Below are 276,824 nucleotides of genomic sequence, written 5' to 3'. Positions count from 1 at the left end.
CCAGTATGTCGAGTTGGCACGGGAAACATTTGGAATGGGCTCCAGTTGTTGCTGATCCGAGCCAGACGGAAGAGGGAGGAAAAGCCGCCAGGGAGCCCAAGGTTTTGGGTAAATAGACAGATAAAAGTTAAGGGTCAGGAAAAAAAAAAATTAAGGGTCAGGGAAGAATGGAACAACTTGTATCTCAGGCATTTCCCCCCTAAAATACTATCTTCATTTTTAAAAATTAATGTGAAATAACATAAAAGTGATTCTTTAGAATTTTATCTTTTTTTAAAAAGAGCTCTTTCACATCATTTTCTTAACCTGGCAGGGAGTCAAAATATGAAGAGAAGATTCAAACTCGGTCCCTTTAAGCGGGTGCTACCATGATGGCTTCGCGCAGGCATGACCAAAAGTAAGGGCGACACCGGATTCCAAGGAGCCAGGGTGGGAAGAAGGCTCCAAGGCTCACAGGCTGAAAAGCTTGGTTTCGGCAAGTCTCGGAGGGGTTGCAGGTGGCAGGAGAGACGTGAAATTTGAGGGACCCTCAGAGTACGGGGCACGGTTGCTGGGTCAGCAGCACTTTGAAATGCTTGTTTTTTTAAATTTGTTTTAAATGTAGTATATACACATTACTCAGTCTTTTCTTCATAAATTTTTATTGATTTCAGAGAGGAAGGGAGAGGGAGAGATAGAAGCATCAGTGATGAGAGAGAATCATCGATCGGCTGCCTCCCGCACACCCCACACTGGGGACTGAGCCCGCGACCCGGGCATGTGCCCCTGACCAGTAACTGAACCTGGGACCCTCCAGTCCGCAGGCTGACGCTCTGTCTACTGAGCCCAACCAGCCAGGACATTGAAATGTTTTGTGATGGTGATTCGGTGTCGAGAGTATTTGTCGTCTGGGAGAACCGAGCAGGTCGGCTGCCCCATGGGATCGAACTTCTTTTTTTTTTTTTTAATTAAATCTTTATTGTTCAGATTATTACATTTGTTCCTCTTTTTTCCCCCCATAACTCCCCTCCTCCCAGTTCCCGCCCCACCCTCCGCCCTCACTCCCCACCCACTGTCCTCATCCATAGGTGCACGATTTTTGTCCAGTCTCTTTCCGCATCTCCCACACCCCTTTCCCCCCCAAGAATAGTCAGTCCATTCCCTTTCTATGTCCCTGATTCTATTATGATCACCAGATTATTTATTCACTTGATTCTTAGATTCACTAGTTGATAGATGCATATTTGTTGTTCATAATTTGTATCTTTACCTTTTTCTTCCTCTTCCTCTTCTTAAAGGATACCTTTCAGCATTTCATATAATACTGGTTTGGTGGTGATGAACTCCTTTAGCTTTTCCTTATCTGTGAAGCTCTTTATCTGACCTTCCGTTCTGAATGATAGCTTTGCTGGATAAAGTAATCTTGGTTGTAGGTTCTTGGTATTCATCACTTTGAATATTTCTTGCCATTCCCTTCTGGCCTGCAAAGTTTCTGTTGAGAAATCAGCTGACAGTCATATGGGTACTCCCTTGTAGGTAACTGTGTTTCTTTCTCTTGCTGCTTTTAAGATTCTCTCTTTGTCTTTTGCTCTTGGCATTTTAATTATGATGTGTCTTGGTGTGGTCCTCTTTGGATTCCTTTTGTTTGGGGTTCTCTGCGCTTCCTGGGCCTGTAAGTCTATTTCTTTCACCAGGTGGGGGAAGTTTTCTGTCATTATTTCTTCAAATAGGTTTTCAATATCTTGCTCTCTCTCATCTTCTGGCACCCCTATAATTCTGATATTGGTACGCTTGAAGCTGTCCCAGAGGCTCCTTACACTATCTTCGTATTTTCGGATTCTTTTTTCATTTTGCTTTTCCAGTTGGGTGTTTTTTGCTTCTTCGCGTTTCAAATCTTTGACTTGATTCTTGCGCTTCTCTGGTCTGCTGTTGGGTGTCTGTATAGTATTCTTTATTTCAGTCAGTGTATGCTTAATTTCTAGTTGGTTCTTTATCACAACATCGAGGGTCTCATTAGATTTCTTGAGGATCTCACTACATTTATCGGCGGTCTCACCAGTCTTTTCGAGGGCCTTACTAAGTTTATCGGCAGCTTCTAGACAGTTCTTGAGCGACCTTAAAAGTGTGGTTTTGAGCTCTATATCTTCCATTTCTGACATTTGCATCCTGTTTCTTTGTCTCCGCATTTTTATATCTTTTCTTGGTGCACCCCCTAGTGGTCTTTGTGCACAGTCTTGTAGTTAAGCCTTGATTGTTGTCGGTAATACCAGGGGTGATTTGACCTCCAGGCTAACTGGCTATGAGAGTCAGCTGTGTCTGCAGTGGGAGAGCTTCTGTGCTGGATCTCTAGGGCGGTGCTAATCTAGCCTTTGCCTGAGGCTATCCGGCAAATGGCTCTGGGCAGGGCTTGGGCGGGGCGGGTCCCCGGGGATCTACAGGGCGGGCGGAGCAAGCAGTTATGGCGGCTCTCAGTTCCGTCCCTAGGGGCTCTGCCTCACAGAGTCCCAGCAACCACTGCAAACCTCGGAGAGAAAGCTGCCTTCGAGTTCCGACCGAAGCCACACAGTCCGGCTTCTCCCGTTTGAGTCTGGGTCCCCAGAGACTCGCCTGGATCTGGAGCTCAGAGTCTGAAACTCCCTCCCAATTGAAAACAACAATCGCGCCCTCCGCCTCCAGCCCGCTCCGCGCGCACTCTGCACCTGAGTATTTCACTTCAGCACTGCGCCTCCTCTGAGTCTGGGTATGATATTCTCTTTCCTCCTAGTTGTAGAATTTCCACTCAGCCAGCCTTCCTGTGGTTCTGGATGATGTCCGTTCTGTCCTTTAGTTATATCTCTGAAGTTGTTGTTCAAGGCAGCAATCTCCGCGTTAACCTATGCCGCCATCTTGGTTTCTCGGGATCGAACTTCTTCAGGGCAGAGGCCCGGTCTCCCTGTCCACTGAGGCAACCCCGGAGAAACACGATCTTGCTGAAGCAGGAGGTTCCAGTGCCGTCGACAGTTCAATCGAAGGGCCTCACGCATTTCGAATTTTATCTTTTTCGAAAAAATGAAACTTTTGTTTTAGTGGAGGTTGATATCTGATCGGAGCAATCAAACTACACCACCACCTGGTGGCAGCATACTGAAGTCACAGGTTTGTTTTATTTTGTTTGAGATGAACAAAACGCTGCAAGATCAATGTTTAGACATGACCAGAGATACCAAAGCCGTTCCCCCTTCCTCCTCCTCCCGCCTTTGCTGAAACTCCGCTTGCATAGTTGAAGGTTCCCAGTTCCCAGCTTTTGGTCTGAGCCCCACCCGCTGGTTTCCCAGCAGGAAGTTAACCTGCTGCTGCTCATCCCCTGCCCTTCGCCAGCCCTGGAGAGCATCAGGGTCTGGTCCATGTGGCCCTCCAGCTCTACGTCGGGGCTAGCGCCTCCCCCTCCCGGCTCTCAGCCCAGCCCTCCAGGGGATGTGAGAACTGGTGAGTACTGATGTGGCTCAATCCTGGTCGGCCATCACGGGTTGTGGGCACCTGGACTTCTCTAAGGCCTATCAGAGCTTTAGTTTTCCCATCTAAAGAGTGGGATGGAGTCTGGATTCAGCAAGAGATTTCTTGTTCTTTTTACTACATGCCTTTCCACATGAGCTGGGGTGGGTGGAAACAGGACGTGATGGGGAGGAGTGGGATGGAGAGGAGCGTGGAGGCCAAATGCCCTCCATTGCACTTCCTTCTTGGGGCCCCTGCCTGGAGCTCCCGCCCAGTCCCTGGTCCCCATCACAGTCTCGCCAATCCCCTCTTCCAGACCCCCCCAGACTCAGTCCCCAACGCCTCCCCCCCAGACTCGGTCCCCAACGCCTCCCCCCCAGACTCGGTCCCCAACGCCTCCCCCCCCAGACTCGGTCCCCAACGCCTCGCACCCAGACTCGGTCCCCAACGCCTTGCACCATTTTATAATCCACGTGGCGCTGAAGGATAATGACTGAACAAAGGTCCTTGCCCTTCCTTGAAGCCCAGAGACGGCAATGCTTTTTTTTTGGGGGGGTGGGGGGTGTTAATATATTTTATTGATTTTTTTACAGAGAGGAAGGGAGAGGAATAGAGAGTTAGAAACATCGATCAGCTGCTTCCTCCACACCTCCTACTGGGGATGTGCCTGCAACCAAGGTACATGCCCTTGACCGGAATCGAACCTGGGACCCTTCAGTCCGCAGGCCGATGCTCTATCCACTGAGCCAAACCAGTCAGGACAATGCTTTTGCTCTCAGGTGGCTCACAAATGTAGCATTCCAGGCACTTGGGAAGCGGAGAACTTTCTGAGCAGGACTTCCCCCACCTTGGCGACGAGCAGAGCCTGTCCTTAAGCTTAGGGAGCCAGCCTCCCGGCCGCTGCCGCCACTGCCTGATCTTGTGCAGCCCTGGACGAGTCATTTATGCTACCTTGACCCTTGAGTCCCCCATTTGTAAGGGGGCGCGCTCCGATCTAGTCCAGCTCCAGCAACGTGACTGTTGGGGTTGCTGAAGGGGGGAGAAGAATGGGTGTGTCCTCCCGCCCCTGCCTTCTTGGGGAGCCCCAGGACGCTGCTTGGAGGAGGAGGCACCACTTCCCCTGGGGAGGTGGATCCCAGGGGGACACTGTGATGCTCCCCCATACTCGCTGTGGGCAGCCAGAGCTAAGTGCTATATTAATTATTACCAACTCCCTCTGGGAAGCAAATTCAAAGTGAGGTCACCATGGTAACCCAGACGTTGCAATGTGACCAAATTTTTAAAGTGCTCAACATGTTCCAAGCAAATTACCTCTCAGTGGAAGAGAGAAGAATGGAGCCTCCATCCCTCTCCTCAGTGGCCTCTGGAAGAAAAGCCAGGAGCTCCCACCTTTCTACAAGAGAGGGCGAGGCGGGGGCAGGGCGGAGAGGCCAGGGCGGAGCTGGAAATGACAATCGAGGCCCTGGCCAGAGAGCCATAGACCTGGATTCTAGTCTCAACTTCAGCACCATCTTATCTGCAGCCCCCGGCTGGGGCTTTGCCTTCTCGGGCCTCCAGGAGAGGCCCCCCCTCCCCGCGCCCCCCCCCCCGCCCCCGCAGTATTTCTTCAAAGACCAAAGGACCACATATTGGGGGGGGGAGGGGTTGGGGAGGACCAGGGGGGTTGCTAATCAGGCTTCCAAGACAGAGAGACCTGGATTCAAATCCTACCTTTGCCACCCAGCAGCTGTGTGGCTTTGGACCGGTGACTTCAGCCCTCTGAGCTTTGGCTCTGTTACCTATAAGACGGGGGTGGTTGTGAAGTTGAAATAAGATCCATGGGAAGGAAGCACAGTGCCCTGCACACAGTAGGCAATACTGTCATGGTTCCTGCCACTCACTCCGTGTCCCACGTGCCCGGCCCTGAGTTGAGCAAGGCACACATGATCTCACCACATCCCTCCCACGAGACAGCCGCTATGGTTAACCATATGGTTAACTACTAGAGGCCCCGTACGTGAAATTCATGCAAGGGGCTTGGCCCTCGCAGCTGCCGTGGCTGCCTCGGCCCTCGCAGCCCCGGCTTTGTCCAGAAGGCCGTTTGGCCGTCCGATTAATTAGAATATTACGCTCTTATTACTATCGATTGTACAGATGTAGACACTAAGTCAGCGAGGTGAAGCAGCTCACTGAGGTGGGGCCTGGATTCCAACCCAGGCCTGTCGGCCTCCGGAACTAAAGCCTCTGACCCTTCCCTACTTGGCCTAAGGAGGAAATGAGACATGTCGAGTGCCCAGCACAGTGTGTGGCACATAGTAGGTGCTCATTAAATAGCTGCGCACCCATAGGCACATCCAGTTTTCATGTCATAGCCACTGTATTGCCCCTGACTCCCATCTTCTGGGGTTTGGTGACCAGGATCTGCTGGGTTCGAAACTCTCATGGCTTGGGCAGTGAGAAGGAATTAGAGGTAGAGACCCTGAGCAGGCCCCCTCTTTAGGCCACTGCCCAAGGGGGTGCCAGTGTCTATCTGATCATACGGGCCTGGCCTAATATTCTCACCTGTCCCTTGGGCCCTGGCTGACCTCACACTGATAGGACCCAGTTGGCCAGGAGCTGCCTCTGACCTCATCCCATCCTAGTTACTCTGGCCTTGGATGCCCCCACCTACCATTTATTGCTGCGTCAGCATCCCACTTAACCTGCCCAGCCTCCCAAGGCTTTCCAAGGACAGAATGAGGTCAGGCCTCCGGAGTGATGAATGGATTAATAACAGCTATTCCTTCCACCAGCCCATTAGCCCTGCACTGTCCCAGGCCCGTGTAGGGGCCAGAGTGAGCCTCATCAGTCAGGGGAGCACAGCTAAGAGCGGGTAGAGGCCAGCTCAGGGTCCTCCAGGAGCCCACAGCAGCTCAAAGTTGAAATCTTGGGATTTGGACACCCCAGTTTTAGCCCTTCTTCTCCTTGATGGTGGCATGTCCGTAAGCAAATCACTGCTCCTCTCCGAGCCTCAGTTTCTCCATCTGCAGTATGGAGTGGCTAATGCCCATTGCCTGTCTCCTGGGGTTGCTGTGGGGACCGACCAGGAGCAGTTGGGATCTCGCTGTGTAAATCTCCGTGCACATAGAAGAGGTGATTCTGGGTGTTGATAATCTTGCCTGAGTTGGGTTCCCCCAGAAGCGGACTGAGACGGGGTAAGAGAAGTTCCCTTGGGTGGTGATCCCAAGAAGCACTGGTGGGAAGTGGGGAAGTGGGCCAGGGAAGGAAGACTGTGCACTTCAGGACATGCTGATGGGCAGGCTGCAGCAGGAACGGGGCAGGGGGTGGGGCTCAGGAGACGGGTAGAATGGGCTCGGGTTTGTCCTCATCAAGAGGAGGTTAGGCTGAGCTATTTGTCCACCAGCACCCAGCCACCTGTGGTTGGGGACTGCTCCAGAAGACAGTGTCCCAGCACTTCCGGCTTGCCCCGGGAGGGGGCCGAGCGTGCCCCTGGGAGAGAAAGCCCTCGGAGTTGTAGGTAGTTGCATAGGAGACGCGTACATGTGCACAGGAATGGTGATGCTGAAGGGATGCGGGCAGGGCTCCACATACATGGCCGCATTCATCGCTGTCCTCACATCAACCTTAAGACAAGGGGACTAGGATGAGCCCCGTTTTGCAAAGGAGGAACCTGAAACTCAAAGGGGGGAGGCTCACTTGCCCAGGCCACACAAGGGGCGGGGCTAGCCCTAGCGCTGGCTGCAGAGTCTTCGGTCTTTTCACTGCCCCCAGGTCAGCAGGACCCATTGGCGTGTGGGGTGCAGCCAGCAGCTGGTAAATGTTTAACAATGGGAGGAAAAAGCCCCACCAGCTCTGGCTTACAGTGTTTGCCGGTTGCCATGGTATACATACTCCCACCATGGTCCGTTTCATGCTACCAAAGCGACATCTGTCCCTGAACACAGTTGGGAAAGGATGCTGGCTGACAGTGGGCTCTCGGAGCTGGTATGAGCTGCTGACAGTGGGCTCTTGGAGCTGGTATGAGCGGGCTCCTGCAACCCCTGGTTGGAACATTTTTGGTCTCATCTCCTACCCAGCACGGCCCTCAGCACCACTCAGCCTGAACTTCTCTCTAAGGTGCAAACATGTCACACCCAGGCCCACCCCAGGAGTTAGTCCACGCTCTGGAATGCCCTCCTCCTCCTCTCTCTGGGCCCAACTCTTACTCATCTCTTCGGAGCCTGCTCTGGTCCTACGTCCTCCAGGCTGTGTTAGTCAGGACCAATACCACTAGCTGCTGTAACAACCCCATAATCTCAAGAATGTAACCCAATCTAAGTCTGCTGCCCCCTAGAGCAGCGGTCCACTGCAAGTGGGGGTGGGTGTGTGTCAGGGGAGGGGTTCTCAACCCTGCAGCCACCGAAACCCGTATTCTATTTGTTTGTTTGTTTATTTTTAAATATATTTTTTATTTATTTTTTAACAGAGAGGAAGGGAGAGGGATAGAGAGTTAGAAATATTGATCAGCTGCCTCCTGCACACCTCCCACTGGGGATGTGCCCGCAACCCAGGTACATGCCCTTGACCGGAATCGAACCTGGGACCTTCCAGTCCACAGGCCGACGCTCTATCCACTGAGCCAAACCGGCCAGGGCCCCATATTCTTTTAACACTTCACATGTCCAAGTTCACCTCAAAAGGGGGAAACATCCTGGAGGACCCACAGGTTATGGCCAGGCCTGGAACGGGTGTCCATCGCTTCTACCAACGGTGTGGCCAGAACTGCCCTCCTGACTGCAAGGGGGCCAGGCAGGGGCTTTACCTGGAAATGCGGTTTCCCTCCGAGGAGAGAATGAAACCAGGACAACAAACCAGAGCCAGCTTCTGCTTCTGCTCCCACAACGTCCACAGCCTAACCAACTTCTTTCTTTTTCTAGATTCTTCCAGAACATACTGTCCAGAAACTGTTTTCTTTGGGGTTTAGCTCAGACTGCCCAGCATGGTTATTGGGTCGGCCTTTTCTGCCTTCATAACTCACAGAGATGGCGCTATGAAAGGTCCCGAGAAACTGGGTTGCCAATGCTTGCTTCAGGTATGAGTCGCCTGTGGTTTTTGGGGTTCCCGGGCCTGATAATGCAGGTGTAGGCAGGGCCGGCAAGCGGTATTTTTAATTAGCTATTAGGTCGTGCGGATGTACAGCTCACATTGGAACTGTTGGCCGTGGCGCAGTCGGCACCCCAGGTATTGGATTGGTGGGATCAGATTGGACCTGGGTTCAGCAACCTCAGTGCTTGAGTTCTGGCTAGGAAAGAATTCAGAGGCAAGACTCAAACGGTCAGAGGGCATTTGTTTGGAAAATCACAGAGCTAGAAGAAATGGGCTTAGGAAACAAGTTATGGAGCAAAGGAACTTAGAAGTGAGGGAGGTCAAGGTGACTGTGCTCAGGGTGAGGGGAAGGGAAAGGCGGGGGTGTTGGGGGGAGAGCATGCTGTCCTCTGTCCTAAGGGTTTTCAGGGTGGGAATTTTAAGGGCGGCCCCAGGGGAAGATCTCAATAGAATATTCAGCAGATTTCCAGGTGTGTCCTTTCCGGGTCAAGGTCTCCACGGACCGATTGGCCGGCACCAAACACAGCTGGTCCTGAGGTCAGCCCTGGCCTCGGTGTTACTTGTCTGTTTTGCTGCTTTTCTAGGCCTGGAGATGAAATGTAACCGAGGCCTAAATGTTATCGCTAGGAATGAAAGGTCAGGGGCTGTGGTCCAAACCACGTGATCAGCGACATGGTCGGGGAGGGAAGGTCACCTTGGGGATGACCCTACAGTTGTGTTGCTAGGCATCTGGGGCTTTTCACCATGGTGACCTTCTGTGCCTGACCCATCGTCCTTGCTCTGCTCATATCTGTCTGACTGACGTTCAGAGAACCACCAATCTGGTGCAAATGTTCCATTTCATGGTTGTGGACCCTGAGGCCTGGAGAGGGGGAGGAATTCACTCTAAGCCAGTGGTTCTCAACCTTCTGGCCCCTTAAATACAGTCCCTCATGTTGTGACCCCAACCATACAATTATTTTCATTGCTACTTCATAACTGTAATGTTGCTACTGTTATGAATCGTCATGTCAATATCTGATATGCAGGATGCTCTTAGGCGACCCCTGTGAAAGGGTCATTCGACGCCCAAAGGGGTCGCGACCCACAGGTTGAGAACCGCTGCCCTAAACCATAGTCTAAGTTGAAACTTGACCTGACACTTGAACCCAGGGCGCCTGGATTTTAGCCCCGGGCTCTGTCTACACACTGTGGTGTAGTTGCCCTTAGAAGACCTGACTGTGAACTCCAGCACAAGGCGCTGGTAGATGGTGAGTCTGCCTCTTCCAACTACTTGTTTTGGGATCTTAGGCAAGTCTCTTGACCTCTCTGAGCCTCAGTTTCCTCATCTGGAAAATGGGGATGTTAATAATCATAGGATCGTTAAAAGGATAAAAGATAAGAAAAGCGCTCAGGGCAGTATCTGGGAAGTGTGTGTGTGTGTGTGTGTGTCCCCTCTTCTCTACGCACAGGCCCTGTTGCACACACATAAAGGCTACAAACTTGGAAGGGTGATTTACAACCACCACCTAGAGCAGTGGTTCTCAACCTTGGCTGCACATTAGAATCACCTGGGAATCTTTTTAAAATCCTGATTTCTGGGCCTCATCCTCTGGAAATTGTTTCTTTGTTACTAATGTGTGGCCCCACCCCATAACAAAGAAGCAGAATTTCCGGAGGATGAGGCCCAGAAATCAGGATTTTAAAAAGATTCCCAGGTGATTCTAATGTGCAGCCAAGGTTGAGAACCACTGACCTAGAGGAATAGACAGGGAAGAAAAAAATTGTACAGAGAGCACAGGGCCTTTAATGCTACATAAAGAGGAAGAAAGAATTGCGTGTTTTTGGTCCAATGTGGCTGGAGTGCAGAGAACGAAGTGAGGAGCCCCTGCGGGAAATCCTCGTTAAATATTCACCGCTGGCTCTGATTTTCTGCCGAGGTGCGTGATTGCTCTCAAGGAGCACGGGAGGCATGTGGAAACCACCTCAAGGACGAGGCTATTCCAGGAGAGAGGCTCATCTGGGTCAAGCTTCAGCCATTGTGCAGCCAGGTTTTTTCATGACAATCAGCTCTCAAGATGCACATGCAAGTCCTTGAGAACTCAAGTCACACCGCTTGATCTTGCTTGTTATCCAATTTGGCGCTTAGCGGATTGTTTCAAAAATACCCCGAAGCTGTGTGTGCGCACATACAAGCCTGGGCTTTGCTTCCGTGCACAGAGGCTGCGTGGGCCCCTGCCCGTGGACGGTGCATCCGTCAGGGGAGGCTAGGCTCTGCCGCAGTAACAAATCTCCCCTGCATTTCAGTGGCTTAGAACCACGAAGGTTTCTTTCTTAGTCACTGTGCATGTCCACTGTGGCTCCGCTGGGGCTCTGCTTGTGGTGGGCACCCGGGCACACAGGGTGAAGGAGTGGCTGCCAACCCAGTTGTTGCTGTGCTCTGTGATGGAGGGCGAGTAAAAGAGGGCTCTGGAGGGTTTCACTAGGGGAATAAAGTGCTCTGCCCGGAAGGGATTAACATCGTTGCTTGAGTCCAAATGCAGACACTACCTCACTGAGGCAACTCCTTGGGCCCATCTCCTCCCCTGTCTGCGTAAAGGGGACTAGAACAGTTTCTATCCCTGGCCAGTACAGCTCAATGGTTAGAGCGTCAGCCCACACACTGAAGGGTCATGGGTTGGATTCCTGGTCAAGGGCACCTACCTGGGTTGCAGGTTCTCCCTGGCCTAGGTCAGGGCATGTGTGGGAGGCAACCAATCGATGTGTCTCTCTCACATTGATGTTTCTCTTTCTCTCCCTCCCTCCCTCCCTTCCTCCCTCTCGCCCTCCCTTTTACTCTCTCCAAAATCAATGGAAAAAATATCCTCTGATGAGGATTTAAAAAAAAAAAAGAAGAATGGGGAGGCTCTTGAGTTTTCTCTGATCCCCTCCTGCCAGACAGGTGATGAGCCGGGTGTGTGAGGATGTGGGGGGACAGAGGGCTGGTGGGACAGGGGAAGGCTGAAGTCGGGGGAGGTCCCGGCCGCTTGATACTTCCTGTGTTTATCATTGCTTTGTTCTTGGGGCCCAGTTGTCACCACATAGCTGCAGCACCAAACCCACTTGCTTCCCTTCACATGCGCCCACCCCCTCCCCACCTCCCCCGCCAATGGCTTCTCTCTGGGATCATGGCCCCCTCCCTCTCCCTCTGTGCCCACAGAACGGGGTTCCCTCATGTCAGGGATGAGGCTGCATCCTGAGATGAACCAGCCCCTCTGGGAGCCATCGCTGTAGCCAAACCCACAGGCTCACTGAGGATCACACCCATCCCCTCTTCCAAGGGCTCTGCCCCTATTGAGCACGTACTGTGGGCCAGCTCCTCTGCCGCTGGGGTTAAAGGGAGTCCCAGGCTGAGGCTGGGGGTCAGCTCAGGGCCCAGAGCCAAAGGCCCAGCTCCTCCCGCCTCAACGACAAGGGCAGCTCTTGCAGTGATCTCCCCAGGACAGTTTTCACCCCTGGAAGTAGTCCAGGGGGCGGGGGAGATGGGGCTCAGAGGGAGAACAGGATGCATTTTGGATGTGAAAGGGAATCTCCGGTGGGTGCTGCCCATCGTGAGCACCTTTCTGACCTCCGCTAACCTCCCTTTGAAAAGAGAAACTGGCCCTCAGATCCAGAGCCCGAAACTGAAGAAACTGCTTGATTAGCATCGTACTCATGCGATTGCTTAGCTGTTTATGGCAACCCCACAGTTTCCCATTCACACAGTTCCCTGGGAAAATAAATTACATAAGTAACAATGAGTTGGTTTTAAAAAACAACACCACCAAATAGCTGTCAGCACAGGCAGAAGTGAAAGTGGTTTCGAATGCCCTCGAAGTTTGAGAGAAACAAGGTCCAAGGTTTCGGGGCTGGGAGGTGGGGCAATTTAACCCTGGTTTTCTCCTTCCAGCTGAGAGGACCCTGGCCTGGAGGCAGCAGAGCTGACTCCCAGAGGCCCAAGAGTCCTTATCTCTAAACATCTCGGTGTCAGGCTCCTTCCTGTCTCCAGAGCAACTCTGGGGAGGTGGTGGTGACCCTGAAGGCTGGCTCCTGGGTGGAGGCCTCCTGGGTGTGAGCGCAGCAGCCTGGCCTGGGGCCACCGAGCGGCCTGTGGCTCAGGACCTGGGAACCATTGGCCTCCTCTCTTCCCACCCCTTCCCCATCGCTTTTCCTGTAAACCAGTGGTTCTCAACCTTCCTAGTGCCGCGACCCTTTAATACAGTTCCTCATGTTGTGGTGACCCCCCAACCATAAAATTATTTTCATTGCTACTTCATCATTGTAATTTTGCTACTGTATGAATCGTAATGTAAACCCTTGGGATCACAGGCCATCTGGTTACCTGACCTCCCCCCCCCCCCCCCCACACCCGCCCGTGGCCACAGTTCCAGGTAAGGCTGAGGTTCCCTGGCACCGAGGGCCTCCCGCCCTGCACCTCCTCTTCCAGGTTCAGCCTCTCCCAGCACCCCCAAGTGCTGGCTCCCCACTGCTGACAGAAGCTGCCTCAGTGAGTCTGTGGTGGTTTTCAGGCACCTTTCTTTTAAAACACCTTCATGGCCCAGCCTGCTGGGGTCCAACCCCAGCAGGTCCAGGGGTCCCCAAAGGTGTGGACGGAGTCGGCAAAGAAGGAATGACACGGAGACAGCGTTCAGTTGATCAGCAGCCTAGCCAGGATCTCTAGCCAAGTTCTGGTCAGGATCTCCACCAAAGTTCTGGTTGGGATCTCCAGCCAGGTTCTGTTGATCAGCATAGAGAGGTTCTCCTGCCAGGTTCTCCAGGTTCTCCAGCCAGTTTCAGTCACCAGGGGTTCTAGTCAGGTTCTCTTGCCATGTTCTATCTCTAGGTTCTGTGGCCAGTTTCTGTCCAGGATCTTTTGCCATGTTCTCTCGCTAGGTTCTGCCTCTAGGTTCTGTCTCGTTTCTGTCCAGGATCTTTTGCCATGTTCTCTCCAGCAAAGCTCTTCTGTCTCTAGGTTCTGTGTAGGTTCTGTGTCTAGGTTCTGTGTCCTGTTGTCTTGTTACATCTGTATTTATACCAGTTGATTCCAATCCTATCAATCTCTATTCCAAAGGTTAGGGCGTTTCTTATCTCCATTCCAGGGAGTAAAGATTATGTAGCTTAAGCATGATTGTTTGTAGTTAAAGTGATTAATTACCCGCCTGGCACTTAGTTAAGGGGTTTTATTCCCTCCCTAACTTCAGGGGAAAATCCCTACCTGGGGAAACAACCTTTCTCAGAGAGGTGACCTTGGTTAAAACACATAGTGCCAAGAAGGTGAGCAAACATATTAAGAACAGTATGCCATATATGCCAGGTCCCTTGAAACAGCAAGGATGGACCGGCTCCCGGCACCAGCCAGTGCGGCTCAGTGGTTGAGCGTCGACCTATGAACCAGGAGGTTGTTAATGTAAAAAACATTCAAACCTGGAAAGAATTTTTGTGAGTTTATTTTGAGCCAAACTGTTGACAATTGCCTGGAAGCAGAACCTGTAATGGGTTACATCTGTATTTATACATTTCAATCAAAGGAAAGGGACGTAGGTGGGTTACATGAAATCCATTGGTGATAGAGAGGTGGGAGAAAGCAAAGCAGGGGGGGAGGGACCCCTGGGATTGGATAAAAAGTAAAATGATAGACACATACTTAAGTGGGTGCAGGAACAATGAACACGATAACAACGAAGGAATTCCTGGTATCTGTCCTGGCGCCCAGGCACATTAGGTTGTGCCCCAATGGGTCCGGAAAAAGGGAAGTTACAAGTTACCCAGACATTTCAAGGGTGTGTTATTATAGATGCAAAAAGCCAGATGGGCTCCGTTAAGGTAAAGGTTGACCTTGTCAGTGAAGATACCGGCCCAAGATGTAACTGCCCACCATAGAGCAGTTAAAAAACAAACAAACAAACAAAAAAAGGAGACAAATGTACTACTCTTTGTAATATTTTAAGCAATAATAATAAAAAATAGTTAGAGGACTATTTCCCACCGGCTGAGGTAAATCTAGGAGGGTTGTCCCTTTTATGGCCTTTTCTTGTCTGCCGGTCGCAGGCCAAACCAGAGTCAATTCCCTCCTTAATGTCGGTCAGCAGCTTGGACTCGCCTCTAATCCTACATCTGTCTGCCCCGTGGACTGTGAATTCCTGGAGGGCAAAGACCGTGTCCTGAAGCCTCGGCCTCAGCTTTGTCTCTATCCCTGTTTCTCTTCATTGCGAGCGTGCTGTGCAAGTGTAACCCACGCATCCTGGGACCCCGGGGAGCTGGGGCTCCGCACCCGCGGGCAGAGCATTAAATAAGACACAGGCCATTAACCAAGAGAAGCTAAAAAGAATTCCAACTATGACTTGTGTCTTTCGAATACGCTTTAAAATCCTTTCCCCTCCTAGTCCCCGTTCCTTCTCCTCCTGCTTTCCTGCTTCAGGCCCCCTATGACACAAAACCTACAAACCAGTTTGTCCAAAACCCAGAGTCACCTGTCAGAGCAGAAGCAGGTGTTGCAAGTCAGCTGGTCGTCCTCCAAGACCCCGTCCTCCTCTTCCTCACGGGCACGAGGTGGCTCCGCTGGATGGCATTTCCCAGCCTCCTTGGCAGGCGTGGCCGCAGGACTGAGTCCCAGCCACGGGAACGTGAATGCAAGGGACGGAGCCTCCTCCAGGCCTCCGTCTGAAGCACTGTGCCCTCTTTTCCTCCCGGCTGGCTGAAATCAGGCACGGTTACAACCGCAAAGACGGCAAGCCTTAGGGCAGTGATGGCAAACCTGACACACGAACTTATTTTTTTTTTGGCTGATTTTTCTTTATTTAAATGGCATTTAAATATATAAAATAAATATCAAAAATATAAGTCTTTGTTTTACTATGGTTGCAAAGATCAAAAAATTTCTCTATGTGACACGGCACCAGAGTTAAGTTAGGGTTTTTCAAAATGCTGACACGCCGAGCTCAAAAGGTTCGCCATCGCTGCCTTAGGGGGTGGAAGGAACCTGGGTTTCTGAATGACTGCGTGGAGCAGCGATGCCCTCCACACCTGGGGCATTCTCCCCAGGACTGTTACGTGAGAGAGAAATACACTTCTGCGTTCTTTAAGCTGCTGTGTTTGGGAGTTTCTTTCCCTAGCAGATTAGCTGTACCCCCTAAGTCTCCGAGCAGGGGAGGGAGAGATGCTGACTGAGTGGTTGCCACCAGAATCCCCTTTAGGAGAAAGGGGGAGCAGAGCCTGGGACCACTCCCACGTGACGAGCTCTGTGCCATCCCATCCCACATTGCGGAAGGACTGAATGGCCGGGGGCGGTTGCCATTGCAGTGAAAGTTGACAGTTTCTTGTGCAACGAAAGGGGAAGGGGAAAGATTGAGGTCACAGGTCATCAGGGGTGCAGTGTCGACAGCGACTCAAACGCAGTAGAAGCCACCTTCATCTCGCCCAGCATCGTCTGCTAGGGGACCTGGGCCCCTGCAGCCCTTCCCGGGAGAACAAAGCAGCCCCCGTTGTTTCACCAGGGCCTCCCTAGAGCACAGTGGCTGGATTGACCAAGGCCACTCTGGCCGTTAGAGGCGGAAGGGGCCAAAAGAACCCCAAGAGAGGATTTGGTGCCAAAAAGGATTTGAAACTGGAAGCAGATGGGGAAGCCAGCTAGGGAACTTCCCGAGGTGGAAAGATTAACTCAAGAAGCTGCCGCGGAAGACAATGGATGGAAATGAGCGAAGGGATTCCAGGAAGGAGAGGAGCCTGTGGCCCCGGCACCTGGTGAACGCCTTGCAGCTTGCAGGGTGGCGGCCATTCGCCCTGACAGTGCTGGGGGCTGGCGGGAGGCAGGAGGACTGAAGCACGAGGTCTGAAAAGGACCAGATGATGGGGACAAGGCCCACTAACGTAATCTGCAGAACCCTGTGCAGAATGAATGAAACCTGGGCCCTTGTTCAACAAGCAGAGAAAATGTGTCATTAAAGGCACACAGGAAACTTTCTACTTCCTTCTGTAATCTCTCTCTCTCTCTCTCTCTCTCTCTCTCTCTCTCTCTCTCCTCCCTCCCTCCCTCCCTCTCTCCTTGTCACTGTGATTTTTATTTGCTATTTAATGTCATTCTGAGTAAAGAAAAATGTAAAATTTAAACGATTAACATGAGTTTTATCATTCATCTTTATATTATGCAATATCAGTTTTAAAGGCAAATATCAGAGCATTTAACTCGTATGTAGAATCACAGAAAATACGTAATCTGTATTTGATGGCTCTTCCCCCAGGGTGCCCAAGCTGCCAGAAGAGGCAAACAGGAAGATGAGCCCCCCCTCCAACCCCCCCCCCCCGACCTCCGGCCCCCAGCCACAGAATGAGGGAGCTAGCGCTCCTGGGGCACAGGGATACCCTCAGGATAAAGACTCATAGACACCCAGGGGCCCCACCCCACCGCTGGGACACTCCCACTCCCGGCAGCCCTGGCAGAGGGGCAACCCCCAAACGTTTTTAAACTGCCATTTCAGGATGACCTCCCTTCCCCTGTCCTGTGCCTGTGACCAGGGTCCCACCAAGCACCAAAGACAGCCACAGTGGGTGGGGCCTGGGGTACTAATGGGCCGGGAAACAGGTGGCAGGAGCCGGGAGGAGCTGAGGCCAAGTGCCTGGCACATGCTCCCTTGTCCCATTTGACTCACTTACAAAATGCACAAAGATAAAGTTACTAAGAATTTCAGAACAGTGATGGAGGAGCGTCAAATGCCAAGCATGGACTCTTCTGAGCACAGGGCCCTGTACACGGGCAGTACACTGGCAGCGCTCCCAGGAGCTGGGCCTGGGAGGAGGAGAGGTTCTAAGTCAGTGCTCAGAAGAGGCTTTGTTCATCAAAAGACGTTGATGTTTGAGCAAAGACTTGAAGAAGGAGAGCGGATGAACCACTCAGGTTTCAGAGGGAGGCGTGTTCCAGGCAGCAGGAACAGCAAGTGCAAAGGCTGCGAGTTGGGCACGTGCCTAGTGTGTCCCAGGGACGCAAGGAGGCCCATGTGGCTGAATCAGATGAAGGCTGCTTCTACTGCATTTGAGTTGCTAATGGCCCTTGGGGCGTGGGCTTATTTAATCACCAAATAATCCTACCAGGTAGGTTTGGTCTCTGCTGACTTTACAGGGAAGGAGACTAAAGCCTGAGCAGCAGTGTTTGGAGAAGGGGGACACCTTGCACCCATCCATGCTCTCCTCAGGCCCCACAAGATGAGTAGACAGCAGCACTTAGCTGAGCCAGGGGGTGGGCCCTCCAGACAGGGCGGCTTCAGGAACAGACACTGGATTCGATCCCGTGGAGGCACATCAAGCACCCGGTCCTGGGGAGGGGTGACGAGGCCTTGGCATGAATGGGTTACATATTCAGTGACTTGGGACAGGGCTCCTCAAGGTCAGGTTCTCAGGTCTCTACATCTCCTGGGGCACAGATTTCTGAGCCCCACCTGTGGATCCAGAAGCTCTGAGAGTGCTGCCTAGGATTTTGAATTTTTAGGAAGCATACCAAAGGAACCGCAGCTGTAGGGGCAGAGGGCAAGGCATGGGTGGCAGCTGGAAAGGGGGCCCCAAGGGAGACAAGCATTCACATCCCCTCAGGGGGGTCTGGGGTGGCTTCCGCTGGCCTGCCACCTATAGCAACGACTTCTTGTAGCGTGCGTGCGGTGTATCAGCTGGGTGTTGAAGGGGGGAGGATTTTGCAGGGTAGAGAACCGAGAGAGAAGGAGAGAGTATTCAAGCAGAGGGAACTGCATAGGCCAGTGATGGCAAACCTATGACACGTGTGTCAGAGGTGACACGCGAACTCATTTTTTTGGTTGATTTTTCCTTGTTAAATGGCATTTAAATATATACAATAAATATCAAAAATATAAGTCTTTGTTTTACTATGGTTGCAAATATCAAAAACTTTCTATATGTGACACGGCACCAGAGTTAAGTTAGGGTTTTTCAAAATGCTGACACGCCGAGCTCAAAAGGTTCGCCATCACTGGCCTAGGCAGAGATTTGGAGGCTGGGCATGCCTGACGGAGAGGAGGAAGGCAGGTGAGAGGAGGTTGTACACAAACTTCCTTTGCTCCCTACTATGACCGAGGGACACTGTGATTATTTCACTCGGCTGCAACTGCTGAGAGGACAGGAGTATTGCGAATTGGCCCCGATTGACTGCATGGGTAGCCCCGCTCCCCTTGCCTAAGCTCCCAGATGGATGGATCCGCTGGGCCCATTGGCCCAACTTCTCCTCTTCCTTCTAAGGAAGAGATAGATGAATGATTTCACAGGCTTTTATCCCAGAGAACAAAGGGGCTGGAGGGTTGGTGGGATGAGTGAGCTTCTGTGTGGGTCATGGCTGACCTTATGGCCCTTCCCTGGGTGGCCCTCAATGTGCTGGCTGGGTAGAGGGCCTGGGAGGAAACCTGTCTCTCGACTGGGGCCCCACACCTGCTCTGGCTGCTCTTCTGCTAAGAGCAGTCACACCCTGAGGGGCCTTGGAGGGTTGCTGGAGCTGGCTGGTTCGCAAGAACAGATTGTTAAATATTCAAGAACTTTGCAAGCTGGTTGGTAAACTTTTGGTAACTTGAAATTGGACCTGATAGATGTATTTACACCATGGAAATTCATGGAAAAAAAAATCAAGAACTTTTGTAAAATACAAGGAAAATGACTTACTAACAAGAAAAATTCCAAAAACATAAGCCTATGAGTAGAGAGCAGCACTGAGCTGAGTTCATCCCCTCTCCTTCAAGTCTTCGCTCAAACATCACCGTCTTTTGATTATGAGTCAAGACATAAAATTACTCCGTCAAGTTGCTCTGCAAGTTCTCAGCCCTTAAGTTCTATATTCATGCTGGTAGAGATGGGCTTGTCCAGGGATCTCTGTGGCGGGCAGAGAGTGAGGACAAATGCAGGCCCTCACGGTAAGAGCTAAGTGCTCTCAGACAAATCCTGTCTTGTACATGAGGAATCTGTTGCTCAGAGAAGGGAAGTGGCCGGCCCCAGATCACACAGCTGGTGGTGGCGGGGCTGGGATGCAAAGCTGTGGCGCCTGCCTTATTGCACTCAGCCCATCTGGCAGGTGCAGCCCAGTCCCCTAGCAGAGCCCTGTAGCCTGTCCTCCTCTTAACACAAGGTCAAGAGCCCTGAAGACAGGGACATGGAGCCAATGTAAGAGGGAAGCTTCCTTGCCCCGAGTTCCGCTGCAAGAGGGTGGCAGAGGCAGCCACTTCCAGGCCTCCCGATGCCAGTCTGTGCTGTGTCCCCATTTTGCCGGCCTCTGTGTCTGTGTGGTGACCTCCGGGCCAGAGAGCGCCAACGAGAGCAAGGGAAAGAGAGGCAGGGGACTCATCAGTTGCTTTGTTATTCTTAATGAGCTCAGCAGCTCCATGGCCGGAGACCTCCCTGTGGTTGCCCAGGCAGGAGAGGAGACAGCCGCTGGGCCTGCCCAGGATGGCAGTCTGGGCAGGTAGGGCCCCTCGGGAGCACCTCCCCCGGCCCTTTAGGTGCTGCTGCTTCTCCACTTGCAGAAGTCATCCAACTGCTGGGCACACTCTGAGAGCCACAGGACAGAACTGGCTCAAGTCCTCTGTGCCAGGCACTGGCCAGCTGCTCCAGGGAACACTGGGGTGAATGATGCTCTCAGCTGCTGCCAGAGGCAAACAGGTTCACCAAAAACCGTAAAAAAGGAATGATAACCAGAGTTACCACGTGGTGTGTCCGCTGAGCTCTTGCCACATGCCAGGCACTTATTTATTTATTTCCACATATTACCCCACAGAAGCCTCTGCAGCCCTTTAAAGCAGGCTAACCCCCATTGTACAAATAAGGAAACAGGCTCATTTAGCTAAAGTGGTGTGTGTGTGTGTGTGTGTGTGTGTGTGTGTGTGTGTGTGTGTAGGAGGGAAGTGAGGTGTGTGGGTAGCTGTGACTGGGGGTATTGGGGTGGAGGCCAACTAGATGTTCTGGGCAAAGGAAGGGAGGCTGGCAGAGTTGAGAAGGCAATCTGGCTGGATGTTTCTGGAAGAGGAAACAGCATGGGAAGAGCCTGAGGGGGGAAGGGTTCAGAGGCAACTGGTTGGGGCTGCTGGGTCAGTGGAACACAGCAGGCAGAAGAGGCCCTGGAGGTTGGGTGAAAGGGCAGAGCCAAGTCTAAGCAGGAAACCCCTTGGGCTCCTGACTCACCAGTAACCCAGGTTACCTCTGATTCCTTGGAAGAAGGCTGTCACAGACCTGGGTCCAAGTGGGGAGGAGGTGGCCCTACCCCACCAGCAGGGAGTGAGGGTGGGGCCCTCAGGGGTGAGGCTGGATTACCTACAGCTCAGCTGGGCCAGGCTGGTTCCAATCCCAAGAGAACTCCCTTCCCTGGGGGCCAACCAACAATTATGATAATAGCCACTCCATCTTCACTGTTTATCCAACACTTGCCATGCCAAAGGCTCAGGCCTGTGGAGTCACCTAGAAAAGGGATTTTATTTTATTATTATTTTTTAAAATATATTTTATTGATTTCAGAGAGGAAGGGAGAGGGAGAGAGAGATAGAAACATCAATGATGAGAGAAAAATCATTGATTGGCTGCCTCCTGCATGCCCCCCATTGGGGACTGAGCCCGCAACCTGGGCATGTGTCCCCGACCGGAATCAAAGTCCTCAGGCTGACTCTCTATCCACTGAGCCAAACCAGTCATGGCAAGAGATTTTTGTTTTATTAAAATATGCAACATATATAACACTTACTATATGCCAGGCATAATTCAAAAGATGTCTCAAACATTACTCTTTTAATCCTTACAAACACCTATGAGGTATAATCCCCATCTTATTTATTTATTATCCCCATTTTACAGGTGAGGAAACTAAGGCTTATAGACTTAAGTAACTTGCCTAAAGTCATCAAGTAGAGAAGTGGAGGAGATGGGATCCAAGGCTCCAGGAATCCATGCGTTTAACCACTGTGCTTTGCTAGTGGGAGCAAGAATACATACTGCTGTAAAATCTCCCACTTTACAGATGGAAAACCTGAGGCCTAGCCAGATGAAGGGACTGGTTGGCTCACAGGGAAGTAGGGAGGACAGATCACTTGAGTCAGAAAGCAGTGGCTCTGTCTTGGTTCCCACGGCAAGTTCAAGTGATAGCTGGAGAGAAGCTGAGAGCCTCCTAGCTTCCTGGCACCTTCTATCTCATTAGGGTCCCTTAAGGGCCCAGTGGGGGGGAGAAAAGCAATAAGATTACAATTGACACCATTTTCTTAAGGACAAAAGCCAGTTATGCCCATAGTTAGCTTCCCTTTCTCTTTAATTGTCCCCCCCCCCCCCATTACTAAAGGTAGATGATCATTGTACAAAACTTCACAAAGGTCAGATAAAAAAAAGAGAAGAAAGAAAAAAATATCATCTTAAAATTCCTTCCTGAATATATTTTCAAGATTACTTTGCTCCTTCTCTGTTTTTTTTAGACACATTTGAGCTGGGAGACCAGAGGCTTGGTTTCCTGTCCTGGCTTGCGGTGTGACCTTCAGCAAGCCCCTGCCCTTCTCTGGGCCACATCTCACCTGTGACATGAAAGTTTGGACATGGTGACCTCAGATGAGGCCCCTTGCAGCTCTGACCTTCTGTTACTGCTTCTGTTTCTGGAACTGGCAGAAGGAGCACAAGCAGGCTGCCCGTCTGCGGGGGATGCTTGGCTGACAGCTCCCAGCAAGTCACCTCCGGGAGGCTGTGATGGCCCTATAAACAGCCTTCACTGCAGGCACAGCGTTCCCAGGCCTGCCTGCCTCACTGGGCCCATATGGTGCCCCTGCCAGCCGGACACCACCAGCTGCCCTTCACCAGCCAGCCCTGAGTGATTGCTTTTCCAACAGGCTCCAGAATGTCCTCTCTACTGTCCCAGGACCCAACCGACTTGGGGTAAGGGAGATGGGGAGGGACTTAGCTCCATAGCCACAGTCCTTTGTGGGAGAAGACAGCCTGGTGTCGTGAAAAGCTGGGGAGAGAGGGAGAGAAGAAGAGAGGAGAGGAACATGGACTTTATTCCAACTCCATTTGGGCCTCTTGCTAGGCATTTGGGATTCAGAAATGAATCAGAAACACTTAACTGTCCTTGAAGGACACAAAGTCTAGTCGTGGTGAGAAGCGTAGAAATAGACAGCAGCAACACTTGCCAAGCCCAAAGCTCAGGCCTGTGGGGTCCCCTCGGAGAGGCCCAACCAATGGGTGACAGTCAGGGAAGGCTTGCTAGAGGAGGCAACTTTAGAGGTGAGTTCTCAAAGACAGGACGCAGCCTTTCCAACTCATGTTATTTAACCCTTACAGACAGCCCTGGGGAATGGCATTGCTTCCCCTTTTACAGACGAGGCTCAGAACAGTGAGCTCACAACCACCAAAAGAAGGAACATTTGGGTCCAAACCCCTGGCACTCTACTCTGGCCCCTCGACCTGGGTTTGAATTTGACCCCAGCCTCTGACTCAGAGACCCTTCGTGAGTGCTTCTCTCCTGGGCCTTGGGCTCTTCCCTGTAAAGTGGGTCTATTGCTGGCTGCCGTGTGGTTGGAATGGCCGAAAAAGCACTTGATTTATAAATGGAGAGAGGAAATGTCCGCAAGGCCTCCTATCCAGCTGGACATAGCACAGCCCAGTCTTTCCCCAGACACAGAAACAGGACTCCTGCCTTCGGGCCAGGCGCAATCCCAGAGGTTGGTTTGCCTTGCCGAGGCACCCCCATCTAGAAGCAGCCAGAATATATGTGCTCTGCTTTGGACTCCCTTTGGCAAAGCCTGATGGGATGGCACAGGACCCTAGAGAGAATTCTAAATCCTGGAGTTAGAACATCTGTGCTTGAGGAATTCTAGTAGCCAGACCCCCCCCCCCCCCCAAGTGCCTCCCAGCAGGCAAGGCAGGGCAGGGCAGGGTGTAGGCCAGTGATGGCGAACCTTTTGAGCTCGGCGTGTCAGCATTTTGAAAAACCCTAACTGAACTCTGGTGCCGTGTCACATATATAAATCTTTTGATATTTGCAACCATAGTAAAACACTTATATTTTTGATATTTATTTTATATATTTAAATGCCATTTAACAAAGAAAAATCAACCCCAAAAAATGAGTTTGCGTGTCACCTCTGACACGCGTGTCATAGGTTCTCCATCACTGGTGTAAGTCACGCAGCACCTGGCCCTGGCAGATATGAAGGGTCACTGGAGGTAGGACTTTACAGATAAAGATTAAGACCCAGAGAGGGAAAGGAGCCGAAACCGGTTTGGCTCAGTGGATAGAGCATCGGCCTGCGACTGAAAGGTCCCGGGTTCGATTCCGGTCAAGGGCATGTACCTGGGTTGCGGGCACATCCCCAGTGGGAGATGTGCAGGAGGCAGCTGATCGATGTTTCTAACTCTCTATCTCTCTCCTTTCCTCTCTGTGAAAAATCAATAAAATATATTTTTTTAAAAAGAGGGGAAGGACTTGCCTGAGGTCACCCAGCAAGTCAGAGCCAGAGCTAAGGCTTCTTCCCCTAAACCTCAGAGCATAACACCCAGGTCATACCATCTGGAGGCTACCTGAGGAGTGGGGGTGGCATGGGGCCACCCAGCGTGCCCAGGTGACACCAGGGAGCAGCCTGGGTGCTACTGAGCTGGTAAAGTGCAACCGGTCTTGCTAAGGCAAACTTTTATATTCCTGCCCCGTTCCCAGCAAAGTTCGACCACCTCCACCTCTCATTCTCAGGCTCCCACTGTCCTAGGCGTCTCCCTCCTCTTGAGCATGACCCTTCTCTCCAGCCCTCAGTCTCCAAGTACCCAAATGCTGCACCGTCTAGAAATCCTAGGCTCCCGCCTCCCGCGGCGGGGAAGGCGGCTCGCGAACCTCAGACGCCTTCGGGGTGAGTAATAAGGGGACTGGAGAGAGGAAGGAAAAGAGGGGGCCTTCTTGGGCTCCCTACCTTAAAGGCGCCCTTTGTCTGGACAGCCTAGGGGGGACCGAGGGCAAAAGCCATGCGGGGCGGGGCCTGGCTGCCGTGGGAGGGGCCGTGGGCGGGACGGTGGGCGGGTCCTGCCCGGCCCTCGCCCCGCCCCGTCGGACGTCGGTGCCGACTGGCGCTGGGAGGGGAGGAGCGGAGCCCACGCGCCGCCCGACCCCGGCGGAAAGTTTTCTCTGGCGGAGTTTGGTGCGGCGGCGGCCGGAGCGGCCATGGACGCGCTCAAGTCCGCCGGGAGGGCGCTGATCCGAAGCCCCAGCCTCGCCAAGCAGAGCTGGGGGGGCGGCGGCCGACACCGGAGTGAGTGTGTGCGCGTCCGCCGGGGCGGGCGGGGGTCAGGCCGGCGGAGCGGCCTCTCGCGGGCGCCCAGTGCGAGAGGCGGGGCCTGACCCGCGTCCTGCGGGTGAGGGACCCGCGGGGCTCTGGTTTGCCTCTCCTCCCGAGCCCGCTCCGTGCCGCCGGGCAGGGGGCACCGAAGTTGGGGAAAGAGGCCGGAGCGTCAGTGGGGCAGGTTGCAGGTCCGGAGCAGAGACCTGCGCGACCCCCGCCAGCTCTCCACCCCGCCGCCCTGGGCAGCCCGGGGAGGCGGGAGCGCAGCCTCGGGGTCCGGGGGTGACGGGCGGGGGGAGAGTGGGCGCCGCGGCGGGGGACACGCCCGCACCCCCTGGCCCGTGCGCCCCGGGCGCGGCGTTAGCGGCCGGCGGGAGCCCAGCTCGCCCCCTCCAGCTCTCCGACCCAGGAGGTCGTCTTCTGACTCCCGGGCGCCCAGCAACCGCCCCGGGTCCGAGCCTGGCTTCGCAGGCACCTCTTTGAAGTTGGGTCTCAGGAGGTACCACCCACCCGGCCATTTAAGACCCCCGCATCCCCCCTAGCCGAGTCCAGGCGTTGAGGCTGCGCCCTGGCTACTTTTGAAACCTGTTTTCGCTCGCACTTTCCCCCTCGGGCTTCCAGGGTCCCCGAGCACCCTGGCGACTCACAGACTCGCCGCCCCCTCTCCCCAGGGCGTCTGGGAGGGGCCTCCTCCGGCCTCCTCCTCTCCCCGTCTCGAGTTACTCTAGGGAACCGTCACCTGGCACCTTCCCCTGAGGCCTGAGAAACCCAACCTAAGTCCCTGCTTCTTCGCGAGGACAGACGGGGTGGCTTGCCGTCCTGGTGGATGGAGCCAAAGCCAGGACTCCCCCACGCTGCCAGCCCCTGGCCTCTCCCGCGGGAGGAAACCGGTGACAGTACAGTTACCCTCGCCCCCCTCCCTTTGCGTTCCGGGCTCAGCCAGGGGAGTCGAAGTTCCCGCAGCCCCGAGTGCCAGCGTGTCTGGGCCTAGAGGGTCCGCCTCGCTCCTCCTCTGCTGTGCCCGCTGTGGTCTCCCAAACAGAGACTGGCATTGGGAACCTGGGCTGGTGGGTGGGGGTGGGGGCAGAGACCCTAGGGCCAGGCATGCGCCATCTCCCACACTTATGACTCCCAACAGAGCCCCTTTAAATATTTGTGGGATTTGACCAGGACTTCTGAGAATAATGAACTGTTCTAGTGGGGAAACCCTGCTATTTTCTCTTGGGATAAGGGAAGGAGGGAGAGAGGAAGGGAGGGAGGGAGGGAGGGAGGGAGGGGGAGAGAGCTGGGAGAGCTGGGCAAGAGAAGGAAACATAGCAACCCCTCTGAATCTGGAGAACTGGAAATCTTGGTTGGTAGAAAAGAGTTTCTCCTGCCTGCTCTGATCCTGGACAAGCCACTTGTCCTTTATGAACCTCAGTTTCTTTGTCTGTAAAATGGGTATAAAAATTCTAACCTGGCAGGGGTGTTGAGAAAGTTACTGATAATCATGCTTCTTTCTGGCACCTAATTGGTGGTTTTTTTCTCCCCCATTCCCCTTCACTCACCTGTTATGTGTACATTCCACATGACTGTTACTGTGATGGAGCAAGTTTTGGGGTAGGGGAGTCTCAGAGCCTGTCTATAATTGCAGAAGAAAGGAGAGGAGAGCCCCTCTCTCCTATTGACCCCCAGTATGCCCAGAGTGCTGTTCTGGGGCTTTGTGGACCCCAGACTATCCACCCCATGGAGCTGTTGTAAGGATCCCTACCTGTCTCTCATTATAAAGTCTCAATTTCCTCATGTAAATTGTAAATAACAGTAGTAGTATCTAGATCATATTTTGGGGGGGGGGGAGAGAGTAAATGAAATGGTGTTTTGCCTGGCATAGAGAAAGAGTTCGATAAATAGTAACTACTGCTTTTGTCATTTTAAAAAATATATGTTTTTATTTCAGAGAGGAAGGGAGAGAGAGATAGAAACCTCAATAATGAGAGAGAACCATTGATTGGCTGCCTCCTGCATGCCCCCTACTGGGGATTGAGCCTGCAACCCACGCATGTGCTCTGACTGGGGATTGAACCCAGGACCTCCTGGCTCATAGGTTGACACCCAACCACTGAGCCACACCGGCCAGGCTGCTTTGTCATTAATGTTTTACACAGTATTTTTGTTTACTTTATTTCATTTGCTCCTGTGAGGTGACAGCAAGGATTCTCATCAGACTCATTTTAGAGATAAAGGAACAGGGGCTCGGGGAAGTGGAGTCACTGACTCTGACACAGCTTCTGAGAGGCAGTGCTCCAGATCCCCAGCCCAGATGTCAACATTGTGCCTCATGGACTCTGGCCCTGGGAGGAGCAGGAACAGGCCCATCCCAGGTTGGGCTGCAGCCCTGAGGACAATGGTGGCCACAAGATAGAGAGGGAAGCTGTGGCGTGTGTCTGGGGTGGGATGTGGGGACAGCCTGGCTTGGGGTAGTGTTCCAGCCAGACCTTGGTCTCAGACCTTGAGGGCTGGGTGGTTTTGAGGCCAAACTGAAAGGTAGGGCACTGATAGTGTCAGTGCAGGAAGTCAGGCCCCTCAGAGAAGGTCTCAGTGGATTTAGGGATACACTTGACACCTATCAGCTGTGACCTCCTCACCCCTCAAGGTCCTCAGCTGGGATTAGCATGATCATTGCTTTATTTGTGGAGAAACTGAAGCTCAGAGAAAGGAGGAACATTGCTTGCGATCACACTGCAAAGCCAGGACCCCAAGCTTTGCACTGAACCTCACGGCCCCCCGTCTCTCAGTTAGTCCTAACTTCGAAGGGGAGACTGTCCCTATCACACATGTGGCTTTCCCCCCCATCTCTTCAGGAACCATAACATTTTTATTTCGGTCCCTGGCCAGGGATTTTCCTTTCTTCCAGCTGTCAGAAGGGTGACGCACCCTGGTCCCTCAGTCCCCTTTCTTCCAGGAGGGTCCCTCTGACGCTGGGCTCCTTCGTGGGTTGTGCCAGCCTATCAGAGAGCTCAGGGAGAACAGCTAAGGAATAGGAGGCACAGGCTCAGTAAAGCTAGTTCATGGTGGAAGGCAGGGGGCAGAGGGTCTAGTTGTACTTATTTTTTAATCCTATGTAATATAAGGGTAATATGCAAATTGACCCTAGCAGAACAACTGGGAATGACTGGTCACTATGACATACACTGACCACCAGGGAACAGACGCTCAATGCAGGAGCTGCCCCCTGGTGGTCAGTGCCCTCCCACAGGGGGAGCTCTGCTCAGCCACAAGCCAGGCTGACGGCTGCCAGCACAGCGGTGGTGGTGGGAGCCTCTCCCACCTCCTCAGCAGCACTAAGAATGTTCGACTGCCGCTTAGGCCTGCTCCCTGCTGGCAAATGGACATCCCCCAAGGGCTCCCGGGCTGCCAGAGGGATGTCTGACTGCCAGCTTAGGCCTGATCCCCCCGGGTAGTGGGCCTAAGCGAGCAGGTGGACAGTCCCCTGAGGGGTCCCAGACTGCGAGAGGGCACAGGCCAGGCTGAGGGACCCCCCCCCCCAAAGTGCACAAAATTTTGTGCACCAGGCCTCTAGTAGTTACAGTAAAAGATATAAATAAACACTCAGACCATAAAACTTACTGAGCACTGACTGTGTGTCAGTCACTGATGGAGGCGTTGGGGAGTCTGGTGAACGAGTTGGTCTCCCTTCAGATAGTGTTTAGTGGCCGGTGGAGGAGGCAGGTTGACCAGGGTGCAAACGAGTAGTATGTTGTGGGTATTGGCGATGCTATGAAGAAAGAGAAAGTTGGGGTGAGGAAATGATGGGGACAGCTTCCTTACCTAGGGTGGTGTTTTCATTTGGATTCTTCTAGAAGCAGATGCTGAGACAAAGATTTGAGTATAAGCCCTGGCCAGGTAGCTCGGTTGGTTAAGCATCATTTTGATAAGCCAAGGTTGCAGGTTCGATCCCTGGTCAGGGCACATACAAGAATCAACCAATGAATGCATAAGTAAGTAAAACTACAAATTGATGTTACTTTTTCTTGCTCTTCCTCTCTCCTTTCCTCTCTCTCAAATCAATACATTTAAAAAAAGATGTAAGTACAAGCCATTTATTTGGGAAGAGGTCCCAGGAACTAGTGTTAGGAGAAGGGAAGGGAGTTCGAAAAGTGGACAGTGAATGATCTAATCCCCTTACCACGGTGGGCGGCTGGAGCGCCATCCTGCGGGGAGCTCTGAGAGGAGGTGTATTAGTAGAATGTGTTCTGCCTTTACTGTTTGAGGGGCTGTGCTGTCTGGTGGGTGCAGGGCTCCTGGGTATGGGAGCTCTAACGTCCCAATGCCCCAGTCTGCATCTCCAGCAGCCAAAGAGGGCCCCAGGCAGAGAGTGGCGTGTGCGGAAAATGGTACCCTTTACCAATGGAACCTTTGCGATAAAGGTAGGGCACTGATAGTGTCAGTGCAGGAAGTCAGGGAAGACCCCTCAGAGAAGGTCACTGTAATACATGTATGTATACAGGGAGAGAGGAGTCTGGGAACAGCATTCCAGCCAGAGGGAACAGCAAGCACAAGGAGCATTTAACTGGAGGCTGGGATTCTGCTTCTCACAGGTCTGGCGCCAGAGGGATATGTGGCTTGAATGGATCAGGTCATCTACTGCCCACTGAGGGGGAACCAGACAGTCCCTTCAGGCAGTCCTGCAAGGCAGCATGCCCGCCCCTCCTGGGTGAGCCTGAGTCTGACTCCTGCCTTGCATAGCAAAGGGTGCGGTGGGCTGCAGGTGTGGGTGAAGAGCCCGGCTGTGGGATTCAAGACCCAGCACTGTCAGATATGAACCATGGCCAGACTCCCCTGAGCTGCTTTACCTGTGAAACGGGAATCCTAGTATCTCCTTGACTCTCCTAATAAAATACTACAAATGACTGTATGCATTAAAGCTCTTTGCACTTGACCCTGGGAAATGACAGTAGCTCACACTTCAGTGGCCCTTGGTATGTACCAGGCATGGTTCTAAGCCCACCTCATGGGTGAACTCCTTTCATCCTTACAACAGCCCCATGGGTTGGATAGTGTTATTATCCCATCATGTGAGGAATCTGAGGATCAGGGAGTGGAGGGACTGGGAACCCCACAGCCCATATGCAGACCCCATGTTTTAACCTTGACAGTATCTTTTTCTCGAATAGTGTAAATAGGTACTTAGGAAATGATAGCTGCTGCTGCTGTTACCATTTTTAAATTTTCTCTTGAAAATATTAACAACTTAAAAAAAAATTCACTGGAGAGAGAGAGAGAGAGAGAGAGAGAGAGAGAGAGAGAGAGAGAGAAAAGCATCGATTTGTTGTTCCACTTGTTTACGCATTCCCTGGTTGATTCTTATATGTGTCCTGACCGGATATCGGACTCACAACCTTGGTGCATCAGAGTGACACTCTAACCAACTGAAACGGACAGTTTCCGAAATTTGCCCAGCACTCTTCACATCCTGAACTTCTTTCTGATGGTGCTCCTGAGGGACTGAACCCATTTTAAGAAGCCCATGGCCTAGAGAAGCAGCCACACTCCAGGTCACAGCAGAGCGTGAGTCTCCTTCTGAGAGTCACCCTGAGGATCCTGAGACCATCTCCCATCCAGCCAGAGGTTCCCTCCAGGCCATGGGTTTGGCTGCACCTCTGATATTTCTCAGACCAGCCAGGTCAGACCACCTGGCTCAGCAGGAGGGGCACAGGGGCACCCTACCCAGCTCTGCCCCCTGGGCAGGGGGCCTTAATGAGGAGAGAGCACATGTTTGCAGCCTCGAGTTAGACTGGGCATATGGTCTGTCCCCATCTCACTCTGAGAGCAGGTCATCTGTAAAATTGCAAAGTTAAAAAGCCTAGTCATTACCCACCACAGGGCCAAAAATAACCCGACCGGAACAAGGCTGTGGACTCAGGCCTGTATTTTGTCTGGGGCCCTCTGGGAGCTCTTGAAGTCCAGGCTCCTCCCGCCCATATGAGGCGGCTGGATGGTGAGCGTGGCAGTGAATCTCCCCTCTGTGTAGATGGAGAGCTCCCGAGGCTGGTTTCTTGAAGAGGGCGTGGGGCATGAGAGAACGTACACTCACCGAAGGAATGAGTCGTGCCCAGAACTGGAGAAGCGGAGGCTGGCTTCCCCGGGTGGGAAGGGGGGTCTCTGCTGTCCTGGGAGGGTGGGGGCGTGGGAGGTGGGCGAGGGAGAAGTAGGACAGGCAGAGCAGCAGCGCTGGGCAGGAATGCACCTTCTCCATACAGTTTCTGGGGGAGGCAGGCAAGAATGGAAGTCCTTCAACAGGAAGACACATGGTAGGCAGCTGCGTGACTGTGGGAGGGAGAAAAGGAAGTCCACACTCGAGAGGCAGGAGCAATCCAGTGACAGGAGGGAGGAGGCCCTGGAGGAGGCCCTGAAAGCTGGGACTGTTGTTTCTTTCACTTTAAATATATTTTATTGATTTTTTTACAGAGAGGAAGGGAGAGGGATAGAGAGTTAGAAACATCGATGAGAGAGAAACATCGATCAGCTGCCTCCTGCACAACCCCTACTGGGAATGTGCCCGCAACCAAGGTACATGCCCTTGACCGGAATCGAACCTGGGACCCTTGAGTCCGCAGGCCGACGCTCTATCCACTGAGCCAGACCGGTCAGGGCTCTTTCACTTTAGAGATAAGAAAACTGAGGCTCAAGGAAGGTAATTTGCTCTAAGTCTACTCAGTGTCAGAACTGGGATTCCAGGATTACGGCCTTGCTCTTAACCACTAGGCAATACTGCCTCAAAGAAGGCTTCCTGGAGGAGGCTGGATGTGAGGGGTTTCGAGCATTTATGGAGAGGGGACCACTTGGGCAGAGGCACAGGAGTGGGAACGTAAATGTCACACCATGAGGAAGAAGCTCTGCATGGTTAAAACGTGTGTGTGTGTGTATGTGTGTGTGGCGGGGTGCGTGTGTGTGTGTGTGTGTGTGTGGGTGGGTGAGTGAGTGGGTGTGTGTGTGGCGGGGTGGGTGTGTGGGGGTGTGTGTGGGTGTGTAGGGGGTCGGGGGGTGGAGAGAGAGACTGTGGGAGAGAAGATGGGGAGCCTTAGCTCCCCAGCAGTCACTGTAGGAATTGCCTGTAGTGGATTGGGAGCTGGGGGTCCCTCTCCTTGTATGACTTGGCACCAGTCCCATTCTTCTCTGGGCTTCAGTTTCATCACCTGTCAAGGGAGAGGTTGGGCAGAAGGTCTCGGAGGCTGATGAGTGGCAACCTGTCTACTAGGGCCCTCTTCCAGGAGGCCATGGGCCAGGGGAAGGGTCAGGCCAGGGAAGGAGGAATGCAGAAAAATGTCAAGCATTTCAGAGGTCAAGGAGGGCTGGGGAATGTTTTGACAGCAAAGAGGTTGTCTGTGACCTTGGCAAGCTTTGGCCCTTTGGAATGGAGGGAGCGGAAGTGGCTTTGGACACGGACCAGGAAGGGGCTGAGCTGGAGGAAATGGGAGAGTGGGAGACATGAAAATGGTGGTGGTGGTGGTGGGGGGGGGGTTGTTTGCCATAGGGCCGTGATGGATAATGGGATGAACAAGACCATCCCTGGTCAATTGGTTTGGCCTCCCTGGGGCCTTGTGCTGAGGAACAGTCCAAAGCCTGTAAATCAGAGGGAATAGAGAGCTACAGTTGATTAGCAATGTCTGCCAAGGACACCGGAGGCAAGCATGGCAGTGCGTACTTTGCCCTCCCGGCTTGGGTGGATTTCTGGAAATGGTCTAAGGAAGCTGGCCTTGGCCCTGTCTGTGGTGCACCCTGGAAACGGATTCCTGTCTGAGCCCTGCTCTGTCCAAGATTGTGTGTGAGGCTGAAGAGTAGTTCCCTCATCTATAAAATGGGTACAGCCATAATACATACCTCCTACGCTACAGCATCTGATAGAGGGTGATGAGGGATGGCCAGCGGGCCCCAGCTGGCAGGAGCATGGATGCTCGTTGTCCTGGTGATGGGCTTGGAAGGATCCCCGGAGGCCTGCCTTCTTCTGGCCTCCCTGCTCCCCAGCTAAGTGATCTGGTGCCTCTGGGCCTCAGCTCCTGCAGAGGAACCCTGGGGATGGTTAACTGGTCCGACCCTGAGCCTGCGCGGAGTCCTCTCTCAGGTGGGTGGGGCGAGGTGGGGGCCTCTTTCCAACTCTACTTCCTGGCCTTTTCCTGCCCAGGGAGCTAGGCTCATCCCTTGTTTCCAACCTTTCCGACCATGAGGGTCCGAGTTTTCAAAGGACCCTTCCCTGTGCCTGCTCTGGTCAGTGCTGCAGCCCGGGCATTACTCATCTCAGGAGAAGAATTCTCCAAGACCGTGCAGGTGGTGGGAAACAGAGCTGGGGTTCACCCCCGCCTGCCGGATTCAGGCGGCCGTCACATGATGTCATTTGAGCAGTTACCTCCCCCTTTCCCAAACCCTTACTCTCACCCTCGCCTTACTCTCCTTGGCCTGCTGTGTCTTTCCTGGTCCCCTTCCTCCTGGTCTCCATGGCCGTGCAGATGGAGGAAAGCAGAGCAGGCTGGCGCTGTGGAAACCACCCAGATTTGAACTCGAACTCCATCCCTTTAACTCCGTGTATGGGGTCTTTGTCCGATGACTGGCTTTCTGAACCTCAGTTTCCTCGTGTCTGAGTGGGGATCATATCCACCTTCCAGGGTTGCATTAAAGATTCATTGAGAAAATGGTATGGTTTTCCCTCAGCAAGTGTTAGCATTGAAGTTGAGTTTGGGCTTTGGGCTTGAAATTATGGGTTCGAATCTTGGCTATTACACTTGCTGGCTCTTTGGACTCAGTTATGTGATTTTGCCTCCCTGGGCCTCAGTGTCTTTGTAAATGGGTATGATAAAGTGATCTACCTTTTAGGTTCTCGTGAGGATTAATGAGAATATTTTATGTAAAGCTTGCTACCACAGTGCTTGGTACATACTGGAAAATGTTAATTTTGCTCTTTATTAACTATAAAAATAATGGTTCGGCTGTAGTGACTCAGTGGTTGAGCGTCGGCCTATGAACCAGGAGGTCACCATTCGATTCCCTGTCAGGGCACATGCCTGGGTTGCATTTGGGGTGTGCAGGGGCAGCTCATCAGTGATTCTCATCATTGATGTTTCTGTCTCTCCCTCTCCCTCCCTCTCTGAAATCAATAAAAATATTTTAAAAAAATAATGGTCGATGGCAGGACCCCACAGCCCCTTTCTGGGTCCGTGGGAAAGGGGCTGGGAGGGCTGTTGCCGTGGTGCCTGCCCAGCAGGTCTGAGCGCCTGTCCTCCTGCCAGAGCTGCCTGAGAACTGGACAGACACCCGGGAGACGCTGCTTGAGGGGATGCTCTTCAACCTCAAGTACCTGGGCATGACGCTGGTGGAGCAGCCCAAGGGCGAGGAGATGTCCGCGGCCGCCGTCAAGAGGATCGTGGCCACGGTGAGCCTCAGTGTGGGGAGCCAGGTTCAGCTTCTTCCCGGGGTGCAGCTTGTCCCGCACTTATTACCCCAATTGGATGTGTCTGGCCTGTCCCTGCCCTTGAGTCCCCTCGCATCTGCCTCGGGGACTCTGGTAAAGGGTAGCCATTGGGCTTGCGGGGTGAGGGTCAGTGTCCCCCTCTCTAGCAGTTGGGGCCATGTCCTCTCCCAGCCTCCCCTCCTCGAGCTCGGGTCCCCTGCCCAACAGTTGGTGACTTAGTGCTAGGAAGGGTGGGGGAGGTCACTGTCACCCAACCACTTGCTCTGTGTCCTGAGGGGCAGGTCAGCACACCAGAGACCAGATTTCCCTCGCCTGCTCCGAGTGAGCGAGGGCCCTATAACTCCACCTCCCTGTTGGTCTCGGACCCCTCAGCTCAGGCCCTAGCGGGGTCAGCAGGTAGAGCAGAGTCCCCAGAAGTCATCCTACTGGGCTGTGGTAGGCCACTCAGAGCTCAGAGTGTGAGGTCCTCCTAGCTGTGTGTTTGGGGCAAGTCCCTTAGCCTCGCTGGGTCCTTCTCCTCCTGGGCAAAAGCACTGCTGACTCGAGGACCAGTGCTCGGCAGACAGCGGCTGCTCAATGAGGAGCAGTTGTCCCTATTTTTATTAGAAGAAGGTGTTGGCGGAAATGTCTTCTAAATCATGTCTTCCAGTCACCTCAGCTGAGGCCTCACATGGGCCTGGAGTCTGGGGGCTGGAGCATCTAGATGTAGCCAGGAGGGTGGGTCCCAGGTGAGGCAGGCAGGCTCCTTTGACCCATGTCTGCCTCAAGGCCAAGGCCAGCGGGAAGAAGCTGCAGAAGGTGACGCTCAAGGTGTCACCACGGGGGATTATCCTGACCGACGGCATCACCAGCCAGCTCATTGAGAACGTGTCCATTTACAGGTAAGCTCAGCATCACCCACATTCACTAGCCAGTTGGGGCAGTGGGTAGAGTGCCCTGCCGGAAGCCAGCCAGGCTCTGCCACGCCCTGTCCGAGTGACCTTGTAGCCTCCGTTTCCTCATCTGTAAATTGGGGTGGAAACAGATCCTGCCTCACGGGGCTGTTATGAAGCACTGAGTGCACAGCACCTGGCTCACACTGGGCGCTTGGTTAAATGGCAGCTGCTGCTGTGATCACTAGTTGCAGCAGGCAGCTGAGGCCTGAGAGGACTGGGAACCGCCTCCCCAGCCCCCCGCCCTCTCCCAAGCATCCTGCTGAGTCAGGCTTGGAGCAGACAGCTGCAGAGTCATGGTCCTTTCCTTCCACTGTGAATGCAGCAGCTCTTCTCCGGACATCTGGCCAGGTGTCCAGGGAAGCCACTGAAATAACTGAGGTGCTATCTGAAGGCAGAGTCTGAGGGCAGAATGTAGATGGTATCAGTTGGGGGTGGGATGCCTTGTTCATGAGAAGCAGCCCAGCCCCAGGAGCCTCAGGCTCTCCCATCCTCTCTCAGCTGGCCAGTTGTAGGATTTCAGAGCTGGAAGGGGCAGCAGAGATTCATATCACAAATGGGGAATCTGAGGTCCAGAGAGGCCTCAGGTCGACCAAGGCCTCAGTGAGGTAGTGGCTAAGCTGGGACCAGGACACCAAGGCCGGACTTCTGTCCAGCAGGCCCTGGTCTGCCAGGCATCCCTCTGCCGTATTGCTTTGTTTCTAAGCAGGTGGCTTAGCGGTTGGAGCATGGGCCAGTACTGGGGTTGGGGTGGTTTTAGAGTTTCTGGCTGCTATTTTTCACCTTCCTGGTTTTATCTGCCTCCTAAAGGTTAAAACCAGGTGAGGCATCAAACCCAGGCCTTGCCCTCAAGGAGCTTCCAGTCTAGGAGGGATGGAGAGGAGGAAATAGGAGATAGAATATAAGTGTTTCCCACAAGGGCAAAGAAGGAGAGGCCTTTGTGGGGAAACCCGGGGGGGTGGGGGGGAAGGGCCTGGAACCGCCGGATGGAGAAGGGGACCTGGTACCCATCCCTCTGCCCATCTGGGCGTCTTAAGTGGTGCTAATCCCTATGTCAATGCCTGATTGAAGCTGGGGCCACACTGGGGAAGGACGTCTGCTGAACTGTCTCCATTCTGAGCTGCAGTTCCTGTGCTGGTTGCAGTTCCCAGCATGGAGGGTCAGACGAGGGAGGCAAGTGTCTAAGGCAGAGGGCCTCAAACTGTTTAAACAGGGGCCAGTTCACTGTCCCTCAGACATTCCACACATGTGCACTGCGGGCCCGGGACGAGCCGGCTGCTAAGCAGGACAGGCAGAGGCGGCAAAAACACCCGGCGGGCGGGATAAATGTTTCAGCGGGCCGCAGGTGGCCCGCGGGCCGTAGTTTGAGGACCCCTGGTCTAAGGTGAGGGAGCTCCTGGATCCTGGGGCTCCTGGGCTGGTCATCTCCACACCCTCACCCTCCTCCCAGCCCTTGTACTCCACCTTCTCCAGGAGAGTCTGCTGACAGTCTCGGTAGCCCTGGGAGGGACAGTCCTGGAACCCTTCTGGCCTCTGGTCAGGGGCATGGGGGGCAGGTAGGGGAGGAGGCCAGCCAAAGGGCCCCAGTGGGTGGGCAGTGTCCGCTTTCCCTTCCACCTGGTCAGCACAAGCCCTTGAGAGGTAGCATGGCCGTGGTTACGGCCTCTGAATCAGCGGGTGAGGTCAGGTCTCCGCTCTGCCACTAGCTGGTGGTCTGAGACTGCTAGCTTCAATGTTCTCATCTGAAAAGTGGGAATAATAATAAAGCCCTTCTCAGAGGGCAGCTCTGAGTTCAATGAGGTGATATCTGAACACTGCCTGGTGTACAGTAAGGGCTCAGCGATTACAATTTTGGGGTGTGGCTCAGTAGAGGGGGAAGCTGCCCTTTCTCCAGTCTTTCCACCAGTCCCTCCTCCGTCATGGATGGCCCAGGATGCCAGGCCCAGAGGCCGAGGCCGGCTCTCCGGAATCGTACACCAGTGGAGTGGGAGAGCAGGCTGTCTGGAACTCAGGGGAGTTGCAATATGGGTGGGTGTTCTGGATGTTGTCAGGCCCCCATGCAGGGCTCTGGTGACATTTCCCACTCGCCTTTCAGGATCTCCTACTGCACGGCAGACAAGATGCACGGCAAAGTGTTTGCCTACATCGCCCAGAGCCAGCACAATGAGAATCTCGAGTGTCACGCCTTCCTCTGCACCAAGCGGAAAATGGTCAGTGGGGAGAGCCGGGGCTTGGGCAGCTCTGCTCGCCTTGGCGGCCTGTCCTTGGCGGCCCTGTCTGGTGGGAAGGCAAAGCCAAGGTGACACATCACTTAAACTAGGAAATCCTGGGAACCCCAAGTGGGCGGTGAGCGCTGAGGGCGCCAAGACACCTGTCAGAGTGGGCTGTGAGCAGTGACAAGCCCGTGTCCCCAGGGAGCGCCCTGGCCCTGCCTCTCTGTAATGTGATTTGGATTTGAGGTTTTTGGGGGGTGTCCTGGTAATAGTCTGGTCTGGAGGTGCAGGGCCTTGTAGGGATTCGTCCTTGGAGATTGGTGATCAGCGGGGCCCAGAGCGAAAGGGAAAAGTGAGAGCCGAGGCGGACCGGCTTCCTGTGGCCAGAGCGGGGAGGGCCTGGCCATTTTCGGTATGCACCACGTGCTTGTCAGTGGCAGGCTCTAAAGGGTCTTCTCATTTAATACACCAGTGCTGTGAGGTGGGAGCAGTTACTGTCTTCATTGTTTTTATTTTTATTTTTAATGAGAAATCAGACTCATCGGTCAGCTGGCTTGCTGAAGATGACACAACTAGCCAGGCAGAGTGAGGGTTTAAACCCATGGTTTCTCCCTTCCTGCATGACTGTACGGAGCAGGGACTCCGGGCCCCATTTCCAGCCCCCCCTCCCCCTCGGGCCACACCTCGCTGGGGTCAGTGGGAATCTCCGAGGTCTCTGGGCATTTGTCTTGAGCTTTGGGGCAGGGAACCGGGAGTGAGTCAGCCTTTGGTGTTGGAAGCCCCTTCATTTCCAAGGCCCCCGAAGCCTGACCGTTTGCCCTGGAAAGAGGTTCCACGCGTTTATTGGTTTAGTATTGGCTTCTGTCAGCCTGCATGTGGAGCCAGAGCCCCAGTGCCCAGGCCTTGTGTTCCTGGGAGTCAAGGAGACTGGCGGAGTGGGAGAGCCGGCTCTCTGGAACTCAGGGGAGATGCCCCATGGGGTATCCCCTCCCCATCCTCAAGGACACATCGAGGACATCACAGTCCTGACATGGACCCCCAGACTTCCTGCTATACCCATGAGCCATGCTTTAGATATACGTCTCCTATTGTTGCTGTAAGAAATTACCACAAACTTAGTGTTTAAAGCAGCACAAATTTATTCTTGTCTGGTTCTGGAGGTCAGAAGTCTGAAATGGGTCAACAGGGCTGTTTTCCTTCTGAAGGTCCCAGGGGAGATACATTTTCTTGCCGTTTATAGTGTCAGAGACCTCCTGCCTTCCTTGGTTCATGACCCCCTTCTCCAGCCTTGGGGTCAGCAGTGTGGCACCTGCCAATCTCCCTCTCTGCTTCCCGCATCACATGACTATTTCTGACCTGCCCCTCCTGCCTCCCTCTCATATGGCCGCTTGTGATCGGGCCCACCGGGTACCCAGGAAATCCCTCATCTCAAAAATCCTCAATTTAATCACATCTGCAAAGTCCCTTTTGCCATGTGAGGTAAGGTTCTCAGGTTCCAGGGATTAGGATGTGGACCTCTTTGGGGTCACAGTTCCGCCTCCCACAGGTCTCTCGGAAGGAGCACGACAGGAGGAGACAGACGAGGGTCTGATGCTGGCCCATGTCCTTCCTGTGTGACCGTGGATAAGACCCTGCCCATCGGGCAGCCTGCCCATCGGCAGAGTCGGGATTGTCCTGAGAGGCCCCGTTTCTTTGGTGCACCGTTATTCTTCGCTGCCGGCTCGGTGTCGCTGGCCACTCACCCAGGGCCTCGTGATGCCCCTGCGGTGGCTTCTCCCATGACAGTGGACTCCTGGCTTTGTCTCTTACGAGGCCACAAAGGCTTAAAATACAGGCTCATTATGTCCGCATTGTTTGTCTCTTCCTCCCCAATGACCAGAGCAGGCGCTGGGCGGGCAGTTGGCCATGGCCATGGCAGGGGGGGCGGGGAAGGGGCGGCGGGTTCCCAAGATGCAGAGGCTTCCTCTGGGAAGGGGAGGCTGGGGCATAAAAGAAAGCCGATGCTGGCCCAGCGGCCAAGGGAGGCCTGGTCCGGTGCGCCGGGTCCAGAGGACTGTAGACGCCCCGATCAGACTCAGCCTGCCCCAGGCCCAGAGCCAGTTACTGAGGAAAACAGCCGGCCACGGCTTCATGCCGACAGCAGAGCCCGGTCGGGCAGGGGGAAGGACATGGGCACTGACGCCCGCTCTTCTTGGCAGGTTTTCACCTGTGTCCGGGATGACGGGATCACGGCTTGCCCTCCTTTTCTACCCTCTCCCACCTGGCCTCCCCCTGGAGGAGCTAGCCCAGCCCAAGGGGGTGCAAGGATGGTGTTCTTGTGGTCCCCAAGGCCTCAGCTGGGCCCCAGCCGGCCTGGTGCCTGGCCACGATGGAAATCCCAAGATTCTCAGGGCTTAGTGGACGTTTCTGAGGATTTGGCAGCAGGTGAAATGGGTGCCTCAGGTTTTGCAACCCACCTGCTGACAGGCACCCCCGCAGATGTTCGCTGCTGTCTGGCCCGGGCTGAGCCCTGTGTCGGTCTCTGGGGACCCAGGAAATCAGCCGTGGGGATATGAACAAGGTGGTGGGGGAGAAGGGGCCGGATTCAGTAACTGGGACCCAGGGTCTTGGTTCTAGCGTCAAGGTTAGTCAGTCTCACTGGAAGTCAGCAAGACTTCCCAGAGAAGGAGATGTTTTGAATTGGGCTTTGAGGGTTGAGTCATAGGTAGGAGTTTGCCAGGCCAAGAGAAAGGGGATGGGATGGCAAGAGGGTGAGCGCCCTCCGGCACAGGAATTAGCAGGTGCAAAGACACAGAGGTGCAAAACGCAGTGGAGTGGATGGCAGTTGAGGAGCCTGGGAGGGTGGCAAGGTCCCTCCTCCTGCAGGGGAGCCTTGAATTTGGATGTTGACATAGGCCTCACTCCTTTTGGCCCGGGGCCCACAGTCTCTGCATCCCCACCCTTTCCCGCCTGGGTGCCTGAGCGAGCCAGGTGCCTATGACCCACCGGAGTCGGCCAAGGGCTTCTTTTCTGGGTTGCCCACCCGTCCAGCTCAGCTCAGGCAGGACCCGGCCTCCCTTCCCCAGTGGCCCCTAGGATAAATTTCTCTACAAAGAAACGTTTCCATCTGCCTGACTGGGACTTCTCAGCGAGCACTTCAGCCTCCGGGCTCTGCTGGCCTTCGGTGCAGGTGTACTGGCCGTGAGCAAAGCGATACCCTTAATCCTGCTCCGGGCAGGGTGGGGCAGAGCTGTTCTCCCTCACATGGCCATTGGCATTTCTCAGGTGATCCTTTTGTGCGAAGGTTTAAGCTTCCGGGGCTGCCTTGGTCTGAGTACTGGGATCGCGGCTGGGATCCCTGGTCCTGGCCCAGCTCTGCAGCCCTAAGCTAGAGTTGGCCCCTTTGAGGAACTAACAGCCTGGTTACCGGGAACAAGATAGAGACACGGAAAAATGTGCAAGGTAGAACCTGGTCAGGGCAATCAGACAGGCCCACAGGCCAGACCCACTTAGAGGGATAGGTAGGCTTTTGTCCTGTGGAATCCAGGAAGACTCCCTCCCCTTCCCCCCTCTCCTCACCCCCTTACCTGAGGGCAGGCTGGAGCAATCCTTTCTTCTGGTGCTGCCCAAATTCCTGCAGCCGCCCCAGAGGGTAGGGCCCAACCCCTCCCGGTCCTGCCCAGCCTGGGCTTGCAGCCACCTGTCCACCTCCCAGTCTTGGGTTATATTTGGCTTAACTTGTAGCTCAGGACTTCAGGGAGAAAGGGCAGGAGTGTATTCAAATGAATAAGCAGATTAATGCAAAGACAGGCTTGTGCCCCCAGGTTTCCTGAAGGCAAAAATCATGGTGTTCCATCCCCCTGCCACATCGGATGACCAGCCTTGCTAGGGTGTATAGTGACTGACTCGGGCTTGTAATTAGTCCATATTTTTAGTTCATGAGCAATTCTCAATGGTAACTCAGTCTATTCAGTTTGATTCAGTTGTGACAGCTTAAATTGTAAACAGCTGTGAAGAGTTTCATACTTAATTACCATATTTAAGTTTTGCCATAAAGTCCCCGTACTTCCATCAAAAATGTAAATGATGGAGACATTCAAATGAGATTTTATACTTCGTGAAGTTTAATTGGCATGGATCAGTCAGCTTGTTTAGGGATTTTAAATTAAAAAAAAAAAAGAGTTTTAAAGGCAGTAGCCATGGATTCATTTCTCAATTAAATTGAGTTGTCTGGCGAGAGGAAGGGAGTGGGGCAGAGGCTGCTGGTTAAGCCGGAGCTTGTACACTTGAAAGGGTCTGGTGCTTCCTTCCCTGGGCCGGGCTTTCGGAAGGAAGCTAGCTGTCGCCTCCAGCCATAGCTGTGAGCTCTGGGCCTGCACTCCCACAAGCTGAGCTGATGAGCCCTGGTCTAGACTCAGAACAAGGGGTTGAGTGGGATGGGGTAGGAGGCCCTGGCTGGAGTGTGAGGCCTCAGGATGCCTGCCTCTCAGGAAAATGCAGTTCAGCCAGCATGTTGCCCCTCTGGGGGGCTCCGGGAACCAGGGGTGATTCTTGCCTTTGGGGAGCACCAGGTGGGGTGACACAGTCATGTGAGCTGGTGACAAGAGAGAGGGGTGATGTTTGAGTTGGGTTGGAAGAGTGGGTGGGAGTTCCCCAAGGGTGAAGGGCCAAGGTGTGGCCCCGCCTTACAGGAGGGTGATGGCACTGAATGGTTTTCATCCCTTGCCACGGTGCTCACTGACAACTTGCTTCTGTCAGGAAATGTGTAAGCTTCCCACTGCCTTTCTGGGGTTCAGTTAGAAGCCCTCTGACTCTGTGCAGTACTAACCAGTCCGACCTCTGCCCCCGTGGCTCATTCAGACAGTGGTCGGACCCTTTCCAGCTCTGGCTTTTCTGTTTCTTAATTCCAAGGGTTAAGTAACTGTGTGAAGTCCTTGAGCAATCAGGGAGGGCTTCTCAGAAGAAGCAAGCCTCACCATGAATTGAATTCAGGAAAGCCCAAAGGGAAGGGGGAAAGTGGAGGTGAACAGCCATTGCCAAGGTACGGGCTGGAATGAGGGTGGGAGCCGTGGCTGAGCTACAGGTGCTGAGGAGGGGGCCAGCTGCCTGGGGCGGGCGTGGCCTCTTTCGAACCCGGCTGCTTTGTGACCTGGGAGAGGCCGGGGCTCTGCCTCCATTCATCAGGCGTTCCAGAGCCTTGGGATGGAGCCAGGTGGGCCTGCCCAGGAACCCCCAGCCTCCAGTTCAGACTTGCTGTTACCCCCCTAATCCTGCACCCCCTCCCCTGAACTCACTTCCTGTTTTTCAGGCTCAGGCTGTCACCCTCACAGTAGCCCAGGCCTTCAAAGTTGCCTTTGAGTTTTGGCAGGTGTCCAAGGAAGGTGAGCCTCGTTCACAGACATTGTGTGTGGGCGGGGGTGAGGAGGGAGCCCGGCAGGGTCCTGTGGGCTGGGGAGGGGGTGGCGAAGGCCTGGACAGACTCCCACCTTCATCACCTCCCTGGTTGGCGACTTCAGACAGGCGCCTTGTGGGGATGAACTGAGACCTGCAGTTCCTTTCCTCCTGCTGGGGGGAGACCTGCCCCCTGAGGTTGGCCACAGCCCACGCCCTGCCCAGCAGTTGCTGGGGATGGAGTGCTGGGGCCGCAGGCACTAAAGCGCTGTGCCTTGGTCCCACAGAGAAGGAGAAGAGGGAGAAAGCCAGCCAAGAGGGCGGGGACGGCCTGGGCGGGGGCCGCAGCAGCAGCACCCCCTCGTTGAAGAACCGTGAGTCTTGGGCACGGGGAGGGGCTGGAATCAGCTGCAGGTCTCGGGGTCTGCCCTTCACCCAGAGGCCCTGCTCCCTCCTGGGTTGGAGCAAATGCTCGGTTTTTTATTGTGGTTTTGTTGTTAAATACATGATACATGGTCGTTATAAATAAACTAGAAAATGGGGATAAAGGGGGAAAGTTACTCATTATGGTGCATGTTCTCCCAGATGGGTCCCTGTGCAAAAATATGCACATATGTATACCTCTCTCTGTGTGTACTTTACATGCTGTCTGGGATCGCCTACTGAACTCAGCACCTGTTGTGACTATAAACCATTAGTCGGGGAGAGGATCTCACGTCGGGGGCAGCTGTCCAGCTGCTTTGGGAGGTGCCAAGGTGGGGCTCTGGGTGTTCTGGGTGACAGGCCTGGGAAAGGCCCTGGCCAAGGAGAGTTGGGGCCAGGACAGACCAGGAGGCTCCAGGAGGGACGAGGAGATGAGGCGGGGAGACAGGAGGCTCCTCTCGCACTGACGCATCTGCCCGGACCCTTCATAGTGGTTGCCACGGGGAACCTGCTGGACTTGGAAGAGATGGCCAAGGCCCCGCTGTCCACAGTCAGCGCTAATACCACTAACGTCGACGAGGCCCCGAGGCCTCCAGCCTTGAGTAACAGCAGTGTTGTCTGGGTGAGTGCTCGTGTGGCCTGCTGACCCTGCGGGGATCCGGTGAGCCACAGGCTTATCCCTGGAGGAGGCCCCCCGGGCAGTCCAGGGCCTGGCACCCATGACTTACAGGCATCTGGGAGGGCCACCCCCAGCCCAGCAGCACCCAGGCCCAGGGTAGGCGATGAACAATGTCCCCTTTGAACCCAGGGCTAGGTCCCCAGCAGGCTTGGCTCCCAGCACAGCTGTCCCCTCACAATGCCTGGCCTCTTGGCCTAAGCATCCCGACTGCAGGATGAGCCAAAGGCTCCCTTGTTCTCAGGGTGGCAGAGTTTGCTCCTGACCCGCCCCCCCCCCCCCCACCCAGCGTCTGAATGAGGAGTCTGGGACGTGGGCAGCCAGCAGCTGGCCCCTGACACGCTCTGCGAACTGGGGCAGGCCCCTGACCTCTGTGTGTCTCAGCTTTTTCATCTCTTCAGGGAGGAGGAGGACTTGCCTGCAGAATCTACCAGAGGAACCTCATTTTTTAAATTAAAATTTAAAAAGTCTTTTATTTGGAAATAATTTTAGAATTATAAAATGTTACAAAAACAGTACAAAGAATTCCTGTTCACCCTTCATCCAGATTCCCCAAACTTTAGCATCTTACGTGACCACATTACAGTTATCAGAACCATTAACGTCGGCACGACACTGTTACATAATCCGTGGTCCCCACAATGTCCTTTTCCGGTCCAGGCTCCATTGCAGAATCACACATTACTTGTCATATCTCTTTAGTTTAAGAAACTCTGGCACCTGACAGACATGAAAGACCGTCAAATCCCTCTGCCTGCCGGGGGCCACCCAGGTGCGCCGGGCAGGCGCTCTGAGCCCGCCCCCCTCCCCCTGTCGGCAGCCACCCTTGGCACCTGCCCACGCTCTGGGAGACTGTGGGGGGGGGGGGCGGGGGGGAGGCCTCGCCCATTGTTTTCCTGCCTCGGCACTTATCCCTTGAGCTTGGAATTTGGGCTGGGCTTTTGGAAGTGGATGAAAGCAAGGAAACCCTTCCCGCCCTCTTCCTCTCAGAATTCAAAAGTCTTAGCAGCCTTCGGCCTAACCCTCCCTTTTGATGGAAGGAAAAGCTGAGTGTCAAAGAGGAGTAGCCAGTTGCCTAAGGGGTCACTCGGGTAACGACAGAGCTGGGAATGAACCCACCCAGGTGTCCAGGTGCCCAGGGGCCCTTTCTCCTGTTCACATCCCAGGTGTGGGTCCCTGTGCTGAGATGCTGGTGGCGGGAGCCAGGCGGGAGGCCTGCCTAAGCCTGTTCCTCCAAGCGCCCCCAGACTCCTATGCTCATGTCTCGAGTCCCTGTAGCTCACCCAGGGCTGGGACAAGTCCCCCACCTCGGGTTCATATCTCCCACTTTGTTTTCCCCAAGGAGCTGGATGACGACCTGGATGAAGCATTTTCAAGGTAACATTAACTGGGCTCCTTATGCTGGGGAAGGAGGCCTGGCGTTTGTGGGAAGGTCTCTGGGGCCCTTGACCAACTCTGACCATCTCCAGAACAAAAATCTCAACTTGAATACTTCCAGGGGTGGGGAGCTCACTACCTGGGGTTGGCCATGTCGGCTAGAAAGCTCTTGCTGTTAAGTAAAAAACAATTCCTCGTGGCTGCTTTACCATAGTCTGAGCTGAACTAAGTCCACTGCTGTAGCTACAGCTGAGGCTGATTTCCTCTTCCTGCTCCTGGTGTCACCTTCAAAGATTGGCTTTTGATTTCAGAGAGGAGTGGAGAGGGAGAGAGAGAGAGAAACATCAGTGATGGGAGAGAGTCATTGACCAGCTGCCTCCTGCACACCCCACTCTGGGGATCGGGCCTGCAACCCAAGCATGTGCCCCCACCAAGAATTGAACCGTGACCTCCTGGTTCATAGGTTGATGCTCAACCACTGAGCCACCACGGCCGGGCCAAAAACTGGCTTTTTTTGCAGCCTCTGTTCCCTCCAGAGGCTTTCCATCTATGGAGAAGGGCAGGGAGCAGGTATTGCTCACTTAAGCCCATGGAGCATTACACAGAGGAGGAGTGTCGGGCACAGCACGGAGTTGTTTTCGTCTAGCCTGCAGGGGCAGTTCCCCATCTTCCCAGGGCCATCCCGTAGCCATGGCTACCTGTGCTTGGGAAGAGGCCCCTGAGAAGGCCGAGGGGAGGCCTGGGCAGCTCAGGGCTCCCAGTTAGGCCTCCCTTTCTCCCTGGGAGCAGCCCCCTACATCCCTCTCCCTCCTCCCCAGGTCCTTCCTGCCAGAGCCTGGTGGAAGCCCCTGGCCCTGGTGGTGGGGAGTGGCTGTGTGGCTTCTTCTTTTACTGTCTTCCCTGCTTCACTGGCTGACTACCTCCCCATCGTTTGAAGAAAACCTTCCATTTGCTTTTTCCAGATTACCCAAGAATCATGTTCCTTTTATTAAAAACTTCAAAAATCAGCAAAGCATTAAATTGGAAATGATACCATCCCATCATCCCACAGCTCAGACTTTTGGGCTTAATCCTATACATATACTTTTTTTTTTTTTTTTTTGCATTGATCAGCTCGACATATTTGCATTTGGGACCCTGATTTTCACTTGCCACTGACATATCAGGAGCATCTCTCCAGGTGTCAAAAATGCCTCGGGCACACATCTCATCAGCTGCCTCGCATTCTTGAGGACATGGCTGTAATTTACTTAACTCTCCCTTCTTGTCTTCTTTCTGAATTCCTTTTTGAACAGCACTGTGTTGAACATAGTTATAGCCAATAGTCTCAGGGTGGCACCCTCCCCCTCCCCCGCATGCCTCTCTCTGCCCTCACCAGTGCGGCCCTTTCCCTTTCTTGGGCATTTCCTGAGGGAGCAGTGGATGGTGTGTGTGCCCCGGCCTCTCTCTGTGGTGAGACTGCCACTGCCTGCCCCACAGTTTCCTGAGGCATTTGACCCTCAGAGACTCCCCCTTTCCTGACATCTGGGCCTTTCTCCTTTGGCCCCTGTGTCCTGGCATTTTCCCACTCGTGCCCTCTCACTTCTGACCCTGGTGCTGGCCGGGCTGGACTGGCTCCTCTGGCCCCCGCCAGCCCCTTGCCTGCACCTCGGCTCACACAGCTCTGCCTTCCAGGCTCGCCCAGTCTCGGACCAACCCTCAGGTCCTGGACACTGGCCTGACAGCACAGGACATCCATGACGCCCAGTGCCTCTCGCCGGTCGACTGGGACAAGCCTGACAGCGGCAGCCCTGAGCAGGAGGGCCTCTTCAGCTTCTGAGCGCCCAGGGCTGGTGGGGCGTGTGACCACAGCCACCTGCAGTTGGGGTGGGGCAGCCCCAGGCCCCCCGGCCCCCCAGCCCCCCTTTTCCGGTGGGCAGCTCTGTCAGCCTGCAGATCAAAGCTGCAGCCAGTCAAGCGAAGGGAAGGAGATGTGTTGTCTAACCCCACTCTCTAAGAACTGAAAGGGGCTTGAGTATTTATTCAGTGACTTCTGGTTCAGCTCGGAAGCTGGGTTTGTGGCAGGCACGAACACAGTGTTACAACCAGCTTCCTGCCTTCTCTTGAGCAAGCTCTGCTCTGCTGTGGGTGTCCGGACGGCGACCAAAGCATTTCTCGTCCCTTTTCTCTGAGGACCCAGATTTCCCCGGCAGCGGGGGCCCTGCCCCTCACTGAGGGCAGCAGAGCACTCGTTTCTGCCTTCTGAGCACAGGAGGGCACCGCAGCCTCCGCAGAGACTGTCCCTCCAGCTCATCCATCTGCTGCAGGGGCTCCAGCAGGCCCGGGGGTCCTCGGAGACAGAGGGGCAGCCCCTGACCAAAGACGACACAGCTGGCACTTTAAAGCACACACAGCAGGTGTGGCGCCCAGGGTGCCCGATGGTGCTGCCGTGCAGAGAGCTTTCTCGCTGCCCTTCCACGAGCAGAGACCCAGAGTCCTGAGGACGTCCGTCACTGCGCTGCCCACGGGCTCCCAGAGTCTGACCCGTGACTGCCCTCCGTCGGCGCCCCCACCCCACCCCTCTCCCCGGGACTGATGAGCTGTGCTCCCTCTTCCCTTTCGTCTGTGTGTCTGTGTGTGAGTGTCCCTGAGCCCCACCCCATACTTCCTGGATCTGACGAAGAATATTTTGTTGCCCTTTTATAGAGAGAAAGCCAAGGCCACCAGCATGGAAGGGGTAGAGCCTAGAGTAGAACCCAGGCCTGACGCCAAAGCTGCCTTCTCACCTGTGCCTCCCACAGTTCACACATTCTTTCTTCTAGCTTTGTTGTCCCCCCAGAAACCAAAAAACCCAGCTATTTTCTGACCAAAATGTGTTTCGTAACAAACCATCTGGTGCCTTGCCACACGGAACTGGCAGGAGCCTCCTCGCTTGCTGCCTCGTTGCTATTGATTTCCGTGAAAATGGAATTGTTTGAAGACTTCATTCGGACGGTTAAACAAAACCAAACTCTAAGCACCTGGACACTCTGACCCCGGGTCGGGACGCACCAGCAGCTGGCTATTTTCAGGGTGTTCCCTCCTCCTCCCCCTTCATCCACCTCCCCCACCCCCCCGCCCCGGGCTCCCCGCATCCTGACACCCAGCCAAGCTGTCAGCACCTTCTCCGTCCCGAGGTGCCTCCTGGGCCCGGCTTTGCTAACCTCAAGTGAGACACTGCTGGTAGTTGGAGCAGGTTTCACCAGCCCAGGAAAAACACACCATTTCTTAGAATCTCCTTATCTAAGTGCTTAAACCAAAATACAAAGACCAAAGTGCCTGGGTGAGGGGTGGGGTGGGATTTGCAGGGTCTTTATCAGGATAGAACAGCCTTTCCCTGCCCAGCTCCTATACCCCCGCTGCCCTTCCCGGACCTTGGTATCGGCCCCTGCATTTGCCACGAGGCAGTGAGGTTGGGCCTGACATGCCGTCCTGGGCACCAGGGTCCATCCAGGAGGCCTGAGAAGGGCCGGGCTGTAGTGGGGTGTGGCCTCCAGCGGTGGGTGTGCGCCCTGTGTGTGCACAGATAAGTCTTATTGTGCTTTTCTTTATGTTGCTGTCAATGAATTTCTAATGAGGAAAGGGATAAGTAATAAATGTTCTCTTTTTGAAATACAAAGAGCATGTGGATGGAGTGGCCTAGGGCCGCGTGGAGCAGTGCCTGCCCTCCAAGGGCTGGAGCAGCAGCGGCCACGGGCCCAGAGTGGGTGACAAGGTCTTTGGCCCCAGTAGGACCCCCTTTTCACCAGCAGGTGGGGATGTGATGAGGTCATCTCTGGACAGCTCAGCATGTCAGCCCCGAAGAGTCTGGGCTTCCTAACCAGGGTATGTGAACCCCCAGAATTTGCATACGATTGTGTGTTTCTATGTACATTTTTCTTGGGGAGGGTGTCCATCATTTCCATCACGTACTCAAGCGGGCCCCCCACATTTATTCGTCTGGCAGACTGTGCCGAACACAAACCAGCCTGGGGCTCAGCGCTGGGCTGGCAGTCCAGGCAGGTCCAGTGGACTCGGTGTGTGGCTTGGGTGTGACGGACTGGGGGCGGGGCGGGGCGGGGGAGGGCAGGGCTGGTGGAAAATGTGTTTCAGTGACTTGGGAGACCTCAGGTCTAGCTCTGGCTCTGCCACTTAGGGGTTTGAGCTTGGATCAGTGACCTCTTTCCTTTAGCCTCAGTTTCCCTATCTCCCTGGTTTTGTGGGACTCAGAGGTGACCATTATCATATTGGTGATGTGATTGGAGGGCTTAGCTAAAGGTTATCAGAGCAAAAGGCGATTTGGACCAAATGTGGTTAAGGATGTCAAAGTGAAATTGATAACTGACAGTTCCTCTTAACTGAGCTCCACTCTGTGCCCCGGGCTCTGCTAAGCTCCCGACTTTATCTCATCCCAGTAGCCTGCTGCGTCAGATGGGACTAGCCCTCGACTGCAAGCACCAAGGCCCTGCTGCCCGGGAAGAAGGCAGTCACATTTCCAGCACTTGGCAGAGCCCCAGCCCAGACTCAGAAATGTGTGACCCTTGACCCCCCAGGTCCTGGCCTCCTGGAGCCACATCTGCGGTGGTGGTGCCCTTGCCCTTCTGGCGAGCCACACGGTGCCCGCACGGGAAGGCCACCCTCTCTGGCTCCAGTGGGGTCTCCTCAGACTTTCTGCCTTTGTTCCTTTCAAACAGTGATTCTCCAAATGTGCTGAACCCAGAGGCAGAGCCCTCTGATGTCAGCCGTCCGGAAGACTCACTGTGAATTCTGAGTGGATCCTAGATAAACTTACAGTCTCTCCTTTCTTCTTCCCCCATAATCTGAAAAGACACCCAACAAGTTTGTCTTTCGGTTTAAATTTGGCCAATGTCTTTAGTCTCCCGAAGTCTCAAATTATGAATTGCGAGCACCCGCTGTCTGCTCTTTCATGCATAACGGAAAAGCCGGAAGAACAAAGTCGCCTTTCAGACTTGATGTGACCTTCAGCTTTGCTGGTGGACGTTGGGGGTCTTCTCTCCCAGGGGGAGATACCATCCCCATTAAATCTCTCCAAGGACTGCCCACAGACTCGGATAGGGAATCTGGGAAATCCTGTGCCCTCGGTGCTGGCTTGGGGTTGGAGCTGGTTTGGGGTCTGGTGTGCCCCCGGCCTTCCTCCCCTGGCCACCTGTTGCGTAGGGATCACAACAGGTGGCCTGTGTATTTATTAGGGAGTGAGCCTTTCCCGGTGCTTACTACATGCCACTCTGTTAGGTTCTTTATACCTCACGTCAGCGTCCTGGCAACCATGCTCCGAGGCGGATGGTCCTAGTCTCGGGTTGAAGATGGGATGACTGAACGTCAGGGAGGATCACAGCCCGTAAGGAGTGGACCTGGGATTCCAGCCCCAGTTCTCCTGACTCCAGAACTTATTTCCATGGCACCACCCACCCTGTGGAGTGAAGGGCAAATCCAAGTGGAGCTGCCCATGCCCTACCCTGCTCTGCCAGCACCCCAGCAATGGACAGCCTCTGCCACAGGACAGACAGGAGATGCTGACCAGTGGGTGTCTCCACGGGAGGTTGTTGTTAGGCCTAGGCCAGGCTAGGTACCGGGGGCAGGGGCTGTCCCATAGACTCAGGTCCTTCCTACCTCTCCCCAGGTGGCTGCCCTTTGGGGCTGCTGCTCTGGACTTGCCCAAGTCAGGACTCAGCAGAGTGCATCCCATCACATCAGGGCCCTGTCTTGCCCCAGTAGGCGCTGCCCAGCCTATGGGGTACAGGGTGGGAGGGGGCCCCTGAGTGAGTTTGGAGCCGACTCGGTGCGTTACTCGTGGTGAATGCCCCCTCAGAGGGGCCAGGAGGGAGGGGAGCACCACAGCACCTGCACACGTCGGCTGGTTTAAGCTGCTGCAGCGACTCTGCTAGTAGGCAGTCCTAGTCCATTTTAGAGGCAGTGAAACAAGCCCACGGAGCTAACGCAGGCCTGGGATGCCAAGCCTGTGTCCTCTGTCCTGGGGTGGCCCTGCCTCTTGGCAGGGCATGTGAAACGTTGGGACATCACAATGATCTTGCTTAGGAGCTTCTGAGGGTGCACAGAATAGCCTTAGCCAAGAGCCTAGTACCCAGATGCTGGATCAGGTTGGTGCCTTGCCTTCTAGCCTGGACAGGTGTAAGCCATGTCACACTATACCTGCCGAGCCCCTGCATGGGGTGGGGCTGCAGAGGTCTGGCTTGACTTCTTCAGAGTCCAGGGGTTGCGGGTCATGGTGCCCTGGACGTTCCTGGGCATGGGCTAGGTGTGCACCACTCCAGGGGGACATGGGGAGCCAGGGTTGAGGAAGCCAGGGGGATGTTCCGCTGGGCCTTGGGGGGCAGAAAGGTTGATGTCTGCCTTTGCTAGCCTGCGAGCTCCGAGAGGCCCGGGCCAGTGTCTGATTCACTCTGTGGCTCCAGTGTCCAGCATAGAGTGGCCGTCAGTGACTCAAGTCAACTTATCAGAAGGGGGACAACCAGCCTGGCTTCCTATGAGGGATTGCTGAGAGACGGGGCAGTCCTGGGTCAGCTGGCAGGACTGGAGCCTCTGCAGCCTGATGGACCACTTTGCAGGGTATCTGTTCCACAGGCAAACCCATCCCATGGCTCTCTGCCCTCGGCCCTCGCCTGGCACACCAGCTCAGCCCGGCTGGTGAAATGTGGTCCACTCCTCTGCCCCGACCAAAGCTCTTGGTTTTCAAAATGTCTGGAAAGCAGGATTTGAGAATGTGGGTGCTAGAAGAGCCCCTAGCGGTCCTCCAGCCCACCCTCTGTGTACAGTTGGGAACCGAGGCCCACAGAGGGCCAGGACTCCCCCAGGCCGCAGGGCAGTTATGCAGAGCCGAGATCTGAGCTCTGCTTTTCCACAGACCTCACGCCCAGTCCGTTCCCCGTGCGCTTGAGGTCTGCGGGCTGTGGGGAAGTGGAAGTGATTATGATGAGAGGAGGCTGGAGAAAGGGCCTTGGTGGATTCTCAAGCACATAATGAGCGTCAACTCATCACCGTCTCTTCATTCTCCCTCCTCCAGGGCCCCGGTCTCTCCTGCAGCTCGAGCTGCTGGCGCAGACGCCTGGGAGAGAACAGGGAGTGTGATGATGAGCACGGCCTCTAGAACCAGACTGGCTCTGCCATTTACTAGCCATGTAAGTGCGTCACTAGCAAATGGCTTCATAGCCTGGGTCAGTTTACTCGGGTAAAATAGGATGATAACAGCACTCTCCAATCTGGGGTGTTGTGAGGAGTGAGTGAGTTAATGAATGAGGTAGAGGCTGCAGGGTGCTGAGGACGCGGTCCACTGTGCCTGGCACTTTGCAGTTATTGTGGCTGCCAGGGCAGCTCCGGGTGAGCAGGACGGGGGTGGGCGTGGGGGAGCGAGTGGGGAAGACCAGAGGAAGCCCACCCAAGGTGCCACAGTTGGGGAGGAAGCTGTCCCACCAGCCTCCAACCTGATGCCACCCAGGTATACACGCTGGGCCCGCCCCACCGTCAGATTTGGCCCTCAGGGACCACTTTAGAAACTCCCTTGACCAGTCAGGATTCAGTGAAGAAAACCACCCCATGCCCTGCTGTTTCAAGTAGGAAATAAAGCTCAAGAGACTCTGCTCTCAGCGCTGCTGAAGGGCTAGGGATGTGAGGGAGGCTCTGCGAGGGTCAGGGAGCCAGAAGAGGTTGGCGTTGGAATTGCTGCCAGAGGTCTGGCGCCTGCTGCCACCCCCCCCCCCCACCTCATTGGCAGAAGCTGATTGGAAGCCGCTGGCGAGTGGAGGCGGGATCGTGGTTTGCAGGCGTCCAGCCCGAGACACGGGGGCACGTAGAAGGGAAGGGAGGCGGTGCTGAGACACTGCCCCACCCCGGGCACCCCGCCTGCCCGGCCACTCCTGGTGGGCAGGGGGCGAGAAGCCGGTGGTTGGTCCAGAGCAGACCTCGCTGCCAGAGGTGCTGTGTGAGCATCACACATTTTCTCTGTGGTCCTCACAGCAGCCACGTGCGAGCTGAGGCTCAGAGGTTAAGTGACCTGATAAAGAAGTGGCAGGCCCAGGTCTGTACCCAGATCTGTCTGCACAGGAGCTGGGGCCTGCCCGGCTGCTCTCTGAGCCCGGCAGGGGGTCCGCACCCACTGATTGAGCGCCCACCGTATGCCAGGCTGGTTTAGGTGCTTGGAACATGGCAGCAAACGAAATGACAAAACTCTCACCCTCATGGAGTTGCCATGCCACTGGGTGGGGGAGACAGCACCCCAACCATGTACACGTCGTCTCATGGTGCTCAGTACTGTGAAGGAGAAAGGCAGGGGTGGCCGTGCTGCTCTATGTACGTGGTCAGGGCCACCTGAGCAGAGACTGAAGGAGGTGGGGAGGCGGACACGTGCTGTTGGAGGAAGAGCACTCAGGACAGAGGAAGTGGCAAAGTGCAAAGCCCCTGAGGCGGGCGGGAGAGTGGGACCTGCACAGAACAGACTGGCAAGGAGCGCAGTGTGGCTGCAGAGGAGGCCTGGGAGATGGGGGCCGAGAGCAGGGCCATGGCCAGGGCCTGCGACTTGCTTCTGAGTGGCGAGGAGCCTCTGTGCAGAGGAAGTCGAGATTGCAGGGGCTGCACGGGGAGGGTTGGTGCAGAGACCTCAGGGGACGATAGCAATGGTCCGGGGTCAGGCCCAAGAGAAAGGGGCCCGAGGCTTGACAAGGGGCAGATGGAGGCTTGAAGAGGAAATGGCATAAGGGTCCTTATAAAAGGGAGGAGGAAAACGGCGTGTGCCTGGCCCAGGCCTGGGTGTGGGGCTGTTCCCAAGCCTGTGTGTCTGTGGGTCTGCGCCCGGGTTTTGTGTGCCGTTGTGTGATGTGGGGAGCTGGCCTGTCTGAGTCGCTGCCCGCCGTGAGGGTGTGGTGCAGCGAGTGTCCCCTGGCATGTTGTGTCATTTCTCGGGTTGTGTGGAGCAAATGTGTGTTGGCTCAGTGGGTCTGAGTGATCTGCAGGTGTGCATCCCTGTACGTGAGCATGTGGACCTATGAGTCGGACTGAGCAGGCTTGTGTATTTTTCTGTGTGTGTGTGTGTGTGTGTTATATCAGCCCGTCTGTAGTGGGCAGCAATGGGGAATACCTTTCAGTTTGGCTCATCATTGTCTGGGCCCCCTGCTCGCTTGACATTCCACAGAGCTCAGCTCTAGTTTTTACAGCGAATCAAAACTGATGGCTCCTGGGACCCGGTGGGTTAATGGGTAAATTCTTGGAGACTCGGGTTGAGGGCCGGCCCTTGGAGGTCTCTGACAGCTGAAGTAGGGAGAACTCCCAGCCCCTAGTCCCCACAATGCAGTGCTTTAAACCCCAAAACCCCCATCCCTCCCAGCCGACCACGCTGGGCCAGGGTCCTCACCACCCGATCAGGAAGACCGTCTGATGTCTGGGCCCTGCCAGCCCTAAGTGAGTCAGGTTTCTAAACCTGGGCGCCTTCAGGAAAAGCCAGGATTTCAGCACTGGAACGAGCACAGAGTGAGGAGTCAGAGGATGGGCTCAAAGCCCACCTCTGTCACTTACGACTTCGTAACCTTGGTCAAACAAACGACTGCTCAGTTTCCTCTCTGTAGAGGAGGGACCCCCTCAAGGTGTTATTCGGAAGATTAAATGAGCACTTAGCATGTACCAGGCACCGTGCTAAGGGCACAGTGAATGAATCACCTTATTTAATCTTCACAAAGTGAAGCGGGTACTGTCCCCATTCTACAGAAGAGGAAACTGAGGCCCTGGGAGGTGAGATGACTTGCCCAGAGTCACTCAGCTGGGAGTGGGCAGAGCCTGCGTTTGGGCTGGACAGTCTGATGGCAAAAGCAGCAGCGTGAGGCAGTGAGTAGGAAGGAGAGTGCTGACTTCTGGTAGACGTTCGGCCAATGGTGGTTATTGTTATTGATCCCACATGGCTATTCAGGATCAAACTCCTGACCCTCAAAAGATAGCTCTGGACTCTCTTTTCCCCTTTTAAATTTAAAGAGGGTGGAAGAAAAGCACCAGACTTGGGAGACCAAAGTTCAGACCCCGTCTCTATGTCTCATTCACTGCGTGACCTGTACTGCTCACTGCCCCTCCCCCAGCCTGTTTTCCCCTTCTGTAAAATGAAGACACTCATTTCCCACCTGCCACCAAGGATCAGGTGTGTACAAAGGAGTTTGCTGCCCTGCATGAGCTGACTTGTGTCCTCCCCAGAAAGATACACGAGTCCCAACACGTGGTGCCTCAGAATGTGACCTTTTTGCGAAATAGGGTCATTCCAGAGAAGGTCAAGGCAAAACAAGGTCTTAGGGTGGGCCCTATGCACTACGACTGAGGTCCTTAGAAAAGGGGAAGTTTGCACACAGGGACAGGCAGGCACGGAGGGACACAGGGAGAACGCCCCCTGTAGGTTGGAGTTATGCTGCCCCAGCTGACGCACGTGCGGCAGGGGCAGTCAGAGCCTGGAAGAGCTGAGGCAAGGTGCCCCCCTGCAGGTGGCGGAGGGGGCGCGGCCTGCTGACACTGGGATTTGGGTCTCTGGCCTCCGGAACTGTGAGAGAATACATTTCCGTTGTAAGCCACCCAGTTAATGGTGCTTTGTTAGGGCAGCTGCAGGAAACGAATACACCTGTGACATAACATCCACAACGCCCATCAGTATTTCTGGGGATACAACCCCCCCACATTGACCCCGTGAAGAGACCGAGGCCCCGCGAGGTGCAGTCAGCAGCCCCATCACACATCAAGGGGGCGTCGTGCCAGGACTCCAACCCAGGTCACCGCAACCCAAAGTCAGTCTGCTCTGACCCAGAGCAGGGCCCGAGGCTGGGTGAACCCAGGACTGCCCAGGAACCAGGGCCCAGATCTTCAGCTTTGCTCTTGGCCCTGGCCCCTCCCTGTCCTCTGGCGGTTGCCTTGTCCTGCGTGTTTCCAGGCTGCTGGCTCACTGAGAGGGTTAGCTGGACACGCAAGCACACAGCACACAAGGGCCCAGTGGGAAACAAAGGCAGGTGGGACAGAGGCAGACACCGCAGTTGGAGCAAGCCTCGTCACAGAAACCAACCAAGCCGGAATAACAAAATATTTTTAGACTGAAAGCGGGAGGCGTGTGAAACTAGGGAGGGTCTGCAGCAGCAAGGTGTACTAATGCATAGAAACGGAAAGTTCAGGCCATTGCTGGGCAAGAACAATTGAGGGACTCAATCAGGTGGCAACACAGGTAGATACAGAGCAGGCTTGTAGCACGTATACACCCCTAGACCGACTAGCTTCCTGGGCAGCCCATTCCTGGGCTCCCCTCCCCGTGTGGGGAGTCTGAATCTGCTTGTAAAAAATTTTCCACACTTTTTTTTTTTAAAATATATTTTATTGATTTTTTACAGAGAGGAAGGGAGAGAGACAGAGAGTCAGAAACATCGATGGGAGAGAAACATCGATCAGCCGCCTCCTGCACATCTCCCACCGGGGATGTGCCCGCAACCCAGGCACATGCCCCTGACCGGAATCGAACCTGGGACCCCTCAGTCCGCAGGCCGACGCTCCACCCACTGAGCCAAACCGGCCTCGGCATCCACACTTTTTCATAAATCTTCTGGTCTGAGGAGCTCATTCTTGGGCGTTGGGAGACACGACCCCGGGGGAAAATAGACCTCGGCTCACCGTTCCGGTTATCATCATGGCTGGGGTTACTGGAACCCATAGAGTATCTCTGGCCTCATGGCATTTGTAGGGGAGGGGGGTAGGGGTGGCTTATCGGTCTCAGAGCCAGAGATTTGGGTTCAAGTTCTGACTCCATCACTGTCTGGTTATGTGACTTGAATGAGTCCCCATCCCTCTCTCTGAGCCTTAGTTTCCTTGTCTGTGAAGTGGGACCATGACTGGAGCTCTGCCCTCCCTGCAGGTGGCTGTGAGAGTCCAGCAAGGGCAGAAGCTCAGGGGGGGCTGTAAGTGGGGACAGCTCCAGGCAGGGCTGAGGCCTGGGGCCAACAGGGCACCGTGTCCCCAACACTGGCTGATTGTTCTGATCTAACCAAGAGCAGAAGGCAGGTGGGTCAGGTTTGGGAAAATTCTAGAAGATCTAACTTCCCTCTCTAGCTCCCTTGACCGTGGCCATCTCTCAGCCCCAGGGTTATCATGGGGACAGGGAGATGGATTAGGATAATCACGATCATAATTTATCAAGTCTGTGCCTTGGTTTCGTTGTAAGGTAATTTTCACAACAGCTCTGCATAGTAGGTGACGCTGATCCCATTTTATAATTGAGGACACAGGCTCAGAGAGATGAAGTGACTTGCCTCAGGTCACACAGCCAGGCCAGGGCAAGGCCAGGTTTTGAGGCCCGGCCTAACTCAACACTCCAGCCTTCTCCCTCTCTCATAGCTGCTCCCCCGCACCATGTCAAACCTGACATGTGGTGGGAACCAAGGTGGGGCCCAGGGAGGGGAGGGGACTTGTCTAAGGTCACACAGAAGGGCAGGGGCCAGACCTCAGGGTAGAGGCAATCACACAATTAGCAAACCCCAATTTCAGGTCTGGAGCTTTCCCTGCCCTCCTGGTGTGGAGGAAGCCGTGGTGCCATCAGGCAGCACCACAGGGCTGGCCGGAGGCACAGGCATTGTGGTCCAGGCTGGTGGTTGGTCTCTAAGAGCAGAAGGACTCCTGCTTAAAGCACGGAGCCGCGGGGGCGGGGGGTGGGGGGTGGGGGGGGCCTCGGTCAGGGGAGGCCTGTGCTGGGCCGGGGAGCCCGCCAGCGGCTCTGGCCCAGGGGACTGCCCTCTGAGCGTGGCCTTCAGCCCAGCCCTGCTGAGTCACCCCTGGGGAAGCCGAGGCCCTGTGCATCCTCACTTCCACTTCCCGAGAAACATCAGGAGACAATGTCTCGAATGCTGCTTTATTGCAATAAGTTTGTCGATTCAGCTCATTACATTTAATTAGAATTATTTAATTAGAATCTTAATAAAAGAGTAAAGCGGGAGGCGGCTGAGGCGCGGAGGTAAGGAAATCCGTGCTGAGCGTGTGAAGTGGACCCAGCTGTAGAGGCGGGTGGTGGAGGGGCTGCCACGACATTTGCCTGGAAGTTTGGGGAAAGGGGTCTGCAGGTGCCAGGATCGCCAGGGCCCAGGGCTGGACTCTTACCCCCCCCCCCCATTCTTTACCAGGTGGCCCCTATGTGCCTGCCGGGCCCTGGGCTGAGGACATTGGGCATGTGGAGGTGAATGGGATCTATTTCCTGCCCCCAAGGGAAACAGACAAGAAGCCGATAGTTATAACACCTAGTGCCAGAGGCTGTGATGGAGGAGGCAGAGGGCAGGGTGCCAGACACAGCCCAGCTAACCTGGCCTGGGGTGAGCAAGGCCTTCGAGGACAGAGGTGCCTGCAGTGACGCCTCAGCATGGAGTTGGAGTTAGATGAGGAGGAAAGGGCTCCGTGGGTTTGGAGGGAAGGCGATGAGTCGAGGTGCCTGTGGGGCAGGGTGGAGTGAGGTACAGTGCAAGGACCTGGAGCCTGGTGGCGGGTTCCCTGTCCCAGCACCACCAGCGTGGGCTCTGGTGGGTCATGCCAACTCTCTGAGCCTCATCTTCCTCCTGTGTGAGTGGGGGCAGCAATGGACCCCCTCATGGGGCTGTTGTGTGTTTAGATGAGCTGACACAGTCAAGCACTTGAAACAGCGGCTGGTATGTGGTCAGTGCGATGTGCATTAGCTATTAGGACTATTGCTCTATCCCCCAAGTGGAGATGTCCAGTGGGTGGTCAGTTACACAAGCCTGGGCGGGGACTAGTTCTGGTAGTGGTCAGTGAGACCACAGTGTGAGTGGGCACCCAAGAGAGTATGGGGGGCACAGCACCTCTATTCCTCTTTCCTCATTCTCTGAAAGACTCGTTTTGTTCAGAGATCTGCCTCCCACAGAGTCCTTGCTCTTCAGGGCAGCTGGCCACACAGCCCGGCCCCAGTGGGATTCAGCCAGTCAGTTTAGGGCATCCCTGCCCCCACCCAGTGCAGGGTCCCCTGAGGCTGGAGAGTGACCTGGTTCCTCAGTCAGGGGAGAGCTTCTCCTCCACGCCCCCCCCCCAAACCTCCCTCTTTATTCTCGACGCCCTCTCCCCACTGCGTGCATTCACAGTGAAGCAGGTGCCCCATCACCTCCCCTTAGGGAACCAGACTTAGCGTGAAGCCCATGGTGTGTGGGTGGTATACCATCGCTCCAATTACAAAACAAAAACAGCACTGGTTTGTAGCATTTACTGATTTCCACGCTGTAAACATCCCCTCCATGGCCAATTTCAAGCTGCCGACACGCACATCACTGCACTTGGAGACCGGATGCACACCATCGGCTCTGGCAAGCCAGCGTGAGCGGCTCCAGCACCCCTGGATGAGGCCAGCCCGGAGGATGCCGGACGAGTGAGAAGAGCACCAGCCCCCTGACAGCAGTGGGAGCTGCGGGGAGCCGGGCCACGCCAGGAGCCGCCTGCCCTGGACCTCCCCTCTCGCGGAGTTTTCTGCTGCTGGCAGCCGAATGCGTCCCACCTGCTGCAGGCATGCAGAGCGACAGGAGAAGAGGGCCCAGACCAGCCTTGACGAGCTGTCAGCTGTCATGCCGCGAGCAGAGGGAGAGGCGGCTGTGAGCCCACTGCCATGGTGATCTGGCGATGCGACGATCAGACTTCGCGTTTGGTTTTCCACAAACTTAATCCTGCTGCGGTGACAGATAAGAGAATTTTCAGCCCAGCTATAGAAAGTTCCTCAGCTCCAGTCTATGCCTTCAGCCAAGAAGATAGTGATTGAAGCTTGTTATTCTTTCCCTTGTAATTGTCCAGTGTCACAGAAGCAGCCGCCCCACCTTTGAAATCTTCCTGCCATTCGTGTGTTCAGTGGCAGTGGCAACTCAGGCCTCAGAGCGTTGCCTTCAATGGCACTTTTCCCAGATGGCCACAGGCCATCGTGTAATTAATTAATTTAATGTAATTAGAGGTTTCCCCCCTACATACTGCAGGCTGCTGGAATCTCATCCTTAGGTACGAGCTGGATTCTCACACCCTTCAGCCCTCACTAGGCCGGATCGCTGCTTCCCCCGTTTCTTTCTGGGCGTCTTGTCCGAAACCCACCTGCTCAGCTCAGTTTCCAAACCAATCAGGTTTCCTGGTGGAAAACAATGGAAACGGATGCTCAGTGATTTAAGCAGAACAGGAATTTATTGGCAGGACACCAAGGAGCTTGCAGAATCGATTAGAGAACAGGATCAGGGAAGGGGCAGACGTGGAAGGGGGCTGGCATGAGGTCCCTCTAACGAGAAAGGGGGGGAGTGCTGATCAGGAAAAAAATCAAAACAGCAATGTTCTCCTTGGCGAGGCACCATGCTAACATTTACCTGCATTGTCTCAATTTCCTCTCTGCAATGATCTTTTCTCAAATCCATTTTACAGCTGGGGAAACAAGATCTGAGTTTCATCAGGAACAACCCCAGGTTTGTGAGGTCCTGGGAGGGCCAGGCTGGGTACCACGGATGCTGGACAGCTCCGAGCAGGTGTTTGGAGAGGTTGCCTCTCAGTCTAGGCCAGCCTTGGCCTTTGGGCCTCGCAGAGGCGGGAAGAGCCTGCCCAATCAGCACTTACTAATTCTAGACACCACCGCTGTCCCCCTGCTTGGGACAGGTCCCGGACCAGGAGGGCACCATCCCGGGGACTGGCAGCCACAGCTGAGCCAGAGAGCTTCTCACCAAAAGCAACCGGTGTAACAGGACTGAGCTTTCTGTGAGGCCTCAGCATCCGTCCGTCTGTCCTGACCCTGGCTGTAGCCCACAGCCTCAGGTGGGGCCCTCCTGTGGAAACAGAGATGCCGGGTTCCGAGAAACAGAGGTGTGAGCCCTCCTCCCACATCTGGAGAGAGGAGAGGGCATATGAAAAAGAGAGAGAAACCCACCAAAGCCCAAGCATTGGCATGGGGGCCTCCTACTGGACCAGGTCTCCCCGGTCAGACTGGGAGTTCCTGAATCGGAGGGGGGCCCCCTCCTTAGCACGGAGGCTCCTTCGAGTAGAGTGACATCTCTTCCGATGGGTCCAGAGGTCCTGTGTGCGAGGCTGTGCTCCCCACCTCACACTGGGGCTGCTAAAGGCGTCTCTTCCCTCATATCGGGGCACCTAAGGGCAGGCGGAGCGTCCTAGGTCAGTGCGGCAGGCGCCACGCAGGGGGAGGCGTGGGACTAGCAGAGCTGACGGAACCTGATGACACTGAAGGGGAAATCCAGATCCAGAGGGGGCAGGGACCTGCTGAGTTCATCCCTGACCAGGACAGTCTCCCAGGACCCCCACCTCCCAGCCAGGAGGAATTGGGGTGACAGGGCGAGGTGTGGCCTTAGGAATGCAGCTCCCAGAGCCAGGCCGGAGGAGGCAGCCCTGCGGGGACCCCACTGCCAACCTGCCCTTTGCAAGAGCCTTTGTTGTTTGTCCTGGATGTCTGAATCCTTGGCCAGGCTTCCAGGCGATTGCCTCATCCTGCTAGGCCGACAGATGTGCACAGCTGGCAGAGGGGCTCTCTGTGGAATCCAGCCCAGCCCAACATGGGCCTGGGCCGTAGGAGGTTGACACCTCAGTTCTAGTCCTGGCCTCCCCTCTTACCTGTTTGTGCGGTTCTGGGCAGGGCCATGGCTTCCCTGGGCCTCAATTTCCTTTTCCCTCTAACGAGGAAGTTCTTCATTCTTTTGTCAGCCATTGATGTGTCCGTGATGTGTCCGGCTTTGTGCTGAGCACAGTGTGAGCCGGTCCCAGCAGCCAGCCTTCAACAAGTTGACGCTCCATGCGGAGCCGACATCTGTAGCCAGTTTGCTGAGCCCTCTGAGTGCAGGGGTCTTAACAGGGAACAGTTTCATTTTGCGGATTCACATCCCTGAGCCCCAGCCCATGTCTTAACCTTGACTCGGGCTCCAGGCTGAGACCGATCCTTGCCTTGGCTCCACTCTAAGCCCTGATCATAGTCCCAGACTGAGTCCTCGCCTTGTTCTAAAACTGAGCCCCTTTTTCTAGACTATTCTTTGACCCTGGTTCCAGGTGGGTCCTTACTACAGATTAAGCTCTAAACCTACCCGCCAACTAAATCTTGACTCTGGTCAGAAACTCAGTCATGGTCCGGCTCTAATTCAGTGCAGACCTCCATCCTTGGCTGAACTGTGACTGTGGCCACAGGCTGACCGCTAATTTCCAAACAACCAACCAACCCTTGACCTGAAACCTAACCCAGCGGGAGCCCAGGGCCCGTCAAACGGCAGAATGTGTGCCAGAACCAGAAGGAATGCTAGTGCTTCATCGGGCAGAGCCGTGGGACCTGCAGGAAGCACGCAGGGGCACGGAGGGTGCGAGCGGCCATTTCAAAGAAGAGAGCACAGTGGCCAACGCCTGGTGTCCAGACCGTGAGGGGGCGTGGAAGGACCCCGGGTCAGAGTTCATAGCGGTGGTTCTCATCCAGGCTCCCTTATTTACTGAAACCTGGCTTTGGATGAGTCCATTGTCTTGTTGCGGTTGTTTCTTTATCTTAACATGCTTTCCTCCGGGGTTATGTGGCTCCTGAGAGTGACCTTTGCTCTGTTGCGTCTAGGTCTTATATACTGTTCCCCTTGGCTCGACCACTGTTCTTTCCTTGTCCACCCTGCATCCCCAACGCAAGACACGCCTTCCTCTAGGTGTAGAGCACCGGTTCTCAACCTGGGGGTCGAACGACCCTTTCACAGGGGTCGCCTAAGACCATCGGAAAACACATATATAATTACATATTGTCTTTGTGATTAATCACTATGCTTTAATTATGTTCAATTTGTAACAATGAGAATACATCCTGCATATCAGATATTTACATGACGATTCATAACAGTAGCAAAATTACAGTTATGAAGTAGCCACGAAAATAATTTTGTGGTTGGGGGTCACCACAACATGAGGAACTGTATGAAAGGGTCGCGGTGTTAGGAAGGTTGAGAACCACTGGTCTAGAGTCTAGGAAGCCTCCCTGTAGCTCCTCGGGTGGATATTGGGGCGTCACCCAGATCTCCCTTCAGTGGAAGTCTTGGTGCCCCAGGTCTGCAGGCAGCCTTCACCCTTCAGCTGTCACCCCTCAGGGCTGCCCACATCCAGTGACCAACCGGTGAGTGATGGCGGGGAGGAGAACCAAAGACGCAGCCTTCTCCAACCAATTCAGGACAACTCTGAAGGGCTCTCCTAGCTCCCCAGGGCCAGCTGTGGCCGTCATTGGACCTGTACAGGGCCTCCCCTCTCCCCACTCAGCTTCCTGCCCCTCCATTCCACAGGTGTCGATCTCAGAACACCCCTAAAACCACCTGCATGCTGACCTCCGTCTCAGATTCTGCCTCCAGAATACCCAGCCGTGACGACATCCCCAGTCCAAGTCATAGGTTACTCCCATGCGCTTGCTCATCTTTTTGTAACGTTCCTAATGGCTTGGGGTACTTCCTTGTTTCCTGCCGACTTCCACTAGATTTGTCATGCAAGGGGACGTGGACACACAGCACCAGCACGGGACACAGAAGGATGACGGGGGTGAGGGTGGGGTGGGGTGGAGGAGGACTTAGAAGCAGAGAAGCAGTGGAGTGTCTGCAGCCCCTGGACTCCCATCATCCTCATGGGCTCTCAGCCTGGCCAGCGTGTCCTCCCACGGCCGGTGCCCCAGCAGAGGCGCCCGCCTCAGCCAGCGGGCTGGCTGTGCCCCAGGCTCCAGCAGGAAGGACCCACCCACGCTGCCGGCCGAAGAGAGGAGACAAGCAATTTCTCTAAGTAACAAGAAATTTATCAAGGGATGTCTGGGCGTGGGCGACACCAGGGAGCGTGCTTACTGAGGCCCAGGGCCGCACCCCGAGGACTCGGGAAGGGCTTTGAAGCATTTCTGTGCACGGGAACGCTGACGTCCGCCAGAGCCGATGTCGGCCGGCTGTTCCCCACAGGCTGGCCTGGCCCAGCCCAGCCAGTTCTCTGCTAAGCTACCAAAGGCAAGCGGGGGAGGGGGGGTGCGCCTCCAGGGCCCTCCAGACTTGTCTTTCATCAAAAATAGATGCTTCATGAGGGTAGGAGCTGAGCCTGCCTTGTTCCCTGCTCAATAAATTATGTGTGCTATGGATAAATAAATGAAAAGATCAAAAGATAAGGGCTAAAAAATCAATTTACAAATCTGAAACATTATGCAAGGCGGGATAATTGGGGAGACATGCTTCTTCTAGAAGTTATTCCTTACCAAGGGCCAAAAAAAAAAAAAGCTATTAATAGACCCGATTAATAAACATCAGCCAAGGTAAATGTTAACAGGAAGCACCTCTGCAAACGTTGGCAGTCTCTTAGGCAGGGCTGGGGCAGGCGGGCAGGCGGGCAGGCGGGCGAGCCTCCTCCCTCCTGTTTGCACACAGCACATTCTCAATCATAGGGGAGCCCCCTTCCCAAACCCCAGAGCAGGGGCGGGCACAGCCCCGGCTTTCGGCTTTCCAGAAGCTCCCCCGGGGCCAGCCACCCCACCCCTCAGATGTTCCTTGTCCTGAGACCTTTCACCTGCAGGTCTGTCACTCTCAGAGTCTTCTGGGCTTGTCAACATTTGCTGTAGCTTCATCCTGTTTATTTGCTGGGCAGCGTTATGCCCCGCCCCCGGCCTTTTCACACAGGCGACCTCATCTTTGCTTAACATGATGCAGCTGTTCAACAGAGTGGGCTCCGGAGTCCGTCTGCCAGAGTTCAAATTCCAGGCCGCTCACTGCTTCCTGGCTGCGTGCTCTTGGGCAAATTGCTGAATCTCTCTGGGCCTCAGCTTCCTCGCCTGTAAAACGGAGATATAAAATAATAGGGAGATCAGAGAAGATACTTGTGCTAGGATCTGAAGAAAGAGGGGGAGAAGGGGAGAGGGAAAAGAGTCGTGGGGAGAGGGAACAGCACGTACAGAGGCCCTGTGGCAAGAGGAAGCAGAGAGATTACGAGGGACTGAGAGAGGGCCCAGGGCGGTGGAGCTACCGCAGCATGGCTTGCTCAGCGTCCTTCGTGTATTAGAGACACCAAGAAGCTAGACTTCTAAGTCAAAGTGTCCAGAGGTGATGTAGGTTCTATTAACCAGGTGCAACATGGACATAGCCTTGCAAGGCAAAGGTCCTGATATTCAGGCAAGCAGAGTCATGGGGACATTTTAAAAAATATTTAAATCCTCACCCAAGGACATGCTTAGAGAGAGGGAGAGAGGAAAAGAGAGAGAGAGACAGAAACATTGATGGGTTGCCTTCTGTATGTGCCCCTACTGGGAATCGAACCAGCAACCTTTTGGTGCACAGGACAACACTTAACCATCTGAGCCATACCAGCTGGGACAGGTTTGTTTGTTTGTTTACCAGCCCCTTTGCTGTCTAAAGAGATTCAGATAGAAAAGCCTGCTTCAGGAAGGTTCCGGAACCTTAGCATGACCACCTTAGTACATGTGAATTAAGTGCGTCGGACAAGAGGATCCCAGCAAAAATCTGTTCCACGCGATCCCCCGTTGTCCCATTGTTTCTGGGGAGCCCTGCAAGAATTTGTTTACCAAACATTTGCTCTTTCTCATCTACCTATGTGCTGCCTACCTCCCCCGCCTTAGTCTAAAATGACACATGTACCTCATTTTGCCGAAGGGTCTTGGGACTTTTCATGTTTATGTGAATTCCCCATGCGCATACTAATAATTTGATTTTCTGCTGTTCCTCTGCTGTACGTTGCGTACACTATTCAACCAGCCAGGAGAGCTAACAGGGGAAGAGGAAAGTTCCCCCAGCTCAACCCTTGACTCCTGGTGATAATTCAGGCAGATTCATGGTTTTCTGGTTCCTTTTGGTCAAAATAACTGTTTCATTTTGGTAATTAAAATTCACTTTCAGGAGCTAGGAAGTCCATTCTGACCCAATGAAATGTAAAATTTTGATTCACATCCAAGTTCAAAGTGCAAACAAATCCCTCCTCCAGTGAACACTTGCTAAGTGCCAGGCCGGTGCTGGGGCAGATGAGTTGCCGGGTAAACGACAGACAGCCGCATTAACTTGGAACTCCAGGTGAATGATTGCTAATCTGTTACTATATGTATGTCCCTAATATTGCATGGAGCATACTTAAGAGTACAAGGTATTGGTTGCGTGTCTGTAATTCAGATGTAGCTGGGCTTCCTGTATTTTTATTCCCTGATCCACAGTACTGGAATGCGCTGGCCCTCGCCCTGGGGGAGTATGAGCACTCCCTACCTCTGCCAAAGGCATTTGACTCTAGGTCAGTGGTTCTCAACCTTCCTAATGCCGCGACCCTTTCATACAGTTCCTCATGTGGTGACCCCCAACCATGAAATTATTTTCATTGCTACTTCATAACTGTCATTTTGCTACTGTTATGAATCATAATGTAAATATCTGATATGCAGGATGTATTTTCATTGTTACAAATTGAACATAATTAAAGCATAGCGATTAATCACAAAAACAATATGTAATTATATATGTGTTTTCCGATGGTCTTAGGCGACCCCTGTGAAAGGGTCCTTCGACCCCCAAAGGGGTCGCGACCCACAGGTTGAGAACCGCTGCTCTAGGCGCGCACACACAGGTCCGGGAACACCTTCCCCCTACGCGATCTATAGAGCTGACCATCAGCAGGTGACATTTGAGCCACGCTCCTTTGTCCACCCGACGCCCGCGTGGTCTCCTTTTCTGGCTTTGATCTCTGGACGCTTTTGCTTCTTTCCAAATGGCTGGGAAAGCTCATGCCTCTGAGAGGGTTGAAGCCGCATCAGCCAGCACTGGAGGTGACAGGTGATTAGGAGGCGGAGTTTCTGAGAACAAGATTCAGTGGTGATTTCCTGGAAGGGGGTGCAACCTCGAGGATCCTGGGCCCAGCTACAGGCTGAGCAGGATGCCCCCACACTCCTCTGAGCAAGGGCTGAAGAGAAAGCATCAGGCACAGGGCCTGCAGAGGCTGTTGTCTGCCTGGTGGAGGAGGAGGAGGCACAGAGAGAGCGGGGGCTGGGGAGGCTACAGAGTGTGGATTTGGGGCAGTTGGAGCAAACGCCTGTGTGGGGCCGCCCACCAGACCTCCCGGTCTCAGCCATGCAGACTGGCCTTCCTGCTGGGTCCTACAGCCTCCCTCCCGCAGCTCCTGCTCTGTTTCTGAGTCTGCCTCCCCCTGCCCCGCGCCCCCCCCCCCACACACACACACCTGGGGCCCCAGGAGGAATTGCCTCTTTCACACCTGTCCTCAGGCCCAGGCCCCACCCTGGCTTTCTACCCAGAGGTGGTAACTGAGTACAGGGGAAGGCAGGAAGAGCAGGGACCCACTCCTGTTTTCAGCTCCCCCTCACCTGGACCTATAGATCATCGCTGAGCCTTTGGGGTGAGGGGTGGGGTTCTAAAGGATAAATCCGGTTACTTCTAGCTTTCCCCATTGGTGATACAGGGTTCAACTAAACTTCAGGATTCTCGGTTCCCCTAAGTTACAACCCACTGACTTGCATCTCTGCCTTTCCAGTCTTGTTAGTTACTGGCTCGCCCGTGCTAATTGCCCTTGTGGCTTTATGCCGTCAGAAAAACCTCTTTCGCCTCACGTTGGTGGAGCACCAGGAGAGAGCAGAGCTTGGTGTGTGCGCTCGCTGTCTTCTTTAGCCAGGACTTATAGGCAGCCTCATTTAATCTCCACAGCAATACCAAGGGGCCAGCATTATTATTCTCATTTCCCAAACGAGCAAACTGAGCTTAGGGAGGATGTCCATTGAGCTAATCAGTGGCAGGCCTGGCGCCGCCCGGGCCTCCGTCTTTCACACGTTCCCCCTCGCACAGCTCTCCCCGCGAAGCTCAGAGAAGCTGTGCCCTCCCCTCCTCCACAGAAGCTGGTGTCCATGCGGTCAAACCCCACAAGGCCAGGAGGACGCCTTGGGGTGATCGCGCCTTTCTCTCTGAATATGTCCTCTGACCTGCTTTCTGTGGAACCAAAGGCAGGTGGAGAGCAATAAACTACTGTCAAATGCAATGACCATCAGAAATGACCTTACCGTCCAGCAGGACTGGGCTGGGTGAATACAGTATGGTATATCCATTTTAAAAATACTTTGGGCTGTCAGAATGATGAAGTAGAAGAATATTTAGTTTCCTGGGGAAAAGCTCCTGACGTATTGGTAAATTAAAGATACACATTTCCCCAGGAGTAGGTGCAGTGTAATCCCGTTTTAACAATAACACACATACCTAATCACAAATTGATAAGAAAATAATTAATATTTACCTGCAGCCCGTAATCCTGTTGTATAGGTCCCAAGTCAACATCCCAAGTCAAAAGGAATTCCGTCTTCCCCAGGGTGTGAGATCAAGTTGTAATTAATGCCTTAGTCTCACCCTCCTCCCACCCCATCCTCCATCCCTCAGGACCCGGAAGCCTGCAGTTCAGACCTTTTGAAGAAAGTGTAGGATGTCTCTCCTTTCCCCCTCCCCCCAGTCAACCTGCTACTGGCATCTAGTGGGTAGTAGTCAAAGATGCTATTAAAGACCTTACAATGCACAGAACGGCTGCCCCCTCCTACCCCCCTACACACACACAACAAAGCATTGTCCAGCCCCAAATGTCAACAGCGCCAAGGGTGAGAAACCCTGGCTTAAGACCAAGGCTTTGAAGTCAGAGAGGCCTGGGTTTGCATCCTGGCCTTGCCACACATTGGCTGCTTGACCTTGGCCAACTTATCTGATCTCTCAGAGCCTCGATTTCTTCACCTGTCAAATGGGGTCGATAGTAAATACACTCCTCATAGAGATGACGTGAGAATTAAACGAGATAACTGGCTATAAAGAGCCTGAAGGAAATGTTACACTCATCCTCCCAGTGAGCAGGGACTGGGTTCGGCTTATTATTGGGATCTACCTCCCAAACCTGAGCCCTCTATGCTGGAATACTGTGGGTACTGAGAACATTTTAAATATCCATACTTTTCTCTTTATTTTCAGCCTAGACCTCTTAAAATCCCCCCCCCCCTTTTTTTAATTTGAGAGCGTGGATGTGAGCGAATTGGCTAGAGGGAGGGAAATGGCAGCTAGTTGTAATGCAGGAAGGAACCCCCACTGCAGACTAAATGAGGAGAAATGGATCTGAAGTCTAGCCACAGCCTGTTTTAGGGAACACGGGATTTCCTTTTCTAAAGATCCGTGGGCCAAAGATAAAGATCTATTTATTCAGGATGCCTCAGGACAATGTGTTTCAAAATGAGGGTCATTTCCATGACAGCCTCGCTGCCCAGTTCCATAGCCACTAGCCACACAGGGGCTTCCGGTGCACTTGGGACGCGGCTGGTCTGAATTAGGAGGCGCTGTAAATGTAAAGTGCACCCTAGACCAGTGATGGCGAACCTATGACACGCGTGTCAGAGGTGACACGCAAACTCATTTTTTTGGTTGATTTTCTTTGTTAAATGGCATTTAAATATATCAAATAAATATCAAAAATATAAGTCTTTGTTTTACTATGGTTGCAAATATTAAAAAATTTCTATATGTGACACGGCACCAGAGTTCAGTGAGGGTTTTTCAAAATGCTGACACGCCGAGCTCAAAAGGTTCGCCATCACTGACCTAGACCATGAAGATTGAGTATGCAAAAAAAAAAAAAGTAACCTATCTGATAACTGGCTTTTAAGTTGAAAACGTTTTTAAAGCCCCGTGGTCTCAGTGGCTCGACACAACGTGTATTAATTTCTCATGTAAGCTCCTCCATGCCACTGCAGATGTGCAGAAGGTTCTGCTCATCACAGTCACACAGGGGCCCTGGCTGCTGGCGCGGCTGCCATCTCAATCCCTGTCAGTCACCTTGCTAGACAGGAAGCTAGAGCTCTGGAGGGTATGGCACTGGCAACTGAATGCTCTGGACTAGAAATGATGTCATTTCTGCTGGCAGCTCATTGGCCAGAATGAGTCACTTGGCTCTCTACTCAACCACGAGGGGGTGGGGCCACCCTGTCATGTGCCCCAAAGGCAGAGTTCCAGAAGCATTTGGCAAACAGTACAAATGACTAGCTCGGTTTCTATCAGCTTTTTTGTTTTTTAAAAATACATATAATAGGATATTAGAGAAAAGTAGGATGGAATAAAATAGGAAATACATCAGGGGGCATCACAAAAACTGTTAAATCATGATTGAGTCTCAATAAATGTATGTGGAATGATGAAAATTATTTTTTAACAGGGATCATAGCCACAAGGAACATGTCTCCTTGGCATTAACGCCAACAAAGTTACCCTACCCACTGGTTATCTCATTTAGGGTATTATGGGCACCCTTTATGGATGAAGAAACTGGCTCAGGCAGGTGAGTGATGTACCCATGTCACCCAATCAAATGGCGAGCTGGGACTTGGGACAACAGGATAACTGAAACTCCCTCTTCAAGCTTCAACTTTCTTCTTTTTCATTAATCAACCTGGAATCTTAAACTTGTTGGTTTTCTGCTGCTTTTTTACAATATATATATCTATTTCACATACATATATATATGTTTATATATTTTATTGATTTCAAAGAGGAAGAGAGAGGGAGAGACAGATAGAAACATCAATGACGAGAGAGAATCATTGATCGGCTGCCTCCTGCATGCCCCCCACTGGGAATTGAGCCCTCAACCCAGGCATGCCTTGACCAGGAATCAAACCATGACCTCCTGGTTCATAGGTCAATGCTCAATCACTGAGTCATGGTGGCAAGGCTTCTGCTTTTTTGTTTTTTGAAATTAAAACTTATATTTTATTTATTTTAATAATTCTTTATTGTTGAAAGTATTACATATGTCCCTTTTCCCCCCTCATTGAAGCCCTCCAGCCTGTCCCCGTCCCAGGCCTTCACTACCCTATTGTTTTTGGCCATGGGCTTTGCATATATGCATTCAAGGTCTTTAGTTTATTACCTCCCACTCACACACGCCCCCCTCCCCCCCCCCCTTCCCTCCAAGATTCCACATGCTGTCCCTTGCTTCCATGCCTCTGGATCCATTCTGTTCATCTGTTTATTTGGTTACTTAGATTTCACATACAAGTGAGATTATGTGGTACTTGTCTTTCTCTGACTGACTGTCTCAAAGTGCTTCTTTTAATAATACTAACATTTGTCATATACTGAGTTTAGTAATAACATTATTGCTATTTTTATAGCCAAGGAAACGGAGGCTTAAACAGATGCAGTGACTTGCCCAGGGTTACACAGCCACCAAAAGGCAGGTCTGTGAGATTCAAGGCTCTGCCCACAATGCTCCTTTGAACCTCTGGCTTATGGATCTGGTTCTAGGAAATACTTGGATGGCATCAAGAATAAGGTTTGAGGGAATTTCCCACAATTGTTTGGCCCATGTGGTCTTCACCCAGCAACACCTGCCTGATTCCTTGGGCCCTTCTCACCAGGCTAATCCCCGGAGGGCAGACGCTCGGAGACCCTGCATAGAAGTTGGAGCTTCCATAGCCCATGGACATTAACAAACAGACCCTCCAACAACCCAAAACCTCTTGCTATTAGCAAGTAGAACCAGATGACTAAATTATGCCAGGGTTACATTTCGAAGATACAATTTTATTTCTTGCTTTAGGGGGAATTGATGTAAGCTCTTAGAAATGTACTTTTATGAGATTCAAACTTTATGTGCCCTTTAAAATGTACCAGCACCGTAAATAATAATAACTAACATTTAGTTCCTGCTATTTGCAGGCACTCTGCTAGAACATTAACATGGGTTATTTCATTCAGTCCTCGCCGTGTCAGCTAGGTCAGTCTGGCCCAGGACTGTGGGGGTGAGAAGAACCTTGACCCCTTAGTATGCTTGAGGTAGTGGCCGCAGCTGGGACTCTCAAGTCCTGAGACCCAGCAGCCTGCTCTGCCTCTACTGCAAGTTACTGATTTATACGCTCTGATCCTGAGATTCCACATCTGCAACAGTCTACCATTCAGCTGGATGATCTAGAGCAGTGGTTCTCAACCTTGGCTGCACATTAGAATCACCTGGGAATCTTTTTAAAATCCTGATTTCTGGGCCTCATCCTCCAGAAGTTCTGTTTCTTTGTTACTAATGTGGTGACCCCACCCAAGAGGTTCTGGGTTGGCAGGAGGTGCTCACTCTTACACCCCTGTCCTTGGTAGCTTCCTTGCCTGCTGCTGCCATTGTAGCCCCACCCAATAACAAAGAAACAGAATTTCCGGAGGATGTGGCCCAGAAATCAGGGTTTTAAAAAGATTCCCAGGTGATTCTAATGTGCAGCCAAGGTTGAGAACCACTGATCTAGAAACTTCTGGGGAGGAGGGGCTTACCCCCAAGTCGTGCTGAGCCTGTGCTTACCACACCAGGACTTCATAAACACCGCCATTATTGTTATCGAGACAGGGAGCATGTCCTCAGACATGAAAGATCAGTGTGTGCAGCCTGACAAATGTGAGTTCTCATAGGGACGATGGACAGAGGGCTTGAACTTGGAGCTTCCCTGGAAACTGAGTCACAAAGTTTTAGTTCAGATTGCGAGCTTGCTTGCCATTAAGAAATGAGGCAACACTGATTCTTCGATTAGATTGGTTCACATTTCCCCCAGTGCTCACTGCCTACAGACTCTGCGCGAAGACATTTACCTTTAGTCCCCATAACACCGTATGTGGTGGAAACTGTGACCATCCCCATTTCACAGATGGAAGGCTGGAGCTTCAAGAGGCGAGCAATTTGCCCAGGATCTCACTGCTGATAGGAGATTGAGTCAAGACTCAAAGCGGGGACGCTGGGGGTCCTCATTCTTATCACCTTGCGTACCCTCTTCCAGCACCCTGAGGACTTAGGTTTGGGGTGGGGTAGATCCAGAATAGTAAGTCAAACCCAGCCCCTGCTGACTTGGAGGATGAGTGTAACATTTGCTTCAGGCACTTTAATAGCCAGTTATCTCATTTAATTCTCACATCATCTTTATGAAGAGTGTGGTACTATTGACCCCATTTGACAGATGAAGAAATCGAGGCTCTGAGAGGTCAGATAAATTGGCCAAGGTCAAGTAGACGATTATGTGGCAAAGCCAGGCTGCAAACCCAGGCCTCTCTGACTTCAAAGCCTTGGCCTTAAGCCAGGGTTTCTCACCCTTGGCGCTGTTGACATCTGGGGCTGGACCATTCTTTGTTGTGGCGGGTGGGCTGTTCTGTGCGTTGTAAGATGCTATTAAGCATCTTTGACTGCTATCCACTAGATGCCAGTAGCACGCCTTCCCCAACTGTGACAACCAAAATCATCTCGAGACATGGCCAAATGTTCCCTGGGGGCTACATGGCTCCTGGTGGGGAACTCTGGCTCCTGGTTGACCCCAGCCTCTGATGCAAGACTGGGGACTCTGGCAAAGAAGAATTGAAAGGAAACTTTCATGATCTTTTAAGTGTCTGAGGGCAGGTGTTCTGGGCCCTGGAATCCTGAAATCAGCCTCAGTGCACAGAGAGGTATTGACTGCAGCCACTGGAGTGGGCCTAGCACAGCCGCGGGGCCTTTTATCTGGGGACTGACCTGGTGTGCTCTCACCCAGCAGGTTCTGTCATCAGTGTCTCTCCTGCTTGGTTTTGAATTTGTCTGGAGGCCATTAAGGAAGCTGCCTGATGATTATCTCTTGGCTAGACCTTGACTTCATTTCTAGTCTTTGATGCTAAATGGGACTAATGACCATTTGAGATTCAGATTCTGCACCGTCTAGCGCAGGAGTGGGCAAACTTTTTGACTCAAGGGCCACAATGGGTTCTTAAACTGGACCGGAGGGCCGGAACAAAAGCATGGATGGAGTGTTTGTGTGAACTAATATAAATTCAAAGTAAACATCATTACATAAAAGGGTACGGTCTTTTTTTTTTTTAGTTTTATTCATTTCAAATGGGCCGGATCCGCCCCGCGGGCCGTAGTTTGCCCACGGCTGGTCTAGCGCCTTCCTGGGCAGACAGGAAGCCCTGCCTGCTTCTGCTCCCATCTCAACAAATGCCACGGCCCCCAGGCGAGTTAGAGACCTGGGAATCACTGCAGATGTCTCCCTCTATCAACATCTAATATCAAGCCATTACCAAGTCCTATCAATTTTGGATTCTAAGTCTGATTTGGATCTTGTGGTCCTGTCCAGCCTCACTTCCCCCGTCCAAGACCTACCACAGACTTGCAATACCCTTGGAAGGGCACCCACTTCATTCACGCCTGCTTTCCATTCTGTTTCCCACTGTAGCTAGAGTAGCCTTTTTAAAAATGTTAATATGAATCCACCCACCCACCTACCCCTGCACACATTCCCATTCCTACTCCTGCCCGAAATCATCAGTGACATCTCCTGTCTTTCTCCATCATTCTCTCTACTGGCTTGTCTGTTCTCAACAGCACCATGTTCCTCCCACCTCAGGGCCTTTGCATATGCTGTCCTCTCCGTCTGAGTGTTCTGACTACCCCTCTTTGCTCATCCTTAGGGGAAGTCTTCCCTGACCACTGCTGGCCCAACCCGAGTCAGGGTCCAGATACATTGCTACATATGATTATAGAAGTATTTCTTTCTCCGTCCTTTCTCTTTTCTCAGCTTGCATACTTATTTGAGGGTTGCTTATTTATTTTAACTCCTCTTCCCCATGAAACTGTAAGCTCCACAATGGGAATAATGTGTCTATTTTTGCTCACCATTATATCCCTAATGCCTACTATATTACATGGAACATAGCAGGTCCTTTATACATACGTGTGGAATGACTGAATGAGCTCATACAATCCCACAAGCCTGTGATAATTTCTCCTGAGGCTAGTGACCTCTTTCTGCCATGCCCTTTGACAGCACCTGCTGTTGTGGCATTAAAAGATGCAGAGCAATAGACTCTGAAAGACAGAAGGGGGTCTGGAGCCTGACCACCTGGGTTCAGACTCCTCCCTCTGCCACTTCTCAACTGTGTGACATTAGACAAGTTCCATAATATCTCTGTGTTCTAGTTTCCTCTTCTGTAAAATGTTGGCAATAATAGTACCTGTCTATGGGTGGTTGTAAAGATCAAATAAGTGAGCTTCTATAACATGCTTTTATAAGGGCTTGACACACAGTGAATGCCCCATTAATCATACTTATTATCAATGCTAGAGGCCCGGTGCACGAATTTGTGCATGAGTGGGGCCCCTCGGCCTGGCCAGCGATCGGGGCTGATCAGATCCTGCCGGCCGCAGGGGAAGGACCGCAAGAGGTTGGATATGGGATCACATGGACCACCAGGGGGCAGCTCCTGTGTTGAGCATCTGCCCCCTGGTGGTCAGTGCACGTCATAGCTACTGGCCAGTTGTCCCTGTAGTAACAGTCGCTTAGGCTTTTATATATAGAGATAGATTACTAACAGAAAAAGAATAGGTTCTGGGACAAGTCTGGTTTTCTCTCATATTTACAAATTATTCCCTGTGTGACTCTGGACAGGTCATGCCATACCCCTGAGCCTCAGTTTCCCTGTCGGTCCTCCTTCAGAGAGGACCATTGCGAAGGTTGGATAGGATGAGAGTGAAGGACGTAGCCAGTGCCCAGTGCCTGGAATTCCCTCTCTAATGGGCTGAATTGGTCCTTGTGGCCTTTCAGACAAACATTCCCTGAAGATAGGCTTCATGCCTGCCATATTTAGGGCTGATGTGCCAAGCCCCTCTGTACCTGGCACATAATAAGTGTTCAATAAACAGTTCTCCACTAAACGAATGAGTGAACCAGCAATGACAGGGACCATGCCTTGCTCATCTTTGTGTCCTCTCAAGACTAATGTAATACCTAGCATCTAATTTCAATAAATGTTTGTGGCCAGGATAAATAGATTTTTGAAATAGCTTTCATTTCTGTGCCCGATCCCACTTGATTTTCTACATTAAACTGAGAAAGATACTTGTTAATTGACTCTCAATATGTCCAAGCCTTAGTATTCTTATCTGTAAAATGAGGCTATTAATAGTATCTACCTCATAAGATTGTCTTGAAAAGTAAATGAAGCAATATGTAATTGATACATAGAAAAGGTTAGTTCACTATTATTCTCTATCCTGAGCCTCAGTTTCCTCACCTGTGAAATGGGCATCCATTCATTCTTTCGTTCATTACTCAACAAACACAGTACCCATGTGCAAGACGTTGTAGTTAAGATCTAGGGCAGTTAGAGAGATGAACAAGCCATGGTCCCTGCTGTGCAGGCCTCAGAGTCTGCTATGGGACAGCATATCAATAGTAAAAAATCCAGTGAGAAAAGAGTGATGGTATGTGTAAGGTCTCTGGGGGCTAGAGGTTTGAGGGTGGGGGTGGGCAGTGGGATAGGGACCCCCAGAATTTCAGTGAGCTTGCTGGGGAGATTGTAAAGGTTATGGTATCACCAACTCAGTGTACTCACCAAATGACATTGGTTGGAAATGGAGTTGTCCCTGCTGGGCTCTGGTTTTTGTAGCCTGAGTCTGTGGAGGGCATGTCAGTCTTATTGCAGCCTCACTTTCTTTAAAAATTTTTTTTTTAAAAAAATACATATTTGTATTGGTTTCAGAGAGGAAGGGAGAGGGAGAGATAGACAGAAGCATCAATGATGAGAGAGAATCATTGAGTGGCTGCCTCCTGCATGCCTCCTACTGGGAATAAGCCCACAACCCAAGCATGTGCCCTGAATGGGAATCTAATTGTTATCTCCTGGTTCATAGTTGATGCTTAACCACTGAGCCACAACAGCCGGCCAGCAGCCCCATTTGATACCCTGGTTCGCCAGCATACCACAGACCTGTCCAGTGAGCATCGTTCAAACAGACATATCCTTCTGTGACTCAGCCTTGCCTTCCTCCCATTCTCCTGGGTCCTACCTTCTCAGGGGACTGAATAGTGATCCCTTTACTCTTTCATCATGGAATGTGGGGTACCTTCAAGGAAAGCTGGGTTCCTCCCTGGTTCTCCAGAGACAAGGCTGCCACTTCTGGAGGTCAGACCCAGTGAGGAGAGGCTTAGGCATGGGAATCAGGAGAGGCCAGGCCAGGTTTCCAACTGGATCACATCCTTGTCTCTGATGATTCCAGGGAACTGACTCCTGCCAATCAAACTCGGCAAAGACGGAAACATCTGAATTAGAATTTGTGGGGTTGGAAAAAACTGTTCAACCCCCTGGCCAAGTTATTTGTACCTGTTACCCAGACCAGCTTCTATTTCCAACTGAAAGAGATTCACATGGCAAGGGTATTTAAATATCAGGGGAGGGTCTGCTGTCAGTGGCCTGGCCAGAGGTACAAGGATGTCTGAGTCCCAAGAGCCCATCCATAGCAGGCCTCGGGGAAGAAGCAAGATTTAGGAGGTGAGAGTCTGCCTGGGCCAATTCTTCTGTCGGGAAAGGCCTCCCTGCAGTATTCTCTGTCTCGTCAACGCTGCATTTCATTTTAAATTGCAGCTGAAAGCAGATATTTTCCCTCTTGCCTATTACACCTCTTAATTTGTCTCTCCCTCTGCTGTTATTTGTCTCTATAAAGTGTTTTGCATGAAAGACCCACACAGCACAACATTGCTTTGCCCTGGGTTAGGCTTAACAGGAAGGAAAGACACAGAGAGACTTAAGTCCAAGGAGGAAGGAGTGACGGCCTTGAGGTGGAGACACACGTGTGGGCAGTGTGCACATGTGCTTGGACCTGTGTGTTGTGCACCTGTGGGTATGTGAATGCACGTGTCAATAGTTGTACTCATATGTCTATGTCTATGTCTATGTATGCTTTGGTATAATCACTTGGTGTCCACACCTAAATTGTTATGGTTGTGTGCAAATACACACACACACACGTGCGTGTAATCCATGCATAGGAACAAACCAATGCACATAAACACACACAGGCATCCAGGTACCCATGCACGCGTGTGCGGTCCTCTGTGCACACGACCAGGTAGGTCTCTTCCTTGCCCTTCTATGGCTGCGGTTAGCACCTCTCCCTGCCCCACCCTGGGGTCCTGGCCCGGCTTGGGGCTGAGGGAAAAGGCAGGCAGAGCAGTGGTCTGCAGGAGTCCAGTCGACACACGGCCTTCACCGGCCCCACAGCAGCCACAGCTCCCGGCGTGGCCACCCCTAGCTCACAGCCGGCCACAGCAGCACCACCGCAGCTTCTGCGGAAGCTCTGGGGTCCCCGGGCAGGCCCCCCGCACCCTGCCAACCGGGACTGACCCTGAGGGGCGAGAGAGGTCACCTAAGGCTGGCCGGAGCCCTCCCGACCAGCCAGACCTCCTGCCCCCAGGGACCAACCACCCAGTGGCGGGGCGCAGCGGGGCGGTCTCGGTCGCTTCCAGGCCAGCGGACGCTGGGCACTAACCAATGGGCGACCGGGGATCCCTCCGAGGCAGCCAATGACCTCGCTGCGCTCGCCCCCGCCCCCGCCTGCCCCGCGCCGCTGGACCGTTGGTGCCGCGGGATGTGGGGTGTGCACGGCGCCGGCCACGGGAGGGGCGTGGCGTGGCTTGGAGGCCGGTCCCGCTCCCGCCCTCGCCGAGGCCCCGCGCTCTCTGCCCCAGACTCGAGGCCGGCGGCCGGGCTGCGGCGCCGCGGCCGAGGTGGACCGTGGGCGCGCGCAGTGGGCGTGGCCGGAGGGCGTGGCCGGAGGGAGGCGGGGCCTGGGCGCCGTCTCTGTGACAGCCGGGCTGCGGCGGCGGAGGCGGCGGGCTGGCCGTGCGCTCGCGTGGGGCGCAGGCTCGGCAGCGGCGGCTCAGCCTGCGGCGCGGCGGCTCGTGTGGAGCGGCCGCGGCTGGCACGCCAGCTGCAGCGGGGGAGGCGCGCTCCGCGGAGCCGGCGGGGACCGGGAACAGGTGATCCCCGCGGGAACCCGGCGCCCTCCCGAGTTGGCGGGGCGAGAGCCCCCACTCCCGGGCGCCGCTGCGGCCGCCGGACGGCGCGGGGCTCTGGACCTGGGCCCGGGCAGCCCCCGCCCGGCGGGCTCCGAAGTGTCGCCCCCGCGCTCGGCGCCGTCCGCGGAGGGCAAAGTTGTGGCCGCGCGCCGAGAGCCGCGCCGCGCGCTGTCGCCACCTGGCTGGTCGGCGCTCGGGGCGCCGCTGACCCTCCGGCCTCGCCCCGGGTTCGTGCTCTCGGGAAACTGCTTCTGAGGCTGAAACTTCGGACCGAGGGGCTCGGCGTGGGGACCAGGCCTGCGGGCGCCTCTGCGTCGACAGCGGGCACCGCGGACGGCATGTGACGGCCCCGGCGGCGGCCGCAGCGCGGGAAGGCGCGGGCCCGTGGGCTCCGGTCGCGGCGCGGGGGGCTGCGCGGCGCGAGGGGGCGGCGGCGGGCGGCGGCCCTCGCGGGCCCGGGCCCTGGGCCGTGCTGCCCGGCTCGCCCGGGCCCCGCCGAGGCCGCGGCGCCCCCGCCCCGGCGCGGGAAGACTCGCTCCAAACTCCCCGAACTTCCTTCGGAGGCGGCCCCGGCCAGAGACACGCGGGGCCCCCGCCCGGCGGCGCCCCTCGACGACCGCCCCGGCCGCCAAGTGCCGGGACTCGGAGCCCCGGGGCCGGCGGGAGCGGACGGTCGCCAGCCCCGCGCCCGGCCACGATGCTCGGGAGGAAAGTGCCCGGCTTCGCCCCGGCCTCGCCGTGGGCGCTGCGGCTGCCGCAGAAGTTCCTGTTCCTGCTCTTCCTCTCGGGCCTCTTCACGCTGTGCTTCGGAGCCCTCTTCCTGCTGCCCCACTCCTCTCGCTTCAAGCGCTTCTTCCTGGCCCCCCGGGCCCGGCAGCCGGGCCTGGAGGCGGTGCCCGAAGTCCCGGGGCTCCCCCTGGCCGGAGCGCGGGAGTCACCCCCCAACCCGGCCCCCGCCGCGCCGGCCCCGGGGGAGGAGGACCCCAGCAGCCTCGCCAGCCCCCGGCGGAGGAAGGGGTGGCCGCGGCGGACCCAGCCCACCCGGCCGCGGGAGGAGGCCACGGTGCCCCGCGGCGGAGGCGGCAGCCGCGGGGAGGGCCCCCAGGAGGGGAGCCCCCCGTTCAGCTTTGACTTCCACGCGTTCCGGAGCCGCCTGCGCCACCCGGTCCTGGGGACCCGGACCCGCGGCAGCGAGGAGCCCCAGAGCCTGGTTCAAACCCAGCGGGAGAAAATCAAGGAGGTAAGGACTCTCCTCCCCCCAAAAAGAGAAGATCCTCCTGGGCTTCCATCCACTTCCCGGCCCGTCGTCACGCCCGGTCCCTGGTCGGCTCTGGACTCGCCTGGCGCCCCCTGCACCCTCCTCTCTCCTCCCAAACTGCCCGCCTTGGGTCCCCTCAGTGATCCCTACCCCTGACCAGTGGCAGCTGAACCTTTGGACCGCCCCCTCCCCGCCACCCCCCCCCCCCCTCCGGTCTTTCCAGCCCAGGCCCCAGCCCAGGTGGGCTCCTTCCTGCCTGTAGAGTTGCTGGTAGAGTTTTGTGCGGTATCCGGTCAGGTTCTTTCATGGACATCCTATCTTCCTGCAGGAGTCAAGGACCCTGTTCTTTCTCACTGGAAATCCCGACTTCCCCAAACGCCTGTAGGATCTGCTACCTGGAAACCCAGGGTTTGGGGGGGCATTTGGTGCCCTGCAAATCTTTTGCAATCCCGTCAGTAACCTACAAACCAGAGTGTGTTGTGCATTCTTGCTAACTGCTGCTGCTGTTGAGCCTTGGAACAGTTGCACATCATTGTACGTGATGCAGGAAGAAATGATCAGTAAGACCACGCTCCAGGATTGTTGGCTTAATGAAGCCGTTCTTGGACTTGTTCCCTTATAGGGACTGTACTAGGGGAGTGGTTGAGAGGGATCACTTTGATCGGAATCTTAGTCTTAGTTTAAGAAGCCACAAGCAAACGCAGCCTCACCAGGGCTTGAAGACCGTTGCCAAGCTGCCACTGGTACCTAAATAGTCTGCTCGGCCACTGTTAGAGCTGCCAGTGGGAGGTTTTTGCCCAGCAATGCATAGGGGGCTGCGGTGACACCCCAGGCCACCAGGGGGCCTTGGGCAAGCGGTGGGCCAGGGTCTTCTCCCTAGAAAGGAGACGATAACCGCCCCCCCCCCCCCGCCCCCGCTCTGCTGTGATTTCCAGGGGGAGCAGGCAGCGAGGCCAGGACCTGCGGTGCTGAGACCTCCTCAGCCAGTGGAGAGCCTGGTTGTCCCCCTCTCCTTGTCCAAACTATCCTCCCCAACGCCCACCTTTCCCCGGACTCCTTCCTCTGCTGCTACTCAGCTCTCCCGCTCTAAGCCCTGTTTGGAGACTGTCTTCATTAGTATTCGCAGGACATTTTGTGACATCAAGATAGAAAGCCACAAAGATGAGTCCTTGTTGTGTGTGTGTGTGTGTGCACTCTCAGCTTCCAAATTCTTGTTGAAATCTCCAAGGTGTATTAAAGGCTGGGACTTGCAGTAGTTAAGGAGGGGTTAAGAAACTTGTCCAATACTCACCTGGACCACACGCAGCCCCCTTTCTCAAAGCTGCCTCTGAGTTTCTGCCCTTTCAGACCTCCCCAAGAGGGCAGTAACCCCAGGGAAATGACATATAAGCTGCATGGATGCAGTTTTTCATGGGGTGTCCAGAGCTGCCAGAGATATTCAAAGGATTAATTATTAACTACTGTCCTCTTCAGAAGAGGTGCTTTCTGCATTTGTGTCTGGATGTGTGACCCATTTCTGAAAGCCCGGGGTTGGGAGTCATGGTGGCCTGGCTAGTGAGGACTTGGTTTTGCCCCTCTATACAAAGACAGCCTCCCTTTCGGGCAGAGGCTGTGGGCGTGGCTTGCAGCAGCAGCTGGGGGTGGGTGGGAGTTGGGAGGTGCAGGGGCTATGCTTCACAGGTGGGTGTAAAATAACATGATGGGTGGAGGTCCATGTTGGGTGCCACATGTCTGGATCTTTCTATGTGGCATCTCTGTGTGCCCCAGTAGTAGCTGGAGGCCTACTTGCATTTGCCTGAAGTTGATGTTCAGTGAGCCCTCTCTTACTATCTTGAAGACCTTAAGCTCCTCAGAATGGAGGGGCCTGGACTATAGACACTATTATGTTTGGAAGCCTATTGCCTCTTCAGACTTCCTGAGTTTGGACTCTCCCCGCGTCCCCACCCTTCCAAACAACCTGAATAATGTGGGGCTGAGTTTTTGGTTTAGCTCTTAACCCAGAGTGACCTTGTTCCCTGGTGTCCTGCCTGATGGGAATGCATATGACTATTGCTGGAGAATGTCTTTATTTCCTCCTCATTTAAATTTCTATCTGTGCCATGCCCAGGGGTGGATCATTTCAGAAAGGTGCCTGTTTTCATAAAAGGTACTGTAGATTTTCTCTCTGGCTAGTTTATTTCCAGACATGGATTGATTAGACCCCAGGAGCAGAGGGGGAGCTAGCATCAGATAAAAAGGGCTCTGTTCTTATGAGGTTTTTTTTTTTTTTAAGTGAAAGTAAACATCAAGAGAGTCAGAGAGGGTGATAAATGAGAGTAAATGAAGACTGGACACTGGGCTCTAGATCAACGAACTAGATGTTTATATTTATAAACTAGATGTTTATATTTATAAACATTCTGGTTTGAAAGATGGACATGGTTATAAGGTCTGTGCTGATAAGTTGGGTTGGAGCTGCATGCTCTGGTACATGCATCAGGAAACAATCTGTCACACAAACCAACTATTTCTCCTCACTTTGTGATTTTGGAACTTTAGAGGAGGCAATGTGCTGTAAAGGGGAGACCCAGAGAACATGGGGTTTGATAGTTTAGCTCAGCTGTCAGCTGTCTGACTCTGGGCAAGTCACTTCAGCTCCTTCCTGGACCTTATTTTTCCTTCTGTGAAATGGGGTGAGGGAGGGGACAATAGGCTGGCCACATACACTCTTGCTTCCGGACCTAGCCTCTAAGTAGACTGCCAGTCTTCTCTCTTAGCAGATGGGCTTTCCCCAGCTCATATTCAACATGTCTTAGTTCCATGAAGTCAGGGACAGAAGAGTGTTGCTGTTGATGGTGGTTTATGTTGTATCCCTAACACCTAGTCGAGAGTAGATATTTATAGATTTGATTAAGTTAATTATTCCTGTCACCCATAACTTGAGGTTAAAGGTGAGATTGAACAGTGACAGATCCTCAGCTTGGGATCATGAAGAGTAAAGGGTTGGCAAAAATGTAAAACGGCTTGCTAGCTGTCTTTCCTTTCAGATCTGATGATAATCTAGGAAATTATTGTTAAAATTAGTATAGAGACCTCAGCTATAGGTGGGTTTCTGATGAATTTAAGTTCAACAGACTCTTCTTCTCACTCATGACAAGAATTGGGGTTATATAGCTTGTCAGGGTTACATCCCAATGAAGGGATTCAAACTCTCTTGGCCCCTACTAATGAGGATTGGTTGCTGATCTGGGCAGCCTCAGTTGTCCCTTCCAGTGAAGGGGGCTTTTGTTAAAGGGAATTGAGCAGCCTGGGACAGTGAGTATTGGGGTGGGGCTGCCCTTAGCCCTATGAAGAATATGGGTTAAATGTCAGCCTCGTTCCCATCCCCTCTACCCTTACACACCACTGTTTGTGGCAGCCCCACTAAGAATCCAACCTGTGTTCCTGCCCTAGCCACTCTGTCACCCCAACCCAAGAGGAAAATCCCTGTTTATCACTGTGTCTCAGTTTTCATGGTAAAACGAACAGACTGGCATTTAGAGGGTTCTTATCTCTCCATCACTCCCACCTTTTTACTGTTTTGTTTATGGATCTGCCCAAGCACCTGGAGTAGGGTATGGTACCTAGTTGGCTCAGATACTTGAATGAGTGGCTACAGCAAAAATCTATAAACTAGCAGTTAAGGTTACTGGTGGCAGAGGCTGGCCCTTCTTCCTAAGGTTCTTGATTCTGAGACTCAGAGTAGGGGGCCACAGCCAGATTTGGGGGCTTCTAAAAGACTCAAGAGATCTTACAGAAGTGCAGTGATTTTCCAAGTCCAAGTTTAACTCGAAGGGAGTGGGGAGGGGGCAGCCATGAGTGAAATCTTTCATGCCTGGATAGCAGGCATCTGCGGGATGCCCGAGTCTCCCTGGAATGCCTGCAACTTGGCAGGGAGCGCCCGGGCTCTTGCCGTCCGTGCCTGCTGCGTTAAGCCTCCAGGATATTGCTGGTTATGATATGTGGCTATGTCTGAGTAAGTCATCTTGGCAAATGATCTTTGCTCCCCATTAATGGGCTGGTTCGTTAGTCATGTGTGGTTTCTCTGTATGTCTGATTTATCACCGCCAGTGTCAGGGACAGGTAGGAAAATTAAAAGGCTTTGTGTTCTTTGTAGCATGTGAATCTGAGCCTGTGAGATGTTAGGATAATTAATACTAGGAACGCCTCAGATTTAAATAGCTTTCCTTTGAAGAGCTCTGTTTAAAGTGCAGATCCATCGAGTGCTGGATGGATCCCTCCCCTGTCCTTCAGTTTCACTCTTGTCCTGCTCTATGATACATTTAATATAGATAGGAAGAGTGGCCTATAATAACTGGAAAGGTCCCTTGGGAGACCCTTGCATCCTAAGCTCATTCACATGCCTCATCCTTCCTCCTTAGAGCTGAGCACTGCAAGGAAAGCTTAGAACTCGTCCCCGGCAGGTGTACAACTTAACACCTGCAGGTTGGGTGGATCTCACTTTCATTTTGAGTTGCACCATCACTTGGGGGAATTAGGAGCAGACATTCCAGGAGCAATTGCTTCTTGGGCCTCAGATCCCTAACTTTCTTTAGTGTTTGGTTTAGAAACAAGTAATACAATGACTTTTAAAAGTCAGCTGCTTATTTCACATTGTAGTTAGCAGGGGGGTAAGAATATAGATCCCCCTGCAGTTTTCAGAGTGACTGATTTACATCCAAGCTCAAGAAATGCCTTTTCTCTAGCTTTCCCCGAAGACTGATCCATTACTCCACCAAAAATAAATATTGTGATAGATATCAGGCATACTTTGCTCAAAGGGACTTACATCTTTTCTCTTATTGAAAAATAAATAAATCAGGCATGCAGATTGGAAGGCCCTGTGTAGGGAAGCTGTTTGGTAATCTAGGTGGGCACCCAGCCTTGAGGTAGTGCCTCTGGCTGGGGGAAGGTGCCTGCCTCTGCATCCTAAGTAGAGTCTGTGTTAAGGGAGGAGGTGGGAGCTTTGGGAAATTCTCTCCCTACCTTGCTTTCATAGGTCAGGTCAGGAAAGCCTTAGCAAGGAAATGATGGACAGGATTCAGGAGAGTAGTTGCCTCAGGTGAATTCATGGGCATTTATTACATTTCTTTAAAAGAAGGGCCATGCACAGGGCTGGGATGAATGTCATAAACCAAGGATTATTATTCCAGTCCTGTACACCTGCAGTCCAAACAAACAAACAAACAAACAAACAAAAAACAAACCCACAAAAAACAGGCTCATCAAACAGTAAGCCCTGGCTCTTGAATTCCCATTACCCTGGGGCCAAGGCCTTATGCATAAGTGTTTGCAAAATTTGGGGAAATTTCAGCTTTCTTAGTTCTGTATTTTCATGGCAGGTGATGGTAGGAAACAAACTGGAGACTCCTCAAAGACTCAAAATTCACCCTCACTCAGCTCTGGGGACTAGTTAATAGGTGAGGCAGCATACTTGGTTCTCTCTCTCTCTCTCTCTCTCTCTCTCTCTAATCCTCAGCCAAGGATATTTTTCCATTAATTTTTAGAGAGAGAGAAGACAGAGAGAAATAATGATGTGAGAGAAACACATCAATTGGTTGCCTCTTGCAAGGGCCTTGACCAGGGCCCGGGCCGGGGAAGGAGCCTGCAACTGAGGTGCGCTCCCTTGACGGGAATCAAACCCGGGACCCTTCGGTCCACAGGCCAACACTCTGTCCACTGAGCCAAACCGGCTAGGGCTATCCTTGGTCCTTTTAAATGCAGAGGTCATTGTAAGCTACCCTTGCTTTTTGGTGTCTCCGTTCCTGGAGAACAGGAGCTGCAGAGATCACAGGGCCTTAATGTGCTGGCCCAGCTGAAGCTGTTTCTCCCCCGAGAAAGCTGTTTCTGAAGATTTGGGTTGAGAGCTCCGCAAACTCAGCAGCAGAACAGCTAGACTACAGGGGTCTGAGTATGTCTCTTAACTCGGACTTTTCATTAATTAAAGACCAGGCAGTTGTCCATCTGTGTTAGCCCAGCACTGTTAGTGGTCACTTTTACCAAGGAAACTTTGATATATGATTAGTGTCCTCCTTAATAGATAAGCAATATTTATGCTCTTATCTGGAATGTTCTGGGAGTCAGCTGCTCCACAGGTGAAACTTAGAGGCAAACAGTTTTCACTCCATAGCAACCATTTTTGCTGACTGAAGAATAGATTTTGCTCCTCTCCTCCCATCTCTGCCATGACGCGGTGGTCACATAAAATCCACTGTGCAATACAGCAGTGTTTGTGGGGCCTGATGCGGTGCATAGGTAAGACTGTTAGCCTCTCAGTGCCTGTCGCTTGTGTTCTCATCTTTTTTTTTTTACAACAATCCTGTGATACAGGTACCATCTATTTATTTCAGTATAATTTACATATAGCGAACTGCACAGGTCCTAAATAAACAGTTTGGTAAGTTTTAACAAATACAGAAAGCCATATAAACCACTCCCTGTCAAGATATGGAGCATTTCCACCACCTCAGAAGGTCCCCTCTGCTCCCTCCCAGTCAGTCCCCAACATCCACCCCCAACCACTGTTTTGATTTGTCACCAGAGATTAGTTTCACCTGTTCTAGAACTCCAGCTAAATGGAATAGCACAATACATATATGCCTTTTTGTACAAGGCTTCTCTCATGCATGTGATCAGTACTTCATTCCTCTTTACTGTGGAGATGTATCCTGTTGTATAAATATACCACAATTTGCTCATCTACTGACCTGTTGTTAGACTTCTTGGTTGTTTCCAGTGTTTGGCTATTATGAATAAGCTGCTACGAACATTGTATGTACAAGTCTTTGTGTAGGCATGTTTTCCTTTCTTTTGTGTAGTTATGTATTTTTAACTTTAAAAAAAAAACTGGGACACTTTCTCCAATTAGTTAGACCATTTTATACTCCCACCAACAATGTGTGTATGAGGGTTTTGTGTCTTCAGTAACACTAAGTATTGTCCACCTTTTTAAGTTTAGCTATTCTGTGTGTTGTGTACTGATATTTCATGGTGATTTAAATTTTTGTTTCCCTGTTAATTATTGATAGTGAACATCTTTTCATGTGTTTTATTTGCCATTTCCGTATCTTCCTTTTATGTGCCTATTAAAATATATTGCCCTTCTGTGTTGAAAAAAAAGCTCTGTTTATCATCTTATTGAATTCTAGAAATTCTTTACATATTCTAGATCCAAGTTCTTTGTCAGGTATATATGTATTTGCTCTCCTTCTATGGTTTATCTTTCCATTTTCTTAGTGGTGTCACTCAGAGAGCAGAAGTTTTAAATTTTAATGAAGTCCAGTGTATCAATATTTTTTATGGTGATTGTTTCTGTGTGTACTTAAAAAAATATCTTTGCCTACCCTAAGGTCATAAAGATTGTCTCTTTTTAATTCTACAAGCTTGATCATATTAGTTTTTACAGTTACGTCTCTCATCTACTTCAAATTAATTTTTCTGTATGGTGTGAGGTAGGAGTTGCAGTTCATTATTTTCCACTTAGATGGTCCAGTTGCTTAGTACTGTTTTCTTTTCCCCATTGAATTGCTTTGATGTCCTGTTAGATTAATTAACCATATATACATGTAGTACTGTTTCAGGACTCTTCTGTTCTATTGATTTATCTTAATGCCAATTCATACTATTTTCATGCTGGAGCTTTAGTAAGTGTTAAGAACTTAAGGTCATCTGATTCCTCCATCTTTGAACTTATTTTTCAAAATAGATTTGGCTATTACATAGGTCCTTTACATTTCTGCATATATTTGAGAACAAGCTCATCAGTTTCTGTGAAAATTCCTGTTAGGACTTTGGATTTTCCTCGAATTTATAAATCAACTTGGGGAGAATTGATATCTTAACAGTATTGGGTCCATGAATGTGGTATCTCTGTTAATTTAGATTTTCTTTAATTTCTCTGAACATGTGTTGTAGTTTTTAATGTAGACGGCTTGAATATCTTTTATTAGCCATATCTCTAAGTATTTTATATTTTTTATGCTGTTGTAAATGGTATTCTTTAAATTTTTATTTTTCAAGTGTTTGTTGTTAGTATGTAGAAATACAATAGATTGTTTTGTACATTGACTTTTCATCATGTGACCTTATTGAATTCATTTATTAATTTTTAAATATTTTTAGGATCTTTTATGCATATACTCATATTGTCTGTGAGTCAAGACAGTTTACCTTTTCCTTTCCAATGGCTATGCCTTTCATTTATTTTTCTTGCTTCATTGCACTGACTAGGCCAGGGGTCCTCAAACTACGGCCTGTGGGCCACATGCAAATACAAATATTGTATTTGTTCCCATTTTATTTTTTTACTTCAAAATAAGATATGTGCAGTGTGCATAGGAATTTGTTCATAGTTTTTTTTAAAACTATAGTCCAGCCCTCCAATGGTCTGAGGGACAGTGAACTGGCCCCCTGTTTAAAAAGTTTGAGGACCCCTGGACTAGGCCGTCCAGTTCAATGTTAAATAGATGTGTGAATTGACATCTTTGCCTTGTTCTTGATAGCAAGGGAAAAATGTCTTTCATCACTAAGTATGATGTTAGGTACAGGTTTTGATAGATGCCTTTTATCAGATTGAGGAAGCCCCCTTCTATTGCTAGTTTGCTATGAGTTTTTATCAGGAATAGGGTTGAATTTTTTCAAATGCTTTTTTCCCTGTATTTATGGAGATGATCATCATATAATTTTCTTCTTTAATTCTGTTATTATTGTGATTATAATGATTTTAACAGAATGTTAAGCCCAACATGCATTTGATTTTCTAGTATTTGATATTTTTGCTGGATATAGAATTTTAAGTTGACTTTTTTCTTTTTCTTTTTTTAACGTAAAAGACCCATTGATTTGTAACTTGCATTGTTTCTGATGAGAGGTTAGGATATATTTCCTTGTGTGTAATCTTTCCCCTTTTCTTTCAATGCTGTTAAGATTTTCTCTTTATCTTTATTCTTCAATAATTTGACTATGTTGTGCTTAAGTGTGAATATCATTGTTTATCCTGCTTGGGGTTTGTTGAGTTTCTTTGGGTAATATTTTTTTCATCAAGTTTGGAAACATTTTGCCCATATTTCTTTTTTTTTCTCATAAAGAAGAAATTGCATGATTTTAATGAATATATTCAATTTTCTCACCGTTACTAACAGAACAAACACAAAGTTTTTAGTATAACAATTATGTCCTTCCATCATTGATTGAGGTTTCTGTTTCATCTTTATTATATATATATCCTATATAATAAAAGCCTAATATGCTAAGTGTCTGGCTGTCGGGTTGGCCGTTCAACCAATTAAAGCATAATATGCTAATGATATGCTAAGGCCGCTCAACTGCTGTTATGACGTGGACTGACCACCAGGGGGCAGATGCTCCAACCAGTAGGTTAGCTTGCTGCTGGGATCCAGCCAATTGGGATTGAGCAAGACAGGCTGGACACACCCTGGAGCCCTCCCGTGGTCCCTCCCCGGCGGGCCAACCTCCCGTGTCCCTCCCTGGCCCCGATTGTGCACCGGTGGGGTCCCTTGGCCTGGCCTGCATGTCTTGTAATCTGGGACCCCTCGGGGGATGTTGGAGAGCCAGTTTTGGCCTGATTCCACAGGCCAGGCCAAGGGACCCCACTGGTGCACAAATTCGTGCACCGGGCCTCTAGAGTGTGTGTATGTGTGTGTGTATTTAATCTTTACTGTTGAGGTTATTACAGATGTCCCTCTTTTTTCCCCCCATTGCTCCGATTCTGGCCCCATCCCAGGCCTTCCCCACCCTATTGTCTGTGTCCATAGGTAATGTATATATTCATATAAGATCTTCGTTTAATCTCTTCCTGCCCCCCAACCTCCTTCCCTCTGAGAATCATCAATGTGTTCCATTTTCATGCCTCTGATTCTATTTTATTCACCAGTTTATTCTGTTCATTAGATTTCTTAGTCATTTATTTTGATTTTTAGATTCAATTGTTGATAGTATGTATTTGTCGCTGTTTTGTTGTTTATATTTTTGATCTTTTTATTCTTCATCCTCTTCTTACAGAATATCCTTCAACATTTCATATAATTCTGGTTTGGTGGTGATGAACTCCTTTACCTTTTTCTTGTCTGTGAAGCTCTTTATCTGACTTTCAATTCTAAATGATAGCTTTTCTGGGTAGACTAATCTTGGTTTTTGGTCCTTGCTATTCATCATTTTGACTATTTCTTGTCACTCCCTTTTGGCCTGCATAGTTTTTGTTGAGAAATCAGCTGACAGTCGTATGGACATTCCCTTGCTTTTCTCTTGCTGCCTTTAAGACTCTCTCTTTGTCTTTACCCCTTGGCATTTTAATTATTATTTGTCTTGGGGTGGTCCTCTTTGGGTTCCTCTTGTTTGGGACTCTCTGTGCTTCCTGGACTTGTACTAGTAAGTCTATTTCTTTCACCAGGTAGGGGAAGTTTTCTGTCATTATTTCTTCAAATAGGTTTTTAATATCTTACTCTCTCTTCTTCTGGCACCCCAATAATGTGAATTTTGGTATGCTTGAAGTTGTCTCAGAGGCTCCTTACATTATCTTCATATTTTTGGATTCTTATTTCTTTTGCTCTTCTGGTTGGGTTGTTTTTTGCTTCCTCATATTTCAAATAGTTGATTTGATTCTCAGAATTCTTTACTATTGAATCCCTGTATATTATTTTTTATTTCAGTCAGTGTATGCTTAATTTCTGACTGGTTCTTTTCCATTTTTTTTTGGAGGTTTTTAGAAGATTCTTTTTTTTTTAATATATTTTATTGATTTTTTACAGAGAGGAAGGGAGAGAGACAGAGAGCTAGAAACATCGATGAGAGAGAAACATCGATCAGCCGCCTCCTGCACATCTCCCACTGGGGATATGCCCACAACCCAGGTACATGCCCTTGACTGGAATCGAACCCAGGACCCTTCAGTCCGCAGGCCGACGCTCTATCCACTGAGCCAAACTGGTTTCGGCAGATTCTTGAATAACCTTATAACCATGGTTTTGAACTCTATATCCAGTAGTTTGCTTTCTTCCATTTCTGACATGTTTCTTTGTCTCTGCATTTTGGCTGCTTCCCTGTGTTTGTTTCTATGTATTGGGTAGAACTGCTATGTCTCCTTGAGTTGGTAGAGTGGCCTTGTGTAGTAGGTGTTCTGTAGGGCCCAGTGGCTCAACCTCCCCAGTCACCTGAGCTGGGAGCTCTAGGTGCATCCCTTTGTGGGCTGTGAGCACAGTTTTGTTGTAGTTGAGACTTGATTGCTATTGGTGTCACTGGGAGGAATTGACCTACAGGAATTTGCTGTGAGGACCAGCTGTGACTACAGTGGGAGAGCTGCTGTGTAGGAGACACCCCTATGGAGCAGAACTTGCCTCAGTGGGGCTTTGGTGCTCACTGAGTCTGCCCCTTGAATGTGTCTCTTATGGTTGTATAGAGTTGTAATCTGCTATGGTCTGACACTGACCACTGGGTACACTGGCTTTTGGGTCTCCAGGGAGGTCCAAAGTCAGCCACTGCCTGGGCCCACCCAGCAGGAGCTCCAGAGAGATCTGCAGATTCTTCCTCTTTGTATTGGGTTTGGAAGTGCCCAGGTGAGGCCCAGCTATGAAGCAAGGGAGGCTGGTGCTAGTGCCGGATCTTGGGCCTTTTATTGATAGGTCTGGGGCTCCCTGACCCAGCTGCAGCTTGTTTGCCAGATTTTAGCCTGAGCAAGAACAGGCCATTGATATGAAAAAGCTGCTGCACACAGGTTGGTTGGGGTTGTAAATTGGATGAGGCAGGGTCTTAGGGAATCATCAGGACAGAGCAAACAGAAATGGCTGCTAGTCAGCCCTGCGACCTGGGAGGTCCCAGCATAGGAACAATGATCCCTGAGAACACCTCAGTCTGGGAGAAAACTGCCCCAAGTTCCTTCCCTGTTGTCAGACAATCCAGTTCCTCCTTGTATGTGTCTGTGTCTTCCAAAGCCTCACCCTGGTGCTGGAAGTGGAACCTGGTAAGTTCTGTTTGTGGTGCCGGCCTTTTAAGAGGAACAGCTAGGTCTCCAGCAGCCTCTGTGTCACTGAGCCCCAAACAGCACTGGTTTTTACAGCTTGTAGTTATGGGAACTTCTCTTTCCAGCTCTAGGACCATGGGCTGGGGGTTTGGTGTGGGGCTGGGACCCTTTCTCCTCACAGGCAGCCTCTGTAGAGACGATCTTCCCCCTGATTGAAAAAGCGACACACGTGGGTGTCGGACCAGCCCGTTCTGTGCCTCTGCACCTCCTACTAGTCTCAGTGTGCTGTCTTCTTTACCTCTCTAGTTGTAAGACTTCCATTCAGCCAGCTTCCAGCAGCTCTGGATGATGGTTTCTGTATTTTGGTTGTAATTTTGATGTGGTTGTGGAAGGCAGTGAGTACAGGCATTACCTATGCAGCCATTTTGGTTCCTCTCCTGCCCATATTTCTTTAATACATTTTTTTTTTTACCCCAATCTAGCTCCTTTTCTTTTAGAACTCCAGTTACATATAAGTTAGATTTCTTAATATTTTCCTAGAGGTCACTGAGTCTCTATTCATTTTCTTTTTAGTCTTTCTTTCTCTCTGTGCTTTGGTGTAGATAATTTATATTAACCCACCTTCTAGTTTACTGAACTTTTCTTCTGTAGTGTCCAATCTGTTATTAAGCTCGCATCCAGTGAATTTTTTATTTCAAGTAATTTTTTTACTTCTAGAATTTTAATTTAGACCTTTTCTTTATTGTTTTTGTTTCTCCAATATTCCCTCTCTATTCACTCATTGTTTTCAAAAAGTCTTTGCTATTTCCAACATCTTTGTCATCATCGGGTCTGTCCCTATTGACCATTTATCTCCTGGTTATTGCTCACGTTTTCCTACATGTATCTACTCAGTTTTTAAATTTTATGACAAACATTGTGAATACTACTTTTTTTAGATTCTAAATTGTCTGCTTTTAAGCAGTTTTTCTTCCCCTTTATGCCAGGCTATCAGCTGTCAGTGCTTTTAGCTGACAGGATACCTGCCTTTTGCTGCTTTATTCCCTACTCTTCCGATTTTGCTATTTTCTAATCTGCAGTTAGCTAGGAAACCATTCAATCTAGCTTGTTAGCATTACGTAAAGTACAAATAAGCAGACTTGAGTAGGTCTCTGAGGACTCCTGAATCAAGTGCAGGAACTTTAATGTACATATTTTAGTGTAGTTTAGATATTTAAAGATTCGTATTCATTTTTGGTAATTGGTATTAGATGCATGAAATACACTTTTGTGTTGAAACCATGCCCTGAATACAGACAATAGTTCTCAAAAGGGCTCCTAATTTCTGGTTGATGTCAACTTAAGTTATGTGTGCATATTTTTGCTTTTCTGCTTTTAGATGTTGGAAGAAATATTTGTTGATATTTGTGATGTTCCAGCAGCCTCCATTAGTGTGACTTTCCTCTTAGGATTTTTTTAATGTGTCTAATATTTTTTCTGGCTCTTTGCCTTAAGTCTAATGACAGCATTTTAGAATTTGGTTTGTAAATCCTCACATTAAAAAAAAGTACTGTTTGAGTAGGCCAAATAGCCGCATTATTGATCAGAAGGAAGCTAAATGTACATGGCTAAAGGATTTCCAAGGTGCATCTGTGAGATTTGATCCCTTATTTCCCCTTGTTCAGGAAAGCTCGGAATGAAATACATGTAGTATATTTTTGAAAAGGCTACCTTTAATTGCTTTTGTCTCATTGGGGTATGTGGGAGTTGAGAAAAAGTTATGTCTCTTACTTAAGATCCTTCTCCCCATTTGCATTCCTAGAATGAGCCTCTCAGAGGTTAAACCTACATTTTACCAAGTAAATGCTGGTTTCCTGGGAAGACATTTTGGCATCTTTTTGTTTTTCTGTAGTTGTGTCCTTAACCTAAATTAGCAAGTCTTCCTCTTTTCCAACTCTTCCCGAAGACACTCTTCATGTCTTGTCCATGTCATACCTGACAGAGTTCAGGTGTAGTCTTGGTTTTTAATTATAAGAATCATGGGAAAAGAAGACTTTAGTGTCTTGCTTTCAGAACTGGATCTTTTAGAGAACAGCCTATCAAATACAAGCAAGTTTGCTACTTTAGATGATAAGTAGCAAAAAATAGACAGAAAAATAGAAGCTTGGTCAGTTTCAGATACAGGCTTTCCTGGGTGTATAATATTATGTAAGGGGTAGAGACTTCACACTGCTGTCTCTCAAAGGTGGTCTTGTGTAATAGCCTCCCTATTTTCATTCTAGAAAGTCTATGTCTAATTATCCATCTTTAAGTAGTGAAGAATGGCACCTGAGTGGCAAGAGTCCAGATGGGACTGAGGGAGACAAACAATGTTAGACATTTCCTGTGATTAGGCTGGATTAGATTGAAGCATAATAAGATTTTCTGTGCTCTGAGTAAAGTGCTCTTAAACTTGGCACCAGTGGGAGCAGAATTCCAGTTTGTCAGCCATGGAATTTGAAGTCTTCTTGCATGTTAGAAAAGGGGTTTCGGGCTCTTTGGCCTCTGTATCACCCATTGTCTTTTAAATCCCCAGGAGAATCTCTAGGGGGCCTGCTTTGGAAGGAGTGGGGCCTGGGTTGGCCTGATGCCCACCCCTGCATGACAAATCAGATCAGTAATTCCTCCTGTGTGTGGCATTCGTAATAGAGCCCTAGGTTCCCATTAAGAATTTAGCTGATCCCCACAACAGCCTCTGGCCTACAGGGCACGTACTATAATTCCACTTTATAGTGAACAGAACAAAGACCTTGAAAGGGAAGTGACCAGCTCCAGCCCCTGCCAGCTTAAATGGTGATGCACTGACTTAACCCTCTTCTCCTGACGCTTAGGTTGACATTCTTTCTGTTACATCATCTGAAAGCTAATGAGTGATAATTAGAGGAAGAGTTCACTTTGGGATGGAATAAAGCAGAAATTTTCGGAGTCTTGGTAGATATTCAAAAGAACTGGTCTCATTAATCTTTAGAACAGGGATTTCAATCTTCATTGCAATCTGGAACCCCCTAGGATAGTGGTTGGCAAACTGCAGCTTGGCAAATGGTGGCTCACGAGCCACATGCGGCTCTTTGGCCCCTTGAGTGTGGCTCTTCCACAAAATACCGACTTCTGCGCATGAGCCACGAAGTTTCAATTGCACTGTACGTGCGCGCCCGTACGTGGTATTTTGTGGAAGAGCCACACTCAAGGGGCCAAAGAGCCTCATGTGGCTCGTGAGCCGCGGTTTGCCGACCACGGCCCTAGGAGATCTTAGTAAGTACTGAGGCCCCAGTTCCTCCCCCCTCAGAGAGTCTGATTTAATTGGTCTGGGGTGAAGCCTAAGCATTAGAATTTTTAAAACCTTCCGAGGTGGTTCTGTCGTGCACCATTAGACTCATCTGTGTCAATGCTGTCTTCACCTGGGCTGTATCTCCTTTCTGGCTAGGTTTCCCTTTTACCCACTTATGGAAGAGGTTGGGCATTTTCTATATTTATTAAGACCTCAACCAGGATTGGGAAGAAAAAAATGAGCTGGAGAAAAGACTCCATTAAAATTGAGTTTTTTAAAGTTAAGAGCACATGCTGTTAACATGATCAACAAAAGCCATGAATTTATTAAAACTGTAAGAAAAAAAAGGGAAAACAACAACTAATTGAGCCCCAGTTTTACACTGAAAGCTATATGAGCTGAAGGAACAGCGAAGAAACCTCTGGCTTTAAGACATTTCATAGTGTAAGATTGTCGTGTGTCTGAATCATTCCCACCACATACAGATGTATGGAGGGAGAAAAACATTGGTTAGCTGCATAAATATTTGCCTGTTCCACCTAAATCTCTTTTGGGGAAGCAGGTGGGGCATAAACATCTGAAATGAAAATAGGTGCTTGCCCAGAAGTAGATTTCCCAAAAGGCCGTCACCCTCCCTCCTGTGGCTGCTGCCTCTGCTGCATTCAGGCTAACAGAGCAGCCTTTTCACATTGCTGCTTGGGCCTTAAAATCGAATAACAGCTGCTCAGGAAAAAGGAGATATTGAAGGAGTAGAAGAGCCAAACCCAGTCCCCGGTGTTCAGATTCACAGCAGCTGCAATCATATCATCTCCACCTTGCCAGGAGCCACATGTGACTTAACCTGAGAATTGCTGTCCTGGGTTGATCAGATCAAATCTATCCAGGCCACTTCCGGGGGAAGCTGCAGAAGGTGAGAATACACTGTATGTGAGCGTGAGTGTCCTCCCCGCAGTTTAGTGATGGTCCCCTTGAGAGCTGTTTCCATGTAAGAAACCTTTGAATTCTCAACCAGTGCCAAGTTGCAATCTTTCTTCAATCTGTCCCCACTACTTCTAGCAAATTCTTTGGCTGATGTGGACTATAGAACAAGTCCTTTTTATCCTAAACTTATTTCATTCCAGCTTACAGGGTGTGGGCATTTAGAACTAATGGAGAGTCAGACTTCAGAGAAGAAATTTCCTTCTGTCGTTCAATCTTATGTTCGAGTGAGCTCACTCGGAGGCGCTGGCTGCAGGAGCAGTGACGAGGATGGAGCCTGGCAGATGGCTGTGGCTGCGGCTTCCTGCAGGCCTGTGTGGGGAGATGATTGTTTGTATATTGGTTTTCATTTATGTGTTGGTCTTATTTTCATCTTCCTGAGGTACCCAGATGCTATGGTGATAGATTGGTTGGAAACGACTCATTTGTCAGGGTTCCATGGGGGACGTGGCTTTCCTTCCCGTGTGCAGTGGAGTCTAAAATGTTTAATTAGATGCTGAGGCATTTCTGCAAGGGTCCATTTCTGCCAGTTCTCCCAGGTGGGTGCCAGTCCTTAGGTTGGAGAGGGTTTGGGGTTTTTCTGAGCCAAACCTTCTCTCCCCTCATTTCTGTCTTGATATAATCCTCATCCACCTCCTTTTAGCTGCTGGGGTTTTGTTCTCTATCATTTTTGTTCTAGGAACTGCCTTCATGTGACTGCCAGAATTTGCAGAGCTGATGCATGTTGGAAATCTAGTTGTCAAACAGGTTCAAACCAGACTTTATGAAATAATGTAGTTGAACTGATATGTAGTGAGAGGAATATTAACAACCTGCTGCTTATCTGTCTCATCCCAGTTCAACTTTTCCAGAGAACTTACCTTGCTCTGACTGCGTGTCAGGCAGTGCCCTGGAGGCCGAGGATACAGAGATGGGGCTTTTGCCCTCAACGAGTGCAACATCGAGTCAGGGTGCGACAGACGCGTACGCAGTGTGCAACGTGTGCACAGTTGTGACACCATGAAGGTGCCAAAATAAAGGAGTGAACAAAGGGCTGGGGAGTCATGTCAACGTGATGTGAGCTTTGGGGAAAGGATGGCATTTCAGGCAAATGTGGAGAGTAGTGGGGCAGCGGGCTTGCAAAAAAAGCAAGGAGTTCCATGTGCTGGGTCTGGGGAGGTGTCAGAGGGTGGGTGTGGGAGGGGAACTTTGAAATGGCTAAGGTTTCCACCTGGGGTACATAGAGACATCAGGAATTGGGAACGGGGAGAAATCCAGGGAAGGGGACAAGAGTTGAATTCTAGACAAGATAAAAATGATGAGCTTGCAAAATCTAGGTGGTTGGAAATGTGGGTGTGGGGCTGATGGGGTGCTGGCACAGGAGATGCAGATTTAAAGTTGTCATATGGTGTGCCAGGGGTTGAGGCTTGAGCACAAAGCTATCCGAGGAAAACCTGGGCTGAAAGGCACAGGGTCACAGCCTTCAGGACAAGGGAGATTGGGTGGCAGAGGGACCAAGAGAGCCGGGCCCACTCTTCTTTTCCTTTCACCAGCTGGTCTGTCACACCTGGCTGCCCATGGAGCCCAGTGAGCAGTTCTCAGCCTCATGCAAGCTTGCACCCAGTGCTTCTCCTGGGTTGCCCTGAGGTTCCACTCCTCCCCAGATTCAGATTCTTTAGCTGCAGATTCTTTAGTTTCCCCGCCCTGCTGGCATCAGGGACAGAAGGTCTCTCTCCCCTTTGTTTCCTGATGGAATATCAGGGCTCACCATCAGACTTCTGCTAAGAAGAGCTGGGTGCTCTGAGCTGTTTGCTCTGACCGAGCGCCCAGGAGCAGCCTGAGGATGGTGTGTGACTTCTCCTGGCTGATGCTGAGTGAGCTCAGCCTTGTAGCTCGCTTTCTCCTTGCCCAGCAGACACGCAGAGCCACCCTCCAGCTCCTTTCAGGAAGTGGGATGTGTGCCTCTCCAGCCGGGCCACTCACTGCAGATTCACAAGCCAGCTCCTCCATCAGGGAAAGAGGGGTCACTGTGGTGGGAGAAGGCATAGTCATCTTCATTGCTGTTGAGGAAAGGAAGAAATTGTGGAATGGTGAGGATGCACGTTGTCTTTTCCTAATGACCACAGCTCAGGCAGTGGCCACATAGATACCACTACGTCCTTCTTGGGTTGTGGCCAGAATCCTCCACTCAAATGGGCAGATTCTTTTGAAACCAAGCCCCTGACCATCGAAGGAAGGGTCATTCGGCAGAGCCCCCCGCTGAAACTGCCATCTAAGGAGTGTCTAAGTGGCATTCTCACCCTGACCAACCTCCCGGATTCTTTCCTGCCCTCACCTGAGAAGCCACCTGCTTCCTGGCCCCATCCTGGAATCAGAAACAGACTCCTCAGCTGGGCTGTGTGTGTCTAGAAGAAATCCAGAAAGCTCTGGTGCCAAAGCAGTCCCATCTGTGGCAACCAGGTAGTCTTAGCTTTTTCTGTCTTGCCCAAACCATTCTGACTTCTCCTGTAGCGGTTTGAGCATCCTGAAGTCCGAATGTTTAAGCCTGCTCGCCCCCTGAGTAACTGGTGAAACGCTGAGTGCTGGCCAGTTCTGGTTTATTGTCAGAGAACTGAGAAGCATGTGGTGCTTTTCTTCCTTGTGGTCAATATGTGTCCAGCAACAGCCTGTGTGGGGTTTGCTAGCCTCCTTGAAGGGGTGCTGAGAGTTAAAATGAGTTCCTGTTCCTTCATCCATGCCCATCCTCACCCAGTCTTTTTGTTGGCAGAAGAACTTGCTGCAGTTCCCAGCTGTGTTGAGAAGTTTGACTTCCTGATGCTGTACACACTTGCTTCCCGCTCTGGGCCCGAACTTTATGTCCTCAGTACTCCTCTCCAGTTCTGGAGCTCTCGAGACTCCACAATCTCACAGGAGTTAAGGCTGCAGAGCCTGCTGTGTGACGCGGTAAACTTTTAAAAACAATATGTCATTCTAACCACTTAAAAGCATACAATTCAGTAGCAATAAGGATATTCATGATGGTGTGTGACCATCACCACTGTTTGCTTCCCAAACCTCCTCATCACTCCCAACAAAAACCCTATAACCATTGAGCACCACTCCATCCCGCCCCTCCAGCCCCTGGCAACCACTATTTTGCTTTCTAAAGTCTCTATGGATTTTTCTGTTCTGAATATTTTACATTTATAAATGGAATCATATACTATGTAGCCTTATAACACTTTCAGGCTTCATTTCATGGCGTAGCATGTGTCAGTTTCATTTCTTTTTATGCCTCAATAATGTTCCATTGTTTCTCCATTAACCTGTTGGTGGACATTTGGGATATTTCTACCTTTTGGCTATTATGAGTAGTGCTGCTATGAACATTCATATGTACTTTTTTGGGTGGATATATGTTTTCAGTTTTTTTGAGTACATACCTAGGAGTGAACTTGTTGGGCCACATGGTATTTCTGTGTTTAACTTATTGAGGAACTACCCAACTTCCACAATGGCTGCTCCAACTTCCATTCTCATCAGCAGCCTCAAGGGCAGTGGTGACCTTTGGAGCCAAGTGTGTCAGCCTCACTGGCATAAGCCAACATAGTTATCTGGGGTGAGCCTCAGTGCAGGGTAGCTGGGACCCGTGAGGAATGAGCAAGGAGGGAACACAGGGCCTGGGGAGCTCTGATGGAGCTCAGGACCCAGCCCTCAGGGGTGGTTGAACCTCTCCAGTTTGATGTGAAGTGTAGGGGCAGGTGACTAGTTTAAGGGCCATATGGTGAGCTTCGGAGGGCTGATCCAGGTGGTGCCTGTTGTGTGAGGTGTTAGACCCTGAGCCTGAGATGGTGGCAGAGTGGCCTCACCCTAGGGAAGACTGGTTACCAGCAGAAAGAGGAGGCAGGTCCAAGCCCTGGCCACAGAGGAGGCTGATGGGGGGCAGGGAGAAGGAGCGCTGTGATGCAGGGTGGGGGTACTTCCTTGGGCTCCAGTATGGAGGTGCCATGTCTTACCGCAGAGCACAGCCCCTCTCCTGAGGCTAAGACAACTGCCTCAAATCTGGGGTTAGGTTCTGAATTGGCATGTGATTGAAATCTAAGCATGTATGGTCAAAACTATCTTTGAAGATCTCTCATTGCCAGGATCCAGGCCTTTGGAGGTTCAACAGCCAAATTGTAGCTTTTTGTGTTTGCTTTTCAGGGGTAGTTTCTCTTCCTGGAGCAGAGGAAGCCAAGGTCTTGTTTGAGTGGGAAAAGGGTAATAGGGAGAATAAGGAGATCGAGTGGCAGAGAGGTAGAATTGATTGTGTGTGAGTTAAATGTATACATAATGTGACTCCCCCCTCCTCCTCTCTGCTGTACTGATGGCTTGGGACCTAGAGTAGGTGTGGGGCTGGGGAAGACCAGAAAGGCTGACATCGGAGGCTCTGGGGCTGTGGCACATGCTGCAGGGATGTCCTCTCACCCTGTATCATATCACTCATGGGGAGATGGAGTCGGGCCATCATAAACCCACAGCAGGGTTGAGGTGGGTCCCTTCACTGGAACCAGCCTCTGGGAGCCCAGCCTGCATCTGGCAGAGGCCTCCTCCGGGGCAGGTGAGCCAAGTCAGTGCCGCCTTGTAAGCAGTGTTACAGTTTAACAGCATTACAGTTTAATAGTGATGTGCCTACACTCACTGCCTCCTTGGAGCATCTGGTAATCAGGAAGCATATTCCCAGTTTACAGATTGTGGCTTAGAAAAAGAGTGGCTTTCACAGTTCCATGATGAGGAAGAGACAGAACTAGCATACACACCTGGGACTTCTGGCTCTAGATTCAGCGTTCTTTTTATTGTGTTCCACTTCCTGGGGAAGCTGTCTGATGGTGCTAATCTTTTTCTACATTCTCTTTGTTGGAACAGATCAGAGTCTTGGGGTCATGAGGTGCTAAGAACCTGGGGAAGGATCAGGGTCATGTCTGATTCTTACACAGGTGGCTTTTGCTCTACCTGGGCTCTGGTCAGATGTGAGATGGAGCTGCTTTCTCTGGCTCTGCCAAGGCTACTTTGCTCCCTTCTCCACCCCCAACCTTTCCCCCCATCTGTCTGTGTCCCTTTCTGGGCAGCAGCCTCCCAAAGAGACAGGTCTCATCTGAAGTTGGCTGATATTTTGGGGTCGAGCCTTGGTTCTGATGAGGCAGAGTTAGCATCTCCTGCGGCAGCCCCAGCTTTCAGCAAATGGTAAATGCTACTTGAGGGCAACATTCAATTATGAAAATCTATTTCTCTTGCCACATTCAAAAAGTCTCCTAATGTGCCTTTGTGCACACACAAATTTAGTGACACATCACTAAATGTGTATGTGGTTGCCATGGAAATGTCTCTCTTCTAACATGGCATTCCAAAAGCAAAGAGGAGGGAAGTTTTCTTTGTAAAGAGAAGCAGAGCAGAACTTGGCTAATTGTCATCGCACTAATCCCCAAACTGTCACTCTTCCCTGACTACCTGTCTCCTACTTCCTGTCAACGGTGGAAGCCGAATCAGCCTGCTACTGTGCTTCCTTAGGAATTTCACAAGCGTTGTTCCTAACTTTTATGCCAGGCACGTACCAGGAAGGACCCCAGGACTCTCGATCTGAGTTTTCACCTGACTTAGTGCACCTTCCTGGACTGCCTGGCACTTGCGTCTCATACACGCGCAAGTCTCAGAAGAACTCTTGGCACCAGGTCTTCTGAAGATGCTTCTGAAGATGCTCTGAGCCTCAGTTTTAGTCTTTGTGACAAATGCATGGTATGATGGTGTACACAGTGTGCTAATACTCAGGCACTTTTTGAATGTCAGAAATCCCAGACATGTTCCTGGTGGCGGTACGAATCTGCAGAGGGTGGGAAAGAGGGAGGACTTCAAAGGCCTCAGTCTGACTGAATGCCCTCTGTCTCTCTGGCCCACGCTTGCCCCGTTTTCAGCTCTGCCCTATTGACTGTCTTGACTGAGCCTCTCTTGGGCAAAGAAGTCCTTGCATTTCTGGATTTTACCAGCACCTTCTGGGAGATCCTTGGTCCATATTGGCTGATCCTATGCCTAGGTCATTTGGGCTGTTACCAGCTTCCCCAGTCTTGGAGCTAGGTAGCTGTTTTTTGTGGTTCTGAAGTTCAAGTTGATGAGTCGTTTTGCTACTATAGTTCACCAGTGGCAAGCTCTGAGGCAGAAACCTTAGCATCTTGCCCTGAATACCTGCCCTGGGAACCTGTCATTTCTATTCTCAGTGGCTCTGCATTTCTCTGCAGGCCCCTTTGGCCTGTGAGATGCCCCTGTCATTTCATAGTCAAGAGATGGTTTGGGGGCGGTCAGAGGCCAGTTCGTCTCTAGGTGCATGTTTCTGTCCCTGGAGTACAACACCTGGGTGGCTTCTAGGCTGGAGTGTCCCAGCACACTGGACTCCCTGCCTTCAAGGGGACTTTTGTGGTTCCTGGGGTTCTGAGAGCCTGCCTGCTGCTCTTCTCCAGCTGCCCTGCCTCTGATGGAAGCATCTGGTCCCTGACAATGTCACAGGGTAAACTCCAGAGGTTAAGTGTATTCCAGCCTTGTTGCTTTCAATGCTTTTAAAACTCTAGATGCTCCATCTTGTTCATGGCAATACTGGCTCCTAAAACGATCTTTGGCCACAGGCCATGCCGAGTTGCCAATGGTGTGGGACAGAGCTTCTGACTCTCAGAGCAGAGGGTATAAATGCTGGTGGACCCCGTCTACACAGATCTGCATCCCTGGTGGGGTCCTGTGCATCTCCACTTACCATGGGCATGAGGTGGGTCTTTTCTACCAGAAGCCAGATTGTTCTTCTTTTATAAATCAGGTCCTCAGCATTGTTTCTTATCCAATATTTATTTATTCTGCCCTAAAGGAATGAATAAGGAGGCATCTGGCTCATTGCGGGGCTGTGACCTTGTGGAACAAGTATAAGTGACACAAGAGCCAGAGAGCCGAGGGGATTCCAACTAGCAACTGTAGGAGTTTGGAGCCTTTTATTTCCAAATCAGTGCCCAGTGCTCACCATGCTGGGGCCTCTAGGAGACCCGTCAGCCTCTGCAAGCAACCACCGCTCCAGGCTACTTCCTGTAGTTGTTGCTTCTGAGGTTGTGCTGAGCTTATTTTCAGGTCTGTGTTGAGAGCTCATGACCTGCCCCGAGAGAGACTAAGTCCGACATTGCCTGCTTGACTGTGTTCTCTCAATGGCATAACCCAGGTCTCCCCTGCAGCCAGGAACAGGGGCTTTTAACAACAGGAAACTCTATTTGGGACAATATAGAAGTTATCTCTGACATAATCATGTTCTGATTTCTCTCTCTGCCATTTTAGACGCTGATAAATCTGCCACACTTGGATATATAAATAGCTGTTAGGAGAGCTGGCTGTCCCTTTTTGCTCTTGGCTTGTGCAAGTAAATGTCAATTTAGTTCTTATAGAAGAAAAATAGTGGAGATTTGGTTGTTTTTCTAATCCACAAACCCTGTAATTCTAACCTGGAAAATCTGGCTCTCCTATTTCAAATCAGTTTTAATGGCAAAGGCTAACAGAGGCTTTATTGTTCTTATCTGAGCTTATTTTTAAACTTTTTTCATTTGTTTGTTCAACAAATAAGAACCCCTCAAAGGAGAACTGGAGGAGACTGGCTTAAGAGAAAGAGAGTACATGACCAAGAAAGAGTTGGGTGAGGAGCTCGGTTCTGGAGAGATTCCCACCTGCTGTACACTCAGAACGGTGTTCACCAACTAGTGAACAAACTTTCTAGAAATCAATGAATGCCAAGAACCAGGGGCTGCCGGGCAGGCCACTGCTGAGGCCTGGAGTGCCAGTTGGAAACCCTCTCCCATTCTTTCTTGTGTCCCAGACGGGAAGTGCAGACTAGCTCTTGCTGGGGACTTCTGATGGTAACCGGGCCCACCTGGCCAGAAAGACAAACTGCCATGTTTGAGAGGAAGAGGGTTCTTGGTTCTTCACACCTGGCCCTGAGCTCGCTTAGCTCTTCAGCTGTACCTTAAGCCTCTCCCAGCTCACTGCCCTGTTCCTGGGGCTGGAGGGTTGCTTCAGGCTGCTCGTGGTCCTGTATGAGCTGGACAGATTCCTGCTCCCATTCTGCCTGTGTCATTGTGAGCAGCTTCCCAGCGGGTGGGAAAAGACAGCCATGCCCAGCTATGTGACAAGACTCCACAAAGCAGTGACCTGCCCTTCTGTGTCCATGGAGCTGTGACCCAAGGAACTCCATTTCTCCAAGTAAGTTGCTCTCTGCAGGGAGAGACTAATGTGTGCGCCTCTCTCTGGCTCCTGTCACCAAGCAGGTCACACAGAATTAACGTGCTCATCCTTTAACCACAAACTGATGCTCCTGGCCTGTTAGTGGGCATTCTAATCCCTGCCCTGGCGGAGGCCTGAGGTCAGCCGTCAGAAAGAAAGTCTCCCTGGGGAAAATGTGTGCTTTCTATCAGGCTTCTTTCAGGTGTTTCCTCAGACTCCTGGGTGTGGGATTTAGAAAAGCAATGAAGTGTGTTCTGTCTGAGGGGTGTTAGCAACACGGTCCCATATCAGTGTCACGGGGTCCTGAGTGGGAGGGAAGCCCCTGCAGCCTGCCAGCCACAGTGGCTTTAGACCAACCTGAGCAAGGATGGCTGAGTAGTTTAGGGACTCAGCGGGCCTGTCCTGCTTCCCAGCAATGGTACCCAAGCCAAGTGCTTCATTTTTCAATTTCCCCCTTCATAGTAGCTCCTGACTGCTAGGAGTCTGACCAGCTGACCACCAGGCCTCCAGGCCCTTCCCAAGGACAATGGTAGACACTCTACTCCTAGATTCCCAGATGAGGATCCTTTGCCCCAAGTGTCAGGGCTGGAAGGCTGTGTGGTCCCCGGCAGAGGCCTCCCTGACCAGAGGTCCAGGCAGCGCCCGTGACTCCTGCCACAGGAGGGCTGCCACCTTCCTGGCTGCTGTTGGGAAACAAATGGCTTCTCTAAGGGACACGGGGACTCCTGCGAGTACTATTTGCTGTCAAAGAAGAATACTCAGTGTGGTGAGATTGCGCTCTCCTGGGAAGTGAGACTCTGCTAATGTGTTCTCAACTTCTGTTCCAGCTGGCGCCAGCTGTTCCTGCCCCACCAGCTGGAAGGCCTCTAGCACCCACATGGGCACGGGGCTGAGCTGGTGGCAGCACTTGGCATGTGGATGTTTAGCAAAGATTGCTGCTGCCTCCAGTCATGCCATCTTTCCCCCCTACCTTAGTGGGTTTATTGAGCTGGGGCCAGAGCCCCACAAGGCACTGTCATGAGGTTGTCTCCTCCTACAGTAGAGCTTGGGTGCACAGACATGCAGGATGAACAGGGGCCTCAAACAAGTTACTTAACTGCTGCCTCAGTTTCCTTCTCTGCACAATAGGTGATAACCTTGGGGTTGGAGTATTCATAAATTACTTAGCATAGTTCCTAGCACATAGTAGGTATTTAATCATTACTAGCTTCTATTGTAACATCTCTGCTGAGACCCCTAAACATTTCCTAGCACTGCTGGTCATGGCCCATCTCTCCAAGGGTTCCTTATATGAAACCAGCCTTTTGTGTTGTGATGTGACTATGTGCCCCTAATTCAAATGCCTTCTAATCAGCTGTCCTGTCACCCCACCTTGGATGCTCTGCAGACTCCCTGATTTTTCTAAACCCTCTTGCATCCAGCAGGTGTCAGTATTCTGGGCTGAGGGGCCATGTTGGAGAGGGTATTGGTCTTAAGCTACTTTCCCCAGAATTAGGCTGCTCTTGCTGGCCTCAGCTTCCCTCAGCCTGACTTTTGCAGGAAGCTTGCTGAGTGGCCCAACTGTTTCCTAGGGGGCAAGGCATGTTTGGGAGGACAATACAGGGGACTGCACTCTCTGAAATCTACTGTCTTTTCAACTGGGGTAACTTTGCCCCCTCCCCCCCCGGCCCCTGGGGAAGGAGACATTGGCAATGTCCAGAGACATTTTTGGATGTCACAACTAGAAATGCTATTGGCATCTAGTGGGTAGAGGCCAAGGATGCTGCTAAACATTGACAATGCACAGGATAGTCCCCTACAATGAAGAATTATCCAGCCCAAAATGTCAATAGTGATGAGGTTTAGAAACCCTGATCTATTCCTGGTTGACAGGGAGACAAGTTTGGGAACTCTAAGAATTGTAGGAGCTACGCCACCCAGATAATCAGCCTGAGTCCTTCATTCATTCCTGCCCCCCCTGCCCAAAACCTAGAACTACTTATCTCTTACAGATGTGCTGTGCAACTGTAGACAAATTAATTAACCCCTCTGAGCCTTGTGTACAGTGATACTGGGGGTTGCCTTTCTAGATGAGGGTCTACCAAAGACTTCAAGTCTAGAGATTGTTGTCTTAGGAGACACTGTTATATGGATTCATGAGGCACCTGACTCCTTCCAGAGGGTAAGGCTTTGTAAAAGAAAAGCAGTTCTGACTTTATTTTTTCGGGGGGAGTGTTGAGTTGGATCCAGTCTCTAAGTTAAGGAAGTTATGACCCACAGTTTGGGTGGACCTCTCCACCCTGCCCCCAGCTCTCCCAGGTCCCAGGACCTAGCCATTGCCGAAGCAGTTTTTCTCTTCTGCAAATAATTGTCCTTTCTTCATGCTTAGTGGAGCTTCCACCATAATCCGTGTATGGCCGCATTGGGAAGACTGACTTTATGGCAGCTGCTATGGAACGTAATCTGCTCACATTTAGGTTGTAAATTTTCCGTGGTTCCACAGTGCTGTGGCCTTCACCGGAACACATGCTGTTCTCTGAAAATTGACGTGGCTTAGAACAAAGCAAGGCCTTATTGGTTTGAAATAAACATCTTGTGAGCTCGGCTATTTTAAAATAGAAACAAAACTTAGTGCCTATCTCTGATTGAGGGCTCCAACCTGCTTCATCCCCAAAGGTTGTGGATTAAGGAATTCATTTACTGTGTCACCTTGGGTCAGTCCTTTAGCATCTCCAGGTCTGAGTTTTATATGTAAAATATGGGGCCCAAACTAGTTCCATTCCTGCTGCAGCCTCTCGCTCAGCTCCTGGAGGTTATGGAACTTGGGGAGGGAATCTGTTACCTGTGACTGCTCTTTCAGAGCAAAAATCACCCCTCTAATAAGTGTGGGCAGTGCTCTCGCCTCATCTCCGTAATTACAGTTCTCAGGTGCTCTCAAGAAACCAATCATGCCTGGCTGGTGTGGCTCAGTGGTTGAGTGTCAACCTATGAACCAGGAAGTCACGGTTGGATTCACGGTTGGGTTCAGGGTACATGCCCTGGGTTGCGGGCTTGATCCCCAGTGGGGGACATACAAGAGGCAGCTGATTAATGATTCTCTCATCGTTGATGTTTCTATCTCTCTCTACCTCTTCCTTCCTCTCTGAAATCAATAAAAATATATTCAAAAAGAAAAAAGAAACCAATAACTAGTTTAGCTACACCGAATGGGCAACACTTATAGTTTAAATCTCTTATCTTGGCTTCAAAGGAGTGAGCCACGTTTGACAACTATAAATGGAAAACTGTCCTCTGGCCCTTGGGGACAGAAGATGATCGACTTGTGGGGCAGAGTGTAGCAGGTTAGAAGGCAGGCTCTTCCTCTTGCATCCTTCCTCCACTCCTGGTTTCTCTCCTCGGGTCTATTGTTGGCCTCGTATCAAGGGTACTGACTTCTAAGTCTGTTGGTTAAAATCGCTTCCTTTTACGAACTGTCTAGAAGAAGCCACTTTTCCCTCAGGGAATTGTGCCAGTGGTTAATAGGACAACGTCAGGAAGTTCACTCTTACCCTGAAACCTCAATTTTTCCTGTTGCAGTTTGACTTAAAGGAAAAAATCGCATCCCCGAGCCTGACAGTGTGAAATAGCTCCCCCGAGGCTGGGGTGGCCGGGGAGCCTGGGGCCTAGACTGGGGTCCTCAGGAGCTGCTTCCTCTTGGGGTGGGGTATCTGCAAATGGATTGTGTGCAAAGGACTGTCTACAAAGCTGATGTGAGTCTTAGGTTGGCTCATCATGTCCTTTTAAAGACATCTTTTCGTAATACGGCTTACAGGTACATTTGGCACCTTCTCCAGGGTTAGCGATTTGCTGGTTTTAGTAGTGATTTGCCAAAGTGTTAGCTGAAACACTTGCCTCAGTTTTATAGGGTCAGCTTCATATCTGGAACAAATAAGCATGAGTATTAAATTCCTTTTGGGTCTCTACCTTCTGCAGGCAGTTCTGTGTGTGTTTCTCTGCTGTCCAGCTGTGCTTATGCCTGCCTAGTTGTAGTGGTTCTTTGGTGGGTGCTGTTAGAAGTAGAAAATTAAAGGACAAGACATTTTTTTATCATGTCCACGCTGGCATCTTGCTCTCTGTTTAGGTTCCTTGGCCAGGGAGGAGCCAGAGATGAGACAGGGGTTGAGATAGACCAACTTGGGTTGTAATTAGGCAGAGGAAAGGTCTGAAATCTGGATGTAAAATGGATCCCAGGGCCTCAACCTTCTAAGCAAGAACCTGTCAGTGTCATGAAACTCTCTAGGAGTGAAGAACTTTCATTCTGAGAAAGCCACTCTCAATATTTGCCTTTTCCCAGAGATTGGAGAGAAGGAGGGACAAAGGTTATATGGATGGGGGTGAGGGTGTTTTTTTTGGGGGGGGGGGGCTTGAAATATAGGAACAAAGCCATGAAGCAAGGCCCCGAGGCTCTAACTTCCTTTTTCAGTCAGAGTTGCTCACCTTCTAGTGAATCATCCATACACACAGCAATTTATGGTCTTCATTATTCTTTAGCAAGAAATAATTTCCTACTCATCTGTCACTTTGAGACTAAGGGCCTTACACTTCCTGTGCTGAGACTATAGTAGCTCTTTGTACATCAATTCTATTTATGTCCCATTTGGGGGCTTGGGGATGCCCTTTGACAAACATACGAAAAAGAGATTTAATACAGCAAGAGCCATAGAAAAACGAGAAGGCAGAACCAGGGAACTCAGTGACCTAACGTTAGACCCTGTTACCCACAGAGCTTTGGCCTCGGTAAGTTATCACCGGCCCCCACTGTCTTCCTTTTATATGTTATTCTTACTAGAATAAAAACATCCATGTAGCTTGCACAGCAAATCACTGCCCTGTAGTAGAGTCAGGGTAATGAACTCTAGGCCATGGCCTGCCTCCAGTTTTCGAAAACTACCTTCCAATTCAGGAAAGAATCTGCTCACATCATTGACAAACAAAATAAATTCTGGTATGTTTTTGTTATTTCATTTTTGTCTTAGTTTTTTTTTAATCCTCACCCCAGGAGTGAGGATATTATTTTCAGTGATTTTTAGAGAGAGTGGAAGGGAGAGGGAAGGGGGTGAAAGAGAGAAGCATTGATGTGAGAGAGATAGACACATTAATCTGGGGGGCAAGAATCAAACCTGTGACCCTCCAGTGTGCAGGCCTACACTCTAACCACTGAGCAATGCCGGCCAGGGCCATTTTTGTCTTACTTTTTAAGATAAATGGAAATATCAACCAGTGCTCATGTGGGAACTACACCTTTGCCAGGACACCACTAGGTACAGCTTTGCTGCATGGCCCATCTGTGTTACCACTTCAGTGCCTTGACTGGCCTGCCCAATTCCCCTTTCACTCACTGACTCATTTATTTAACAAATAAGTATTGAGTGTATATTATGTGCCAGGCACCAGAGATGCAGCAGGGGACAAAATAGACAGTAAGCATAATCAATATGTCAACCTCATAGTTTGCATTTTCAACCTCTTCCCTCCTTCGAGGCACAGGTGCCCCCTCCCCTCTCTGTGTCTTGGTCATCCCCACCAAGGGCGAGCTCTGCCTCCACTGTGGTCACATCTGTCAGCTCTGGATTGATGGGGCTGAGCCTGGGCTCAGCTCGAGGACAGAGCCTGAGCAGAGTCCTGTGTGCATAGCTTGGAGCTTGAATGAAGGCCCAGGATTGAATATTAAAGTAGTTTTGTGGGAGAAAGCCAGTAAGAGGGAAGCAAAGTCACAGTTTCTTTAGAGTTTGTGAAAATGGAATGCACCCTCTCAATCTAATGATTTGTTAGCTTTTCTCTGTGCTATGAGCTTGGAGGACATCTAAACTGAGATCTTTGCACCTGAAAGGGCTTAAAAATATTTAATATAAGAAATATTACAGAGTAGCCTGCTGATTCACTCATCTATTTGTTCAGCAAATACAAATGCCTACCCGGAGCCAGGGGCTTGCAAGCTGTATGAGCTGCCAACCCAAATTATCCATGGTCTCTCCCTGTGAGGGATTTTCAGACTCGTGGGGGCAGTTTATAATCCAGATTGCTGGCCAGTGAGCAGAAGCCTTCCCTGTCTCTTTGGAATCAGGCCCCATGGGTAGTCTTTCTCTTCTTTCTCTGTTCTCCCCCTGCCTAGCATTAATCGCAGTGTGTACTTATATGTCTCTGTCCATGTTTGATGAATGTCTGTCTCTCTCACAAGAATGTTGGATCCAGAAGGGCAGGGACCCGTGTCTGTCTTGTTTACAGGGTACAAGTAGGCACTCACTTAGGAGAAACTTGTTGAATAAGCAAAAGGAGGGAGGAACAAGCATGGAGGAGGGAGATTGATGTGGGTGAGAGGCCCAAAGGGCACTGGAGGAAGAGGCTTGAGCTAGAAGAATGAGTCTTCATTCTTTGAGGTGGGCCAGGTGAAGCCAAACTCATGCACTTGTCAAAGTCCCACCCAAGCATCACCTTTGTTGCATAGCTTTGTCTTATCGCTTCTCTGTGGCTAGATCTCTGGGACAGAACACAGCAATTTGCATTAAAGCTTTATGTGATTCTTAACCTTTCTTGAGTCACAGATTCCTGTGTTAATCAGATAAAAGCTATAAACCCTCTTCCCCAGACTAATGCTCATGGTGTGCACATGTGTGCACAAAAAACACACAGTTTTCCTTTAATTTCAAAGGATTCATAGGCTCCCCTTCCAACCAAAAGCCCCAAATCAAGAACCCTGCTTTTAAAAATGATTCACCTTGACATAGGCATGTATCCTGTTCCTCTGTAGCCCCAGTCTCAAGCATGGTTCTGGCATACAGGCAGTACTTAATGTGGAATAGTGGGTGGATGAATAGAAGGATGGATGGGTAGATGATTACGTTAAGAAGTGCCCTGATTTGCTATGACTTGTTTAGAATTGAGCTAATAATTCCATTGAGGTCATCAGGGGGAGACTTCAGCTTTGAGCAGAGAATATAGCACTCTTTATACCACTGCTCTGTCCTTGTCCTAGGAGTGTGGTTCTGCCCACACCAGGGAGGCCCACCAATTCAATTTTCCAAAAAAAAAAACAAAAACTTAGGACATTGTGTCTGACATTGATAATGGGACAGAATATTTGAAATTCGGCCTGTCTTAGAAAATCAGAGAGAGTGTGAGTCTAAAGGAATATAACCTAGTCCTGAGGCCGATTGGCTTGTTCTTAAAGCTTCTTTAAACCCAGAAGGGGATGATCAGAGACTAGGCTGCACTCCCCATAGAGACCAGGTTAGTCCTCCAACTCTGGGTGGAGGGAACCAGCATGGCAGGCCATCTGTCCTCCAGATTCTTCTCCATGGTCCTGTGTTGAATAAGTGATCCCTAGAAGTACCTCTAAATGTTGCCCATCTTTTGCTCATTACTGTCCCACCCCCCAAAAGGCAGTGTAAATCCCTGGCTTTAAAAATGTTCAACTCTAGAAGCTTGAACATTTTTGGCTTCTATTTTAATCCCTATCTTTCACAGTAGGGCATTTGACAATGTTGATTTTTAGACATCAGAATAGTTGAAAACTATGGGGTAAAAAACCCCACAGTACTATCGCTTGCTTGTAAAACAGTTGTCAAGGGAATGGATTTTGCAAAAACACTTCCTCCCAGGAGAGCTCTCTTTCCATGTATCCCCACGTTGAACATTATTGGCCTGCGTGATATTGATAGGCAAAGGTACCGTTGGCAGGTAATTTGTCTAGCCAACATCTCATCATGAACTGAAGCCCTTGCTGGCACGTTCTCAGGTCAGCAGCTGATGGTAGACGAAGTTCAAGTTCAATTTATAGTGCATCTGAAATGTTCTTGGACTTACAGGAATGACGGAAGAGTTCTTGGCCTTGGCTATAGACTGGGGAATAGGATTCTGCAAATTCTATTAGCAGACCATGGAGGTGCCTGATAAATGGAGCTGATATTGCAAAACATTGGTCAATTAAAAGAAAAGATGAAGGCTCCTGGGGCAGGGGCTGTGACTCAAGGTGCTCACATAAGGAGATACTTATCTCATGATGAGCGTGCTGGAGCCCAGGCCCCAGTCAGTGGTACTTGAAGAAGTCGTCACCGTTAGACATGCCAATGTATATATGTGCTGCTCAGTTGTGGTCAGACCTTGCAAGTGAGGCTGGCGGGTTTAATTATCACTGGAAAGAGCTTAGTCAAGGAAGTACTGCCCCAGTTAGAGTTATGGCCACTGACGCTGACAGGTTAATACAGACCTCTCTAGTCCCATAGAAGTGCAAGGTCCATGTGTAGACAGGAGAGTTGCTGACAAAGAGGCAGGGAGATGGCTGTGTCTCCATTATTCCCATTTGTGTGGGGGTCTATTGTATTTGCAGTAATATTTAATTATAAAAGCTATTACCATGGGATGGACTATCAATGTTATTCGTTTTTGTCATGTTGCCTGGTAACATCCCTTGGTGCCCAAGACACACGTTTCTGTAGTTACAGGCTGAAGAAGTGAAACCTTTCTTAGCCATTTTACCATCACAATATTATAAAACGCTGTTTTGAGAGATAGTTGAGTCCTATCTGGGTGGGGGAAGAATGGACCTGATGACAGCCTGAGTCTTTAAAGATTTTTTTTAAGTTCCTGTTTTCTGGAGGCTGAATAGGAGAACCCCACTGCACCACTGGAGCTCCCCAAGGGCAGGGACCAAGGCTTAGTCTAACTTTTTAAAAAATTTTAGAGAGGGAGGGAGAGGGAGAGAGAAACATCTATGTGAGAGCAAAACATCAATTGGCTGCCTCCTGAGCTCACAACCTGGGAATCGAATCAGCAATATTTCAGTGCACAGTACAGTGCCCAACCAACTAAGCCACCTTGGCCAGGGCCTAAGACTTCTTTTGCACCAGAGTAGTTCTTTGTGATGCAACATTCCCCAGTAGCAAGACAGAAAAAAACAAAACACACAAAACAAAAACAAAAAACCCCCACTTCTAAACAGTTGACTGCATTCCGCTCTCCTCTTTTGGATAACATTCTGCCCGATTACAGACCGATCTCTACTGCGGGATCCATTCTGCACACCCTTACAGACTGCATGAGAAGGAAGAAGTTGTGAATCTTTAGGTTTTTGATGATTTCCAACCTCAGAAATGATCACCAATGGAGAAAATAGGAGATCAGATATTTCAAGTAGACTCTATTTGCACTCCTGTGAAGTCAGGTTATCTCCATCACCCTGCTGGTTCTGAAAATGCCCCATTAGTGGAAGAAATGGTGTCAGAGTTATCACCAGAAATACTCAAAATCATTCTCTTTAAAGGTCACACTGGTGGAATTTTCAGATAACACTTGGCATTGCTATTTTTCTTTTAAGTTGGAGGCAGCTGCTCTGGGCATAGGGAGAGGTCATCTGTTGGGTTTCAGATCTCTAAGGCTTAGCCCCCCAAACGTGGTTATCATGGTTATCGTTGAAAGATAATTACATTCTACATTTTCATGCTAAACTCTTGATATGGACTGATTGGCATATTTAAATCTCATCTCCTAGGCATTTTCTAATCATCATAGGCTTATTGGGGGGAAAAAACACCTAATCAAATAGCTATTTAGAGATGCTTTGCATTTAAAAATTTTGCTGGGTTTATCTGATTTTCCTCTGGTTCTTTCCCTGACCTCAAGAAAGTTTAAACTTCTAATGGTTAAATAGCCACAGTGAATCACTCAGGAAATCTTTTTGCATTTACATTCTCTGTCTCTTTTGCATCATTTCCATCCCTGACTCCCTTTCATCACCCTGAATGAAGCTTTCTCACTTAGTGACTTCCCAGCCATGAGGGGGCTATGGAATTCCAGCTAATGAGGCTCGGCCTTTTTTTTTTTCACTGTAAGTGGTACCCGCCAGGTCTGGAATCGGATCTGAGAGTGAACAGTGATTCACATCTTTTTCAGGTTCATAAATGGGACACCAAGTCCACAGTAAAAGTAAGAGGACTTCCTTCCTCTTGCCCAGAAAAATACAGACACAAAGAGCAGCTTCTCAGTGCTGCAGGTTGAGTCGAAGCAACCTCCTTAGAAAAGGCACCTGAGACTTGATGTTATTTTATTAACAGTAGCTGGAGAAGACCCCACCCTGCCAGCTGAACTGATATCATTTTATGCAATGTTTTTTCAGCATTGTGCTCAGAATTGAGAAAACAGGATGGTTTTCTTCCTTATACATGGCTGTCAGTGACAGAAATTTCACCAAGGCCTTTCTTTTGTCGGGAATGTCTGAAAGGGCCTGTCTTTGAGATTTATGAAAGAGCCCCAGTGAGCCACCACCACCCATAGTTGTACCTCAAAAGCAAGACAGGGAAGAGAAATTGTGCGAAAGCTCCATCACCTGTCATAGCCATCAGTCTGTCTGTCTGCCTTCTGTGAAAGGGTCTGTTTTGTCGGCTCTGCGGGAGCTGCCACCTTCCTGCCATAGGTTCACAGGCCCCAGCAGGAAGCTCAGATCTGGTGGCAGCTTCGTAAAAAGAAAATCCTGATTCCATTAGAAGCCACAGCAGCGGAGCTGGGGCTGGGAAATTCAGTTCTTTGGGAGTGGGATGTGTGCATTTGAGGGAGGTGGGAGGGGAAAGCAGAAAATCAAGCCAGGCCTGTCTGAGCTTTGATTCTGATCATTCAAACAATTCAAAAATCTGTGACACTTGAGCATCTGAGTTCTCTCTCTCTCTCTCTCTCTCTCTCTCTCTCTCTCTCTCTCTCTCCTCCCCCCCCCCCCCTAGTCTGTCACATTCATTCATCAAGATTAGAGCCTTTTTGGTTTTCTTAGTTAATTATTCTGTGGTATTCTATTTCAGGGTTTTGGAATCAAATTACTTGAAATTTTACTCTCTCCATTGTGATTAGGTGATCTTTCATAATAGAGCTGTAGAAATCCTTTCAAGATCATAGCACTTCAGCTCAGCACCATCAAGGAACGTGCCCCATGAAATTCAGTCTTATAGGAGTGAGAAATCTCCATCAGCCCGTGATTATGAATCCAGAATATCTCTGCACATCATCTATCTCCACAGACCTAGAAAAAATGAAAGGAAAACCTATGCTGAGCTGTCTGATCAATGCAAAATCAAGGCGCTTACAGGATGGCAGCTACTTGGCTTCCTAGGACCAATGAGCTCCAAGACCTGAGTCACTTTAACAGTTTTTGTAGGACTGAAGCGGGTCTGTTTACTGCTTTGAATTCTCTCTTCTGGTGTGAATGGGTAACCTTATCAGTGGATTTTGTAAGCCTTTCTAGCCAAAAACAAAACAAAACAAAAACCAAAATATGTACTTTGAAATCTCTGCTGATGGGCACCAAGGAGGAATGAAGAGAAAAGTCAAATGCGTTTCTCAGTTACATGTGAGAAACAGAAGGAGCTTTTATTTCAGATACTAATTAAGATCTCAGTGCAGATGTTCTCTTGGAGGCCTTCCTTGGTCACCTCCACCCACTGTCATCCCGTATCCGCTTCCCTTGCTTGATTTTTCTTCGTAGAGCTTGTCACCATTCAGTTACCCTGCTCATTTGTTTCTTTCTTATTGTCTGTCTCCCACAGGAGGGAACACCAGCAATGAAGGCAGGTACTCTGTCTGTCTTATTTACTGCTGTAGGTACCAGAACATGGGGTACCAGTGAATGCTCAATATATATTTTCTTTTTTAAAATATATTTTTATTGATTTCAGGGAGGAAGGAAGAGGGAGAGAGATAGAAACATCAATGATGAGAGAGATGCCTCCTGCATGCCCCACAGTGGGGATGAAGCCCGCAACCAAGGGCATATGGCCTGATCGGGAATCGAACCGTGACCTCCTGGTTCATAGGTCGACGCTCAACCACTGAACCATACCAGCTTGCTTTAATACATATTTTCTGAATGGATTTCAGATGAGAGGAGGTTGAGGAAAGAACAAAAAGAGGCAAAGGTTGGAACCAGACCTGGGTTTGAATCTAAACCTTCCACTTATTGGTTGTATGCCCTTGGAATAGTTTCAGAACCTCTCTTAACCTCAGTATCCTTATCTATAAAATGGGCATAATACCTGCTTTCCAGAGTAGCAATGGAGGATTAAATGAGATGTATGTGATGAACTCTGACACAGGCTGCTACATGGAAATGCTCTGTGGCTCATTCACCAAGCTTTGATTGACACAAGTTTACTGGACAGGAAATAGGGCCTTTTCCTGCCCATGAGTGTCCAGAAATGGAATCTCCAAGGATTCTGTACCCAGAGCTGGTTCCTCAGAGATAGTGATGCTGACTGGAAAACGAGGCTCCTGTCAGCCTGAAGCCTTTGTTCTCATCCTCAGCCAAGGGCTTCCCTGTGAACCCCAAAGGCCCAAAACAGGACACCCAGGCCGCTGACAGTCTAGATTCTAGACTCTAGAAAGTGATTATCAAGTCTGACCTTCCATATTTCAAATAGCATTGCCTCCCTGGGAAACCTGGCAACAGAAATTACTCCTCTCCATGGTCCACTCAAGGTCTCTCTACCTCTTACTTTGGTATTTTCCTTGTTTTCACTTAAACCTGTGTTTATTTGTTTTTTCTCCTTAATTCTTGATGTTTAGGCAAAAGAACTGATTCTGCCTCTTTCTCATTTCCAGAGGCTCCAGGCTCAGCTGGGGCAGCTTTAAAGCAGGTCATCCATTCCTTCTAGCAGACTGAGCCTCTGGGAACAGGGAATTTGGACATGTCTTGTTTTCCAAGAGATGCAGAACCTCAGGATGGGCCAGTTGGCCCAGGCACAAGGCAGCAGCCGGTTCTCGTTTTGAGTCTCGGAGTGCCATGTGCTGTCCATAGGTGCCGGGTTGATGTTTTGTTCGTGCATTCATTAGACAGTGAAGCAGCCTGGTGGGATGGAAAGGATACCACAGGCTTTTGAATATGCCAGACCCCAGCTTCAAACACTGGCCCATCCACTTGCCAGCTGCATAGCCCCACAAGTTGGGGAAAAGAGGCTTGGGAGGCAGTGTGCTGCCACAGTGAGAGTGCAGGTTCCCGACCCTCCTCCTGCATCCGTTGCCTGGCTCTGCCACCAATTGGTTCTGTGTCCTTTGCAGGTTATTTAACCCTCCAGGACTTGATTGCTTCATCCAGTAAAATAGGGGTAAGAATGGTAACCTGCCATGAGAAGTTTGGTGCAGGGCTTGGCTCAGTGCTTGGCGCACACTAACTGCTCAACAGATGTCCACTACTGGATAACAGGAAACACACGTAGCCATTATTATTACTATTTGACTTCCTCTGTTTGGCCAGGCTCTGTGCCAGGGGTTGGGTTGCAGAGACGAATAGGTCACAGAGCTCAAGGACACGGGAGGCAGACATGAAAGGAATTATCCTGCAGAAGGGTTAAGTATTATTGAGGGAATCTTCGAGTAGAATGGTACCATCTTCTCTGGGCTCCAAGGAGAACCACCAGGGAATGTAGACGATGCTGATTCCCATCTTCCAGAATATCGGGATTTCCTGTGCACAGAAAGGGCTGTGGTGGAATGAAAGGTGCATGGGAGCTGTGGTAATTTATTCATTCAGTTTTTCGTTGGCAAATGCAAGGGCCTCAGGTGATAGTGTCCTATTGCTACAGTAACTAGTCACACAGACTGTGACTTAAAACAACATACGTTTATTCTCTTATTGTTTTGAAGGTCAGAAGTCCAAAATGGGTCTCACTGGTTTAAAATCAAGGAGGACCTTCCACTTTGCAGTCAGGGAACCGATCTCAGTGCAGTGACAGAGCTCGAATTTGCTTGCGATCTTCTTCACCAGCTTCTTTTGTCCATTTGCGAACTCCATACCAAGATCCTAAAGATTCTCAGTAGGAAAGTGTCTCATCCGTTCTTGCTACCCCCTGTGGCCTCACAGTTGGAGCTGTTCCTTTGTTGAGCCTTTGGTAAATCCCTGTTGAGGCAAAGCCACTGGGCAGTGTGTTTCTGTCCCAGGCATCGCCATTTTCTCATGGTCCTCACAGCAGAAGGGGGCGGGGGCGGGGGAGAGAGGGGGTAGGGAGACTCCCCCTCTGTTGGGAATTTATTCAGCATATTTTCATGGAGGGCTTCTAAATGCTAGGCACTCTGCTAAGTGCTGGGGAACAATAGTGAGCAATGTAGTCTACATTCTGGTGGGGGAAATAGGTACTAATGAATCAATCACACAATTAATATAAAATTCTGACTTTAATATTCCCCCGTAATAGGGGCATTCAAACGACCTAGGAGGCCAGGCTTCACTAGGACATGGCAGCTAAGCCAAGATCTGAAAGATAAGTGCTATTTGCCAGGCCAAACGAGGAGTGATGGATGATTCAGGGAGTGGGGCTACGGTGTTAAGAGGCCCTGTAGCAGCAGGAGGAGTGGATTTTTGAGGAACTGAGAATGGAAGCTAGTGGGCTGGGGCAGAGATGGGGAGGACGAGCTGAGGCTGGAGGCATGAGTGCTGGGGCTCTGCAGCTCTTGGTGGGCTTTAATGAGTTTGCTCTTTATAACTGATGGAAGTGTGTGTGTGTGTGCTGGGGAGGGGGGTGGAGATATGAATAAATTTGCATTTCAAATAATCTCCCGGCTACTGTGTGGAGGAATGTGTAGGAGGCCAGAAAGGACTCCTCCAAACCAGTTACAGGCTGCTGCAGGAGTCCCATGGAGAAATGCCAGGGGCTTGGGTTAGAGTGCAGGGAGAAATGGATGGAAAGATACTTAGTAGGTAAATTATCTAGCAACCATCTTATGGCTGCCTTTTATTGAGCACTTATTATGTACCAGCTGCTGTGCTACACATTTCACATATGTTATCTTATTTATTCTCAGGGCTATTGTAAGGATTAACTATTCCTGTCCTCCTTTTAGAGATAAGGAAACTGAGTCTCAGAGAGGTTAGGTCACTCATTCAAGGCCACATAGCCAATAGGTGGCAGAGCCCTACAGCAGTGTCTAACTTTATTTTCTTATTAATCCTCACCAGAGGATATTTTTCCATTGATTGTATTTTATTTTATTTTATTTTATTTTATTTTTTTAGAGAGAGAGTGGAAGGGAGAGACAGAGAGAGAAACATCGATGTGAGAGAGGCACATCAATTGGTTGCCTCCCGTAAGCGCCCTGACAGGGCCAGGGACAGAGCCTGCAACTGAGGGACATGTCTTGGACCAGAATTGAACCTTCGACCCTTCGGTCTGAGGGCTGGTGCTCTAACCACTGAGGAACCAGCTAGGGCAGCAGTGTCTAACCTTGATGTGCATTTGGGTCACCTGGGGGTCTTGTTAAACTGCTGGCTCTCATTCTGCAGGTCTCAGGTGAGGCTCAGGATGCTGCATTTCTAACATGCTCCCTGGGTGTGCCCATCTGCTGGCCCCCAGACCACACTTTGAGTGGCAAAGGTCTGTCTGCCTCCAGGGCCCACGCTTGCAACCATGGTGCCTCAGAACAGCTAGAGATGGGGTAAGATTTCTGAGACTGATCAAATCTGAATCTCCATAGGCAGGATGTAGGAGACCTTTGTGGACCTCAGCGAGGTAGGGAGTCATATCACATTTTCATTTTCTCTATGTGCCTTTTTCTTCTTTCTTTTTAATATACTTTTATTGATTTCAGAGAGGAAAGGAGAGGGAGAGAGATAGAAACATCAATGATGAGAGAGAATCATCAATCAGTTGCCTCCTGCATGCCCCCCACTGGGGATCGAGCCCACAACGTGGGCATGTGCCCTGACCGGGAATTGAACCTGGGACTCTTCAGTCCACAGGCCGATGCTCTATCCACTGAGCCAAACCAGTTAGGACCCTATACATGCCTTTCAATAATTCATTGAAACCCTAAAGTGAGAGCGTTCTACTCCTCCCCACTCCCAGCATATAATCAAAGTCCATCTGCATCCAGCTTCTGAACTATATAGATCGGGGGTTATGTCTCATCAGCAGCCATGAATAAGATCATTTTGTGGAGCACCCATAGGTGGGGATGCATTGAGAAATCTAACAGATGATGTTCAGGTACCAAGCTGTCTGCTATTTCCCTGGGCTGTGCTAAAAGTGAAGGAAAAATATCAACTTGATATTCTGATCTCCCTATCTGTGTGGTCATTAGATCCCAGGATTATTAGAGACCAAATCCTTTCCCATTCTGCCCCTGCTAACAGGCCAGGTGTCTCTGCTGGGAGATGTAAATAAGTTGTGAGTACATCTTTAATGACTGGGGAAATCCATTTCCCTTCTTGGCAGCCTCTAGTTGTTGCAACTGTGGTTCTGGGCCAGACTTGATCCTGTCTGTGTGTTTGTTTTATTTTAAAAAGAGGAGCATAGCCCTATATCGTTTGGCTCAGTGGATAGAGCGTCGGCCTGTGGACTGAAGGGTCCCGGGTTCAGTTCCGGTCAAGGGCACATATGTTGGTTGTCGGAAGGCAACCAATCGATGAGAAATTCTCACATCGATGTTTCTCTCTGTCTCTCCCCCTCCCTTCCACTCTCTTTAAAAATCAATGGAAAGCCGGAACCGGTTTGGCTCAGTGGATAGAGCGTCGGCCTGCGGACTGAAAGGTCCCAGGTTCGATTCCGGTCAAGGGCATGTGCCTGGGTTGCGGGCACATCCCTAGTAGGAGATGTGCAGGAGGCAGCTGATCGATGTTTCTCTCTCATCGATGTTTCTAACTCTCTATCTCTCTCCCTTCCTCTCTGTAAAAAATCAATAAAATATATTTAAAAAAAAATCAATGGAAAAATATCCTCAGATGAGGATTAACAACAACAACAAAAGAGCAGGCACTAAAAGGAGGATATCTCACTGTTTCCATGCTCACCTCCTTCCTCCCCAGGTGCCTTCAGAGAACTTTCCAATGCAAACTTTCTATTAGTTTTCCCCTCTGGAGGTGGTCTGCCAATATCCCATCGCCTCCCTCCTCAAATGCAACCTTTCTCTCTTGGTTCCATTGTTCTGAGGCTCCCTGGCTGGGGTGGGCTTCCGTGCCTGGGCGACACACTGAATTCTAGTCACTTTTCTGCAGGAGAGAATCCTAGAGTTCCAAGACAGGTAGAAAGAGCATCTTAAATAAAATAATAATGTCTGCCTCACACTAGTAAACTATTTTTCACTTTAAGATTTCATGTCATTGTAATTTGTTCCGGTGGACAAGAAGAGCTTTCGTTTGAGAAAGAACTGACAAGATGTCTTAGGACTCAGCTCCGATTGCTCTGCCTGTCTCCCCAGCATTGGAGCTTTGTTTGCTGCCTTCGCAGGACTCAGTGAAGGGAAGGCTTTGCAGGCTATTGTTAGGTGTTCTGTGAATCCATAAATCACAGACTGATGGAAGGAAGGGGCTTCCAGAGACCATCTAGAGCTGCCTTCTGTCTCTAGCACATACATGTGCATACACAAATGATAACTGCCTGTTGTGTAGTTCTAGAACCCAGTGGGAGCAGAGGTATGATTTCTCTTGGTATTTAGTCTCATGTCTCTTGATTCTTACAGTCATATTCTTGATTCGGCCCCAAATTTCACGCCACAGCTCAGGCCGCCCTGGGCCCAGTCTGTTGCTTCACTGTCCTGGCCCATGGTTTGGAGACACCACCACTGTGCTAGTGACGTCTGTGTCCTGGCCGCGACCAGTCACTTCCCCTGTGTGGGTCTCACACAGTCCTTGTACTACAGTGTGGCTCTGGGGCTAGATGATGTCTCTGGCACTCTCGTTCTCTTTGACTCTGAGATTCTGGTTCTTGCTTCTACGTACGTTGTTTCCCTTGCTGATGGGCTTTCTCTCTCATCAAAACCCAGTTCCATCCCATCCACCCCATGGCCAGCCATCAAGCACTCCCTTCTGATTTAGGAGTAGCACCTTATCATTTATTCCTTATGTTTCTCACTTTAACAACCTTTAGTTTTCACAGCACAAACATTTCTAGATATTAACCATAGAAAACCTAGGTCAATAAGAAGAAGAAAAAAAAACTTCTGACAAACATAACCACTGTCAGCATTTTTGGTATATTTCCTTCCAGTCTTTTTTTTTTTTTTAATTTAATAAACTTATACATAGGCCAGTGAGTTTCATACTATATAGTTTAGTATCCTGCTTTTCCACTTAATATATAGTGAGCATTTTTACATCCCTAACATTTGGAAACATCATTTTTTAAATTGATCTGAGAGAGAGAGAGAGAGAGAGAGAGAGAGAGAGAGAGAGAGAGAGGGAGAGAGGAACATCAATCGGTTGCCTCCCATATGCACCTCAACCAAGGATCGAACCCACAACCTGGGAATGTGCCCTGACTGGAAATCAAACCCATTGCCTTTTGGTACATGGGACGACACTCCAACCAACTGAGCCACACTGGCCAGAACTGGAAACATAATTTTTAATATCTGTTTAATACTTTACATCTCATATTTTATTTAGCCATTGCATGGTTATTTCTGAATGAGAGCAATACCTATCCTGTCAAGCCCACTGAACTATCCAGATAAAAAAAAGATAAGCTTTTCTATGTGCCATCCTCTTCTTGTGCCCCTCGCAGTCCTACTTGGCCATCAGGACACTTGGGTACCCACAAAGCTCCCTTGAGATACAGGCTTACTCTTTTCTGAGCACCTCTGTTGCTCATAAGACCCCTCCCTCTGACCTGTTACTTATCCGGTGCCATGTATGGTTCACCTTGAGTCTCCCAGCCATATATTAAGCTCCAGAGCCAATTTTTTTGTGTGTTATTATATTTCATTCAGCAAATATTTAATGAACACCAGCCATATACCTGTGATGTCCCTGAGTGAGTTGCAGGGCTTGTGGCAATGAATAAGGGTAAGGGGACGGACCGAATAGTTGCAAGCATAAAAGCTTGGCTGCAGGTTGCCAAGGGACTGGGGATCAGGAATGTGGGGTAGGAGTAGGTCCTGACTTGGGCTTGGCTGGGGAGGAGGTCTTTCTGCAGAAGTGCCCTTTCAGCTGGGGTCCGGAGGAAGACAAGCAGTTGGCAGGGAAGTAGAGGGTGGGAGTCGGAAGAGCACTCCCCACATAGCTGCAGTCTAAACTGCGGCCAAGCACAGCCAGGACATCTGGTGAGTGCTGCTTTGGGTGCGGGAGAAAGAGAAATTAGGACTTCTTGGCTGGGGTCTTTCCTGTTCCCTGCTCATCCAGTGCCTGGGCTGAGCCACTCACGACTCAAAGTAGAAGACCCAAGGTTTGCGGGTCTGTGTGTACTCTGTGTGTGTGTGTGTGCGCGCGCACGCATGTGATTGAGAGAAACTCTGATGGCCTTCTGAATCCAGTCCCCAGTGGCATGGGATCACTGGTGCCATCATTCCCCTTCATTGACGTGGATGGCTATGAGAACGGCCCATGTTCCAAACATCTCGGCATCCCTGCAGTGACAGCTTCTTTGAGAATATGTAGATACCCGTGATTTTCTTAATTACTCCTGTACACCCACATCTCTCCCCCTCCCTTAAGCAGAGGGGATATTGAGGATAGGGTACTGTCTTTCCCCCTCCAGACCTCTGCTCCTTTTTCCTGCTGTCATTTATGTTTAACACCCTCCTGCTGCTCTTCCACCCACCACCGCCCTTCCCTCCCCTCACACTGACTTACTCAAGGGGCTCCGCATAAGAGAGACTGAGGGAGGAGACCAGACTTTCTCAAGCGCTCATACCCAGCAATTAGTTTCTGTATTGGCAATTCCAGATAAATAGAAAATAACAGAGGAATGGAACCAGGACCAAAGCCCATGCAAAGTGCTTGGCATGCACTATCATGACATTTACATGTGTGTCACGTGGGCCAGGCACGGGTTGGGGGAGGGGGGGTCAGGTCCGGTGGCCCAGGAGTTGAAAGAGCTAGATTCCAGCCCTGCTGGCTGTGCCGCCCTGAGCGTTTTCTGTTTGCGGGCCTCAGTTTCATCAACAGTGAAACGGAGAGGTACTAGGTTATTCTGCCATTTGATAGAGAGCGCAGGTCGTAGATGTGTCACGTCTGCCCTCCTGGTCTGTGCAGCAAGCACAGCAGAAGTTACTCTCCTGATGTGCCTAGAAGAGATGGAGCTGCAGAACATAGAGGATGCAGGTGGAAATGTCCAGAAGGAGGGGGCCGAGGCAGGAAGGGAGGCCAGAGATAGAAGGAAAACAAAAGAAAGCCTGGAAGTGAGGTGACAAAAAATAAACACATATGCTAGATCAGTGGTTCTCAAGTGTGGTCCATGGACCAGCAGTGTCACATGGGAATTTGTCAGGAAAACAAACTCTTGGGCCCACCCCAGGCTGCTGAACCAGAAACTCAGGAATGAGGCCCTTTTTACAAGCCCTCCAGGCGATTCTGGTGGGCGCTGAAGTTTGAGGACCTATAGGATGGATGGAAGGAGTGGTGGACAGAAGAGGCTAGGAGAACCAGATGGGTATGTTAAAGGCTGACCAACCAGTGTTTGTTGATCACTGGCATTTCATTTAAACCTTTCAGGATTGTGGTAAAGCAGGCCTGTTATTCCCAATTCAAAGATGAAGCAACTGAGGCTCAGAGATGTTTACTCACTGGCCAAAGTCAAAGAGATAGTGACAGAGATAGAATTCTTCCCACTATACCAAGCTGCTCCCCACCCATCTGTCCCTTAGCTCCCTGCCCTGGTTCCCTCCTCGGTCCCACAGTCACCCCAGAGCTCTGCTCTGCTCTCCTGCTCTGCAGCTGCCATGCAAAGGCAAAAAGGTGGCACCATAGAAGCAAATAAAGGAGACCCTGGGGAAGTGGGCTGGGCCCACTGTCACCTTGCATTCCTCCAGCTCAGTGCCAAATGCAGCCAGGGGGCCAAATTCCAGTGTAATGCTCCCAAGGAGCTGACATAGTTGCCTTCATGTAGTAACAACTCACACACTCGGTGACAAAGTTGACAGATACTCATTGCTGCCTACGTGTGCCAAGCCCTGTGCTGGGTGCTGTGGGGGAACCTGAGGCAAGGTCCATGTAGTTTCTGACTTCAAGGAGTTTATAGTTCAGAGCCAGAAAAACAACAAACAACAGTGACCAGCTGGGGTACCAGGGAGCCTGGGACAGCCAGGGTAGGTCCAGCCAAGTGTTGGAGGAGTTCGAAGAGACTCATGTAGGGACAGCACCAAGGCTTTGGGGACCATCTTAACACTTTGGAGCCAGAGGCATGAGTTCAATTCCCAGCACTGATTCACCGTGTAACGTTGGGCAAGTCGCTCATGTATGACCTGTCTCCTTTTCTGCAAAATGGATTTCGCTATCCTTCGCTAGGGGATTATTCTATTTGATTATAACAGGCATCATTCGGTGAGTTGTTTCCTTCCTTCAGAGGATCGCCTGAGGCCAGAGCAAAGCAGAGGCGCCTTCCTGGACGAGGCGGGCCTCTGCGTTGGCTCCGGCTGTCTTCCCTAGGAAATCTGTGCCCAGGCTCTGGACATGTGGGGTTGTCCAAGGACAATGGCCTCTGGGCAGCTGTAACTAAGAATAAAATTATAGCGAGAGGAAGTCATTTCCTCAATTTGGAAGATTATCTTTTGAATGTGATTTCAAACCCTGTTGCAAAGGGCGAAGCTGGGAGGCCAGTCGCACTCTTGGGAGTCGCCATGCTCACGCTGCCACCTTTTCTTACAGATGATGCAGTTCGCCTGGCAGAGCTACAAGCGTTACGCGATGGGGAAAAACGAGCTACAGCCGCTCACAAAGGACGGCTACCAGGGCCACATGTTCGGTGAGTGGCCGTCGGGGAGGCCCGCTGCCCCCCTGGTGGCTGAGCTGAAACTTATTGTTGTTGTTTTTTACCTCCTGAGCTGTGTCCCTATTTCTCCAAGTCTGGGTTCCTTCTGGACTGTTCAGGTTTCTGAGCCTTCTAGATCAGGGGCAACCCTAACTCTCCTCGCACACTTCTTTGTATGCCCTGATCACTTATTTCTTAGATCAAACAAACTTGGAACTGTAAGTGGGGACCGTGAGTGATGGAGACTCGTTTAACCCACCCTTCCAAGAATAGCTGTAAAACGACATTGGGTGTTTTCACAGAGAAACTGAACACATTTCCAATGAGATGGCCGCATACGCTGCCTTTAGGTCCAGGGGGGTGTCTCTCACTCTCTGACTCGGTGAAAGTGTGAGGGAGTAGCACAGGTACTGCTGTGTGTCGGTGACTTGTCTTTGGCCTGTGATCCTTCTAACCCAGCACCTCAAAAGCCTCCCTCAGCCAAAGAGACTGCAAGGTGCCTTATTGTGGGCAGGGCCTTGGGTTTCAAATTTAACACCCATCCAAGTTGCCAGCTCCCCTCTACGCAGGTCTCTTATGTGAAAAGATGCTGGAGGCAGCCTGACTCCCTTCTCCCCTGAGAGGCAAGAGCTAGCTGGGGCTGGAGTCGGAAAAATTCAGTACCTGTATTCCTCACCCCTTAGAGACATAGGCTCCTGAAATCGAGACTCAAAGAACCAAGTCAGATCACAAGTCCCAGGAAAATCTCAAAAGCAGGTTTACAAGGGGCAGCCCCCCAATGTATGGCCCTGGCAGAAGGACTTGTGTTGTGGGAAAAGGGACCTCCCTGCCTTCCTCCCAGCGATTCTCAACCTGTGGGTCGCGACCCCTTTGGCGGTTGAACGACCCTTTTACAGGGGTCGCCTAAGACCATCCTGCATATCAGATATTCACATTCCGATTCATAACAGTAGCAACATTACAGTTATGAAGTAGCAACAAAAATAATTTTATGGTTGGGTTACAACATGAGGAACTGTATTTAAAGGGCCAGAATGTTGAAAACCACTGCTTACCCATCCAGCTTCACAACTGTTTTGGCTGTTCAGACAATTCACTCCCCTTGTGAGGAGGGGGCGTGTATTTGAGTAGCTCCCCCACTCTCCAATTATTATAGGACTGTAGGGAATTGAGAATGTATCAAAAAAATGTAAAGCAGGCCAAAAAAATCTCTTTCTACCACATAGATGCAGCCTCTATTGACATCTTGGCTCGTATCCGTACAATCTTTTCTTCTGTGTGCTTTTCTCCCCTTCTATATACAATTTTATGTCCTTTTTGCTTTCTTGACTTAATGTTATATCATAAGTATTTCCCTAACTCATTTAAATTTTTTCATAAAGAATGCTTTTAGTGGTTGCAATTATTGCCGGGATGTGCCATAATTCATTTAACCATCCACTAATGTTGGACAAAGGTTGTTTCCAATTTTTCGCTCTTAAAAATAATGCAGCAATTATCATCTTTGTGCATAAAATGTTGTCTTAGGATAAATGCCTAGAGAAGACTCCTGAGTGAGAGGGGAGGATGACAGATTTTCTTTACTCTCAAATAGGCAATGTGTGGATTCCAGGTTAGGTGCACAGCTGCCTTGCCTGCCTAGAACACAGACTTTCCCCACAGCCCACATCCACACTGGGAAAGATGGCTGGTGTGGATCTCGGCTGTTGGAGCTTTGGCTTCTAGTTTAAGTCAGGGATGTGATCCAGGAGGCTTTTTCTCTCTTTTTTCCTAACTGTCTGCAGATAGTCAGGGAATTGGTGGAGGTTGGGGCAAGGCTGTTGATTTCTGACCCTGCACAGCATGGGTGTAGCTATTAATCAGACTGTCAACCGGAGTAGAGGGACGCCATGGGGAGCACTCTGGGAAGGATTAGGCGAAACCAAGTCCCATTTTGCAAAATTCCTCAAGGCCCCAGATGTAAACCTCAACCGTCCTGCCCCTTTCCAATCAGTGAGCATGGTGGGGAGTGGGAGCCTGGAATGGTGGAAAGACACTGGACCTGGAGTCAGAAGACCTGAGTACCAGTCCTCACTCTGCCTGAACTATCTGTGTGACTAAATTCAGGTCACAACCTCTCCGGGCCCCTGTTCGTTCCCTTCACACGGGGGCTGCTATGAAAGTGTGCCTGAACCTGCAAGTATTTGTAAGTGATTTACAATTTCCGTTGCAAGAAATGTGTTTGGCAGTTGCCCATGTGAGCCCATAGAGTAGTGGTTCTCAACCTTCTGGCCCTTTAAATACAGTTCCTCATGTTGTGACCCAATCATAAAATTATTTTCGTTGCTACTTCATAACTGTAATGTTGCTACTGTTATGAATCGTAATGGAAATATCTGATACGCAGGATGGTCTTAGGCGACCCCTGTGAAAGGGTCATTCGACCACCAAAGGGGTCGCGACCCACAGGTTGAGAACCACTGCCATAGAGCGTTCTGAGGTCCCATGGGTTATCTGTCTCTGAAGTGTGGCTTTGGCAGAGCCCTGGGTGCCCCAATACCCAGTGCCTACAGCAGTCCTGGCAGTGAGCAGAGCCTTCCTTCTGCAGTAGAAAACGAGCCACAGTGGGCCCGGCCCCTGGGAAAGGAGGGTGTGTAAGGGCCCAGGCACCAGCCGGGAGAGCTGGGCTTGATTTACTCACTTTTTCACTCAACAGATGCTTATTGGGTGCCTTGCCCGATGCTGGTTACTAGGGATATGGGGTAAATGGCACAGCAGAAACTCCACCAGTTCTGCCAAGACACACACTGGCAACCCCCCTGGGTCCCTGGGGTCCATCCAGGTGCTCTCAGAGCAAGGGGCAAGTAGAAGGTGATCACAGGTGAGCACGTGAGCAGTCCTTCACTGGCTTTACTAGTAGATTCTGTGCCTCAAACCAAACAGACCAGGGTTCAAATTCAGACTTCACAACTTCCTGGTGTGTGACCTTGGGCAAGCCATTTCTGTCTGAGCCTGAGTTTTTCTGTAAAGTAGAGCTGATAAAGACATCAACCCCCAGCCCAGGCCTGCCTGACATACAGCACCTGCTTAACCGGTAGGGTTATGATTGCTGTTACCACAAATAGGTCTTGTGATGCAGAGAAGAGGGCTTAGGGGCAATCTAGGAGCCTGGGGGAGGCAAGTTTGGGGTAGACCCATGTGGGGCTTTGAAGCCAGGTGATTCCCAAAGATTAAAGGAGGTGAACTGGCCTGAATTACACTGCTTGTCTTATCCCACTTCTTTTTCTGGACTCATGTGGGTGGCTGGGCAACATCATTCCTGGACCCTGGCTGTTGCCGTCATCAGTGACCTCCAGTAAACTGGGCCCTCTGGGGAGTAATCAGCTGGTAGCAGTGCCCACCCTGCCCCACCTGGCTGAGCCGATGTGCAGGGGACCCTGGGCTGCCCCTGGTGCTGTTTGGACACGGGCTCTTGCAGCCTCCTCTCCAGGCCTGCGGGGCCAGGAGGGCTGCATACGGGAAAGGATAATGAGTTCACACCAGTGCCTGGCTTTGCAGGATTTACAGGAGCTGCAGCGAAGACATCAGATGGCAGCCTGGTCTTCCTGTGTGGCATTGCACCAAATTGAATCCCCCTCCCAACCGATCATGTGCCCCTCCCTGAATATGTTCTTACTTTGTGACAAGACCACTAGGTAGGGTGTCTCTCAAGCCAGTTCTTGTGTCCTAAGCAATTCAGTGTCAAAACGGCTTCCTTTTTACCAGCCTCCTGCTGAGCAGGCCCTGTCAGGAAATGTTCCCAAGACTCCAGAGGCTGTGAGCAAAGAGGACACAGCATGCTGCTTACCTGGGCTCTGGCCCCTTTCCCTTTCCTCTGAGAGGTGGCCAGATGGGACAGTAAGTGTCCAGAGGGGGTGGAGAAGGTGGAAATAGCATGGACTGAGGACCCAGTGGGCCTGAGTGGAAGCTCTGAGTTGCCATTTAGCAGCTGAGTGGCCTCTGACTGCAGAGTGGGACAGAGGCCACTGCCTCCTGGGCTTGTGGTGACAATTAGAAGACGTGTGCAGGGCCCACTCCCATGCCAGGCACAGAGCTGGCACTTGATGGCAGTGCTCTTATTACCATTAAGTCACAGAGGGGAGCCTGCCACTTGCAGAATGGAATCCAGGAGTGGAGAGTAGAGGCACCAGCCATAAGCAGCAGAGGCCCACCTTCCTCGCCTATAGGAAGGGGCTGCTGCTAGGATGTGGGGGAATTTCAAATAAGCTAAGTGAAGAGCATGGACTATTGGGGCCAGGCAGCTTGGATTTGCATGCTGTTGTGCCACTTACTAGCTGTGTGATCTTGGGCAAGTTGTTTAACCTTTCTGGCCTTGGCATCCCAGCTATAAAGTGGGGACAACAGTACCTACTCACAAGGTTGTTTTAAGAACTAATTGAGTAAATACATGAGAAGTGCTCATATTTATGCCTGGCACATAGGCAGCAGCATTCTTCAAATGCAGCTGCTCTGAGGAGGATATAAGGCTCTTGGGACAGTGTGCTTCTCCTGCTTTGACCAAGGTGTGCCCAAGCCCTCTGGACCCAGGGACCACATGAGGACTCCAGGATTTTGCCAGCCTGATCCCTCTTTCCATTCCCCCAGCCCTTGAGTGTCCATGGCAGAGATTGTGTATGGGCAACCCACGGGTAGGCATTGTACCTCTCACCCCTTCATTTAAGCAGCTTACAATTGCATTTTTAACAGGAGAGAGGCAAAGGAAGATTAGGGTTCAAGGCCGTGAGATAAATCGGCCTCCTGCTAGCATTAGGGTTTCTGGGTGAGGAGTTAGTGACACCTCACACTGGGTGCCAGCTGCCAGCCTTGAAGCACTTAATGAGCATTCATGCTCCCAAGAAGCCAGAGCAATCTGTGAGAATTTCATCCTGCTTGGCAGTGGGGAAATCTTCCCAGGGCACAGAGTGCTAGGAGGTGGCCACTGAGAGGCCCTGCAAGGCAAGTCTGACTCCCTCATCTTAGAGCTGGGGTAATCAAGCTCAGAGAAGGGAAGGGTGGCACAGCATATTGATTCTAGGACTGGCACCACCCACTCTGAGATTGGTGAAATGTCCAAGGCCAGATTGTTGAAACATGGGCCTGTGGTCATGGCCAAGTCACCACCAGGAACTAGACATTCTCAAAACTTGAGCAGGAGCAAGCTGTGGGGAAGTGTATGACTTGGGGGCCACGATGCTACCGCTCCCTGTACTGGGCACATCAGGCATTGTCGCTACACTCTCTTGTATTCTCCTCACAGCCCTTACCTATCTTATCCTCATTCCACAGATGTGGAAACTGAGACGTGGTGACTTTTGGGACTTGCTTGGTCACACAGTTGTCAAGCAGGGGCTTGATCACAGGTCTGTTGGATTCCAAAACCCAATTCAGCCACCATGCTGCCTGCCCCCAGCGATCACATACAGTGGCCATGGAGAAGGGAACTGGGCGGAGGGATGGCCTCAGGGTGGGTGGTATTGCATCTTTACTCCTCTGCCCTCCTGGGAGCCGGGGAAGATGTGTACTCCATGGCCAGGTTCTGCAGCCACCCATCTGTAGGCGTCAGTATTTATTGGACATCTACTGAGTGTTCAGGGCTTGGAAAAAAAGATTCAGGTTTCCCTCCTTTCTCCCAGCACAGGAAAATATTTTAACCCTGTCCAATAACCTAAAAACACCTCATGGAAAGCCGAGAGGTGCATGGATTTGGGAACCAGACAAGCCTGAGTTTGAATTCTGGCTCTGCCACTTACTAGTAATGTGGCCTGGGCAAGTTTCTTAACCTCTCTGCACCTCAGTTTCTCCATCTGTACAGTGAGGATAATACCTATTTCACCTAACAATTGTGAGGATTAGATAACGCGGATATTTGTAAACACCTGCCCATTTACACTCACTAGCTGTAAGCTGCTGCCATTGTTATATGTATTATAAAATAATTGTGAGAATAATTATATTCCAAGGAAAGGATCATAAGAGGCTTTTGGTAAGTTTTGTACAATGAAAGAACTGCCTCTTGCGGCCTCTGCCTGCCCCACGTCTTGGGTTTGGCTGGGGAAGGCTGGGCCCTGCTTTGCTCTCTCTTCCTCTCATTCTCTTCGCTGCCTTGACCTCTTCCTCTGTCACAAAGTGCAGTTAGAATCTGACCCTGTAAGAGCAGCCATCCTGCCCGGTCAGCAGATGTGATCTCAGGCATCTTCTCTGTGGAGGACGGAGGTGCTTGCGTGGCCAAAAGCAACGCCCCCTCTCGAGCTGGCCCAGGATGACTGTGAGAGCCCCAAATTGGATTCTGCCTCTGCCCTGTGAATCCCTGATAGAACTGCCAACCAAATCCCTATTTCGAGGGATGATTTATGGCCCTGGGTGAGTTAAGAGGCAAAATGAACAGAGCATGATTTTCAGATCACGGGCTGGGAATGCTTGGCCTTGGCAGAGAGAAAAATCATCTTTGCCTTGTAAACGGAGCAAATATGATGTTGAAGAGGGAATAAATCCAGGCCCCAGGATGTCATTTTTACAATTGCTTTTTGGCGTGTGACTCAGTAGTGCCTTCTGCAAACTGTTCGCAGTCTGCCACACGTGCACGCCAGTCTCACTGGGTCTTTTTGTGGGTGGCAGTTTCCCTACCAGTGTGGCTGCCTGGGGAACTGCACACGTTGCCAGTTTGTGAAAACCACCTGCTTCCCCAATTTTTCTCAAATCTCCATGTTGTTTCCACGGATCTCTGACTTTGGTTCTAGGAGGCATCAGTTTTGACTTTGGATATACGCCCAGGTTCAAAGCCCCAGCATTTACCCGCTGAATGAAATTGGGCAAGTCACCCAGTTCTCTGAACCTCAGTTTACTCACCTGTGAAAAGGGCAGGGCGCAGAGTTAGGTAGCCCCAGAACACTTTCTAGCACACAGTAAATCCTCACAGAACATGAGTTTGTGTGTTTTTTCTCTCTGCACACACACACATATCCTTCCTAATTTCCTTCTCTTCTTCCCTTTTATTGGGTAACAGAGTACTTTGATGCATCTGGCTGAAAATACTGCAACCTCTTTTTATGAGTTTTGTTTCATGAGCTCTTTTTCTTTTCTGAAGAAGAAAAACAAAACACCAAGTGTCCAAAGTCCTTGGGAAATCACTGCCAGGCCGTGGCGCACATTCCTGACCCAGGCCTCGAGTTTGTTTGGAGAAAGAGCTGTCATCAGCCTTGGAAGTGGTGATGTTGCAATTCCTTGGATAGAATGGGTCAGTCTTAAGGGCAGCAGAAAAACCTTCCCGGGAGTCACATGTTTTTGGAGCCCTCGTTGCTCCATCTGGAGGCCAGAGAATGTCACATTGCAGAGCAAATGGATTAGAGGCACCTGGTCCCCAGCAGACGGGCCTTTAGCACAAGGAAGGGAATGGGATTAAAACATGAGTCCCCCATACGGGAAGGAGAGGCAGAACTGGCAGTCACAGGTCAAATGCTGTCACCCAGGATGGTCTCCCTGTGGCCTTGAATGACACATCCATGAATCTTCAGCCACTTTCTGAAGACCAGGAGGTCCCCATGGGAGCACACTGGGGATTATCAAAGCAAATCATTCACCTCCTAATTAGCCTGCTTATTTTCACACTCTGGTCCCGCTGACCACTCATGGCATGGTGCTCCACACCCTCCTGCCTCAAAGATTTTTTCCCCAAGCAGTTTCTAATTAAGATGCATCTTGGATGTTCTCTTTTACTTTTTGTTTAAAAGGCTTCCTACCAGCACAGAGCATAATTTATTTCTCTAGAAAATATAGTAGCAGGTTGTAAAAAGAGAACTCGAGGTTAGGAGTCTTGGGTCCCCATCCCAGCACTGGCGCCAGCAGCCTCCTGAACCGGCGTCTTCCTTGGGGACTCGAACAAAGAGGACCATACTCTTGGCCCTCCCTGTCCTCTATGTGATTCCTGGTTGGTTACTAGGTTGGTTTTTGTTGTTGGTTTTTCACCTCTGCTAGGCTACTTGGGCTGTGCTGGTTCTCCTGAACCTGAAATTTTAGTAGCAGGTCTTGTTCCTGTCGGGAAGGAGTGAGTCAGGGTATCTATTCCCAGAACAAGTTGCTGGGAATACATAAGATGATTCATATTGACACTGACATTCCCGGTGGCGACGTGTTCCCACCCACTTTCCATAGGCCTTTTCTCCCTTAGAAACAGGCTGAGCCCACAGCAGCCAGCCAGCCCCCTTTTCTTTGCATGGCGTTGAGGCAAGCATTTGCCAAATTTCCCAGCAAACTCAGTGACAAATAGGTATGTGAATTCCCAAAATCTCAGACTGGCAGTGCCAGTTGGATTCTTTGAAACCAGCTGGTCCAATTGTCTGATGATGGGATAAAAGGCACTGAGAGGGACAGGGACTCACAAAGGTCTGACAGCCAGGACTTGAACCCTGCTTTTTAACTTGAGCCTCTGTCTTTTTCTTTTCCTTTTAATTACTTTTAAAAATTGAGATGTAACTTATAACTTGCAAACAGTAAAATGCAGAAATCTTAAGTGCACAGCAGAATGAATTTTACATACAGATGCATCCCCGTAACCAACCCTGCAGACAAGAGCATTTCCGTCACCACAGAAGGTTCCCTCAGACCCTCCTAGTCAGTAGCCCCCAAGAGTCACCACTGCTCTGACTTCTATCACCTTAGATTTGTTTTATCTGCTTTAAAATTTCATATCATATTGTATATACTGTTTTATGGTTTACTTTTTTCACTCATAATTATATTCTAAACTGTAGTTCATTTTTCAAGTTTACCCATTCTAGTCTTTCTGGACAGTTTTGTTTCCAGTATTTGGTAATTATGAGTAAAGCTGCTATAAACACTTTTATTGTTGTTTAAAATTTAGTGACTGGTTATTTTCATTAGCCCTCAGCCATTACTAATATACTTTCTATTCTTACATAGCTTAGTCTATTCTGAACATCTATAATAATAATCTATACTAATAAAAGAGTAATATGCTAAATAGACCGGACGTCCTTCCTGACAAAGCCAGGGCTGGAGGGAAGCCAGCCTGGGTCCTGGGTGCCGGAGGGAAGCCAGTGCCGGCAGCCGGGGGAAGGAAGGCCTACTCTTGCACAAATTTTCGTACATCAGGCCTCTAGTTTCATATAAAAGGAATTATATCTGGCCTTTTGTGACTGCTTCTTTCACTTAGCATATGTTTCAAGGTTCATTCACATTGTAGCCAAGTATCAGTACTTCATTCCTCTTTATTGCCAAATAATATTCTACTGTATGGATATACCACATTTTATTTATCCATTCAGTAGTTTTGGACATTGGGATTATATCTACTTTTTTTTGGCTATTATATATAACTAGAGGCCAGATACACGAAAATCATGCAGGGCCTTGGCTCCGGCCCGCCCCCTCCCCCCCCCCTGCCCCCCCCCCCCCCCGCCGCCCACTGCCGCTGCAGCCTCTACCTGCCACCGCCGTGGCCAGGAGGGCCTCTACTGCCTCTGCCGCGGACCCTGCCTGCTGCGGCTTTGTCCGGAAGAAAGGATGTCTGGAAGGACATCTGGTCTAATTAGCATATTATGCTTTTATTATTATAGATGCTACTGTGAATATTCATGTACTAGGGGCCCGGTGCACGAAATTCGTGCACTGGGTGTGTGTGTGGGGGGGAGAGTGTCCCTCAGCCCAGCCTGCCCCCTCTCACACACTGGGAGCCCTCAGGCGTTGACCCCCATCACCCTCCGATCGCCTGATCGGCCCCTTGCCTAGGCCTGACGCCTCCGCCAGAGGTGTCAGGCTTGGACAGGGGACCCCCATCTCCCCCCGATCACTGGCTTTGGCCCCCGCCCAGGCCGGAGGCCTCTGGCCCAGGAATCATGCCTGGACAGGGGACCCCCATCTCCCCCCATCACTGGCTCCACCCCCCACCCAAGCCTGACGCCTCTGACCCAGGCTTCAGGCCTGGGCAAGGGGACCATCATATCCCCCCAATCCCCGGCTCCGCCCCCCACCCAGGCCTGATGCCTCGGCCAGAGGAGTTGACCCTCATCACCCTCCGATCACCAATCACCAGATCGGCCCCTTGACCAGGCCTGAGGCCTCCAGCAGAGGTGTCAGGCCTGGGCAGGGGACCCCCAGCTCCCCGCGGTTGCAGCCTCCGCCCCTGCCCAGGCCTAACACCTCTGGCCTAGGCGTCCGGCCCGGGCAGCGGGGACCTGCAGTGGCAGCGGGGGGCACCGGGATCATGGGCTTCGCTTTAGGCCCAGGCAAGGGACCCCTAGCTCCTAGGACTGCCAGCTTCGACCATGCCCAGCTCCCATCGCTGGCTCCACCCCTACTTCCTGCTATCACTGGCCAGGGCGGCAAAGGCGCCTGATTCTCCTCCGATCATGGCTGGGGGGCAGGGCAAAGGCGGCCCCAGGGTCGCCTTTGCCCTGCCCCCCAGCTCTTACCTCCCCCCTGGGTTTCAGATCACTGTCAGTGGCAGGGGGCTTCTTCCTGCTTTCCCTTTCGCCTCCCTGCATTGTGCCTACATATGCAAATTAGCCACCATCTTGTTGGCAGTTAACTGTCAATCTTAGTTGGCAGTTAATTTGCATATAGCCCTGATTAGCCAATGAAAACGGTATCACCGTACGCCAATTACCATTTTTCTCTTTTATTAGTGTAGATAAGTTTTTATGTGGACATAGGTTTTCTCTTGGGCATTTGCCTAGGAATAGAATTGCTGGGTCACTTGGTAACACCATGTATATCCTTCTGAGGAACTGCTAGACTGTTTTCCAAAGTGGCTGCACATGCTTTTGAGAGTTATAAACACTTTTTGCATATGTTTTGGCAGAAATAAGCAATCATTTATGTGGAGATTCACTCAGGATTTGAATTGCTGGGTCATACTGTATTATAATATGTTGAGCTTAAGTTGAATGCTGCCAGTTTTCCAAAGTGAATAAACCAATCGGTAGTCCCACTAGCTGTGATGAGTTTTAGTTGCTCCATTATCCTTGCCAATGTTTGCTGTTGTCAGCATGCTTAATATTAGCCTCCTGCTGAATGCTGCCTCCCTCCTAATCAAACCTCCACCTCACCCTGTGTTCAAAGCTCCAGCTTCCCGGGCCTGTGCTCCCTGGAGCTGAGCTGCCCTGCACTGCCTGCTCAGTCCTGGTCTGGAGAGGGTCCCTGTTTTTCCTGCCTTAACTAAGTGGTGAGTCTGGGCTCCCAGGCCACCTGCTTCAAGTGCTCCTTGAAGAAAGAATGGTTGGCAATGTCTTCCTTCACTATCCCCACTCCACACTGTCTTCCCAGTGAAATAGGGTGCCCTCTATTTCCCAGCCCACCCCAGCTGAGATACACAGGCCTAAGAGGGCATGAACTGGAATTTCTCTAGTTTGGTTACTGTGCCTAGACAGGGGAGAAAATGTAGACCTGGGAGTCAGAAGACTTGAGTTCTCCAAATCTTGTTCTACCTATGACACTGGGTGAGTGTCAGGTTTCCTTTCTGGGCCTCGATTTTCTCTCCTGTGGAATGGGGATGATGACACCTTCTCACAAGATTCTCACTGGGATCACATGAGAACATTTCTTTATCTGTCAAGGATTGTTCAGTGCCTACTGTGTGCCAGACACTGTTCTAGACACAGAGGAAGCAACAGGAATCAAGATGGACACCCACATGGGCCTCCCAGGCTAGTGGGGAAATGAAGGCATGGACTTACTTGTAACTTCAGTTAAGGCAGTGTGAATGCTGTGACATACAAACTTACTGCAAGGGCTCCTTAACTCATTCTGGGAGGGATCGGCTTCAAAAAGGTTGCCTGGTGAAGTGACGTCTACACTAGGGCCTGAAACATGAATGAAGAAGTATAAGAGGCCCTGGCTGGCTAGCTCAGTTGGTTAGAGCACCATCCCAATATGCCAGGGTTGCAGGTTCAGTCCCTGGTCAGGGAACATACAAGAATCAGCCAATGAATGCATAAGTAAGTGGAACAACAAATTGATGTTTCTTTCTCTTTAAAATTAATAAATAAAAATTATTTATAAAAAGATATAAACTTTTTTTTAAGAAGCACAAGAGAAGGGTGCACAGGCCTAGAGGGGTGATTGAGCAAAACCATGGCCCCTTGGGGTCTGAAAGATGTTTAGTGGGGCCGTGGTTGGTGTGGCTCAGTTGGTTGGGCATCATCCCATGCACTGAAAGGTTGCTGATTTGATTCCTGTTCAGGGCACATGGCCAGATTGGGGGCTCGATCCCTGGTAAGGCGTATGCTAATCAATGTTTCTTTCTCTCCCTCTAAATATCAATAAAATTTTTTTTTAAGTGAAGTTTTCTCTGACTCATTATTCACCTTGGGCTCCCTTAAAAAAAAATCTGTTTGGTGGGGTGCAGGGCGGGGGCAGCATGGTAAGAGGCCATCCGGGAGCACTGCTGGTATATAAACAGGGCCCCAGGAATGTAGCACCTCAGTACTTTCTCCCCACCCCAGGCCCCAAGAACCAGGAGACCTGGCTTCTCATTGCTTCTTGGCCCAGACAAGGCATGTCCCTCTCTGAGCGTCTCTCTCCACATACAGCGTGGGTGTCTGGCGTACGGTCTCTCATGTCACTTCTAGGTCCTAAACTAGGAGTGATTAGGCCACTTTTGGGTGTGTTTCTCCCTGGCTGGAGAGAGCCTGGTGCATCCGAGCGGGCAGCTAACTCGGTGATGGAGGCAGAGATGCCGCACTAGTCACGGTGGCACCACACAGGGTGAGGACCTAACTAGAACCACTTTTCTGGGGGGTGGGAGCCAGGACTTCATTCCCCTCACCCCTTGGGGCCTCTCTGGCAGGCAGTTCGGATCCCTGCTCCACAGAGGGCTGCTCTCCCAAGCATAAATGGTCGGATGAGAACCACACAGAGCTCATGGGAATTGTTGAAAATTTCTGAAGAGAGCCTGGAGGAGAACAAAGAGACCCGGAAGTGTGTTGTCAGCACAATTTGGGGCTAATACTCAAGTTTGTTTTTCTTTTCATCAAGACTGCAAGGCGGTTTGAACTCCAAGGCTCTTGCTTTTTTTATTTTCAATCACTGGATAAGGCACAATTGCATTTTCTCCCCCAATAACTTTGAATTCTGGAAATAGACCATGTGGGGATAATTGCTGTTGTCTAATCCCACCGATGGCCAAGCAAATGATTAGGACGGGGAGGAAGGGAGCCACCGTGGCGGAGGCCGTCAGCCTGCTTCTTATCAAGCCGGCAGGGCTCAGCTCCCCAAATAATACTGCTCCCGAAATAGAAATCGCCCAGAAATGCATCTGCATATTGTTTTGCAACAAGTAACTGATAGCATGTGGGGACGTGGAGCGTTTAAGTTATTTCTTAAATTTTAATTTAATTCCACTACTTTGCATTGAATACCTACTGTGTGCCAGATTCTGAGCTGGGTATGGAGCGGGAAAGAGGGTGCAAAAATGAACAAAACACGATGAGCTCATTAGAGAGGAGACAGATAACATCTGGCTGTGCTGCCAGACAGCGCGCGTGCCTAAGACACACGTGCAGGAGAGAATGTGTCTCTCGGGACAGTTGCTGAACAAGTTCCTGAGACTGTTTACCAAGTTTTCATAAAGTTCCCCACGTGTCATTGCAGGGGCAATCACAGAGATAGTGGCATTTGAGAGGCATCACATGGGAGAGGTTGGATTTTGACAAACATCAATGAAATGTTGTAGGTGCAGGAGCAGCACAGGCCGAGCCGAGGAGGTCAGGCTGGGTGGAGTGTTTTCTCTCAGAGAGAGAGGAGGGTGCTTGGGGAGAGACAGAGGCTGCAGACCTGGAGTGAAGGGACTGAGCCTGAGCATCTGGCACCCAGCTCGGCACTCCCCCGCTGCCCTGCTCCAGGCCAACATCTCCATTAGGCACAGTGCCCAGCGTTCACAAAAGTACTTTAATTTCTTTTAAAATCAGAAGAAAAATATGAATATAATAATGAACAGATAATAATGACTCCAGCCTGAATTATATCCAACATCATATCAACGCAATTGTAAAAGATCGTTTTTAGTATTTTTTATGGTGGTAGGGTCCATAGAAGTCAGAGGTCAGCCCTGCTCCTGCGTCATCGTCCTCCTCGCCAGGTGAGGGGCCTAGCAGCCTATGACTGCTCAGACGTGAGGGGCAGGACTCCCTTCCTTCTCCTTGTGGTGCTTAAAGCTGGCAGATAGAGCCACCAGCAGCTCAGGTGCTTGGTCTCCGTTAGTGGCCCATGGGAAGGGTGTGGCCGCAGGTGCCAGCTGCTAGGACAGGCACCGTTTAGTGAGTTTCTTTCATTCCTCACGGTACCCCTCTGAGGCAGGGGTTGTTATGACGAGGAAACTGCGAGTCTGAGAGGAGGAGTAACTTGTCCGAGCCTGCAGAGTGGCAGTTCAAACCAGGCTTATCTACATCCAGAGCCCACAGTCCGGGTTCCTACCTTGTGCATCACTGGTGTGGCTTCGGGCCCAGGTGTTTTGGCGGGACCCAGAGGTAACAGTGAATGGCAAAGCAGGGTCTTTGTGTGTATTGATTGAAAGGAGGTTGTGACGTTCTCTGCTGACCCTGCTCAGCCTTGGTCCATTGTCCCTCTCCCCTGCATTAGGCTGTAAAAACAAAGCCAGAGTTGTTACTTATCATCCCCAAACCAAGAAGGTAAAATCCCAAGCACCCCCGACAAGGCATGACCCTCTCTGAGGGGATGTCAGGGGACTGGACTGGGAAATGCCATCTCTCCTGTTCTTCCCACTGTGACATGGCTTCATCTGCAGGGCCAGAATTCCTGGGCCATGAATCACTCCCAGACCCAGACGTAAGTGCAAAAGCAGGTCCCTCGGCCAACAGCCAACGAGACCTACTGTCTAGGCTCTTCCAGGTTCCGAGGGTCAGGGCTGTGGCTCTGCCTCCTCCTTCAGGGTGCAAAGCTGGACAGCACCACAAAAATCATTTCTCCAGAAACATCCCAGAGTCTGCAGCTCAACTCACTGATAGGAGGAAGCAAAACCCCTGAGGGAGGATCCTGGTGATTTGAGGCAGTTATACCAACTGGTTAGGATCACAGGCTTTGGCACCAGGCTTCCTGGCCATCATTTCACCACTTTCTCACTGTGTGATCTTGGGCAATTAAATTAACCTCTCTGTGCTATCATTTTCTCCCATAGGGGAAAAAAAAGGAATAACAATACCTACCTCATAGAGTGGTTGTGAGAATCCAATTAGTTAGTACATGTAAAGGCTTAGAGTAGTTCCGAGTATTAGAGCTGCTAATACCGTCTCCATCATCTGTTAATACTATCAGAGCTGCCCAGAAGAGTTGTGTCCATCCCTGCTCTGCCAATGACTGCATGTGTGACCTTGGACATCACTCTTTCCCCACTCCTCCCTGGATGGTCTTGCTATCTATGAAATGAGTGGTTTGGACCAATTGTGGCTCTTAACCAGGGGAAAGCATCAGAATTACCTGCAGAGCTTTTACAAACACAGACTTCTGGGTTCCACCCCATAAATTCTGATTCAATGGATCTGGAGCTTGCCCAGGATCTGTATTAAAAACAGAATCTCCATCAGTGGTTCTGATGCACAACACATTAGGAACCACAGGACCCTCCTCGTCTAAAGTCCATTGCTCCTGAAGTGATCAGGTCTGGGTTGGGGGTCCCACTTTATCGGAGACAGCAGGCTCCCAGGTCAGCAGGAAGGCTGTGTGGCCTGGAGAGCATCTGTATGGTGTGAGTGGGTGGGGTGTGTCCAGGGGTTTTCACTCAGCAGATGTTTGATGAACAAGCATTTGCAGATGGCAGCAGAACAGTTGTGAAATGGGGGTGCTTACTGGCATTGGAACTTAGGGGCCAGCCCACCCGCAGGTAATCTTACCTAATAATAGACAAACATGGTAATTGACCATACCTTCCCTACGCCTCCCATTGACTAATCAGCGAGATATGCAAATTAACTGCCAACAAAGATGGCGGCCGGCAGCCACGGAGCTGGAGCAAGCAGGAGGCTTGCTTGCTCCAGTGATGAAGGAAGCCAGCCTGCCACCGGCTCTGAGCTCCACTCAAAAAGCAACAAAGTTTCAATTATAGAAGGTAAATAAACCCAGATACCTGCTTCCAGTCACCATTGCCACGGAGCTGGAGCGAATAAAAAAACAAAACAAAAAGAAAGGCTGGGAGCTTCAGTTGCCAGGGGGCTTGGTCAGTCTGAAAACAGCCATCAGCCCCTCACCCAGGCTGGCCAGGCACCCCAGTGGGGACCCCTGCCCTGAAGGGGGTTTGGGCAGCCTGAAAATAGCCATCAGCCCCTCACCCAGGCTGGCCAGGCACCCCAGCAGGATCCCCACCCTGATCCAGGACACCCTTCAGGGCAAACCAGTCGGCCCCCACCCATGCACCAGGCCTCTATTATATATAATAGCAGAACGACTGGGAATGACTGGTCACTATGACACACACTGACCACCAGGGGGCAGACATTCAATGCAGGAGCTTCCCCCTGGTGGTCAGTGCGCTCCCACAGGGGGAGCTCTGCTCAGCCACAAGCCAGGCTGACGGCTGCCAGTACAGCGGTGGTGGTGGGAGCCTCTCCTGCCTCCTCAGCAGCACTAAGGATATCCGACTGCAGCTTAGGCCTGCTCCCCGCTGGCAAGTGGACATCCCCCAAGGGCTCCCGGGCTACCAGAGTGATGTCTGACTGCCAGCTTAGGCCCGATCCCCCAGGGAGCAGGCCTAAGCCAGCAGGTGGACATCCTCCAAGGGGTCTCAGACTGCAAGAAGCCATAGGCCGGGCCGAGGGACACCTCCCCTCCCGAGTGCACAAATTTTTGTGCACCGGGCCTCTAGTGTAATATACTCTCCCTGTAACTTTGCACTGTTTCTGAAATGTGGCTGAGAAGGGCTGGTGGTGTGGATGTGTCAGCCCCACCTTCCTACATACCCAGAAAAAATATTTTGGATGCTTTTGATAAGAAAAGCTTCAAGGAGCTTTTTTATCATAAACTAGAGGCCCGGTGCATGAAATTCATGCACTGGGGGGGGGAGGGGGTGTCCCTTAGCCCAGCCTGCACCCTCTCCAATCTGGGACCCCTCGAGGAATGTCCAACTGCCAGTTTAGGCCTGATCCCACAGGGGAGGGCAGTTGGGGGCAACCAGGCCTGCAGGGGAGGGCATTTGGGGGCATAAACCGGCAGTTGGACATCCCTCTCACAATCCGGGACTGCTGGCTCCCAACCTCTCACCTGCCTGCCTGCTGATTGGCCCTAATGGCTTCTGCCTGACAGCCTGATCACCCCCTACCCACTCCCCTGCCAGCCTGATCATGCCTAACTGCTCCCCTGCCAGCCCGGTTGCCCCTAAATGCCCTCCCCTGCAGGCCTGGTCCCCACCAACTGCCCACCCTCCCCTGCAGGCCCAGTTGCCCCAACTGCCCTCCCCTGCCGTCTATCTTATGGCTGCCATCTTTGACCACATGGGGGCAGCCATCTTGTGTGAGGGTGTGATGGTCAATTTGCATATTACCTCTTTATTATATAGGATGGCCCATCTCCTTGGGACCTTCCTTCCCACCTTCCCCTGGCAGAGCTCATCCTGTTGCCCAGCCCACCTGCAGACCCCTGCCTGCCATTCTGACCTGGCTCCTTGCCACTTCAGCATATCTCTGCTCCCTTGTCTGACCAATAGGAGGGAAAGTAGGCAACTTTGGCCCCTTTGTCTCTCCTGAGGCTCAGTGGCAACAGCCTCTCCCTATCCCCTGTATCATCCTTCCTTCCTCCAGTCCTGTTCCTTTTGTGAGGTATGTTAAATTTGTGTTCCTCTCTTTGAAAAACAAGCTCTGTAGTAAAAACTGCTTCCTGAAGGCAAGCACCTCTTCTGACTGACCCTTACATCCCGTTCTGGCTCCGGCAGTCCAGATGCTGGAGGTGGGCAGGTGAATAAACCAAGCCACTGCTGCCCTGAGTCCAGGGGTGGGGAGCAGAGACAAGCAGGCCGCTGGGCACGAGCTTGCTGAAGAAGCTCAGTAGTGACTATAGCTTACCCATCTAACCACTGCAATTTGGCATCTGTCTGAGGTGCTGGGTAAGCATCTTGTCAACTTCAACACAGCTGACAAAGTTATGACACGGAGATGTTTAGACTTCTCTGTTTCCCCCGACCTCCAGCTGAGCCTGTTAAAATGTCTCTCTTTCCAGAGAGCTGATTTATGCCCCCAAATTCCTCATCTCAGCGGGAAAGGTCTCTTTTTGGAGTCAAATAGAAATTTGCTGTCATCCTGATCCTCCGATGTTGAATTCCCCGGCGCGGAGGGCATGGTTCATATCTGGGTTGTTGCTGACTTTCAAGGTTGATGTCCCATGGGACGGAGCGATGGTGAAGGACATGTAAGGGTGCTGGAGACACTTTCATTTTGAAGCCACTCTTCACAGAAACTAAACCTTGAAACGTGGATTTTCCCTCTTCTAAGGCTGCTGTTTGTCATGCCTCTTCTCAGTTGGAGAGTGATGAGTTTGAACAAATCCCTTTATTCGTGTTGGAATTATCTGAGTGTGAAAACCTTTTTCTACCCTTAAAATTACTTTATCTCTTTTTTTCTTTAAAAAAATATTAAATGTAATATATGACCATTGTGGAGAAATTAGAAATTACAAGTAAGAACTAGAAAAAAGCCTCTGAAACCCCACCAGCCAGAGGTGGCCCATCGTTTCATGTGTCTCTCTAGATACATCCTGTGAAAATGAATAGATATAAATATGTATTTTTGCATCAATAGAATTATATGATAATACTGTCTTGTTTTACTTATCAGTATTTTGTGATTACCTTTTCAAGCTGTTAAATTCTAAACACCTATATTGTCAGACTTAATGGCTGTGTGGTATTCTGTTGTATGGATGGATTATATATGTATGTGTGTATGTATATGTATATATATTCACATATATATGTACACATTTTATATATTTTCTCATTCCTATTACTGCAAATTTATATTATTTTTGATTTTTTTTTTACTGTTCTAACCAACGGTGAGATTAATTTCCTAATTCAGTTCACTAATCTTAATACTTATCCTAATGTTTTCTTAGGATAAATTTTTAGACCAGGACTAGCTAGCATGTCCAAGCATTTACCACATGCCACTCTGCTGAGTGCTTTAGATATATTATCTGTTAGAACTTACAAATGATTCTGTTCAGAAATGGCTGCATTTTACAGATGAAGCTACTGAGGGCCAGAGAGGTTATGTACCTTGGCCGGGTCACACAACCAGCAAATTGTAGAGTCAGGATTAGAACCCAAGCCCTTTAACCCAGAAGCTTCTGATACAGAAGGTTAGATCTGTTTCGCCGCCCACTGTGTGGTGTAAGGCTGCCTGTCCCCTACTCCCTCTCCAGCAGCTCTTTGCTCAGTGATTGCCTGGCCTGAGACCTGGTCTCTCAGAGTCCCCTCAGGCCCACAATTGCACAATGGGAGCACTTGTGCTGGGAGGATCTGAACATGCTCCTTGCAAACACTGGGCTCTCTGACTGCGGGATCCTTACAGGATACTCTGGGGAGAGTTGGGCATTCACAAGGCACCTGAACTCTCAGCAGGAAGTGCTGGGAAATGAAGGGTATGAGGGAGAGGCAGAATCTGGAACAAGGGCTGTGGGCTGTGCTTGTGAGATACTGCTAGACTGGGCAAATCCAAGGTCAGGGCCAGAAGGTAAGACCTGTTTTGCAGGGACTTACAGTGAACACTAGGACAGGCTTGTGGCCTGGAGGTGAGACCAGGACGCTCTTCTCATGACCCTCACTGGCCTGGCTCAGCAGCAGCAGCTCTGCCCTTCGGGGACAACAGAGGTCCCGCTGCCTTAGACCTTGGAGCTCTGCTGTGGAGCTGGGGCATGGGGTGTGACCAGCCCTGATACGTGGACATTACAAGGGAAAGCATCTCCGAGGGTTCCACTTGGCAGGGATGTAGGTCTTGGCCCAGCAGAGGAGCTGGATGGGGAGGGCTTGCCCTCCACTCGGCCCAGTTTTCTCTTCCTGATTTATCCATAGATTGAGCTTGATGATCCAGACTCATATTCATTCAGCTAATCACGCGAGTTATTTCTGCAATTTAGGTCTTCAAATAAGTGCACTTGGTTGCTGAATATGTGATCAACCACAGATTTCTCATTCTTTAAAACCCAAGGAGCGGAAATGCCAACATAGAAAGCCATCGCACAAAGGCAGAGATTTCTGAAGCACTAAAATCAGGCTGTTCAATGACCTGGCCTCTGGACCTCCCATCATGCTGCTTCTTGGCCCATCAGTGCTCCATGCAGAGGCAGGGGTGGGGAGGGTCGGGGGATAGGGTGGGAAGGGGTGGCTGTTAATCTGTAAACCGCCCCCCCGCCCGGGAAGTGGGGGGAATGACAATCAATAGATAATCTGCTCATATTCTCTTTACTTAACCAGAGTTGGGTGCCTCTGAAGTACTTTATCTTGAGAAAATGCATTTGAGAGCTTCCAAAGGATATAGGCCGACTGGGAAGGCTACTGCAGGCTTTGAAGTTGGAAAGGTCAGCATCTGTTCTCCCCGCCCAGACGCTGTTCTGCTATAACCTTGAACAATTTTACCTCTTCCTCCCTATGTCATCCTCACAGTCCTATCCAGCTGGGCCCCTGCTACAGCGAAGTAGTCACTAGACAAGACTTATCAGTTATTGATTCATTTGTCTATTCAATGAGCCATTGTTGAACTGCAGAGTTCCAAGTATTAGATTGGACACTGGAGATTTCAGAGAGAAATCAGACCTGGGCCCCCTTACATTGCTCGTAATCTCACGGGGAAGACAGCTGCAAACACCTAAGATTCAGGTGGTGGGAGCAGAAGGGAGCAGGTCTCCAGCCCCTGTCCCAGGGCAGGAGCTCAGCTTCTGTTTCCTGTCCATGGGGGCCTGGGATAGATCGCGTCTGAAGTCTCAAACTGGCTATGGAGAAGCTGTTTCTGTTCATGTCTCTGTGAAGTGTTCAGATGCTGCAAACTGGAGTGGAGCGTTGATAGAAAAGGTGTTCCAAGAACTGGTGACAGCTCCACTGCCTACCTCAGTGGGAATCTTCCCATTCCCCGGGCCAGTAACACCCACAGCCCCAAAGCAGGAAGGAGGTGAAGATCTCCTGCCAAAATAAGTATTTTGGGGCAAAATCCAAGAGCGTGGCCTGAGATAACAATTCGTACTGGAGCCATAATTCTGGGACCGCGCTTCTTCCTTCCAGACTGACAGTCTTTTATTTGACCTTAAAACTTATTGTTTTTAGCTTGGCAGGGGTGGCTCCATGTTGAGTGTTGACCTGTGAACCCAGAGGTCACGGTTCCATTCCCGGTCAGAGCACATGCCCAGATTGCGGGCTCAATCCCCAATGGGGGGCATGCAGGAGGCAGTCGATCAGATGATTCTCTCTCATCATTGATGTTTCTATCTCCCTCTCCCTTCCTCTCTGAAATTAATAAAAATATATTTTAAAAACATTGTTTTTAAAACAAACCTACTAGAATAACACAAGTGACTCATTTTTTTTCAAGGTGCTCCTTAAGAGGCTGGCTTACGAGTTCCCCGATGCCACCAGCCTCAAACAGCCCTACTCTCCCATCTGAGAGCTGCTTTCAGAAGTCAGCGCATGACCCACACGTTATTTTGTCCTACTGATTTCTTGTTACTCACGGACTGGGACCCCATTAACTCTGTTTCTAGAAAGTAGGTCTCTGCCTGCCATTGTGGAGATTCAAAACCTGGGTTTGAATTTTTTTGCTTTACCAATTGTTACTGTCATTACATTGGGCAAACCACTCAGCTTCCCTCATCTTGAAATGGGCACAATACCATCTAACCGGGGTGTGGTACCTAATGTGGTGCCGGGCGCACTAGAGTACTAACCCCTCTCTCCCTGTCTCTCTGTTCCCCACCCTGCCTTATTTACGAGAGGGCATGAGATGTTTAGTTGAAAGACCACTGGACTGAGCCAGGTAGGAAGACTATGTGATCCTAAGGAATTCACCTTCAGACCTCAGTTTCCTCATCTGTAAAAGGGGAGACTATTTTCTAACTCTGGAATGTTTCTAAATATGGAATGTTAGAAAACTACATATGTGATCTTAGAACCTGAGGTGGTGGTGAGTTCAATCCCAAGCCAGCACCAAAGGGCTGCTGCCTTGGAAAGTATTTGAGAAAGTCCCTGAAAAAATTACTCATTCAGTTCAAGCCAGGGCATAGGCACTTGCATCTTCCTGAGCCCAGGACCTGGGAATTCATAGGTCTGTCCAGATGAAACACAGCCAGTGTCCACTGCCATGCAGGAGTCCAGGACCTGCTGGACTGAGTAACCCCAGGGCACTAAGCAAGGGAGAGCTGGAGGGGGTGGAAGATCATCTTGCCCCCACCAAACAGCATCTGTCCTAGTTAGCTGGGGCTGCTATATATAAAAATACCACAGATTCAGTGGCTTAAAGAACAAACACTTATTTCTTACAATTCTAGAGGCTGGGAAGTCCAAGATCAAAGTACCAGCAGATTCATTGCCTGCTTGAGAGCTGGCTTCCTGGTCAGAAATAACCATCTTCTTGCTGTGTTCTCACATAGCAGAAGGGGTGAGAGAGTCCTCTCTTTAAAAGGGCCCTAATCCCATTTATGAGGTTTTCACCCTTATGACCTCTAAAAGGCCTCACCTCCTAATTCCATCACATTGGGAGTTAGGATTTCAACATATGAAAATTGATGGGACACAAAGATCCAGTCCATTGCAGCATCACCGTGTTCCAGGAGGGAACAGGTTTTCCTGCTTGAGAAATGAAAGGCAGGTATGGATGGCAATCCCTGTTGCTTTGGTTATTTCTAGGTTGGTGAGGCTTGGATTGTATGTGATATTTCCTCCTCTCAAAGAGAAGGACACTCACGATAATTTTTTACAAGTTGGGAAAAGGCTACTGTGGTTTAAGTTTCATGGCAGGACACACGGTTTTAATATGTGGGTACCCAATGGCTTTCTAGGAGCATGATTCTAGATCTAGAACCTCAGAGGTAGCAAGCTGGGAACTAGTGATGTACAGTTTGCTTCTTTACGACTGCTCAGCGACCTTCGAGCACCTGCTCCTGCCCTTTTGTTCAGAACTTGAGGGCTGATGACTTACAAAGATGAAAAAGGGGTTCTTGAAATAAGGTCAGCGTCCAGTATAGTTGAAAGAGCCCTGGGTGGGTGGTTCCCATACTTGGATTCTTGTCACTGGCAGATGTGGTTTTAGGGACTGTCTCTTCCCTGTATGGACCTCAGGGTACCCACCCGTTTGGAATGCTGAACTCAGTATATCCTGATGCTGTGGAACAAACCATCTCGAAATGTGACCGAAAACCATTTATTATTTCTCGTGAGTCTGTGGGTCTTGGCTGTGCTAACTCAAGTGTTTACAGTCAGCTGGTAGGTCACCTGGGGACCCATTGGTCTAGGACAACCTTGCTTGGATGACTAGATTTGCTACATGTAGACTTGGACTTCTTCTCACTGCAGAGACAGGTGGAAGCAGGCACAGCCTCTCAAGACCCAGGCTCAGAACTGCCACTGTCATTTCCTTCACATTTTGTTGGTCAAGCAAGTTAGGCGGCCAGCCTAGACCTAGGAGTAAGGAGTAGATTCCAGGTCTTGATAGGAGCTGCTGCTAAGTCACGTTGCCAAAGTCATGGATACAGGGATGGGTGGAGAAACAGAAATATTTTTTCAAACCATCACACTGAGATTCCTTCCTACTCTAAAATCGGATAGCTCATGGATCAGAGTGAGAGAAAGAAGTTGAAGTTCCATCGTCTCAGGCCAAGGCTAGATATGCCTTTCCTGGAACTGGGATAAACTGACCAGGTTCCCAGTCGCTGTTGGTGCTGAGTTCAGCTCCAAATGGACAGAACTAAAGAACAGGTTTTCTCTCAGTACCTCACTCTGCCTTTATTGAGCACCAGGTAACGAGCTAAGCCCTAAGGAGGCAGACTGGCCTCTGCTGGCAAGGCACCCTGACTCCTGCAGGGTCACAGACACAGAAGCATTGTATCGGCACACACAGGTGTTCATGGGGTCACGGAGAAGGCACTATCAGAGACAGCCCTATAGTTTGTCCTTCACTCTGAGGCAGATCCACAGGCCTCCTTTCAGAGGACTTACAAATTAGGAAGCCTTAGGGCCCAACAATTCCACTTAAACTCCCTGGCTCTGGAGTTAGCCCCATCCAAACCCTCCAGCCCTGGGAAGCCAGGAAATAGGAAAAGGCACAAGGTGTCCAGAACCAGCGTGGGAACTTGATTAGCCTCCTCCTGTGCCCCAACACTGTCTCTGTCTGCTGTTTGCGGCCGCAAACCCGGGCTACAAGTTGGTTACTCACGCACTTGCAAGCAACAGGAGCTTCAGAGGGCGTTAGAAACCGAGGTTCCTCAGCCCCTCCTCAAATAAGACACCCAGCTGGCATTTTCCCTTAAATATCACTCATTTTTAAAGGGAGAAAACTGTTGGAGGCATTGAAATAGATCACATTTTAAAACACAGAGAGTCCGTTCAAATTATTCTCTTAATAGAGTTTTTCAGAGTGAGGATGTGGCAAGGGCATATAACCGCTCGTTTGAGAAAATCTAAGGACTGCAATCCATTCGTCTGCAAATGTGTCTCTCTTAGGTACAAATTGCAGCAAGCAATCCATTCCCAGGGTAAATGGTCTTTAATTAAAGTCGGTCAGCTGTCCTTGGTGTTTGAGGGGAGGGGAAGGTTATTTGGAGCTGCCTTCCCTTCAAAAATGAAAAAGAATATATTTTTCAACTTATGTTTTTCCTTGATTTGAACATTAGGGAAAAGCTTGGTTTATGAATAAAACTATTCTGGCTGTCATTCATGAATAAAAACTTGGGTAGTAAGGCCTCAGGAAAACAGTAGAAGAATTTCCGTAGCCATCCTGGTAAAAATGCATCCTCCAGTATTGATTTTTGTGGCTGAAGTGCATTATGTGTTTTGCATGAGCTTTTGAAAGCTTAGATAAATGAGGTGGCTCAGAAAACAGATTTTAAAAATGGGAGGAAGTTATACCGATCCAAAAGAAGATAAATGTCCACTAATTCCCAGATTAACATTTTAGACTCCTGTATTTTTATAGGGGGATTTTTGCAATGCTGATAATGTGAGATTGGTTTACAATGTCACATACCAGTAGAATCAAGGAAGCCTTGTTTGAGTTCTGAGTCAGCTACACTCAAAAGGAAGTAGAGTTAATGCAACCTGGTGGTGCCCTGGCACCTGTGTTAGATGGCAACACTGCCCCCAAGATGACATATTTTAAGGGTGACATTAACCTCAAGGTCAGCTGTGTTAATGTGCACTCTCTGAGTTGCAAGAGGTGAAGACTCAAGCCCATTTGGTTTAAGCCCAAAATGAACTTACTAGATCGCTTATTTGAAACCACTAGGCACAGACTTAAGTCACAGCTCGATCCAGGCATCAAATGAAGTCACCACGACTCAGTTTCTGTCTCTGGCCCTACTCTCTCTGGGTTGGCTTCATCCTCAGATTGGTTCTTCCTTGATGATGTTACCGAATTAAAGGGGTTTGTTCACCTGCGTGCATCAAAGCCCAATCAAATGCAAACAGGAGTTTGCAGCCAAGAAAGTAAAGCTTCATTTAAAAAACAACAACAACAACAACAACAAAACCACCTTTTTTTTTATGTTTTATTGATTTTTTGACAGGAAGGGAGAGAGATAGTTAGAAACATCGATGAGAGAGAAACATCGATCAGCTGCCTCCTGCAACCCCCTACTGAGGATGCGCCCGCAACCAAGGTACATGCCCTTGACTGGAATCAAACCCAGGACCCTTCAGTCCGCAGGCCAACGCTCTATCCACTGAGCTAAAGCTTCATTTTTAAGGAAATGGCACCGTGTCTAGAGTCACAAGTGAGTTTGTGCTCAAAGACCTGGCTCCCTAAAGGCTTCCAGGGAATGGGTTATATGGGGGAAATCATTAATCATGGTGGCTAAGGGAGTTAGAGTCATGGCCAGGGTCATGGTCTCTACTGATTGTTCGGTACTAGGGTAGGGGGTAGTCCGTCACTGCCTCTGGTCCTGGTATCAGTCATGGCATCACTGTTTTCACAAGGGTGTGGTCAGTGGAGTCATCCCCATTTTCTGGAGCTGAAATACAAATGAGGCCTAGATGTTCTCTCTAGTTTGACTAAAACTCTGTCTCTATGGTCAACAGGCCCAAGGCTTTGTTCCTAGGATTATTTAATGCTGACCTCATTGTCCTGAGGGGTTCATGATTAAGGGAGTAGACATGCAAGGGAAAGGGAAGTGGGTGAGTCAGGGTGCTAGGTAAGGCCAGTTTTAATAAAAGGAAAGAACGGTGAAAAGTTCATATTATAGAAATGAAGTTTCTGTACAGTTACAATAACATGTTCCAGTTACTTTAGCTTCAATCTGTGTGTGGTATAAAATAGCTATTGTCACTTTCTTGATTATTTCCATTGAAATCCCAAGATTAGCTCTGACAAACTTTAATTAGGCCCATGGCTCTGTCTGTCTCTAACTAATTCTTATGTCCAGAGAGATGAAAGGTATGGATTGACTGCGGTCTAGTTTACCTGCACATTCCCATTGCTGAAGGTTTACAGTTCCACCCCAAGAAGGGCATGGACTAGGAGTGAGGGAGGAGAGAAGGTACCCCAGATGGCAATTTGGAGACCTGTTAACAAGAAGGATGGGTAGATGCTGGCCTTTAAAACCTCAGATTTCTGTGACATCAACCTTTCATTCTTCCTTCAACAAACACCTGAGGGCCCATAATAAGCCTTCCAGAGCTTGGTGCAAGGGTTATGGTGGGGAATGGGAGGTCCAGACTCTCCCCTCGGAGAGCAAGCACATAGTCTATCCTGTGTGTGTTTAGTCATCTCCGGCTGCCATAACAAAATACCATAGATTGGGTGGCTTAAACCACAGACATTTATTTCTCAAAGTTCTGGAAGCTGGAATTCCAAGAATAAGGTTCCAGCAAAGTGGGTTTCATCTGAGGCTTCTTCTCTTGGCTTGTAGGTGGCCACCCTCTCTCTATGTACTCATATCTCATATGACTTTGTGTACATGTGGGAGAGGGAGTGAGGGAAAGAGAGAAAGAGTAAGTGCTCTCTGGTATCTCTTCCCCTCCCCCTCCTCCTCCTCCTCTTTCTCCTCCTCCTCCTCACCCAAGGATATTTTTCCGTTGATTATTTTTAGAGAGAGTGCAAGAGATGGGGAGAGACAGAGAGAAACATTGATGTGAGGGACATCAATTGGTTGCTTCTTGCACACCCCGACTGGGGCCAGGGATCAAGCCTGCAACCAAGATATGTGCCCTTGACCGGAATCAAACCCAGGATCCCTCAGTCCGTGGGCTGATGCTCTATCCACTGATCCAAACCAGCCAGGGCTCATGTCTCTTGTTATAAGGACACTAACCCCATCAGAGGGTCCTACCCTTAGGATCTCATCTAAACCTTATTATTTCCCAAAGACCCTATCTTCCAATATCATCTTATTGGGGATTAGGGTTTCAACATATGAATTCTGGGGAGACACAAACATGAGTCCATGTCATCATGCTGGGGCTTGAGCCATGTTATGGTCTTCCAGGCAACTCAGTGTTTTTTCTGAGCACCTGCTGGGGCCAAGCCCTGGAAACAGAACCATGAGCAACACCAGGGCCCTGCCCTCAAGCAATACATAGTCAAATCTTTTTGTTTGTTTTTTGTTTTTTCAATAGATTTTTATTGATATTTTGCAGAGAGGAAGGGAGAGGGATAGAGAATTAGAAACATCAATGACAGAGAAACATCGACCATCTGCCTCCTGCACACCCCATGTTGGGGATGTGCCACAACCAAGGTACGTGCCCTAGACCGGAATCAAACCCAGGACCCCTCAGTCCACAGGCCGACACTCTATTCACTGAGCCAAACCAGTTAGGGCCATAGTCAAATCTTAATGGTGGTGTCCAAAAGTCTATGGCACTGGGGGATTTTCACTTCACCTCTCTTTGCCTTTGCTCATTTTATTGCTTGGTGTTGGATTATCCCAGAACTAACAGAAAAACCCAAAAAACAGTAGCTTAAACAACAACAACAAAATGTTTATTTTTCTCTGTCACAAGCCCGGTAGTTAATTTACGACTGGTAAGGTGACTCCACTCTCATCAGGGACTCAGGTTCCACCATTCAGTCTTAGTAGTGGCTTCTACCTTGTGGTCCAAGATGTCTGCTCTGGTTCCAGTCATCATGTCCACATTCCTTTTAAACATACTCTCCTGAGTATGTTTAAATTCTCTTATCAATTCTCCAGAGTTGGACACACCACTTCCAATTATATCTCATTGGCTGGAACTTGTGCACATGCCAGCACCTAGCTGCAAGGGAGGCAGGGAGATGTAGTCTTTATTCTCATGGCCCTGAGCTCAGCTAAAATTATGGCTTCTGTTTCTGTAGAAATCAAGGAAGAATGAATATTAGGGGGCATCTAGCAGACACAGCCATGCTTACACTGTTTGCTCTACTTGACAAGTCCATGCCCTTTCTTCTGTATGTCTCTCAAATTCACTTTGTGGACATTTTCAGTTCTGGAAAATTTTCTTGAATTATTGCTTTAATTACAGTATTTTCCGTGTATAAGACACCTCCATGTAGAAGGTGACCCCCACTTTTCCAACCCAAAATTAAGAAATCAATATTTTAAACATTTTGCTGATTTTCCTGTTAAGGCCTTCTTCTTTTTTGTCATCTTAAGGAGTTGTTCTTCCTGTTTTCTCCACTGTCTGATCATACACTCAGTGGGAGGAGGTCCAAATTGTCTCTCTGCAACTCTTTTTCCATGCTCTATTGCATAGCTGATTACATTCAGTTTGAATTTTGCAGAGTAAGACAATCGTTTACCAGTATTTAACTTTTTATTTTTTGACATCTTTATGAGCTCAGAACACTCCGGTCCCTGTTGCATCTGTGCACTCTCCACCTCCACCTCCAATTACAGCATCAGCTGACATCAGTAACAATAAGGCTCGTGACTGGAGGAAGCCAATGTTTGACAAGGTATGGGCAGCTACGCACTTGCGTGGCTCTCTCCTCGGCTAACTTGCGCGGCTCCCTCCTCGACTGATTTCTGTGTATGAGACACGCCTCGATTTTCAGTCTAACGATATTAGAAAAAAATAGTGTCTTATACATGGAAAAATATGGTAATTTTGTCCTCTATTTTCTCCATTCCTAGAATTTCTGCCGTTTGAATATTAGACCTCATGAGCTGGTCTTCTAATTTTCTTATCAATTCTCTTCTATTTTCTCCCTCTCCCTCTTCTTTCCTCCCTCCCTCCCTCTCTCTTTGGTTCTATTCTGGGAAATTTCCTCAAGTTTATCTTCCAACTCTTGTATTGAGTTTTTCATTTCTTCTGTCAGAGGGTGTATTAATTCTGAGAGTTCTGTTTTATTTTATGAGTGTTCTTTTTTGAGCATCCTGTTCTTATCTCATAGATGCAACATTTTACTTTGTGTCTCTGAGGTATTTTGTAGTTTTCATCTTCTTACAGAGCCTTCGTGTCCTCTAAATTTACTTTTCCTGTTTGTTTCTTCCTTGCATGTTAGTATTTCTAAAATGTTTGGGGATTCTTGGCTGTGTGCTCATGTTAAATGTGAGAAAGAAAAAAAAAGATGGCTGGAGCTTCAGGGTGGTAAGTGGGTTCTGTTGGCCAATGCCCCACTGTGGGATGACGGGACAGGGGCACTCTTGATAATAGGAGTTTGCGATCTAGGGCTGGTCAGGTTCTGCATAGACATTGTTTTCATTCTCCTGTCTAGAGAGTGGACTCCTGGCTGCAGCTTGCTGAGAGCCAGGTGATCAGAAGGGCTGAGGGACACAGTGGGGCAAGGATGGTGCCCTCTGCCTCTGCCATGTGTCCCACAATCCAGAGGACCTTTGTTTTACTCCCTCCAAAGATTTAACCCCTAGTTTTCTGCTGGGATGAAGGGGACATTTTCTTAGCTGGGTAGAGGCAGGGAGGAGATCTATGGGTTTTACTTCCTTTCGTGCTGACTTTCAACAAATCCTCCTGTTATTCCACTTCCAGAGATGCCTTGTGTTGCCACCCATCCCAGAGCCTCTGTGGTTTTCTGGTATAGACCCAAGAGCCTGTTTGCTTTCGGTGTCATGGCTCAGATTCCTTCTTGGCTTTGCTAAGTCAGTACCACATGTCTTTCTCCTTTCCAGCTGCCAAGACTTTGTTGCTATTGTGTTTCCCCTGTTGCCTTAAAAAAACAAACAAACACAAAACAAAACCTCATACTGATGTGTTAGCACTGTTTCTGTGGGGAAATAGACGTAATGCATTCCTTCAACCCACTCTCTTTAACCTCAATCTCTTGCTCTTCTAATTGCTTGGTTTCCTGAGCCTCATCATCATCTGTCAAATGGGGCAAATGATCCCTGTCTGACTACTTACCAAAAGCCTTTGTGAGGATCAGATGAATTTTTGCAAAAGGATGTTCTGTTCAAACGCCAAGATACTTTGCTGAGGGTACAGGGTACCTTCTAGAGGCTGTGGCTGGAGAATGGGCCGCCCTGGGCTGAGGGATACTATATCGTTTATCTGTTGTCACAGTGATACTGCAGTACAAACACCCACACACCTCACAGCATGCAACAGGAAGTGTTTACCTAGCATGGGAGTCTTCATGGCTCAGCTGCTCCAGGCTGGGTTGGCTAAGTGACTCTGCTGATCTTGAATGGGTTCACCCTCATGTCTGGGGGCAGCTGACTTGGGCCGTCCCCTGGTTGGACAACTGGGCAACACAGGTCTCCCCCATGTGTCTCTCCCTTTCAGGTGTCTGGTCCAGTCATATTCTCATGGTGATGGTAAGGGGCAAGAAAGCAAGTGGAAACACCCTGCTTAGAGTTGCGAAGGGTGTGGACACAGGGGTCTGAGGACGCTGGTGGCATTGATGCTGCCCCTCTGCCATGGTGCCCAGGCATGGCTCTGAAACAGAGCACTCCCCACCTTCGAGTTTCTTCTGTTAAACCCTGAATCCTTTGCCTAAACCAGTAACGTAGGGTCCTGCCACTCTGGTGTATACTGTTGGAAGAGTCACTCTTTACTTACCACTCAGAAGGAACCGCTCTCCATCTCTAACACGATCAGAAATGCTCTCTCTGGCGGAGAAATGCACTCTCCAGGCTCGGGCTGGGGCTTGGCAACTGATGTAATCTGCTTAATTATTTGATTCAATCACAAGTTGGCTTAATTATTTTCTTGCTTCTCACCTCTTTTGAATCCATTCTGGAAACTAATCATGTCTTTAACACCAGCCCAGAGAGAAGCGTTTCAATTGGGAAATGTAATTAGCCAAGGAAAATGAACGTGGGCGCTGCCCTTTGTCCAAGCACCATTAAAACCCAACTCTGGTCAATACCAGTGTAGTCTGGAGACAAAGGCTCAGTTTGTTCCTCTCCTGACTGGAGAGGGAGGCCCAGCAGGAAGTGGGGAGTTAGGCATCTTGGGATCTTAGCATGAGGCTCATTCATTCATTAATTCATTCATTCATAAGGCATTTCTAGGCCAGTTCTGGGCTGCTGCCGGAGATGCAAAGGTGAGATAGCCATGTCCCTTGCCCCCAAAGAGTTCTTCTCCTAGAGAGAAGGATCCACATGTAGTTGAGAGATACAGAGTGCTGGGAGCACAAAGGAAGGAGCCGCTGACTCTGCCTCTGGAGCCTTATCAAACTGAGTCTCAAGGGATGAGCTGGAGCTGCCCATGCAGAGAAGAGCAGATTGCATTCAGGTAGAGGGCACAGCATGTGCCAGGGCCTGGCGCTGCGAGGCCCCAGGAGCTGTTAGAGGCGGACTGGAGCAAGGCTGCCCGGGGCCTCTGAGGTCATCCGGAGGCCTCCAGACCAGGTGTGCAGTGTGTCCTTGGGCCATCCCATCACACTTTTCAGTTCCTCTCTCCCCTTCTTAGTCCACTAGACAGCAATCTGAGCCAGGTTCAGCAGGCCCCATAACAATCAATCATGGTCACTTATTCAGGACATCCTACATGCCATCCACTAAACTGAGCATTTTATTCTTGATCCTCATAACACTCTACAGCATAGCAAATTCTGTTATCTCCATTTCCAGATAACACAACTGAGGTTCAAAGAGGTTAAGCAACTTGTCCAAGGTTACACAGCAAGTATGCACTTTGACTTTTAAAGTGTTTATAACAGAAGTTTAAGATATTTGACATTTAAGGGAGGCTCTCAACAATCTGAAAGGTGGAGGATGGATTCAAGGCAATTTGAACAACAGATGTGCATTCTAGAGATGAAGAATAATAGGAAGGCAGGCGAAGGGAGGGCTTTCTGGGTAGACGGTCAGCCTGAGCAAAGGCTTGGTGGTATGCTTTGTGGAATTGAGTGTGACTGTAACCTGAAATGAAAGGTGAGTAATGAGCTGCCCAGGTGGGCAGGGGCTGAATCACAAAGTGCCTTTTACAGGGTAATTGGAGACCAGCTCCTTGGTCTTGGTGTCGGTGATAGGGGTACTGCAGACACGGGGCCTCTCTAACACTGCTTGGATTGTAGCTGCTGCTTCAGCCCCTCTCCTGCAAGTGTTCACTTTTCCTAAAGCCATGTGTCCCAGAGGAGTGGTCGTTGGTTTGCTTTGATCTCTGAGACTGAAGCCTGTCTAGAATGTAGTGGGGTGGAGCAGTTACGTGGCCAGGTGGCGCTTGCACCTGGGGAGAGGGCTGCCACCATGGCCAAGAAAGGTTGTTGAGCCACCATACCTGCACCCACTTGGTTCCTATTCACCTTCACCCCCAGCCATCCTTACAAAGAAAAATGCAGCCAAGGGAGACTATGAGCTAACATGTTGCCAGGCCCTGCCTCACTCTGAGACACACACCACTGTCTACCATATCCCACCCATCTGACCTGTGCACACTCATGGTTTTAATGGAGTTCTGACCTGCATGTGTGCAGTGTTATATCCTGCTTTTTCACTTAATAGGATCTGATAGTCTCTTTTCCTACCTTGGTTCCTGCTTACTTGCTGTGTAACCTTGGACAAGTTGCTTAACCTCTCTGAACCTCAGTTTTGTCTTCTGGAAATGGAGATAATAGAATGTGCTATGCTGTAGAGGCAGGGGTCCTCAAACTTTTTAAACAGGGGGCCAGTTCACTGTTCCCTCAGACCGTTGGAGGGCCGGACTATAGTTTAAAAAAAAAATAAGAACAAATTCCTATGCACACTGCACATATCTTATTTTGAAGTAAAAAAACAAAACGGGAACAAATACAATATTTGTATTTGCCTGTGGCCCACGGGCCGTAGTTTGAGGACCCCTGCTGTACAGTGTTATGAGAATTAAGAATAAAATGCTCAGTTTAGTGGATGGCATGTAGGATGTCCTAAACAAGTGACCATGATTGTTATGGGGCCTGCTGAACACAGCTCAGATTACTGCCTAGTGGACTCACTGGGTGACCTTGGGCACCAGTAATTTAATCTCTATGAGCCCAGTTTCCTCTTCAGTGAAATAGGGGTGATGGTACCCCTTGGGTTGGTATAAGAATCAAACATGTACATTATTGTGTGTGAAAAGACTGTGGCATTGGATGCTTTTTGTCGTTGTTGTTGCTTCATAGAGTCTAGTTCAGGGTGTTGATGGTTTCACTCCATCAGGTGATTTGAGAGCTCCTCAAAGCTCCCAGCTAGAGCTGGCAAAGGTCAGCCGCCCAGGGCAGTGGGAAAAGGTGAGGGAGCACAGAGGGAGGCCAGTGTCTGCACCTGCTCGCCCAAGAACAGGGCAGTGGGGCCAGGTATACAGAACGATGTGGCCTTGCCCCTGACTTCAGGCTTAAGAGGCTGGTATGGGGCATTCTCCATCCTCTGCCCTCAAGACACGGAAAAGGAAACCCCCAGCAAAAGGACATGTAATGACCAGGGTCCAGTTAAAGTTTCCCAGGGCCAGATCCAGCTCAGCACATCACACATTGCTCAGGCCTCGCTCCTGTCTTCCTTCCTACAGGGTCTCACACCATTCCGGGGCTGGGACTGCAGGACTCCTTAGGAGTGGGATGCAGGGTGTGCCTCGCCACCCATACAGGCTTCCATCCGGAGCCCCTGCTCCCCACCAGACTGACAGAACACTCAACCACACAAGGTTCTTAAATCTCCAAAGGCAGCAAGTGTGTGCCCTGAGCAACAAGCCTGGCAGGAGGGCACCAGAGCAGAGAATGTGGGGGCTGTGCAGAGACAAGACAAGGTTTTGATAACAGTGTCTACCTGACATGTCTGAAGAATCAGGCGTGCCTCTTCCTGGCAGGGCATGCAGTTTCCTGGTAATGAGTTGTGAGAGGCTGGAACAAGTTACCAGGGAGTCTGGGCTGACTCCACCAGGAGATGGAAGCCAGGCCCCACGGGGTATGGAAGGCATCTCTGCAGAGGGCAGAACTTCAGCCTGGAGTGAGGATCCCCAGGGGGGTCAGAATCTGCTGGGGGATCTCCACCCCTTGCTTCTCCCAGCCTGGGCTGCACTCCCCCTGCCTCAGCAGTGGCTGGCAAAGTCCCCCTCCTTCAAGTTCTCGGAGAGAACTAAGCCAATAACACTTCGATGAATGGCACCTCTGTAGTACTTCCCTGCTTGCAAAGCATCGCTCACATTTGTCGTTTGGGGCCTTCACAACAATATGCAGCAGAGAAGCTGAGGCTCAGAGAGGCAAAATAACATGCCGAAGGTCATTCCACTTAGTGGGTGTATTTATTTAAGGTAATGATAGCTGCTGTAACAGATAGCCCCAGAGGTCTCAGGAGATTGAGAAAACAGACATTTCTTTCTTGCTCATGTGAAGTCCAATTGGTGGGAGGAAGAGGGAGTCTTCTCCTCATGGCCACTCGGGGACCCAGGGTGATGGAGGCTCCATCTTCTTCAGATTATGACTCTCAAGGTTGTCTCAGCCTTCGAGGACCCCATAGCTGGTTCTAATGGGCCAGGCCTCCAAGTGGTGTGTGTAGCTCATGCCCACATTCCACTGACCAGAACTTGGTCATAGGGCCCCACTCAAATGCAAAGGGGGTGACGTGCAGTTCCTGCCTGGGCAGCAGTTTCCCCACAACGGCTGTGCCCTGAGGAAGGGGAGCAGGTGCTTTGTTGGCCATCATAAAGGGTATTTTCCTCAAACAGAGCTGGGGACCTTGGATCAGAGTTTGATGGGTGGCAATCACTTAAAAATCAATAAACCCCAACACGGACTGAGACCTGGAAGAAGACACAGGTGCCCCTGACCCTTTGAGGAGCCTGGATTGCACACCGTCCCAGCCTTCTCCACCTTCTCCACAGCCTTCTCATTGCCCCTAATTAGCTCCTGATCCACACAGCTGCTCACGGGCCTGGCACTGCTAACACACCCCCATGGCTCCCCGGTGCCCTCTCAGTAAGGCCCAAACTGCTTAGCCCGGCATCCACAGACCTTCACAGGACTCCAGCGTAGCTTGCAGCATTCCCCCTCATTCCCCTTCCCACATGCCCTGTGCTGCTCCTCCTCCCTGACCAAACCTCCCCACGGGGCCTTTGCTGGAATGTCCTCCTTCTAGCTCTACCCCTGCAGACTCCTCCTCATCCTTCCTGATCCAAATCAGAGGTCATCTATGGGGCCTCCTTCAGCTGTGTTAGCCGCTTAGCCAGCACTGAATGAGAACTTGGTATGTACCAGGCAGGGCCTGAAAGGCTTCATAAGAATTAACTCATTCTTAACCTCCCAAGCCTGTGAGAGGGGCATCCCATTTTATAGGTGAGTCTCTGAGATATAAGAACTTGTAAGGTCGCATAGCCAGTGAGTGACAAAGACAAATTCCAAACCCAGGTCTGTGTGCTCACAGCTGAGACTTAACCACTGGGCAAACTTCTGCCTTTTATCAGCACCAGCCACAATTCATCATAACTACTCGTTCACTGAATAGTTTGCTATGAATTTGCTGTTTTTCTGAGAAAGCAGCTGCAGACTCCTCGAGGGCAGAAGTCACACTGATCCATCCTGGACTCCTCCTCCCAACCGCCCCCACCACCGCCACACCAAGGCCTGGGTGTCGATTTTCTCTCAAATAAACCCCTCTCCTTCCTGAGAACCAGAACCAGAAATTCCTCAGATTATCATCTGTCATAATCCCCTCCCTGCTTGCCTGTCACGTTTTGAAAGTTAACCTGAGATGATTTGAAAATGATCTAAGAGGCATGGACCAGCCTTCCCTGAGCATGATTAAGTACGATGGCTTTTTAATGATTTGAGCAGTGCCTTCCTGGATTGACAGAAATGGATTACCATAAATTTCTGAACACTGCGCCGCCAAAATCAGATCTTTTTTCATTTTCTCAGTCATCCTCGCAAACCTTTGCTGAGAATGACAAATACTTGGACTTTAATTGTTTAGTCGCGTGAGGGCAGCGCCTCCTGAGTTCCGAGAACTGTTCTTGCTGGGAAAACCTTGAAAGGCTCCTGGGGCTCCATCTTCAGGAAATTGAACTGTGTTTTCTCTGAAGCAGAGAGAGCTGTCTCCTGGGCTGTGACACGTTTGCTGCATTTGTGAATTGCTTTGGCCCCGAGATCTAAAACAGAGGCAGTTCTCACCCAGCAAGCATGCTCAGGGCTGTCCCACCAGGGGTTGAGGACTGGGTGGGCATGACAAGTCGGGTAGGGCTCCTCCACCTCCTGCTCCTCCTTTCTGCCAGACTCTGTGCCTCATCCAAGCTGCCCACACCTTTAAGATATAAGCTCACAGCTCAGAGAGGTTAAGTAACTTGGTTGTGGTCACACAGCTGGCAATATGCAAAGCCAAGACTCAAACATTTTGACCAGAACCTCTTACTGCTGCCTCTAAAAGAAGTCAAATTAAATTGAATAAAAGGTGAATGACAGGCATCCCCAGAAGCCCATTTACATTTAAAGAAAAGAAAAAAACCTTTATTGTGCACCTTCTAGTGCCAGTCTCTCTAATAATATGCATTCTTTGACATTATCCCCATTTCACAGATGAGGATGCTAAGGTTCACATGGGTGAAATAGCTAACCAAAGGTTACACAGCTAGGAATAGCCAATGTAAGATTTTACACTATGTCTAAGGGCCGTTGCCCAGCCCACGGGTAGGAGGCACTGCCAGGCCCTGAGGAGATGGCCAGGGGGTCTTGTGGCTGTGGGCACCTCCCTGGGACCCTCACGAACCCTCTGAACCTGGCCAAGTTCTCAGATATTGCTCAGGAGCAGGATGTAACAGTAATGAAATTGCAGAGCCTCCCAGGCAGACAGCGGAGTTGAATTCTGGCTTCCCCATTCAGCAGCTTTGAGAAATTTACACAACCTCTCTAAGCCTCAGTTTCTCCATCTGTAAAACGGACACTAAGCACCCTCCGCACAGGGCTGTTGAACTTAAAAGAGGCTCTGCCTGTGGGGTGCTCAGCCGCACGGTATCTGCCTCCCCATGCTGGTGGCCATTGCTGAGGTCTGCCTGGGGCAGCTGCCGCACCCCATGGTTACTAGTACACACACTGTGTGCTCTCTAAGCCTCAAGATAGTTGTGCAAGGTGGAGGTGTTGTTGCTCCCATTGTACAGATGAGGAAACTGAGGTAGCTAGGAAGTAACCTGGCTCCAGGGCTCAGCCCTTTCTGCCGTCCCATACTTAGCAGCTCAGCCATCTCAGTGCCTGGAAGGACCCTCGGCTGGGGCTTCATTCTGTACCAGGTTCTCCCAGCACTGCCTCTGCCATCTCTTTGTTTCTTGGGTTGAATAGGGCCTCTTTGATTTCCTTTCCTTTCCCCTTTCCAATAATCATCATTCATCTTGTTATCAGAGCCACCCATCTGCGCCTCTTGGCTCTGACCCACAGGCTGAGTTTGCCATGATCAATGCATAACTCTGTGGGGCCGCAATGTATATCCAAGATGGCATTGTGGCCCTGGTGCCATCAGAGGACAGCTGGCATCTCCCCTGATGGGGCCGAGATGAGGCAACTGCCCCGTGTTGCCCTGTGCTGCCCTGTGCTCTGGGCGGATTCATCTCGTTCCCTAAGTGGTAAACAGCTGCTTTCGAGGGGTCTCGGTGACAAGCCCAGGTGCTCCCTGCTTCCCCCTTCCCTCCATAAGTGACTAGTGGGCACTCAGCAACCCAGATCAACAGCTCCCTGAGTGACCCCACACGGCGTCCTCTCTGGGCCGCTCTTCACACAGCCGCAGGAGGATCATTTCAAAACACCCCTCAGAACAAGCTTCTAGGCCAACCCCACAGCCCCAGGCCCTGTGTGGCCCGGCCCCGCCTCTCCGCCCACGGCATGCCCTCTTTCTCACTGCCCGGGACCTCTCTGCTCTCTGCTCCACAAACACAGCCAGACGTCCCCACCTGAGGCTGTTCTGTTTGCTGCGAGTTCTGCCTGACGCGCTCCCATCCCCTCTCCTCCTGTGCTTCCTTCAGGAGGCAATGCTGCCGCCCCACCCTCCTGCCCCCCTGCTGCTTGCTCACTGTCCTTTATCACACACATTACTTTGTAGCCAGATGTCATCTGTGTGGCGCCTGATTGGTGTCTCTCTCCCAGCAGCTCTCTGAGGGTGGAGACCAGGACTGCCGTGCCCCACTGTGCCCTAGCACCTAGCATCAGGCGCAACCTCGCCCCCCCGCCCCCGCAACCCCCCTTGATCCCCAGCACTCAGAAATGTTTGTGGTTAAATCTTGAGCAAGTGACTCAATTCCTTGAAGCCTCACTCTTCATCTGGGGGACAATAATGAGTTGTCATGAGGTTTAAAAAACAAGGTGCGTGTGACACGTAGCACAACACCTGGCACCAAGCAAGTGTCTGGTCACTGCTAACCGCGATGGTTTCGATCAGCCTGTGATGGACAGGGCTGGGGACTGGCATTAGGAGAGTTCCACATCCCACCAGCAAGCCTTTGTGGGCTGTCTGCCTGGGCCAGGATCTTGGGGTTGATCTCTGCCCCCAGCACCTCACGCCAGAAGGAGCAGCCTCTGGCAAGGGCACTGGCTCTCAGGGAGGCCTCCTTGTCTGGGTCTGAGGCAGTGGGAGGAGGCTGCCCAGCCCTTCAGTCAGCAGGTCGCAGTGCCGGCTTGGAGTGACCAGGCTTAGACTCAGCCTGCAGACACTCGCTGCCTGGGACAGACTTGAGAAACTGCAGGAATGACCCAGGTTACTCTATTGAAAGTTGGACAGCAGTTCTTTTAATAGAATTCAGAGGAAGAAGACCTCAGGTCCACTGGGAGAATCAGATGTCTGCATGGTCCTTGAAGAAGCAGCCTTTTCTCTAGGACTTAACATCGATGTGTAGCTTGGGACATGGCGGGGCCGTGTTGGGTTAGAGAAGGGCATTTGAAGCAGAGGGAACAGCTTCAGTAAAGGGCTGGATGGCTAGGAAGAGTGGCCACATAGAATCCGTTTTTTAGCTGCAGTATGAAAAGACTATTAAGAAATACGGCTAGAAGGGCATATTATATTAGCTGTTTCCAAAATAACTCGTGTAATAAATTACCTCACAGTGAGTGGCAGACAACAGTGAGCATTTATTTCTCATTTGTCCAGCAGTAGAGGCTGGGGTTTGGGTTATCTAGGCTCCACGCAGTGGAACCCAGGTCTGCTCCACCTGTCTCTCATTCTTTCTGGACCAGTGGCCACCTGAGACTGACCTTCTCATGACGAGGAGCAGGAGCACAGGAGGGGCATGCCCACTAATCCCATTGGCAAGTCTCGTGGCCAAGCCTAGGTCGGGCAGAGTTTAATACCCCACCAAAGGAGGCCAAAGCAAGTTACATGGGCAAGAGCGAGGCTGATGGGACAGGGATGTTTACCCCTCCCATGGAGGTGGGGAGTACTGAGCAAGCAATCCTCTGATTTACAGGTAGAAGCCAGAGCATGGAGTGACTGTAGGTCTGCCCTGAGGAGCTGCCAAGAGTAGCCATTGAGTCTTAGTGTCTCTTGGGGTGAGCAGCTAAGGGCTCCGACTCTGGCTCTTCTCCCCATTGAGGCAAGAAGAGTATTACAAATGCCAGTGCCTTCCTGACAGCCCATACTTCCTGCCTGCCTGGCACAAAGGCTGTGTCGTCCTTCCTGCTGAGCCAACGATTGATCTGCAAAGGGTCCTAGCTTCGCCAGCCCTGGTGGGGCTTCCTCGGCTGGAACTGAGCCTTATGATAACAGCCCCGTGCTTTGAGCACCTACTGTGTGTCTATCTTATATTGAGTGCCTGCTGAATGCTCTTTGTATACCTTTGTCTGAACTGGCCATACCGTTCTGAAAAGGAGACCTCATTGTCCCATTTTCTGAGGCCCGGAAGGGCCAAGTCAGTCGGAAAGGATCACTCAGCTGGGAAGGGAGGAGGCTGGGATTAGAAGCACGCCTGCAAGGTCGAGTGGTCCCCAGGTGGTATCTGGTTACAGCTCTGCCCTGAGCAGCTGAGCCTCTGTGAGACTTTGGAGAATCACTGCAGCATCCTGGGCTCCCGTTTCTCCTTCTGCCGTGTCTCCGCTGAGATGTTCTGAGATAAAAGCCGTGCAGCGCTTGATCCACAGCACTGTCAGAGGGAGTTTTTAAGTACAAGTTTCCAGGGCAGACAGCACCCTCAGCTCTTTTTTAACAACAAGCAAATAAAACATTAACATTTAAAAAACAGACCCTTATTTCCAACGGAGGCCTGTTCAGTAGACTGGTTCAATGAACCATGTCCAGCCTTTCGTCACAGTGAACCTCATCCAGCAGTCGACCCCAGCAAGCATTCTCCAGGCGGCCGTGGCAGCCGAGTGCGTCTGTTTGGGAAGGCTGGAGGAAGCCATTAGTTCCACCAGGGCCCTGATGTCTGCGACCGCCCATCTTGTCCCTCCAACAGTGTTTTCCATGGAAAGCTGACCACTGCTGCCCATGGCGTATTTTCTCCGAGGCCACGAGGCCCTGTAAACAGTATTTGGAGATCCCTAGGAAAGCAATGTAGGCGTTGCCACTAGCCGATCATTCATTCCACAGTCATTTGTTCCCATCTTCTCTGTGCCTGGCCTGGGGATGGATGCTGGGGATCTGGGGAGAGTCAGGTACCGTCCCTGCCCCGGGACTCACAGGCATGTCAGCACAGGGACAGGCAGCACTGTGACGGAGGCACCTGCAGCAGAGCAGGACGGGCTTGCAAAGGAGGGGTGGTTAGGTTTGCTCGGGGACTCAACATTCGAGCCAACGAGCCAACACCAGGCGATGAGTAGTTGTTTGTCTAGCTATCTCGTAAAAGGAAGGCCTGCAGGCATAAGGACCCATGTCAGCAGACAGTCCAGAGCTTTTGGGGAGCTTCTAGTGGTCTGATGTGGGTAGAGCATGGCACGCAGAGAGAGCAGTGGAGAGGCGAAGTCTGAGAGGTTGGCAAAGCCTAGGCTATAGGCATCCTGCTCGCTGTGCCCAGGACTTTGAACTTGGAGAACAGGGGCGTTGGCAACTTTTAAAAAGGGCAGTGACATGGTCAGATCTGATCATCTTTTATTAATCAGCCTCTAGTAAAAGCATTCTGTTGGGTTCCAGAAATAGTTCCTAAAAAAATATCATTAGTCCTTCCAGAGGCTCCAAGAAACAAACCTTTGCCTGGAAACAGCCTCTGAACACAACTTTGTGACCCAGCAAATAGCCATTATGGGAGGATTCAAGAAAAGTTCCTACTGGAGGGGAAAAAACACAAAAACCAGACCTGATAGAAATGGAGAGGTCCTGAACCCTACATGAATTTCATGCAGCCAGAAGACCTCCCCATATACTAGTAAGATGGTGTGGTTTTAAACAATGTACTTTGGGGTAGTGGGGCTATCACTTTAATTAATCTTCCTAGAAACCCACGTGGCAGAACATTCCAGTTGCTACTGCTGCATAACAAATTACTCACAATCTTAGTGGCTCAGAACACTTAGTTTGTTATGCTCACAGATTCAGTGAGTCAGGCACTCAGAAAGGACTCAACAGGGGCAGCTTATTTCTCTACCGCCATGTATGGGCCCTCGGCTGGAAGGGCTTAGAGCAGTGGTTCTCAACCTTGGCTGCACATTAGAATCATCTGGGAATCTTTTTAAAATCCTGATTCCTGGGCCTCGTCTTCCGGAAATTCTGTTACTAATGTTGTGGCCGCAGCCCATAACAAATAAACAGAATTTCCGGAGGATGAGGCCCAGAAATCAGGATTTTAAAAAGATTCCCAGGTGATTCTAATGTGCAGCCAGGGTTGAGAACCACTGGCTTAGAGGCTGGGGGTGACGGACAGCTGGAACCTTTGTCACGCACATGTCTGGAACTGCTGCTGGCTGTTGGCTCAGAGCTCAGACGGGCTGTCAGTCTAAAAACCACACACATTGCCTCTCCCTGTGTTCTCTTCTGTGGCTACCCTGGGCTTCCCCGCAGTGTGGTGGCTGTTTCCAAGAGAAAGTGGAAGCTACCAGTTTCTTAAGGTCTGGGCCTGGAAAGTAGCACGTGATCCTTCTTCTCAATTCTGTTGTTCCAGGCAGTCCCACAGGTCGCCCAGGTTCAGGGAGGGGAGCCCTGGGAGGAGTTACTCTTGTGGGATGGGATGTATTTCCCATCTTTGGAAGCAGAGAAAAACAGTTGTGTTGTTTCTTTACAGATTAAGAAGTCTCTGTGGATTATATCATCAAGTTAAATGCAACCATTAGTATATGGCTCTGGGGATACTGTGGTAATAGGCTACGCCTTGGGTGATATTTTTTCTTCTAAATGTTCTTCCTGGAGCTTATGTTGCCCAGCCTGACCCATTTATCTTTGCTAATATCAAATCAAATTTAGAAAACAACACCATTGTCAGTAATATGGCAGAACCAGGAGAGGACAAACCACAGTCTAGCAGGGCAGGGTGGTTCCTGACCAGGCGGCCCTCAGAGAGGAAACTACAGGAGCTGGGCCAGTCCCTGCAGAGCTGGCACACGACCAATAGCTTTGCACAGGGCAGTGGTACCGAGCAGACAGTGAAGCTGCCCTGGACATGGTCCCCGCAGATGTCCGCACAGTGGGCTCAGTCTGTTCAACAGACATGTTTACCTCTAATGCCTCTGGGGACCACGCACTGAGAGATGTGAGTGGGCCACTGCCCCCTTGAAGCCTCCCCCGGGGGGAGCGGACCCTATATTCCCAAATACTTATGGGGCCCCTGTGATGGGCTGGAAGGGTTCTGGGCGGCGGAGGACAGCAGTGAACAGAGCAGAGCTCTTCCCCCAGCAGCACGTGCTGTCAGCAAACACGAAAGCAGATCCATGTGTACCGTCCCTGGATAAAGGGGCTGAGGAGGAAGAAAGAGGGTAGGGGAGATCAAGGGGGTGCTCTTTCGAGCCAAGGCCTAGGGAGGGAGCAGGCTTCAGGGGGGTTTCAGGAACAGCGTGTGACTGGAGGAAGACAAAGCCACAGGAGGATTTTGAACAGAGGAGTCGCATGATATGACTTGCATTTTCAAAGGTGGTAGCAGGAGGAGGTGAGAAGTGGGTGGAGTCTGGAAATAGTGAAGATAGAGCCAGGATGTGGGGGTTGGAGCCACAGCTCTTGGGAGCAGGGGGTTGGCATTAACCGAGGTGGGAAGCCTGTGGAGCAGGTTGGGAGGGAGGAGCAGGACTTGCTTTCAGAGAAGTTGAATGTGAGATGCCTGTGGGGCTCCACATGGAAATGGCAGTGGGAGGGGAGTTGTTGGATAGGTGAGTCTGGGTTCAGGGACAAGGTCCTGGCAGGAAGTTTAAAGCTGAGTTCATCAGCATGTGGAGGGAATTTAAGCCGTGAATCACTAAGGAAATGAAGGAGGATAGAGAAGAGAAAAGGCCCAAACAGAGCCTTGGGCACCCCAGTCTAAAGGTCTAGAGATGAGGGAGAACCAGCAAAGACAGCTACAAAGAAGCAATCACAGGGTTCGAAGGAGGAGCAAGAGGAAGAGTGGTGCCCTGAAGGCCAAGATCCAGCAGAGAGCAAGCTGATGCCAGCGTCTGCCTTCCCACTTTCACTCTCAGATGTTTCTTGAGCTTGGAGATGACTCCAGTGCAGACTAGAACTCCTGCTATTAGGGAGGGGCAGGGACAAGTAAATCGACGATTCCTGTACAGTGTGATGAGAATGGGGGAGCACTTGTGGGTTAGACAGCTTGGGGGCATCCAGTGTGGCCCCAGAGGGCCCAGGGAACAGTTCTCATGGAGGAGAGTCAGAGAGGCTGAGACTCCGTGTGGATCATGGGGTGGAGATCACAATGGCTTCATGGGCCAAGGGTGAGCTCTAGATTTCCACAGGAGAAGGTGGAGTGGGCAGGCAATCCCTAGCAATCCCTAGACATTTGTATAAATGTCACAGAGAATGGTGGGCGGCCCATTTGGGTTGGGGACTCTGGCCTTTGGGGTTGCTTGGAGACACGGAGGGGAAGAGGTGCAAGAGAGGCCATGAGAACCTTTGACCTCAAAGAGACAAAGCCTCACAGTGCAGGGTGGGAGGAGGTTGGCTGGGGAGGATCAGGGAAGGTTGCCAGGAGGAGGCGGACTTTGAGGAATGTGTGTGTATTGAGTATGCCCAGATGCATGGAGAAGCTTTCTTGGCAGAGGAGACCATACATGCAAAGGTATGGAGGCAGACGCTTGCAATATGTATCCAGGAAGCAGAGCCTGATGGCAGATGAGTTTAGCCAGATCTTTTGGAGTCAGACCCAAAAGGTTTCATCTCCTTTTTGCATGGTTACTGGGAAGCCATTACAGGTACCTGAGCTGTGGAGGGACACAGTGGGATCTGGTTTTAGGAAGACAGGTCAGGCAACCATGTACAGGGTGAATTGGAAGAAAAGGGAGGGGCTCCCAGAGGTAGGAAGATACCCAGGCAGGTGCACACCCAGGTCAGGGGTGGTGATGACCTACCTCAGCAGTAGACACAGGTCGGTCCCATGTGACTCTTTTCCTCTAAGTTGGGCCAAGGGTTGGCAAATTGCAATCTCAAGACCAGACTGCCCTGCAGGGTGCGGACAGGCCAGAAATGCAGGAGTGCCACAGGCCACCGCAACCCCAGAGGACTTTGTGTAGGAGCGGCCCAGGGCCAGTTGGAGGGAAGGAGGACCACACTTCTATTTACTAGTTAAGCTCACATGGACCCAACATCTTGGGTACTTTCTGTCCACTGCCTCCACTTAACCCCCCCTGCAGCCTTAGGAGGCAGGTCCTGCTGTCATCCCATTTGCAGATGAGGCACATGAGGCTCAGAGAGGTACAAAGCTAGTAGTGATGGAGCCATTTTGAACCTACGTCTCCCTGGTTAGGCCAAGGTTTCAAGATGAGCTAAGGGACCACAGAAATAACCAAGGAGCTGATTTTTAAGTACTTGCTCTGTGCCAGGCACATACAGATGTCGTATCAGGTGTATATGATGCATTTATCCAGGCTCAGGAAGCTGCAGTGTATCCCCAGTACCCTAACCCAGTAGTCTAACTTCACTTACAGATGAGAACTTTGACACTTCGAACAGATGTGTTGCTGGCCTGAACTGAGATCTGAACCCAGAGCTATGTTCTTTTAAGACCTCACTCCCTCCTGCCCTGGCAGGGAGGGGATGAGGAGGGGGTCCTTTGTGAGCAGCAAGTGTTCAGAGCTGGAGCTGGGGGAGTGAGCCAACCTGGGCCCACCCCAGGCTTAGGCCCAGTCCAAGCTGGCTGCCTGACTTTTGTGCCCTGTTGGTTCTTTGCACATAAATCATGGGCCTCCTTACTGAGTGGACATGTGTCTTTCCCCCGCGGGAAGCTGTCCAGGCTGCCGCAGGTACAGATAGAGTTGAACTCAGGATAGGGCCTTCTTTCCTGCCCAGCCTGGCCGCTGAGTGACTCTGGCCTGGAATGAAAGGCTTTCCAATAAGTGCCTTGCTGGCCCACAGCCCAGCTGTGTGGTAGGTGGGTGTGAGGCTGAGAGATCTACCAAGAGAAGGATTCAGGAACCTGAGAGCAGGGGCAGAATCTTGCCAACAAATTTCTTAGCAAGCTGCCTTGCTGGTGCCTCTGGAGGGTTTGGGAATGAGAGCTGGTCACGAGGAGCCCTGGCTGCCTTCCTGGCTCAAGGGTCGGGGCCTTGGCTCAGGCTCAGGCTCAGCCCAGGGGAAGCAGGTCCCATGGGGTGAAAACACCAGGCAGCCCAGGGCAAGAATCAGAAATCAGATATCCTAGGCCACCTCTCCCTTGACCTTGAAGAATGCACAGCACACAGTGTGGGTTTCTCTCCAAGCCTCCCCTGCTCACAGCAGCCTCCTGCCCCTGCAAGGGTGGGGCAGGGTCAGCAGTCAGATCTGATACTGTTTTCACAGGGAGCTGAAAGGCATCCTTGTCATGAAAAGCACATCACACTTGAGGGGGGCTGGGGCTCCACTCCGCCCTTTGTCTAAAGTCTCGTCTTGGGCCATCCCAGCCCTGCTCTGTGGCCCTCATCTATGACGTGAAGGGGTTGGGCAGCAGGATCTCGAAAATCCCTTCAAGCCCTTAAAAAAATCAGTCTAAGGCTCTGTGGCCTGGGCGTGCCTCGGACTGTCCATGTGTGTCTCATCAGTGTCCCTGATCACCTCAGGAGGGCCGAGAGTTCCCAGGAACCATGTTTAGCCTTTGACACCTACAGGGGAAGCAACTGGGATAAACCAGGAAAGGCTCGACTTTGTTTGGCTTTGGGTATGTTTTCCTACAAAATCCTTCAGTATAGGAGGGGTTGACATTCTAGAAATTCAGCCCAAAGCCCTCCCAAGTGACCCCGGATTGGAAAGCCCCTCTCTACCCCTGCCCTCCCTTCCTTCTGCTCTTCCTTGCAAATCCTCCCTTCTTGAAGTGGATTCTTTAACCTCCAGCCTTATCTGTCTCCCAACTTCTCCCTGATCTCCCTCTGGACATTTTCCAGGCGATGCCCTTTACCACCTGCCTTGGGAGGTGGTTAAGTGTTTGAGTTTCAGAAGGATTCTCTGCCTGCAAAGTCAACACAAGTGAGTAGTTAGGGAAGCACTAACTAAGGAGATTAGATGCTAACTGAATGCAGAAGTGCCCACAAAGATGTCTGGAGATTCAAGTGGGGCTCAGCGCTGTCAGTGAGCTCTGGAGTTCCACTGGGAAGGCCGAGCCTGCTATTCTCAGTGCTTTGAGCCCCTTGCAAGGAGGACATTGAAGGAACAATTACTTCTCATAAGCTACCCTCTGGTCCCTAAAGGAAATTGCTGCCTTCTGCAATGACTATAGTAGTAAGGAGTTGATGGGAGGCAGCAGCCACCTCTTCCAGGAAGCCCTCCAGAAGACACCAGGTGCATCCCTTTTACCCTCCCTTCCTCCTTCACAGTCCTCTACTCTTCAGTCTCTGGTTGTGCCACATGGGGAGGTCTTCCTCATCAGTCTTCTCTCTAGTTTGTGGTGTGGGAAATTCATTTTTGCACAATTTTCTCAGCATTTATTCCCAGGACAAGATCGAAGTCCTGATAGCAAGGGCCAGGCCTCATAGCTCATGCGTGTGTACTCACTGCCCAGAGCAAGCATCACTATGAAAATCTTTGGTTTGTGCATTTGTGTGGTTTCTTTAGCCAAACTTTCTTTCCTTTTTTTTTTAATGGAAATAAATTTCTCATTATAAAAATAATTCATGATTGAAGAAATCAGAAAGCCTGTAATGCCAGCGCTGGGACTGACCACAGAATCATGTCCTGCCAGACAGTTCTGTGCAGACACATCCACATTTGACATACAATAAAAAAATTATACTGCACTTTTAATTTGCTTATACAATCTACTTTTTAAAAATGTTTTTATTAATTTTTTTAGAGAGAGAGAGAAGCATTGATGTGAGAGAGAAAAACACCAATTGGTTGCCTCCCTTACATGCCCCAACAAGGGACTGAACCCACAATCTACGCATGTGCCCTGACCTGAAATCGAACCTTTCGGTGTACGGGACAATGCTCCAACCAGCTGAGCCACACTAGCCAGGGCAAATACCTCTTTTATATTTGAGCCACAATTTATATAACTAATCCCATATTGTTGGACCTGGGATTTTCCCCCCATTATATATGACACTGCAATAAATACCTTCCTAAGTATATATTTATGAAGATCTTTATATTTTTTCTTAGATGGAATTGGAGAGCCAGAGGACTGGCATGTTTGTTAAAACTGTGTAAACCGCCAAAACCGGTTTGGCTCAGTGGATGGAGCGTCGGCCTGTGGACTGAAGGGTCCCAGGTTCGATCCCGGTCAAGGGCATGTACCTGGGTTGCGGGCATATCCCCAGTCGGAGATGTGCAGGAGGCAGCTGATCGATGTTTCTCTCTCATCGATGTTTCTGACTCTCTATCTCTCTCCCTTCCTCTCTGTGAAAAATCAATAAAATATATTTAAAAAAAAAACAACTGTGTAAACCAAATGTCAGTTCATCCTTACCCCCAGCGTCACAGAGTGGTGCCCGACTGGCACTGATGGTGGACTTGCTGGCTCCTATCAGTGGCCTCAGGTCTAGGAAGTGGCTCAGCCCATGAACTCGGTCTCCCCGCCTGCTGCCTGCCCTTTACTGCCCTGAGGAGGAGCAGCCCCTGGGGGACACTGGGTCCTGGGCTTGCCTTCCAAGGATGGTGGTACTGGGTTCTCCCTGGATTGTTCCTGAGCTGGCCTTGGCCTTGGAGACTGCCAGGCATTTAGAGGAGCCTGGGGAATGGTGGCTTGTGTGGCTGGATTGGAAGGGTAAGAATGACCCTGGGTCACGCCTTCGATCTTCTGTGCTGCAGGAGGCCTCAGCGGGGCAACGGTCATTGACTCCCTTGACACCCTCTACCTCATGGAGCTGAAGGAGGAGTTCCAGGAGGCCAAGACCTGGGTTGAAGAGAACTTCCACCTGAATGTGGTGAGTCAGAGCCCTTGGGGTGTTAGGGCCAGAAGCAGCTGGAGAGGTCATGGCTCCACCTTGTCATCTCTGAGACCCAGAGGTGTGGAGGCTCTGGCCCCAGGCTGCCAGCAGAGCAGTCCAGCTATGACCCTGCCTTCCCCTCCCTGGGGCTCCAGGCATGTTGCTCACACCCAGGAAGACCCTTCTAGGGCTGCATCTGTCACAACAGCAATAGGGGAAGTGACTGTGGAGAAGTGACCAATCTGCTCAGAGCGGCTCCTACCTGCCCCTCCCCCCCCTCCGCCCCCCACACCCTGCGGCCCTCCTGAGCTAGCTGAGAGGCCCATGACCTGGTCTGAACCCTCTTGGTTTCCAGCCTCGCAGGTATCCCTGGTCAGGGACCAGAACCTTGGGGAGGAGATGGTAATGTGTCTGGATGGCACAAAACCCTTAAATACCAGACTCCACCCCCACTGATCTCCCAGCCCAGACTAAAGTAACCAACCCATCCTGGAGGCCTCTGCTCAGCATGGGGAGAGGCTACTTAGATGGACTTGGGGAGCAAGAAATTACGGCAGTTAGGAGGGGGGATCCGTCAGGCTCCACGAGTGAGGGGTCCTGGGGGGAATGGGGACAGCCCCTGCAGCTTATGGCAGAAGTGAGGCCAGTATCAGCAGAGATACCAACGGAAGAGTCTGGGAGGGCAACGCTGCAGGGGTGCTTCCCTGGCTCAGCAGGTGCCTGGGGGAGGCCAGCCTCCCTGGGCCTTCGTTTCCCCACTTTAAGACGGAAATGACACAACAGCAACAGTAATGATGCCCGGCGTGCAGGCTTGCGAGCTTTAACTATCACGGAGGTTGTAAAAAGCATTTTATAGCCATAAAGTCCAACACAGATGTAAGTGGTGCCGTTATCATCATCACCATCATGATTATTTTGAGGCTTGTTATGACTTCCGATGGTCTGTGTGAGGTGAGGAGTTTAGAATCCCATTTCCTACTGCATCGAATGGAAGAAAGGCAGAGGTGGAGGAGGAAGGTGTCTTCATAGACCCACCTTGTTCTCCGCAGATGGTGGGTAGAGAGTGAGCATCAGGCAGCTGCCCGAAGAGCCAGATGGGGACATTCAGGCAGGCTGGGCAGGTGAGGGGGTTTCCCTGGGAGAAAGCAAGACATGGTCACTGCCCCTCTCTGAGCCTTGGCTTTCTCATCTGAAAAATGGGAGTGATGACATCACCGTGCATTGTGAGGCTAAAGGAGAGCATGGCTTTGCAAGTGCTCCGTCAAGGGGAAAGCTCTCCCAGATAAAGGGATGATCACTGTTCTTGTCAGTAATAAAAGGCCATGACATGGGAAGTGCACCAAGGAGAGCCCTGGGGGAGGGGAGGCAACAGCGGGCACCTTTCTGAAGCCACTCCTGGCACTGGGCGGCACCGTACCTGCACCACTCAGCCTCTCCCCTCTGCCCTGCTCAGGACGAAGGCACCGGGAAACGAAAGGCTGAACATCTTGTTCAAAGTCCCAAAGCCAAGGAAGTGGCTCAGGCAGATTTTCACCCAGATCTGGCCCTTGGCATGATGCCCAACACCCCTGATTTACAGACAACATTTCAGAGAGAAAATAACAATGATTCTGGAAGCTTGGGCGTGCCCCAAGAGCTCCAGCTCCAGCAGAGAAATTGCTGTTTACCTACAAGCATCTGCTTGGCGCACCTCCCTCTGTCTCAGCCCTGCCCCGTCTGCCCCAGAACCTCCTCTGAGACCCCTCCTCTTACCCTGCCACCTCAAGGAAGGGTCACACCATCTTCCTGCTAAGCCGAGGCTGCCTCCGGCGGGCGGGCTAGAGGAAGATTGCCTCCCCTCAGGCTAAGCTTCAGCCAGCAGCTCGCCATGTGGGTTCTTAAGCTCCTTGGAGAGCAGCCAGGCAGAACTTTGCTCTGATGGCCTCGGGCAAGGGCTGGGGAAGGAAGCCAAACCCGGTGTTTATTTGGGATGTTGTAAATGTGCAGTGGCCGCCCTGTAGGTGCCTTTGTTCTCAAAACCACCACCACTGCATCTGGAACCGGCCCAGGTGCAGCCAGATCAGCAGGGGGATGGGGCGCAGTGGAGTGTGACTGGTCTCAAGGGCCTGGCTGCCCCTGAGAGCCCAGCAGGCATCTCACAAGTGTCCCCACTGCCCTGCCCCTTCTTTCTGCCCTGCAGAGTGGAGAAGCATCTTTGTTTGAGGTCAACATCCGGTACATCGGAGGACTCCTCTCGGCCTTCTACCTGACAGGAGAGGATGTAAGTTGGTGCTTCCAGGCACCTGGACCATCCAGGCTGGAAAGGGCTTGGGAGAACATCCATCCCCTCCCCTCACTTCCCCTCTCAGGAAACAAGGATCCAAGAGGAGTTGCCCAGGGCTACCCATGCCCCCCACCTCCGTGATGCCACCTGCAACCTCTTCTGTCTGGTGCTTCTATTCTACCCCGATGGTAATAAATTCTCTAAGGACGATGACTAGGTCTGCTCACCATCCGTGCAGCTCCTTGCAGGGCGTGCAGCAATACCTGGGCTCAGTGTGGGCTTGCAGAGTACTGGGCTGGTTATTGCACGTGCTCATTCTCAGGCTTGATGAAGCCAAGACCATTGTTTCGCCATTTCTACCCAGGGGCCCCTAGGTCTTGCTCTATACTCCACAACCACCCCTTGCCTTTCTTTCAGGGCCAGGCACCAGCTCCAGGTCTCGGGGGCAGTAGGGGAGATGGAGCAGAGCCACGTGTTGTAAATACCAGGTGCACTGCGCTGCCTTCCAGAAGGCCGTGGGCACAGTCAGACGCCAGTACCTCCTCCCCACTCCACCCCTGCCTGTGGCCTGGGCACAGTCAGAAGCCATTACCTCCTCCCCACACCACCCCTGCCTGTGGCCTTCAGCAAGTCCCTTTTCCCTTCCCTGGGCCTCACCTCCTTCCCCACCACGGGGATGGTCCTAATCCCCCCCTTGAGTCAACAAGGCTTGTGAATGGGGCTGGTCCTTTGGGCTGGGCTCTTCCCTTTCCTCACACTTCCCCCTCTCTGTCCACTCAGACATGAGTAATTAAGCCTGTGGGGGGCCTTGGAGGTGAGGTCAGCCAAGTCCCACTTCACCTCTACAGATAGCTCTTGTCTGAGAGCCGGTTCCCCTTCACTTCATTTAAGGCACACGGGCTGAAGCCGAGAATTTAGAGGCGGCGGGCATGCGCTTTATCTCTCCAGTAGCTTTAGGCCTCTCTCCATCAAACATAATCTTCTCAGCGGAGATTACTGCTTGTACCAATTTGTCCCCAAATAATCGTAGATGGGAGCCCTGGGCTTGGAGCCACCCAAGGCCTGAATTTCATTTGAAAACCCCAGGACAGGAAATGACACATGGAGCAGAAAAAAGCATTCATGTTCTTCACGGGCCCTTGCCCACCTCTCGTCTAGGTTGTGGGAGGAGGAGGTGGGTGCAGGAAGGGGAGGCAGTGATTCAGGGGGCTCACAGGGGCTGGTGTGGGGGCCAGCGGCTCAGGATGGAGCTGGTGCTCCCCAGACCTGCTGTCCCTCCCTCCCTGCTCTGAGGTGTCTGGGATTCTGAGAACTTGTTCTGAGGCCTCGGCTCCCTGGAAGGGACTGTCAGCCTGTCTTTCCAGGATGCAGACCAGACAATGGGATGTGGCTAGGAGCACCTGTGACTTAGAAATAGTTTAAAAGGCCAAGGAGAGGCCACGTGGCTCCGAGTCCCTGAGCAGGCAGGCTCCTCCTCCAGCCGCGCCTTCCTAGTCCCCCCTGTCCCCAGCACCTCCACACGGCAGCGCTGGGCGTGTGCACCGTGTCCTCGTTCCTCAAACAGCCCGTGGAGTGATGTCTTCACCGACTCGCAGGTGCAGGATCTGAGACGTAGAAGTCACTCGCTCAGGTCACAGGGTCTGAGGCTATTTTGGGTCAACTTATGACCCTGTGACCTCTCTGCCATGGGCCCTCGTTCAGCCTGGCCCAGGGTCACCCTCCTCTCGGGCCTTAATGTCCCACACAGGAGTGCCTGTGGAGTGCGGTTTTCTTAAAACCCCCCACGAGTGTTTGTGGAATGGATGGCGAAAGAGACCTCACCCACCCCCTCCTGGGCTGAGGCCTTTCTTTGCTTGAGGGAACCTGTGGGAGAAGAGACCCCTGCTGGGTAGCCAGCCCTACAGACACTCCCACGGGAACCACAAGCACAGCCACAGCCACACCAGGTGGCACTGACATAGCGCTTTACAGTTTATATAGCACATTCACTGTAACACCCTCTTATTTGATGTCTAGAAGGACCCTGTGAGCTGGGGTAGCAATACTTATATCGGACAAATAGACCTCAAATAGACCTCAAAGTGAAGGCCATATAACAAGAGATAATGAAGGCCACTTCATAATACTAAAGGGATGGATACAAAAAGAGCATATAACTCTGGTAAACATATATGCACCCAATACAGGAGCATCCAAATACATAAAAAAAACTTCTGGACAATATCAAGGGAGAGAGCGACAGCAATACAATCATAGTAGGGGACTTTAATACCCTATTGACATCATTGGATAAATCTTCTAGACAAAAAAAATCAACAAGGAAACAACAATCCTAAAGGACTCACTAGATCAGATGGAACTGACATCTCCAGAACATTTCACCCCAAAGCTACAGAATGTACGTTCTTCTCAAGTGCACGTGGGACTTTTTCAAAGACAGACCACATGTTAGGACACAGGCTAAGTCTCTACAAATTCAAGAGGACTGAAATCATAGCAAGCATCTTCTCGGATCACAATGGCATGAAAGTAGAAATCAACTACAATAAAAAGTCAAAACAATAGAAGGACCCTGTGAAGCAGCCAGGGCCGTCACCATTCCATTGTGCAGACGAGGCTCAGAGACAGTGCATGGCTTACCCACGGTCACATGCCTGCTCAGTGACTCCCAGAACAGTGCCCGTTTCACTCTGCAGAATATAATTCGTGCTGGTTTCTTCCATCTCTGTCTGGAGCCTGCAGGCCACTGCCCGTTGCTTACATGGCTGCCTGAGGCCTTTCTGTGTTGGAAAGACAGCTTGGTGTCCTGGAAAAGAGTCACTTCATAGCTCCTCATCTTGGGCAGATTGCTTTGCTGAGACTCAGTTTAGTCCTTCTCCAAGTGGGTCAACACCTTGCCCACGGCTCTGCAAGGGATGAAGGCCCTGGAGATGAGACACCTGGCACACTGTGATGTTGTGACTTATAAGAAATAGGTATTTGGTCTTCATCCTGTTTCTGGCACAGAGTTCCTAAAACCATAGGCATTTCCTAAGCGGTGGCAATGATAAAAGTGCCTTTTGTTATGTTATTGAGGTGACTTTTGGCCCCAACTAGGATGGAGGCTGGTTGCCAGGAGTAACAGTCATGTGATCAGAAGGTTGGAGCTTTCAGGCCTTCAAGGGGGGGAGAGGGGCTAGGATGAAGCAGTGGCCAGTGGCCAGTGGTTCCCTCAGTCGTGCCTGTGTAATGAAGTCTCCGTGAACACCCGAAGCACTGGGTTCAGCAGGCTTCTGGCTGTGAGCAGGCGGGGAGCTGGGGAGAGTGGTACTCAGGGCACAGAGGCTCCGTGCCCTTCCCCATTTCTTGCCCTATGGACCTCTTCCGTCTGGCTGTTCCTGAGTTATATCCTTTTATAAGAAACTGGCACAGTAAGTAACATGTTTCTCTGAGTTCTGTGAGCCGCTCTAGAAAAATAATCGAACCCAAGGTGGGGTTCCTGGGTAACACCTGCTCTTCGTTGGCAGCTGAAGAATGGGGCGGGCGGTCTTGTAGGCCTGAACCCTTAACATATGGAACCTGATGCTCTCCCCATTGTGGACAGTGTCAGAGTTGAGTTGAATTCTTAGACATGGAGCCACTGTCTGGAGACTTGCTTGGTGGTGTGGGGGGACTTCCACACACACATGGGAATTGGGTTCTCAACCCCTTACACACCCACTCACTTCCAAGATGACAAGGAGGAAAGTGGCCCCACTCTCACACACACTCATTCAGCATCCTCCCGGGGAGTGGAGACCTGCACTGCCAGCCGCAGCAAGATCTTCCGAAGGAGAAGACAGGGTTTGCTGGCTGAGGGGAGCGTCTAAGAGGAGTGAGCGCGGAGTCCTGCGGGCAAAGGGCAGCAGACAGCAGCCTGGAGCCTCAGCCTTGGGCTCCGGCTCAGTGGGTCCCTGTGTGTCTCTGGCTCAGCCTCCTCAAGAGCCTCACACGAGAGCTCTTAGTTGTTGCTAAACCAGTGGGTTCTGCAGTGACAGAAGACTTTGAAACCTGGATTCTAGACAAGCTCCCAGAAATTCTGACATAGGTGTTCCCGTGCCCACTTCTAGGACCTACTGTCTGGCACTGACATTAGCATCTTCTCTTGCCCGGCAGTGCCAGGCCTCATGGAGGCTGGTTGCCAGGAGTAACAGTTCTTTCCTCCTGCTCCTTCCTCCTACTCTCCTCCTTCACCCCTCCCTCCCCCTTCCTAAGCAAGCACCACACCCACCACTCCGCTCTGAGGCCTCTCACCCAATTCCCACTGCAGTCCCTAAACAGCTGACTCAGCATTAGTGAATTGTGTGTGTTGGGGTTGGGGACCTCAAGATGACTTTGTTTTGCAATGACACGCAGGAGGTCAGCGAACTGGGTCACCCTCGAGCTGCAGAAGTAAAAGGAAACGTGTTGTCCCACTGGGAGCGGTTGCTTAGGGACTTGCATCTCATCTTTTAAAAGATACATGACGTTTAATGTGGGTTTGTTTTATGATAAAATGGCACAGAAAATAGGTAAGCCACAAGAAGGAAATAAATGTCCTCCGTGAGCCTACGCCTCCCAGGAGACACTTGCTAATATTCTGGTGCATTCCATCCTTTCCCCAAGTGTCCATATGAATATAATTTTTACCAAAGTTGAATGACACTATTTTGACATACTTTTCTCTTAATACATTATAAACCCCTTCTTTGCTATTAAATATTCTCCTATAGCATCACTTCAGTGGCTGCACAGTGTTCCCTTGCAGGGATGAGCTGTCATTTAACCACTCCTGTATTGTTTGCTATTTAGAGTATTTCCATCTTCTCCTCTAACAATGCTGGAATAAACAGCCATAAGGTTAAATCTTCACAACATCCTCGATTATTTATTTCCTTAGAATAAATTCCTGTGAGGGACACTGCTGAGTCAGGAGGTCACAGATGCTTTTGAATTAATCAGAAGAACAGTTTGACAGGTCAGACCCTGAGGACTGGGGCCTCCTCGAGGCTCCCCAGCTGTCATATGGGTGGTTCAGGATGAGCCGTTCTCCTTCTCCTTATTCCCGTCGATAAAGTGGAAGCAGGAGGCAGAATCCGAAGGGGAAAGGGAAAGGCCCTTCCCTGGTTTACAGGTAGAAATGTGTTGCGCAGGAGAAGGCCATGGTTCACCGAGAAGCACATAGATGCCAAGCGGTGGGACACAGCCTGGAACCGGGTGGGGCCTGGGCTCCCCATCCAGTGCTCTTTCTATTCTGTACACACGTTTCCCACGAGCTCAGCCTGTGACAGCTGGCCCCACAGTGTGGGCAGGCATAGACCCTTTGACCCAATGCCCTGATTGCTTCATCTTCCCAAGAGCCACCCAAATCACAGTTATGATCACTGAGCCTTCATCGTAGTCCTGACACCGTGAGTGCTTTGTAACTGTTACCTAATTTGTATTCCTCCCAATAACCCTCCGAGGAAGGCAATATTGTCGTTATTTTATGACCAATGAAACTGAGGCTCAGAGAGAGGTGCCTCACCTCGGACCACAGAGCCAGGCTCACACCCGGCCTGTCCCACCGCAGAGCCTGAGGCAGTGCCACCTCCGCTCTGGGGCTGGCAGCGTGGGCGGTTTATCCACCAGTGCACCCTCTTGCAGTGACTGCACCCCACCCAGCCCAGATTCACAGTGTCCTTTGACCCTTCCAGGTGTTCCGAATGAAGGCCATCAAGCTCGGAGAGAAACTCCTGCCGGCCTTCAACACCCCCACGGGAATCCCAAAAGGCGTCGTGAACTTCAAAAGGTAGGACACGTTTGGCTGTATCTTTATGGAAACTGAGGCACAGAGGGAGAGGGGACCAGACACGCCTCTGGAACCACAGCCAGTCAGCGGCAGAGTGAACCCTGGCCTTCACAAGGCTCTCCTGGGCAGGTGTTTGTCACCAAGCCTGGTTCGTGGGGTTTAGGACACCCAAGGCCTGATCTTCAGGGCTGGGGAGGGACAGCTGTTCCTGTGATTGTCCCACAACTCTGCCTTGACTCCGCCCTCCAGGTGCCCTCCCTCCCAGCCAGGGGCAGGGGCCAGGCAGGCACACCATCCCCTCCTGCCCTGAGAAGGTACCCAGCGCTGCCAGGGGGGCCTCAGGACCCTGGGCAGAGGGACTCCTGGTCTGCCGCCCCCACCCTCAGGGCTGGGTCCCAGGAGCCCAGAGTCAGAACATGGAGGGGCTCAGAGGAGTGGCAGACCCTCCGAGGAGGCAGGTATGTGACTGGCTGAGGTCACATGAGCCAGTGACTGACTGTCCCAAGACCCGAACTCAGGAGTTCATAATTTTTAATAATGGTATTGGGACTTCCCCTCTATAAAATAATAAATTCTCTTTGCAGAACATGTGGTTTATATAAAAAATGCTGGATAAGACTGAAAAAATCACATGTGGTCCCACTAATGAAAGAATCCACCAGTAGTGTTTCTTTCCTTAGCTCCGTCTTAAAACATTGATTTTTATTGGCCGCTTTCATCATTTCCCCTCCTGATCTGTTTGAGCTCGGCATGTCAGCATTTTGGAAAACCCTAACTTAACTCTGGTGCCGTGTCACATAGAGAAATTTTTTGATCTTTGCAACCACAATAAAACAAAGACTTATATTTTGGATATTTATTTTATATATTTAAATGCCATTTAACAAAGAAAAATCAACCCAAAAAATGAGTTCGCGTGTCACCTCTGACACACGTGTCCTAGGTTCGCCATCACTGAACTAGGATCTCTCTGGCCCGTCACTAAGTCAGAGCCAGAGCGACACAGCCAGAGCGGGGGAAGCCAGGGCTGCAGCTCCGTCCAGCTCACCTGTCCCCTCAGCGTTCCCCTCTCGTGGGCCAGGAGTGTATTTATATCCTCCCATTTTCCAGATGTGGCAACTGAGACCCAGAGAGGGAAAAGGACAGGTCAGTCAAGAAAACTAGTGGCCCAGCCAGCTTTAAGATACACTAGGAAGCGTGAATCTTGCTCCTGAACACCTCAGATGTGTCCTGTCTTACCTTCTCTCACTCTGTTGCTTCCCTGGATTGCCCGTCTCTCACAGCTTCTCTGGCCATCAAAACCCAGCTCAGATGGCACCTTATCATTAAGCCAGAAGCGTCTGTGCCTGTCCTGGCCTCCAGGCACTTTATCGCCATTCTCCTGGCCCTGGTCACACTTGTCTTCATGCCCCCCCCTAACCCCCCGCAGGAGCATCTCAAGGGCAGGATCCACGTCCAGTTCTTTGTGCCTTTGACAAATATTCCTGCTAGACAGTGTGTGGGGGGTAAGAGATGAATAACAACAGTGGTCCTACCATTTATTGAGCACTTACTATGTGCCTAGCATTGTGCTGGGAGTCTCCACACATTGCCTCGCCAAACTGACTGCTCACAGCAATCCTTTGAGGGTATTCATATTATCCCCATTATGAAAGCAGAGTCTCAGAGAGATGAAGTAACTTGCCCAAGTTCTCATAGCTAATAGATAATGGGGCTAAGATTTAAACTCATTTTGTTACGATTGATCAGAAAGCTCTGCTCTTGCGGCCTGCCAGCCCGCCTTCAGGCGGGAGCCCTGCTGCCCTGAGCTGCGTGGAGTGGACCCCTGGGAGACCTTGGAGACGCACCCAGAGAGCTCTCCGGAGCCTCGAGGCCCTCCTCGAGCCCCAGGCCGGGAGGAAGGCTATAGCATTTCCACCCACCAGACTTCCCCTCCCACCTCCCGCAGTGATTTACCTCAGGGCTCTCAACCCAGCAAGGGCTTCAGCCAGCTGCCTGGGCAGCAAGGAGCACACTGGGGGGAGCGGGGCCCTGGGCCCTGGTGAGAGGCCTGCGGCTCCCTCTGGGTCCTGGGGGGTCCTGCCCGCGGTCAGCCTGGGCCTTGCAGAGGAGGGAAGACTTGGCATCTTCTCTTACTGTCCTGTGGTCTGAAAGCTTCCTCAGGGTGTGACCTCACTTAGCTCTCACCAACATCTCTGAGGGCTGGGGAGGGGCCCTCAGGGCCAATGGAATCCCGTCTCGGGGCTAGGGTTGACTCCCCAGAACTAGACACTTGGATCTCTGCTCAGATTCCTTTCCACAAACACTAACCCTGAAGAAACGAGTCCAGCTGACGTGGAGCCGAGACACAAACACCCTTTCTTTCCAGCTCTCTCTCCATGCGCAGCTTCTGGGGCCTTGCTGTCTGGGGTCCCTAGGACCCTAGCTCAGGCACCCTCCCTCCTCTGTGCATGGCACTGCCAGCCCTACAAACCACAGCCCTGGCTATCTGCATTACCCAAGTCCCGCAGAGCCCGGACCTGATACACACAGAGCTGCCATTTCTGACGAGGAAAGCACACGTGTTTGGGGGCTGCTGCGTGCTGCAGGGTGGTGCACACATGTACGCACGCGCTGGTCTCCTGGCAGCACCCCTTTCATTTTCTGGGTCGGAGTCTGTTGCTAAAAGTGCGTCCCTGTTCCCCAGGGAGAACGTCAGGGATGTATGCGGCCCGAGTGGTGCTGACTCTGCTCTTTGGAGGGCGTCTGGGGAAGCTGGGCCGCATGCTACCCTGTTCTGGGCAGGGCTGGCAATGGGCCCCAGCAGGAGGGGGGACTGGCCCTGCCCCAAAACTGTCGGTCAGGGGGACCCAGAGGGGAGGTGGTCCCTAGTGAGCTTGGCTGCTCCTCCTCCCTAACGGGGAGGTGTGTCTTTGCAGCCTGGCCTGGGAGGTGGGGGCAAGAGTAACCAGGGCCTGTGACCTGCAGGGACGCCTGGGCTCTCTGGGAGAGCGGCAGAGGCCACTCTGAGGCCCTCTGCAGCTGACTCACTGGCTCTGACACACACATTACACTGCTGCCACCCATCCAGACACATAAGCTCGCCTTTGTCACACACACTCTCACATCCATAAATATGTGTGCACACGCACACACAAACATGCATTTTCATATGCATACGCACACTGAGGTGCACATCTTATATATACACTCGGGGCCCAGTGCACGTGTCCATGCACCTTGAAAGGAACTGTGGGCGAGAGGCTGTGGTGGGCACAGGGGCGGGTCTTGGTCCATCTTCTACCTCCCCGCCTGGCCCCTCCCGCCACAGCCCCCAGTCCCCTGTCTCCCAGCAGCCCTGGCCCCGCAGCCGCTGCTCCCACACGCTGATGGCTCCGGCCCTGCTCACACCCGCAGATGGTGAGGAGCAATGGGGAGCGCCCCTCAGGAGCAGGGGGAGGTGGAGAAGCCCTCCAGGGCTATCGGGGCCAGCAGCCACCGCTCGTTCCGCTGACGGCGCCGAGCTGTCTAGACGGCACTGGGCGCTGGCAGCAGGTGCGAGCGGTGGCTCCGACGCCAGCTGTGGGTGCGAGTGGGGCCAGAGCCAGCAGCAAGTGCAAGGCCTGGCGGGACCACGGCGTGCAGGAGCAAAGAATTTTCAGTAACCACCAGAGGTACACCCTGATGACAGCAACTGGTGCCCCGCCTTGGTCTGGCGCCTCTGCTCACCAGCCCACTGTAGCCGACTCCCGCCATGTTCCATGCGTGCTCCCTGGTGGTCAGTGCATGTCATAGTGACCGGTTGTTCGGTTGTTCTGCCATTCGGTCTATTTGCATATTAGGGTTTTATAGATATAGATATAGTATTGATTTCAGAGAGTAAGGGAGAGGGAGAGATAGAAACATTAATTATGAGAATCATTGATTGGCTGCCTCCTGCACTCCCTCTACTGGGGATGGAGCCAGCAACCGAGGCATGTGCCACGGGTCAGGGAATCGGACCATGACCTCCTGGTTTGTGACTTCCTGGTTCATAGATTGACATTCAACCCCTGAACCACACTGGCCAGGGATACACAGCTTAATAATTGCCACTGTTTATTGAGTTTTCACTGTGTGCCAGGCCCAATATGAGCTGTGACATAGATTCTCTTTTGTCAGTCTCACAACCACCACATGGATCCCATTTTACCAGTGAAGAAACCGAGGCTCAGAGAGGTGAGGTATCTTACTCAAGGTCACTCGGCAGCAAAGTGAAGTCAGAATCAGAATCCAGGTCTGGTTGCAAAGTTAATGAGTACACTATACACAGGAGTGCACACAGGCACACACATAGACACTCTGCCAGGCTGGGGAGGGGCATTGTGGAGCGGCCCCTCCCACCAGGGGGGAGAACACAGGCTGCCGGCCCCCTTGCAGGCCTCACAGGGCTGACCAGAGGACCTCCGGGCTCTGGATGCTGCTCAGAGAAGAGGCGTTTGGGGTTTGGATTTAGATTCAGCTCTGCCAGCTTTATCACTTCCTGTGTGGCCGTGGAGACGGTGTCTCCCCTCTTGGAGCCTGAGTATCTCCACCTACGAAATAAGGATTATGGTATCTACCCTCCCAAGTTGGAGGTGAAGTTAAAATAAGATACCACAGCTGCCTGGCACATATCAGGAACTTAATAACTCTAGCAAACAACACATAATTTACATGTGCATAATTACATAATGATAAAATGACAGTAATTACATGCATAATTTATACCTCACAACGACTCCATGAGGTGTGGGTGCTGTCATTTAACGGATGAGGAAACTGAGAGCTAGAGAAATTAACCGACCTGCCTGAGGTCAGCGGGGAGCCAGCATTTGGAGCCAGGCAGGAGAGGGAAGGCCCCTGCCCGCTGCCCGCTCTGCCCTGGCTGGCATGGCCTGCCTGCCAGCGGCTCCACTACAGAAAGCCCTCCAGGGAGGGTGAGCATTGGAGGGAGGAGGAGAGGAAGGCTCCTGTGGGGGGAATGAGAACAAAAGACGGCTGGTGGCTTTCTTTGTGCCTTGAATTTCTCTGCAAGGGCAGGAAGCACCGATTATTCAGGAAACCTGCCCCCTGAGATCACAAGCTGGAGAGAAGTTTCGCTTTTGAAGAGGGACAGAGTGGGGACAGCTGCCCCTTTCCTCTGGCCATCTGGGTGGGAGACCCCTTGGGAGTGCCCTGCGGTTCTCAGTGTGAATCCCACCTCCACCACCTACCACGGTGGCCTTCCCTCTCTGAGCCTCAGTTTCCTCTTTTGCATATTGGAGTTAATGATGCTTTCCCTGTGAGCTGTAAATGAAATAACGGTGCAGGCAGCTTGCCCCAGTGCCCGCTGTCTGTAGCAGCTCAATAAATGGAAGCTGTTTTATTTATTATCCAGGAACCAAGCGTCCCCTCTACGAACCCATCCCTCCCCACCTGCCCCCTGCCCCCAAGTCAGGGAACTGCCCCAGGAAATGGAGACAGGAAATGGAAACACAGAGGTGGTCTCCTCTATGTTTATTGAGGTCACCTGCCCAAGAGATCCTGAAACGAGTGTCCTCTCTTTCTAGAAGCTAGGAGACATGAGTTCCCTGACTTTCCTGGAAACCACATCCAGGCCAGAGAATGGAGTTTAGAAAGGAGAAGGGGAGCCCCAGCCCCACCCCAGGAAAATCTGCCACCTCAGGTGGCAAACTATGACCTCCCACACCCACACCTGCCTTCCTAGGCCTCACCCTGGGAAGCAGAGGGACAGACAGGGGCCATTCCTGGGAGCCTGAGCTATCACAGCAAGGAAGCAAAGGGCTTCCCCCAGCCTGCCTCACGCTAACTGCACACTGGAGCCCTTGCAAATGGGGAGCTCACTCCCCCCCACTCTGTCCCCAACCCGTCCTCCACCTCTACAATCTCTTGCAGAGGAAGGTTGACCCCTGCCCCTCCCCTGCCCAAGTTGTCCTTAATGTCTCATAGGAGAGGTCATCATGATGCATATGAGGAAACGGAGGCACAGGGAGAGGAAGAAGCTGGCCCAAGGCCACCCCCATTGTGCACCTTCCTCTTCTCTCTAAATCCCCCAAAAAGCCCCAGGATGGAGACTGTGAGGCATTGTCCTTGCCTACTTTGTCCGGTGCAAAAACAGGCACACAAGGAGGAATGGTTTACCCGAGGCCTCGGCTAACACACTTGAACCTGTGCCTCCGGGCTGTGAACCCCTGGGAGGTTTTAAGCGAAAGCGCCTGGAAAGGCAGGTCCTTGCTTATTATTATGTCACTAAAAGCACAGGGATTAGGTGGTTAGGACATCAGCCCAGCCTTGGGTCCCAGCTGCTTCACTTGCCGTGTGATCTCCTCGGGTGACCTTACAGTCCTGTGCCTTGTTTTCCTCATCTGTTAAAGGGGCAGGTGGCAGGGTTACCTGAGGCCCTGCCTCTGTACTCCTCCAGAGAGGAAGGGAGAGGGAGAGAGAGAGAGAGAAACATCCATGATGAGAGAGAATCATTGATCGGCTGCCTCCTGCACACCCCCTACTGAGGATCGAGCCCACACTCCAGGCATGTGCCCTTCCCCTGAATCGAACCCGGGACCCTTCGGTCCACAGGCCGATGCTCTCTCCACTGAGCCAAATCAGCTAGGGCTGCACTCTTCCTCCTTGAAAGCACCCAGTGTGTGCAGAGTTCTTTGACAGCCTTGTCTGGCGAGGTGGCAGCAGGCTAGTATGCCTCATTTACTGTATCTAAGGTGTTCTTGAGAGGTGTATGGCTCACCGGTGAGGAAATCTTTGCTCCAAGAGCCCTTGCTTCTCTTACTCCTAACCTCAGCTTCCCCAGGGTCTGGCTCCAGGCGTGTGGTTGCATCAGAGCTGCCTGCCCGTCAGGTGTGGGTTCCATGAAACTCCAAGAGGGGGCCAGTGTGGGTCCTTGGGCAGCATTGGCAGTGAGGGGAGAGAAAAAGGGCCTGCTTTCCATCTGCCCCTGTTCAGACCCTCCCTCCACACGCAACGCCACTGACTGTGAGCAATCGGGTTGCCTTCAGCCACAGGGTGGACATGGAGTGTCTGTGAGTCTTTATGGTCTGTGACAGCATTACTGATATCACCTATAATTTAGCAAAGCACGTATGCCATGTTTTGGCCACCAAGACAGCTTTGCTACGGTCCTGCTCAAGCCCAGTCTTAAAGGGACAAAGACTATTGCAAGTCAGACAGGCCTGGGTTCAAATGACCTTCAGCTTCATCTCAGCCTCAGTGTCCTCATCAGCAAAATGGGTTTATTACTAGCACAGACCCCCCGGGGGGAGTAACTGAGATTATGTGGCCAAAGCTCTTAGGACAGTGCCTGGCACAGAGTAGGTGTTCCCCGACTAAGCAGTGGAGTTACCCTCAGTAGAGGAGCCAGCCGGAGGCAGGGGGATGTGGGGTGGCGATGGCTACTTCTGTCTTTCCAGTGGCTCCAACAGGAGCTGGGGCTGGACCATGACCGGGAGCAGCAGCATCCTGGCAGAGTTTGGATCCCTGCACTTGGAGTTCTTACACCTCAGTGAGCTCTCCGGCAACCAGGTCTTCGCTGAAAAGGCAAGTCTTCTCCCTGCCCCCTCCCCAAACAGCCCCTCCGCCTTCTCCCCACAGAGAGCAGAAGGGTGGGCACTCAGCCCTGCACGGCCACAGGAAAGGCTCCCAGATGGGCAGGGTGGTGTATGGGGAACACAGAGCCCCCTAAGTTACGGTGGGAGACCTGACTGTACCCAATCCCAGGTGGCAGGGAAGACGAGCACGGGGAGTAGTCGGCACCCTACAGAGGGCAGGGAAGAGAAAGCTGCCGGCATGTGTCAGCTTCTGGCGACCACCCATACGCGGATCTGGGTCTGCAGAAAGCGCAGCGGCTGGAACCTAGGCACCAGCTTGAGTTGGCAGGAATGGGCCACTGGCTGCTAAAGCCGCCTTTCCAGAGACATTTAACTTTTTCCTGCGAGATCTGCCTGGCCTTTCCTTCCAAATGCCCGTCTAGCTCATGCCATCAGCAGGCTGGCACAGCTATTTCCACTTCCGGGACAGGCACATGGCCGCTCCTTCTCACTGGTACCAGGCTGGCTAAGGCCACGGGGAAGCTGAGAGATGGCATCCAGGCGGCCATCCATTCTGACAGCGGCCGGTCCTCTGGGAGGCCCTCCAGAAGGGGCAGTTTCTCCCAGCCTTGGCAGCCCCACTGTCTGGAAGTGTCACTGTGGGTCTAACCCTAAACCCTCAGATGACACTCGGGCTCCATGGCAGGGAGGTGAAGCCCTGCCCTCCAAGAAGAACCCTCAGGAGGGCCCCACTCCCAAAGCCTTCTTTCCCCCCAATGGTTAGTTAGCCAGGGGCTGGGAGCTCCTAGAGCCACTCTCTACCCAGTGGCTCCCAGTGGCCGGTTAGCCCGCCAGCCTCAGAGCATCACCCAGCAGGCCCTGGCCCTGGGATCTGCATTTTTAACAAGCGCTCATGTACTTTTTGTCACCGGGTTTAGGAGCACTGCTTATTCAGCGTGGGAATCCACCCTCCTTCTTGAGAAAACGCTTAAGAAGAGCAATTCAAATCTTTGATCATTTCCTCTGTATTGGGGCTCACTACCCCCCTTAAATAGCCCATCACGTCGTCAGACCTTGTATCGAGAGGACTCTGCCTCCCTGTGACACTGCACCTCAAAAGGTCATGCCGTTACTTTAATCCCACTTCCCAATGAATCTTACTGGCTGATCCTTTTTCCCACCTCCACGTCCTCCCTCCCCCCAGCCTCCCTGTTGCCATTGCTCTTGAGCCAGCTCCGCCAGGAAGATTGTGGCCGGCTCAGGATGGAGCAGGACCAGCAGCTCCCTCTAGTCCAGCCGTGGGCAAACTACGTCAAAAAGTTTGCCCACCCCTGCTCTAGTCCCTGGCTAGTCTGGAGGTGATTAGCCACTACTGCCTGAGCACCTACTGTATGCTGGGCACTTAGAGTGTCTCTAACCCTCCCAACAGCCCTAGGAGTCAGGTCTTCCTGTCATCCCCATTTTACAGGGAAGGAAGCTGAGACTCAGAGGTTAAGGCACTTGTCCTGGATCATCCATCTGGGAAGTGCTAAAGCCAGGATTCAAATCCAGGACTTCCTGTCTCTGAAGCCCACGCTCGTTCAAGAGCAGATTAATAGGACAGGCTTCAGGCTTTTCCTCCCGGGTCTGCACTCCGTTTCTCTGTCTCCCTCTACATTTACATTCTCCAGCTTTGTGCATCCCCCAGCCATGCCTCCCACAGAGGCGATTATTGGCAGTCAACAAATTGGCCCAAATTCTAGAAGCGCCCGCACCCTCTGGGGGAGCTCATTTAGCCTGCTCCACTGCTTACCACCAGGACAGCCGCGAATAAGTCAGGTACAAGCACATTCCTGTCCCCGTAATGGACTGCATTAGCATAAATGGATGTGAGATCGGATGTGGCAGAGCAATGCCGTCCCCTGAAAAGAAAGGGCTGACAGTCAAAGGCTGCTTTCCCTGCTCCTTGCCCTGTAGGTGAGTCTGTGAGCAGATACAGTACGGTCCCCGCGGACCTTTCTCCCGCAGGTCTGCACTGGGAGGGTTCGTGTATCCCTGAGGGATAAGGCCTTCCCACTTTTACAGCCCAAAGCCCCCTTGCCCTTGGTATGCCCAAAGGTTGCAAATCTAGCTTCCTCTTGCTCAGGTGGGGCAGCCTCCGCTACAGGTCGCTGCATGGTCCCCGCCTGGTCCGTGTTGGACCCAGGGGCTGCTCCGTTTGGTCAGAAATTTTCCTGGCCCTGCCACTTACCTAGTGGGTACCCATGGGCAACCACTGACTCTCTCTAAGATTCGGGCATCTAGTCTGTTAAACTGAGCTAGTGATACCACATAGGTTGTTCCAGTGATTGGAGATGATATATGTAACAGTATGGCTCAGAGGAACTGAGAAATGTTATTACAACCTGAGGTGCCGCCCCAACCGGTTTGGCTCAGTGGATAGAGCGTTGGCCTGCGGACTGAAGGGTCCCAGGTTCGATTCCGGTCAAGGGTATGTACCTTGGTTGCGGGCACATCCCCAGTAGGGTGTGTGCAAGAGGCAGCTGATCGATGTTTCTCTCTCATGGAAATTTCTAACTCTCTATCCCTCTCTGAGGTGCCTATGGTGTATTGAGCCCAGGCCTCCCCTCTGGAATGGTTCCTATGGTATCAGAAAAAAGAACATATTACCAGGCTAACCATATGAAATTGCCAATGTTTGACCATTTCTGACCTATTAAAAGACAGTTTTACCTGGTACTTAGAAAACAGCTACCATCCCTTATGTGAATCCTCCCTCCTATGAAGACCCTCCCCTCCAAAAGCAACATGCAATGAGGAAGGGGTGAGATGAGAGGGGTTTGGGGGTGGTCGGGGTAAGGAGCCTGGCAGACCCCAGGCAGAGTGGTCAGTGCAGACATGGTGAGCCAGGCCCCGCCTGCACAAGGGCACAGGTCAAGGCCATCCCCCCAGCTGTTGGCTTGACAGCTCCCCCTTCCTGCCTCCTTGGGGTCTGAACCAGCTGCCCGGTCCTTGGAGAGCTGGGAGGGGCTGGCTTCTTCGGAAAAGTGAAGGTGTGCCTGGTGTCCATCTCCCGGCAGGTCAGGCACATCCGCAAGTTCCTCAGGAAGATCGACAAGCCATTCGGCCTCTACCCCAACTTCATCAGTCCAGTGAGTGGGAACTGGATACAACGTGAGTACAGAGACACGCCCCCCCGTCCTTAGCGGGTTCCTGGCCAGCTTCCCGGCGAGGCCCCTGCAGGGCACAGACCAGAGTCACTCGCTCAGTGCTCCTGGATGCCCCGCCCGCTGGGTAGCTGGGGGAGCTTTCACTATGGTTGTCATTGCTGTGGTGACGCCCTGCGCGTCCCCCTCACGCCAGCTGTCTCCAGCCTCCATCAGGGCTACACCCTCCATCTCTGTGCCCGCTGACGCCTCCATCATCCCTCACCCTTCCGGGAGTGTTCCTCTCCTAGCCCCTTCGATTTTAGATTTTAAACTTAAGCAGAACCTACCGAATACAGCGATATAGAAACCACGAATCCGCTGCAGTGTCCTACACGTGCAGGAACAGGTCCCAGGCTTCCTGCTGTTCTCCGTGCAGAGGCTTCCTTCTCAGCCAGAGATGTCGGTCACGTGGTCACCTGTGGAGCCTCGTTCACAGCCCCCAGCTTCACCTGCTGAAACAAAATGGGTCTTGGGGGGACACTCAGGTGAGAGTGTTGAAGTCTCCAGGCCCCTGGCACTGCCCCTGCTGAGAAGCCCTGCTCCACCTTGCCCTCCTGACCAAGGCCCCGGTCGTGTCTTGTGGTCATCGCACAAACTGGTGGCAGCAGGTTCCATGGGCCCTGCTCAAGGGCCTCCCCAGATCCCACGCCTCACTGCCTCTTCCCAAACAAGGGCCCCTCTCCCTCTCCCACCCCCTCTAGCCCCAGCTGTTATGGCATCAGCCAGGGCTGGCGTCAAAGGAGACATGGGTCTGATTACTGCATGGCTGGGAGGGAGGGGGGGTTCAGTTTATCTCTTTGAGCCTTGGTTTCCTCTCCTGCAAAATGGGAGAAGAACTGGAGATGTGTTCTTTGTGTGCTGTGGAGGGGGTTGGAGTAATGGCCAAAAGCTGCAGGAAACAGATTTCAGTTCATCTGCTGGAGATGGGCCCATGAGTAACAGTATGCAGGCAGGGCCTGTCCTTCCAGCCCCAGCCTCCCTGATCGCAGGTCTCGAGGCCCAGGAAGTTGGACCCAGGACGTTTCCCTGGTGATGACCTCACTCCCAAGTGGCCTCCTGCGAAAACCACTTCTAGAAACGCACAGTATTTTTAACCAAACATGCTATCAAATCCAAAAGTGCAGGAGAAAACGAAGGGTTGAATTAAGATTATGGCCACAGGAAGAGACCGTTCAGTAACTGTTACTGCTTTTAATTGCAAGGCCTGACTGGACAGAGATAAACTGCCCGGCTGCTGGCCTCCGCTGCTCCGGGATGACGCGGCAAAGCCCACAAAAGGAGAGGGTGTGGCTTCCAGCTGGCAGCCACCTTGGCAAATTACTGGGGAGCCCCCACCGAGAAGCATAATTTTCTTTTCAGGCTGCGCCAGGGGTCACAGGGCTGGCCCAAGTCGGTCACGTGTGAAAATTTGTTTCATATTAATAAAATATGAATCCACAGCCTGCTAACGAGCAGAGGGGGTTACATCTGGCGCCTGCTTCCTCCTTCCCGGGCTCTGGCGCCTGGGGTCATCTCAGGTTTTCACCAGGGTGTTTTTTTTGTGATTGTGTATTTTTCCAGATGATAACATTCCCCACTTGCATAAGCTAAGTGTGTTCACATTCTTTTTTCTCCTTGAATCCTCTGTTTAGCCGATTTGCAACCGTAGAAATTGTAGCTTAGAGAGGCAAAGGAGGAACTGGGGTGCTCTTGGCAGCTCCCCACTCCTGCTTGAAGCTGAGCTTCAGGGAAACAGGAGAGACCAAGACCTCTGGCTGCTAGGATCTCAGCCGGAGAAGCCACCAGGCTCCTGCTGGCACCCATCACGGATGAGAGCTCAGAGAGCTGCCAGCCCTGGAGGGCTCGGCCTCCTTGTCCACTGCCTGAATCCCACTCTCTCCTCGGTGGGAAGGCAGTGGCAGGTCTAGATTCTTCCAAAAGGGAGCGTGAGCCCGGTGGCCTCCCCAGTGCGTGCTGTCTTCTGCCGGCAGGTTTCCCGGCTTGTTGGGTGCTGCTTCTTGCTGCCCAGATGATGAGATGTGATGTGATGAGAGGTTGACATGGTCAGGAAGCAGCAGAACCCACCTCTGCTCTAAGGCCTGTCTACACCAACTCGGGCTCCCCTTTGAAAAGCATTTTACTGGAGAAGACAGGACTGGCAGGGAAATGGCTTGCCTGGAGCAAAGAGCAGATCTGGCCTCTGATTCCCACCCAGACCTAGGCTTCTCCCAGTGCATCACCCAGCACCCAGACGACCACACGCACCTACCACGCGCACACACACGCGCGCGCGCTCACGCACACACATGCACACACACGGCAGCTAGAAAGCAGTGGGACCTCCAAGTGAGAACTGTCCACTTCAGTCAAGGTCCCCTGAGAGACTATACGCACCTCCCCCCGTGGGTGTCCGGTCTCCATCGCCTGTGGAGTCCTGGCGGCCTGGCTCCCCTCTCCTGTACCACCGGCCAGGTGAAGCCTGTTCCACAACACACACGTGATAAAATCCAAAACTCTTTGGCTTGGCATCTGAGGCCTTTCCAGCACAGCGCAAACCTACCTTCCTTTCATTCATTCAGGGCGGCTGCTGTGTGCAGTAAAGGTCCTGAACATAAAATGTGCATCCTACGCAGTCCCTCTCCACAAAGAGCCCACAGCCTCGTCCGGGAGGCAGACCCCAAACAGGTTCTGACAACATCAGGCACGCCCCCAGCAACGGGAGGGTAGCATCACTGGGTGCTCTTCCCGGGCCAGGCCGTGTGTGTGTGTGTGTGTGTGTGTGTGTGTGTGTGTGTGTGTGTCACTCTCCCGCATGGTCACCCTGCAGGGAGGGAGGGGCGGGGTCATGCGAGCACCAGGGAAAGCCTTTCTGAGGGGAGGAAGCCCAGCCATACAAGGTGAGAAATGGCATGGGAGGCTGGGGGCTGGAGGTTGGGGGGTGGAGAAACAGTGAGGAGAGGCAGGACCAGGAGGTGAGTGTGGAGATGGCAGTGCCCTGGCTGCCACCTGTGAGTCAGGGCGCCTCTGTGGGCTGTGAGCTTCAGCGGCTCGAGGCAGAGGCTGACTCAGTTCGCTTACAGCCTTCCCCCCCTCCCTGCTCCACACAGACCTCCTACTCCAAGAGGGACATGCCATCGACACCCCCCCCCCGCCACCCCCCCGCCCTTTGTGTGCCCTCCACCTGGGAATAGGGGTGAGGGGTGTGCTGTGCTGGTTCTCTCTTCCCTCTTCACTGGCAAAGCCCAGCCCACACCCACCCCCTTCCCCTCCGAGAGGCTTAGGCTTTACCTGGTTGGTTCCAATTTTTGCGAGTGTTTGTTCCGTTCCTGAACCTCGCTGGCCAGGATCTGTTTGTGGAGGGGCCGAGGGCTGGGGGGGCCTCCTCTCAGCCCCTCTCCCCGGCCCGGCTGCCCTCACCCTCTGGTCCTTCTCTGTGCACTGTCCTTTCTCTGTGCCTCTTTGGTTTTGTCCTCTGGTTGACTGTGTGAAGCTGCAGAGTGAGAGCTGCCAGCTTGGTGACCTCGGGTGAGCGGTTTAGGCTCGCTCTCCTTTTTCCCATCCGGTAAATGGGGTTGATAGTGCTCACCTTGCAAGGTTCTGGGGAAGATGTTATAAATAATACAACAAGCCCTGGCTGGTTTGGCTCAGTGGATAGAGCATCGGCCTGTGGACTGAGGGGTCCCAGGTTCGATTCCGGCCAAGGGCATGTATCTTGGTTGCGGGCACATCCCCAGTAGGATGTGTGTGGGAGGCAGCTGATCGATGTTTCTCTCTCATCGATGTTTCAACTCTCTATCCCTCTCCCTTCCTCTCTGTAAAAAATCAATAAAATATATTTTTAAAAAATAATAATAATACAACAAAACCCCTAGCCCACCATCGACCTGGTAGCTGTCGGTCTATTCTCTATTTCTTTCTCTTTTTACCGTTTCTGCAAAGGAGCTGAAAATATTCTTCCCAATCCACCCACCCTACCTTAATCCATCCCCCATCCCCTCTCTCTGCTTTAGTGAATCCTAACAGGGAAGTGACATTTGCTCTGCATTATGTCATTAAATGCCTTTATGTTTCCCGTTGTTACTTTTTAAAGCATGTGAGTGTTTTCTGTCCATGTCTTGCTTCTGTGGTTCCTTGGTCACCCCGTTTTTCTCCTAGGACAGCCCTGGGTGGAGATGCCTCCTCATTCAACCACAGCCTGGAGGTCCTGCTCCTTGGGGACTTCGGGCGATGCCACCAGGCAGAGAGGGGCGTCCTCAAATCCCATTTGTCCTCCCCCTGCTCCTTTGAACTCCATTCATCCCAATTTGCTAAATTTAAACTCAGTTTTTCCAGAAAGGCTCTGTACCCTGACCGCCTAAATCAAGCCTCTCCTTCCTCCTCTTCATGGCCTTTTAGGAACCTTCCCAGCATTAATTACCATGTTTGTCACCAGGTAATAAAAATCTCCACTCCCTGCCACCAGATTATCTTTTTAAAGAAATGCAGCTCATTTCCAGTTAATAACCAGAGGCCCTGCCGTCCTCGGCCTGCTACGGCGACATGATTTATAGCCCTGGCTGAGCCCCCACACCTGCGTGCAGGGCCACTGCGCTGGAGACGGCCTGGCTCCCCGCGTCGCAGCCGCTGTTCCGGGCTGGGGGGCTGCTGATGAAATGCTGCTCCGCCGCACGCTCTGCCCGCAGGCCAGAGCCCAGTGGGCAAGATGTGCGCTCCACCGGTCCTGCCGCGCCTCGGCGATGGAGATAATGCTCTGTCTGCTTTCCCCTCACAGACCACGTCTCGGTTGGAGGACTCGGGGACAGTTTTTATGAATATTTGATCAAATCCTGGTTGATGTCAGCCAAGACAGACACGGAGGCTAAAGACATGTACTACGAAGCCTTGACGGTAAGACAGCACCTCACGGTCCTTCCCCCCCCCTCCCCCCCCCCCCCCCCCCCGTGCCCACACAGGCCCGAGTGCCAGGGCCTTGTCTGTCCCTCCCCCACAGTGCGCTGGCCGGGGTACCACAGACAGCTCCTGCCCCATCGGTCACTGCACACCCGTCTCATAACTCTTCTCAGCGCCTTGAAATTAGGGCCATGTTAGCATCCTTGTTTCAGATAGAAACCCAGGCTCGAGGAGGTGCGCTCATTTGTCTGAGGCCTCACGGGAAGCGGCAGGCAGTCTGATTCAGAAACCTCGGTGTCTGTGCTTCAGCTGATGTGCCGGAGCCCAGATCGCAGCCAGGCGGTGGCTGGCAGCCCCCAGGCAGGAGGCGGCAAAACAAGACCCTCAGCCACCTTCCTGCCAAGCCAGAGGTGACAGCTAGTGCATCCAAGTGGGAGGGGCCTCTGTCAGTGGAGCATCCAGCTCTGTCCCTTCTCTTTATGTGGATGGAAACCAAGGCCCAGAGAGGGGAAGCACTTACTCAAAGCCTCACAGCACGGCACTGGCAGAGCTGAAGCCAGAGCGGGTCTCCTGGCTCTGGGTAGATGGTGGAAGGATGGACGGTGGATGGGTAGGGGAATATGGGTGGGTGGATGGATGATCTCTCACTGCCCTCTGATCACATGAATCTAGGCAGCAATGGCAGTGCTTAAAGGAAGCACATTGAAACAGGCCTGCAGGGCTGTGGACTCTAAGCTACGGCCTCACTAATGAGTTTTCCCTGCCCAGGGCCCAGGCACCAAGACTCAGTCATGAAGCAGCTCCTGGGACTCCAGTCCCAGCTCAGCCTGGCTCAGCCCCATCCACACAGCTTCTATGGCTGAGCCCAGCCCACGGCCAGTGTTTCCTGTCAGATCTGGTTCAGCCCTTCCTGCCACCCACATGCAGTTAACGAGCAGCCTAGTTCCCTGCCCTCAGGCGCACAGTAGTTGAGGCTTCGGGGAAGAAATGGCCACGAATTATTTAAGCAAACTGGGAGCTTTATGGAAACACTTGACTTGAATAGGGGACAACTGGCTTTGCTCCTGTATTTGATCTTCCCCTGCAGTGTCTCCGACCCAGGTAAGGGCTGGGCCTGTGCCAAGTTGGGGGCTTTGAAGAGCGTTCTGGTGGTTGTCAACCTTGCTGGCCTGTTAAAAATCCTGATGGTCAGCCCTGGCTGGTGTGGCTCAGTTGGCTGGGGCTTCAACCTGTGCCCCAAAGGGTTGCTGGTTTGATTCCAGGTCAGAGCACATGCCCCAATTGCCGGCTTGATCCCCAGTAGGGCCTGCAGGAGGCAGCTGATTGCTGTTTCTCTTTCTCTCTCTGAAAAGTCCATTTAAAAAATATTGTTTTTAAAGTCATACGTTAAAAATCTGATGGTCAGCCCTGGCCAGTGTGGCTCAGTTGGTTGGGGTGTCATCCCATGCACCAGAAGGTCCAGGGTTCGGTTCTTTTTTTTTTTTTTTCAGGGTTCGGTTCTGAGTCAGGGCACATACCTAGGTTTCAGGTTTGACCCCCGCATCAGGGCACATGCAAGAGGCAACTGATCAATGTATTTCTCCCACGCCTATGTTTCACTCTCTTTCCCTCACTTCCTCCCTCTCTAAAAAATCGGTTTAAAAAAATGTTTATCCCAATGGCCAGTCTGTACCCCAACAAGGTTACATGAGAACCTCTGGGTGGAACCCAAGCAACAGCCTGGAAAGCTGCTGGGTGGGGCTGGGGGCAGTGTCAGTGTGCAGGTTAGACCAATACCTCGTGGAGTGGGCATGGGGCCTTCAGACAGTCTGACTGAGCAACCCCTGAAGGTCATGGGAGAAAGGACAGAAGGACAGGGACTAGGCACTAAAGGTCCCCTGGCCGTCTCTGGGCAGTACATTTAGTGCCTCAGCCCCCATCTTCCAGGTGATGAAACGGGCTCAGAAAGGCTCACGATCACACATGTCAGAGCCAGGGTGCAAACAGGGTCCGGCTGCCTTGAGGTGCAGTTCTCCTGCCTCCACTTACAGCTGCCAACTCACAGAGGAGCCTGGCTTGCCGAAGTCCCTCTCAGGCGGGCACAGGTGGGGTAGGGTCCCATCCAGGAGGCTAAGGAAGCCAGAGCCTCTGAATAGCCTCCCAGCCAGCACAGAAGTTAGTCTCATTTTACAGATGAAGGAAGGGAATCTTCAGAAAAGTGAAATAAGTTGCCCAGAGTCGCCCAACACCCTGAATGCAGAGCTGGGGTTCAGGCACAGGCTGCCTCTCAGTCCGCTCTTTGCTATGTCTCTTGCCAGGATTTAAGCCTCCTGGCCAGTCCATGGCCAGCCTGTGCTGTCTTGTTTCTCTCGGAGTTTGAGAAGCCTTGGTTTTTTTGTGTTGTTATTTTTATCTTTGCATCTGCTATCTCAGTTGTCCCTTCAAAGAGAAACTGCGTTATCGTTTCCTCTTTACCAAAGTTACTTAGCTTGGGTTAACCCCAAATAGAAATAGCCTATGGGAGACTGTCTTGAAGATGAAGATTTTCGGCTGCAGTGTGAGACTTTCTGGGATCCCCTCCAACTCCTGTCTGTGTTCTCTCCCAAGCATTAACAATGGGTAACTGAACCATGTTTCTGCACCTGGACTGGGCCTGCCATCCCGCCCCTGCACCTGCACGCTCAGGGATGCAGAGCAGCTGCCTGGACACAGCTCTGCCCAGCCGTGGCCAGCTGTCCACGCCTCCTCCCCTGTGAACAGGTGCCCTGGCCTGGCCATCCACATTGCTTCCCCCTCTGCTGCTCAGGGAGGTTCCTGCAGCCAACCCACCAGCCCAGACCTTACAGAGAAGAAGGAAAAAACCCGCAGGGAGCACACTGGGTTTGAGCGCGTTCTGTATGCCAGGCCCTGGCTGGAGATTGCTGGTGGTGGCTTCTGCTGTCACACGGCAATCCGAGTCCTGGGAGAGACACGTTTCAGAGAAACATACATGAACACGTGTACACAAAGTGGGGATAGCACCACGTAGGGAGATAGTGGGATAGTAGAAGAACATGGCAGCAGTGGCGTGGGCTAAGCTGTCCTCTCCAAGGACGCACCCCGAAGAGGCCCCAAGGCCGGACTGGAGTTAGCAGTGGGACGGGAGCAGCGGGAAAAGCCTGAGGCAGGAACCCTCATCTGCCTCACGCGCATTACCGTGGCAGAGACCTCTGACCTCACTGCAAAGCAGGACCCCCTCCCACATTTCCCTGGCCTGTCCCCTCAATTTGTTTCATTCAAAATGCTGGTCACAAATTGTGATATTGGTGTGTATTGATTTGGGGGAAGTCACTGTGCTCGCGGGTGAGCTCCCTAAGGCAGGGTCCAGGCCCATCTTCAGGGGCTGTATCCCCTGCACCTACACAGCCTGGCACAGAGGAGGTGCTCACAAAATACTCATCGGGGCTGGGGTGCATGAGTGAAGAGGCCAGTGGGGCAGAGGAGGGCGGGCTGGGGGCCGGCTGGAGAGGAATTGTGAAGGCCAACGTTGATGGAGGACTCTCCTGTGCTGGGAAATCAGCTGAGCTTACAACACATCTCACGTAGCCCTCATGACCCTATGAAGTGGCTCACGTTCTTACCTGCATTTTATACGCAAGGAAGTCACAGCATGGAGAGAACATAGAACTCGCCCAAAGTCACACAGCTCCAAACTGGTAGAGACGGGTTTGAACCCGAGGAGTCTTGGGCATCGGGGGGTCCTTGTCCCAGTCCTGGTCTGACTGCATGACTGGGGACAAGGCACTCGGCCTCTTGTGGAGAGCACTGCAGACTACGTACCCGGCTTGTCCTGGGCATTACATGGGAAGGCGTGTAATGAGGGGCTATAGAGAGCACCTCTCAATTTTCTCTGGTTTTTGTTTTGTTTTGTTTTGTCTATTTTAGAATCTGATGAAATATATGGGCCCTTGTCCCATGAAAATGCACATACAGCCCTGGCCGGTGTGACTCAGTAGGTTCAGCGTCATCCTATGCACCAAAAGGTCACAACTCAGTTCCCAGCCAGGGCACATGCCTGGGTTGCGGACTCGATCCCCAGTAGGGGGCATGCAGGAGGCAGCTGATCGATGTTTTCCTCTCACATTGATGTTTCTCTCTCTCTCCCTCCCTCTCCTTTCCTCTCTCTCTAAAATCAGTAAAAACCAATTTTTAAGAAAAAGAAAATGCACATACACAAAAGTGTCGTGTACAATTTTAGGGACATTTGTGACACCCTGAAGCCCATCCACAGGTTAAGATTCCCTAACCAAGGAGGGTAATAATTCTTAAAGATTTTTTGAAATTTTTTGTACGTAGATTTTCAAGTCTGTGTGAGACTCACCCTGGGGAGCTACCTTATGTCCGAGCCCCCAGCAGGCTCCAGGCCTTAGCTGGGCGAGCGGCAGAGCTCCCATGGGCCCCAGTGGGCCAGCAGCCGGCTGAGGTCAGTGGGCCCCCTTTGCCTGGGACAGAGGGCTCAGTAGAGCTGCATTTGCTGCTGTCTCCAAAATACTCACTTTCTGTCCTCTTCGCTCCTTCCCTGTGCCCTCCCACAACCCTCTCCCTGCCCAATTCCCACCTTGCTCCCAGGCAATCGAGACCCACTTGGTGAATGTGTCTCCCGGGGGGCTGACCTACATTGCCGAGTGGCGCGGGGGGAACCTGGACCACAAGATGGGGCACCTGGCCTGTTTCTCCGGGGGCATGATCGCCCTGGGCGCCGAGGACGCTGAGGAGGACAAGAGGGCCCACTACCGAGAGCTCGCAGCCCAGATCACTAAGACGTGCCACGAGTCGTACGACCGCTCAGGTAACCCGGCCAGGGGCCGGGCCAGCAGGACACACCGAGGCTAGACACCAGGAAGAGCTGGGAGTCCGGCAGAGTGGGGGAGTGCAGGGAACCGTGGTCGTAGGGAAGTCTCGCCCTCTGCAGTTAGGCAGAATTTGAACAAGGGACGCGCTGTCTGTGCACTGAGGTTGTAACTAAATTAAAGGGGAAATAGGGTGACGTATTAAGCCCTTTGTGTTTGCCAGGTATTGTTCAGCACTTCATACGTCATTGCTGAACCTCACCACACAGATGAGGAAACTGAGGCTCAGGGATGATGTGGCCACATCATCACATGACGTGGCCCATCACATGACGTGGCCACAGATCACATGACGTGGCCCCATGGGTGGGGCACAGAGCAGAGAGTCCTCCGGCCCCTGAGGCAGAAACATTGGCCTCCTGAGCCTAGAGAATTCCTTCTCCCTGACCCCTACCCTCCAGCACCTCTGCTTCTCCTCCTCAAAACCCCTCCGTTTAGTGGGGCTGGGCACCTCCTGGCACCACCTTTCATCACCCTCTCTGATCCAAGCTTGAGCGCTTCTTGGCCATCCGCTCAGCACTCATGCAGAACGGTCAAATGCCAGCGTCAGCAGTCACGTTAGAGAACATGAACCCGACTTTCATTTTACACGTGGGGAAACTGAGTCAGCCCAGAGCCGATGTCACACCGCTGTGAGTGGCTAAGCCGGGCCGGAACCCAGGCCTCCTGATGCTCGGCTCCCCGCTGTGTGCTGCCTCTGAACAGCGGCCCTCAGAGCAATCCCCAGCCCCCCCAGGGCCCCAGGAGGTGCCCACTACTCTGAGTTTAACCCCAGTCTTGGCTGGAGCAGATGACCCAAGATTTGCAGTAAAAAATTCCTGGTTCAGGTGCTCCTCTGCCACTCACCAGCTGGTGGCCTCCGTCCGTTCAATGTGAACAGTAACACAGGTCACCAGGACGGGTCTCTCCCTGGTCCCAGAAAGCACGTAGCCAGCGCCCTCAGCCAGCAGCATGGGAGCGTTTGTTAGGTCCACTGAGACGTGTCTGTGACCACAGCAGCTGAGTCCTGACTGAGCTGTTCAGAAAACCAGCAATTCACAACGGGTCCTAAAACTGGTCTTCAAGTCGCCTCAGAGAGCTCTCTCTGCCAGCACCATAAACAAATAGGAAATCTCAGGAATAATAAAAAGCTTGCTATTTGTCTGGGACAATCAGCCCCGACCATAAAAGACGGTCCGCGTAATAGAGCATATTGTTCCAGCCAGCCTGGCTCGTCCGCGGCGGCTGCAAGAGGCACTCTCGCCCTCACCCCATTAGCAGCTTGGCAAGACGACTGTTTTCTGATGGTAGGAGTGTCTGCACCATCTGAGAGGATCGGCAGGGCCTGGGTCTGGCTAATTCCTCTCCCAGGAAGCCCTCCACAGAAGAGTAGGCCATCCTGCAAAGCTCGTGTTTTGAGGAAAAACAACTCTGGGCCTCTCGGGTCCTGAACCATGCTGGGAGGAGGAAGGGCTCACAATAGAACCAGAACCAGGCCCTCGGCCAACCTGGACAGGACATGCAGGCATTAAAGGGAGGAAGACCCAACCCACATACCCTAAACTTGAGGCCTGGAGAGTCAGACTCAGAAGGGAAAGAGAGCGGACACAGCGTAGGGAGGGGCATCAGACAAATCCTGGGTAACGTCCGCACAGCCACAGCACGCTGTGTTCCCCTGGACAGATTGCTTAGCCTCTCTGATCCTCAGTTCCCACGTGCATGGTAGAGGGATAGTAACACCTCCCTCACCAAGAACACTTTGCTTTAAGGACTGAAGTAATGTGTAGTAAAGCACCCAGCACAGCCTTTGACATCACAAATGGTGGCTGTGGTAGTGGTTATATAATTGTGGTCATCCACAGAACAGGAACGGCAGTAAATTGTCCACAAACGAACAAAACAGTGACAGCAGCAAAGCAGACCTCACCAGCCTGACTCAGTCGGCTCCCTCTGCCCGAGGATGAGTGTGCTTGTTCTGGGCAGTTCTTTCCCTCCTCTCCCAAACTGTCAAACCAGAAGGCTGGTCTGAGAGGAGCTAAAAGCAGCTTCCTACGGTCTGTGGAGAAGCTTCGTTGCATATTAGCACCTGAAAGGATCTGATAAGTCCTGCAGGAGTGAGACTGTTTTACTTTTTAACCCACTTCTCTCCAAATGTGTTGAAACCTGGAACCCTGTCTTGGCTGAACTCTGATGAACATCTTGCAGGGCTTATATCTCAACATACACAATTAGGGAACACCACCCCAACCTGTGTCTCCCCAGACTGCTGGGTAGTTCATCTGGATTCTCAAATTCTAAAATTGCAAAATTTTGAGGCCTCAAGGGTCTTGCTTTGGCCAGTCTGGGCCAAGAGGGAAGTTGTATATCTGCCAGGCTCAGGCAATCCAGGCAGGCCCACCCACACCCTCCATCACCAACCATCACCCCCAGATCTATCCTGGGCAGCAGGTGAGTGGTCTGACCCAGGCCCTCTGGTCGGTCACTCCACAGATACCAAACTGGGGCCCGAGGCCTTCTGGTTTAACTCCGGCAAAGAGGCGGTGGCCACGCAGCTGAGCGAGAGCTACTACATCCTGAGACCCGAGGTGGTGGAGAGCTACATGTACTTATGGCGACAGACCCACAACCCCATCTACCGGGAGTGGGGCTGGGAAGTGGTGATGGTGAGTGGGCTGGGCTGGGCTGGGGGAAGGGTGGATGGGGAGGCTTAAATGAGTGGCAGGTGCCCTTGAGAAGTCCCAGTCAGAGTCCAAAACCCCATGGCTCAGGCGCTGAGAGGAAGGTCAAGCCAGGTTGGCATCTGGCTGAAGTTCAGAAATCAAGGGTCGAGGTTATGGTTGCAGAGCCAGGAGTCCCCGGCTGGGCACAGTCAAGCCAGGAACTTGAAGAGGGTTCTGAGGCCCGTAGCCTTGAGGGTCTGGCCCCGGTGCCAACAAACGTAGAGGGGCAAAGGCAGGGCAGCAGCCAAGAGGGCCAGAGCACATGTGGTCACTGCTTTCTGACCCTGAAGCTTGGACCAATGCTTCAGATGTCGCCTCTCAAACAGGAACAGCTGCTAGGCCAGCAGCTCCCCTCCCTCCTCTCCCCAGAGCCAGCCCAGCCCCTGGCCACCCGCGCCCTTTCTGGACTCTGCTCACCCACCCACTCACCCCACCTGTCTCTCCTCTTGTCCCCAGCTACCTAGTGGGAAATCTCATGCCCACTTTAGGGCAAGTGTCAAAGGCAGGTGTGGGGACTCTGGAAGGTTCCTTCATGGATGCTGAGCCTTCTCTGCCCTCCCCTCCTTCCCCACCCACTGCTCTCAGAGGCACGTACTGTCCTGGGAGAGCCACACCCTGAGCGTCATACTCAGGTGGGCACAGGCCTGCTCAGGATCATTGTCATGGCTTGCTGGTCAGTCTCTTGCTTCCCTAAGGCCTCATTCTTGGCCTCTGAAGGCCAAGTGTCTGTGCTCCTGGGCCCCACCTGCAAACCCTCAGTGGGTGAGAAATGCATTTCTATGCAAAAGACAGAGAGCCCATGGCCTGCCCACCTGCAGCCCAGGGACCATATCTTCACGGAGAATCCTGGGATGACAGTCCCACAGCCCAGCCACGAACACCACCAGCGCCTTCCTCTGTCCCCACTGGGCAAGTCTGACATCAGTCTATTCCATGAGAGGCAGAGAGAAGCCTCCTCTCGGCTCACACCAGGTGGAGAGCCCGGGCACAGCTCTCCTGCTGGGACTGAGCTGGCGGCAAGCCCCCCAGCCTGGCGGCGAGCGCTGAACCTTGAGAATAGCTCGGCCTTCTGCTTCCACAAACGCCAGGGGTCCCCCGTCGAGGGGTCAGGGGCCTGCCTATTGAGAGCTTGGGGGGGTCCTCTCCTCTCGCCATACCCAGGCCTTGGAGAAATACTGTCGGACAGAAGCCGGTTTCGCCGGGATCCAGGACGTGTACAGCAGCATCCCCAACCACGACAACAAGCAGCAGACCTTCTTCCTAGCGGAGACGCTAAAGTGAGCCGGGGCTGGGTCACTGCTCTTTCCAGCAGACAACGCAGCTTTCCTAGGGAGGCGGGTGGCCAGCAGTCTGTCCCTTCCCAGAGTCAGGGTCTGCAGTCACAGGAAGGGGGCCCAGGGGGTGGGGCTTGGCATAGTGTGAGGCCCGCCCCGCCCATGGGTGAGCCTTGGGCCAGGCCAGTTCTACTCAGAGAGTGAGGCTGGGTTGGACTCTACCCACGAGCATAGCTGAAGTATTAGCTGTGGGACAAGTTCAGTTCTGTAACCTGTCACCTCAGGTTCCTTAAGGTCCATAAAACTAAGCTCCTTCTGCAAAATAACAAGAGTGATGGCGTCGATATGCTGGTGACTTTCCTCTGCAGGGTTGCTGCACTGTCCCCTGGGCTCCTTGCCGTTCCCCAGAGCAATGCCCTGAGCCTTTAGGGTGAACTGGAATGGTCCATCCCTTCTAATAAAAACACACATGGCTTGGGAAGCTGGGGTTCTGGAGTCACCGCTCCCTGTTCATTTTAGTGCCCTCACATGTACTTTATAGAGTCTCCTGAGGGGCACATCGGGGAGAGCCCAGGGCTCAGGCCACCCTGCACAGAAGGAGAAGCTAGGCCACACGGTGCCCTGGCAGGACTCCCAGAGGCCAGGGGCCAAGGGCCTGAATGAAGCTGTTGGGTGTGAGGGCCGGGGCAGGGCCAGGATTAAACCAGGGCTGTCTGCCCCAAGCCCAGTGCGCTCCTCAGCGTCACAGCGTCTCCCCTGGGTCCAACCCTCTGAGTGGCTTTGGGATCTTGCCCACCCTGCACCGTAGCCACAGGCCTGTGGCAGAGGCCCCTGAGGTTCCTTCCCAGGGCCCCTGTTCCCAGAGCACTGACAGCTGTGTCTCGCCCCCTCCCTGCCTGGCACAGGTACCTCTATCTTCTGTTCTCTGAAGATGACATGCTGTCCCTGGAAGACTGGGTGTTCAACACGGAGGCCCACCCGCTGCCCGTGAACCACTCGGACAGCGCGGGCAGGGTCGGGGGCCAGCTCTGACCCCAGCTCCCTGCCGCCCGACCGCAGGGACGCCTCGCCTTTTCAGGTTTGGGGACTGTTCTCAAAGGGATTGGGAACGCAGGCGCCACTCCAGACAGATGTGCTGGACACGCCACTTCTCCTCTGTGAGGAGACAGGCCCGGAGACAGGATGTCACACCAGGCCCAGACATTCCTCTCTACGGAGAATTTCTATGAAACCCACTCAGTTGCCATTCCAGGGCCAAAGGACTGGAGGTTTGCATACCGACCCCGTGTATTTGGTTCACTTCCTTTCGTATTGGGGGTATTTTGGGTTTTGCTTGATTTTGCCTTTTCTCTACAGTTGTGATTTATCACAAATTATAAGTTAGTTTTCAAAATCCCATGCTTTCAAACACAATCACCTTCATCAACTAAACCTTCAAGTATTTGTACGCGTACAAAAACCTTGACCTTATTTCTATATTTTAAATGCCTCTTGCCCAACATTTACTATTCGTTCAATTACGTGTCATTTACCTTATAATTTGAGGAGGGGTTCCCCTTTGGTTTGGGTTTAAGTGTTACGAATACTAGTGCTATTTTCATTATTGCAATGGAGAAATCTAAAAACTTACAATAAAAGAGTTTATTGAATAAGAAATACGATTGGGTTCGTTGCACATCAGTGATTCCTGGGAAAACTATTGCAATGTTTTCAGAATAATCAACCAGCAGTTGGTTTAAAGTATAATTTAGTAAATGACTCCAACTTCTATTACCTTCCCTTAAATAAGACCTAATATATTCGAAAAGGGGGATATCTTTTGAAGAGTTGGACATTTCTACTTAGGTCAAGGCTTGGAAGAGGCCCAGAGAGAGGCAGCAACTTGCCTGAGGTCACACAGCCAGTGAAGGCAGCGGTGACCCGGCCCCTGTGATTCGCCACCACCCAGGCCTGTGTTCATGGGCTCCATCCTTCAGCAGCTGCTCGGGGAGGGCCGCAGGGTCAGACAGGGGAGATGCCAGAGACACCGCCCTCAGGAAGCCCACAAGTCAAGGTGGCAGAAGCACAGTAAGTGACGTGCCTGCAAGTTGTATGAAATGCTGCAAAGGAGACGAATGACCAGAGCCTATCTTAGCGGTCAAGGAGAGGCTCTCTGACCAGATAGCCTTCAAGCTGAGACCTAGAAGCTAAGAAGGACAGTGGGATGAGCACCCACAAATCCACTCTCCCCTGTGACCAGCTCCTGCTTCCCTGAAGCCCCTGAAAGGAATCCAGGCCCCAGCAGTGAGGTGAGCGCTCATTTTCCCCTCCCCCCTCCCCTCTCCCCCTCTCCCCCTCCCCCCTCCCCTCTCCCCCTCCCCCCTCCCCCCTCCCCCCTCTGCAGCTGTCCACACAGCTTACTTCGCAGGGACATTGTGAGCCCTGGGGTGTGGGGCCCAGGGCAGGGGACCTCACCTCTCTGGCCCATCTTTTCCTGCACCTCCTGTGGTTGCTGTGAGAGTAGGTGGGACGCCACTGGTGCCTGGGGGTGTGGGAAGTGGAGGACAGGGACTCTGGTGTTTCCAGCCGCTTCCACGCTTCCACGCAGCAGCCAGAGCTGTCGGTGAGGTCACCTGTCGCAGAAGCCCTGGCACTGGGCGAATAAGTCACTGCCTGAGTCCAGCGAGTCACTTCACTCCTGAACCCATGGCTTTGGTGACTCGCCTGTGCCCACAAGAAATAAACAAAAACCGCCAACTAGTTTGGTTCAGTGGATAGAGCATCGGACTGCGGACCAGAGGGTCCCGGGTTTGATTCTGGTCAAGGGCACTTACCGTACCCTGGTCGGGGCATGTGCAGGAGGCAACCAATCGATGTGTTTCTCTCACATTGATGTTTCTCTCTGTCTTTCTCTCTCTCTTCCACTCTCTCTAAAAATCAATGGAAAAATATCCTCGGGTGAGGATTTTAAAAAAAAAAAAGGAAGGAAAACAGAAGAACATGTTACCCAAACTCTATAGAAAGGCTAGTAAATAAAGATAAGCTTAAAGAAAAAGCATTCACTGTCCAGCCCTCCAAGGTGAATACCATTATAGTTTCTTCTAGACCTTTTTCTGTGAAATGTGCAGGATATATTTTTTTGTAAATACTATGCACCCTGTTTTATTACAATCTGCTTCTGTGCTAAACTATGCCTATGAACATATTTTCATGTCAACAAATATATATTTATCTCATTGCACAGTATTCCCTCATGTGCTGTCTCATGCGGTGGGTCTAAGCCAAGGGTGGGCAAACTTTTGACTCGAGGGCCACAATGGGTTCTTAAACTGGACCGGAGGGCCGGAACAAAAGCATGGACGGAGTGTTTGTGTGAACTAATATAAATTCAAAGTAAACATCATTACATAAAAGGGTATGGTCTTTTTTTTTTTTAGTTTTATTCATTTCAAACGGGCCGGATCCGGCCCGCGGGCCGTAGTTTGCCCACGGCTGGTCTAAGCCCTGATTGCTGGGCATTGGGGTTCTTTGCTGCAAACAGAAGCCAACTCCCTCTGACTTAAGCAATAACAATAAATAATAATAATAATAATAATAATAATAATGCCTTGAAATGCCTTGGGGAAGCTTGTGAAATCTCAAGAGAGTGAACAGCCAGACCTGAAGAAGGATGAGGACGAGGATTTGGCCGGGGATCCAGGCTGCGGGAGCCAGGGCAGCCTCCCCAGGCACGCTGCCAGGACAGGTGAATCCAAGTGCTTCCAGATCCTGCCTTTTCCCTTTAGGACATGAGCTTCCAATCAGCCTGAGTCATGTGCCCCAGCCAAGGGAGGGCAGGGCATCTTGACTGGAGAAAAAAATAAGGTTGCTACCAAAATAATAGACCTGCCTACGGGGCTAGGCACCAACAGCGGACTGTTCGAAGGTTTTGCTTCAGTTTTTCAGTATCATAAAGAGAGTAACGAGATCATAGCTGGCCATTCCTTTCCCTCTATCCAACTCCTCAGAGTCAATTCCTGGACTATCTCCCGACTACAGAGTCATTCCCAAGTTCCCCGAGGCCCCAGGCTCCCCGCTGGGCTCGTGTCACTGTCCTCCTCTCCTCCCCCAGCATCTCGTCTTCTCCATCTTGTCTGTGACTGCTGGGAGCAAGTTGTAAAAATGAATATTTTAAAATTCATCCTCCAGGAGGGCCCTTGCAGGTGAAGAAACATCGTCCTTTAGGCAATTTAACTCCATTCCAGGGATAAAAATAAGTAAGAGCCAGGGTAGGCTGAGAGGAGAGAGGAATTAAAGGATGAATCATCCTCACTGAAGCAGAATCCAAGCTCCAGAACCAGGCCCTGAGCAGACCCTCCTTCGGAGCCGGGTTAGCGTGATGCTGGGTTCATTGAAGCCTCATTTTTGCCCTCGCTGTGACGGAACCCTTTGCACCTGTTCTCGTCATGTAACAGCTGGATGCTGGTTCCTTCCCAGAAAGCTTCACTAGCACCTGGCTCCAGGCACTGAGATGCTGGAAGCCGGTCCATCTTTGCTGCTTGACACAGTAGCTGCAGGGAAGAAACATCTGCACAGCATATGTTTCAAGGGACCTGGCGTATATGGCATACTGTTCTTAATATGTTTGCTCCCCTTCTTGGCGCTATGTGTTTTAACCAAGGTCACCTCTCCGAGTAAGGTTGTTTCTCCAGGTAGGAATTTTTCCCTGAAGTTAGGGAGGGAATAAAACCCCTTAACTAAGTGCCAGGAGGGTAATTAATCACTTTAACTACGAACAATCATGCTTAAGCTACATAATCTGTACTCCCTGGAATGGAGATAAGAAACGCCCTAACCTTTGGAATAGAGATTGATAGGATTGGAATCAACTGGTATAAATACAGATGTAACAAGACAATAAAACACAGAACCTGGCTGGAGATCCTGGCTAGAGATCCTGGCTAGGCTGCTGATCAACTGAACGCTGTCTCCGTGTCATTTCCTTCTTCGCCAACTCCGTCCACACCTTTGGGAACCCCTGGACCTGCTGGGGCTGGACCCCAACACTGAGACCTGCAGATCATCGCACCCCTGGGAAGAGGGGGACACGGTCCTTTTCCAGATGCCTCCCTTTAAGTTACTGTTTGCTTCTTCGGACTGGCTTCACGCACCACATTGTGTTTGGCAAGTTACAAAGTTCAATAGCCAAATGCATTGGAAGGAAAAGCAGAAACAGAACATCTGATTTAAAGACAACATCCCCGAGATCCAAAATGGGATTCTCGGTTCTGTTCCCTGTGCTTCAGGGAGGTCGCCCTTTGTGGTTGGAGAAGGTGCTGGAAATGGGAAATGGGCCAGCTCCCTGCAGCTGCCCCTTTGGGGTCTATCCCTAAAAACATATTCCGATGCCTTTTATTTTGTATCTAAAAATATCTGTTTAGTTTCCTCTATTTGGGACAATATTTTTATCCCACTCGGCTTGTCTCTTAAAGCAGAGCTTCTCAAACTTGAATGTGCACCTGAACCATCCTGGGATCTTGTTAACATGCAGGTTCAGCCCTAGCCAGTTTGGCTCAGTGGACAGAGCATCAGCCTGCAGACCAAAAAGGGTCCTGGGTTCGATTCTGGTCAAGGGCATGTACCTAGGTTGCAGGTTCCTCCCCAGCCCGGGCCCTGGTGAGGGGAGTGCAGGAGGCAACCAATCAATGTGTTTCTCTCACATCGATGTCTCTGTCTTTCCCTCTCTCTTCCACGCTCTCTGAAAATCAATGGGAAAATATCCTTGGGAGAGGATTTTTTTTTTTAATGCAGGTTTGTATTCAGTGGCTCTGACATGGAGCCTAAGACCCTGCACTTCGAACAGCCTGCCAGGAGATGCGGGTGCTGCGGGTCCTAGGACCGCACTTGGAGTAGCAAGGCCTCAGTTAACGGCCGCTCCTTTGGTGTCTGCCTTGTGTCTGCATCCTGGAGTTGTAACCTCTCCAGAGTAGACTAGAGGGACTTGGATGCTGGGATGGCATCGAGAGGTACCTCGGCTGCAGAAGAAGCGACCTTGAAACAGGCGTGGCTATTGCCTGCCCAGCAGCGCCCCCTCCTCCAGGGCAGTCAGGATGAGAAAGGAGCAGGCTTGCTGGTGGCTTGGAACCACACTGCCCAGTGAACTTTCTGTGACGATGGAAATGTCCCATATCTGTCCGTCCAGTAGGGTAGCCACATGTGGGTGTGGAGCACTTAAATGTGGCCAGTGCAACTGAGGAACAAATTTTTTCTTTAATATATTTGTATTGATTTCAGAGAGGAAGGGAGGGGAAGAGAGATAGAAACATCAATGATGAGAGAGAATCATTGACCGGCTGCCTCCTGCACGCCCTACACTGGGAACTGAACCGTGACCTTCTGGTTCCTAGGTCAGCGCTCAACCACTGAGCCACACTGGCCAGGCTGAGGAAGGAAATATTTGGTTTTGTTTCATTTTAATTAACTATGAATAGCCACGCGCGGTTCCTGGTCACCGATCTGGACAGTGCAGTCTTAGAAAGCCTGTCCTCTGCTCACTGACTCCCTGGCCCTCCACCAATGGCATCATTACAAAAAGAATCTTCCCTTGAACATACCTGGTTATTTTCATACTCATCCCAGCCTCTGATTGTTTTCTGCAAAAGCCTCTGGCTTTTATTTTGTTTTGTTTCGTTCTCACTCACTGTCTATCTGCAGACCACTGTGCTCACTGTGCTTTAGGGCAGGTTGGAGATGAGAAAAGCAGAGTGGCAGGAGGGAAGAGACCAAGAGCAGGGTGAAACCTTTCCCTGGGCTGTGTGACCTGAGGCGAGGCCCTTAACCTCTCTGAGCCTCCACTTGGCCATCTGTGGAAAAGGAGGGTGATTTCCAGGGTTGAGCTCCCCAGTGTAGAAATCCAATACATATAGTGATGATTGCTCTATGTGAATGTCCTTTGTAAACTATAAAGCCTTGTGAAAATATGAGGCAAACATTGCTGTCAAAATTCTTTTTTTTTTTTTTATTAAACAAAATGCTCTGAAACCTGAAGGAAGCTGCGTCAACCAGGCCCAGGAGACAGACCAAACTCTCAAAGCAATAAATCTGAACATTTTATGCCTTTCGCATTGAGCAAGCATCTTGTCGTTGGCCCTGAATCTATGAAATTGGGAGGAAGATTTGTTGACTGTCCCAGGGCTTCCAGGGCCGGCCTGGCCTTGCTGGTGCTCAGATCGGGGTGGAGGGTTGAAGGAAGATGCTGAGAGCATGCCCAGGGATCTGGCTGAGAGGTGTGTCTGCTCTGGGAGAAGGCTGAGGTCCAATTCATATTTCCTCTTCATGGAGTCTGGAGTCTTGACAAATCCCGCAGGCAAAGGTTCACAGAGGGGGAAACGGAGGCCCAGAGAGGCCTGCTCGGGTCTAACAGCGGCTCTTGGCCTCTGGGCAGCTCTATGGAAGCCCAGAGCTGAGCCCCAGGGGTGACCCTTACCCCAGAGGCTTGTAAACCCACCCGGTCCAGCACCCGCTGACTGTCCCAGTCCCAGCAGCGCATCTCTCCAGCCCTGGGTCCAGAGACCGGCAGGGTGTCTGTGTCTTTAACCAAAAGCAAGTGTAATAAATAAAAGTTATCTGGTAAAGAAAACTTCCCTCATTTGTTTTCCAGGGGCTTTGGCTCATCAATCTTCCCCTCCTAACCTGCTTTGTGCTCTGTTAGCTTTGCTTCCTGACAGAACGGAATTTGCTTTGCTAATGGCATCTGCCGTATGCTGGGTGTCCCCAAACATTAATGGTAACAAGCTGGAAGTGGCACAGTTGGAAGCCAACACCAGATGTCAGGCCCTCAGCGGGTGCCACTGAGGCTGTGGGGCCAGAGCACTGGGCAAGGGCTGGGTCCAGGGTCCACAGCTCCTGGTCCCTGGGAGTCATTCTCCAAAAGACATTGGCGTGCCCACCATGTGCCAGGGGCCCTGCGTCATGGTGCTGTCATGGCTGGTGACCCATGAAGGACAGGAGTGGTGGGAGAGGCCAGCCCCTGCCCCACGAAGTCGGCTGGGTCATCCCCTGGGAGGTAAGCATGGCAAGAGATTTGACTCGGATAAACCCACGCGCCAGAACTCAGTCCCCTGCACTTTAAAAAGAGGCAAATCATCCTCACCTCACCCGGTGGCTTGAGGGCAAAATGAGATCACGTGGGGCACGCAATAGCCAGGGCCTTGCACAGAGGGTGCTTGGTGCCTGCTAAACCCCGCTGACCGCCCACACCTGGCAGGTGCACCAGCACGGGCTCGGCATCTCCAAGGACGGCGCTGCCCCCCTGGGCTCCGTTCCCTCCAGAGGCTGCCCTCTCCTGGGAAAGTGCAGACAGAGCTCCCAGCTCCTGGGACCTTGACATGAATGAGGAAGAGAGCGCCAGCGGATCCGGGTCCTGGGGACTTGACAGACAGAAAAATACTTCCCCCACTTCCATCCCCAGGTCACTCCCCAAGCACGCCCAAAGCTGCTCTCCAGAAAAACCACGCCAGTGCCAGGCAGGCCAGCAGAGTGTGTGTGTGTGTGTGTGTGTGTGTGTGTGTGTGTGTGACCGGGAGGATGACTCACAGCCCAGCCCCCCAGGTGGGGGTGCCCTCCTCACCCCCCACAGAAAGGCTTCTGGACTCCTCCTGGCGGCGGGGAGGCGGGGCCCTGACAGGTGAGGGTGCCGTGAACACGTGCTCTCCATCCCCGTCCATCCCAGAGCTGGCCTTCCGGCTGCACCATGACGGGGTACGCCTGGAACTCTGCCATTTTTCTAGCTGACATGTTAGAAGTGAGCGGGATAGGAGTGCAGAGGGGCTGCCCATCTGCTGCTGGACGGGCAGGGCCAGGGAGGTGGACACGAGGCCGGGGTGCAGGACCCCGCTCCCAGGACCCCGCTCCCCAGGACCCCGCTCCCCAGGAAGCCCCGGGCGGTGCGGCTCCCCCCTGCCCCCCTCCCCAGCCCCTTCCTTCTCGGGGCCTCGGCCTGCGGGTGCGGGTGGGGTGTGGGGGGGGGGGGCCCGGCCGGGCTTGGACACGGATGTGCAGGAAGGAGCGCGGCTCCAGGCGGAGGGGCCGGGCCCAAGGACGGAGGGCGGCGCGGAGCTCGGAGCCCGTTCCCGCTCGCTCAGCCCTGCGCCCGGCGCTGCAGGAGGCGGGCGCCTCGCCACGCGGCCCCCGAGGGTCGCGGCCCCGCCGCCCAGAGGCCGCCCGCCCCGCCCCGCCGCCCGGGCGCCCCGCCCCGCTCCTCCCCGCCGCCCGCCCGCCCGCATCCCCGCCGCCCGGAGCCGCCGCCATGGGCCGGTCCCGGCCGGGCGAGCGCGGGCCCCCCAGCCCCGGCCCCGCCGCGCGCCCCGCGCCCCCCGCGCCCCCGCCGCGCTGCGCTCGCGCCCTGGCGCTGCTCGGGGCCCTGCTCGCCGCCGCCGCCGCGGCCGCCGCCGCCCGGGCCTATGCCCGCTACACCGAGGCCCAGGCGGCCGCGCGGCAGGTCCGGCGGCGGGAGGGGCGCGGGCACCGGAGACGAGGCGGGGGGTGGGGGGGCGCGGGGACGGCGGGACTCGCAGAGGGTCCGGGGCGGGCGGGTGGAGGGGGACGGGCCGCGGGGACCGCGGGGCGGGGTGAACGGCCTGGAAGAGGGTCCCGGTGGGGCCGCCTGGGGAGGCCGGTGGGAGGGGCGGCAGGCGGGGCGGCCCGGGACGCGGCGGAGGGAAGCGGGGACCCTGAGCGTCTGGGGGGCGGGCGCACGGGGACAGCGGGGAGGGAGCAGGGCGGACGCAGTGGGGGGGGGGGAGCAGGACGCAGGGAGGGGACGCGGCGCCCGAGTGGGGAGGCGGGAGCAGAGCGGGGACCGGAGGAGGGGAAGGGACGGGGGGGGGGGGGGGGGGCATTTAGACAGAGGACCGAGGACCTGGGGTGCGGAGCCGCGGGGCTGGTGTCCAGCTGGTGCCCGCCCGCCCTCCCCCGCAGGAGTCGGCGCTGAAGGCCCTGGGGACCGAAGGCCTCTTTCTCTTCTCCTCCTTGGACACCGACCGCGACCTGTACCTCAGCCCCGAGGAGTTCCGGCCCCTCGCCGAGAAGCTGACAGGTACCGGGAGGGAGGGAGGGGAGCCATGAGGAGGGAGCCAGGCACCCCCCTGCCCTGGCCGCGGGTCTGCTCAGCCCGGGACCACCCGAAGCAGAGGGAGAGGTGGGTCCTGGCAGCCCCCGCCCCCCCACCCTGTCCCCCGTCACCCTGGCCCTGACACCTTCAGCCGCTGGTCGCTGGTCGGGCAAGCTGCTTGCTCACACACACTCACACACACGCACACACTCACGCACACTCTCACACACACACACACACACTCACATACATTCACACACTCATTCACACACACACTCGCGCGCGCACACACGCACACTCACACACACACTCACACACACACTCACACACACTCACGCACACTCACACACACACACACACACACACTCACATACATTCACACACATTCACACACACACTCGCGCACGCGCACACTCACGCGCACGCGCGCACACTCGCGCGCACACTCGCACACGCACTCACACACACGCACACTCACACACTCACACACGCGCACGCACACTCACGCGCGCACACACTCGCACACGCACACGCACTCACACACACTCGCACGCACTCACACACACACTCACACACGCACTCACATACACACACTCACACACACTCATACACACACACACATGCACTCACACATGCACTCACACTCACACGCACTCACACACACACTCATACACTCAGACTCACACACTCACACACACACACACTCACACACTCACACACCCATATGCACTCCAGTCTGTACTCCTCACTGCGAATTCCTAGCTAGCATCCCCTGGCCACTTCCTCGGGGCCAACATGGCTTCAAGCACCTCTTGTGAGTTCTCTCTTACTCTTTGCAGTGCCCTGTGAGGCTGACACGTCACATCCCCAGGGGTACAGGTTGGGAGCCTGGGGCACAGGGCGGCTCACCGGCTTGCCCAAGCTGGAAGGCGCAGAGCCAGGGACATCAGCTCCAGGTCCTGCCCCAGCTCACAGATTTCAGGATTAGGGAGAGTATCAGCCAGTGGCTGGTGAGCAGTAGATAGGCCATAGGAGCTATTCTGATTATTTTACTGAACATTAAAACTCTTAGGTGCTACCAGATGCCTGTCCCATCTCGCTACCCATTTTTGCCTGGCTGTGACCAGTGGTTGTTGGGTTTTTGTTATTGTTGTGTTTTGCAAAGATGAAGGCCTGAAACATCTAATCTATATACATAGAAGCCTTAGCGACCGAATGACCAACGACCGGTCGCTATGATGCGCACTGATTACCAGGGGGCAGACGCTCAATGCACAAGCTGCCCCCTGTTGGTCAGTGAGCTCCCACAGCCAACCTCCCACGGTCCCTCCACCACAGCTGGCCGGCCCCAGGCGTCCTGATTGGGACAGGGCAACACCCCGATGGGCCCGATTGCCTGCCGGCCAGGCCAAGAAACCCCATGCATGCATGAATTCATGTACCAGGCTTCTAGTGAATTATAAAATGCTTTCTCACCACCACCCCAACCTCTGTGTCCATTTCTGGTGACATTTCTTGAACTTAATATCTTGGGCACCTACTTGTTACCCAAGTGGCCCAGTGTAAGGAGGTCAATTGATGGGAAAGGCAAGAGCGATGCCAGCTGCTCTCCGGCGAGTAGGCACCAAAGCCCGTGGTGAGCTTTCTGGGTCCCGGGGGCTGTGGTCACTGCCAGAGGAGAAGCGTCGGAGGAGAACTGCTAATTCGCGGGGCAGACATGGGCCAGTGTCTTCGTGACGGTCAGTTTTGTGGTAAAAGCAGACGGCGGGTATGCGGGTTGGCCCCCTGCGGATTGGCTCCAACCTCTTAATTCCACACACAGCCACACGGCCACCTCCTCGTCCTTTTTTATGGCCAGTGCGCAAGAGTAATGACATGCTGGCCAAACCAATTTTTTTTCAAATGAATCCCCTTACCTCTGAGGCCACCGTGAGTGCAAAACTGGACCAAGTTTTGGGAAAACGAAATTAAAACAAAAACAAAAACACAAAACACCAACTCTAAGCAGTGACAAGGGGCCAACAGTCTCTCTAGCTGGTACATTTATGAGTGTTTAATTTTCTGCTTTATACCTTAAAAGTTTTACAAGCTGTCTAGAATGAGCAGCTGTTACTGATAAGTCAGGAAATAAAACTTTTTATTAAAAAACGAAAGGGCCATAAAATGCTGGGCCTTATTATTAATAATAATCTGGGACAACAGTAAAATAAGCAAGAGACTAATAACCCTGCTCATTCCTACTGTCCCGCCTCTGAGGTCCCCAGATGGCCGATTTTAGGGAAGATTTGCCGCATGGACTTACAAATGCAGAAATAGCAGTGATTCTGTAGGACGGGGATTTGCATCGGGAGCCCTGGGAGTGCCAATTAAAGAGCAGTTTGCTGATTCCAGCCCCTTCGGATTCCTGCTCAGTAGGTCCGAGATGGGCCCTGGGCACCTGTAAGTGTAGAAGGCATCCTGGGGATTCTGATGATCCCGGTTAAGAACTGCTTCGAACGCACCCGTGCAGTCTGTCAGCAGATGCCGGCACGGCCCCTCCCAGGATCCTGCCCTGGGAGAGCAGGTGTGACAGCCCTGCCGCTGCTTTATTCCACTCTGTGTCCTGGGCCCTGCCCTTCTATTTGTCACCTCCTTTGAAATAGGCTTCCGTTCTCCCTTAAACCTCCATCATGACTCCTTCTACACTTGGAAGGTTACAGACTTAGTCGGCCCATCTCTGAGCAGGAAGAGATCTGGGAAATCAAGGCCAGCCACCGCCAGTCCAGCCAGCCCTCCTCAAACAAACGTGGAAATGATGCTACCCAGGGAATCGGGGGGAAGCGAGTCTCCTCACTGCCAGACCAGTGCTCCTTCTCTGACCCCGAAGTTGGCCTGATTCTGTTTCTTTGGGGAAACTGAGCTCTGAGATCTTAACTTCCCCAGAAGAGGGTCGTGGGTAATCGTGGGTGTGGAGTGAAACCGGCCTGGGTTTGAATCCTGACTCTCCCACTACCTCGCCGTGTGACTTTGAAGAAGTGATATCACCTCTCTGAGCCTCCAGTTTCTCAGTCATAAAATGGGAGTTGGTAGTAACGGTATCTGCTTCACAGGGTGACTCTGAAACTAAAACGTGACACATGTTGGTTCTTACTTGGGCGAGTGTTAACTGTTACCCCCCAGCTCCAGGCCTGGTTCCCTTCGTCACTGGCCAGAGTGGATGCCTACGGGCAGGGCCTCCCCATCTGTGTCTCATAGGGTCAACTCCTACAGCCAGCTACGAGGAGGAGGAGCTGCCCCCCGACCCCAGCGAGGAGACACTCACCATAGAAGCCCGATTCCAGCCTCTGCTCCCGGAGTCCATGACCAAGAGCAAAGATGGGTTCCTCGGGGTGAGTTGGGGTGGGGCAAGGGGTCCCCACAGGTGGGGCCTTAGATAGGAGGGCCATCTGTGTGCACGCGCCACCTGGGAATGGGGCTGTGTTCATCTCTCCTTCTCTTTCCATCTGCCTTTATCAGCTGCCCTCTGTGCAGCTGTGCCAGGCCCTGGGGGTCCAGAAGCGGGTGCGATGCCATCCCTGTGGTCCAGGCACACAGCCTGGCGGGGGAGGCAGGAGGGATAAGCGTGAGCGTGGAACCCAGGTGGGGATCTGGGACGGCTTCCTGGGGCAGTGACACCTGACAGGATGCGGGAGGAGGAGGGTTGGCCAGGTGAGGCAGGGGCAGGAAGGACCTGGTTGGAGGACACAGCGAGTGCACTAGAGACTGTGGGTGCAGCCGCCTCACTAGATCATTGCTTTCTGCAGGGCGGTCTTTTCCCCGCAGGCGGTGCTTGCTGAGGGCCAGGCCTGTGTCCCCCACGTTTGCACCCCATCCCCAGGCCCCTAGCACGATGCCCTGCACCTGACAGGTGCTCCGTTGAACTCTCATGACTCAGACCTGAGGTTCTACCCCTGGCAGGGGTTGTGGGTTGGGCAGGATGCCTGACAAACGCTTTGCTGACCAGCCCCGCTCGGGCCTGAGGCCCTGTGGACAAGGTCCAAGCCCATGATGGGACCTAAACATCCCGGATGAGGACCCTGGGAGCAGGTGATGGATGAAGTACAGCCTGGAGGCTGTGGGTGGGAAGGCGCAGGGCGGGGAGGCGCAGGGCGTGGCCACTAATGGGAAGTGACCGGGAGGATGACTCAGGCTTCTGGCTGGTGGCCAGGTGGATGGTGGCCGTTAGTCCCATGGACCGGAGGGAGGAAGCAGGTCTGGTGGAGACAGAATGGGCGCAGTTTGGACAGATTGAGGTTGAGGCACTTCGGGGATGTCCGGGGGGAGTCCAGTAAGTGGTTTGAAGCACAGGTTTGACCTTCCATGCCAAGTTCTGGGTGGAGATGGGTTTGGTGGTGATGAGCCTAGAGTTGGGTTGAAGCTAAATGAGCAAATGAGTCCCCTGCAGAGCAGTGAGAACCTGCACCTACGGGGGAGATGGGTGAGGAGCAGCACCCCCAGCCCGCCCCCCTCGCAGAGCCAGCCCCTTTGGCAGGCAGCTCCCCTGCAGGGCTTGCCAGCCAGTGAGCGGGACCCTGTGAGCAGGACCCAACGGGCGGGCAATGCCTGGCCCTGCACAGCCAGTGCTGCTGTGAGGACCTGCCTGTCCGTCTCCCTCACTGGGAGCTCCCTGCCCCTCTCTTCCCAGTTCCGCTTCTCTCTGAGCCTGTGCCCCCACCCACCGCCATCACCATCGGGATGGGGACAGGAAAGGGACCTGCCGGTTTGGCTCAGTGGTTAGAGCGTCAGCCTGAGGACTGAAGGGTCCCAGGTTCGATTCCGGTCAAAGGCATGTACCTTGGTTGCGGGCACATCCCCAATGGGGAGTGTGCAGGAGACAGCTGATCAATGTTTCTCTCACCGATGTTTCTAACTCTATCTCTCTCCCTTCCTCTCTGTAAAAAATCAATAAAATATATTAAAAAAAAAAAAGAGAGAGACAGAGGCAGCTTCCTGGTGGCTGAGTGTCCCACGGGAGCCAGGCACTCACTGTCGTGGGCTGAGGCCTCGGTGGGAAGGGACAGCCCCCTGTAGCCCAGGGCAGGGAGGAGCAGCCGAAGCGGGTACTCGTCAGGGGGCCTGCATGCTCCACTCCAGGCCGGTGTGCGGACTGGCCTGCAGTCTCTGGCCCTCATTCTCGCTGCCTGTCGGCCCATCAGATAGAAGTGAGCCAGGTACCCAGCCAGGGTGGCCCAGGGCACTCTCTGGGGGGTGGCCTTTCCTCCCCCAAAAGGCGGTGACTGCCTCTGTCCCAGACTTGGCTCCAAACCCAAACTCTGACCTTCGCCTCCTCCACGCATGGGACAGGGACCCCAAAGTCGTGGTGCCCGTGTCCCAGAACTTCGGCTTTCCCGCCCCAGGTCTCCCGCCTGGCCCTGTCTGGCCTCCGCAACTGGACAACCGCAGCCTCACCGCGTGCACAGTTTGCCGCCCGCCACTTCCGGCCCTTCCTCCCCCCGCGGGGCCAGGCGGAGCTGGGCGAGCCCTGGTGGATCATCCCCAGTGAGCTGAGCGTCTTCACCGGCTATTTGTCCAACAACCGCTTCTACCCGCCGGCACCCAAGGGAAAGGAGGTGAGGGAAGCCCAGGGGAGCCCTGGGCCCTGCACCCCGCCCAGTCTGCACCAGACCTTGTGCCAGGCCTACCCCCCTGCTGTCCACCTCCCTCCGGACCCACCTCCACCCTGAACCCCAGGCCTGCAGGGCCCACAGCCACCGGGTCCTGCTGCGCTGCCCTAGGTCATCATCCACCGGCTGCTGAGCATGTTCCACCCGCGGCCCTTCGTGAAGACCCGCTTTGCCCCGCAGGGGGCAGTGGCCTGCGTGACAGCGGTCAGCGACTTCTACTACACCGTGATGTTCCGGTGAGCGGCCCTCGCAGCCCCGCCCTTCCCTCCCTCTCGGGACCTGGGGCTCCAGGCCGCACAGGGGCTCAGCAAGCGGAAGGCAGGCCTGGCTCAGAGCCCCCCGCCCCCACTTAGCACCCTGGGTCTTGGGCTCTCTGAGCCTCAGCTTCCTCCTGTGAGGATGAGGGAGGTGGTGACCTCCTCCCAGGAGGAAAGTGCGCAGAGCGCGCGTAGCACAGGGCTGGGGCTGTGATGGTCACCCACACCGAAGAGGGGTGTATGGAGCTGTGACCCAGTCACACACAGAGACCGTGTGAGCTCAGAGGAGGGTCAGGCAAGGCTTCCGAAGGCATGTGAACCGGGCCCTGGGGATGGGCGGTGCTTGGAGACCCGTGCCTTCTCCCTGCCCCACACTCTCCTGGCCCCCTGCCCAGCCCTGTCCCCAGCACAGAGCCTGGGTCCCCGGCTTTGGGGCAGCTGTGGGAGGCCTGCTCCCACCCGGGCTCCTTCCCCCCAGGATCCACGCCGAGTTCCAGCTCAGTGAGCCGCCCGACTTCCCCTTCTGGTTCTCGCCCGGCCAGTTCACCGGCCACATCGTCCTCTCCAAAGATGCCACCCACGTGCGTGACTTCCGGCTCTTCGTGCCCAATCACAGGTGGGAACGTGGGCCCAAGCCTCCAGCTCCAGGGTTGGAAGCAGGTGCCCAGAGGCCCCCTCAGTCTCTGCCCCTTTGCTCCCGGAGCCCCCTCTCTTGGGAGGGACCTGGAGCTGACCCGGAAGAGGCAGCTTGAGGAGGGTCATTTCATCACTTGACAAGCATGTCCCAGGTGCTGCATGGGCCTGGCCCACCAACTCTGTGCCCAGGACCCAGTGCAGCTGGAGCCGCCCCACCCTCATAATGCTGACCATAACCACAGCCTCTCTGACCACCCTCGGGGAGGCCAGCAGGTGGGCAGGGGCTCGGGTGGTTGAGGTCTAGAGGCTTCTCAGAGAAAGGGGCATCTAAGCAGAGACCCGGGGGGTGAGGAGGGTTTATGCAGGCAGAGGGAACAGCACAGACAAAGGCCTGAGGACAGCAGGCCTCACTGCCAGTAGTTGCCACCACCAGGTCTCGGGGCTCCTGGGATGGCTCTGTGCCAGCCACTGCCAACCTGCCCAACTGGCTCAGGGTCACGCTCTTGTGTGTGTGGGGGGGGGGGGGGGAGCGGGCAGGGGACCTGGAGACCCGGGTTTCAGGTCTTCCCTGATTCCCAAGTGGCTGCTTAGTGACTGTTCAGGGACAGGATGTGGGCTGGGAGCAGGGAGGCCAGAGTTCAGTTTCAGCCGTGACACCAGCGGACTGCATGTCTGTGGGCAAGGCCCTGGCCCTCTCTGGGCCTCAGGTCCCTCGTTTTCTCGACAGGAGGCTGGCAGGGTGAGGGGTGGTCAGGATAACCCGGGAAGAGAAAGTGGCCCCAAGGAGCAGAGTGGCTACCTCGCACTGTGTTCCACCGGCTCAGCCCAGCCACACCTGCCTCCACCCCAGGCTGAAGGTGGGGGCCCTGACTGGATGAAACAGAAGGAGGGGAGCGAATGACCCGGCCCAGGGACTGCTGACCCCTTCCCGAGGGCACCCAGCTCACTGTGCCCAAAGTGGTTGGTTGTCAGTCCTCGGGCGCCCCCATGTGGCAGACCTGCAGGTGGCACCTGGTCAGGCCAGACCTCCTGCTGGCGGCTGTGCCAGGTTTTCACTCCGCTCCGCTGTGTCCTGGGCGATGCACTGGTGACCTCTGCCTGGAGGGGTCGAGGGCAATACAAGAGTCACGGATGGGAAAGCCCTTGGTGAACGGTGAAGGCTGGGCCACTGGCGGGGGTGCGGTTGCCGTCTTAGGAAGAGCAGCCCAGGGAGAGGAAAGGGCCCCCTCTCTGCAGTCCGAGTCCCAGCAGCGCTGAGCCCTGGGTTCAGCTTGCCACGCCTCAGGGTCCTCACCTGTAAAGCGGGGACAGCTGTGTGCTTCCAGCAACATGCTGTCTGGCATGTGGTCCGTGGGCCTGGCTGACCGTGCTCTGGCCACCCTCTCACCCGTCCCCAGGTCTCTGAATGTGGACATGGAGTGGCTGTATGGGGCCAGTGAGAACAGCAATATGGAGGTGGACATCGGCTACATACCCCAGGTGAGCGCACACCCGGTCCCTACCCGGCTCGGAAGGCAGGGCTCCTCTGCAAGGCTCTGGCAGGGCCTCTCAGCCTGGCTGCAGGGGGTGCCCAGCTGGCGAGGAGCCTCCGGGCGGTGCAGGGTGGAGGGCGGAGCTCCTGGCATCTGCTTCTGCACACAGCACCCAGCATCCGCCACGGCCCTCAGGCAGCTTCACGCAGTGAAGGAGCCCGGGCTGGACACGGGCCTGGGCTCACTACCCAGGCGCCCCCTTCCCTGGGCCTCCGTTTCCCCGCCTCTGCAGTGAGTGGGGTACCTTTGAGGGCCTCTCGGGGCCCCGTGAGGATCCTTGCCCACCTCTGAGACGTCCCTCACTGAGGCCACCCGTCACTGACCTCGGCCTAGATGGAGCTGGAGGCCACAGGCCCCTCAGTACCCTCCGTGATCATGGATGAGGACGGCAACATGATTGACAGCCGCCTGCCCTCGGGGGAGCCCCTCCAGTTTGTGTTTGAGGAGATCCGGTGGCAGCAGGAGCTGAGCTGGGAGGAGGCTGCCCGGCGCCTGGAGGTGGCCATGTACCCCTTCAAGAAGGTGAGGCTGGGCATGCGTGAGGGCCGGGCTGGAGCTGTGGGAGCAGCAGGTGGGCACAGGCCGCTGGGCTATGTGTAGGGCTTGCTACTTGGGCTTTCTCTCTGCAGGGCCCAGTGGTGCCCGGGGAGCCTCCCTTTGCCATTCAGAGCTTGGAGGAGGTATCCCCCATCTCAGCAGCACCCCTTCACACACACACACACACACACACTATACATGCATATACACACATACACATTACACACTCCGCACCTGAATGGGACCCTGGCTGCACACAGTAGCTTCTCTCTTGGCTTGGCCCAGGTCACCTACCTGCCATTCACCGAGGCCTTCGACCAAGCCAAGGCCAAGAACAAGCTGGTGCACTCGATCCTGCTGTGGGGGGCCCTGGACGACCAGTCCTGCTGAGGTGAGTGAGAGAGGCCTGGCCATGCCAGGGGAGGACAGGAGAACCTTCACACTTTGTGGGGTGCAGGAGGCTAAGACCTTGGGCCTCCCCTGTAGGAGCATGAGGGGACTGCAGGGGAAGGGGCAGGGGGTGAGGGCCTGGGAGGTTTCTGTGCTGAGCTCAGAGGAAGCTGCTGGATACAAGCTGAGCCCAACTCAGCCATTTTCAGCTCAGAACCCTGGGCCAAGTGACTTCTCCCTGAGCTTCCGTTTTCTCAACAGTCACGGAGGGAAACACACTTACCGCCCGGAGTGATGAGAAATGGCTGTGAACGTGCCTGTGCTCGGCACCGTGTGCACGCACATGAGATAACAAGAACAGGGCCAGAGGCAGGGCATGCATTCGCTTATGCAGAGCATTCACTGAAGGCCTCCTGGGCGCCAGACTCTTTGGGTGTCACCCAGTGGGTGACGATGAGTAAAACGAGGAGCCTGTCCTCGCCCAGTCAATCCGCAAACATCCTGGCGGCCTCCTGGCCCCGCCCTAGGCTGGGTGCTGGGGGCCGTGCCGTGAGGAAGTCAGAGTGGTCCTTGTCCTCGGGGCGTGCACAGTGTAGAGCGGGAGGCAGACGCTGAGCGAGTAAGTACAAGGCTGGTGAGCGTGACACAGGCAGGTCCCGGGGGCGTGCGGGTGTGTAACTGGGGCGCCAGGGGAGGCATCTTAGAGAGAGTGACATTTAAGAGGAGACTCTGAAGGATGAGTAGGAGTTTGTCAAGTGACAGGAGGAAGAGTCTTTCGGTGGAAGAACAGTCTGTGCAAAGGCCTGGGGCACAGTTTTGTGGATTTGGGACCACACGTCCCTGGGTAGGGCTCACCCTAAGTCTCAGCCCAGATGCCAGGATGTCCTCGAGGTTACAGCTGCCATTTATTCAGCACCTACAGACTCTGCTATTTCACCCGGTGCATAGTCCATGAGGTTATTTGCTGATGGAAGCCCAGTGAGGCGTGGGGTGGCCTCACTCTCCCGGCCTGGCCTCTCCCTGCACAGGTTCCGGGCGGACTCTCCGGGAGACGGTCCTGGAAAGTTCGCCCGTCCTTGCGCTCCTCAACGAGAGCTTCATTAGCACCTGGTCCCTGGTGAAGGAGCTGGAGGACCTGCGAGTGAGTGGAGGGTGGTTGGGAACAGCCTCTTGAGAGCCCCTAGGACCATGCCGGGGGCCAAGGCCTCAAGGGTGTGCCCCACTGTCCCCACAGAACAACCGGGAGAACCCCTCCCACAAGAAGCTGGCAGACCTGCACCTGGAGAAGTACAGCTTCCCCGTGGAGATGATGATCTGCCTGCCCAATGGCACTGTGGTAGGTCACCCCACCTCCACCAGCCCAGGCCTGGCACTGTGGCGAGAGGAAGCAGCTAGCCAGGGGCACAGGCTCACAGACCTCATCAGGCTTTGGCCTGGCTCCACCACTTCCTAGCTGGGCTCTTAGCCAGCCTGAGCCTCAGTGGTCATATCTATAAAATGGGGATCCTGATGCCCAGTCCGCCTGCCTTGTGCAGGGGTCAGGACGCTCCTATGGGAAGGGGGACCCCAACAGCACCTAGGGGGCCGGGAAGCCGTAGGCACAGTGTAGCAGCAGCGTGGAAAGGACCCTGGCCTGGAGGGAAGGCTCACCTGGACCACTGCGGTCAGCCCTGGCATGGAAGGAGGAGGGACAGGCCAGGCCTTGTGACAGGTAGGGAGGACCAGGGACCCCCACCCCACCCCAGGCCCAGCCAAACATCAGCACCCTACCTCTCCTGAGGGCCCCTCACAAGCACCCAAGCGCATCCTGTAGTTGGATTCTCACAGCAGCTCTGGGAGCTGGATGCTTACAGACACCCACTTTACAATCAAGGAATGCGAGCCTCAGAAGGTCCAGAGATTTGGAGACAGGTGCACAAGTAAGAAGTGTAGCTGGGCCCTGGCCGGGGGGCTTAGCTGGTTGGAGCACCGTCCCGTACACCCAAAGGCTGCAGGTTCACTTCCAGGCCAGGGCACATACCTGGGTTTGGGGTCCAGTCCCTGCTCGGAGTGCATATGGGCAGGTATAGGAAGCAACTGATCAATGTTTCTCTCTCACATCCATGTTTCTCTCTCCCTCACTCTCTCTAAGAAAAAGGAAAAAAAACCCATATCCTCGGGTGAGAATTAAAACATAAAAAAGGAAAGCAGTGCAGCTGGCTTTGAAGTGAGGTCGGCGTCTCCTCTTCCCGGCAGAGGGGAGCAGGGTTCAGGGGCCACGGGAGCAGAGAAGGGGCGGGGCGAGGGACAGGTGATTCGAGGAGCATTAGGTTTCCTGCTAGTGGACGAGGTGTGTGAGCTCTGTGGTCGGAGGGCCCCGTGTGAGCAGAGGCAGGTGAGGGAGGCAGCGGGCCGCGGGGTCGGTTCCGACAGGGTTCTGGCTGCCGCCCGCCTCAGCAAGGACAGGTGAGGCCTGGGAGTGGCCACTTCTCCCACGAGAGGCCGAGCAGACGGAGCGGGGGCTCTAAGCCTGGGGGGCCCCGCACCTCACCCAGCCTTTCTCCCAGGTCCACCACATCAACGCCAACCACTTCTTGGACATCACCTCCTTGAGGCCAGAGGACGTGGAGAGCAACACCTTCAGCTTCGCGTCCACCTTTGAAGACCCGTCCACGGCCACGTACCTGCAGTTCCTGAAGGAGGGCCTCCGGCGCGGCCTGCCCCTCCTCCAGCCCTAGTGTGCCGCCCCGGGGCCCTGAGAAGGGGCTGGGCAGGAGCTGGGAAGAAAGGCCTCCAGAAGGAGGGCCACATTTAAGCTCAGGCATCCCCACCCCACCCCTCCCAGGATGCCTGTGAGGTCAGAGGCCAACTCAGGTGGCTGTCCTCGCTTCGCATCCATTTGGGGGGGGTTGGCAAGGAGCGCCTGGGCTGGCCTGTGGGTGAACCTCTGGCTCCAGCTGCCACCATCGGCCCTTTACTACCCACCTGGCTCCGGAAGCTGCTTGGGACCCCCCAAAACGGAGCCTGGGGCCATTTCCCTAGACCTCACCCTCTCGGACACACTGTCCAGGCCCTTGTGGGGTGAAGAATAGGGAGCAGTGGGCCACCCCGTTTACCCTACTGTCATCGCTTCCCAAAAGGAACATCAAGAAGCCCTGGCGTGGGGTGGGGTGCCAGGGAAGTGCTCCTGTTTTTGTCGGGAGCCTTCTTCCTGGCCACAGCCCTGGCTGCCCTCCTGTGCCCGCTCCCCAGGGGGTCAGGCTCCCAAGAGACAGCCATCTGGAGGCTCTGGGCAGAACCCTCCTTCAGAAGCAGAAACCATACAGCACCCCAGGCCTTGGCTCGCCAGACCAGTGTCGTCTACTCGACTTAATGAGAGGACCCCAAACCTGTTTGGGGACTTGCTGGAGGCCAGCTGCCCTTAGGAAGGGGGCCCCTGAGGCCCAGACCCAAGGCACCACCCCGCCCGCCTCCGCACAGGGTCGCAGGAGCACTGTCGGAACCAGAGCCCCGGTGTTGCGTTCTGCCCCCGAGACCTCAGTTCCACGGAGTGTCGCCCAGCCAAGGAGCAGCCGGCTGTCCGGCTGTCAGGGCAGCCCAGACCAGCTTGTCCGCCCTGGACGGGTGTTGGCACTCCTTGGCCAAGCTTGGGGCCTCCGTTCGCATCCCGAGCCACTGAGCACGGCCAGTCTCTCTTTTATACATGCAGGAAAGTGTTTTTACGTGAACTTCCTCGCCATTTGTAGGTATTTTTATAACCCCGCGCTAAGGAGAAGGAAGGGGCAAGGCTTCCTCAGCGGCTGTGCATGATGGCTGGGTCTGAAACCCTAGAAGGGCCCCGCTTGATGTCCCTGCAGTTGCCCCCGTGGGAAGAAACAGTCCTCTCTCCCTTCTCTTCTAGTTTTTTAAAAACAGTCAGAGGGTCTGACTGCCCCTGGTGGGGCACCAAGACAGCACCTACCACATCCAGGAAAGACAGCTAGAGTGGATCTGCACCCTTGCTCTCCACTCAGCCCATGAGGGCCCAGGCCTTTCACTAAGGCCTTGCAGCCAAGCCTGCCCCCCACCCTCAACCGGGAAGAGGAAGGCAGGCAGGCGCTTCCCCGGACAGTCCCAGGCCTTCTCTAGCTGAGGCACTTTGTTAAGATTACATGTCTTTTCTCATGGAATCCTCACCACAAGCCTGTGAGGTGGATATTAATTGTTCCCGTTTTGCAGATGAAGAAACCGAGTCTCAGGAAAACAGACTGACTTGCCCAGAGTCGCTCAGTGGCGGAGTTGAGATTCAGCCTGAGTCTTGATTGAAGGGTGTTTTGCACCCTTACCATGCCCCTGCCTGTTTTCACCGAGGTGAAAAAGAAAGCCTTTCAAAACAAAACGTCTCATTCCCTTCTGATCTCTAGACCAAATGAGGCATGCGTTAGCGAGCTCTGCCAAGTTCATGTCCTCTGGGAGGCACTCTTCCAAGCCCTTCACAGGGAGGGACGACCCAAAACCTTTCCCAGTGCTTCCAAGCATGGGAGGCAGTAAGGTACTGGTTGTTCGGGCTTTTGGCACCCTCCTCAGATGCTTCTGCCTGACCCCCATGTGCCTCGAAGCTCATGGCGGGGGAGGGCCCCCAGCTGCCCTCTTGCCACACCTCTGCCACTTTCCTCCCTGTCCCCAACACGTCCTGTAATAAAATTGGAGATACGAGGGTGGTTTGAAGTGCCTTTCCTTTGAGTGGGATGTTAACAGTTCCGTTTTGTCCTTGGTATGACTTGTGGGATTGGCTGGCCAGCAGGGTAGGGAACGCTGCTGGAATGCCTTTGGGTCTATCTTACCTGTCACCATGGGCTTGAGTGACTTTCTGAAAATAATATTGTGATGGACCTCCAGTGGAACTTACTATATTTAGAATCTGATGCTGTGTTTATAAAGTTAAACCCATTGTCTTAAAAGCACAGCTCAAGACAGGCACTAGGTAATTTATTTTTTGAGGGAGTGCACTTCAGAAAAAAACTATTAAAAAAAGTGAAACAGAAGGGGGAAAGGACAAACGCTGGGCAGGGATAGAGTCGAAGCCTGGCCTTGGCCTGCTCACAGGGGAAGGCTCTGGAGCATAAACCACACCACAGAATTGAACCAGCTTTTTGTAACCCATGTCAGTCAGTCATTGGCTGGGAGGGTGGGGGGTGGAGTAACTTCCCAGGATGGGGCTTCCATTCTCCCTCCTGCAAGGGCAATTTTCCAGAAAAGGGGGCAGCTGAGTAGCTGACACAGCAGCTGGAGAATGGATTCACTGGCAGAGTAGAGCGAACCTGAGCAGGGCACCAAGACAGCATCTGCCACGTCCGGGAAAGACAGCTAGGGTGGATTTGCAAGATCTGCCATTGCCCTGGAGAGTGAAATCAGTGATTAAGCAACAGTTTGCGATCCTGGAAAAAGGGCTGGACCTAGAAGTCAACATCATTTGAAATATGGTAAGGGCTCAGGGACAACCTCTGAGGTCTCTGGCCAAGGCCACCTCATATAATTTGCAGGATCCAGTGCAAAATGAAAATGCTTGTTTTAAAAAAACAACAACCATAAATTTCAAGAGGGCGACAGCAGAACATTAAAGCAAGTGTGGACTCCTTACCGGAGGCCGTGTGTGACTGGCCTGTGCCTGGCAGCTGGGACTTGAGGGATTTGAGACCCAAAAACTGCAACCTGGTGTCAGGCACAGCCACGTGTTGAGGTCAGAGGAGGGCATGTGACCCAGGCCTGGATGCCATGGAGATCAGAATCCCGGTGAGTGGGCATGGAAGGAATGTGGGAATGGGGGTGGTTCTCTTTCCCAGTGCCTCTGGGATCTACCCTGCCCATGTGATAACCAAGTCCCTGAAAATAGCTTGAGTGTGTGTGTGTGTGTGTGTGTGTGTGTGTGTGTGTGTGTAAAATACATAAAGGCTAAAACAGGAGAAAGCTACAAAGCGCTGGAGGGCAGGAGTCGGAGAAGCCCATTCTTGCAGAGAGAAGGCTGTAGGGGTCTTGGGGGAAGTATGAGCTGTGAAGGGGACCAGGGCGATGTGCAAGGCAAAGGGCCTGGAACGCAGGGGCTCTCAATTTGCTGCCGGGGTGAGGACAGTAGACATCACCGAACTGGGGGCCCCTCAGCGACAGACCTCGGATTCCCGAGGCCGGACCGCCCCTACGAGCCGACAGGAGACGGAGACCTGAAGGCTTGGCGACCAATCAGGCCCCTGACACCTCGGGCTCCGACAGGGGGCGTGGTCTCGGGGGCGTGTCCTCCCTAGGGTCCGCACGTGCGGCCGCCCTCCGCCCCGCCCACGCAGGAGCCGCGCTAGCCCCGCCTCCCGCGGGGCCGCTTTCCGGGCGGGGGGGGGGGGGTTACGGCTCGGTGCGCAGGTGCGGAGGACCGCTTCCGGGGGCGGGCAGCGGAAGTGAGCGCCGTGGAGGCCGGGCGGCCGGCCGTGGTAGGAGGGGCTGTGAGGTGAGGGAGTCCGGGAGCCGGAGTCTCAGGTGAGAGACCAGGTCCGAGTGCAGCCCGGGCGGAGGGAGCGCGGCCTAGTGCGGGCGCCGTGCGGGCTTCGCAGCTGCTGCTCCCGCGCCGGCTCTCGCGGGAGCCGGTGTTGTCGGCCGCATTTGGCGAGGGGGAAACGGAGTCCCCACGGGGTAGCGGCTCGTCCGCGTCCCCAGCTTCGGTGGCCGAGCGACCCCGGAGGCTTCTCGCTTCGACCGCGGTCCTTGCGGGCCGGGCCGCCGCTGCCTCCTCGCTCCTTCTGGGCCTGGCCCGGCCTGTGGGTCCGGGACCGCCGGGCGGGCCGCGGGAACTTGGCCGACCTTGGCCCTGTCGGGTCGGCCGTGGCGGGGAGGGGAGGCGTGGCCGGGCAAGGTCCCCCGGCGGCCCCCGGCGCCGCTGTCCGCCCAGCAAAGTTCCGCCGAGCGCGGCGGCCCCCGTGGGGCGCCCGGGACCCAGGAGTGATGAGACCGGGCCCGGCCCGGCTCCCGGGAGACCGTGTGTAGACACGACCCCGGCCTCGAGAGGGGCTGCGGGGCGCAGAGGCGGTAGGAACCAGCCCGCGTTGCCGGTGGACGGGGGCAGGGTTCCGGTAGCCGGCGACCCGGTGACGGTGGGGGCGGGTGTGGAGCCCAGGTCGGTGCCCTCGTTCATTCATTTCTTAATCGGACGAATGCTTACGTGTGTGCGGTGCCGGGGACGGCCTGCCCGCGGGACAAGTGGCCGTCACAGTGCATTAGGGAGGAAACGGGGTGCCGGGGGGAGCAGTACAGGGCAGTGATGCTGGAGCTGAGCTCGGAGGAATCATGGAGAAGAGCTTTGGAAAGGGGATGGCGTGGACACGGCTCAGGTGGCGTCAGGGCCGAAAGGAGGCCGGGTGGCCGAGGGCGAGCCCCAGGCGGGGCGTGTGCGGGGCCAGTGGGAGGCCTCGGGCTGCGGTGTTGGTCCGCTGGGCTGGGAGGCCTGCAGGAGTCTAAGTCTGCCGGGGTTTAGGTGAAGGACCGATGTGACTGGCAGTGTGTCCCGGAGCGTCGCTGGCTGTTGTGCAGACTAGGCCCCTGAGTCTCCGGAGGGTAGGCTCGGAGAGGAGCCGGGAGGCAGGCGTGTGCCCTGTCAGCACTGCCGTCCGCACAGCCCGGCACCCCTGCAGGGCAGCCCGGCACCCCTGCAGGGCAGCAGGGCTGGGACCAGAGCTGAGGTGGCTTCTCCTGGCAGAGTGGCCTTAGACAAGCTCCTTCGTCGCTGTGTCCTTTCCCCGCGTGAAGGAGAATTCCTTCTTCCCAGCTTTCCTTCTCCATAAAGTGAGGGATAACTCCTTTCGGGAGAAGGAGAGACTCACGAGGGAGGTTTCCAGAAGAGCTGCGTGGGGCCCAGTCCCTCCCGTTACTCTCACCTGGCCGTTCCTGGCCCTCTCAGTGACCCGTGCATCTTTACCTGGTCCTACTGCGCTCCTCTCGGACCTCACCTTCCTGTCCTGGGCCTGTGCTGCTGCTGGTTGTACCTTCTTCCCCCTCCGAGCTCACAGGGGACCTTGAGGTCAGGACTCAGTTCACTGGCCACCGGCCTCTGTGCCTGTCTCCCGCAGCGACTGATCATCACCCACGGCCAGAACTGCGTGTCCACGTGCTGCCTCTCCCCTAGATTGTGGTTCCTTGAGAGAGTGGCTGTCTGACTCCTCCATAGCCCCTCCAGTGTCCAACACAAGGTGGACATCGTTAGTGTTTGATGAACCAGGGAATGAGAGCTCACTGATTGCCTCTGCCCACCACACAAGGGCAGCTGTGAAGAATCCAGGCAGGAGTGACCCACCCATCTGTCACATTTTAACGGTTCATTTAAGCCCTTTAAAATTCCCTAGTTCACTGATGCATCCTCAGTAGCCTAGAGTGACACCTGCTCTTGTCCCCTTTTTACAGGTGGAGAAACCAGCATTTGGAAAGGTTAAATGACTTGCCTATGACGGCTGAGCCAGGATAAAGAATTTGGCTCTTTTCCCTGTAGCCTAGTAGACTGATAGGCTAGAGCCGTGGTCAGCAAACCGCGGCTCGAGAGCCACATGCGGCTCTTTGGCCCCTTGAGTGTGGCTCTTCCACAAAATACCACGTGCGGGCCTGCACATACGGTGCGATTGAAACTTCGTGGCCCATGCGCACAAGTCGGTATTTTGTGGAAGAGCCACACTCAAGGGGCCAAAGAGCCGCATGTGGCTCGCGAGCCGCGGTTTGCCGACCACGGGCTAGAGCATGCTGTTCATTCTGTTGTCTATTTTACCTCTCTCCCTGCGGGGCCCCGCAGTGCTAGGGGGGTGACACATGCTGGGCTTTTGCATCTCATCTTCAACAAGGAGTGTGGGGCTTGGGTGGTACCTGCAGTTTGCCTTTCCCATGAACTTTAACTACCAAAGGGTTCTATTTCATCTTTAGAAGTTTTGCCTCAGGAAACCAAGGGCCCAGGAGGGCTTCCAGGGTTGTTCAAGCTCATGGAACAAGTCTAAACAGAACCTTGAAGGGTCTGGATTTGGAAGAGCCATTAGTGGGCGAGGGCAGTCTCTTGAGCTGGTTTTCTCCCCCATGAAATGTAAGAGAAGCCTTGGTGTTAGTCATTGCTCTGCAGGTTCTGTGGGGCTTGTGTGGGGGCCATCACGTCCCCACTGAGGGTTGTTTCACAGGAAGGGAACTCGTGTTCCGCAAGATGGCCTGATATGAAGGAATCACGCCTCCCCAAGCTGCCCTGTCCTTCAAGTGCAGGAGCCGGTTGAAATGTCGGGAATGGAAGCCAGTGCGGTAAGGGGCAGCCCGGGGCCTGTTGGGAGGTGGGGAAGGCGGAGCCCGGGGCCTGTTGGGAGGTGGGGACTCCCCAGGTGATTGCTTTCCCCTGGAGGCCTGGAGCTGGAAGGAGGCCACCCTCCCACCCACTCCCCCACTTGGCAGAACCAGCTGTGACCTGGGGGCAGTTGAAGGGTCCATGTATCTTTGCCTTTCTGTACAGAGGAAAGGAGGGAAGCCTGGATGATCCTACACCCAGCTAATTCCTCAGGCCTTTACTGGACCCTCCCAGCAGGGACTGTGCCTTGGCAGCAGCAGGAATCCCTTAGGTGGCTTGCCAAGGTGAAGGCTAACAAGGGGGAATCCTGCCCTCACTTATAGTTGAGACTTGACTTCTGCCCACAGGGTGCCCTCTCCCTGGGATTGAGGAGTCCAGGCTCCCTGGTAAAGGGGAGTGGGGGAGAGGACAGGAATGATGCTTGAACTCATCTCTGAGGTTGTGACTGTCCCTCTCTGCTCTAGACCATCCCGATCTGGCAAAATAAACCGCATGGGGCTGCTCGCAGTGTAGTGAGAAGAATTGGGACCAACCTGCCCCTGAAGCCATGTCCCCGGGCGTCCTTTGAGGTGAGTGCACTGGAAAGGCCGGACACTAGAGGCTTAGAGAGTATGGAAGGATGGTGCTGCTGTGCCCCAGTCTCCTGGGGTTTTTTGTTGTTGTTTTCATTTTGTATATGTTTATTAATGGATCCTGATCATTGTGCCTTCCTGATTGCACACAAACCTTTGGCCACAACAGTCAGGTTCCCAATTTGCTCATAAATTCATAATCTTGTATGTTTGATCACTCTGTTAAGTGGCTCAGATTTCATCAGACTCTAGCAGTCGTTTCTCAGAACAGGCCAAAGGCCCTGGCTGAACCACATCGCCACACTAGCCGGGTCTGTGCTCTGAGGTGTTTGCCTACAACCCTGGCAGATGCCCACGTGGGACACTGAGTACTGTGTTGTGACTGCGTTGAACTCTGCTTTTCTTTACTAGCCCTGAGACTTGGCCACTTAGCCATCTATTTCTAGTTTCCCTGGGCAAGTCTGGCCTCTCCTTTACTAGGCTACTTCAGTCTTACCTCTGGGTCTATGGGCCTCCCTCTAGCACCCACTCTGCAGTAGAGATTCTTGCGTGGCCAGTGTCGCTGAAACCCCCTTCTGCAATGGAAAACCAAGTAGCATTTATTAGTCCCAGCTGCCTCCCTAAGAACTAATGGTTAAGCACCAGCTTCAGGCTACTTGCTTAAGGTGTATCTGGGGAGCTGGGCCACAAAAGAATAACTTCAACTTTCTGCCTACACAGAAGAGGCAGAAATATAAACCTGAAAAGACATATGGGATACATGGGCCCAGTGGTTACAGAAATGAAGGAGATGAATTTATATATTAGATGTTGACCTGTGAAGTCTGTGTAGGAGCTGGATCTGGAGTCAGAAGTAGTGTCAGGATTGGTATTAGAGTCAGGAATGGGGTTAGGAGTGTGTTACGGGATGGAGGGGACCATCCCATAGCCCAGATTATCCAGAATTGCCTAAAGGGCACGAGTGGGATGTGGCCCTAACTGCCTCAAGTATCAGAAACAAGGGGAGCACAGCTAGGGAGTATGGGGGACTTGGTGGAGGATGCTCCAACACTTGGTTATAATCTCCCCAGTCCTTTGGCTAAATATTGCCTGACAGAGCTAATCAAGGGCACAGCTTTCCACAAGGTAGGGGGAGTATGTTAACTAGTACAAGCATACCTCAGAGGTATTTTCAGGTTTGCTTCCAGATCACCACAATAAAGCAAGTTGTATGTAATCTTTTTTACTCATGGTCTTTCCCTCAATTGTAAAAATGCAGTATCTGTGATGCTCAGTAAAGCAAGGTGTGCTTGTATCAGTAATACCAGCTAACCTTTACTGAACACATGCTGTATGCTAAGGCATTGTGCCCACTACTTTATGTTCTCATTTAATTGCCAGTAGTAGAGCGCTGCTCTAATCAAGGAAAGCTTCCCTAAATGGCCCACCTTAGCAGCAGCTCCTGAGTCAGTGGAAGACCACTTCACTCCTGTGAGACCCAGGATCCCTATCTAAAAGTGAGAGCCATCAATTCCTGATCCACCTACCAAACAATTGGTAGCAGGAACAGCTGAATTTAACTTATGTATAGGTGGCTTTTTGAGAAATTACCCCTGAATTTCTGTTGTAAATTACTCTAAAATATTATTTAAGGAAATCTTTATTTTTTTTTTTAAATTTACACACATAAAAACATTAAGTTATGGAAAATAAAGAGAAAAGAGCCCAGAAAGGGTGGCTCGGTTGGAGTATCAACTAGTATGCCAAAAAGTTTGCAGGTTCAATCCTGGGTTGGGGCATGTACAGGAGGCAACAGATCTCTCTCTCTCAAATCAATAAACATATCCTAGGGCGAGGATTAAGAAGAAAAAGGAGAAAGGAAAATAAATTACCTCTAATAACATTGTCATGACAGTAACTATTGTTTTGGTATAGTTCTTCTTCTAGATGTATGTTTCTTTGTTTTTTTGTTTTCACACTCAACATGATTGAATACTAATTTTTTCATTTAATTTTAACAGGTGTCACTCAGACTCAGTTACCCGGTTGTTGTTGTTCATTTGGGTTGAGGGGTTATTTTAAGGAATCCTACTATATTCCTTTTATATAATTGTGTCTTTTTATTCAAGTCTAAATGTTCAAATTACCAAGTTGGCTTAAAACAATGTCACACCCTAGCCTGTTTGGCTCAGTGGATGTTGGCTTGTGGACTCAAGGGTCCCAGGTTTGATTCCGGTCAAAGGCATATGCCTGGGTTGCGGGCTTGGTCCCCAGTGGAGGGGTGTAGGAGACAGCCAAGGAGATGATTCCCTCTCATCATTGATGTTGCTGTCTCTCTCTTCCTCTCTAAAATCAATAAAAAAATATTTTTTTTAAATCTTAAAAAATAAATAAAACAGTGTTGCTATAACAGTGTAAATCCCAATTAGCTACAAAGATGTGATCAGGAGCTAGCCAGAGGAAACTTCCTGTTAAAACTTCCTGTTGATATCAATAATCATGAGATTATTGATATCCTTGTACCTGTATTCTCACAACCAGAGGGAAAGACACTAGTAGGCAATAGCCCTTTCTGTTAAAAGGTAACTGGCCTGTTCCACTGAAGACCCCCTTTCCTGTAAAAGACAAGATTATAAGCATTTAGGCTGTGGGCTATAACAGTGTTACAACTACTCACTTTTGCAGTTAAAACTTAAAAGCTATCACAGACAATACATAAATCAGTGAGTCCTGACTGGTGTGCTCAGTTGGTTGAGCATCATCCCAACCACCAAGAGGTCGCTGGTTGGATCCCAGGTCAGGGCACATGCCCAGGTTGTAGGCTCAATTCCCAGTAGGAGGCATGCAGGAGGTAGCCAATCAATGTTTCTCATCAATGCTTCTCTCTCTCCCTTCCTCTCTAAAATCAAAAACATATTCTTAAACACACACACACACACACACAAATTGGTGAGACTGTTTTTCAAGTAAAACTTTATTAAAACAGAGCCCATCCCTCCTCTAGGCCACCTGTTTTGCTTGGATACAACAGCCTCATAACTGGTTTGTTCACCCTCCCATTCGTGTTGCACGCAGCAGAGTAATCTTTTAAAGCCTAAAATCGAATCCTTACTTAAAACTTCCAGTGGCTTACTATTGATCTTAGAATCAAAGTTCCTAATTTGTCCAACCTCTTACAACCTCCTCACCCCCATCCTCTGTTTTAGCCATGCAAAACTATTTGTAATCCCACAACTCGCTTCTGGCTGCTTATTCAAGCTGTTTCCAACCTGGAACCCTCTGAAAGAGAAAACAGTAGGCATGGATGAGAGCCAAGAAGCCTTTCTGACACCCCAGTGCTGAACTAGGTACCCTCCTATGTATTTTGCCCAGATTGATTATCTCATCATAATGTGTTTTTTGGTGAATTTTGCTTCCCTATAGACCCTGCCCAATGTCTCTGATCTGTGTCTGAGGGATGTGCCCCCAGTCCCTACTCTGGCTGATATCGCCTGGATTGCTGCAGATGAAGAGGAGACATACGCCCGGGTCAGGTAGGCGAGGCAATGGCCAGACTGTTGGGGAATGGGGAGCTCCTTCCCTGGTGAGGCAGGCAGCAGGGGGAGGGCTTGTGAGAGGCTGAGGGCAATAGGAATAAGATCTCTGGGCTCAGAATGGAAGCAGAACCTGGCTGTTAATCTTGTAGGGGTGGGTCAGCGGTTCTCAACCTGTGGGTTGCGACCCTTTCACAGGGGTCGCCTAAGACCATCGGAAAACACATATATAATTACATATTGTTTTTGTGATTAATCACTATGCTTTAATTATGTTCAATCTGTAACAATGAAAATACATCCTGCATATCAGATATTTACATGACGATTCATAACAGTAGCAAAATTACAGTTATGAAGTAGCAACGACAATAATTTTATGTTTGGGGGTCACCACAACATGAGGAACTGTATGAAAGGGTCGCGGCATTAGGAAAGTTGAGAACCACTGGGGTGGGTGAAGGAATTTTAGAAGGGGCTAGTGGCCAGCTGACTCTGATATACCCATCTTTCCCTGGTCCAGGAGTGATACACGCCCCCTGAGGCACACTTGGAAGCCCAGCCCTCTGATTGTCATGCAGCGCAATGCCTCAGTGCCCAACCTGCGTGGGTCCGAGGAGAGGCTCCTGGCCTTGAAGAAGCCAGCCCTGCCGGCCCTGAGCCGCACCACAGAGCTGCAGGATGAGCTGAGCCACCTGCGCAGCCAGATTGCTAAGATAGTGGCAGCAGATACAGGTGGGAGGCTCTGAGTCAGGGCCAGAATATAGCAGGCTGTTCCTCTTCCCCTGGCTCTTGGACAGGCTAGTGGTAAAGAAAATGAGGGTCCCTGGTTCAGGTGGACTTGGACCCAGCACTCGGTTGCTCTGAGGCCTGGTTAGTCTATCGTACTTCTTGGATGGTTTTTGGCAGTTATTTTGAGCTTGACTTGCTTGGTCAGGAACAAGATCTTCACTTAGCCTGTGACCCCAAGCAGGTTCTCTCCCGTGGCCACAAAACCAACACCCTCTGCCAAGTGTCTCTGAGATCGTGTCTTCCATGAGCCCTCAGCAGCTTTCCTTTTCCATATAAGAAATAAGCATCCCCTTTGAGCACCTGTCTTCTCTTCCCTTGTCCTGTCTATCAGAGACCACCTCTCCATCCCTCCACTTTTCTGTCTGCAGCTTAGAACAATGGAAAAGGATGGGAGTCTGCCTTTACTGGTGGCATGAAATACCAATAGGTGCCTCTCCCAAGCAGCTCAGGGTTTATTCATCCCCATATTCCTTTTTTTTCCCCCCTCCTAGTTGAGCTCAGTCAGTTCCTAAAGCTTACCAGGTGGTAGAACGTGAAAATTAGTGTTCTTTTTGAAATCATTTGTTGTTTTTTTATAGAGGAATTGCATTTATTGGCAGCTAAGAGACAAGCTAAAGTAGTTTATGAAAAACGAGTGTTTCTTAAAAATTGAGGAAATTTGTTAAAATTTGGGGAACTAGGAGGAGGGTCACCATTCTATTGCTACAGAATGCTTCTTCCAGCCACAGACAGCATTTAAAGAGGGTAGTCAAAGCACTAGCCCAGTTAGAGAAAGAAACAAATTCAGGCCTTGGTCCTGTCGTTGTTTCAGTCTAAACAGGCTGTTACTCCAGAGCTCAAGGCGGAATGGGAGCTTTTAGGAGCCAAGGTCTTTATGGGGTGAGGGGGGAGGTGCTGTGCTCTCCTGGAACATGGAGGAGCCCTGCTTCTACATCTTGAAATCCTGAGAGGGAAGCATAGTGGAGGAACCTTCCTCCGGCTTACAGAAACCACCCTGGGCTCTTCTGGGATATCAGCCCAGGAAATGAAGGAATGGTAGGCAGTGCTTATGAGCAGAAGATATTACTGCTGTACTCTAGGCCCAATGTCCATCCATGCCTATTGTTTTCTCTTTCAGCTTCGGCTTCATTAACGCCAGATTTCTTATCTCCAGGAAGTTCAAATGTCTCTTCTCCCTTACCTTGTTTTGGATCCTCATTCCACTCTACAACTTCCTTTGTCATTAGTGACATCACTGAGGAGACCGAGGTAGAGGTCCCCGAGCTTCCATCAGTCCCCCTGCTTTGTTCTGCCAGCCCTGAATGTTGCAAACCAGAACACAAAGCTACCTGCAGCTCATCTGAAGAGGATGACTGTGTCTCTCTGTCCAAGGCCAGCAGCTTTGCAGATATGATGGGGATCCTGAAGGACTTTCACCGGATGAAACAGAGTCAAGATCTGTAAGTATTTGATAATGAGCTCTGGTGATCTATTTACTATTTTAGTTACCTGTGGCCAATGATCTAATAAAGGGTACTTACATAGCAAGTCCTCAGTAGTTGCCATGTGTTAACTTCATTCATAAACCTTGCCACCTGCCTGCTAATCCCTGGGGCCCCAGTTTGAGGAGTAACACTTTACATTTGTTGGGGTGATCTAATCCAACCAAATGTTAGACTAGTGGAATTTTACAGGGTTCCTCTAATCCCACTTCTGTCCCAGGGACTTTACCATTACCATACTGCTAATAAGTGTCCCCGTGTCCCACCCTTCAAAGTTGGGTTGCCTAATAATTACTTTAGTATCTCAAATTGGTAGACTTTTTTGGTGGAAGAATTTCATCAGGTTGGGAGTTTCTGCTTTGAAAGAGTGGTGTTATGCAAACTAACCCTGCAATTTCAGAGACTTGAGAACAAGAATTTTTTGAGAAGTTTCTAAACCTGGCTGCCCATCAGAATGCTCATATTGGAGGGGTGACCACCTTACAGTGTTCAGTGGGGTCTGAGCACCTGCATGGGACACACCGAAGGAGCTTATTTGCAGCTTTCTGGGCTTTAAAACAGTTAAGTTTGACATCCAGACTTCGGAAGGCCAGGATGTGCAGCTGTATTTGTTAATGTAGATTAAAAGCTCTTGTGAGAGAAGAGGGCTCTCTCCCAAGTTCCTGTTGAAGGGAAAGTTACTCACCTTGTGCAAGGACCCCTTTGTGTGTCTGGCCATTTCTGTCTGAAAACCAGACAAGGCTGTGACTCCCTCATTGTTTCCTGGTAGTGGATCCTTTAGGGAAGTCACTTTCACCTTCCTTCTCTGGCCCTAGCCAGGTTGGTCTTGGTCATACCCATAGTTCTTCGGTCTCCTGCATTCCCAAATTCAGCTGCTGCTATGGAGCTGCCCTGAGTCCTTCTCTTCTGGTCATTGACTTCCGAACTTTTTTACTTGCTTCTTGCCCCATATTACATCCAAGCCCCTCTTCCCACTTGTGTCCTGGGATCTTTTGTCCCTTGTTCATTGGAGGAGATGGGTTAATGACAAAGAGTGGGAAAGTAGCCCCACTAATAAAGGGGCAGAAATGTGACAGACTGAAGGCAATTACTCTTGTTTTTGCTTTCAAGGTTTAATAATCAGTCTTGACCCTTATATCTAGCAAAACTTCATGAGGATGTATGTATATGGATATAAGTCCGTTAGGATTTCAAGCAACTATTTTCCAGATATCTAGGACATACTTTTATGATGTGTCAGGTAATTTGAACCTACGCCAATTTGGAGTGTGTTTTGTTCCCACAGGTCCCTTATGTGAACATTTTACTATAAATTCTAGATCTCATTTTAAAAAGCTCACAGACCCCTTGATGGGGAGACAGAATAGTAGGAAACTTTTTGAACACCATTTCCCTGGAACTAATAAAGGTCAAAATGGACAAGAGATATGTCACTTCATCTGCTGATCTGGGGAAATGTTACTAAGAAAATATAGCACCGCCGAAACCGGTTTGGCTCAGTGGATAGAGCGTCGGCCTGCGGACTGAAGGGTCCCAGGTTCGATTCCGGTCAAGGGCATGTACCTGGGTTGCGGGCATATCCCCAGTGGGAGATGTGCAGGAGGCAGCTGATCGATGTTTCTCTCATCGATGTTTCTAACTATCTCTCTCCCTTTCTCTCTGTAAAAAATCAATAAAATATATTTAAAAAAAAAAAGAATATAGCACCAAAGGTGGGAGCAGAAGCTTGGCCATCACAGCCAATTCTAACTAGTTGATGGTCCTTTGTCCACATTTTATAGCCATCTCAGGAAATAGTAAAGCATTCTAGTTAAGAAATGAGATTTACAATCAGCTAGCTTGCTTTTGGACTCTGGATTCACCACTGGCTGACTTAGTAGCTTTGGGGAAATTGTATAACCTTTCTGTGCTTCAGTTTCCTCATTTGTAAAAGAGATTGTAACAGCACCTAACCTCGTAAGATTGTTGAGAATTAAATGAGATCATATTCAAAGACATGGAACACTGCCCAAGACAGAGCAAGTGCTCAAATTATTAAATTATTAATAATTAAGCTATTATTATGTCTCTAGGAACCGGAGTTTACTGAAGGAGGAGGACCCTGCTGTCCTTATCTCTGAGGTCCTAAGAAGGAAGTTTGCTCTGAAGGAAGAAGATTTCAGTAGAAAAGGAAACTGACAGCACTCAGCTCTGCACACTCAGTCTCCTGCTCCTGGAATTCCTTCAGTAGCTGCCTTCCTCACCGCAGATGTTTCTGTCTCTCCATCAGAAGTTTTCTGCAACAGTCTTGCCGAAAGCTAGAGCTTGGACTGAAAGAGCTGGATTATATGTTTCCCATCTTCAAACCTTAGCAGAAGCTAAGGCCTGTTGTGAGCTGAGAGACTTGTTACAGGTAAATGTATAGATTGGAATGTTTTGGTCTAAAAGCTGAGCTAGAAGTTTCTGGTTTTTCCTTGCCCCTGTGTGAAAATAGGTCCTGAATGACTTACTTCACTGCATAAGACCCTATATAACTGGTCTTACCGGACACTTTGTGCCCAGCTGTCACTTACTCTAGCAGCTTTCTTGCAGCAGAGAGAGCTCTCAGTGTTTATGTACATGTTCACAGGGCAGGAAAAATCTTATGCTGCGCCATCACAAACCAACACCAATGCCCAGCAATCACCCTCTTCCCATGTCTAACAACACCTAGATGTAGAGGTCGGCCCTCTGGACCAGCTGACATTTGGGCTGCTTCTGGGAGGCCTGGGCTGTTTTTTTCTTAAATATATTTTGTAATACTGTACAACCAAATATACCCTCCAAGGCCCCACTGACTGAACTCCTGCTCTTCCATGGACTTTAGTTCAAGCCCAGTAGGAAACAGAAATGGGGAGGGGAAAGAGAATACCATCTTTCTTTGAGGCCCTTGACTGCTTCTTTGCATTGGGCCAAGGTTTGTATCCACACCATGCATGACTCAGATGCCCTCAGGTCCCTTTCTCTGCAGTATGTATCCCGTGTGTGTTTGGGTTGAAGTACTACCTGACATTAAAGGATTTGGCAAGATACTGCATTTGCTGTGTCCATCTCTGAGTTACAATCACCTGATGTACCCAATGGGTATAGGATTCCTGTTAATTTTGTAGTATATGAACTTTCATAATGGGCTCCTGACGTACGCCTTTTCCTTTTAAAGTCCTGCTTTTTATTTAAAAAAAAAAAAAATGGAGAGATTTTGTCCTAAGCTCTTAAAGTGGTTCCATCTTATAACTTGCAAGCTTGCCCCCTAGGAGCCTCTTAGGTACTACACCTGCATCACAGAAAACTGCTACCTGATGGATAAAGTCTTGGATAGAACAAAGGTCAAATTAGACTCCTGTTCAGATCGGACCTACTGCAGTGACAGCATCTAATATTAAAAAGTTGCTTTTCGCCCTGACTGGTTTGGCTCAGTGGATAGAGCTTCAGCCTGCGGACTGAAGGGTCCCAGGTTCGATTCCGGCCAAGGGCACATGCTGATATTTCGGGCTCAATCCCCAGTAGGGGGTGTGTAGGAGGCAGCCAATCAATGATTCTCTCTCATCATTGATGTTTCTATCTCTCTCTCCCTTCCTCTCTGAGATCAATAAAAATAATATTTTTTTAAAAGGTTGCTTTTTCAAAAATAAAACTGGTAATGTTTTAATTACAAGAGCCGCTTGGTAAACAGTCATTTATTTGGACTCAGTTTTACAAAGGGAGTTCTCACCCACTTTGTAATAGAGGAGTGTTACAGTCACATCTAGATTGCTATATAGCTCAGGAATTTTAAGGAAGAGATATTTAAACAGAGACTATAACTTTAAAATGCTGTAAAGTCACCACAAGAATAAAATAACAACAAATAATACTGCTACAATTCTACCTTCTACCTATCTCTCTATCCCCCTGCTCCAGTTTACCACTCAAAAGTGTTAGGAATTAGTGGTCCCAAGCTTAGGTTGAGTAAGTATGATTACAGCCAGAGATTAAAAGTATACACATCTCTAAGAAGCAATGTCCCAGCCCTAAGTGGTTTGGCTCAATGGATAGAGAGCGTTGGCCTGCAGACTGAAAGGTCCCAGGTTCGATTCTGGTCAAGTGCATGTACCTTGGTTGCAGGCACATCTCCAGTAGGAGGTGTGCAGGAAGCAGCTGATCGATGTGTCTCTCTCATTGATGTTTCTAACTCTCTATCCCTCTCTCTTCCTCTCTGTAAAAAAATCAATAATATATATTTTTTAAAAAAGAAGCAATGTCCCAGTTAGGCATCTGAAAGAGCAAAGAGTTGCTTGAGTAATAGGTCCTTTAGTGGAGAGATGAACACCTCCCTTGCCTCCTCAGTGCTCACTGAATTCATACAAGGAATTTACTAGCCACCTGTTCTTCAGGGAAAGGCATGATGCCAACCATACTGTCTCAACAAGTATCACCACCGGCTTTATTTACACAAAATGTTCAACAACAACAGCTTCATTCCGTACCTCCCCAAGTATTTTTAAAACCAAACCCTCAAAGATATTTAGACTTGGTGTCTGATAACTTGGTTACCTTCAGAGTCCTGGGTAAAGAGCAAATCAGGCTGCAGGTTTAACTGAGTGAGCCTATCCTGGCACTGAGCCCCAGGGCTGCTAGGAAACTGCCCTAAACCCTGATTCCAACTGTTGGTTACCTCTCGGAAAGGAACTCTGGAGTTGTGAGCAATGACCCGCTGGCCCTGAGAATCCTCAGTGAAAAGCTGACTCCAGGAGTCCCTGTCATCCTTCTCACTGTCCCAGGAGACCACAGGAACAGGACAAGACCTTTGTTTCACTGCCTCTGTGCTTTCTCCACTCCAGGACTCCCTGTAAGTTGGACAGAGGACAGGGGCCTGCCTGTTTTCTTTGGCAGACCTCTTTTCCAATTCAGGCTTGTCCCAGGGCTGTAGGCCCCTGCCCCCAGGTGGTTTACTGCGTCTCTCCATACCCTGGCGGTTCTTTTTCTTAGATCCATGAAGCCGTTCCCTTTTCCAGGAAGAATCCTTCTCTCCCTCCTTTTGGTCCAGCAAGCAAGAACTCTCCAGGTCCTGGGTGAAGGAACAAGCCAGTGAGTCTTGATTCTCTCCAGCACAGACTAAGTTAGTCTCAGGCTGGAACGAAGACAGCACAGTCAAGAATGGGGTTCCCAGTCTGTGGTGGCCAGAAGCCTGGAGGGACTGAGGAGGAAGTCCAGCTTCCTGGATGTCTGTAGGGGTTGAAGAGGCTAAAGGGGGTGCCATGAAATCATCGCCCAAGCCCTGGGTCAGATGGTCAAGCTGGGTCGCATCTTTCTTAGACTCTCTGTTGGTCTGACTTCCTATATATGATGAAACACTCCTCTGATCACCATTTTTCTTTCCTAGTGAAACAGACATGAACACGTATTATTCTGCAGGAAAACTCTGCCCTGAGCAGGATTTAGCTGGTTCTTTCTGAAATCAGTATCAGCTATTATAACTACCTTGTGCAGGGGTCTTAGACTCTTCACATCCCTTGTGGCTGAGCTTCCAGCTTTCAATCTCTATTCTTGCCTGAATGATCTTTCTAAAACACAAAGCTTATATATCCCCCCTACTCAAATATATAGATGCTTCCCATGAGCTCCATAATAAAGTCAAACATGACATAATCAGACCACTTTTCCAGCTGAGTTTTCATATGTGAAGTTTATCACACTGCAGAAATTGTTTTGTGAAAGATTTGTCTATTTTGCCTAAAAATTCTATATAAACAGAATATACCAGAATTTTACAATTTGAAATGGAAAGTGTTTTGGGGGAAAGAAAAAAAAAGGGGGGTGGGGAGCCTGTCCTTGTTAAAGCAAAAGAGCTTAAGTTTTTGTTTGGGGTACGGAGAGTGCATTTTGAAGATTTATGCAAAGCAATCCTGGGTACCGCACCAAGAGTTAGAGCTCTCCTTTCACCTGGCAGGAACCTTGCTCAGTAAGTCCCAGCCTGCTCTGAGTCAGCTGGTCCCCTGAAGTGGGACATGCAGGCAAAGAACCGTGAAAGGATGTTGAGACACAAGCCAACTTTATGCAAACCTTTCTAAGAAAAAAACATTGTTGCACCTTGGCTAATTTGAGACGCTTCATACAAAAATATCAATTATCAATTAATCATGCAGACTACTTGTGGCCAATCCAAGACATACCCCTAACTAAAGGTCAGCTCCCCTATATACCCTCAACTCCCAAGTATACCTGTCCTCACTGCTCTGACAGGGAATACAAATACTTAATATTAGACTGAGCAAACAGAACCAGAAAAATATGTTTGTAAAAAGCATGTAGCCGAGACCGGTTTGGCTCAGTGGATGGAGCGTCGGCCTGTGGACTGAAAGGTCCCAGGTTCGATTCCGGTCAAGGGCATGTGCCTGGGTTGCGGGCACATCCCCGGTGGGAGATGTGCAGGAGGCAGTTGATCGATGTTTCTCTCTCATCGATGTTTCTAACTCTCTATCTCTCTCCCTTCCTCTCTGTAAAAAATCAATAGAATATATTTAAAAAAAAAAAAAAAGCATGTATATATTGCTTTTCAGAAGGCGATGATTTTGTTTTATAACCTCTTCTAATAGGTGAGCTATGCACTGGTGTCACTTATAAATGTTCCAGCATGAAACATGAATGCACTCCTTTTTGCTCCCTGGGTGCGCCCAGGCAGGTCACCATACCCGACTGCAAGGTGAAGAAGGAAGCGATGCTAGTCTGCCGAACGCCTGCAGGTGGAGTTCTTTGAGTAGCCTTTCTCTCTCTAGGCAAGAGTGGTAGCATTTTGGTGCTTGACTTGATTAAATGTGTCTGAAAATTAGGAGAAAAAGAATAGAAATTATTAATATCAAAACAGTTGCCAGTCAGGAGAAATTCAGTAAATGCCAGTGACTCCCCACTGGATCCTTTGGACTCCCCTCAGATCCTATTTCCCAGGTAGTTTTTGCTGTATATCATCTTCCATCATTTCCTGCAATACTGATGGTGTGTTTTTCTCAGGAATCACATATTCCAACTATAGCCCAATCTTTCTGCTTCCTCATGGAAATCAGGCTGACTAAACAAACAGGGTTTGTTGAAGGGATTCCGAGGATGAATTTAACAGTTACAAACAATGATTCTCCATCAGCAGCAATTGATGCATTTCAAGTTTTCAAATAGTCACACAGTGGTTAAGAGCGTGGCTCCTGAGTCACACAGCTTGGGTTCAAATCAATTCCAATTCTGCCTCTGCCACTTAGCTATATGACCCTCTGCAAGTTGCTTAATCTCTGTGTCTCATTTTCATGTGAGAAATGGGGTCAAATAACATTATCTATCCCACTGGACAGTGAGGAGGATTTGGTGAGTTAATTCATGTAAGTCTTACACAGTTCCTGGCACTCAGTAGGAGGAAAGGCAATGAAACAACATCAGTCTTACCATACTTTCATTTCAGGCCCCTTTATACTTTACAAAAAAGTATGAATTGGAAGATGGACCAAAGAGGTTTTGGAAGTGTCAGCTTTTATAACCTCATCCTTATTTAGTGTGGTTTTTTATTTCTATTTGCTTGCTATGGAATGCCTGAGAACTAGTGAGAATAGGGTTATATTCAATTTAATTTGGCTGTAAAAGTCAAAGAAGAAATGGGATTTACCAATATTCATGCAGCAAGTTAGAAGTAGGCGCGAAACCTGAACCCAAATTATTAATTCTAGCCCAAAGCTGACTTCATTTTATTTTTATATTTGGAAATTAAAAACTTAAGTGGTTGAAACGAAAAAAGAAATCCTGGATTTAAAATTCATACTTTGACTTATAATAGTGTATAGAACTCTCCCTTTTACCATACAAAAGTAGAAATCTGGATAAGTTACATGAAACAACTGGTTTTAGACAATGGATAACATTCAGTGCAGGATTGTGATCCCTGAAAAGGATTTTTAAGAAGGAAAACAAATAAGGTGAGCCCTGTGACCACCCTAGTTTTCTGTTTGAAAGAACTTGCCAGACTACAGTGTACAGAGTGGCAAGAGTACCACATCTTGCCCTAACCCAGTGGTCAGCAAACTGCGGCTTGCGAGCCACAGGCGGCTCTTTGGCCCCTTGAGTGTGGCTCTTCCACAAAATACCAACTTCTGCACATGGGCCATGAAGTTTCAATCTCACTGTACGTACGCACCCGCACGTGGTATTTTGTGGAAGAGCCACACTCAAGGGGCCAAAGAGCCACATGTGGCTAGCGAGCCGTGGTTTGCCGACCACGGCGCCTAACCGGTTTGGCTCAGTGTAGCGTCAGCCTGTGGACTGAAGGGTCCCAGGTTCGATTCTGGTCAAGGGCATGTACTTTGGTTGTGGTGGGCACATCCCCAGTAGGGGTTGTGCAGGAGGCAGCTGACAGATGTTTCTCTCTCATTGATGTTTCTGACTATCCCTCTCCCTTCCTCTCTGTAAAAAAATCAATAAAATATATATTTTTTAAAAATTAAAAAAAAAAGGTACCACATTTTGCTTGATGGAGTAAATTGTGATTAGAATTTGAGGAAGCTGAGGTGGCTGGGATTTGCAGCACAGAGAAATACATCCAGAAATCTATATAGAGATCCCTTGAGTCTATTACTGAATACTAACCTACCCATGTGTTAGGTGACAACCCATGGGGCCAAAGAAATGCCAGGATTGCAAACTGATTAATTCCCAGAGCTCACACAGGTCTGGGATAGTTTATAGCCACAGTAGAGGGACCTCCTTAAATTTGGTGGAGTTCTCAGAAGGATCACCCCTAGACTTAGAGCTAAACTAGCCCTAGAGCAAAAGCTATTCCAAAACAGCCTTAACAAAGCTTAGAAACAAACATTTACAGTAGCAAGCTGATTAGCAAGTAACTCTTTACCTAAACAAGTTTCAATATTCTTTCAAAACAACAAAATCTAGACACCTAAAAATGTAGCACTGAAGTTGCTAGTATACAATAAAAAATTACTAGACAAAAAAAAAAAAAACATTTACTAGATATGTGAAGACGCAGGAAAATATTTTATTTTTATATTTGGAAATTATAAAAATTTGGGGTGAGGGGAATCAGTTAATAGAAACAGACCCAAGGATGACAGAATTAGCAGACAAACCTTTAAACATATATATATATATACACACATATATGTATATATATGTGTGTGTGTGTGTGTGCTTGTGTATATATATATATATCCCTAATACGCAAATAGACCGAACGGGGTGGAACAACCGGTCACTATGATGTGCACACCACCAGGGGGTGCGCGCGCGGACCATGGCAGGCGTCAGCCGTGGCGGGATGGTGGAGCGGGTAAGTGGGGGAGCCAGACCAAGGCAGGGCACCGGTCACTATCATCGGGCGAGCCTCTGGTGGATACTGAAAATTCTTTGCTCCTACGCACCACAGTCCCACTGGGTGCTCGCACCTGCTGCTGGCGCCGGAGCCACTGCTCACACCCACTGCCGGCACCCAGCAGTGGCCCCAATCGCCGCTCAGGGCTTCTCCACCTCCCCCTGCTCGTGAGGGGCAACTGGGGCAGCAGCCGCCACTCGTACCCACTGCTGGCGCCAAGCCCCAATTGTTCCGTGCCATCAGTGGGTGTGACCGGGGCCGGCGCCATCAGTGGGTGGGAATGGTGGCAGCGGGAGCAGGGCTGCCGGTAGACGGGACTGGGGGCCGCAGCAGGAGGATGGGCTGAGACCCACCCCTGTGCTCACCGCAGCCTTGAGGCCCACAGGCCCTTTCAAGGTGCACGAATTCATGCACTGGGCCCCTAGTTTAATATAAATATGCTCAAAGGTTAGAGACTACTGAAGAACATAGCAGTGAACCTGAAGACAATATAAACTATTCAAAATGAAGAGAGAAAAAAAACTGAAAAGAATAAAAGTTTTAATGATCTATGGGCTATCAAGCATACATATAATTAGAATTCCAAAAACAAGGCAGATGAGAACAAAATATACTCGAAGAAATTATGGGTAAAATTGTTTTTTAATTTGATGAAAACTACAAACAACTGTAATTGACTGTCTTTGTCAAAGATGGCCAATACAAGATCTCCTATTTCACATGCTCTTATAATGTGAACTTGCTACTCCTCCCATCAAGGGGTGAGATCTCACCTTGAACTTGGTTCTGAAGAACTCTGTCACTACCTGACAAAGTATGATAGAAGTAACAGTACATGATTTCCCAAACAAGGTCACAAAAATGCCTTGCTTTCTTAAGATGCTCACTATTTGAACCTGGCTACCATGCTATGAGAAGTCTAAGCAGGCACATAAGTCTCTAGATTTTTATGAAACATACATCCTAGATATATGAAATAATGTGTTAGTATGTGAACAAGTATTTGAGCACCTATGTGATAACTACTGGGAATATAGTGATGAACAAAACAGACTGTTTCTGCCCTGGTAAAGCTTATAGCTTAAGGGGGGTGAGGGTGGGGGACAAACTAATAATAGCTATTAAAATTACTACAACTAGCCCAGCTGGCATGGCTCAGTGGTTAAGTATTGACCTATGAATCAGGAGGTCACAGTTCGATCCCCAGTGTGGGGCATGCAGGAGGCAGCTAATCAATGATTCTCTCTCATTATTGATGTTTCTATCTCTCTTTCCCTCTCCCTTCCTTTCTGGAATCAATAAAAATAAATATTTTTTAAATTTACTACAAGTATGCTAAGTCCCATTAAAAAAACAAAAACAAAAAACTACTGTTTATCAGATGACAAACAGTAAGACCTCAATTAGCAAAACATGTAGGAATAAAGCTTTTCACCAACATGACCATACTTAGCAGGAGTAAATGGGACGTTTATTCCTTAGGTCAGAGTGGTGTCCTGAGTGATGTTGCCCCAATTGTAGATTTCTTAGAAGGATCCACATTTATCTCAATGGAATGTTAAGACTGAGTAAGAACAGGTCATCTGGAACTGAGAGGGGCCCAGGCTCAAAGTCCCTCAGTAGATTATCCCTCACCTCAAAACAAAGGCAGCCCCAGTGTATACATTATGCCTGTCTAATAGGCATAGGGTTCCTATAGGATCAAACCCCCTTGGTGAGCCATAACCTAGGTGTTAACAATTCTTACCCTATAAGAATGCCCTAAACAATCCAATCTCAAGGAACATATTCCCTCCAAACCAAAGAATCTCTCGTTCTTTGGTATATCACATTCATGGTCCCATCAAGTTTTCTTCTTTCAGAGTGATGGAAGGAAAAACTGACTTTCTACAATGACAGAGCTCCTGCTCTTCTTGTATTATAAGTATCCTCTGTGATATCTTCTTATAGAATGTGATGCTTATTTTATTTTTATTTTTTGGCTGCAAATCATCCCCAAATTGTGACCCTTTCTTATACTCCACAAAGTATCAAAGCAGATCTGGGATCATATACTTCACTCCTCTTCTCGTTAGAAAATGTTTTATTCTTCCACAGAATTTAATTTCACTTTAGCCTTCATTCTATCTTTTTCTCTTTTGATTATTTACCTATAAGCTTGTCTTCAAGTCCTGCTTTCAAACCAATTTAATTCCTTTACGATTCATGTGGCCTTCCGTACAAGTCTAGTACATAATTTGATCCAACTTCCTTTTTTATAATGGTCGCTCTGGTCTTGAATTTATATATAAGTCTCACTTTCCATATAAGCTAACATAGCTGTGAAATACATGAATGTTTGTATTTCATTCTTTTTGTCATACTCCCGCCTTTATGCTTCCCAGGGCTCATACTGATTTCTGCCCGCTTCTAGTCACTGACAGCATCATCACCAAGTCCCCCCTTCCTCCTTAGTCTCTTATAGCATTAATTTGATGACATTTTGAACAAAAACCTTTTCCAACCAGTCACTATCATGCCTCATCAAATCAGGCTGAAAGGATGTGCTATCTAATAAGGAAAATTATTTAAGGAGTCTGACCAAGAAAAGCTATCAGGATTCTCATCTCTAGCAATATAAATAAGCTCTGTTGAATTAGTAACAAAGTTTTAAATCAAAACTTACTTCAACCTTTCCAAACCTGCAAAACAAGTAACACCCTACCCTAGTTCAGGATTTCATAAACTCTTGCCTGGTCCTAAACTATTACAACAATCTCTTAACCGGTCAGGTTCCCATTCACTACCTGTTCAATCAGTCCCACATATAGATCAATCTTCTTAAAGAACAACTGTGATCATACCGTCACATTGTTCTGTCAATAGCTTCTCTGCTACCTATAGCATAAAGGGTGGACTATTAGACTGCACACATTCATATTCCAGTTTACCTTTCCCTCCATTACCAAAAACCCTTCATGTACCATGTATCACAATATTGAGCTAGATGCCAGTTCCTATTATGGCCTCCACCTTCCTCACTTTTGTGCTTCACACAGAAGGGCCTTTTTCACACCCAACTCTGAAATGCTACATATTCTTCAGCTCATCCCCAAACATTTCTGATTCCTACAGCCATATGTGGCCTCTTCCTCTTTTGAACTTCACATTTATCACTTGATATTTCAAGACTTCTCCTAGGATCAACATTTGACTCACTTTTCTTTCTATCCTCCACACAACTAGCTTAATTCAATAAATATTTTACAAAGAGGATGGATATATAGGAAGGATACATTCCTGTTTCTGTTTTATATATACCTACTCATTACATTTTCAACATCAACAACGCTGTCAGAAAACACTAACTACGGCTTTTCTAATACTGTGAGCAAAGCTAAGATGAGCTCCTGTAACTGTAAAACTGATGTCACACATAAGGTCCAAAACACAGATAGGATGAAAGGGTATAGTCACTGAAATTGTGAATGTTTACTCTAAAGGTAATTAACAAATTACCAAAGTAATCTAGAAACTGATATTTGAAAGAGAATACAGAGCCCAGAAATAAACCCTCAGAGAAGATTCAATGTGAATTGATAGTCTTTTCAATAAAACCAAAGGCAACAAAAGAAAAAAATGAATTGGAATTTATCAAAAGTAAAAATCTTTTGTGCCTCAAAGGACACTATCAAGAAAGTGAAAAGAGCCCTAACCGGTTTGGCTCAGTGGATAGAGCATCGGCCTGTGGACTCAAGGGTCCCCGGGTTTGATTCTGGTCAAGGGCATGTACCTTGGTTGCGGACACATCCCCAGTGGGGAGTGTGCAGGAGACAGCTGATCGATGTTTCTCTCTCATCGATGTTTCTAACTCTCTACCCCTTTCCCTTCCTCTCTGTAAAAAAATCAATAAAATATATTAAAAATAAAAGAAAGTGAAAAGACAACATATAGAATGGGAGAGATATTTGCAAATCATATTATCTGATAAGGGATTAATATCCAATATATGTAAAGAACTCCTACCCTAGCCAGCTTGGCTCAGTGGTTGAGTGTCGACCTATGAACCAGGAGGTCACAGTTCTATTCCCAGTCAGGGCACACGCCTGAGGTTCGGTCCCCAGTAGGGGGCGTGCAGGTGGCAGCCAATCAATGATTCTCTCTTATCACTGATGTTTCTATCTCTTCCTCTCCTTTCCTCTGAAATCAATAAAAATACATTTAAAAAAAACAAAACTCAAACAAACCTGTGTTTATTTCATAGCTACTTTAGGAAGCGGCAGGTTTCTACATTGTGTAAAAGAGAGCCTTTAGTGTTTTGCTATGGGCTGGAAGTCTTAAAGTCAGAGAAACAGGAACTAGTGGGGGAACCAAAGTTTTAAACAGGACTCTTTGGGAATAAACTAACGAGCCAGGAAATGATATCAGTGACTGTGGTCATAAGGTTCAGGCCTCCAGAAATCAGAGGATGGTAAGGCCTAGAGATCTTGGAGAGAGGATTCCCACCATACACTAGATCAGCAGAACAAATGTTTTCATCATTAACACCATGAAAGAAAATTGAGCCCTGGCAGGTGTTGTTCAATGGTTAAAGCATCAATCAGTCTGTGGACCTAAGAGTTTCCAGTTCAATTCCTGGTTGCAGATTCTATCTCCAGCCTTGGTCGGGTGCAGATGAGAAGCAACCAATCGATGTGTCTCTCTCATATCAATGTATCTCTCTCTCTCTCCCCCCCCTCCCTCCTTCAGGTGAGGATTAATAGAGGGGGGGAAGGGATGGAAGGAGGGAGGGAGGGAGGGAGGGAGGGAGGAAGGGAGGAAGGAAGGAAGGAAGGAAGGAAGGAAGGAAGGAAGGAAGTATAATTTGGGGTGACAGAGTTGCAGACATAGAGACAAATTACTGGACTCCTCTGTGGGTTACTCCCTTTCTCTCTCCTGAACTCTTCCTAATTCTCTTCCATTTCTCTCCTCTTTCTAAATTAAACAAGTATACAAGTTTTCACTCAGCACATGTGTCATTCCAGAATGTATTCTAATAATAAAAGGCTTATTCCTAATTCAGGAGTAATAAACACCTATTGCACATTTTGATCATTTTTTATAAATATGTGTATTTTCCCACCAACCATAAATTAGTCTTTTCTTCTATATTTGGGGAAAAACAGTCACCATTCTACCTGTGCTATAATATGATACAGCTTATACTGTTTTGCTTGTTAACTCACAAACTAGAGAAGAACAAAAAGGTTACCAAGGAAGCAAGATAACTTTAAACTACTGATTTAACAAGCTTAGTTAACACAAGGTCTTCTCTCAGGAATTCCTGCATTGTAGAAAATATGTTTCAGGTTTCTGAAGTGATCGAAACTTTAACTATTGTATAGAAGGGAGAGACTTTTGTATTTACTAAACAAAATCATAGGTTTCATATTCTTAATTTTAAAAACAGATACATTCCACTACAGACCTAGTGATTCCATTTCTAGAAATTCATCCTACAGATACATTCATATATTAGTATATGCAAAATGATGTGTGTATAAATTTTTCATTACAGAAGTGTTTTTAATAACAAAAGATTGGAGATAACTTTTCGTCAGTAAAGGACTGGTAAACACACACACACACACAATGCTATGGACTGAAATGTATCTTCCCAAAAGTCCTGTGTTGAAGCCCCAACCCCCATAAGTCAAGATCTGTCCATGTATGCCCTCTCACACCTTTTAGATCTCATTCACTCTTGTCTGCCTCATTCTGTTCAGCCATACTGGCCTTCTTCCCAAATATACACAAATCTCAGAGATACTGCAATTTGGTTTGACAAGAATATTCTGAAAAGTCCTAAATTAAATTGCAGCAGGCCAGAGACTGGAAGGAAGAGACAAGAAGGGGTTAATCAGTTAAAACTGCAGGCAAAAACCAACAAGACTGCTTACATTCCTGAGTGTGAGTTGGAACTTTTTTTTAATCCACACCAGAGAGAGAAGAGGAAAGGGAGGCAAGGGAGAAGGGAGGAAAAGGGAGAAAGAGAGGGAGAGAGAGACCAAGAGACCCAGATGTGCCTGACCAGGTGGGAATCAAACCAACAAACCTTCTGTGCATGGGAGGACGCTCACAGCCACCCATGTGTGTGTTGGAACTTTGAATTAACTTCCAGGTGGCTATTTCTGTCATTATCCAAGATAACAGCCAGGTGCAACTGAACCCTAGAGCCATCTCATCATGCATATGCATGAACTTTCTGGACCATTGCCCATCCATCCAAAGAAGCAAACACTTCCTCCTTACAGATTGTGCTTATCCCAGAACTAGCTCCCCTTCCCCTTCTCCCTCTCCCTTTATCTATATAGCCAATGTAAATTCTTTCCAAACAACTTACATCTTTGTATGCGCCCCAACCAGAGTGGAACCCACAACCTAGGTTGTGCCCTGACAGGGAATCAAACCCAAAACCTTTGGGTGTATGGGATGATGCTCCAACCAACTAAGTCACCTGGCAGGACAACCCTTTTTTTTTTAAAGATGTTCAGCTGTGGAAGTTAAAATTTTTTTTTAATAGCTTCTAGACCACCTCAATAAAATGAGAATCAGAACTGTAATCTTTTTGCTAGCAGAGGATTTTGCCTTCCATTTATAAAAATTGCAACATCTAAGAAGAACAATTTGTATCTCTTTCTCTCCCCCATCTCTCCCCCACTTTACCCCTCTCACCCTGCAACATGCACCAAGAAAAGGCCATGTGAGCACACAGTGAAAATGTGAGAATGTGGCCATCTGAAAGACAGGAAGAAAGTCCTCACCAGAAGAAAGTCCTCACCAGAACAGACTAAAACAATAATGTCTCATTAATGGATACTGTTCCATGTAATGGAATGCTATATGGTCTTTAAAAAGAATGGAGCAGGTCGAACCAAGATGGCAGCATAGGTAAACACCGGAAATTGATGCCTCCCACAACAACTTCAAAAATACAACAAAAAGACAAAACGGACATCATCCAGAACTACAGGAAGGCTGGCCGAGTGGAAGTTCTACAACTGGAAGGAAAGAGAAAAGCACACTGAGACTCAGAGGAGCTGCGGAAGTAAAGTGCAGAGGTACGGAGGCTCGAGCACACGCGCGGAAAGGGGCTGGCACCAGAGTACGCGGCTGTCTTTTTGAATCAGGAGGGAGTCACAAGCTCCCGACTGCTCTGAACTCCGGTTCTGGGAAGTCTCTGGGGACCCAGGACTCATACGGGGAGAAACTGGACTGTCTGGCAGCAGGCAGAACTCGGAACTTGAGGGCGGCTTTCTCTCAAAGGTGCTTGCAGCAATTAATGGGACACTGAGACGCGGGGCCCCTTAGGGCAGGGCTGAGGATCAGCCATAGCTGCTTGCTCCACCCTGTTAATTCCCTGAGACCCCGCCCCACCCAGGCTGCAGCAGAGGCTTTTGCATATGAATGCCCTGGCCCTTTGCAACCTGAAAATTACCTAACAAATTGCAGCTGGGCCAGACAGACCCAGAACTTCCAGAGAAGGCCCAAGGCCCCACAGCAGCTTGCATTGCTTCACAGCTGGGCCTCATCTGGGCACCTCCAAACTCCAAACAAGGAAGGGGAATCTGCAGATCTCCTCGTAGCTCCTGCTGGGTAGCCTCAGGTGGAGGCTAAATTAGCACCTCCTTAGATCCAAGAGCCAGTGTACACAGTGGTCAGAGTGGGACCATCCAGATTACAACTCCTCAGATCCATAAGGAACACACTCAGGGGGCAGACTCAGTGAGCACCAAAGCCCCATTGAAGCAAGTCTTGCCCCAGAGGGGTGTCTCCAGCACAGAAGTTCTCCCACTGCAGACACAGCTGATTCTCACAGCCAATTGGCCTGGAGGTCAATTCTTCCCAGTGATACCAACAATAATCACGGCATAACTACAACAAGACTGTGCACAAAGCCCACAAGGGGGTGCACCAAGAGTGCCCACCTCAGGTAACTGGGGAGGCTGAGCCACTGGGCCCTATAGGACACCTAGCACACAAAACCACTCTACCAACACAGGGAAGCATAAAAAATGCGGAGACAAAGAAACAGGTCACAAATGACAGAAATGGAGGAAAGCAAACCACTGGATATAGAGTTCAAAACCACGTTTATAAGGTTTTTCAAGAATTTTCTGGAAACCACCAATAAATTTAGTGAGACCCTGGAGGATATGAAAAAAGACCAACTAGAAATTAAGCATACACTGACTGAAATAAAGAATAATATAAAGAGATCCAACAGCAGACAAGAGGATCCCAAGAATCAAGTCAAAGATTTGAAATACGAAGAAACAAAAAATACCCAACCGAAAAAGCAAAAAGAATCCAAAAATATGAAGATAGTGTAAGGAGCCTCTGGGACAGCTTCAAGCGCACCAACATCAGAATTATAGGGGTGCCAAAAGAAGAGAGAGAGCAAGATATTGAAAACCTATTTGAAGAAATAATGACAGAAAACTTCCCCTACCTGGTGAAAGAAATAGACTTACAAGTCCAGGAAGCACAGAGAATCCCAAACAAAAGGAATCCAAAGAGGACCACACCAAGACACATTATACTTAAAATGCCAAGAGCAAAAGACAAAGAGAGAATCTTAAAAGCAGCAAGAGAAAGAAACTCAGTTACCTACAAGGGAATACCCATACGACTGTCAGCTGATTTCTCAACAGAAACTTTGCAGGCCAGAAGGGAGTGGCAAGAAATATTCAAAGTGATGAATAGCAAGAACCTACAACCAAGATTACTTTATCCAGCAAAGCTATCATTCAGAATTGAAGGTCAGATAAAGAGCTTCACAGATAAGAAAAAGCTAAAGGAGTTCATCACCACCAAACCAGCATTATATGAAATGCTGAAAGGTATTCTTTAAGAAGAGGAAGAAGAAAAAGGAACTCTTACCATTTGCCACAGCATGGATGGAACTGGAGGTCATTATGCTAAGTGAAATAAGCCAGTCAGAGAAGGATAAGTACCACATGATCTCACTCATTTGTGGAATATAATGAACAACATAAACTGATGAACAAGGACTGATCCAGAGATGGAGAGGCATTGATTGGACTGTTGGGCCTTGGAGGGAAGGTAGGGGAGGGTGGGGGTAAGGGGGAAAGATCAACCAAAGGACTTACATGCAAGCATATAGGCCTAACCAATGGACACAGACAAGGGGGAGGGGGGGAGGGCATGGGGGGGGGGGGGGTAACGTGGGGATAAGGACACATATGTAATATCTTAATCAATAAAAAATATAATTTAAAAAAAATGGAGCAGCTCTTTATGAATGCATATGAAATGATCCATAATGTGCAATAAGTGAAAAAGCAAATTGCAGAACAATGAATAATATGATCCTACTTATAAGAAAGAAAATATGATTTGCTTGTAGATGCATAGAATAACTCTAGAAAGATACATAAGAAAGTCATGGCCTTGGAGATGGGGAAGGATGGTTAGGACTATTAGACAGATACTTTACTGTATATCCTGTACATTTTAAATTATGTACCATGTGACTGTATTACCTATCCCCAAAACTTTGTTTAAAAAAAATTAAAGGAGCAGGTGGCTCATTTGCTACTTCTTAAAAAATGGCTTTAGTTGTAAGATGTGTTTGGGTTTTTTTCCTCTTTTTAAAAATATATTTTTATTGATTTTCAGAGAGGAATGGAGATAGAGAGATAAAAACATCAATGATGAGAATCATTGATTGGCTGCCTCCCACGCTGGGGATCAAGCCCACAACCGGGACCCGTGTCCCGACCAGGAATAGAACTGGCGACCTCCTGGTTCATAGGTCCACACCCAACCACTGAGCCGAGCCGGCTGGACTTTTTTGTTTGTATTGAATTCAGAGAGAGGAAGGGAGAGGGAAAGAGACAGAAACATCAATGATGAGAGAGAATCATCTACCTCCTGCACACCCCCTACTGGGGATCCAGCCCACAACCCAGGCTTGAATCCAGACATGTGCCTGGACAGGAGAATCGAACTGTGACCTCCTGGTTCATAGGTCAACGCTCAACCACTGAGCAACACCTGCTGGGCTGTAAGAGGTTTTTTTTAAACAATACTCAATTGTTTTTACTCAAGCAAGCTGTAACCCCCAAAGAAAAGACTGTCATTCATGGTTTAGATTAGGTTAACGGTCCAGTGGTTGGCAAACTCATTAGTCAACAGAGCCAAATCTCAACAGTACAACGACTGAAATTTCTTTTGGGAGCCAAATTTTTTAAACTTAAACTATATAGGTAGGTACATTGTGATTAACTTAATTAGGGTACTCCTAAGGCTTAGGAAGAGCCACACTCAAGGGGGCAAAGAGCCGCATGTGGCTCCCGAGCCGCAGTTTGCTGACCACTGGGTGGTTAACCGTTAACCACCTGGTCTTGAGACTATTATGCAAACTATCCAGATTCAGCACACCTGGCTAATCTCAAGTCCCGTTCGACCTGCTCGGTTAAATCTTCCTTGATAATCCCAAATCATGATCATCCCTCTCACCTCCAAAGTCCCCTTTCCCTTGAAACACCCACCTGGGCCGATACTCTGCCTTGTAGAAGAATAAGAACACTGGCCTCTGCAGCAGTAAGAACGGGGTTTGAGCCCCTGCTTACGTGGGAATATTTCTTAACCTAAGCCTCGATTTTTTTCATCTTTAAAAAAAATAATGGCAGGATCTACATCACTGTGTTTTTGTGACTGCCTACCATTAATGAGACAGGGGACACTTCAGCCAAGTGCACCTCCTTTCTTCCCACTTTAGAGCAAGAATCCTGCCCTCGGTGTGTTCTGAGCCACAGTTTTCGTGTATAAAGTGGGCATCATTAGTCTCCCTACCATATAAAGCTGCACCAACAAGATAACATGTCTGAAACACTCAGCACCATGTCCAGCATAAAATGCTCAAAACAATGAAGATTACCTCACACTTTTGCTCCTTTGTAACGACTGACACAGAATCCTGAACGTGTGGCAAACCTGGTGTGATGGCCAACCTTCCCGGTTGGATGCCCCGGGCGGGCCGCCGCCTCGGGTCCGCGTGCCCCCAGGGCGATGGCGCCGACACCGATGGCGCATATTCAGTGTTTAGCACCGTGTCTGCACCCAGTAGGCGCTCAATAAGCGCGGGGCCGGCTCCCTTCCCCGTCTCTTCCATTCTTTCCCCCTGAAGTTCGTGGTCCTCTCAGGTAGACCGCCTGCAAGCTGGCGGCTACTCAGAATGAGAAGATCCCAATACTTCAGCCTTTTCTTTCCTTTTTTTCTTTTTCTTTCATTTTCAATATTGCCATTATTGCAGGTCCCCCCACCCCTCTTCAGCCTCTCCTCCGGCCGCCTCGGGGCTCCGAGTCCCTGAGGAGTCGCCCCACACCTCCCAAGTCCCAGTCTCTGCGGATCCCTCCCGTCCGCCTTCCTCCCGCCCTCCCCAGACTCCATGTTTCACCCTTTCTGCAGACTCCGCTCCCTCTCGCCTTTGAATTCCCAAAGCTGTTTCCTTCTCAGTCCCTGACTTTACCTTCATCACCTCCCGGTCCCCCAAAATGTCCCTCCCCCCTCCCCAAACACCTCTTGCTCCCCACCATCCCACCTGCACCTTCCGCCTCTTCAGCGCCGCCGCGTCCAGCCACACGCCGCAGGCCTCCTCCTCGGGGTCTGAGCGCCCCATGGCGGCTGAGGAAGCCTCGCTTGTCTCCCGCGGGTCGGGCTCCAGCCGCCTCAGGAACCCGCACCTCCACCTCCTCCAACGTTCGGATCTCGCGCCACCGCTGGGGGCGGAGCTACGTCGCCGTCCTGACGCAGGCACCGCCCCCAACGTCTGCGCCGGCCGGCCCAGGCTCCTCCCCCTTCTAAGCCCCGCCCCACGCCGAACCGACCACCGCCCATCTTCTCGTGTGTACGTGGAGCCCTTTTCTCATTGTGAAGGACTTCGTGTTCTTCTCTCTTCATTCAAGGGCTGTATTCCAGGAAATATGCTGTGTGGACGCGTTTGCGACTCTGCACAAGAAACGTGCATTTTCTTCTTGCTGAGTTAGTTGTACTTCCTTATTGCAAATACTAGAGGCCTAATGTACGAAAATTTGTGCAAGAGTAGGCCTTCCTTCCCCGGCTGCCAACACCGGCTTCCCTCTGGCACCCGAGACCAGGCTTCCCTCCAGCTACTGGCAGGCACCCGGGACCTGGGCCTCCCTCCTCCGGACACTGGCAGGCACGGGGGACCCGGGTGGCTTCGCTCCAGCCCTGGCTTCGTCAGATGTCTGGAAGCCCAGTCTAATTAGCATGTTACCCTTTTATTATCTATATATATACAAAAGCCTAACCGACTGTTATAACAGGTTGACCGGTTGCTATGATGCGCACTGACCACCAGGGGGCAGACGCTCAACACAGGAGCTGCCCCCTGGTGGTCAGTGCGCTCCCATAGCCAACCTCCCGCAGTCCTTCCCCGCAACCGGCCAGCCCCTGAACAGGACTGGGAGAGATGGCCCCTATTGGCCTGATCACTGGTCAGGCCAAGGGACCCCACCTGTGCACAAATTTGTGCACGGGGCCTCTAGTTATAGATAATAACTACTCCAGCGCTCAGGGTTTTCTTTGTCTCAAAAAGGAAGAGTGGAGTCGAGGCTCAGGTCCACAGGCTCCAAATCCGGGGTCCACCACCCTACCCTTAAATGGTTAACATGCCCTGGGGTTTATGAGTTACTGTTGTAATTCACAGGAAGGAAATCAAAGCTTGACTGTGAAGCCACATAGGAGAGGATTTAGAAAATGTTAAAATGAAAACTAAAAATTTGGAGCCAAGAACTAGCTTTCAGTTCTGCCTTCTGTGGCTTACTGTGGATTTTAGAGAAGATCAAGTGAAGTAACGTTTGTGAAAGCCTTAGACATGCAAAAATGATGGCATCCCCATCCTGTCCTTCCATTCCTAACCACAATCTTCATAGATGTTACATATTTCTTAGGCATTTGGGGAGTTTGCTTACCTGTAACTTTCTAATTTTCCTTCACTGTACATATATTGCTTGTGTACTCTGAAGAAAGCATTATTATAAAAGTTAACCCATAGCCATACCATGAAAAAGTGACATAAAATCCTCCTTGACTGAAGCCAAAAAATGAAATCTTTGGCAAATTATAAAATGGGATGATGTATTTTTTTTTTATGTATTTTTATTGATTTCAGGGAGGAAGGGAGAGGGAGAGAAACATCAATGATGAGAGAGAATCATCGATCGGCTGCCTCCTGCACATCCCCTACTGGGGATCGGGCCCGCAACCCGGGCATGTGCCCTTGATGAGAATCGAACCCGGGACCCTTCAGTCCACAGGCAGACGCTCTATCCACTGAGCCAAACCAGCTAAGGCAGGATGATGTATATTTTTAAAACATTCTTTTAACTTCTAAATTTTACTTCATAAAACTGCCCCCCCCACTTCCCTTCCAAAAAAATTAAAAAGTTCATACATATAGTACACAAGGCCCCAATGTCACCTCAGGCAAAGATAAAACAAACAAAACAAAACCACACCATGAGCAGGCCCATGGGTCTCCCTGGAACAGGAGACAAAAAACAAAGAGGCAGCTGTTATCACAGTAACTTTATTGCATCCAGGACATACCCAAGTCCAGCCCGCCCCTAGCTCCAGCCCCACTGAACTCCTTCCGTACCCCTTGGTCCTTGTACAGGTTTTCCCCTCTGCCCGGAATACCTTTCCTCTTCTCTGTCTGCAAACTCCTATTCACCCTTCTCAACCCAAAGCCCTGAGCGTCCTGGGCCATACTGATTATTCCCTCCTCAGTGCTTCCCTGACAGTCCATCCCCATATTAAAGTCTCTGATCCAGAGGGCCCAGTGGAAACCAGGAGAATGGCTGGGAACAGGACATTTGGAACATGGAGGCCAAAGCTAGGAGGGTGAGCTGCAGGGGCAGTGACTGAGGGACAGGGGGCACTGGATGGGATCCACCTGCACCTCGCACAGTCTTTACCTTTGGGGACTCTGAAGCTCCAAAACTCCAGGCTGGGGTTCAGACAATGGTAAGATCCTGCACACACCTTGGTCCTGCCCCTTCCCCACCCACCAATGAAATCTGGTACATGGGCGTTGCTGAGGCCTCCTCTGCCTCTCAGCTCAAATCTAACTCTAGCCTAAATTCCACCTTCACCCCCTCTAGATAATCTGGAAGCCCCAAACCAGGGTCCTGGCCCCAGCTGACTCCCCTTCCCCCTCCCCATCCTCACCTGTAGTGAGAGGCAATGTGGGGAGGCAAACCAGGGTAGCCACATCTTTATCTCTTTCCCGCTCCCAAGTCAGGGAGTTAGGGCAGGCCCAGGAGTGGACCCCAGAACTCCAGGCCAACCCCTAAACCCAAGGACTAGCCAATGCCATCCTAGGTAGCCGAGGCGTGCGCACAGAGACACCGCATTGCAGACACAAACAACTTTACCAGGCCTTGTTCCTATATGGAGCCAAGCCCGGACCCCTGGGCTCCCACTCTACCTCCCTCCCTACCAGCTGCCAACCTCCCTTCACTGGGTCTTCTGATCGAGTTTGCGCCGTACCAGCTGGCTCAGAAGGAATGCGGTGAGGACACTGCTGCCCACGGTGAGCAGGAAGAGGCCGGAGAAGTTGTGGGGCCAGCGGGTATGCAGTGGCTCATAGATGGGCCGCCGGGCCTCATAATCCAGCGCCACAGCCTCTAGCTGAGCCAGAGTGCAGAACACCAAGAAGACGTGGAAGAGCTGGTGGCCCTGCCCAAAGAGGTGGCAGCTGCCAGGAAACCAGCGCTCAGGCATGAGAGCCGAGAAGAAAGCAGCAGCCAGCAGGAAGAAGACGACCTGGCACTTGTGGTAGAGAAGAGCAAGGTCATCGGTGGCAGGGTTGGGGGACACCAGGATGCGGTGCGCCACCGGGCTGATGTCCAGTGCATAAGCCAGCGCTGAGGGCACTTCCTGGCACGTGCGGCCCAGCAGGCCGGGCTTCTGGATGTACTTGTTGTAGCACGAGCCAGTGCAAGAAAGCCAGGCGAGAAAGGCGGCCGTGGGCAGGAAAATGGTCTGCACCTGGGCGTGCCAGGCAGGCTCAATGGCATAGTAGAAGTGTGCCAGGGCACTGCCAAATTGGTACACAGCCACACCCACGTAGTCCAGAAAGAAGAAGCTGTAATGCCAGAACTCGGACTTGGCCTGCAGGAGGTGGGCCAAGGCACTGAGGAAGAGGTAGGTGAAGGAGGCGAGGACAATGATGAAGAGGGGCAGTGCGTGGGGGTCTCCCCAGAAGTCCACGGTCCCCACAAAAATGGCCAGCCGCAGCAGCAGCACCAGGGCTGCCAGCAGGTGGGTCCAGACGTTCACCGCCTCGTTGTGCTGCTGGAACAGCGTGCGGAAGTAGAAGCGCCAGGTCTGATGCAGTGGCCGGTAACCCACATAGATGTACGGCTTCCAGTAGAGGGGTGGCACCTTGGCTCGGTCTACCGTGAAGACAGGCTCTGGCTGCACAGATGGCTGAGGCTCCTGGTAGGCCTGCCGAAAACTGGGCAGAAGGTGGATAAGCTTCTGGGCCACCAAGGTGGCCATGGCTGTGGACTGGGAAGGGAGCTGGGAGAGGGACCAGAGCAAAGTCAGGGGCTGGTGTCTTCACCCCCATGCCCAGTTCTCACTCCCTCCTGCCCGCCCCCTTATCCTACGCTGAGTTTCAGAAGAAAGGAGTCGTCCGAAGGGAGAGCTCAGCTCTGATTCATGACTGTCCTGCTCCCTGATGTGTCCCAAATGCCTAGAACAGTGCCTGGCACTTAATAGGTGCTCAATAAATGTTTGAGGAATGCGTTCACTAATAAGGTTCACTACTTCAGCCACTTCCTTTGAGTCCAAGTTCCACACAAGAGCCCGTTGTTTTCTCCTGTGTTTAGGCTGCCATCAGCGTTCTCCTGGTGGTGACAATGACCTTGCTAACAGACCAGCTGCCTCTGTTTTTAGCCCCTTTAGTCTCCCACTGACCCTCCATTACCCTACGTGATCTAGTCCCTGCTGTCATTTCCAGCCTAGTATTGCTCAACCACAATGTATTCAAATCCAGCCACAGCCTCACCAACCTCCTGGGCCTGTTTCACATATGTATAAGTTTGCATAAGCTGTTCCCTCCACCTGAGATATTTGCCTCGTCTTGCTTATCTGGCAAACTCATATTCATCCCTCAAAACCCATTTCATCTGTGATACTTTCCCTGGCCCCCTGAACCTCAGATGATGACCTCTCCACTTGAGTTCCTACCATCAGGTACGTATCCTTTGACCATATAACACTTCGCATGGGCATTAAACTTGTTAATGGGAGCTCATCGAGGCTGGGCAGTTTGTCTCATTATTTTGTGAACCGCTGGTGCTTAGCAGGTAGCTGACACTCAGTGGTTGTTGAGTCAAAGAACAACTAACTGCATTCTGATAATACTTCATACCCTTTGAGACCCAACAAGCCACTTTTTTGCTGAAAGTTCCAGGAACTTATAAAAACAGCCCTTTCCCTCAGCCACACCCCCACACAAGAGTTTCCTCCTCCAGCCCTTCCATCCCAGCCATGGTTGCCAATTCCAAAAAAAAAAAAATCAAATCTAACCCCTCACCCTAGCCTTCAAGACTTTATGAACCGTTCCCACCCTCCATTCCCATCTAACCCGAATGTCACACCAACTTCCTTTCCCTTCACAAGCTGCCACCGCCCCCTGCCCACTTACTGCCCCCTGCCCACTTTCTCCTGTGGGAAACTTATAATGGGTTATACAATTTAGCATTTAAAACTCATTCATTCATTCATTCATTCATTCATTCAGCAAGCACTGAGCTCTTCTGCCTCAGGTCCTGTGCTGGATCCAGGGGAGGGCAAAGTGAAAAAGGATTTGAGCCCTGCCCTCAGGAACTTCATGATATGGTAGAGATTATAGAAAGGAAAACAAATCATAGCAAAGGCTTACACTACACTTGCAATGTGCCAGACACTGTTTTAAGCATTTTAATGGACTCATTTACACTTCATAATACCCTGGGAAGTTGATACTATGCCACTTTTCAGATAAGGAAACTGAGGCACAGAGATGTTAAGTACCCTATTATCCACCTAGCTAGGAAGCAGCAGAGGTACAATCTAAATCCTGTTTCCAATCTTTTATTTTAATATATTTTTATTGATTTCAGAGAAGAAGGGAGAGGGAGAGAAAGAAACATCAATGATGAGAGAGAATCATTGATCGGCTGCCTCCAGCATGCCTCACACTGGGGAATCAAGCTCAAAACCTGGGCTTATGCCCTGACCAGGAATCAAACTGTGACCTCCTGGTTCATCGGTTGACGCTCAACCACTGAGCCACGCCAGCCATGCCTGTTTCCAATCTTCCAATCGTAACCATTACCCTAAACTGCTCTTTGCAAGATAAGGTGGCAAGTGCCATTAATCATTTCATAATTATATGCTATAGTTTTTTTAATAGCATTTGCCGGTACCAGTTACTTTATTCAGGCTATCATTATTCAGCATGTCATTCATTAAATCAAATATCTATGGAAAAACTGGCACCTGCCAGACAACTCCCCTCCATCAAGTAAGTTCCCTCCAACAAGCTTACTGAACTCAGCATCCAGGTTTTCTGTCCATCATTCATCAGATTTATTACAACTACTCTTTGCATCAGATTTCATTACAACTACTCTTGTTCTGCAAGAGGTAAGGAGACCTGGGCAGGAAGGGCATTCATATTCTCTACCACCAGCAAATGGTCCAGGCAGCCCACATGCCTCCTCGCTCCCCGCCCCCCACTCCCCTGCTTCCCAGCCTAATTTGCATCTTTAAGCTCCTCCCACAGGACACTCCTGGAGTCGCTCTGGTCTGTAGCCTTTCCTAGTCCAGTGGGGAGACAGGTGTGAAAGAAGTCATTACTCTACCGCATGAGAGATGCTACAACAGGGGAGTCCAGGACTCTTCCACTTCCTATTCCCCGGACAGAGCAGGTTTAGGAAGCAGACCTCGCTGATGGACTAATGAATGGGACCACTGCCATCCCAACCATGAAAACCCCTGTCCTGCCTTGCTGGCTGGGGAACCAATCTTGGATCTTCTCCTCCTCAAGACAGTGGGCTTCCACCTCAACCAGCTGGCCTCCATCCTTGTCTACAGCTTCCTCTTCCCAACTCAGAACCTCAGGGAGCCAAAAAGCCCTCTGAAAGCATCTCATGCAGCGCCTTTGTGAGGAAACAAGAGCCCAGAGGCAGAGAGGCCTTTCCCAGAGCTCCCCAATCCAGCAAGGGTTCCGTCCCACCACAAGGGCAAAGACCAGGGAAGGCTGACATGCTACGGTGGCCCGTTCCTGGGTCTCTGTGATCCATTATGTCAGTCAAATGCTCCCTCCCCCACTCTTAGATCTTCCCCAGGCATCACAGTATATTAAAGGCTCTCAGAAGTGCCCTGACCGGTTTGGCTCGGTGGATAGAGCGTTGGCCTGCAGACCAAAGGGTTGCAGGTTTGATTCCAGTCAGGGGCATGTACCTTGGTTGTGGGCACATCTCCAGTAGGGGGATGCGTAGGAGGCAGCTGAATTGATGTTTCTAACTCTCTATCCCTCTCCCTTCTTTTCTGTAAAAAATAAATAAAATATATATATATATATATTTTTTAAAAGGCTCTGAGAAGTCCTGCAGTAAAGAAGCCTGCTTCATTTTGTCATTGAACCTACATTTGCCGAGCTTATGTGACCAAGAATTCCTTTCTCAGTAATAATTATATTATAAAGCTAGCTGAAATGTAATAAGTGTTTATGCTGACTCTTTACAACCTTGTTGCAATTAATTCTCATAACTAGCCTGTGAGGTAAATATTATTATGCCATTTTGTTCCAGATAGTGAAATTCAGAGGTTAGCTTCTTACCTGAGGTGACACAGACACACAGAGAGAGAGGTGGAGCCTGGATTGGACCCAGCTCTCTGACTGCAGAGCACAGACTCTTAGCCGCTCTGCTGCTGCCCCGCCTCCTGTCACACCTACCTGCATCCCACAGAACTGCTCTGGAAAATACTGGTCTAAAGCAGGCAACCAAGTCCTTTTCAGTAAATTATTCTCTTAGGCTTCTAGCAACTGGCTCACATCCAGGGACCTGTCTCCCCCAGTTAGCAGCTACCCACTGGCTCTGCACCAGTGAAACCCTGGCTCCCAGCTACCTTCTCATTCACAGCCTTCCCCCTCCCCCAGGCACAGTGGGCCCTAATTACAGAACCCAGAGGCCACGCACTGAGATGGCAGAGGTCCCGCTGCCCTACTTCCTTTAGACCTCAGCCAGAGGATGAGGGTGGGTACACCCTCAGGGCAATCTCTGAGGCGTGCCCACTAGGCTGCCAGGACCCACCTATCCCAGGCCCCCTTGCACTGCTTACCTAGGGGTTTCTCTAGAGCCTGGGGTTGATGACTTCTGTGGGACTAGGCAAATTCACCAGATGCCAAGCACTGGGTGGCACTTCCACAGGTCAGGGTCACTAGGGGCGGGGTTTCAAGGGACTGGAGGTGTCTTGTGTGATGTCACCAGAGGGTGGGGCTAAAAACAACCTCCACTCCTCTCCCCTCCCCACTCACCACTCCCACATTGGTCAAATCCAGGCTAACCTTGGCCCTCCTAGATGGACCTAAGCTGCAGAAGGAAACTCGCCATTAACCTCTACATGAAACATCCGGGGAAACCAAAAGCTGGCTGAAAAGCTGTGACTTACCCAAGACCACACAGCAAGGCAGGCAAAGTTGGGCTGAGACCAGGTGTCCAGGGCCTGGTTGATGGATATCAGGCAAACTTGATTGGCTCTTGTCCCTTATCCTAGATAATAAAAGGCTAATATGAAAATCGACCGAAAGGCAGAACAACCAGTAGCTATGACACACACTGACCACCAGGGGGCAGACGCTCAACGCAGGAGCTTCCCCCTGGTGGTCAGTGCACTCCCACAGGGGGAGCACTGCTCCGCCAGAAGCCGGGCTCACGGATGGTGAGCACAGCGACAGTGGTGGGAGCCTCTCCCGCCTCTGTGGCAGCGCTAAAGATGTCTGACTGCTGTGGGCCTAAACTATCAGTCGGACATCCCCTGAGGGCTCCCAGACTGCGAGAGGGCACAGGCCAAGCTGAGGGACCCCCTTCCCCCGCCCCCGCCTCTGAGTGCACGAATTTCGAGCACCGGGCCTCTAATTCAGAATAAAAGGTATTAGGAATAAAAAGCAGATGCTATAAAGGCTCATGAGTGAACTTCAGATTCAGACAAACCAAGTTTGACTCCTGATTCCACAACATAGTAACTGTGTGACCCAAGACAAGTGATTGACCTTCTCTGATCCTTAGCGTCCTCATGGCAATTATAATATCTACCTTATAGGCTGCTGGAAAAATTAAATTTATTAGAACAAAGTTTTAGCACATTTTAGGAACTCAATAAATGACTGCTATTGTTATTAATTATTAATAGTATTAATTAATTATTATTAATAGCAGTTGCAAGCTCTGTCTTTCCCTCTCTCTTCCACTCTCTCTAAAAATCAATGGAAAAATATCCTCGGTGAAGACTGAAAAAACAAAAAACTCAGTCCCCTTTTAGCTCACAATCGCTGGTTCCACTGGATGTGGGGCCTTTAGAAAGTTAACTGTGTCTCTTTAAATATTTACCTTTCTCTGAGGGTACATTTAGAGACAGGGAAATTTGGCTGGAGTTTGAAATTTGGCTAGAGTTTGGACTTCTGGGACACTGACCTTATTAAATAAACTGTTCTCAGCAGAGACCATTCAGAGTAACCCCTCCGGATTCACAGAGGCCTGAAGACTTATATGTGGCCCACAGGCCCAAGATGGGGGGCTGGGAAGTGCAACCCCCAGGGAAGGGCTGCAGCCCCACAGCCCCGCAGCCCCATCCCTGAGCAAGTAGGGGAGAGAATCAAGGAGAGAAACCGTGCTAGCAGGTAATCCAAAAGGCATGTGGCCTGGCCGGGCATGTCTTGCAAGTCTGGGAGGCTTTCAGGTTGGCAGAGCCTCAGAACTGAAATCCCGGGGCCCTAGTGGAGTTCCTATCAGTCTGAGCAGCTCCTCCTGCCTCTCCCCTCCCACCTCCCCAGCCCTCCCAATTCCCATTCCCCTTTTCCTAAACTGAAGGTCAATCTCCTCGCCTCGCTCCTCAACCAAGGCTTGCTACCCTCTGTTCCTCGGGTTTCTCCACCAGATACACCATCAAAGAGTCCCTTAAGGCCTCTGGGGACAAAAAGAGGACCAGGTTGTGGGAGGGGTAGTAAATGGGCGTTGGAGGGGGAGAGCGCCAGGTTATACCCATCCCACAGGTTTTACTCAGTGCCTGCTATACGCCAGGCACAAGGACCACCACCAGGGCTGGAGCATATGGTGAATGAAGCAGACAGCAGCCTGCCTGACAAACCCAACAGACCAAGTGCCCAAGGGCCTAGGAAAATCCAGCCCAGGCAGAAGCCACCCGGGCGGTGACTGAGAGAACTGCTGCCCCAAGGGAGGGTGTCCACCACTCACCTGAGCAGACTAGTTCAAAAGAAGCCAGGCCCCCACCTTCGTGTGAAAACTGGGTCTCAAGACTGGAACTCAGCAGCTGTGTGACTTGCCTCTCTGAGCCTGCTTTCCTCATTGAGAATCAGAGACTAACAACCACCTCAAGGACTCTTGCAAAAGCAAAAGAGCGAAATAGTCACGGATGCTGGGTGTTGGCTCTGGCACAGCCTGGGCGCCACTGTTTTTGTTGGGTTCTACTCCTGGCCCAGCCACTCAATCCCTGTGTGACCTTGGACAAGTCCATTCCCCTCTTGGCTCTTTTTCTCCAAATGTCAAGGAGAGTGACTTCAAACGGCCCTTCAGTCCCTGAGACATACCAACAGTTGTTTTAGGCCTACTGTGTGCCAGGCCGGGAACTTTCACATGAACAAAGCAGTTAAAACACCACTCTCATCGAATAATAGCCCAGCTAATTAACAGTTCAGGGCAACAACTAAGGATATTAATTTCTTGACCTTTTGGAGTTGAAGAGCCTACCTAAAAAACACCTATTCATAAATATTATTTGGTTATAATTCCACTTCTTCTTTTGCCTCCTAGTATGGAAAATGCAGTTGGCCCTTGAACAACAAGGGTTGGCACTGTGCAGGTTCATTTATACAAGGGCTTTTTCAATAAATAAGTACAGTACGTACATGTATTTTCCTTATGATTTCCTTAATAACATTTTTGTTCCTCTAGCTTGTTATTATGAGAATACAGTATATAATACATATAACATAAAAAACACGTGCTAATCAATTGTTTATGTTATTGGTAAAGCTTCCAGTCAACAGTAGGATATTAGTAGTTAAATTTTGGGGGGAATCAAAAGTTTATAAGCAGCCATAACCGGTTTGGCTTAGTGGATAGAATGTTGGCCTGCAGACTGAAGGGTCCCAGGTTCGATTCCGGTCAAGGGCATGTACCTTGGTTGCGGGCACATCCCCAGTCGGGGGCATGCAGGAGGCAGCTGATCAGTGTTTCTAACTATCCCTCTCCATTCTTCTGTAAAAAATCAATAAAATATATAAAAAAAAATGTTTAAAGAAAGTTTATAAGCAGATTTTTGACTGGGGTGGGCAATCCCCCAATCCCCTCCTTGTTCAAGATTCAAAGGTATTGTTGCTTTTCTAGGCTCTGATTGTTCAGCACACTCCCTTAAAGACAACCTTAACTTGCCATGGAAAGCAAAGTTTAATCTCATTAAGTACAAATAACAGTAAGGCCAGACCTGAGTTCACACTGGGGTTGTCAGAGGTGAACCCTCTTGAGCAGCGGTTCTCAACCTGTGGGTCGCGACCCCTTTGGCGGTCACACGACCCTTTCACAGGGGTCGCCTAAGACCATCCTGCATATCAGATATTTACATGACGATTCATAACAGTAGCAACATGACAGTTATGAAGTAGCAACGAAAATAATTTTATGGTTGGGTCACAACATGAGGAAGTGTAGTTAAAGGGCCAGAAGGTTGAGAACCACTGCTTGCGGAACACGGACAAGGATGACATGGTATGACACAGCCTGAAATGTTAACACGGTTAGGCACCAGGATTAATAATTTACAGTCGCTCGCTGTTTACAAAGAACTTTAATAATTTACAGTCACTTGCTGTTCACAACCCTTTCAACCTGCATCTAAGCATGTGTCACAGCTCGAGGTTGGCAGCGCACAGCCCGGCCACCGAACTGGAAGCCCAGCTCTCCTGCCTGCCCTTCATCCGCTGTGGCCAGCTCCCAGGCAGCCAGTGGGCGGCCACAGATTATATAAGCCAAGTTTTCATCCCTGGCTGGCAGCGACTGGGTCACCTCCCTGCATGCAAACCAGTTCCCCAACTCAGCCCAATGCAGTTAAAGAAAATATCTCCCCAAATCGAACAGAAACCATTTTTGTTTTGTTGTTTTTTTGTAACTGCACTTGGGGCCTCCATTTGTGCTGAACACTGTAGTCAGAATGAAAGAAATAACTTGAAGGAATTCTCCTGGAGCTCAGGCTCATAAATGCTCTGGGCACAGGGAAGAGCCTGGAGGCGGAACGCAGACCCAGGGGTTGGGTCCGGCGGCCACAGCCACTCCGCGCAGGAGACAGACACAGCGCGAGCTCCCGCACCGACCAGCCGGCAGCCCCTGCGCAGGGGACGGGGCTCGGAGGGGCGGTCTCTCACCAAAGGCCCAGAGGTGGCCCACGCCCCGCGGCACCCCTCTCAGAGCGCGTGCTGGGCACCCCCCCAGGTGCCGCCAGGCTCGGGAACCCATCAAACTCAAACTCCCCAGCCTTGGCCTGACCTGGCCGCCCTCCGGCCCGGCCTGCAAGGGTCGTCGCAGGGAAACTTCTGGGTCCTCAAAGCCTCTAGGCTTGAGGCGAACGCTGCGGGTGGTGAGGCCCCATCTTCCCCTCCCGCACTGGGTGCGGGAACCCCCTCGCTCTCCCGACCGCAAGGGAGGCTTCCCCACCGCAAGGGGCTCAGGCTCCGAGGCAGGAGCCCCTCTGCGCCCCGAGCCGAGAGCCCCAGCCCCGCACATGACCCAGCCCCGGCGACTCGCACCCCTTCCTGCCCCGCCTCCCTAGGTCCCTAATCGGTGGGAGCAGCAGCCCTTCCTCCCGCCCCCGCCCCCTGGTCCCCGAGATGCTCCCCTCCCCCGGCAGGATCGCCGCTCCAGCGGGTTTCCCGGGGCGGCCCGAGGAGCCCCGGCTCCCGCAGCGGGTCCTGCCTCCCCTCCCCGCCTCCCCTGTGACCCTCCCGCACCCGCGCCTCCAACTCCGGTCCTGGGCTGCCCGCCGCGCCCCGCGCCCCGCCCGCTCCTCCCACGCCCCCCGAGCCGGGTACCTGCGCGGGCGGAGCGGGGAGGCGGCCGGGCGCGTCCGGGCCGCGAGCGCGCAGATAAAGCGGCGGCCCCACCCCGCGCCGGAGGAGGGCCCGGCGGCGGCCGGGAGCGAGCGGGGCAGCGCGGGGACTCGGCGGGCGGAGGCCGGGGCCTGGGCGACTGCCAGCTGCCCCCTCCCCGCCCGCCCCGACCGCCCCGCCCCCGGCGCCCACAAGCTGCAGGCGGCGGCGGCCAGGGCCACCCGCACCCGCGGTGGAGCCAGAGTTCCTGCGGTCCCGGTGCAGATGGGGAAACGGAGGCCCGAGTCCCGGGGCTCAGCGCGGCGGCCCCGCGGAGGCTGCAGTCGAGCGGCCCCCACCGCCCCGGCCTTGAACCACCAGCTCCGGAGCCCGGGCCTGTTGGCTGGGTCCGGAGGGAGCCGGACCGGTTCCCAGCCAGAGCTCTCGGCAGCCCACACTCCCACCCTCCTTAAACGA

The 276,824-nt window shown here is 51.3% G+C and overlaps 6 protein-coding genes across 15 annotated transcripts; 4 read left to right on the top strand and 2 right to left on the bottom strand.

Moving 5' to 3' along the window:
- Positions 1-24,558: 24,558 nt before the first annotated feature.
- On the top strand, positions 24,559-48,843 carry LDLRAP1 (low density lipoprotein receptor adaptor protein 1). Of its 2 annotated transcripts, none has more exons than XM_081088314.1 (9): positions 24,559-24,752; positions 34,043-34,185; positions 34,993-35,105; positions 37,252-37,366; positions 42,657-42,729; positions 43,027-43,113; positions 43,654-43,784; positions 45,181-45,215; positions 46,034-46,470. In XM_081088314.1, exons 1-9 carry the CDS (start codon positions 24,665-24,667, stop codon positions 46,371-46,373), a joined length of 1,125 nt encoding a protein of 374 aa, XP_080944440.1. In that variant the 5' UTR covers positions 24,559-24,664; the 3' UTR covers positions 46,374-46,470. The 2 variants fall into 2 exon arrangements, with proteins under 2 accessions (XP_080944440.1, XP_080944441.1); XM_081088315.1 differs by lacking the exon at positions 46,034-46,470 and adding an exon at positions 46,890-48,843 and having other exon boundaries at positions 24,594-24,752.
- Positions 48,844-79,744: 30,901 nt separating this feature from the next.
- On the top strand, positions 79,745-209,540 carry MAN1C1 (mannosidase alpha class 1C member 1; the record flags this gene model as incomplete). Of its 2 annotated transcripts, XM_081088312.1 has the most annotated exons (12): positions 79,745-80,287; positions 126,359-126,455; positions 175,275-175,390; positions 177,573-177,653; positions 183,350-183,444; positions 190,866-190,992; positions 194,042-194,135; positions 198,921-199,036; positions 203,627-203,846; positions 206,377-206,549; positions 207,768-207,883; positions 208,786-209,540. In XM_081088312.1, the coding sequence occupies 12 exons, from the start codon at positions 79,745-79,747 to the stop codon at positions 208,910-208,912; spliced, it is 1,905 nt and encodes a 634-aa protein (XP_080944438.1). In that variant the 3' UTR covers positions 208,913-209,540. The 2 variants fall into 2 exon arrangements, with proteins under 2 accessions (XP_080944438.1, XP_080944439.1); XM_081088313.1 differs by lacking the exons at positions 175,275-175,390; positions 177,573-177,653; positions 183,350-183,444; positions 190,866-190,992; positions 194,042-194,135.
- Positions 209,541-217,721: 8,181 nt separating this feature from the next.
- SELENON (selenoprotein N) lies at positions 217,722-231,617 on the top strand. 2 transcript variants are annotated; one of them, XM_081088517.1, is made up of 11 exons: positions 217,722-217,934; positions 221,184-221,317; positions 223,325-223,537; positions 223,772-223,827; positions 224,327-224,464; positions 225,882-225,963; positions 226,350-226,538; positions 226,839-226,944; positions 227,972-228,084; positions 228,178-228,279; positions 229,490-231,617. In XM_081088517.1, the coding sequence occupies exons 2-11, from the start codon at positions 221,288-221,290 to the stop codon at positions 229,658-229,660; spliced, it is 1,200 nt and encodes a 399-aa protein (XP_080944643.1). In that variant the 5' UTR covers positions 217,722-217,934; positions 221,184-221,287; the 3' UTR covers positions 229,661-231,617. The 2 variants fall into 2 exon arrangements, with proteins under 2 accessions (XP_080944643.1, XP_080944642.1); XM_081088516.1 differs by having other exon boundaries at positions 223,703-223,827.
- Positions 231,618-233,282: 1,665 nt separating this feature from the next.
- Positions 233,283-245,659, top strand: MTFR1L (mitochondrial fission regulator 1 like). Of its 7 annotated transcripts, none has more exons than XM_081086628.1 (8): positions 233,331-233,426; positions 235,848-236,001; positions 236,093-236,207; positions 236,712-236,816; positions 240,222-240,331; positions 240,855-241,066; positions 242,277-242,562; positions 244,677-245,659. In XM_081086628.1, the coding sequence occupies exons 3-8, from the start codon at positions 236,184-236,186 to the stop codon at positions 244,780-244,782; spliced, it is 843 nt and encodes a 280-aa protein (XP_080942754.1). In that variant the 5' UTR covers positions 233,331-233,426; positions 235,848-236,001; positions 236,093-236,183; the 3' UTR covers positions 244,783-245,659. The 7 variants fall into 7 exon arrangements, with proteins under 7 accessions (XP_080942753.1, XP_080942754.1, XP_080942749.1 ...); XM_081086625.1 differs by having other exon boundaries at positions 233,345-233,426; positions 242,241-242,562; XM_081086627.1 differs by lacking the exon at positions 235,848-236,001 and having other exon boundaries at positions 233,283-233,426.
- On the bottom strand, positions 244,844-263,627 carry AUNIP (aurora kinase A and ninein interacting protein; the record flags this gene model as incomplete). Its single annotated transcript, XM_081086632.1, is given in 5 exon segments — positions 244,844-244,899; positions 244,902-244,913; positions 247,156-247,980; positions 249,294-249,420; positions 263,550-263,627. Coding segments are annotated over 5 exon segments (1,098 nt in total).
- Positions 263,628-265,547: 1,920 nt separating this feature from the next.
- On the bottom strand, positions 265,548-276,445 carry PAQR7 (progestin and adipoQ receptor family member 7). Its single transcript, XM_081086622.1, has 3 exons — positions 276,351-276,445; positions 271,703-271,803; positions 265,548-267,556 (listed from the first exon to the last, which is right to left on the bottom strand). Exon 3 carries the CDS (start codon positions 267,533-267,535, stop codon positions 266,489-266,491), a length of 1,047 nt encoding a protein of 348 aa, XP_080942748.1. The 5' UTR covers positions 267,536-267,556; positions 271,703-271,803; positions 276,351-276,445; the 3' UTR covers positions 265,548-266,488.
- Between the last annotated feature and the right edge of the window lie 379 nt (positions 276,446-276,824).

This window comes from Myotis nattereri (genome assembly GCF_964212035.1).
Source record: "Myotis nattereri genome assembly, chromosome: 3".
Taxonomy (NCBI): domain Eukaryota; kingdom Metazoa; phylum Chordata; class Mammalia; order Chiroptera; family Vespertilionidae; genus Myotis; species Myotis nattereri.
Note: the sequence above shows the minus strand (reverse complement) of the source record. Positions and strands in the feature narration are given on the sequence as shown.

What these genes read in the sequence shown, in the direction of transcription:
- LDLRAP1 (XM_081088314.1), top strand. Translation starts at nt 24,665, where the DNA reads ATGGACGCGCTCAAGTCCGCCGGGAGGGCGCTGATCCGAAGCCCCAGC. An exon ending in GGGCGGCGGCCGACACCGGA is followed by an intron (nt 24,753 to 34,042) that starts GTGAGTGTGTGC and finishes TCCTCCTGCCAG; the next exon opens with AGCTGCCTGAGAACTGGACA. An exon ending in TCTGCACCAAGCGGAAAATG is followed by an intron (nt 37,367 to 42,656) that starts GTCAGTGGGGAG and finishes CCTGTTTTTCAG; the next exon opens with GCTCAGGCTGTCACCCTCAC.
- MTFR1L (XM_081086623.1), top strand. Translation starts at nt 236,184, where the DNA reads ATGTCGGGAATGGAAGCCAGTGCG. An exon ending in GTCCCCGGGCGTCCTTTGAG is followed by an intron (nt 236,817 to 240,221) that starts GTGAGTGCACTG and finishes GCTTCCCTATAG; the next exon opens with ACCCTGCCCAATGTCTCTGA. An exon ending in GATAGTGGCAGCAGATACAG is followed by an intron (nt 241,067 to 242,240) that starts GTGGGAGGCTCT and finishes TTTCTCTTTCAG; the next exon opens with CTTCGGCTTCATTAACGCCA.
- PAQR7 (XM_081086622.1), bottom strand. Translation starts at nt 267,535, where the DNA reads ATGGCCACCTTGGTGGCCCAGAAGCTTATCCACCTTCTGCCCAGTTTT.